Source organism: Pituophis catenifer, unplaced genomic scaffold, assembly GCF_029215685.1.
Source record: "Pituophis catenifer annectens isolate HBS135680 unplaced genomic scaffold, rPitCat1.0.hap2 SCAF_1, whole genome shotgun sequence".
NCBI classification, from domain to species: Eukaryota; Metazoa; Chordata; class Lepidosauria; order Squamata; family Colubridae; genus Pituophis; species Pituophis catenifer.
The window spans coordinates 283,164,340-283,391,733 of NW_027256881.1; the positions used below are offsets into that span (position 1 = coordinate 283,164,340).

The 227,394-nt window shown below is 38.5% G+C and overlaps 4 protein-coding genes across 4 annotated transcripts; 1 reads left to right on the top strand and 3 right to left on the bottom strand.

Moving 5' to 3' along the window:
* The first annotated feature begins 6,083 nt into the window (after positions 1 to 6,083).
* SPTBN5 (spectrin beta, non-erythrocytic 5) lies at positions 6,084 to 115,177 on the top strand. Its single transcript, XM_070935804.1, has 65 exons — positions 6,084 to 6,167; positions 7,171 to 7,287; positions 7,680 to 7,847; positions 8,267 to 8,383; positions 9,408 to 9,565; positions 11,566 to 11,794; positions 12,841 to 13,475; positions 14,732 to 14,870; positions 16,347 to 16,579; positions 19,291 to 19,534; positions 19,970 to 20,167; positions 23,054 to 23,206; positions 25,280 to 25,410; positions 25,963 to 26,214; positions 28,257 to 28,544; positions 29,094 to 29,337; positions 31,690 to 31,829; positions 33,595 to 33,694; positions 35,787 to 35,957; positions 36,965 to 37,129; positions 37,455 to 37,681; positions 38,307 to 38,493; positions 39,531 to 39,731; positions 42,167 to 42,283; positions 44,449 to 44,612; positions 46,009 to 46,141; positions 47,532 to 47,677; positions 48,551 to 48,665; positions 49,201 to 49,311; positions 50,747 to 50,926; positions 55,251 to 55,454; positions 55,789 to 55,938; positions 58,290 to 59,672; positions 64,113 to 64,217; positions 64,750 to 64,935; positions 67,474 to 67,629; positions 68,425 to 68,616; positions 69,678 to 69,770; positions 70,496 to 70,614; positions 71,291 to 71,405; positions 72,489 to 72,602; positions 75,612 to 75,733; positions 83,111 to 83,273; positions 85,080 to 85,268; positions 86,177 to 86,254; positions 86,944 to 87,116; positions 87,498 to 87,588; positions 88,217 to 88,363; positions 88,944 to 89,081; positions 89,334 to 89,590; positions 89,789 to 89,975; positions 91,168 to 91,380; positions 92,519 to 92,715; positions 96,297 to 96,501; positions 96,792 to 96,986; positions 98,433 to 98,588; positions 99,896 to 100,113; positions 100,371 to 100,560; positions 103,707 to 103,883; positions 105,282 to 105,386; positions 107,331 to 107,873; positions 109,938 to 110,009; positions 112,854 to 112,940; positions 114,240 to 114,331; positions 114,937 to 115,177. Exons 1-65 carry the CDS (start codon positions 6,084 to 6,086, stop codon positions 115,175 to 115,177), a joined length of 12,600 nt encoding a protein of 4,199 aa, XP_070791905.1.
* Positions 115,178 to 120,747: 5,570 nt separating this feature from the next.
* LOC139307941 (cytosolic phospholipase A2 beta-like) lies at positions 120,748 to 155,484 on the bottom strand. Its single transcript, XM_070931302.1, has 20 exons — positions 155,464 to 155,484; positions 149,242 to 149,314; positions 147,616 to 147,752; positions 145,261 to 145,392; positions 144,761 to 144,819; positions 141,754 to 141,796; positions 141,462 to 141,525; positions 135,069 to 135,196; positions 133,852 to 133,956; positions 132,651 to 132,688; positions 131,704 to 131,839; positions 129,629 to 129,765; positions 128,753 to 128,975; positions 128,346 to 128,463; positions 127,163 to 127,300; positions 124,934 to 125,038; positions 123,863 to 124,054; positions 122,952 to 123,118; positions 122,633 to 122,819; positions 120,748 to 120,971 (listed from the first exon to the last, which is right to left on the bottom strand). Exons 1-20 carry the CDS (start codon positions 155,482 to 155,484, stop codon positions 120,748 to 120,750), a joined length of 2,427 nt encoding a protein of 808 aa, XP_070787403.1.
* A 54,122-nt stretch (positions 155,485 to 209,606) lies between these two features.
* LOC139307940 (acyl-coenzyme A thioesterase 1-like) lies at positions 209,607 to 212,498 on the bottom strand. Its single transcript, XM_070931300.1, has 3 exons — positions 211,998 to 212,498; positions 210,991 to 211,193; positions 209,607 to 210,611 (listed from the first exon to the last, which is right to left on the bottom strand). Exons 1-3 carry the CDS (start codon positions 212,449 to 212,451, stop codon positions 210,012 to 210,014), a joined length of 1,257 nt encoding a protein of 418 aa, XP_070787401.1. The 5' UTR covers positions 212,452 to 212,498; the 3' UTR covers positions 209,607 to 210,011.
* Positions 212,499 to 215,481: 2,983 nt separating this feature from the next.
* Positions 215,482 to 224,624, bottom strand: JMJD7 (jumonji domain containing 7). Its single transcript, XM_070931303.1, has 8 exons — positions 224,545 to 224,624; positions 223,560 to 223,713; positions 223,067 to 223,320; positions 221,584 to 221,640; positions 220,708 to 220,803; positions 218,760 to 218,836; positions 217,955 to 218,114; positions 215,482 to 215,591 (listed from the first exon to the last, which is right to left on the bottom strand). Exons 1-8 carry the CDS (start codon positions 224,621 to 224,623, stop codon positions 215,482 to 215,484), a joined length of 987 nt encoding a protein of 328 aa, XP_070787404.1. The 5' UTR covers position 224,624.
* Between the last annotated feature and the right edge of the window lie 2,770 nt (positions 224,625 to 227,394).

Below are 227,394 nucleotides of genomic sequence, written 5' to 3' on the forward strand. Positions count from 1 at the left end.
ATTCCTTTTTCTGAAAACCTTGTATTTCTGAAAGGTCCTCATTTTTTTAAATTATTCTGCTGTCATTTTTAAGATTGTGGTAAATGAAATTTGCTCAGATTTCTTCCTTTTTGCTGAAAGAAAAAATTGCTGATGGATGTAAACTGATGACTGTCTTTAAAACAGCAAGACCATGGCATCAAACAAAGTGAGACAAAGGATTATCCAGCCTCATTTTCTATCATAGCCTTTAGTAATCAACTGGATTCTCGGGGGAGGGGGGGTTCAAGCATAGTATAAAGGAGAAAAAGGTTTATTAGAAAGAAGGGTTATCACTGCTCTGTACTTCTGGCCTCTTCAAGAATTGCTTCTCTATGTATCTCTCCACAAGAGTTTCTCAAGTGTTTTCCACAACATAAGGGATTTTCCAGGATGATATACCACTTCCATTACAACACTACTAACAGCCAAACAAAGTTACCAAACATATTTTCCCCCTGAATCATGTTGAAACCTCAACGGATTGCTAAATATAGTATAAATAGTTCATATATATAGGCTATTTTTGGCCAATTCCTAAGATGACCCATCCAACTATAGCTCTGCAGAAGATTTTCCAATCCTTAGGATTCTAAAATATGCATGAAAATCCCTTTGGTTAAATAGAAATTCAGTATTTCTGATTTTATGCACTTATATGGGAAGACAGAAGGCATGCAATAGCCTTTTGTTCCATAGAATTTGATGCTGAATTAGAAATCTCTAGGTCACCAATAGCACAATTCCAGGGTTTGAGCACAATATCTGTTTCTCTACTTACAGCTTTAGGGTTGAGGCCATATGAAACTCCTTTTTTCAAATACTGTATGATTACTTCGTTTTTGTACTATTCCTAAAAATCTTGGATGTATTCTCTCTTTTGCAGAGTTTTCAAACACTGCAGTGTTTTTTAGTCCCCATTGGACTTTGCTAATGGACTTAAAATAATTGCTATTTAGTAAAAACAATTCAAAAAGTTATCTTTTCTGCAATCTGGTGGTTAAAAATAGCATTGACATTGGACTACTGCAGTTTTTATATGTCCTAGAATTGATATAAATTCAGTCTTAGATTTGAAAAAGTGACATGATTGCTCTGATGTATTTCAGTGCTTGAAATAGTTCAATTAGATTTTAGATGAATAATGGAAAATTTCAAAATTCAGAATGTTTACTTCAATTAAGCTTTGGAATGAAAGCATATTATATCCTAAAACCTTTTAAAAGGTTTTAAATATGTGCCTAAAAATCCAGTTTGGTGTAGTGGTTAAGCCATTTGGCTAGAAACCAGAAACCATGAAGCAGAAAACCAGTTAAGTGACCTTGGGCCAGTCATACTCTCTCAGCCCTAGGAAACCACTCCCAAAATCATTGCCAAGAACTGTGGGGACTTGTCAACATTGGAATCAACACTGACTCAAAGGCGAAAAAAATATATATTGTATTTGGTAAAAACAAAAAACTTGTTTTTCCAAGAAAATTGAGAGAACCCATATACAATAGTTTAGTTGGTTTTAAAGATTTAATTGTTAACTAAAATATTTCCTAATCAAAGAAACACCACAAATTTGTTCTCATTGTTTTCTTTATTGTTACCATTTTCATTCACAACCCACACAGAAACTTTCTTTTGCAATTGTATCTGTTGCTCTTAAAAATAACTTAAGAAACAGCCTGCTTGCAGCAATCACATAGGAAATGTGAACATAGAAATAATTTCTTCTACCAATTATACCAGTAGTAACTTCCATTGTGGCAACAGAAAAAATATATAGGGCAATAGGATTCTAGAGCCATTAGTTAATTATTTGCAGTCGTGGGATTCAACCAGTTCGCACTATTTCGGGAGAACCGATTGTTAACTTTCTGAGCAGTTTGGCAAACCGTTGTTGGAAGAAATCATTAGGGCAGAGAACCAGTTGTTAAATTACTTAAATCCCACCACTGATTATTTCACATACTAATTCACTGAGATAATCATGAAAATGTAGGTATTGTGAAAAATGGACAAAGGACAATATAAATCAAATAACTGGTATTTCACAATTGGCAATAAATGTGCTAGGCGTCGCTAGTATTTATAGTGATTAGTCACTATAATAGTTTTATTACCAAATTGTATTTCCTACTGACACCCAGGGTTCAAAAATTCACTAATGCAACAACATGACTCATTTACTTGAAAGAAAGGAATTTATTAGTTCAGGAATACAGTCATGCTGGTTTCATTGGGTGTCACTCTGAGGTTGTGCCATTTTCTAGAGAACTTTGAGTTTTAATGTTTTATTGGTAAGAGCCTGTAGAAATAACAAATTTTGCTTCATCGCTAGGGTGGGCTATACCTTCCCATATTACATCATCACCGGCCAAAATGGTTGGAGTTACTTGAAGTCTTTAATCCAGCAAAGCACATTTTGAATGTCATGATTTTCTAATTCCACTTTAATTCATGTTTATTTGGAATCACACATTGTCTTCATAGTGACTGCTCCGGACAGTTGATAGTCCTTTTTTCTTCATTGGTTAAAGGCAATTACATTAGGCAGTTGACAAACTATTTTATATCTTGAGCCCTTTTCTTAAAAAGTAGATTTCCCTTTTTCTTAAAAAGTAGATTTTAGCTACCCCAGAGCAAAAACAAGTAGCATATCATAGCAGAAAATGTTAAGAGGAAAAAAGTTTAAGATAATGAAGTTCCTTTAAAAGGGGGATATTAAAAGTACATCTGCAAAGAGTTCCAGTGTGGGGGGGGGAGACAGGGGAGGAATCCAATAAGAAAAAACGAGGATAGCAGAAAAAGCCAATGCGACTTTACAAAAAACTTTCTGAAGATCACAAAACAAAGAAATAGGTGCATAGAAACAATCCACTTCACCAAGTAACAGTACATCAGATAAACCAGAATGAAGGCAGTTAGACGACATTCTGAGACACTGCCCAATTATCTCTCTCATAAGAATATATTGTTAGATTTTTACTAGTAGAACTTTTCTTCACAAATCATTTTCAGATTTGATTTTGGTTTTTGTTTTACTCATGTCATTCCCCAGATCCAAGTTTAAAAAATAGTATTTCCAGCAGTCTGTTGGGATAAAAAGAATAAACAACTTAGGAAAAGCACAGGGCGCCTGGTTTGGGAGTTATTTCACTGACCTCAGGAGTCTAGAAAATTGGATGGCAAGATGAGCCCAAAGGAACTGGATCTACATAGCCTTGAGAAAAATCAGAAGGGATATGAAAGCTTTTATAAGCACTTGAAGGTAAAGATTAGGAGAATGTCAAGGCCTGTTTCCTAGTATTTCAGAGTGCAAGAAACAGTACAATAATTTATTTTACAGGAAGGCAGGTTCCAGTCATTCTTTTAAAAAAGAAGGGGGGCGGACCTCTGATCCGGAGGACTAATTGAATAGTAGAACCCTTTACATAGAAAAATGATGAATTGCTCTTTATGGGATTTGTTCAGATGGAGGACCTGAGATGTTTTAATTTGGATTAAGCAGCAGTGAAAAGAGGTTGGATTCAGTAACTAAAGGCCTTTTTGAAATCTAGGATTCTATCAATGCCAATGTAGCATCTTCATCCCCAAGAATCTTCTGTGTAAGCAGTGAAAACTAGACTCAGGAAATAAGAAGAATTGCTCTGAGCCATTACAAGAACAAACAGTATAAATACAGTATAATTTAATTGCTGTCAACATCAATATGGGAGGATATCTGCATCCAAGTACAGTAGACCCTGTTGTTCCGCCAGGCCGGGCTATCAACATAACAATTTTAAATTGGGTTTTAAAATTCTGGGGTTTTAAAATTCAGCCGAATTTATTTAATAATTTTAAACTATTTTAACTGATGTTGTTTTGTGTTTTTAATAGGCTGTACACCGCCCTGAGTCCTTCGGGAGAAGGGTGGTATAGAAATAAAATTATTATTATTATTATTATTATTATTATTATTATTATTATTATTATTATTATTATTATTATTATTATTATTATTATTAGATGTCACTCTATGGGCAACCACTGCCACAGTGGGGTAAAGAGATGCAAATGATGTCCCATGCATCATGATATCATCATCAAAATGACGAACTAGATAGTTGTACTAGATAGAATGATGTGATTACAGAAATATTCCATTTGCTCAGTGATACCATGACTCGTGTCATCATTTTGACATCATTATAGCTTTTCAAGGACACCTCTAGACTGCCCAACCTACTGGTGTTACATTTTTTTCTTGTTGGCTTGAGGAGGAAGAGCATTCAGAATTAGTCTACTGCCTAAAGCAATTCCCACAATACTGTTAGGAAATCAGATACTGCTATTGTTTTGTTTGGGTTTCATTAAACAGGGAAAAAAATAAAAAGAGGAAAAACATGTTGCTTAATAGGTGTAGATTGCAGATGGACAGTTATAATGAAATGTGGTCATGCATTTAATAAAAATTTTACATACTTATAGACTTATATTTTTTTTAACATATTTATAGACATATATAAAATGCCTATACACAGAAACACTTTGTTACTGTAAAAAGTTTACTAAACTATATCTTTCTAATTGATATTTTATATATAGCTTCCAGAAGTTGTGAATGCTCCAACACTGGAAGTTTTTAAGAAGAGATTGGACAAATCTCTTTCATTTCTCTGAAATGATATAGGATTACCTGCCCGAGCAGGGGGTAGAACTAGAAGGCCTCCAAAGTCCCTTCCAACTCAGTTATTCTATTCCTATATAGTTAAATGATTGTTGCCAACTGTAGCCTTGTACCAAAGGTGCTTTTTCAAGAGGTAGCGGGACTTGTTTTTCTTTGAAGAAGTTTCGCTTCTCATCCAAAATGAGAAGAGAAACATTTTCAAAGAAAAACAAGAAAGTCCAGCTGCCTCTTGAAAAAGCACCTTTGGGACAACCATGACCTGGATGACTGAGAATCTCCGTAGACATTTAGCGATGCACTTTGGGATGAATGGTGAGGGAACAAGCAGAACTTATTCAGCTTCTTGGATGAGAAGCGAAACGTCTTCAAAGGAAAACAAGAAAGTCCAGCTGCCTCTTGAGAAAAAGCACCTTGACCTGGATGACTGAGAATCTCCATAGACATGTAGCCTTGTGCAGACACATGGACCAACGTGGCATGTAAGTACCCTTTTTTCTTTCCTGTGGAAACCTTGCACCTTTAAATTGTTTTATATCAGATTCTGAGGAATGTGAAGTAGTGACTTTGAATATGCCATTAGCACAATCCTTTTGCCAAGAACCTTTACCCCCAATGTTCTGATAAACTTTTCTTTCCTGGTCAGATGTTCACGGAGATTATAAATACTTTCTTATTATCATAGCATTCAAAGTCCATTGTGTTTGCACAAATAGGCCTCTGGTTTGGAATGAAGAAGCTCTCCTTTGAATGACTGCTTTCTGAATTTAACAAGAACATCTTGGCAAGATTAGGTAAGTGAAGATTGTACAGAATTTTTCTGTTTCTACATAAATAAGAAACAAATACTTTATGTGCTGTAGCTCTTCCTGGCACTGTTAAATTTATGCTTATATTTTAAATCAAAGGTCATTCCTTGCTTTTTATAAGAGAAGTAGAAAATGGGGATTTTCTTCAATAGACGCAAGAATTTATATGAGAGATGAGTGAAGAGTCTATTTAAATTGGAGTGTTTCAATCTTATTAAAATAAGCCAGTCATTTGCTGAAGTTGGGAGTAATGTTAGAGAAAAAGAATTAGAAACTGGATTATATTCAGAAGCATAGATATGAGAACCTTATTAACCTTGTAGGCCCAGAGTCACCTTGTAGGGGAGATGGGTGGCATAGAAATTTAATAAATAAATAAAATAAAACAAAACAAAATTTCCAGGGAATACAAACTGAATGAAATCTGTGAGAAAACATCTTGCAATCATAAAGGATGTACAAAGCTAAATAGCATACTATAAGCAATTAGGTAGAATTAAAAACAGGAATTAGATCAGAGATTGTTCCATTGGTTTTGATGTCCATAAGCTGAAAAATAGCTTATTTGCTATCTTTATGTCTAATCTGTATTTACCAAGATGAGAAGAGGACAACCAGCAGCAAAACGGACGAAGTCAGTTGCAGTGGCGATGAGTGCACCATTGGAAAATCCGAAAGGCCAGGTTAGGGATAGGTTATCATGGAGAAAATATATCAATGTAGCAGGATTCTGGTGAGAGAGAAGTTCCCTGAGGATGGGTTCAAGCATGAGTCCGAAAGCTTAGAAGACTGGTCCCAGTGACCGACACAGATTGGATCCTACAACATTATCCTGGGATACATATATTTGCCTTCATTCATGTATCAGTGTAGTCACAAAGAGTTGACAAAATCTTGATAGCATGCAATCAATCAATCCATCAACTTTTGCTAACAACCAATGTTATTTTTAAAAAATAATAAATTTAACATTAACTAGATCAGTATTTTGCTTACTCACAAAATTGCTTAGAATTGATTTGTGCATTCCAGATTCTATAATTCCCAGCCACATGGACTTCTATACAAGACCATATCTGTTCCTGAATTTTTTGTTGTTAATATGATAGTTCAGAGATGGTGTCTTCATATGGATCACAGAGTTCTTTGTAATGAAGTAAAATAAATAAAGAGAATCAAAAGAAGACATGTTTGCTATTACAATTTATTTTGTTTTCAAATGAGAAGTTTAAAATGTTACGTTTAATGTTTGCCATAGGTTAGATGATGTCTTATTTAGTACCATTTAAAGTGTTTCCAATGTACATGTTTATCATGATGACATTTAATTTACTACCTGATATAAACCCAAGAACCTTGGGTGTTTATGATAATAACTGTCCCCCCCCCAAAAAAAATACATCTATATGAAAAGATCACTTAATTATTAAGTAATAAAACCTAAAGACCTTAATATCTTTAGCCAACCTAGGTGTCTGCAAAGGATCTTTTGGTAGACATGTATTAGTTGATAGGTCTATCTTTCCTATTCACAAGAAACAATACTTTTTATCCAGAAAAAAAGAATACTTATGGCCAATGAATTTGATGTAAAGAAAAGGAATCAGGTCAAGAACTCAGGGGAATTGGCAGTAAATTGGGACATCTGATGATGTTGGAGTCATGTTGGAGTATTCTTATTTTTAGGTCACCATGGAGGAAGAATATGTACAAGGACAATTCAAGAAGTTGCAAGCACAACGTATGATCATGCAGAAAAAAACATTTACCAACTGGCTGAATAATGTTTTCTACAAACACACTGTAGGTAGCTTTCTTGTAATGTTCTTCGTAGATGATCCCTTTAAACACTTTTTTGTTGAGGTTAACAAATTCTTCTGCCTAATTTCACCAATCAACTTAATCTGTGATTCATTCATTATTTTTAAAATTGTAACAGTGAGAACAAACTCTGCAGAAAAGTCTTAGAAACAGAACTTCATAATGGGGTATCTGAGCCTGCCTTTTTCCCTATAGCTTTTGCCTGTAAGGTCAAGATAAAAGAGCATTGCCTCTCTCCTGCTTATTATTGAGCAGTTGAATAACCACTAATCCAAAATCAGCTTCATGTCACAATTTCCATAAGCAAGATAGCATTAAGAACATAATATCATGTTATTGTTGTTGGCTTTATTTGTGATCCTTTAATTTTGTAGGCAAACATTAAGATTCTAGATCTCTACACTGAACTGAAAGATGGTATTTATCTTCTTCATCTTTTGGAGCTACTGTCTTCTGAACAACTACCCAGGCCAAACAAAGGCAAGATGAGAGTTCACTTTTTGGAGAACAATAGCAAAGCCATTCAGTTCCTCAAATCTAAGGTGAGATATAAGATTTGGGGTTATTGCAGGCACTAATCAAGTTTTGGTTAGGATGGGAAGGTGGAAAGTCATATTGTCAACTGATATGGTTCTATTGACTGATGATTTTCAATATTTCCCACCTCCATTTTGTTGATGGGGAGGGAAAATACCTACTAGCACTGTGAAAAACATAGTCACTCCTGAAAATAAGTTGATTGCACGCATTATCTTTGTCCAATTGCTGAAAACCATGCAAAATAGTCAGCATGTAAGAAGGATAGCAAAGATGGAGAAAAGTTTATCTCTATGTTTTGCATATTTTCCAAGACCTATTCCTAAATGTATTGGTTGACACCCCCCCTCCCTTTTTGGGGGGCGGGATTCTCACAGACTTTTGTAAACAAACTAATGATAAGAGCCTTTCATGCATTCAGCAGGTACACGTGAAGCTAATTGGACCAGAAAACATAGTAGATGGAGACCAGACCCTCATCCTTGGATTAATGTGGATAATTATCCTCAGATTTCAAATTTCATTGATCAGTCTTGACAAGGTAAAATTGTAATTTAAAAAATCTTCACTTTTTTCTTTCTGATTTAACCTGTTAGCTTAACAATTCTCCAACAATCTAAAATTTGATACAACATTTAGGACTGAAAAGAAGGATAGAGGTGATTGTACTGTCTGGAGGAAATTGTGTGATGTTGTTCTCCTATAGATCCAGGATCAGAGCCTTCATACAAAATTGGTGAAATGTTTAAGTTAATATTCTACATATCTATATCAATATAATCACTAAAATCTGTATCAAGTGATCTAAGAATGAGATAAATTCTGTCACTCTTGAGACTTCTGAACCCTCAGAGAGGTGGAGCAAATTCATAAAAAAACCAACTAAATTTTGTACTTACAGCTAACTATTAATCATAGGAGAGAAGTGTGTGCCAACTCGCAAAGTTTTCCTGACCTGCTCCCGAGTTGCCATAGGCAAGGGGATGGGAATTGCTGGTAAATGTGTCCTGACAGTGTGATGGTTCAGTGATTCAAGATGCTGGGCTTATTGGCTGGAAAGTCAACAGCCCAGCTTCAAGACCCAATCACAATATGACAGAATGTGTTCCAGTTCTTGCTCCAGCTCCTGCCTACCTAGCAATTTGAAAACATGCAAATGAGAGTAGATAAATAGGTACCACTTCAGTGGGAATTATAGTAAAGAAAATGTATACTTGATTATTCATGTAATAACTGTGGCTAGAATTGTATTTGCCCAGAATTGGAAAGATGAAGAGAATCCTGCAGATGAAAATGTGATTAAGAAAATATTGCAATGTGCAGAAATGAATAGATTAACACTTGCAATTAAAGGAAAGGAAGGATCTGATTATTACAATATATGGGATTTATTTTATCAATGGTTAGAGAATAAATATGAAATTACTGTATAATAAAGTTAAATAAGTTAAGAAGAAAAATGTTATGATAATAGATATGCTTTGTTTTGCTTTTTGTGGAGTCTTAGTTTTGCTGATTTAGATTTAGATTATCCTATGAATGCTCTTGCCTTGTTGGCTTTCTAGGATGAATTTGGATCCAGAGTTGATGCTCTTTCTTCCAATGAAGCTCTACTGGTTTGGTGTCAACGTAAGACAGCCAGCTATTCTAATGTCAATGTGAAAGACTTTTCCAAAAGCTGGAATGATGGGCTAGCTTTCAATGCCCTCATTCATGCTCACAGGTAAGGAAAAGTATGAGTTCAATCTTTCCTAAGTGTTCTGATATATTATTTCTGTATAATTGAAAAAGGAAGGATAACAGAAAAAGATTTTCATCCAGAAGGAACATAATGAAACTTTAGCGAACTTTAGGAAACTTTGAGTGGTAGGGTGAATGTGGATAGGACAACTTTATTTTTGTTGTCTCTGTCTCTCTTGTATACTGTTAGAATCCATTATTCTAAATAATTGTATTCTATTATGCAATATACTATATACGGTATATTCTGTAATATTAAAATCCATAATCACCCTATAAATATGATGTTGTGACCCCGACTGCTGAGCCTGTCCTAACAGAGGACAGACTCAGAAAGTGATGGGGAGGAACTGACACGGCCTCCCTCTCCAGGACCCTCTTTTCTGGCAATGCCTCAGGTTCCATCCGAAGGCCAGGAGGAACAGCCTGGGATGTGCCAGGAGGAAGGCATATCAGAGGACCAATTGATAGGGAGCGGATGAATCCTGGCTTGATCCCAGGCAACGTCGGAGGGAGAAGCGTGCGCAGCAACGAAAGAGGTGTGGGAGGGCCAGAGATTGAGCTGAGTCATGGAGCCACATCCCACCAGGAATAAAAGGGTGGAATTGCTCTTCAGGCTTTGTGACAGACAAAGTTAAACCCTGAAAGTCACATCGTGATCTCTGAAATTCGGCTTGGATATATTTTGGACTGAACATTGACTAAACTCTTGTCTCGTGGATAATTTGTCTCCTGGAATGGACTGAAGATAAGTCCTCTTCTGCTTTATGGGAGTGAAAACGGTCTTGGCAGGCATTCGGTCTGCCAAAACCTTGGTCTGCCAAGAATTCTAATCTGTTTACCTAATAAAATATTGGCAGGCGTGCTTGGTATTTCGTTTGCCTGTGTGAGGAAGGGGGACAGAACACATGAACAGCCAGAAGTTCAGGGCAGATATAGGAAGCATTTCTTATTTATTGCTGAATTATGATACCTGTTAGAGCAAGTTATAACAAGATAAGAAATTGAATAATGTCTTAGAGAATAAGCTAACAATTGCTACCTTCAAGATCCAAGGAAGCATGCCTTTGAGATGAGTCATTGGAGAGCCACAAGAGTCAGGGTCCTACTTATGGTTTTTGTCAATGGCTGGCCATTATGGTGAAAAAGAATCATGAATACATGCTGAATGTCCATTTTAAACAAGAGAGGTATTTTCTTTCTGTGCTCAGAAAAAAATACTAGAATGGAAACTTAAAAATGCTACTTTAGAAGATACAAATCACAGCATATCCATGTCTTCTAGAAAGCAAGTTAAATCTTATTTTTCTATTGCTTTTTCACCCTTATGGACATCTCCAAATATGCTGAAATATGTAAGAAACAATATTTTACTCCTGCACATATAGAAGGTTGCATAAATGTTGAATTATAATTTCTTTAAAGATGAATACAAATATATAGTTTGCTCACAAATTATTTCAAATTGTTGCATCCTATCTCTTTAAAGTCAGATATAGAAAATGACATGCATTACTCCATGTCATTCAACAAACTGTTTCTATGTTCTGTAAAGCAGATCTATATACTTTACAGATTCTGAGGGGAATTTAATAAGATTAACATGGAGGGGATGGCACTCCAGTAAGTTGTGAAACTCTTTATTAGCTATTGGAAAAGTTACTTTAGGTCATAAATCTATTACAAACTTTAATCACATGGACATCCCCAAATTCACATTCTCTTGATTCTATAAATTGTAATTGTATGCTGATGCTATGTATCTTTATTTTAAAGTATCTAATCCAGTCAGAGAAGAAAGATACATTAAGCTTTTCCTCCATAAATATTGTATTACATTGCCTCTGACACCCCTATCAATAGCCTATTAAAACTCTAGCAAATTTCTAAAAATCCTAAGGGAAAAATGCATATGTCCACTTCCTTGCATTTTTTAAAACATAGTCTCCTTCATTTACTTGTTTTTATTTTTCATCTTTTCAGGCCTGATCTTATACAATACAGTTCCCTGCGGCATGACCAGCCCATAATTAATCTAAATAATTCCTTCACTGTGGCGGAGAAGCACCTGGGAATCTTAAAGTTGTTGGATGCTGAAGATGTGGCAGTGCCATTTCCAGATGAAAGATCCATCATGACCTATGTCTCATTCTACTACCATTATTTTTCCAGGCAGAAGCAGGGTCAGACAGTCCAGAAAAGGCTTGCTAAAGTCAGTGTATTGCTGTTTTGGTAATTAGCATTCCTAATGTCTGGTATGTCTTAAGTAAATAATTTCTGCGGCCCAAATAAAATGTGGACTCCATCTTTATCATAATCATAATCATAATCGTAAGTTTATTTGTCAAGCATATATAAGATAACAGGTAAAAGTCTAAACATAATTTGAATACATGAAAAGAGTAAGAGTAAAAAGGAATATTAGGACAGGGACGGTAGGCACGCTGGTGCACTTATGCACGCCCCTTACAGACCTCTTAGGAATGGGATGAGGTCAACAGTAGACAGTTTAAGGTTAAAGTTTTGGGGGTTTGGGGAAGAAACTACAGAGTCAGGTAGTGCATTCCAGGCACTGACCACTCTGTTACTGAAGTCATATTTTCTGCAATCTTTATCTATGGAACACATAGTTTTCCATAGTCAAAAAATGTCTAAGGAAGTACAGATGCTGTTAAGAAGGACCTTAGCTAGACTCTTATAACATGGTAACCTCTGCAACTTGGAATGGATAGATTATGGCTTCTCAGTACTGAGGATGGAACACATGTCCAATGCACTGGCCTAAAGTAGCCATTTGCAGTCAAGCTTTTCATTCATCTAGAAATGGTATAAACAGTCACACATTATTTTAATTGCTATTTGCATTTTCTTCTGGGTAACTCAGCAGCATTACAGTGATAATTTTGTCTGAACACAATCCATTTGTTTCTAGCACTGTGTGATTAGTTTCATCTTACAAAAATATATAATCATACATATTGCACTTGGATGTTTTTTTCTTTATATCCAAGAGAAGTTCTGGAAGAAAATTTGGATCAAGACTGTGTTGAATGTGTATTAATGTAGAGATAGTCCTGGTCCAATTAACAATTGCTGATTTTAGCAGAAGACTAAGATCCCATGATGAATTGCTCATGGAACATGTAACTTTCTTTTAAAGGCTCTTGGATGAAACTTGGCTCTGCTGAAAATGCGAGTAGAATTATACTGACTAGGATCAAAGGAGAAAAGTACATGTTATGTTTGATCTTTCTGCAGATCGTGTTCTGCCTGAAGGAGACAGATGAATTGAAATTCCAGTATGAACACATGATCTTTGAACTCTTGAAATGGATAAAGCTCAAAGTGACAGAACTGGATGACCGTTCCTTCCCCAATTCTCTGGAGGAAATGCGCTTCCTCATGAATAACTTTAAGGTCTTCCGCACTATGGAGAAACCTCCCAAATACCGTGAGAAGGGAATAATTGAAGCCAATTTTTTCCACATACGGACCAAACAGCAAGTCAACAATCAGCGTGCTTATCTGCCCCCTGAAGGAAGAACTTTAAGAGATCTGGAAAGAGAATGGATTGCTTTGGAGAAAGCAGAGGGCAGTCGAGGAAAAGCAATACTGCAGGAGCTGTTAAGACTTGAGAAAGTTGAGCAACAGGTCCAGATGTTTCTGAAGAAAGCAGCCATTCGTGAGGCCTATTTGAGGAACATGAGAGAGATAATCAAAAAGCAGGATGATTGGCAACCTGACAATGTAGAACAGCTTCAAGCAGGCACTAGGAAACTAGAAGCAATTGAAGCAGACATGCTTCCCCAAGACCAACGCTTCAAAGCCTTGTCTACAATGGCTGCTGAAATCATGCGGGAGAACTATCAGGACAAGGCCTTGATTGCCAAAAAGTGAGTAGAATGCCTTCAGATTGGGGCAGTAGTCAGATATGGTGTTGGAGAGAATGAAAAGCGCATGACAGGTGTTTGTTTAGCGTGAATTAATGCAACCTCCATCTTTGGAAAGAGTAAATTCCACTGATTGTATTATACTTTCTATTCTTCCAATAACAAAAATGTTAGGACAGATGATAAAGAAATAAAAATAAAGGACAATCAGAATAGTAAAACATCTTAGTGAGTAAAACAAGAAAGAACAAAATATGCACAAGCTGCTAATATAATGCAAGCATTTACAATTTCAAAATTGCACAATTAAAATCTAATATGTCTACAAAGGGATGAGGGTCTTTGTATATGTATCTATTTATACAACTCTTTCTAATCTTATTTGCATATGCTATAAATCTTATTCAATTAGTTTTGAATTATGTAGATTTCTTTCTCTTGCCTTAATGTAGCCTATGCTTTTCTGTGGATTTCCATGTTTCTATGCTATATATATTTGTGTAAATTTTTGTACATTTCTTTTGCTCCCCCTGCCCTTTCTTTTTCTTGTCCTTTCTTTTGTTGCACACATTTCTTCTCTTTATCTTCTTTTCTTCTCTGCCTGAATCCTAAAAACCCTTTAGTCAAATTAGGTTTGGATGCTTTGATTGCTGGCTATTTTCTATACTCTTAGCTTTGATTGCTTCTCACCTGAGCTGCCAGAACTTAAAATTCCTTGCACTCCCTAAACCAATTTTGTTCTGGGCATCTTTTGTTAGCTTGACCAATTCTGCAGATCTCACCTGCAACTCCACTCCATTCCAGCACATAGCATTTCCTCCTGATACGCTGATGCCACCTGCCCAGAAGTCATGACTTTTTTTGAGCTGTGCCATGGCATAGTCCAACTAATTCAGCTGCACTAAGTCCCAGACGGCATGAAAAAGAAAAGAAAAAGAAATTCCACATGGACTGTTATGAGGCTCTCCTTCCACATTGTTCTACAATTCACTTTTTTTCATATATCATCAGATGGTCAAGCTACAAGTTGAAAAAAATTCAGAATTGCTAATGAATATTACAGTTTGAAGTTGCATTTCCCCACTGGATTAAACCTCATATTTCCCTGCAGCAGCATAAGTTATAAATAAGTTAAGTTACAAATAAGATATATAGAAATATATCACATAATGACACCAGAATATGGGGTAACTTGAATTGCCCATTAGTGAAGTCTTGTGATATCACATTTTTTTCCCTTCTTTTTGCTCTCTCCACAGGCAAATGGACATCATTCATCAATGGCAAGATCTCTGGGGCCATCTCAAAAGACAAAAACACACTATGGGAAAGATGCAGGAAGTGCTAGTCCTTTTGAGGGACATTGACACCATTATGGAAGAACTTAAAGGAGTGCAGGTATATTGAGTTATTCATTCTAAAGGAAGACATTGGTGGCTAGGGTCATTAATGAATGCTTCCAATTCATAGCTCATGGAATCAGAATGAATAAGGATGTATTATGCAGAGGGGTATCTGAAATGAGAATTTGAACTTAAAAACCATAGATTGTAACTACACATAAAAATCTATTTACATGTCTTTGTGGAGGGCTTGTCTCCATTAAATTAGATGATATGTTGAAAACCAATGATACTGTATGTAGGAAGGAATAGTGTGCAAATCCAGAAAGCATTAATTAGTTTGCTTTTTTCTATTACAAAGCCTGGTATGTATGTATTGTATGCCTTTGAGGCAGAGAAACAAATAGGAACCATTTGGATTTGTATAAAATTCTATATTGATAACAGAATCTTGAAAGCCTGTTAAAAGAAGTCTTCAGTTTAGCATTTTTACCTAGCAAAATTAAGACAGTTACTGAAAGTCTCTTTCACATACAGTGGTACCTCGGTATTCATCTAGAACCAACACTAATTGGTTCTGGGAGATGCAATGAGTACCAAAAACAATGAGTACCAAACATTTTTTTTCCCCATAAGGAATTAATGTAGTGAATCACAAGGCAGTCGACATCGATAAATTCTAGCTTGTGTATTGAGTACCAAACAAAGGATGAGTACCAGGACAAAATTTTCACGTCAAAATGTGTTGAATAGGAAATTTGATGAGTTTCAAAGCAAGTGAGTACCAAGGTATCACTGTATGTCCCTCCTTGCTAGTCTGAAGAATTTGTTTTGCAACAATTCTGTTTCTTCCTTTACTTTCCCTGTTAGACATTCCGTCACAGCACAAAATCTTATACAACCATTTATTAGGACATTTCTCTCTATCTCAGCAGATGGCAATACCAGGCAACATATTACCTATTATTATTATGATCAGCCAGATGTTTAAACTGGATTTGGCATTTTTGTTCATTTATCAAGTCCTTCCCAAAGACCTTGTTTAATAGTATTAAAGAAATCGTCACGGAATGTATATCAAGTAGCATAAGTCAAACTTTCCCACTCTGGTTGGTTCACAATTCTTCTTCTGCTCCCCCAAACATTAGAGGGCACCAGATTATGAAAGGGTGTTGTAGAACATGTCACCATTCCATGATTCCTTTTTTTTTTCCGTATGCGAATATGTAATAGATGTTGTCATGATTTAGCAAAATGACATTATCGTACTAAGCTTCTATGGTAACATTACTTAATTGAACTGGATGATATCAATAAAATTTGCTTGTTTTGAGTTTGATGTATAATAAGGTTAACATTCATCACTGTCTTTTGTAAATCATGGTTTGTGGCTTAGTATAATGTATGAACCCAACCAATTGTAATAAATTATTTAACATATTATATTACAAGCTATGTATGAATTTGGGGACTCCCTGCAATCGAGTAGCTGGAAAACATACAAAATATTTTTCTTTCATTCTATTTCTAGATATTAGTAAGCTCTAAAGATTGTGGCAAGGAGCTGTTAGAAGCAGTGGAATTATTACAAAAGCACAAATTAGTTGCCTCCCAAATCTCTTCTCTTGAGGAAAGCATCATGTACATTGCTGCAAAAACAGAAGATATAATACAAAGGAAACCACTCAAATCAGAAATTCTTCAAGCCAAATATCAGATGCTTCATCAGCTACATCAGAATCTTCAGAATTCGTGCCAAAGAAGGTAAAATTCTTGTAAATATTGATGAATGCTTTGGTTTAATCTGCAAAAAGAGAAAGATCCTGATCTTAGATTGGGATTCTCTATACATACAGTATATTGTGTTTCTCTGTTCCATTCATTCATTAGAGAGAAATGAGAGGCCATGGGGGCTCATCCCCCTCAGATAAACCCTATACATTTTTGTCAATGATTTAAATGATTTAAAAAGGCATGCGTAGGCATGTTATAAATAATCTCAAAGCATTTAAAATTTTTGATATTCAGGCAAAGGGCAGAATAATTCTGGTATGTTAAGAATGACATTGGCAAGTATTCCAAGCACTCAAATTGAATCTGGGAAGAATAATTATTTTTGGCTACATTGCACACACACACACACACACATATGCTCATCTCCCTCTCCCTCTCCCTCCCTCCGTCCCTCCCCCCCCCTCTCTCAGACACATGTCATTCTATGCAGGGACATCTGCTCAGTATATGGGCTAGGCACTCCTAAGTCAAGATGGGAGATTCCACAGAAGGGCTGTGGGACTTCCCTATCCAGACAGTCAGGGTGGTACTAGCAAATCAACCAGGTATCATGGTGGTAGACAAGGACCAGAAGACAGAGTGTTGACAGATGTAGTGATGCCAAATGACAGCAGCTGTCAGAACAGCAACATCAGGAAGATGTTCTGGAAAGCAGAACATCTGGAAAACTACCAGGACCTGAGGGAGGGAATGTAGAAAGTAAAAAATCAAAGTGGTGATAGGAGCACTCAGGGCTGTGACTCCTAAGTTGGGAACTGGCTCCAACAAATGCCAGGAACAACATCAAAGTTCTCTAGGCAGAAGAATGCAGTGCTAGGAATAGCTAATATAAGTGCAGGAACCTCAAACTCCCAGGCCTCTGGTAGAGGGCCCAAGATTGAGGAAGACCCATTTGGGGTGAGAAGGGATTTTTAAATATATACTATATACTAAATACTATTAAATAGTAGGCACATCTTCAGTTACATATTAATACAGAATGAGCATGAAAGCAATCTGTAGGAAACCTTAGCATCAAAGGTTGTGTAGAATAAGGGTGGGGAATTGATTTTTTTGTTCGATTGGAGGATTTTTTGGAACATGTATTTTAATTTGGCTTGGCCTTGTTTTCTTAAAGTTTGGAAGGAACTTTATTTACCATTTTCTTAAATGATGTCCCGGAGTAAAACTTATTATGGGGGGGGGGATCAAGGTTTTTACACATCTATCATTTATTTAATGCATTTCAATTTTGCTGAGAAGTGTAATATTAAATTAAGCGACACACATGAGATTTTTCCAAGAGAAGGAAAACACAGAAATATAGAAGTATAATTTTACCAAATCAATTTATAACAGCAAATATTTAGAAGGTTGTTCCATTGTTTTTTTCTGTTGTGTGATTCTGGAGTAAAAGTAGGGTTGGTTCTATACTGTATTTTATATTTTAATAAATTGGAACTGCTAGAAAAACCTGAAATAATCTCCAGTTGTAACCCTTTTAAAGTACATCATTTATTTGTTTGATTCAGGCAACATCAGTTGGAAGCTTCTTGAATTTTTTCATGAATGCAAAGAAGAGGAGAAATGGTTGTCTGACAAATGGAAATTAGTGAAGATGGGAACCTTAGAGGATGATCTCACTCATATTTCAGCCTCTCTCCAAAACCATAAGGTTGGTAAAATATATTTTCTTTATCATTTGTGCAATTTTAATAGAAATCCAGAGAAAAACCATGAATGTAATGATGAAACTATATTTCTCATTGTTATCTCTGATGAAGCCATAAGGTGGCATAAGGAAGCCATAAGGTGGCATTAGAGGAAGAAAACAAAACACTCACTAGCATTTCTAATTACTTATATTTCTCTGAAAACTCTAAGAAGCATATATTGCCCTCTTTCTTCCTGCTTTTTCTATATAATTTTATTAACAATTTTGATTATAACAGTAAAATCTATTTTCTTTGTTTAAAACTTTAAAAAGTTTAGAAAAAAAATAGATGTGCAAGAAAAAAGAAAGAGAAGAAAGAGGAAAGTAAGACTATAATAAAGGAAAAGAAATATACAAAGAAGTAAGTCTATCTATACAAGCAGACAATCATTACTGACATTAATAATTGTGGCTGCTGCCAGCATCCCAAGAAGACCAGAAAGGAAATATAACAAGATGAACTAATTCTATTTTATTGTAAGGCTTCATACATTGTAAGAATCTTGTAAATCTAAAAGTACAAATTTCCTGCCATCTCTTTTTACTGTCTGATAAGTTAGATCGTTTCTAAACTTTTAGAAGTTTAGATCCTTTCTAAACTTTTTTCTCTGTCCATTGCTCAATTGCATGCTCCTCCACCTTTATTCATTCTGTAGGCAGTGTCTCTTAATCCTATGTTCCAAGGTCATTTCATATACCATTAACCCTTGGAAATTTGCTATTCTGTAGTCTCCATATGAGGAACAGCTGTCCAAAGCACATGTGGGCAATCTCCCATCCTCTCCTTCTCTAGAGTGGTTCCAAGCAAACAATCTACTCATAAATTCCTTGGTCCATTCAGTCCACCATTCCTTCCTCAAAAGTACGTCCATTTTCAATATATAGGTTGATCTGAGAGAAAAGTGGCTAGTCCTAAATCACCCATGGATTAGAAATTTAGGTTCCCCACTCCCAATCCTTAATACTATACTTTATTGGCTTTATATAGAGTTATGGCAGCATCCAACAATAATTTCCCAATTTCTGTCTGGCAGTCTCTCCAAGTTGAGTGTGACTCCCATCAAGGAATTTGTTCTAAAATAATTTGCAAGGGCCAGGAGTTAAGCCAAAACAATCCTTCAAACCAAGAGATTCAGAAGAAGTTGAAAGGCATCCAGCAATTATGGCAACAGCTCCAAGATGAGATGACTAATTGTAAGATCCGTTTGGATACAGCTGCTCTCATTCAACACGTAAGTCAGTCTCCTCCTTTGTCCAAACAAGGTAAAAAAAAGTTGAAAAAAATATTATTAACGTCCACTTTGAATTCTTTAAGATACGCTATCACCATATCATAAGTGAATGGTTTTTAACGGGGCTGTAGTAAGCGAGGCCACTGTTCTAGCAGTTATCAATTTTCTGGGCTTTTTACTTGTATAGATATGACTGTGTGTTTCCATGTTTTAATATCATTTTTTAAAAATACTAAATGAATTTGTTTTTTCCCACTTCTAGTATACTATCAGTTTTGACCAAGTCTGATCAATTTTTTTCAGTGTGGGCAAAATGTAGCTCTGGGCCTACATTGGGATTTAAGCAAATGATTCTTTTCCTTTGCATAAATTATTCTGTAGTGGAATGTTATCTGTATCTATACCACAATACCTTGATCTTGTTTCTCCTTTCAGTACTTTGCAGATATTAATGAGGTTGACTCCTGGCTCCAGGAAAAACACACTCTCCTAGCCAGCAAAGATTATGGGAAAGATGAATCTAGTGCAGAAGCTTTGTTGCATCGTCAACTTCGTTTGGAAAAGGAGCTTGCTGCTTATTTTAGAGAAATAAGCCACTTGGAGGAACAGGCCCATTCTGTGGCACAGCAAGTGGTATGTAGCACCCAGACAATCTTTTAAGTTACATAACTGTCTGTCCAAATTATACACAAACTTACTGATGCACTAAAACCAGTATTTTTTAAACCTGGACATTTTAAGATATGTGGATTTCAGCTCCCAGAATTCTGCACTGACATGCTTAAAGTTGACAAGCTGGAAAAATACTAAATGAAACAGGCATATCTCCGATTGCCCTCCTCATTCATGCTTATTTAAAATAAATTCTGTTCCTGTGATCTCTGATAAAATGTTTCTCTACAAATGGCATGTTTTCCTTCTTCCATGGATCTATGTAAGGCCTGAGATTTTAGCCATCATGGTTTCATATTTCCATATTGAATTCTTAATTTATAAAATTGAGAAAATTGCCATTCTGAAACTTAGAAGGAAAATGTTATTTATTTGAATTATATGATAATGTAAACCCATCCATATGTGCTTTTGTTTTGTGATTATATCATCATTCATTCTCTCTAATGATCAAATCAATTTTTTTCCTGTATTGCTTGCTTATTCAAACCTTAATGTTATAAGGCAGTCTCCATTTTATATAATTTTATCTAAATTTAAATATCTCTGATTAATAAACCCTTACCTTATAGATGCGCCTTATTTTGTAATACTAATCAATCTTTAAGAATATAAATGAAGTCACAAAGGTGCTTTTTCAAGAAGCAACTTGATTTTTTTGTTTTTCTTTGAAAACATTTTGCTTTTCATCCAAGAAGCTTCTTCAGCTCCAACTGGTTTGTGGGGAAAGGAAGGATTTATACTCCTTGCAGACAGCTGGCCATTTGCATTCTTTTAGGGAGTTATTGAGGCCACTTGGAGGTTTATCTGTGTCCTCAGGGTCACCTGAGTAGTGCAAATGGGTGTGGAGCTTTCTTGGAACTGCTGAAAGCACAATTGAAAACACAGATAAACCTCCAAGTGGCCTCAATGATTCTCTAAAACAGGGCTGTCAAACTCGTGGCCTGCGGGCTGGATGTGTCACGCACTGGCCACACCCAAACCCAGTTTAGTGAAGGGGGGAAAGTCCCAATACTGTTCCGTCCCCGTCTCACACACACACACCAGCAGTCGACCAAGAGTTAAAATAAACCAGCAGACAAGAATTTCCTTTGATAACAGAATTGGCAGCAACCCAGTGGCTGCTTGCCAACAGATTTTTACTTACAAAGGGAGGTTTATCTCCTCCGACCGAAAACATCAAAGTCCACAAAAGCCAAAGAATAGCCAAGTCCAGTCCAAAAAATCAGTCCAAGCAGAGTATATAACAAAGTTCCAGAAATGCAGAACGACTTGCTAGCTTTCAGTTTTGTCCGTCACAAAGCCTGAATGGCCACCATACCCCCTTTTATTCCCTGTGGGGTGTGGTCCAGTGACTCAGCTTAATCTCTGGCATGCCTCCTTCTCTGCTGCGTGCGCTTGTCTTTCCGACGCTGTCAGGGATCCAGCCAAGACTTATCTCCGTCGCTGTCTAACTGCGGCTGCTCGGAAATGCCTGGCTCCTGGCCTATCTCTTCTCCTTTGGAAGACACCTGAGAAAGACTCACTTTCAGAGTCTTCTTCCTCCGATAAGACGGGCTCGGGGGCGGAGTCACAACAAATACGTCATGCGATGCCTCCATGATGATGCGAGTTTGACACCCTTGCTCTAAAAGAATTCAAATGACCAGCTATCTGCAAGGTATATAAATCCTTCCATTCCCTACCACCATCCAAATCTCCATAGATATATATAAATTAAATAATAATAATAATAATAATAATAATAATAATAATAATAATAATAATAATAATAATAATTTGATTTCTATACCGCCCTTCTCCCGAAGGACTCAGGGCGGTGTACAGCCAATTTAAAAACACAAGACACAACAATAATTAAAAATTAAAATAATTAAATAGATTTGGCCGATTTAAAACCCCAAAAATTAAAATACCCCAATTTAAAATTATTATATTGACAGCCCTGCCTGGCGGAACAACAGGGTCTTCAGTGCGCAGCGGAACACCCGGAGGTCGGAGATCTTACATATTTCCGGGGGCAGTTCATTCCACAGGGTTGGGGCTCCCACAGAAATGGCACTAAGCGTATTTAGCATTTGTGAGTGACAGAACTCGGTATTAAGCATAGAATTTTGTGTCTAGTTCTCTGAATAGATGGCATCTGTGCCAGCAGCAAATTCAGAAATCAACAACCAGAGAGTAGCTAAAATGCCATCAAATCATTATCTTTCACAGACTCTTGTCAAACCTACATTCGCTGGACAGCTTGGCTCTGATTCACACTTTATTATGGAAAACATATGGAAAAAGCAGAAGAACATTGTTTTGCTGTATGAAAAACTGCAAACCATGGCTGAGGTATTATTTTTTCCTAATAATCTTTAGATGGGTGTGTAGAATGAAGGGTTTAGAAACATGGATTTTCTTAAATTGATGTTGATATTTCTAACTAATTTTATTGCTAGAATACCAGTTTATCTGCAATGCTTTAGTTGTCAGCGTTCCAAATTAGGCTCTCTTCCAGTGCTGACATAACAAGATGAACTTTTACCTAGTTTTGTATGCACAGATAGTGTTTCCTGGGAGACGAGGGTGGGGGTTACATTCCTGTGAAAAGAACGTGCCGGGAGGTAGAGATGGATCTGCATGATGGCCAATGGGACATTGGGGTTGGAGAGCGGAAGAGGAGGGGGTTGGAAGGAGGGCCCAGTTGGGCTGTAATTAGAATCAGGAATGTCGGCTATTTCTGTTCTTAATAAAAAGTGATTTATTAGAGACTCTGTGCTTGATAATGGAACTTATTTAAGACAGAACCGAAACCTGACATTAGTGCTTATTCAAGCAGCTCTAATTTCTTCCAAACAGCATAGGAAAAAAGAGTTACAAGAAAGAATCCAACTCTATCAATATTACAACTCCTGTGAAGAGTTTCAGTCTTGGATAGATGACAAGGAGAAAATTTTCCAGACCATTCAACCCAAAGCCAACAATGTGGAAGCTATGCAGCAAAAATTCCAGGTCTTTATTAACAGGATGTACTTTGAGTTCCTGATTTGTCTTCATTTACAAAAGATTAACACTGACATAAAATATTACATTTCAGTACAACTATGGCAAGATTTTTAGCCAATTATTAGATATCTTGATTGACTGGTAAATCTGCAAAGAAAACCACTTGTGCTTGTTCAGACTGTGAAATATTCATTGTTAGTTAATAGCAACCAAAACGACAGAGACTTAAATGAAATTGAAATACCTTTGCAGGCTAATTATTGGACAAGCAGAGGATCTACAAGTTATAGAAAATAATATTGCAATTTGAAACCCAGTGCAAAGATTAAGCAATTGGATTATTCCCTTTGAAGAAGAACAACAATTGGTGATAAATTGTTTATGACTTAACAAATCCAATCCTAATTACCATCATTAAATATGGACTACCTGTATTTGCAGGAAGATTATTGTATGTCCATATGCAATCTACTTTTTAATCCTGAGCTTCACTTTTAAAAATGAAAGCATAAAAAAAAGGCAGACAGATTCATTCCAGACAAATTATGCCTTTATAAACCTTAAATCCTTTCCCACTTTGTATCTGACCCCAGGGCAAATATGCCCTGGATTTCCTGCACTTTGGGGGTTGGGGGTTTCATATTTCTGCAAAATTACTTACATCTCATTCTCATTCCCAACCTGAATAGCCCTAAATTAGCCTTAGGTCTTCCAATGTTAAAGTAAATTTAAAAAAATTTACACATACAACCCAAGAAGGCAGCAGCTCTTAGCAGCCTTCATGTAGTATAACTTAATTTGTTTCACTATCTATTCCAGGGGTCAAACTCATGGTCCACAGGCCAGATGCATCACGCATTGATCACACCCATCCCCGGTTTAGCGAAGGGGGGGGGAAGTCACAATACGTCACGTGATGACAACGTGACGCTGCAAGTTTGACACCCCTGATCTATTTATCAGTATTATTTCAATAGCCCCTATGGAATGGCATGAGCCTGATAGCTCTTAAGCATTTCAGGCTGTTGCAGATATTCTTCTGGCATGGTCCATCAAAACCATTCTAGTGGGACAGTGGGATCACCTAGTTCTTACCAACAGGACTGTCTCTCGATCCCAAGCTTAGAGTCTTGGCTTTGAAAGAAGGATATTGGGTGCTATTTTGAAAGGTGGATAGATCCTGTTCAAACAACTTTCAAAACATGTCAGCCAGCAGCAAAGTGTGTTCATTATCTCTTAAACCAGGTTGAGAAAGGGTTGTGTGCTTGTTCAAGAGTAGCCCTAGTTGGAATGCTGGAGGAAAAGATAAAGTCTGCTTTCTTATCCACTCTACCACACAACCCCTTCTTAGTTGCATCTGTTTGAAACAAACACAACCAGGAGTGAGTGTTGACTGACAGGCAAACCCACTAGTGTTCTCAAAACCCACCTCCCCTCTAAGCCCCTCCAGTGCAAAAGAGTGTGATTATGGACCCACTGGCACTAATATGTATTAATTTTAATGTATCAAATTGCCTTTTAATAACCTATACTAATTGCTTTTATTGTCCTATCAGTATCTATAAATTCCATCTGGATTAATACATTGCATAAATAAATGCTGGTAAAGTGTTCTGCCCATTCAAGGACTGAGTTTATCTTAAGCGTTTTAAATTGAAGAAACCCTGGGTGCCCAATTAAAGTGATATTTTTGATGTTGTCATTTTCCATTTGTAATCCTCCCATTTTCCCCACCATTTCTTCAGACTTCTGTTAAGTCTTTCAGAAATCTGTTAAGGTATGAAATTGGAATAGCTACCCATTAGGTTTGGCTGATAGTGCCTGAGCTTGCCCCATCTGGAAAAACGTTTGATATGCAAAAACATTAATCATAATAAAGAAGAGACTTTTCATAAGACAGTGATTGTAAACAATTACAAACTATTAACAGTTTCTGCAACAAATTGTGATGATGGCAAAATAGCATCAAAAAAGCATACATTTGTCATTTTACTCGTCCCAGGCAAGCCAAGATAATTTCCATAAATAACTATGGCAGAGATGAAAGTATATGATTTAGTTTACTGTCTCTTTCCTTAGAATTTCCTAATAGAATTGGCTGCTGGGCAAAAACAGCTGGATGAGATCAGTTCCTCAGCAGATATGTTTTCTAAGAGGTGTCCCAGAAAACAGAAGGAGATCCAAACTCGCAAGCAAGAGATAAACAAGAGGTAAAAAAAAAAATACAACTGAGAGCAAATGAACACATCATCTTTGATTTATGGTCTTTTAGACACTTGGTGCAGTGACATATAAGACTCTAACTTGCAAACGTTTGAAAAGACCCACACCCTTAAATATATATGTAATAATTAGCTTTTCCAAAACATATACATTTATTCTTATTTTACCCTAATAATAATGATTAGGAGAACCAGTTTGGTATAGTGGTTAAGGCACCAGGCCAGAAACTTGGAGACCAGGAGTTCTAGTCTTGCTTTAGGCACAAAGCCAGCTAGGTGACTTTGAGCCAATCATTCCCTCTCAGCCCTAAGAAGGAGGCAATGGCAAATTACTTCTGAAACACTTTCTCAAGAAAATTGCAAGGTGCATATTTGTTTTCCAATGTACTTGGCACAACATAATGAACAGACTATTGCTATTCTCTGCTTTCTATATTTAAACTATTCTCAAAACTTAAAATTCAATATCTCTCTATATACAGACATATTCCTGACTAATCATAATGAGCTCTGCTTTATTATTGTGTTGTTGTTTTCTAGATGGGAATGTCTGGAAGCATTAAAAGAAGAAAAAGGCTCAGAACTGATTGGGGTTACTGATGTGAAGACGTTCCTTCGGGATTGCCATGACACTCAAGAACTGTTACAAGACAAGATGGCCAGCCTTGAGGATTTGGGGCAAGGGAGCAAGCCTGCTGTCTTGGAAGTGCAGGCATGCAAGCTTTCAGTTTGTGAAAGAGACATCTTAGTTCTGGAGAGAAAAATTGAATACCAAAAGAGGATAGCCAATTTGTAAGAAATCAGTTCTTTACTATAGTAATAGTATTATAGTTGTTACACTTATAATCTGGATGCCAGATTTAAGCAAAGAGTGACACCTGCATATCTAACTTAAATTAGGTATAGCAATGATGCCTACCTCTTTCTTTAATTGATTAGCAGTAATAATGAGGAAATGCATTTTTTCTTTTTAGAAAGGTTGCTTGCCTCATTGAATAGATGGGAGTTTGGAATTACTTTGAATAGAGAGAAATGGATGGATGGATGGATGAATGGATGGATGAATGGATGGATTATATGCTATCAAGTTGGTATCAACTCATATCAACCACACAGATAGAGTTTCTCCATGGATAGAAAGAAGTGGTAATAACCCATAATGCCTGCTTGTATTAAATCTAGAACACGTCAATGTAAATGTTAGATCCTTAAGATCTAACCCTGAAATGAAAGCAGCCATACATTGCCAACTGCTCTTCTTTCCCCTCACCCCCATCTTTGCATATATGAATGATAGAGAACCATAGGATGGTTTTATGTTACTATCCTGCCTGTGTTGCAAAACTCATGATGGTCACATGGACTTTCTGTATCACATTGATGGCCTCTCGGGGCTGTTTCAATTTGCATCCCAAGTAGCATCACAAATACTATCAATATTATTTGTTGTTGTTCAGTCACTAAGTCATGTCCAACTCTTCATGACCCCATGGACTATATCACACACACACACCCCCGCCATCATCCACTGTCTCACAGTTTGCCCAAATTCATGTTCATTGCATCAATGACATTATCTAACCATCTCATCCTCTGCCATACCCCTCTCCTTTTGCCTTCAATCTTTCCCAACATCAGGTTTTTTTTCCAATGAGTCCTCTCTTCTCATTATGTGGCCAAAGTATTTGAGCTTCGGTTTCAGTAGCTGTCCTTTCAAAGAACAGTCAGGGTTGATTTCCTAGGAATCACTATTATTAGGAATGGCCTTTGTACTCAAAGCCCAAAACAATATTTTTCAAGGTCCTTTCTTTTCATTATGGTAACTCCTGCTTTCCTTCAAGGGATGCAGAATAACCTACAAAGTTATCTTACCCCTCTTTGGCTCAATTCATTGTAACAATCACAAAATTAGCTTAGTTGAAAAGGAGCCTATACCTACAAGAAGGCTCCTGGCTATAAGCCCCAATAGTAGAGAATTTGTCTTACTAGTTTCAACCCTGACTGACACCAAGTCCTCTCTGAGACATTGAGTAACACTTCTACCAAACACTTCTACCATCAGACAAAACCTAACTAGAAGAAGTCATTCCAGCTGGCATAAGTAGCTTCCTAGTTTTTATGACTGTCCCAAAATTGCTTAGTGATATTCATGGTTAAGTAATTTCAAATTAACTTTGAAGGCAACTTGTGTGTGCCTCCAAGCCTGTCTTGACTCCTAGAAACTGCCCAGATTAATTCATGCAGTTTTCTTGACAAAATTTTTTTGGGAGTGGTTTGCCATTCCTTTCTTCCTAGGGTTGAGAGAGAGTTGCTGCCCCAAAGCCATCCAGTTGGATTTGTGTCTAAGGCAGAACTAGAAGTTATGGTTTCCTAGTTTCTACTCTGGCTCTTTAACCACTGCATTAATCTTGGCTCTATTTGAATTGACTACTATACTACTATTTGTGGTCATATCATTTCCCTAAATGCACAAGACATTTCACATCAATTTCATATTTTCAATTAATACAGCAATCTAGGAAGGCAGCCCTCCATTCAGCAAGATGATGAGTTCATAACTAGAATTAACTTTCAGCTAGTATCTCTTAGCTGAAGCTAACATAGATTCTAATTAATTTTCCTGGAAATATGTTCACACCAATTGCCAAATCATGGGAATTTATCGTATCATATTATATTCATCATATAATAATATTTAGATGTGGAACAAAATCAATGAATTAACAGTATTCAGGACAATGTATCAGGCATATCTATTTTCAGGGAAATTCAGCTTTGGTTAATAATTGGAATTAATTCTAACTCAAGAATGTGTCTCTGGCTTCATTACACAGAATCCAAGATTCTAATCCTGCAGAGAGTCATGCCATAAAAGAACATGGAGAATACATGGAGAATCTATTATTAATGTTAAAGTTAAAAGCAGAGGAGAAGAAGGTGGTTTTACAAATAGCAAAGGATCAACAAGCTTTTCTGCAAGAGAGCAACAGACTTCTCTTGTGGATTGGTGGTGTGAAGGAGAAGCTGACAAGTGAAGAGATGTGTATAGATGTGATCTCTGCAGAACAGCTCTTGAAAGAACACCAGGACTTGCTGGAAGAGATACGGAGTCAGAATCACAGGTACTTATAAGACCATGTAGTAACAATAAGAATTGTTGAGATAGTAATCATGATACAATTTGCAATAACTATTTGGACAGTTTTAAACCATAATTACTGCAATAAAAAAGGACCATCAGAGGTGATTATTCATTCTAGTCATATATTACTTCAGTCACCAAAAGCAGAGAGGGGAGGTGTTACAAAACTCTGCTAAATCATAGTTATTGCTTACCATTGCTGACTTTATGTAAAAGATTAAGTCCTAGTAAATCGGATATGGTGGTTATAATCTATAATGGATGAATTAACAGAACTCTCTAAACCAAAATAACATAATATTTTAATGCAATGTAAGAACCAGGACAATATTGAATATTCCACAATAACAATTGAATGCTATCATCCTTGTCCATCTGCGAATAGAATATTGAATAGTTATATTTAATCAATTATGCCTCTATAAGGAAGCATGTGTAACTCTGAAAACCTTAAAACATGAATATGTGTAGATACTATTCAAACAAAAGAAAGATATTATCTATGCAATTGTTTTGAAATCTTTGACAGATTTAAACAGCTGCAAGAATTAGCTGAGAAGGTTGCAGATAATTCATCTAACATTGGAGCTCTTGATGTTGGTAAATATATAGACAGAATTGCTCAAGGAAGAAATCAGCTGGATGAGTTATGGATGGAGCGACAGAAGAAGCTACAGGAAAATGTAGCATTGCAGAAATTCATCAAAGAAGTTGATTCAATCCTTGCTGCTATCTCCAGCTATGAGGCCTTTTTTCAGACTGATAATCTTGGGGTAAATACTAATTATTTTATTTCAAATTTAGACTGGAATTTATTTTCAGATAGTCCTGGATGTACGATCCCAATTGAGCCCAAAATTTCTGTTGCTATGTGAACAGCTGTTAAATTAATTTTGCCCCATTTTACAACCTTTCCTGCCATAGTTATCACTGTGGTGCTTCAGTTAGTAACATGGTTGTTAACTGAATCTGGCTTCCCCATTGATTTTACCTGTCAGAAGGTGCCAAAAAGTGATCACATAATTCCAGGATACTGCAACCAATATGAACCAGTTGTCAGGCATCCAAATTTTGATCACATGACCATGGGAATGCTGCAGTGGTCATAAGTGTGAAAAACGATCATAAGTCACTTTTTTCACATGTTGTAACTTTGAACAGTCATTAAATGAACTGTTGTAAGTCAAGGGCTACCTGTATTTACAAAGCTTATATACCTCACACAACTCCAGACTGTTTACAATAACAAGATTAAAAATGCAGAACTAATCACTTCAAACCAACATTCAAATAAATACAAATAATAACAAGTATTCCATTCATTTTAAGTCAACAAAAAGCACACAATGAGTCACAAAATGCCCTGTTTTATAAAATACATTCTTGCTGGACATGATCTACAGCAGAGCTGGCATGCCTTTATTTGGGAAGGAAAGAATAAAGCCCATAAATATTTTCAGAGACACCAGGTGAGAGATGCTTTATTAGAGATTTGGATTTAATTAATTAAATTTAATTAATTAAATTTATATGTCGCCCCTCTCCGAAGACTCAGGGCGGATGAAAATTAAAAGGAATTTCTATACAAAAATTCGTAAATGGATATCAACTATGGAAGTAATGGTTTACCCCAATTTAAGTGATTTAAACAGGATAGTAACTTATAAAGAGCTATTAGATGGGCAAGGGAAACTCAAATCAAGTCAGGATCTAAAAACACAGGGAATTAAAATAGACTGGTGGTCTTACCTACAGATTCAAACAAGATATAAAAAAGATTCAGAACAATATGGATTTCAAAATGAGCAACAAGAATTGGATAAAATATTAACGGGGACTGATGAAAAACTGATTACCAAAACATATAATTGCCTTCTCAAATTTAAAATGGAGGAGGAAACTGTGAAAGAAACAATGATAATTTGGGCTAAAAATTTCGGGTACAATATCAAATTGGAGCATTGGGAAAAATTATGGGGAAAAAATTATAAAATGACGATGTTGGTCACATACAAAGAGAACATTTACAAAATGTTTTATAGATGGCACTTACCCCCAGCGAGATTGGCCAAAATGTTTCCCAATAGACCACCAAACTGCTGGAAACGTAACTACCAACAAGGGACCTACTACCACATGTGGTGGACATGTCCCAAAGCCAGGGAATATTGGACAAAAATCAAAAAATTATTGAACAAAATATTGATATGAAGCCAGAGTTATTCCTTTTGGTATAATAAAAGGAAATATAGGTAAAGAAATTCAATACATCATGCTCCATATAATCACCGCAGCCAGAATGACATTCGCCCAAAACTGGAAGCAAGAAAACACTCCATCAAATGCAATGATTATAAAAAAGGTGCTAGAATGCGCAGAAATAGTCAAATTAATGATGGAATTAAGGGACAGAGAAGAAACAGTGTACTTTGAGACGTGGAATAGGTGGTATAATTGGCTTGAAAAGAAGTCTAAAATTAATATATAGTGAATGTATAGGAAAGATAATATAACGAAAAAATATATATTTAGAGTATAGTAGACATGTAAACATTGTATATGTTATACAAATAAGTAACTATGAAATAAGAATGTACATGTATAAAACAATAGGCCTATGGATAAATTGAAATTAAGAAAAAAATCCAATAACGGAAAACTGTAATAGTGTAATTGTGATTTTAAAGGTTAAAAATGTTGAATAAAAATATTTGGAAAAAAATACATTCTTGCTTTACAAAATACCCTCAGGGGGGTAGGAAGGTGGAGGCAGAAGAAGTGTTTTAAGACTGATATCCCCTGTTTTGATGGAAGGTCAGGAACCTAAGCTTTGCCTCCATATTTATACACCGAGGAAGGTGGAATTTTCCACTCAGGTGGAATTATGGAACTTCATAATCAATGAAGCAAATGGAGAATAGTAGCCATTCACACCATCTAACATCATCGTTAAGAATTCTAATTAAATTAATGAAATTCTAGGAGGGGTGGGAATGAACACTCTTAGATTATTGTTACATTACCCTCACCCAGCTAGCTCAAGTTTCAGAGCATTCACATGTTCTGGAGATAAGCATGAAATAATATTATGAGTGATATCATAACTCTTATGGTCTTTCCTTCAGGATCACATGGATTCAACTCAGAATCTCCTGAAGCAACATGAGGATTTTGAACAAGTGCTGTTGGTGTTGAAACATCGAACAAATGCAACCAATGGCCAAGGAGAGCAGCTGATAGAAAGGGGTCATTTTGCTTGTGACAGGTATGTCATCTGAGAACTACAAAAGAGGAGAGACCTATTATCAAGAAACTCATAAATTCCTCCCCTTGACTTGGATTGCGTGCATACTGTAAATAAGGGAGTGAACCCAGGAAAACAAAGCCTTGGTAGTACAGTGGTCTAAAGCACCCTGTTATTAACACAGCTGCCTGCAATTACTGCACGTTCGAATCTTACCAGGCTCAAGGTTGACTCAGCCTTCCATCCTTTCTAAGGTAGGTTAAATGAGGACCCAGTTTGTGGGGGCAATAAGCTGACTTTGTATGAATATACAAAAGTATGAAGGCTATTGCTTAACGCATTGTAAGCTGCCCTGAGTCTCCGGAGAAGGGCGGCATATAAATCAAATAAAAAAATAAAATAAAATAAAATAAAAAATAAAAAAAATTATCTTTTCAGAAGCTGGTTTAGTATTAACCAGAGGATTTATATTTTTGCAAGCTATTTCACTGTAATTTAAATACACTTTAAAAATAACAAATGTAATTACTTTGTTTCTGTGTAGAATAAAGCAATTTCTGCATTTTACTCACTCTTCTGCTGAATAAAATAGACCACCAATATTCTCTTAAGCTTTCAGGTTGGCTTTACAGTGTATTGAGAGCAATAGTCTGGATAGCTCATGTCTGAAGATGACCATTTCTCTCATTATATAACTAAAACCTTCCGAATTATCAATGCTTGAGAAGATGAAAAATCAGGGGAGCAGTTCTCAAAAATAGTTTGTTGTTTTTCTTGTTTCTCAGTTGGTAACTGACAGGAGAAGATGTTAGAATTACCCTTGTGCTTATTGTGTCCTGCCCTTTTTCTCATTTTCTTTCAATTTGATGAGGAAAAAAATTCACTCTTTAACCTCTGTAAGATCAGTGTCATTCTCATTGGGGGGTTTTAGGCTTTTTAAAATCTTTCTTATTTATCAAATCAGCAAGGACGTGCCTGAGAATGTCCAGTAATTCATTCAGTGGTGGGTTTTTCTCATGTTATAATTAAATTCTGAGGGAAGAATCCAGTGGTGAAATTCAATTTTTTTTTCTACCAGTTCTGTAGATGTGGCTTGGTGGGCATGGCAGGGGAAGGATAATGTAAAATCTCCATTCCCTCCCCACTCCAGGGGAAGGATACTGTAAAATCTCCATTCCCTCTCCAATCCAGGGGAAGGCTACTGCAAAATCCCCATTTCCTCCCAATCAGCTGGGACTCGGGAGGCAGAGAATAGATGGGGGCAGGGCCACTCAGAGATGGTCTTTACCGGTTCTCCGAACTACTAAAAATTTCCGCTACCGGTTCTCCAGAACTGGTCAGAACCTGCTGAAATCCACCTCTGCTCCCCACTCCAGGGTAAGGGCACTGCAAAATCCCCATTCCCTCCCCACTCTGGGGCCAGCCAGAGGTGGTATTTGCCAGTTCTCTGAACTACTCAAAATTTCTGCTACCGGTTCTCCAGAACCTGCTGGATTTCACCCCTGGAAGACTCCCCAGGGAAAGTAATCTGATGGGGCTTCTTCAGATCCGGAAGTATCATTGGTCATCAGAGAGCCTAAAAAGTGATAGAGACTATGGGACCAGAAAAAACAATTGCTGCCACCAATAAATCCAGTTCAAATACAACACATTAAGAACTTCTAAGCAGCTTAAACCTAAAGAAGAAAAACAGAAACTTTTACAGTAAGGGAAAAATATATCTTATTTGTTTGTTTATATGTTTCTTTATTTTGAGAAACTGAAGCATCTGTTACTTCTTCTGCAGGATTAAGAAGACAATGGTTACCTTATGTGAAAGATGGAAATCGCTCATAAATAAATATGAACAGAGAAAAAGGAGGCTATTAGATTCTCTTCTACTACAGGTCAGAATGTTGATCTGTTGCAGACTATTTGCAGAAAGCTTGAATTTATCACTCTGAACTATGCATTTCCCAACTCAATATACTTCATCTGACTGTTGTGTTACATGTCTTGTTAAATCGGAAACATATAACCAGTGATCCCAGGACCATATGTGCCCTCCAGGTTCTGAAATTTGTTAGTCAATTATAAAATATAGGCATGCTTATACCCTTGGCAGAAAGTAAAATGATTAAATACAAGAATTATATTTAATTTAAAGGAAAGGTAAAAGTAGTTTTGTCTCTTTCCCAGCCTCTATTTTATGGGAAATGACTCATGGCATGCCACTGAAAAGCCAAGGGTGACCCAGTGGTGAAATCCAAATTTTTTTACTACCGGTTCTGTGGCTTGATGGGCGTAGTGTTGCTTGGTGAGCGTGGTTTGGTGGGCATGGCAGGGGAAAGATACTGCAAAATCCCCAATCCCTCCCCACGCCTGGGGGAAGGATATTGTAAAATCCATTCCCACCCCACTCTGGGACCAGCCAGAGGTGGTATTTGCTGGTTCTCCCAACTACTCAAAATTTCCATTACCGGTTCTCTGAACTGCTCAAAATTTCCACTACCAGTTCTCCAGAATCTGTCAGAACCTGCTGGATTTCACACCTGGGGTGACCCTCAGCACAGAAAAGTTGTACATTCCCATGAGCTAAGTTATATTATGGTTTGTTTAGTCTTGGCTTAGCTTGATATGGGAATAGACAAAATGGCACATATAGACAAAATGCATATGTTACACTTCTTTTACTTAATGTAATTAAATTTTGTTTACTGAGACTTATATAAATCTCTGCCTGCATGGGAATTAAAGTGCTCACAGTTCAAATACAGTAATTAGGTTAAAATGTGATATTAAAATTAATAATAATTTATTATTAAGAGTATATGCCAGAAGGCAGGAGCTGCTGCAGAAAAGGTGCATTCTCTAGGTCCCAGCAGATGACATTGGTTAATTGAAGGAACTCAAATTACACCAACTTTGCAGGATCAAATTGCCTGGGCAGATACCATGGGAGACAAAACAAAATTAACATTACTACAATGTTCCACAGACAATGTTGTGAGGAAACTAAACATGCTCATTCCCTAAAGGCTCACAAGAAGAAGCCAGATCGTAAATGCCTTCTGGAATCCTGCTAGAGTTAAGGCTACTCTGATCTCCAGAGATCAGTTGTTCCAGTTGAAAGATCACAGTTCTAAAAATTTTTTCCCTCATTTAAAATTATCTCTGTGTAGGCCAGGTTACAACTTCATATTTTGATAGCTTTAACATGAGAAAACACCGAGTTTTGTGATCATTCACTGAGATTGTAAAAGGCCGCTTGGACATTTATCTGAAAACGGGCAATATATTTCTTAAAGAACAGGTGTAAAATCCTTAAGTCTCCTGGGGAAAAGATGTTTTATTTCTGTATTCTGCACTGGCATTAAATAAAAGTATGGTCTTCTTCAAGTCAAGCTGAACTCCTGGTGATTTAATGATGCATACTATACATCTAGTTTTCCTTGTCAGTCATATAGAAGTGGTTTGCCACTTCTTCCAAGATGTATTTCCCATTCTAGCCATGGATTTTCTGGCAATCCCCTATGCAAGTACAAACCCTTTTAAAAAAAAAAAATCAGACAAGATCAGCTATTTTTTATTGAAGATATTTATATAAAAAGATAAGCATAATAATATATATAAATGAGAATTAGGAAAAATATAAAAGAAAAATGATGAAAAACAGTACAAACAAGAAAAGAAAAAGATAATTAAAGAACGGAGTTCTGACCTTTTTATAGCAGTTACAAACCAACTTATTCTTTCTCCCTCTCTAAGATTACATCACATAATTCTTCTCTATCCCTATAAATTCAACCTTTTTAATCAGCAAATCCAGAAATCAACATTTCTTTTTTTCCCCCATTTTCAACAAAAAGTCCATAGAAGGTTTCCAGTCTTTTATGAAAGTATTTTTGGTCATAGGAGTCTTTAATATACTACATGTATGACACATTATATTGTACTGTCTACTCAAGTTCTCAAAATTTAATTTGTATACAATTGTAGGAGTTCATTCGTGACACTGCTGAACTCTTGGTATGGATGGAAGAAAAATACAAGATAGCCTCAGATGAGTCTTATCGTGATCCCACAAATATCTTACGGAAGCTGAAAAGGCATGAGGCTGCGGAACAAGAAATGATGGCCAATAAGAAGCATTTTATGGGGGTGATGACGGTAAGGTGGACTCATGCAGGTAGAAAGATAATTAGTAGAAGGGCCAGTAATTTGATAATCTTTAGCTAATGAGAGAATTGCAAAATTACATACAGATATTCTATACAAATTGCTATGATCCAACTAATAAGAAAACAAGCTTATGTCCATGTATCCAAAAAACAGTGTTGAAATCTTGGGAAATTCTACACTAGCTGTTTGTATAATAATGCAACCATCACATTAATGATATAACATAAGACTATAGCAATGGCAGCTTGATACTATAAATCCCTAGTGATGATTTGCTTTAGAATTCCTACAAAACCTGTGTTTAATTTTTTTAAAAGAAAATTAAAATTAGAATACAGATTTTTAATATTCAGCTTAAGTTTAGAAGCTTCATAATTTAGTTGCTTTCATGTTGGATGTATCAACATATGAGTGCACATCCTGGCAATGCAAGTGAATGAATTTCTCTGCAGCAAAAAACAACAACAGTATTTTAATTGTTCATATCTAGTTCTTTAATATCATACAAAGCTATCAACAATCTACGAATTTATACTTTTATACCTACCCAGAACAACCTAGTTATAATTTTATAACTTCTGATATTAAATCTACACCTTCACTTTTTCTGCACACATTCATCAAATTCACTTGTAGGATCAGACTACTTTCATTCAAATCAATCATCACCAGATTATCCCATAGATAATTGACTTCTTCTACTCTTCATGCCTTTCACATACATTTTAGCTCATTTTAGTAAATTGGAAAATGAATTGACTAGATTAACAAGATTATTCATATCCATGTCAGTATGACAGTGTATCTTCACTCAAGATGTATAGTTGTAATGTTATTGTTATTGATAACTAATGATCAACAATTGGTATGAGTTATGAAGGTTTATACTATACATGCACTTTCTCTGAATATAGATCGGTGGGTAGAAACAACCACTATAATTTTTTGGGTTATCAAGAGAAGTGTTTTTGACTAACTGTATTGCATTTCTCTAGGCTGGAAATCAACTGATACAAAATGGCCACTATGCTGCAGATTCCATTCAGGACAAAATGTTGGAAATAAAGAAGAAATGGGAGAAGCTCTACAGCAAAATGATAGAACATGGAGATAAATTGAGGCAGGCTGGCCAGCAGGAACAACTGATGGAGCTTCTTGAGGTCAGGAGCAATGCATGAATGAATGATTTATTACAGTCAAATTTAAAATACCCTACAAATATTAAAACATCGAAGACATTATATAAAGGTAATAGGAAATTACAGAAATGGAAGTGCCACTTTTAATTTCCTTAGGTTCCCTGTAGCCAGATTCTACATGTTGCCCCACAAAGTTTATCAAGATCCAATATAGAAGCAGTTGTCTTGTCTGAATGCAAAAAGACAGAAGCATTGAATTGGGAAGACCTGAAAAGTTTTATAAAATAGGCATAATAAGTTGAGCATCACCTGTATTTGTATCTGATTTCTACATTTCCTTCCTTAGGATGCTGACGAGAAGATAGAGAAGATAGAAAGGATGCTTCGAAATGCAGAATTGGGTCATGATTTGCGTTCTAGTCGCAATTTACTCAAGGAGCATAGACAGCTAGAAAATGAAATGCAGGGTCTGGCTGAGAAAATGAATTCCATAGTGTCTCACGCCAAGAGTGTAGCTACACATCACTTCAATAGAGAGAGGATTCTTGATGAGACCCAGAGTTATCTGGAAAGGTAAGCTACTCTTCTTCCAGGGATCAAAAATCCAAAGGCTACTTCTAAACTACAGCAAATTATTGTACAAGGCAGGGAGCAGAAAAAACTATTAGTATGCTTACTGAATACTGAGATACTGTTGGGAAAGTCAATGAGACAAATCATTCTTCCCTTCTTCTATGGAAGAATAAAAAAGACATATATACCTTTAAACTTTCTATATACATCCTCATTGCACAATCGCCTACTATCAAGTGACCCTATTATGTCAATTTTTTCTGTCCTTGCAAATCAATAAATAACAAAAAATGCTGTTTGCAGTCACCCCAAAAGTTTTTTAAAAATTTATTTTATTTTTCTGGAAAGTACTGCATAAGAAAATACAGCAAATTACACAAAAGCAATACGCTCAAATTAAAATTGCCACATGTTCCATAGATTGGATAATTATAATGTAAAATAGTTGTGAAAAATGTCCCTATTCCTTTTTCTTCTTGTCTAGCATTAATACTTTACTAACAGTAGTAATGGCATTAGTACTAATAGGACCAATCAATTAGACATGTTTAGTTAATGAGGAACCCTAATGATTCTTTTTAAATATACAAATGTGAACAGCCTTTTTTAAAAATCTAATCTACAGATTTGATTCCCTGCAAAATCCTCTTGCTGAGAGGGGGCATCTGTTGGAGGCAAATGTGGAACTGTTTCAATTCTACCATTACCATGACATGGAAATGACGTGGATTAATGAGCGAATGTCCATTGCCAATTCTACAATCCAAGGAAAATCTTTAAATGGGGCTCAAAGTTTGCTACAGAAGCAGAAGGTAACTCTTCAATTAAAATAGTTCTTTTGGAAGTCGGAATGGGGACTTTCAAAAGCATTTCACTTTTTACATTTGGGTTAGCATTAGCAGCTTATTCTTCAGTCAGATGGAAAACTTACCAGGAGCAAGGATTCAGCCTATTCAAATACCAATCCTACATTAGACACAATTCTAAAAACAAAATAAAACATGTACTCTCTCAAGATGCCTCAGCTTTGCTTACTTTCCTGTTTTGATTGAAATCTGCAAGGTGGTCAAAAGCCATAGAGAATCTTAGTGCAAGTGAGCCAAGACCTTGGTATTGAATTATTGATGAACTTTGTTTGTTTCTTTGTTTGTTTGTTTGATTGATTGATTGGTATCTTGCCTTTATTGCTTAATAAATAACTCAAAGCAACATTGAGTCATTTTATACCTTACTTCCTCCTCTTATTCTCACCACAACAACCCTGTGAGGTGAGGTGAGCTGAGAGATAGTGACTGGCCCAAGATCTCCCAGCTGTCTCTCAAGCTTAAGATAGGACTAGAACTCATAGTCTCCTGGTTTCCAGCACCTTAACTAGTAAAACAAACTGGGTTTTTTAAAACGTTGCTGGGGACCAGTTTCAAAATATTATCACTATCATGCATTAGGTATAAATCATGAAAATTATATACCTGCAATTAAGAATGAAGCTATGGCTCATTTGGCAGAACAGTGATGGCCAGGTCATCAACACAGTTGTTTCTGCAACTGCCATCAAAAAATATTAAAGACAATAGATGCATTTAGTAAATTTTCCCTTCAGAATGAAAATAAGAGTTTCACAAATCCAAGTTTTTCTCTTCTGGTTCACATATATCTCTGGATATAAGAACAAACAGTAGAAGAAGGTCATTTTTTTTTTAATTTTTAGATTTGGGTTAAAAAAATAACTCAGTAAAATTTAGGCTTTGAAAAATAGCACATAGACTCCAAGTTTCTCTTGGATTGCTTCTTTCGGCTATTTGTCCTGCCTCTCACCTTTCCATCACATTTCTGCCTGTTTGTCTCCTAGGAATTACAAGTTGAAGTGAAAGCCCATAAACAGCAAATCTCCAGGGTTCTGAAAAAGGGGAATGCTATGGCAGAAGATACGTGCATGTCTTCTCAGAGGATCAAAGAAAAGTGCCAGGAACTGAGCAAAAACTGGACAGAGCTAGAGGAAGCTTGTGATAAAAAAATAAAGCAACTGCAGCAGTCAGTTGTTTACTATCAGGTATATATATATATATTTTAATGCTGTAAGCTACCCAGGGCCTTTGAATAGGAGACAGGTGGCAAATAAATTTTATAAATAAATAAATATCACTGTATTTTGATAACACTCCCTTTTACATCATGCAACTAACAACGCAAGATTTCCACACAGTTTGGTGTTGGTCTTGGAACCACCTGTTTCATATTATGGTTGGGCAGCTGAACTAATTTGCCTCCAGCTCTGCCATCACTCAACATAGATTGAAAAGATTCAATTTGCAGTATTGCAAATTGCAATATGGAATTCTGCAAAGCTTAAGGAGTCCATTTTCCTTTTGGTGAGAATTCCCAGACTTCTGGTTCTCTGGCTTGTTTACCTTGCAGTTCTCTGCCACAACACAACCATTACTTTGCAAGTGAATTCACCTGCATTTCCTGTTTAGTACTTCATATTCTATTTATTTATTTCCCCTTTTTATTTTTCAAGAATATCCAATGTATATGACAATAAGGAAGAGATATAAACCAGTGTTTCTCAACTTTGATAACATTAAGATGTGTGGACTTCCACTCCCAGAATTCTCTAGGCAGCAAGGAATTATGGGAATAGAAGTCCACACGTCTTAAAATGGCTGAAGTTAAGAATAATGATATTGATGACGATATCAATGATAAGGCATAAATATGAGGCCTGCCTACTTCAGGATATGGGAATCAGACCCTATATATACATCAGCCCCCTGGTTTAAATCCTAAATCCTTTTCTTCCTCTTCCTCTTTTGAATCAACAGACTTTTGGCCATTCTTTTCCCATCCTTCAAAATAAGGGATAGATACAGTGGTGTGATTCAGCCGGTTCACCAGTTGGAAGAATAACTGGAGAACTAATTGTTAACTTTCTGAGCAGTTTGGTGAACTGGTTGTTGGAAGAAATCATTAGGGCAGAAAACTGGTTGTTAAATTATTTGAATCCCACCACTGGATAGCTACCTTGTCTTTATATGCTTTGATATAGTCAGCTGGTGCCATCGCTGACTATTGGGGATGAATCTTTGCCCCCCACAGAGAGGGCTCGCAATCTGGGTGTCCTCCTGGATGCACGGCTGCCTTTAGAAGAGCATATGACAGCTGTGGCCAGGGGGGGCTTTTTATCAGGTTCGCGTGATTCGCCAGTTGCAGCCCTTTCTAGACCGGGACGCCTTGCGCACGGTCACTCATGCCCTTGTCATCTCCCAGCTGGACTACTGTAATGCTCTCTACATGGGGTTCCCCTTGAAGAGCACTCGGAGGCTCCAACTGGTCCAGAATGCGGCCTCGCAGGTGGTTATGGGTGCAACCCATTGTGCCCACATGACACCCCTCCTGCGTGAGCTGCACTGGCTCCCAGTGGTCTTCTGGGTGCAATTCAAGGTGCTGGTTACCACCTTTAAAGCGCTCCATGGCATAGGACCTGGGTACCTTCGAGACCGATTGCTGCCACCAATAGCCTCCCACCGGCCAGTCTGCTCCCACAGAGAGGGTCTCCTCAGGGTGCCATCGGCCAAGTTATGTCGGCTGGCGACACCCAGGGGGTGGGCCTTCTTTGTGGGAGCCCCTGCCCTGTGGAATGAACTGCCCCCAGAAATGCATAAGATCTCCAACCTCATGTATTTCGCTGTGCCCTCAAGACCCTGCTGTTCCGCCAGGCCGGCTATCAATGTAATGATTTTAAATTAGGTGTTTTAATTTTTTGGGGTTTTAAATTTGAGCCAAAACTATTTAATAATTTTAATTATTTTTAATTGATGTCTGTCTTTGTGCTTTTAATAGGCTGTACACCGCCCTGAGTCCTTCGGGAGAAGGGCAGTATAGAAATAAAATTATTATTATTATTATTAGTTAATCTTTAGTGAGATTCACAGCCTTTGAGGCTGGTTAATAGCTCAGCAGCTCGAGTCCTAATCAAGGACCTAGGAACTGTTAAGGTATCGTCGGAGGATGTTAGCTGTTCCGAGTAGGGTGGTTTTTTGTAGAGTCAAAATGTTCAACTCCGGCAAATTATTGTTGTTGTTGTTGTTGTTGTTGTTGTTGTTGTTATTATTATTATTATTATTATTATTATTATTATTATTATTATTATCCCTTACAAAGGCTAGCCAAGATATATATATATCTTGCTTTTTTCCTTTTGAAAAAGGATAGAATCCTTTCTGACCTTCCTCATTTGTTCCTCTGTGTTCTACAGTCTTATCACTGTAGTTTCAGATTTATAAGTTCCTTGGCATTGTCTCCTGAAGCAGCAGCCAAGTACTTTGCTTTGCACTATATCTCTGACCTTGTATGTAATTAATATATATGGTCCTTTTAGCCGTCTTTTCATTTAATATTGAGAATGCAAAGATACTATTTTATAGAACTAATCTGTGAAAGTAAGTGCCTCTTATATCACCATGTGTACTTTTCATTTTTTAAAAGTTCCTAATGGATACTTGGGACCTCGAGAATTGGGTGGCAGAGAAGCTTCCACTGGTCACCAACAAAGATTGTGGTAATGATGAAGCCGCAACTCTTAACCATATAGCAAAACATAAGGTAACTTATATATACAGACTACAAACTATGTAGGATTACTGAGATGTTGAATAGTTGTATTCCCAGCCTTAAGGATACCTATACAATGTAGAGGCTAAATTTAAAATATTGATTCTTAATTGGTATGACAAATTCATATTGCCTATAGCAATAGCAATAGCACTTAAACTTATATACCGCTTCACAGTGCTTTACAGCCCTCTCTAAGCGGTTTTACAGAGTCAGCATATTGCCCCCAACAATCTGGGTCCTCATTTTACTGACCTCGGAAAGATGGAAAGCTGAGTCAACCTTGAGCCTGGTGAGATTCGAACTGCCAAATTGCAGGCACACAGAGGGCAGCAAAAGTAGCTTACAGTACTGCATTCTAACCACTGTACCACCATCGCTCTTGAACTATGAACTATGTTGTGTTCAGACAGTAATATTAACTCTACATGAACTACTTTTTAAAATGAGAACTGGTCTACCACCACCCCTTATTTTTCTTGGCCTAAGAGAAATCCTGCTGTAAGGGCCCTGTAAAATTCCTGTTGATAAACCAGCCAACATTATTAATACATATTGGGTTCCTGGTGGTCTCTGAGCCTGTTTCTGTTCCTGCAGATGTTTTATTTCCAAATTAAGAAATATCACCAATGCATGGGATCTAGGAAAACAATCTAAATCCAAAAGTGAAAGAAAATTCCTGAGGACATGGCACTCTGATGAGTCATCCATTAACAGATATATTAAGATAAGATCAGTCTATAAACCATTCAAGAAAGGAAGCAATTGAAGGTTGAACACTCATATACCTATTAACTAATATTAGATAATTGAGAACCAGCACCAGATAAACAAGAACAAGCAAAGAAGAAACAATGCCCTTCCCAAAAGCATTTAAGAAGAAATAATACCACAATTAAGGTTGGTAGGAGAAGTTACCATACTATATATAAACAATCAGAAAATTATATTCCTTCATTCACTGATGATGTTATTTAATCTGCTAAGGAAACTTCTGCAAGAAAAGAAGCAAGCTTAGAGAACACCAAAAACTCAACAATATTTGAGTTTAAATATTTTCCACCATGGACTACTCAGCGCCTTGTTCAAAGTTCAAAGATATAATATATTCAGTCATATTCAAGTTTATTTCAACTTCATGGGTCTATCTAGTTTTTCACATCATCTATGTGAAAAACCTCATCACATCATCTATTTTTAATTGCGATGAACAGTAGCAACATGTCAAAGGACAGAGGAAGTAGGCTATAATAGCAGTCATCTATTGATGAATAATTTCCACATACACTCTACAAGGCTGTAGTCAGGTTTTTGCCCTCTTAAGTATGTCCCAACCTATATTTATAGTTCTGTACAGTTCTGAAATAAATCTAGTATGGTATTTCAGTCTCACTGTAGAAAAATATTGCTGAATGCACAAACAACTGTGAACCAACAACTAAAGAGTGCTTAATAAAGTTGCTTCATTGAGACTATGATCAGAGTCTTTTCTCACAGATGATAAAATTTGCAAAAAAACCTTTTATCAAGTTGGTTAGAGGCATCACCTTCATAGGTATCTTATTAGAATCAAATAACAGTTCTCAAACAGTAATTGGTTGATTTTGAAAAGCGACTTTAACCTTTAACCATATACAGACTTATAAACTTGCTCCTTTCTTAGGAAATCCTATGTAAACACCTTGCTTCTACTTCCATATAGTTTATGCTTCTTATTAGTAATTCCCTGTCAGTACGTTATTTATGTACTTAATCAGTGGTGGGTTGCTACCGGTTCGCCCTAAATTGGGCAAACCGGTAGCGGCGGCGGTGAGAGGCTCCGCCCACCCGCTCAGACATTTCTGCACATGTGCAGAAGCTTCTGTGCACACATGCACATGCCCCCATGAACAAACCGGTAGTGATGGGATTTGAAGCCCACTACTGTACTTAATCTGTTTTTATAATGGCTTCTAACAAACTTTGCATTTGGAAGACTCATGTAAGTGGCTTCTAGTTTGTTTTTTATATATTGAATATGGCTTCAGTTAAATCTGATATTATCTGCTAATTTAGGGTTCCTGAATCATTTTTGCACATTAAGTAAAACTGGACTACTTTTTGTCAGTATTGAATGTTCTACGTTTTCTCTTCAACTGGTACTTATTTTGTGTCAGGCTCTAGAGCATGAAATTGGCATTTATCAGAACTTAGTCATGGAACTAGAAGAAACTGCCAAAACTCTATCACTTTCAGACTCCATCCATTATGATGAAGTTGATATGCCTCAAAGACAGGTCCACACAAAGCTTCAAGAACTACAAACATTGGCTAAAGCAAGGTAGGGAAGGAAAAAAGATTGTGCGGTCCGATTATATATTTTCTTGTTAGCTTTTTTTCCTTTTTTTCTTTTTCTTTTCATTGGGAAGTGAATTTCAATCATACAATGTGAAAATCATGGGAGTCTTCTGAATTTTTGTGTGTGTTGGTTTTATGTTGCCTTGCCAGAGAGCTCAATCCTAATAATTCAGTAAGATATAATCATACATCATGTCTGTAGAGACAAAAAAAATGCATATGGGTCTATGTTATCATGAAGGAAAGTTGCAGCATGTGTTGGTTTCTACATAATCGTATGTTATGCTTCATATGTCTAGTTTAATGTCTAGTTTGGTGAAAAGAAGGACTAGGGGAGACATGATAGTAGTGTTCCAATATCTCAGGGGCTGCCACAAAGAAGAGGAAGTCAAACTATTCTTCAAAGCACCTGAGGGTAGAACAGGAAGCAATGGGTGGAAACTAATCAAGGAGAGAAGCAAGTTAGAACTAAGGAGAAATTTCCTGACAGTTAGAACAATTAATAAGTGGAACAACTTGCCTCCAGAAGTTGTAAATGCTCCAACACTGGAAATTTTTAATAAGATGTTGGATAACAATTTGTCTTAAGTGGTGTAGGGTTTCCTGCCTAAGCAGGGGGTTGGATTAGAAGACCTCCAAGGTCCCTTCCAACTCTGTTATTCTATTCTATTCTATTCTATTCTATTCTATTCTATTCTATTCTATTCTATTCTATTCTATTCTATTCTATTCTATATACAACAAGGTGCAAGTATCTGTCCTGTTCATGGAAATGACCTTGACTAAAAAAAAACCCAGGCAATTCATAAGAAGAAAGGGAAGCAGTTCATAAGAAGAAAGGGAAGCAGGAAAGTGTGCTTAGACACAGGATTATGTCACAGCTGACTTCCATCCATATCCAGATGAACTTCCTTTTGTGGCTGTTTTCAGAGGAATATTTATTGCTAAACTGATGCTATATATTACTCATATATAATGAAGCCACATTTTTGCTAATATTGTTTTTATTGGTGTTGTTACCCATTCAGAGTCACATCTACAAGAGGAGAAGCCTTACAGATTGGTAAAATAAATAAATAAAAGTGTAACCCATCTGGAATACACCCATATTTTTATAGCATTCTTCCTATCTTTTTCCCCCTTAATGGACGATGTCTGGCTATTTTTAAGGAGGAAAGATGAAGAAGGCAATGTACACTAACATAGACATCCTTAGCCTAACACTGCATTCATAAGGGTCCTCTATACTTATCCTATCAGTTATAATCAGTGGCCTTAAGGTTCAAAATGATATTGAATGTGTAATTTTTATAGAGTGGTTGTATCAAAACTTTTTATTTTCTGTTGCCTTTGTTCTGCCTATTTTATCTTCAAATTAGGGGTAAAAGGTTGGAGGAGACACTTGAACTACATGACTTCCTGAGTGAATATGAAGATCTTGATGGCTGGATCAATAAGCAAAAGCAGGTGGCCAGTTCTGAAGACTATGGACCTGATTATGATCATGTCCTTGTAAGTTATAATGCTAATGGTTCAAAAGATTTCCAGAATATGTTGCAATGGTATAAAATATATTACATGACTGTTCAGGAAAAGTGGCTTCATACATGTAAAGGAAACAGAACAAAAGAACATGTTCTTTGGGGATGGAATAATCTACTGTGAGCTGTGAGTTAAGGTGTTGGTGAAGCTGATTACTTTCAACTGAGACTAGCCTCTGACCAACCTTGTCTGGACTCAGAAGGTAAGCTGTTTGAGTCTAGCTAATATTTGTACAGGAGACCAGGAAACATCAGGGCTATAGGCTGGACTGAGAAGTTGAAATAGCATCTCAGAAGAAGACAAAAGTATATTTCTGTATTGCTGTCAAGGATACCATGTGAATGCATCTACGAAGTCACTCATCTTTTTAGGCATTTTAATGCATTGATTAATAATTATTATAGAGAGCTTTTGCAGACAAGAAATATTTATGAAATTTAGATGCTTGAATAAAGGGTAATGTATTCATGATTACTCATTGTTCCAAATAATTAGTAAGATGTCGACAGAATAATGATGAAAATATTATTTTTCTGATAAAGAAGATTGCAAAAAAAAAAAAAATCAAAAGAATAATCTTATTTGAAATAAACATCAATATGATCATCAATTGGAGTAGTAACTGAACACCCTTGGATTAGAGGCTAAAGTTTGAAACGCCAAATAAATAATCCCCTCCCCGCCACTGTTCATATGATACATGATCTCACTGAGGTCACTACTTTTTCTTTCTTTCCTTTTTTGTTTTTGCACTTGAGATGATTTTAAAAAATAGATTTTGCATGATTAGATTTCATTTATAATTAACATCATAGAATTGGAAGAGATTTTCAAGTAATTGAGACCAAGTCACTGCTCAAGCAAAAGTATTGCACTACTAGATTATAAAAGTCAGTTGGAATAATTAAAAACCAATGCAAAAAAAAAATCTTCTAATGTCCTAAAATGGCATAAAAAACAAGCACATCAATCTAATAATTGCTTGACCTTATTTGGTTTCTATTGGAGTCTTTGGCATTTTGACAGAATCATGTGGAGATAAGAGGTCTTCTATAGAAGTTGAGCAAAATTTTAGCTCTTATGAAATAAAATCAATGCCATGAATGAACTCCCTGTGTAATATTTCTTATTGTGTGAGCAGACACAAAACTGCACGAAAGATGGTAAAGCATTTCAAATTGCTCTAGGATTATCCTTCTAGAAGAAAATATGGAACAAAGATGTTTGGAATTTCAGACTTTAATAGAGACTGTACTTTGAAATAAATTCATACTGGGATCATACAGGAAAAATCACTTGGAAAAGTTATTCAAAGCTATTCATCACTTCAATTTTTCCCTCTATTCATTTTCTTCAAAAGCTTCTTTGTGTCAAATATGAAAAATCTCAACATCAGATGGAAATTGCTTCCCAGAGAGTTGCTGCATGTCATCAGTTAGCTCAGAAAATGTTGGATTATGGCCATGTTGAATCCAGGGAGATTCGGAAGAAGCAGAAACAGTTGAGGTAAGAAAGCATTCTTGTCTTTTTCCATTATTTTTTCAGTCTGACCTTTTCTTTCACAAGACAAGGATGAGGAAGCTGTAAAAGAGCCATATGGGGGGGAAAATATTCCATGAAGGAGAAGATTTGGGTGGCATGTCTACTTTGCTGCAAGATCTAAGATCTTTCTTAAACTATTCAGAATTTTGCAGAAGTGGAAGGAGAAATGTAGATTTGATTTGCAACAATGGCTTGTTATCAATATTTAAATTCATTACTTGTTCTCAACCAAGAGGAAAGGGAGAAGACTTTTGAGCAATATAACACACACACACACACACACACACACACACACATATGCATTTTGATTATTTTTATATGATTGTATATTTTTATTAGTTTAAAGTATGGTATTATTGGTTTGTTTATATAATTTTATCTGTATGAAAACCTATCAGATGATTAGATAGATAGATAGATAGATTGATAGATAGATAGATAGATAGATAGATAGATAGATAGATAGATAGATAGATAGATTAGCTATTGCTAGAACCTTTTCCATCATCATCTCCAGTCATATGCATACATGTATACTTTTGTTAATTAATTCAGTGCAATAAAATTGTACACATGCACACATTTCTTAATGTGTAAGATTTCTTAAATCTTAACTCAAGAAATTCTGATAGACTTTTTGTAAGGAGAAGGTTGATAGATTTATATTTATGACACCACTGTGTATTTTTTAACTGCGGTTCCAGAAAAACACCATCAGAAATTGGCATAGCTGATTGATAGGTAGCTCATCACTGACTGACACATTCTTTCATGACTGTCCACTTCTGACTTGCTTCTGGATACTGCTTCATACATCTGACTTTTTTCCCGCTTTAGCAACAACTGGCAGGAGCTGCTGGAGATGACAAACTACAAAGGCAAACTGTTGCAAGATGCTGAAGCAATTTACAAGTGCCTGCAGGACTTGATGGAAGCTCTCAGCCACATTGAGGTGAAATTTGTGTCAGAAAGCAAACATGTCTTTCTGAGGCTCAGATTAGATATGAAACAACAAGTATTCGTTTCTATTGTTTACCTAGCCTTTCCACACGAAGTAATCTTGATGGCTAACAATAAATGTAAAATTATAGTATTGTGAAAGTTTACATTTGCCCATAACATTTTTAAATCAGGAAAATATAAAAAGGGGAAATAAAAACAGTTGTCCAATGTTTTATTCCCATATTTCTCTCATATATACATATAGAAATGTAGAAATTTGGCTCAAATGAATAATGGGATTAAACTGTACCCCACTGCATGACATACTTTTTTCTTCAGTCTCTTTCTTTCCAGTATCAAAGATGGATTGTAGAGCATAGGTTTTATACAGTGGAAGGGAAGGGATTTAGATCACTTTATGGGTATGATTCTTTTCGTTTACAAATAGACCCCCACATATGCCAATGAAAAGAGTTTTATATACTCCCTATCTTAGAACGAAATCAAACCAGAATGATTAACAGAAAACGTTTTTTGGTCTTTAGGACAAATTGAAGACCATCCCAGATTCCATTGCTAAAGATCTGAATGGGGTGCAGTCACAGCTACGTAAGCAAGCAACTCTTGAGCATGAATTATTTGGGAATGAGCAGCAGGTAAGATATACTGCAGTCCTTTAAAAAGTATATTAAGAAAATTTACATGTCTGCCCAACACATAGCAATTCTGTGCAGTTTACAGATATAATGGTCTTGTTTTGAATTTGCCTGTGGTTCTTGTCTTCTAAATATGAATATGCTTTAAATATGAATTTGAACTGAAACTATTCATCAGCAAGATGCCATCAACAAATGGTTAATGCATTGGGCTAGGAGCAGGAGAGGCCAGGTTATAGTCCACGTCAGACATGGAAATTCATTGGGTAACACTAGGCCAGCCACCTTGCCTCAATATAAGGTGTTGTTCCAGGGAAAACTAGGGTGTGTGAGTGCTAGGTTTGCCACCTTGAATTCATGAATGAAATATGAGACTTCTTCTTCTTCTTCTTTTAATGATCCCATAATCCCTTGTGGTGTGGAGTCTGGGCAACTGAATGGAGCTGAGTGTTTACTGGCCAGATGCCCTTCCTGTCACCAATGCAGAGTTTTGTTCAGCAGATATATTCTCATTGTGCCCAGAGAGAGAAATAGCTGCCTCTACCTAGGATCGAACTCACAACCTCCTGATTGTGAGGCTAGAGTTCCACCTCTAGGCCACCACACCATTCAAATGAAATATGAGACATAAATTTAATAAATGAACCAAGGAAGAAAGCACATGTCTTGAACCAGGACATTCTCAGAGGGTTCTTTCAAGTGCTATGGATGAGATGGATAGAGTCCTTCCTTGCCTTTAAACAGGGATACCCCACCTATAACTCTTTTATCTCCTTACCTCCCAGGAGGAGAAATTATATGGATTTCCAGACTGAGACCTTTGGGAAAGAAGAGGAAGCTCCATAGTTGCAATCCCAGTCCACCCCAGTCTTACTCTTTACTTTCACCTTCCCAGTATTTGTCCAGCATTGTTTTTGCTACCTTGTGAGCTGCTAGCTTCAGCAATTCTTCCTCCGCCTCCTTTTGGAGGAAGAGAGGGAAAGAGGATGAACATATTGAGTAGCGAGAAGAAGGAAAAGCAGCACTTGACCTGACAGATTTGCTGATGGATGAATGAGAGGCAGTCTTGTCTGCAGAAACAAAAACAATTTGGCTGCTGCTGTATTCCTGCCAGTGCTATCAGACTATTTCTCATATAGACATGACAGATTGTCCTCCTGGGCTACTTAATCCAGCCAGCTGCAGATATTGTGCCAGTTTCAAATCCCCAGCTAGTGTAAATAGACTAGACAGACTGTCTGTTTCAATAGTTTAATTTTCTGAGGCCTGCTCCGCTCTGCAAACTGAAATTCAAGACTCTGGCTGCTTATGAAGCTCTGTATAGAGTGAACTGGAGTTACCCATCGTTTGGGGAAATGTCACTGATGGATGGGTTCTTAAACTTTTATTTTAAAAGTTAAACGATTCACTTCATTTTTTTTTTCCTGTTTTGCAGCTGCATGTTTTGATGGATACTGCAGATGGCGTGCTCTGCCTGTGCTCTGAGAGGCAAGCAGCAGAGATCAAGGCAAAGCAACAGGCCTTAGTGGAGAATTGGGAAGTCTTGCGGTGTAAAGTAGAACAAAACAGGGAGCAGCTGGAACATGCTTGCAGATTATACCGCTTCCAAACCTATGTGAGGATTTCAATGTACTTTTCTCATTTTTTAATCCTATATTACTCTGTTCTCCAGTTGTATTGGCCAGTATTTTCCAGAATGGTCAACCAATATTCCACCACTGATCCATAGAATCAGTGCAGACTATTATATCATATATAATACAGGTATATTATATCATATACCTGTATTAACATATCATGTATAGTATACATTCTAAAGATGCATAACCCTGCTTAGGTCTTGTGGAAAAGAAGATACCTTTGTCCTGCAGGCAGGATCTTCTATGAGGCTAAAGGTTGACATCCATCTTTCATATGGATCTATTAAAAGTTTAATATAATATTGACAGCATAATTATTATGAAAAACATAAAAGTATCTGTCTCAACAGCAATCTTTGTAAAGTTCTTTTATCTAATAAATTTCTAGGGTAGTTATTCAAAATATTTGAAATCCATGCAGTTCTTTTTTTATCATAGTGTCTGAGATTTTCCTGAACTTATAGTATTCAGGTTGACTTGCCCAAATTCTTTTCTTTATTTGTTTCACTTTTGTTTGGTCATATAGTCTTCCTATCTGGTTTCTTTTTATACCATTACTTGTTTTTCCACTCCTACCCTACTTTCCTAAACCAAATTGAATGGGGTGGGGAGTTTCTATTACTGTTTGTCACAACACTTTCTTCCAAAGACCTGTTCTGCCCCAGCTCCGGATTCCCAAGGATTGTGACACACACCAACGGTCCTTATCAAAGTTATAACGTACCAAGAATAAACAAAGTCCGGCAAAGGTTGGCAACAACCCAGAAGACAAGATACGATAAGACACTCACTCTTCAAAAATGCTCTTTAATAATTACATATTGTTTCCAGCGAGAAATTACTAACTGGGTGTGACTTAAATAGGCTAAGGGAGTGGCCAATTATCCTCAAACCTTACTCTCGAGGAGACCTCCTGCTCCTGAGTTGCCACTCCTGCCTTTTGGCAGCCCTGCATGCTCAAGCATTGAAGAGAGGCTCCTCCACTTTGCTCTCTCCACTTGAAGGAGCCTCTGGAGGTTCTGAAGGCGCAGGCTGAGTCTCTGCCTCTCGCACTACATCCTCCTCGCTGTCCGATGCGAGCGCTGGCTGCGCAGGCTGCTGGCGCGACCTCACACCAGCCTCCTCATCGTCAGGATCAGCCACGATCCGCGCAGGCCGCTAGCGGACCACAACAAGACCATAAAATCCATGAGAAGAATGATTTTTATTATAGCAATAGCATTTAGACTTATATACTGCTTAATAGTGCTTTACAGGACTCTCTGGGCTTTTTACAATATCAATATATTGCCCCCAACAATCTGGGTCCTCACTTTACCAACCTCGGAAGGATGGAAGGCTGAATCAACCTTGAGCCTGTCAGGATCAAACTCCAGGCTATGGGTAGAGTGGGTAGAGTTAGCCTGCAATACTGCATTCTAAGCACTACGTCACCAGGGATCATTGTGATGGAAAAGTATAATCAAAGTGGTCTTTGTTAGATATGGTTCTCAACCAACCAGAAGGCACTTTGATTAGGAGAAGATCTACAAATACACCCAGGCAAGCAAATCTGGCACCATTTGTGTTTTCCACTGTGGAACACTTAGGGCACTGGAGAAAAATAATTTGACAGCTATGCTCAGCAAAGTTCAAAATATCAGTCAGAATTCAAGATAAAAATCATCAAGATTTTTATTTCATGGAATTCTTTTATTTCGTGGAATTAGTAATGGACCCTTTGATTGTCTTGGAGCCCAGCAGTAGACCCCAAACACCTATTGTTAACACTGACCACATTATTTTTTTTCTTCTCTCATTTGAATTCCTTCCACAATTGCAATCTAGTAATGCAGGTATAATAATGGATGACACACAATTGAAGAGAAGGTCAAACTAGGGTATGAAGCTCAATATTATTGTCTCTGAATCTTTCTAGTACTTTTGTAGACTTGGATCTCCAGCATATAGAAGGAATTTTCTGAACATTTAAACAAGGAAATAGCTCCACCTAATCCTGTTCCTTCTGGGGGTTTTTTTCCAAGTCAATTACACTACATTTATTTCCTATTTGTGACCTTACGATCATACCTTTCCCTCCTGGAGTTCAGAGTCATGCATTATCTTCATTACAATCATGTAAAACGGGAATTTTCCCCAAGAATTTCAAAGTTGAGCAGAGTTTTGAGTCAGCCATTAGCTCAACTATTCAGGTACTCTATTATAGTACATTGGCTCAAGCAGTTTAGTTACTCTGTGAAAAACTGCAAGAGGCACATCGGTGTGCATTTGAGATACTGCAGGTATATAGCTTGAAACTAGTAAGGTCAGAAGTCAAGATTGGAAGCCAAACAAAACCATTACCAAAGTACTGTGCAAGTGCCATCAACATCCAAACCAGTAAGATAGTATTCTACAAAATGGAAAATAAAGTAGTTTTAATATTTAGGGTTTAACGTTACTTTGTAATTGTATTGTATTATAATTTTGGTTCATACTGGTTTTACAATCCTGTAAAGTCTTGTACTTTTATTGCTATTCTACTACAATATTGTTCTTTTGTTCCATTTAAATTAGAATAAAATTGCATTGTTATATTTTAGGAGAAGGGCTATGTATCTGCAGCAGATGCATACTTTATTATTAATTATTATTTATCTGTCATATTAAAATGGAGCTGGGAAAAATCCCTCTCTCATACCACGGAGAACTGTACCAATTATTGAGAACACTGACTTTGCCTGGATTCACATATCCTAAAAAATCATTATGTGCTTCCTGAGAATTCTCCAAAATGAAAAGAAAACAGCCTAATATTACATTAGGCATTTAGTATCACAAAATCAGGAACAAATGGAAACTATATCTCCTGCCCAAGAGAGATTTACTGCCAGAGCTTTATGCAAAGCTTTATGCAAAGAAGAAAGAAGCACAGGAAATTTGAACATGAATTGTTATAAATAGAACTTGCATTTGATGCATGCACAGCAGTTACATGAATTCTTTTGTAATTGCTTTACAGTTTTGCTGCAATAAATCCACTTATAAAAATCCACTTAATAAAAATTTATGGATCTTGGGCTTTCTTATTCAATCTGCCTTTGGATTATGGATTTCCTGTCTGGCTGCTCTCGGAGGGTCAGATTAGGTAATCATATCTCTTCAGCCCTTATTCTTAACACTGGTACGCTATAGGGTTGTGTGTTGAATCCCTTACTCTATACTCTTTATTTGCATGACTGCATTCCCACTCATGCCAGTAATACTATTATTAAATTTGCAATTGATACAACAGTGGTGGGACTCATCTCCGGGGGGTTATGCCTCTGCCTAATGAGTTGAGGTGGACCAGTTGCTTTCGTGGTGTGGAGACAATAACTTGGTCCTTAACACCAATAAGCCCAAGGAGCTTATAGTGGGCTATAGAAGACATCCAGCCCTTGCTTATCAATGGGGACCGAGTGGAGCAAGTGGCCAGTTTTAAGTTTCTGGGTATTGTCATAAAAGAGGACCTGACCTGGGGCACTCACATTGCAGCACTGGTCAAAAGGGCCCAGCAGAGATTATACTACCTGAGACTTCTCAGGAAACAACAACTGATGAAAAACTGCTGGTGACCTTCTACCGCTGCACCCATAGAGAGTATTTTAACTTACTGCACCTGTGTATGGTTTGCCAGTTGCATAGTGGCAGATAGAACAGCACTCCAGGGGGTTAATGTCATTGCCCAGAGGATCATTGATTGCTCTCTCCCTTTTTTGGAAGAGCTTTATAGCTCCCGCTGCCTTAAGAAAGTTCAAAACATTCTTAAAGATCCATCTCATCCTGGGCACCCCTTTTTTTTAAACTATTACCATCTGGCAGACAGTACAGGATAATAAAAACAAGGACAAATAGGCTAAAAAATAGCTTCTATCCCAGGGCAGTAACTATATTGAATTTTACTGCAGAGTGCAATATTAATGCAATATCAGGGTTTTTCAATTCAATTGTATAGAATGTGAAGGATGTGTTTTATTTTTATAGTTATAATGTACACTGAAGATGGCATTTAATTTCGTTGTACGAGGTGCAATGACAATAAATAAACTAAACTTAGCTGAGCCTTGATGCCCAAGGACATATATTCTATACTTGATAGATAGGTAGCCTTGACAGGGTTTTTTTTTTGTTTGTTTGAGGCAAAACATAATGTGTAACCAATCACATTTTAGTGCTATGTGTGAACTGAGCTGCAGGAAGTGTCATCTGTTACCTATATTGTCATTTAAGGATATAAATCTTACCCCACATCTTAAATTTCCTTTCCTCGATTTTAAGGTATGGGACTATTCTTCCTGGGCATCTGAGATGATAAGAGAAATGGCAGCTGAGGAGACCATTCGAGATGTGTCTACCAGTGGTCTGAAGATTAATCAGCATCAGCAGCTATTTCCAGAGATTGAGTCTCGAGATGAGATTTATGAGCGAGTATCACAGCTGGGACAAGAGCTTGCGCTGGAACAGAAAATGGCAACAGGAGAAGTATATATATAGTATACACGATACAATTTTGTAACTTTGCACAGAGCTCAGACCACCAACATTTCCACAAAATTAGCCTGTTATCAATAAGTTTTTAAATCTAGAGATTTCATGAGATAAAAACCAAGCAAGATACGATACTTTTCAAAGGAAAAATGAGTTTTATTAAAACACACCCACCTGCTTCCTCATGTATAAACAGACAATTGCTGTAATTATAATTGGAAATTGAGCCTTAGCATATTTCTGTTACAGCAATATAAATTACATATCAGCCATTGCCCCTTCGTGGATTATTACTGACATTTTATAACAGTTGACTTCTTCTTTTCAGATCCAAAGTGTATTAGAAACTCTGATAGAAGCAAAGCATAGAGTGTACCAGGTATGGGCACAAAAGAAGGAATGGCTGGAGAAGACCCATCTTTTGCAGATATTTTACCGAGACTGTGAATACCTGGACAACATCTCAAACTCCCAGGAGGTAGTGCTAGCACTTGCTTTATTGGTGCTTTAATGCATTATAAGGTGTACTTTAATCTATTAAGTACTTAATCTCTTCCTTGTGTCCTATGCTTCCTTGTGTCCTATTCCTTCTATCTTACACATGGGTAGTTGCATGTATAGAAAATTAGTATCATATTAGTAAGAAAACATTTGCTTTTGATCAACCTTATTGTTATCCCTAAAAGGAAATCTGGTTTCTGACTTTTTAATAGCATGGTCAATAATACATCTGTGCAAGGATACATGATGTGAAATTAATCCTTTGATTCTGAAAAAAAAAAACCCTATTACAGAATAACAAAATAATAGAATAACAGAGTTGGAAGGAATCTTGGAGGTCTTCCAATCCAACCTCCCTGCTCGAGGAGGAGATCCTGTACTATTTCAGTTAAATGGCTGTCCAGTCTCTTTTTAAAAGCCTCCAGTGATGGAGCACCCACAACTTCTCAAGGCAAGCCATTCCACTGGTTTATTGTACTCACTGTCAGGAAATTTCTTTTTAGTTATAGGTTGTTTCTTTCCTTGATTAGTTTCCATCCATTGCTTCTTGTCTTGCCTTCTGGTGCTTTGGAAAATAGCACAGCCTTAGGCATTACAATCTGATACTGAGTTTGGTTGAAGTAATAGTATTGAGTATTTGCTTTTTAAGTTAGCAGCTGCAAAGGAAAGCATCAGGAGTTAGCTGTTGTAGCAGATGAGAAGGAAGAGATTATTCCTTTTCTACATATCATGGTTCAATTGAAAATTACTTCCCTGGTAGCTGCTATGTGTCCCAGAAGTGAAGAAATTGTTAACTGCTGATAGTTACTCTCTGGTTAAAATAGCAGTTTCTGCTTGTATGATTATTGTGTAGAAGGTTTTTCTTGAATCCATGATACAGCTCAGAAAATCTTGAACTCATTTCCACCTGGGTTATAGTGCAAGCTCATTCTATATTTGAAGAGGATAAATTCTTGTTTAATAGGAGTTTTTTTGTTATTGTTCTTTGGAAAGGAGACCAAAAGTCTTTTTTTAAAAAAAATTATCTTTATTAAATATTTACAATAAAATTAACACACAATAATGGTTGAAAAGCAATATAGGAAGCGAAATATAGAAACACATAAACACAGGACTAAAACCAAACAACAAACATGACTAACCAATTAATATTAACTAATATCCAATTAATATTAATTAATATCATCCTAGCCAAACATTTCAATGCAATCATGTTCTTTTTACTAACTACAAAACAATTGAGACCAAAAGTCTTTCATCTAAATTCTTACATTTTCCTGTCTCATACACCAAAGTTTCAGATGGAGCTTTCAAGCAGCTTTATCGTAGCCAGGTTAACCCTTGTTAAGTTGCACAATACTAGCAGAAAGCAAGCGTGTTTAAAACTGAGAGGCAATGCACCGTTAACTTTTCATCTGTATCTGGAAAAGGGAGTTTGTGGATGGTGTTAACGGCGTGTGAATATTTGTCTTTTATCGCAATGGATCTTGATTGAACTGAACTGTGTCTCTAAATTTATATAAAGGCTATCCCAGCAGTAGCATATAAAAGAAAGAAAAGCATGGGGTCGTGTTCCAAAGGAGAGTGCTTTCCCATTCATTCTCTGTGCCAGCGTGCCTGGCCTTGATTTTATGCCAGCAGCTTAGGTTACATCCAAATTACTTAAGGCTTCAGAAGATTTCAGCAAGGTTTAGTCTAGGATTTCTCTGTCCTAAAGTAAATAACAGCACATATGGAGGAAATTAAGCAAGTATATATCTGTCTTTTTTATTACTGACTCCGGGTATGCCATTACTTGGAAGAGTTGTAGGAAATTTTTCTAAGACTTGTTAAACAGAGAAGCTGCTATTCCTTGTGCGGATTGAGAGAGGGATAGAGAATATTATAGCGCAGCTCTTTAGCTTTTAGCACCAGTGGAACATAATCTTGCCTTTCAAGGATATAGACGCACCGGTGAGTTAATAACTTTTTTTAAAAAAAAAATCTAAGAACTGTTAATTAGGTCTTGGACTACACATCTGGCTTCTGCCTCATCATCTTGATCGTTTTTTCAGTCTGCTGCATGCTCCTATTATTTTGCAGACTGAATGAGCAGTCGTGCCAATTCTACTACGTCTCATTCTTAATCAAATACAGATGCCTTCGTTATAGAAATACTTCTTTACATTTCACTTATTCACACCAGAGGAAGAATGGACATCTCTACTGCCAAGCTAAAAAGGATGAAACATTTCTTTTAAGCAACAGCTCAGAAGCAGAGACTGCTTTAGCTTTTCAAACTTTAGGATTAAAAACTGCAAGATGTCATGCAGATATCTTCCTAACAAGACTTCAGACACACCCATCTATATTTCCACAGTGGAAGTTACGTTGTCTTCTGCCAGAGTGGTTCCATCACCGATCTCCAGAGCTGCTGTTTATGGTGCTTCTTTCCAAAGGATGCCACCAGCAGAAAATACATCAAACTCAACCTGGTATTTTCCAGATCATTCATCATCTGCAGAGACCTTATCAATAAGTGACATCTTGCCTTCTCCCTGCCTGTCTTCAGAGGTTCACAGCTCAAGGCTAGATATAGTGTTGGCACGCTCAAAAAAGAGGAACGGTTTAGAGAAAGATAACAGCTGTATTAATTCCTCCACCTTCAAGTCTGCCTGTCCCACACTTTTGAGAGATACTCAGTGCAAAGGATACAAGAGCACTGATGCTCAATCGATGCTTGTCTCCTGCAGTGGAGCAAGTGACTGGAAAGGAAATGACTGGGGCGCTTGTCATTCTTCTGCAGCAGCTTTCCATTCAGCTGCTTCAAGAGCTCTACCATGCTGGACATCACGTCTAGATGTTTCTCTTTGTGCCATTCCAGGTGCTTCATCATCTCAGAATAAAAATCTGTATCGAATTCTTGCACCTTGCAACTCCAAGTCAACAGAACAGAACTATAATCAGTGCAATTCTCAGTTTTCAGATCTCCATGCTTCAGTAAAACTCTATATTTCAACTTGCAGTGTTGCTATCAAACCAATTAGAGCTGCTTATTCCAGTGTTCTATTACCTCATCTGAAAAAGATCTCAACTACATCTCCTGGTCTTACAAGAGGAAACCAGAAGACTCATCAAGTTATCCCTTCTAGAAACTCTGCAGAGCACCAGGTTAAACAACTTCATGTCACTAACCCCACTAAGTGTCCCATTCTTCCTCCACAGACAGTCTTCAAAGAAATATGGTTGACTCCATCTACATTAGCTAAAGCAGATACCCTTCTTGGCAAAAGAACAGTTACGCATTCACCATTAGATCCTGATATGCTCGTCTTTCAGAACCATCACTCAGCTAGCAAAGAATTTGGGAAGACTTCTAGTATTGGAATAATTCCTGCTCATCACAAGATTTCCAAGATATCTTTAATACTTGCCACCCCTTGGATATCCTTTCCTATTAAAGTAGTAAGAGAATTCAGAAAACAGCCAGCTCCTTCAGTCTTGATCAAAGCTTCATATTCCGATATGGGTGGTTCTACTTTACAGTCAAATTGTAAAGGCTCTAGTATCTTATTGTCCATAAATCCTGTTTATTGTCCTGAATATCAGCCTTCACAAGAGCATCTTCAGGATCCAGATGCTGCAACGAATGCAAGTCAAGCTGCCTTCTTAACAAATATGCAGACATCATCTCATCGACATGGTGAGAATACATGGTGTCCATCTATCTCAGTAAAAATTGCGTCCTTTGGAACTGGGAGAAAAGTGGTGAAGATTTCCATTCCATTTTAGAAAAATGTACCCTCAACTGTACTTTCTTCTGGGATTAGTTTTAACTGACAGTATTATCAATTCTTATGTTAATTTGTTGCAAAAGTTTCTAGGAATGGTAAAGCCTTCAAGAGTACTTTTGTTTTCTTAAAGCAGAATGATTAGGAACTGTAAGACTGTGGAGATGGGTTTGTTTCTTCTTGACGTTGGAAGCCTGTTTACTACTTGTTGCTTAAATTCTGCTGTTTCAAGCTTTCACATGGAGTAAAGCAAGTTATGCCTTCAGTGGCTCTGTGTGCGTGCATGTGTGTGTGTGTGTGTGTGTGTGTGTGTGTGTGTGTGTGTGTGTATGCTTGCGCAGACACATGTGCGCACAGAGCAAATGCCATTCACATTTGCTAAATCTCCCAATGGTATGTGTTTGTATGTTTGCATTGTATATAGGTATGTATATACTCTCTGTAAACTGTCATCTAATTATTACTAGTAAGAACCATGAATGGAGAGAGAGAGAGAGAGAGAGAGAGAGAGAGGGAGGGAGACTGTGTGTGCATAAATACACATATACATATATTTTCAAATCAAAAATATATTAAATCTTTTTTTCTAAAAATGCCTTATTAGTTTGTCAGCTTATACCAGGAAAAAATAGATTTGGAAATGGATCTGGTTTTCGGACAAGGTATTAGAGCCCTCCAATTTTTAATATTAGTTTTAGCTGAAGAAAAATACAATAGCAACAAATGAAAAAATCCACTTGTGTATTATGTAGTATACAAAAATGTAGGTCTTCTATTAGGGTTGCATTCTGACAGCAGATTGGTAGAAGATGGAGTTTTAAATGATTTCTATGAAGGAAAAAAAGTTACTATTTCTTAAAATAGTATTATTTCAATACAGAATTCAGTCTGATTTGAAAAATACATTTCTAGTTGTTATTATTCTATATATGCATTTTTGCTCACTTTAAAAAATGTCTTTTAAAAGATCTCTTGATTTCTTTTAAATTTTATTGTTTCTTGATAAGATTTAGTTAAAAAAGATAAACAGTAAAATGATCTGCATTTCATTGTCATGTAAATAAGATGATAAATCCTGACATTGGTTCATGTGTCATACTTTGTGGAATATTTAGATCTTATGGAGAACATTTCAAAAATAAATATTGTTTAGTTCTAGAATGCAGAATCCTGCTTTCCTACCTGTACAAAGATTCTATTCTATCCCTTTTTTTTTTTTAATGGAAAACTCTTGTGTATTATTGCGACAGGACATCGGGCATACCATTCTTCAGCCTGTGATAAGATGACAGATACTTGAAGTAATGACCTCAGGAGCCATAATGTTAAATATGAAATGCCACTCTGAGTATCGCTTTTATTAGTGGGCTGCTCAAATTCACTGCCGTATTTACATAGTGGTGCAGCTGTGCTCTCTGAATCTGCAAATTGTCATCGGCAATGGCAGCTACAGTTTGATATGTAAATGTTGTGCTTAAGATGGGATTGAAACAAAACAATTCCCCTTTCCAATAGTCACTCTTGTATCGACACCCTTCAAAGGGGTGGGTGAATGGCAACACCGTAGAATCTAAAAAAAAAGTTCTGGACAGAAGGTCCTGGCTCCAGTCTCCATTAGGGTGTAACTCAATATGTGAAGAAATCTCTTTGGAACTGCTTGACCTGTTGTCTTCTAAGGTATCATCCTTAGATGAGACCATGACAATTTGAGTGGATTCAGTTTAGAATTGGTATCTGGCAGTGGTGGGTTTCAAATTTTTTTACTACCGGTTCTGTGGGTGTGGCTTGGTGGGCGTGGCATGGCTTGGTGGGCATGGCTTGGTGAGTGTGGCAGGGAAGGATACTGTAAAATCTCCATTCCCTCCCCAATCCAGGGGAAGGTTACTGCAAAATCCCCACTTCCTCCCAATCAGCTGGGACTTGGGAGGCAGAGAATAGATGGGAGCGGGGCCAGTCAGAATTTTTACAACCGGTTCTCTGAACTACTCAAAATTTCCGCTACCGGTTCTCCAGAATGGTCAGAACCTACTGAAACCCACCTCTGGTATAGGGAGAAGAACAAGGGGAGGTTCTGTTATGTAAATAGGCCTCTGTTCCAGGGGTGGTATTCACTTACCTTTGCTACCAGTTCGTAAATGTGAGCGCATGTGCCACCTTTGTGTGTGCGCAGGACCTTCTGCGCATACGCAGAGCATAAAAAATGGGATGTGATGACATCAGGGAGGGTAGGCGGAGCCTCCTGCAGCCACTGCTATAGATTCACCCAAACCAGATAGAACCGGCTGAATACCACCATTGCTCTGTTCACAGTACACTGGATGGAATCCCTTGTAACACATATCTTAATTTTTTATTTAGAATATTCAATTACCTGTGTTATAAATGTTTTGCAGTTATTTGCTTTATGAGCACTTGCTATGTAATATAAAATGATTCACATAAAGGTACAGCTACTATCATTTTCATATATTAATGGTAATTTTAAAGAAAAGATAGCATGAGAAGAGAAGATGGTAATTTTAAAGAAAAGATAGCAGTGTAAAATACTTACTTGCACCAGGGGGCATTCTGTTCTCATCTGTGTTCCACTTGAAAAAGTATTTATCTACCTATTTTATTTATGGAATTACCCAACTTGGTATACAGGGAAAGTGGGTATAGCAATCGGTCTTTGGGAATGACGCCAGAGACCACAAGCATACAATATTAAAAACAATAGAAATCAAAATAATATAAAAAAGAATGTCCTTCTTAGAAGAAAACATTCTAGCAATATATGCAGTCCCAGAACAGACTTGCTACTCACTCAAACCCAAGGCCTGAAAAAAAACCAGGTTTTCAAAGACTATTTAGAAATAGTCAGACTGGGGACTTTGTGGAATTCTGTTCAGAGGCAGATACTGTACCATGACAGAGAAGGCTTCCTTCCTGGATCCTATCAGGTGACATTGTTTAATCAAAGGGACCCATTAAGCACCCACTCTCTCCAATCTTTCAGGCAGGCAGAAACTATTGGAGATAAACAGTCCTCAGGTAGCCAGAGTCTTTAGAGGTGGTGACCAGCATCTTAAATATCATCAGAAGCTAATTGCAAACAATGCAGTTTGTTGAGCGGCAGTGTTACTTACATGGGTATATTATGGCACACTCATCACTAGCAGTGTGCTGCAGCTGCCAAAAAAGCCAACGCAGTTCTAGGCTGCATTAACAGAAGAATAGAATCAAGATCATGTAAAGTGTTAATACCACTTTATGACACCTTGGTAAGACCTTGGAATACTGCATCTAGTTTTGATCGCCACGATGTAAAAAAGATGTTGAGACTCTAGAAAGAGTGCAGAGAAGAACAGCAAAGATGATAAGGGGACTGGAGGCTAAATCATATAAAGAACAGTTTGCTGGAATTGGGTATATCTAGTTCAATGAAAAGAAGGATTAGGGTGACATGATAGCAGTATTCCAATATCTTAGGGGCTGCCACAAAGAAGAGGGAGTCAAGCTATTCTCCAAAGCACCTGAGGGCAGGATAAGAAGCAATGGATGGAAACTAATCAAGGAGAGAAGCAACCTAGAAGAAGAAATTTCCTGACCGTTAGAACAATTAATCAGTAGAACAAGTTGCCTCCAGACACTGGAAGTTTTAAAGAAGAGATTGGACAACCAATTGTCTGAATAGGGTTTAGGGTTTCCTGCCTAAGCAGGGGGTTGGCCTAGAAGACTTCTATGGTCCCTTCTAACTCTGCTATGCTATGCTATGCTATGCTATGCTATGCTATGCTATGCTATGCTATGCTATGCTATGCTATGCTATGCTATGCTATGCTATGCTATGCTATGCTATGCTATGCTATGCTACATTCTGGCCAGCTACATAAATTTCAGGGGCAGCCCAGTGAAGTGTTCATTGCAAAAACCTACACCCAAGGTGACAAGGACATAAATGATCATTTGAGGACTCAGGTTGGGATTATATACTGTTTGGAATGTATATAGCTGATTTATTCCTGTGCCTAATTTTCAAGCTATATTCTTTTAGGGATAGGTGGCATATAAATGTAATCAATAAAACAAAAATCTTTATGTTATCTGTTGAACATGGTTTTCTATTTGGAATTCTTAAAAATAATATTTACCAAAAAAAAAAAAAAACCCAACCTCCAAATAGGCTACATTATATGCCTCTTCTCTTGATTAATCCAAATATCTGAACTAAGAAGAGGCCAGAGCTGTGAAAGAAACACATCTTGTAAATCTCTTAAAGTAATTTGATCGTCTGATGTTTCTTGAATTTCATTCCAAAAAGCAACAGACTTGGACTCATAATTCCATGTATTTTTTTAAAAAAAGCTATATTGCCAAAACTGATTCCAATTTTTCACAGATGTATTTGAAAAGCTGTGATTTTGGAAGCAGTGTGGATGAAGTGATACAGCAGATCAAGAAACAGGAAGCTTTTGAGAAGATTCTAGCCTCTCAGGAAGAAAAGGTAAAATCTTTATATATACTATATAAAGAAAGACATGGGCAAATAACCAGGTAAAACCTGATGTTTATTCGTCATCTCAATGGACCGGAAAAGTACTGCAACAAACTTGCAAAAGCAATTCAGACAATAGATATAACATTGTTTTATAGAAGCTGCTTTATAGGAACATTTTGAAGTGTTGATTTTCAAGAAATATGGGAGTTCTTCAGGCAAAGTATCTGGGAAATTTTACCTAGGGAGAAAGAGTATCTTAGTTTGACACTAAATATTACAGAAAACAAAATATAGTGAATTTAAGGATTTACCCTTAAATAAAATTTCCCAAATAATATTTCAGATAATATCAAAAAGGTAAGAGGAGGTTCTCAGAAAGCTTTATTCATTCATATCACACAAATACACATCTGAATATTTTTGTTACTGGTGTTTGGTTATGGGCAATTTTGAACTTCCAGTAGAAAAAAATAATATTGTATGTATGCAACCTGTGATCAGTTAACTGTAGTTGTGATTTTAAGTGTTGGTCTTTCAGGAACTCTCTCTTCAGGAGCAAATGGAAAAATTGCAACCAGGTAGTGAGCTGGAAGTAACGCAGATTCAACAGAGGCTCAGTGTGGTGTTAAAGAAAAGAAGATGCATCAGAGATCTTTCTCAAAGTAGGCAAGAAAAATTGCAGGTAGAACTCCTGCTAGCTCTATTCTACCGGAGTCTAACTGAGGTGAGAATAAATTGTGCATTAGTGAAGCATTGTCTGGGAAATAAAAACGTTCATTCTCTTTGCAAACACCAACTCTCCATTCAGATTGTGTAGTCAGGTAGGTCCCACTTGAAGTGCATTGTGCATTCCATTGCAGTTGGAATCGGTAACTCTGTCACTAAAAGATGCAATCGTAAAATGAAACATCACATGACTGTTTAGATGTCAGTTCCAGCTGCAATCATGAAGTAAATCACTCGTGGTGATTAAGATAAATCTGGGATTTCCTGCTGTTTCCCCATTGACTTTGCTTGTTAGAAGCTGGCTGTGAAGGTTGCAAATGGTAATCAGATGACCATGGGATGCTGAGATAGCCCAAGTTTGAGAAACAATCATAAATCTCTTTTTTCAGTGTTGTCATGATTTTGAATGGTCGCAGAATGAGCAGTCATTAAATGCCTTTAATGGTTAATTGTAGTGTGTGTGGATATAAAAAGGCAGCCTGCTTCAACATAGTAATCAAAATAATCATTCTGCTAAGCAAATAATTGAGGCAGAATAATTAAAATATCATCTGGAAGTAATCACTACATCTCATTTCCAGAAGAGGTAATAGCAATAGTACTTAAATTTATATACCGCTCCACAGTGCTGTACAGCACTGATGGGTTGCTACCAGTTCACCCCAGATTGGGCGAACTGGTAGTGGCATTGGCAGGAGGCTCCACCCACCTGTCCAGATGCTTCTGTGCACGCACAGAAGCATCGCACGTGGAGCATGAGCGCGCCCATGAGCAAACTGGTAGCAATGGGTTTTGAAACCCACCCCTGCTGTACAGCCCTCTCTAAGTAGTTTACAGAGTCAGCATAATGCTACCAACAATCTGGGTCCTCATTTTACTGACCTCAGAAGGATGGAAAGCTGAGTCAGCCTTGAATCTGGTGAGATTCGAACTACTAAATTGCAGGCAGCCGGCAGGCAGTAAAAGTAGCCTGCAGTACTGCATTCTAACCACTGTGCCAGCATGGCTCAATGGTATTTCTGAAGAAGATCAGACACTGTCATCTGCAGTGACATCCCTGCTTGCATCAGAATGACAAAAGCGATATTGTGACATCATGCCACAAATTCCAGCCTTTTGGACCATGCCTGCAGAATTACAACACTGCTTCTGTCAGTCTAACCCCCACGCTTGCCCACCCCACCAAGACATCTGTGGTCCCCTGGCCCTCTTCTGACCCTCTTGTATTTTCCCACTTCTTTTTGAGTTTTTTATTTTTCTCACATCTTTTAAAGAAAGAAAAATCAAAAGAGCTATTGTACATTATTATAATTCTGTGGCTTTGTGCTTTGGACCATGGTGTTCACATTCCATGTATTCCTATATACATTTAAACATAAACAATATAATGCAACATTTAAATGCTACAGCAGCTTTCCCCAATCTAGTGCCCTCTAGATGTACTTAGATTAGCCTCTAAATCAAAATTTGTAGCCACTGTGGCTATGTATATGGGCTATGAATTACAGCAATAAAATCCAGTTCATCTGGAGACCATAAGTCTGGGAAAGGACATATTATATAAGTACTAGAGAGCTACTATTATATCTCATTCCTCTACATATGGAAGAAATCCAAGGTATTTCTTTATCAACTAGCTGATAGCCTTCATTTTATCAGTATTTCTTGTCCTGACTCAGTTCTTCAGGAGAGCCAACTATAGGAAAACCTGAAGGAATGTTGCAACCATTAACTTCCACTTGGCTCTTCATAGTGGATCTCAAGTCTTGCAAAAAAAGTTACACTGCATTAATTTAAGTCTGATCACTTTTGATGTAGAAAATTAAGGGGCTAAGCAAAGCTTTTGTTTGCAGCTTTATTTCAAAGCTAGTTCAGTTACATCATGGGTGTCAAACTTGCGGTATCACGTTGCCGTCATGTGATGTTTCACGAAGTTTTTCCCTTTCGCGGAGCTGGGGTGGGTGTGGCCTGTGCATGATGCATCCGGCCCATGGTCCGCCAGTTTGACACCCCTAAGTTACATTATATCACATCTTTGAAATGGCAAACTGGCTTACAGATTCAATACTTTTGCAAGAGACACACATCTTTAGCAAATTGAAATTCAGGTCACACCAGTGGTGGGTTTCAAAAATTTTTACTGCCGGTTCTGTGGGCATGGCTTGGTGGGCATGGTGTGGCTTGGTGGGTGTGGCTTGGTGGGCAGGGGAAGGATACTGAAAAATCTCCATTTCCTCCCCAATCCGGGGAAGGTTATTGCAAAATCCCCATTTCCTCCCAATCAGCTGGGACTTGGGAGGCAGAGAATAGATGAGGGCAGGGCCAGTCAGAATTTTTACTACCGGTTCTCCGAACTACTCAAAATTTCTGCTACCGGTTCTCCAGGACTGGTCAGAGCCTGCTAAAACCCACCTCTGGGTCACACGTTGGGCTGAATAGACCCTTGAACTGAAAAGCAAATTTGATCATATTAGATTTGCACATACTACTCTTAGCCTTACATGCAGTGATAATCGTGTTGCTCCTTTGGTGACAGGCAGAGGGTTGGATTAATGAACGCATGCAGAAGATGAAGGTTCCTTCTTTTCAAAACTACAACAAGTCATGTGACAAAATGAAGCTTCTTCAGAAACATCAAGTCTTTGAGGCTGAGATTCTGGCTCATAAGGATATAATTGCAACTGTTAAAATGGCAAGTATTCATAGCTTATACTTTGTGTTTTTTAGTTCCTGTGAGATTCTTCTGTAGCATGAGGTCAAACCATAGGTAGATAAAATACATAGAAAAGTTGGATAAATGATGGGTCATATGTTTTCCATCTTAGCTTCATTAAACAGTCAGATCAATCTGTATTGTAAACGTTAGAAAATCTCAGTAAAAATCATGAATATGCAGCCTTAAATATATTGATGTCTTGCATCACCTTGGCTGCCTTCTGACAGGTAGACAACATTAGACAGGTGTAATCTTTCTACTTCTCTCTCATATCTTGAATAATTTACATGTCAAATGAATCAATCCCTCCATCTCTGCTGGATACAAATCTGAATCAGATATCCTGGAACCGGACTTAAGAACACTATGTGTATAACCCATGAAAAAATTCAAATATTTTTACTACCGGTTCTGTGGGCGTGGCTTGGTGGGCATGGTGTGGCTTGGTGGGCATGGCTTGGTAGGTGTGGCAGGGGAAGGATACTGCAAAATCTCCATTCCCACCCACTCCTGGGGGAAGGATATTGCAAAATCTCCATTCCCACCCCACTCTGGGGCCAGCCAGAAGTGATATTTGCTGGTTCTCCGGACTACTCAAAATTTCTGCTACCGGTTCTCCAGAACCTGTCAGAACCTGTCAGAACCTGCTGGATTTCACTTCTGGTTTAACCTTTGCCACTGGCCTTCCAATCTTTTAGAACTGAGTTGGTTAGAAATAGCATAGAGATATTTCAATCTTCTTATTAATTATTCCTTCTTAACTAATTAAAGAGAGGCGAAGCTCTACTACACCATAATATTCCCCAATCAGAAGAGATCCGCCAAAAGATGTACTTGCTCCAAGAACAGTGGGAAATGTTGAATCAGGCTGTTGCTGCCCATGGAAAAATGCTTGAGGAGAGCAGGGATTTTCTTGAATTTCTACAAAAAGTCGAGCACACAGAGGCTTGGATCAGAGACAAGGTTAGTGAATTTGCAGACCACTGTCTCTGTTTAGACAACACATTTATAGCTGAACATTTGTAAAATGGTAATTGTAGCAGAAAATGTATACTTTTGTTTTATTTTAAAAAATAAGTGAAGTGTTTTCCTGTTTCCAAATATGTGAATATAAATCAAGCCTGTATTACACGGAGGCTGCTACTGTGTTCTATATGCATGGCTCTCCTTCTAGAGAATATTAGTTTGTTATGCACTAGAAATTTATTCCAAAAAAGTGAGCAATACTCAAAAGAACACAAAATATTAACCATTAACCTTATTATATTATATTAACCTTCCAACCATTAACTTGGTAATCATCAAGGGGGAGAGATTTCTTGTTCTAAAATGTATTAAGACATTTAATGCTTTTGTTAAGCATTATTGTTCATTTTATCTGGGTATTTTAGAAAGTTTTATTTTGCCTAAAGAAAACTGTTATGTAATTTTATGAAGTGCAAGTGCACATTTATTGGACTCTGATGTTAGATAATTGTAGGACCAACTGAAAATATTTAATATTCCCCAAAATTCAAGAGTAACCTTAATGTTATCATGAACCTTTTTTCTTCATCAAACACATTTTGCAGTCATTTTGTCTGCCACTGGTTGCAGGATTTTAAGATTTTAAGAATTAGAAGTGTGACTGGAATCAAAGGTTAGGATTACAGATGTTTTAAATCACAATTCATTGACATGTCAGAAAAGAACTACTAAATCCATTCACTAAAATGTTGCATTTATTCCTTCAAGCATCTGCACTGATTTCTGGATTGTTTTACTTTCATGAATACAATACTTTTTAAAAGATCCAATGAATCAATTTGCATGAACTTTTCAAACAAATAACAAGTACTGTTATCAAAACAATTCATAATGCAGGAGTGTGTATGTTAGTTAGTATGTTATTGATATTGCATTTAGGGAGGCAGATTGCCACTCCAAAAATAAACTTGAATTCAAGTGGGAAAAAACGTTAGATAAACATTGAAAATTTCATTGTGTTTTAATGGACTCCTAATGATATTGGTGTTGCTCACCAGGTCGTCATGGTTAATATTGGTGATGTGGGGAATGACTATGAACACTGCCTTCAGCTTTTGAAAAAATTAAATGAATTCCGAGGAATGTCAGAGGTAAGTGATGTTGTTTCCATTAGCTTAATAAATAACATTTCAGGACATTGGTATTTTAGAATAATTTGATTGATGAAAGTTTGTGTTACGTCAGAATTGTTGGGTTTTAAAATCCTGTAAATTGTTGGCCTTTTAATTTACCATGTGAATGTAAGAGTTAATTATTTCCCTGAATTACATTATACAATGAAGAGACTTCAAAACGATATGCATGGCATTTCTTCTCATAATCCTTATAATAATCCTCTGAAATAGGTTTGGTTTAGAGACTGCAATTGGTCTAGAGTCACGTGGCTGAGTATATTTCAACAAGAGGATTTTGGGCTGATTAGAAAACTGACATGGGTCTTTATGTTTCATAATGTCAGGAAGGTTAGAATTCATTTATTTCTAGATCAAGTGTGATCTATTTGAAAAAGCTGTGTTTCATTTTGTTTATAGAAGCTGTAGCACCGTTACAGGTAGTCCTCAGCTTACAACCACAATGGAACCCGATATTTCTGTGGCTAAGTGAAACATTTGTTAAGTGAGTTTTGCCCCATTTTGCAGGTTGCAGACCCCTGACATAGACATAGATGTAAGACTTAACCTCCTAGAAGGAAGGAGAAAAGGGAGGAGAGAATGAAGACTCCCTTTGGTGGAGAGATTCCCTGTCTCCAGTGAAGGGAGGAGAGAATTAAGACTTTGCTTTACTATCTGTTTTCTCTTTGACTTTCGTCTTATAGGGGATAACAGTGGATGATGCCCATATCAAAGGCATCAATGCTCTCGCTCTGCGATTGAAGAGGCAGAATGAGGAAGAGATGAAAATAATATACCAACGCCGAGAACAGCTGAATGAAAGGTGTGTAGATAAATTCTACTGATCCAAACAAATAATGTTTAATCAAATCTGACTAGAGCCAGAGAAAAACACTGGCATTCCGTTGTTGGTATATACATGGAAAAGACTGATCTTCTTCTTTCATTTATCATCTTCAAGTATAAATGAATTGTTATAATGGGTGTGTAAGAGTAAAGAGGGAGTGACATTGAACTATTTGAATTTCATTCCCAACGCCAGTTAATAAGTTTTGTTATAAACATCACTGAAACCTAAATTGTTAAGGAAATGGCAATCTTCTAGTTAGGAATAAATGTCAATGTAACCTCAAGCTACTCAACCCACATAAAAAATATAATTGTGAAATAAGAATGATTTCAATTAACTTGGTATTGTCTGATTAAAATCCCTCTGGTGACAGAAAACACTGGTCAGCAGAATGGAAGTCAGTACTATTGGGGGGGCGCAGTGATTCTCTCTCCCCCGTCAGCCCTTTTATTGCTACCCAATCAGATCCAGTCTTGTACATTAATCACTTTTGATGTCATTTTGTTTGTGCTTGCGTAATCACATAGATAAATAAAGTTGGGCTGGTGGGAATCATAAACCCAAATATACTGTATAATTGTTTTATTGCTCTAATCCCATATTCAATCTATTTGATCTTCTCAAATAAAATTAAATATTTCACTGTCAGGTGGAACAGTTTCCATGGTGATCTTAAAACGTATAAGAGGAAGTTGGAAGAAGCCCTGCAGATCCATGCCTTGATTAGAGAAATTAATGACATCACAGAGAGAATTGGTGAAAAGGTGATTTATTTTATTATTTTTAAAGGTGCTTTTTTTTTTCTTGACAAGTTGTCCAGAGTGGATAAAATTTCAGAAAACCAAATAGTAATAAAATATCAAGAGGGAATTTCGACAGTCAGAGGTACAAAGAAAAGAAAGAGTCAGAAAAACGTTCCTAATCATTATCATACACAAACAGTACTTGCTCTCTGTCTCTTCTTTATTTTAACAGCTTTTTGTGAAATACTCTGAAAATGCTAATACAATTAGGCATATAATTTTTTTTCAGATGCATAAGCTTTATTAAATTTGATAATTTTGTTATTTTTTAGTCCTGTAAAAAGAAAATTACTCAAACGGTTTTCAATATTTTACTACGGTATTAGAATACATTTTATTCAGCAGTTCCTGAATAACAAATAAATAAAAACAAATATGCATGAAAATATTAATTTTCATAGAAAATGGATTTAGTTTGAGGGTGGGGAGGGATTGATTTTTCAGATTAGAAAAATTCTAATTTTACTTAAATCAGGGGCAGTTAATCCAAAGCTCTCAAAGCCAAAATTATTATGATTGGTGGTACATTCAACCAAATGTTTAGACTGGATTTGGGATTTTTAGCCATCTATCAAGTTATTTTATTTATTTATTTATTTATTATTTATTTATTAATTTAGCCACCCAAATCTCAGTGATGCTCCAATACATCTAGAGATATACTCTAGATCAGAGGTCGTCAAATTTGGCAGCTTTAAGACTTGTGGACTTCAACTCACAGCTATGCTGGCTGGAGAATTCTGGGAGTTGAAGTCCACAAGTCTTAAAGCTGCCAAGTTTGAAGACCTCTGCTCTAGATATATTATGCTATAGCTAGACATAATAGTATATACTGTGGATGTACTATTATATTTGGTTGTGTTATTTTATTTCAAAGTGATTACTCAGTGCCTAATAACTTGATCTATAGATATCTCATAAATCTTCATATTATATAAAGATGTAAAGTTTAAGTTAGAAGTATCAAAAGGATGAAAATATTCAAAGATGTAATTTTGTAAAAAATCAAGTTATCATCTTTTCTTAATTTTTCGTATTCCTCAGAGTTCACTGATACAAGCATTGGATTATGGAAAAGATGTTGAAAGTGTAGAAAATCTACTTCGGAAGCATGATGAAATGGAGAGAGAAATTGGCATCATTCAATCCAAGATGGAGGTAAAACATATAATTGATACTTGAAATATAATTGCAAAAAAAGGAATATAAATCCTGGAAATTTGCCCTGCATATAAACTACTTAGAATTGTATAGTAATCTCATTTCTATAATCTCAATCCCAAAATTTAGTTCTTTTCAGAAGTTTGATTTATTCTGCAGTTTTTGGTTGGGAATCAGAATATTATGCATACAAGCATATCACCTCTAGATTCTACATTTGAAACCTTAAGAATAGAATAGTGGAATGAAAATTTTCTTTAAATAACAAATTACATTGCAGCCTAATACAGTTATTCACTTTCAGGGATGAGTGTGATTAATTTCCTTTTTGGATGACGCAAATATTTTTACACTGAGTCCAAAGAATGCCAGTTTTATTGTGCCTTTGTTTTCAACACAGAGGTGTAAGTAACTTGGTAAATCAAGGTGTCCCCATCATTCAAACTTCACTGCCAAGTCCCCCTTTGGGACACTGCTATTCTGATGGATGAGTTGGGGAGGAGACTATCAGGGTTGCATTCAGTGGTGAAATGTAAAATTTGTTACTACCGGTTCTGTGGGCATGACTGGGTGGGCGTGGCCAACTTTTTTAAAAAAACTTTTAAAACCATTTTTTCTACAACCTCTTCGGTTGAAGAAGTTGTAAAAAAAAATGCTTTTAAAAGCCTCTGACGATCAGGCAATTCAGCTGGGATCATCAGAGGCTTTTAAAACCTTTTTTTCTACAACCTCTTCGGCCGAAGAGGTTGTAGAAAAAATGGTTTTAAAAGATTTTTTTAAAAAAGTTGGCCACGCCTACCCAGTCACATTACACGCCCCTTTTTTTTACTTTTAAAAGCATTTTTTCAGCTGAAGAGGTAGTAGAAAAAATGCTTTTAAAAATTAAAAAAAAGCCTCTGATGATTGCATGGCTCAGCTGGGCATGGGAGCAGGCAGGGATGTTTGCTACTGGTTCTCCAAACCACTCGCTGCCATCGCTACCGGATCAGGCGATCCAGTCCAAACCAGGAGCATTTCACCCCTGGTTGCATTCCTTGCATGTTTTTGCTTTTGCGGTAACAGTGTGGGATTTAGGGAAGGGGACTATATCAGAGAGGTGATGGACTTCTTCCCAGCCAGTTCTAGCCTGACACCAAGCTTGCTGCATTCTGGGGATGAACTACTATCAAGCTAATGCGTCAGAGTTCTCAAAACACCTTTTCATATCTGTATTGGCTACTGATGCACTGATGAAGGGGTGGGATTTTGAAAGGGGAGGAATAGCTTAACGCTTTGCACAGGAACATCAGATTCTGCCTCGCTTCTCTGCAATCACTTTCTCACAGTAAAAGTTCCTTTTCATAACTACTTGTTTCAAGAGTCATGCTTTCCTGAGGGGATAGCTAAGGCAGGTCCTTACATTTACATTTCACTTTGTGGAGTGGCTTAAAGATGTTTACTTATCCTCATGTTTATACTTATTCCAAAACCGGGTCCCATAAGAGAACTCCAAATGTTACTGGGTGAGCCATGCTGTCCTGCTGCATCAAAACCAGTTGCAGAACTAATAATGGATTTCTTAAGAACAGCAAGAACAGCAGGTTCAAGCAGGAAGAATGCTGTTATCTGACCCATACCTCAGCTAAGCTTAAAGCTCCAAGGCAAAGCCAGCCAGCCATGGGAAATATGCAATCTACCAATGATTTGCTGGGAAAGCAAGTCGGCCAAGCCTTATTCTGTCACAATAATGAGGCCGGTGAGCAATGTAGCCCATACAGTTTTAATAAAGGACAACTTAAAGATATTTATTGATGGCTTCCTTTCCCATCCCATCAAGTGCTACCTACCAGTAGAAAAAAACCAACCACCAATTGTTCTTTTTATCTTGTGGTAGGAAAGGGCTAGGCAAGCGTAGGCAGGTGTCTTGAACAGCAAGTTTAATTTCCTGTCAAGTTGTCTAATCAGATGTTCCACGCCTGTAACCAGTCAACCAAAATCTACCTGTATTGGATACATCCCAGTCCATAAAATTGTTATTTCTTTTAATGGTACAAAATAGGGGAGGGACAACCCAGTGTCCTTTTTATCCCATCTCTGTTCTGCTGCTGTGATGTAGATGAGAGTTAAATCAAGAATAATGAAAGGCTATTCCCTAAGACATGGGTGTCAAACTCGATTTCATTGAGGGCTGCATCAGGGTTGTGTTTGACCTCCAAGGCCCTGGTGGGTGTGGCCAGGGTGGGCATGTCCAGCTCGGCATTACTCGTGTCAGGGGCATCTGTGGTGGCATGAGGGCTCTGCCAGTGAAAATGGAGCTCAGGAGGGCAGCATGCAGCCCTCCTGAGCTCCATTTTCACTGGCACAAGGCTGCAGGAGGCAGTTGCAGCTGAAACGGAGCTCAGGAGGGCTGCGTACGGTCCTCCCGAGTTCCATTTTCGCTGGCAGAGGCACCACAGGCCAATCTTTTGCTGTTTCCAGGGTGGGCCCATAGGCCAGATCTAAGCACCTCATGGGCCGGATCTGGCCCACAGGCCTTGAGTTTGACACCCCTGCCCTATGAGATTGTCCATGCTAATTATCCTCTATATATTTTTCATAAACTCTGGAAATGTCTGTGACTTTTTGATCTATAAATTGAGATATATAGATTATTGATATTAAGTTCCTCTGCCCTTTTGGTCTTCTATCATATCTTTCTTCTACTTTCTCCCTACCTTTGCCTGCTTTTTGTCCTGATTGGTTTTTTTATAAGTGGCTGGTGTTTAATAAATACATAAATATCAAGCTATATGTTTGGCCAGGTGAATTGAGTGGTATATGTGCTTGTTTTGATTTGGTTACAAAGATTGTCTGGAAATGTGGCTGGGTGTGAGCTAAACTGACTCTCTCTCTCTCTCTCTTTTCATTCTGATAAGCTTTTTGAAGTGTCATGAAAAGAAAAGCCTGACACAGAATAGATTTTTAAATTAAGAGCAGCTTCAGAAGGAAAAGCACGTTAACTAGACAGAGTGCCTGTTTTTCTTTTAGTCACTGGAACCAGAACTATGTCAAATTAAAAGGAATCCATCTACTATAAATAACAAACTGACTACAAAACAAAAGGAAATGAGAAACCACTGGTTACAACTGCAGATTCAGACCAAACAAAGGTAAATTCAAGGTGCTGCTATTACCTTTAAAATGCTACATGGCATAAGATCAGATGACCTGTGGGACCGTCTCTGTCTGAGGATATCTGTATGCTCCATTAGAGCAGACAGGATAGGCAAGCTCCATGCTCCTTCCTTTAACGTTGCCATCTTATAGGTCCATGGAAAACTGCCTTTTCCATTGCAGCCCCTGCCCTATGGAATCAGATTTTGTTTATCAGACCTATGTCTAGATCTGTCTGATATCAAACCTATGTGGCTCATCCTCCTGTCTCCTCTGCATACATTACATCTTCAATCTGTAGATTTCTGTGCTTTAGTTTGTCCTGTTTTGTGCCATTATTTAGTGGAAATTTAAAATAAGACTTCCAACATTTAGAATCCACAAATGCATTCTACAATATATTAATAGGTGTGTTTAATCACAAAGTTGAGAGGAACCTTGTAAGTCAACTAATTTATTTATTTAGTGTATTGGTTTGATTTATATGCCACCCTTCTCCGGAGACTCAGGGCGGCTTACAATGCGTTAAGCAATAGCCTTCATACTTTTTGTATATACCTGCTTAGTAGGGCTTTTAGGCCCCCCCTAAGCAGTGTTCTTTTTATACAAAGTCATCTTATTGCCCCCACAATCTGGGTCCTCATTTTACCTACCTCAGAAGGATGGAAGGCTGAGTCATTCCATCCTGAGTCTGAGCCTGGTGAGATTTGAACTTGCAGTAATTGCAGGCAGCTGGCAACTAATCCAAGTCCCTGCTAAGTGCAGGATACAAATGACATTTTAACAGTTGATCCATTCTTTATGTCGAGAACTCTGGTGCCAGAGAACTTCATGCTGCAATCGTACAGCCATTCTGTGATTAATAAATACTCTTAGAATGTATTATCCATCAGATAATACTGACTAGGTGGCTCAGTGGCTAAGACACTGATCTTGTTGATCAGAAAGGTTGGCAGTTTGGTGGTTCGAACCCCTAGTACAGGGCTCCTGCGTGACCAGGGGGTTGGACTAGATGACCTCCAAGGTCCCTTCCAACTCTGTTACTGTTAACTGATCACTAAATGCTATTGCTGGTTGTGAAAAGGACTGAAATCTTTGTGAAGAAGCAAAGTTCCTCCATCTTCTGTTATAGCTGAATGTTAGGTTTATGCAAAGGTACAGAACTAGGAGTTCTGGCATTGATATTCCATCCTACAAAGGTACATTTCTTCTCCTTTGGGACCTGAGTATTAGTTATTTTGGATCACTTAGTTTGGTTCCTGTTTGGGGCATAAAAGTGAGTAAATGGATTGGGGGATAGGGGAAGAAAGTGAATCTAGCCAAATTCTGGCAACAGAATCCGATTGGCATGTACAATAATAGAGTTCTTCTCTCTAGGAACTTTAATGTTGTTAAAGGAAAATATATGGTTTGTGTCAGATGTAAATGCCTTATTCTCTATTGTGTAAATAATGTATATATGGGACATCAGGGGTTAACTTATTCTTTGGATTTTAATGTATTCATAATTTACCACTCCCATTCCTGGCTCCACCCCTTGTATATATAAGGAGCCACCCTCACCATTTTCTTTGCTTCTATCTTGAATATTCAGCGAATATAGAATGCCTATTATTATTAAAGAGAAATATATTTAAATCTCTAATTCTTATTATCTTTATTGAGTCTGATCCTGAAAATATTGCAACAAGCTGGTAGCAGAGGATGGTTAATTGACTCAATAAATAATTAAAAATGTCTAAGAAAGATAGGCCCAACACCAGGGCCTACAGCAAGGAAATAGAAACTGAACAAGAGATGATCAACGAATCCACTAACGCGATTTCGAGAGAATCCGAAGAATACACCACTGAAGAAGAAGAACTGATAAATGAAAATAATGACCAGGAAGAAATCGAAATAGAAAATAACGAACTCAGGTCAGAGATATTGAAGATACTAAAAAGCCAGAAGAACGATGAAAGCCTCATCGCGAACCTCCAAGAAATGCTGAAGAACAACGGAGCAGCGAGAGAGAAAAACGTCGTTAAAGAAAAACCCAAAGATCAAAAAACTGTGAGTGAAATGAATACTGAGAAAGTCGTTGTGAAAAAGAAAAGATGTGATCCCGCGCGAAATTTTGAATGGCAGCCATCTTGGTTTCAACGAACTTCAAAAGAGAGTGAAGCAGAGCCAATCAAAACGCTCAGTTCAAAATTTCTGGCGCGAAAAACGCTATCAGACGACGAAAGTGAAAAAGAAGACTCAAACTCTTCAGAAGAACCAGAATCAGAAAGTGAAGACGATTTAACAAAGTCTCAAGTAAAGTCAGCAATAAAAACGCTTTTTGCTGCTTTTGGGCCAAGATTGAAAATTTCCAAGGCACCAACGAAGAAGCAAGAGATCAAACCGACAACTCGAGACCTGCACGCTCCCATCCTGACTTCGAAGGCGACGACACCTGAGCCCAGAGAGCCATGCCGATTCCGTCCTACACCGCAGACCGGATCAAGTGCCAACGCACACGAAAGAAAGAGAAGAGCTGTCGCCACCACCAAAACCCCTAAAACCGAACCAGAGACCGACTCATCTGAAGAGGAGCGGAACGAGAGAACTGAAATGGAGAGAACCTTCCACGACGACGCCAAGGAAGAAATGAGCAACGCGCATGTGCAAAGCTACGTAGACGGCCCCGAAAGACTTGAACTGGCCAGAGAACCGCGCAGACTCGTTGCGAGCATCCCCATGCCGTTCTGTAATTTCCTGCACTTGCGAGACCACGGACTGCCTCAGGTTGTAAGTAATGGACAAAATAATGTGGGGAACTTACCCAGTGACTTCCCAAAACTTAGAATTGATGGCATTAATTTACAAGAGTGGTATCAACAACTTCAGGTTGTCTTTATGAAAGAAAATTTACTATTCTTTATAACTAGTCCTCCAAGAAGACCTTGGACTTTAAAAATAGATTGTTTACATCATAGAGCATTTTTCATAATAATATCTAGCGTGTCTCCTGCAATGTATCATAGCATCAAATCAAACCTAACTGTGTCAGAAATAATTCAATGCATGTTTAATCTATTTCACAGCGATAGCGTAGCTACAACTACAAGAATGTCTAAGGATTTCTTTTCTTCTAGAGTGAAACCAGGGGTTTCTATAAGTGAGCATTTGATATCTCTAAACAAAATAAGAGCTGAGCTGCAATTGAGGGGGGAAGTGATTTCAGATCAAACAATGAAAAGTGTTATTATCAATTCACTTGATTCATCATGGGATAACTTTATGTCACACTTAGATACTATTAATTTAGGATATTTAACCATAGAAAGTCTATCTAACAAATTGATAGCAGAAGACAATTCAAGAAAAAATCGTTCCAGTAATCAAACAGAACACAAATCTTTTAGGAAAGTAGCTTTCCAAGAAAAATATAATGAAGCCTTTAGATGCCACAATTGTGGATCCAGGGAACACAGTAGAAGAGACTGTCCCAAAGTCTCAAGGGAGAGACATAGGCCAGAATATAGGAGCAAATACCATTATAGACAGTCTTCCACAGATAGACACAAATATAGAAGCCCACCAAATTACAGAGAAAGTAGAGGGGGTAGAGAAAATTCAAAAGAGAGAAAATCTGGGTCACTAAATGGACTAAACAAACAAGAAAGCACCAAAACACAACAAAATGAGAACAATAATTGGCTTATTGATTCTGGTGCAACCAATCACACCACTAACAACAAAAGTATATTATCTTCATTTACAGAAGATAAGTTTGTGATAAAGGTAGCTAATCAAGAAAAGGTTCAAGTATTAGGCAGAGGAAATGTGACCTTGCCTGGTTTAGGTAAAATAGAGGGGGTATTATTAATCCCAGAAATACCTCATAACATACTAAGTGCTATAAAACTAAGCAGAGATTCTGACATCAATATAGTTTTCTCAAAGGGGAAAGCAACTTTAGAGAAGGACAAAACAAATATAGGCACTGTGATGATAAAAGGAGGTCTACCCTATCTGATAACAAAAGAAAGATGGTTACATAACATTGATTCAAATATGGAAGATTGTATTGAAGCAGATGATGAAAATGTTAGTAACAGTGACAATGATGAATGTAAAATACCTCATGATCACAAAAATACACACAATGAGAAGAAACCAAAAATAGGTAAACCAATTCATGATGAGTGTGCTCACATCTTACATAGGAAGTTAGGACATGCAAGCTTTCCTGTAGTTCAAAAAATGACTGAACACGCAGAAGGTGTCAAAATAAAAAATTGTGATAATTATTTGGAATGCTCAGTATGTAAATCCACCAAACTAAAAACCAGTCCCAGACCAAAAAAATCTAACAGATCAACTAACAATATTTTTGACTTAGTACATATGGATTTAGTTGGTCCATTAACTCCATCAATTACCTATAGGAAACGTTACTTTCTAACAATAGTGGATGATTATAGTCGCTATGGTTTTGTTTACACATTAAAGCACAAGGATGAAACCTTTCAGAAATTTAAGGAATTCTACAAACGCATAGAAACACAACATAATATCAAAATAAAACAAATTATGACAGATAGGGGATGTGAATTCATGTCTAAAGAATTCTCCCAATGGTTAAAGGATAGGGGAATGCTACATTTCACGTCCAATCCATTTTCTGCGTTTCAAAACGGGATTGCAGAGAGAAAGAATTCCACACTACAAACCATGATTAGATGCACATTAGAGGATGCTGGTTTAGGCAAACAATTCTGGTCAGAAGCCCTACATTATTCAAATTACACTCAAAATAGAACCTGGTCCAGTATTGTGAATAAGACACCGTATGAGGTGATGTACAATAGGAAACCTAAATTAGCACACATGCACATATTTGGAGTCACTGCAGATGTGCACATACCTAAGCAGTTGAGGAGAAAGGGAGAAAACGTATCCAGAAGATTAAGATTTATGGGATATGAAACTGGAACCAAAGGGTACAGATTCATTGATAATAATAACAAATTTATAGTCTCCAGAACAGCTGTGTTCCATGAGCAGGCCAATTGGTCTAAACTGCACCTTAATGAAATATTTCCAAATAAATGCAAAGATGCGATATCTTGCGAGGAAGGGACAATAAAAAATCAAAACATTAACAAAAATAAGAACAAAACCAAAACTTGGACAAATAGTCAACATAAAATAAAGACAGACACATTAACAAAAAAGGAAGCTAGATATTTGCACGACAACCATAGCAAACCTGAAAGAGCTATTAGAAACAATAGAAATCAAATACCAAGTAAATACAAAGATTACATAATGCATATGAATGAAGAACAAATAACACCTAATACATATGAGGAAGTATTAAAACTCCCTCGTGAAGAAAGAGAAAAATGGGAACTAGCTATGAAAAAAGAGATGGAAAGTTTGCAAGGATTAAATGTATTCACTCCTGCGATCGCACCTAAGGATAAAACAATTATAGGTACCAGGTGGATTTATAAAATTAAGAACCTAGAAGGAGGCAATACTTTATACAAGGCTAGACTAGTTGCACAAGGTTATGCACAAAAATATCCAGAAGACTATACTGATACATACTCCCCCACGGTGAGGACAGAGAGTGTTAAAACAGCTCTAGTAGTAGCATCTGCACTCAATCTGGACGTATTTCAATATGACATACAGACTGCGTATTTACACGCAAAACTAGATAAGGAAATATATGTAAGAGCACCACATAGTCAATACACTAATAAGAATGAAATTTGGTTATTAAATAAGAGTCTATACGGATTAAAGCAATCTGGCAAGAGATGGTACGATTGCTTGGTAAAAGTACTAAAGACCATGGATTTCAACGCTACCACTGCTGATAACTGTTTCTTTGTAAAAAAGAGTGATGATCACATTGAATTTGTATTAATTTATGTGGATGATATTTTATATATAGGAAAACACAAAGAGAGCAGAGAAATCTTTGTAAATAAGTTAAACGAACATTTCTCGTTGAAATCTCTAGGTAAAGTGAATAAATACCTTGGTGTACAAATTAACAAAACTAGAAGGGGATTCAAACTTACTCAGAAAGATAAGATCATTGAACTTCTAAACAAATGTAATTTAAACAATGCCAAAACCTGTGACACTCCTATGCAAACTGATTTCCTTAGAAACACTGATGAGTCTTCCCCTGAATTTAAAGATAATACATTTTACAGATCAGTTATAGGCTCACTACTTTATATATCTAATTGGACCAGACCAGATATTGCATTACCTCTCAATTTATTGTCAAGATATGTTAGCAAACCAACCATGTATCATTGGGAAGCTGTCAAAAGAATTCTAAGATATTTGAAAAGTACATTAGATTTTTGTTTAGTATTAGAACCTAATAATGACAAAGAACCAAAAATTACCTGTTATGCGGATGCAGATTGGGCTGGTGATACATCATGCAGAAAGAGTACTTCTGGTTATATTTTTCTATTGAATGATTGTCCAGTTTACTGGTACACTGGTAAACAAGAACTGGTAGCCACTTCAACCACAGAAGCGGAATATGTTTGTTTATCCAAAGCTGCAAATAACCTTGTATGGTTCAATGACTTGATCTCAGATGTTTGGAAAAAACCTGCATTACCTTTTGTTGTACATGAAGATAATAAAGCAGCCATTGAAATATCCAGATCCGATGCCATTGGACAAAGGTCCAGGCATATTGATATAAAATTTAAGCACGTGAGACAATTATCTCAAGATGGGTTCATCAAAGCAATACATTGTGATACTTCTGAACAATTAGCTGACATATTAACGAAGCCTTTACCTTCTAAACAGCACAAATATTTAACTTCTAAATTGTATGTATTATATTGTCCTGAATCTGAATGTAATTGGTGTTGTATAGCGAACCGGCATTTAGAGGGGGATTTGTCAGATGTAAATGCCTTATTCTCTATTGTGTAAATAATGTATATATGGGACATCAGGGGTTAACTTATTCTTTGGATTTTAATGTATTCATAATTTACCACTCCCATTCCTGGCTCCACCCCTTGTATATATAAGGAGCCACCCTCACCATTTTCTTTGCTTCTATCTTGAATATTCAGCGAATATAGAATGCCTATTATTATTAAAGAGAAATATATTTAAATCTCTAATTCTTATTATCTTTATTGAGTCTGATCCTGAAAATATTGCAACAGTTTGAAAACTAGAAATGTGAAAAGCCCACCATGTCTAAGTATGTATTCTTACATCCCCCTTGAAATAAGTAAACAACAATTTACAAGCTTTCTGTTTTCATTAAACTCAATTTTATTCCAGCAGATTATATTTAGTAAATTTCAATTATGTTTATGTTCTTTTGTGTACAATAGGGGTGAGAAGCTGATAGCTTCTTACCAGTTACAGAAGTTTAACTCTGAACTGAAGGAATTATTAGACTGGATTCAGGAAATCAAAAGTCAAATCGAAATTGGAGATCTTCCTAAAAGTCTAGCCGAAGCAGAAAGCCTGATAGAGGAGCATCAAGAAATAAAGGCAAGTATGAATTATATCAGCATAGCATTGCCATCTTTATAATAGTTTCCATTACTTTAAGAAGTTCCTAACGAGCAATTTCAATACTTGACAACTGAAATAGCATTGATTGTAGCACTACACACACCAAGTTATTCCTGTGCTTATTTCTGTAGCAATACACACAAACTTATTTCTGTGCTTACTTTTTGAGCTGAAACATTCTTTTCTAAGCTCAGATGTGGTCTGTTCTCTCTGTAAACCTGAGTTTTATTTGGACATTGCTAAAATTCATAGCAGTGTAAACATGAGTCATATAGTTGGTTTAAATAATTTTGCCACTGAAGAGGCCTACATATGCCCAAATGCTCAAACAACTGTTGAAAAAAAAGAAGCTAATAAATATCCTGCTCAGGGTGGGTGCTATTAAGCCTATTGAAGTCAAGACAAGTTATAGAGAGGCTCCCTTGGAATATACACATTTGGAATCCCAAAGGTGCTTTTTCAAAAGGCAACTGGTCTAGTTCCCTCTTGAAAAAGCACTTTTGGGACAACCATGACCTGGATGACTGAGAATCTCCATACACATATACATTTGGAGCAGTGGTGGGTTGCTGTCCGGTTCTTTAGAACAGGTAGTAAAAGCAGTGGAAGGCTCCGCCCAGCTGGACGTCATAATTGATGATCTGTGCATGCGCAGAAGGGCGCGCACTCCCGTTGCGAACCAGTAGTAAAGGTAAGTAGAACTCACCTCTGATTTGGAGGTATCGTGCTAAGCTTGCGTTTGTACTACAAACATTCTTCTGAACCACAGAGAAGGAAAGGAGAAAAGAAGGAACATCAGGGGTTGATAGTATTAACACATGCTCTGAGACACTGAAAGCTCCATGAACAAGATGCGAAGTCTCAGGAGGAAAAGAGGGAGAAAAGAGTAATTACATTTCCTGATGGTCTTCCACTCGGAGATAATGTTCAGAAGTTCATTTGTTCAGAGAAATAAAAGTGAGGGGGAAAGTTTCTCTTTTGAGGAAAAGATGGGGGCAGGAGGACCATCCGCACCATAAAAATGGCCGGTGAGTCACATAATTTACTAGCAGACTTAAAAAGACTTCTGTAATGTTTCATAGTATCCAGAGCTTAACTTAGAGGTTCTTATAGTGGAGGTAAATGGAGTGTATTCTGGAGATGATGGAGCAATTTGTAGTTGCTTATTTGTGAGTTATGCATCTAGTATGTGACAGCTGTCACTAAGATGCTTCTGTAAAATAGCAGAGGCTGGTTTTTGTCTTTTTTTTTTGTTTTGTAGGGATAATGACATTATTCAAGACTAGGAAAAGGGATAATGGGTCAAATAGTTTAAGAATCATTGATTTCACTTCTTTCATAAATTTGAAATGATGGAAGATATCCGTTAAATAAACACATTTGATGTTATTAATATTAACATTGAGAATACAATCATGAAAGTGCTTCTTATAATGAAATCTGCTGTAAGCTCAAAAAGAAAATTGAAATTTTGGGGATATAGTTTACCTCTCTTATGAGTGCCACTGTTTGTCTTAATAATGTGCAATTAAAAACATGTTTCATTTATAGCTAAAAGTTTCCAGATTTAACTAGGGTAAAAACTTTGCTAAGGTGAAAGAGAGGATAACTTTTTTTTTCAAATTCTGAAACCTTCCTTCTTTCCCAAACCAAGTTCTCCTTACTTTCCACATAAATATTAATGGTAGAAGGTTGCTGAATAAAGTCTACTTTTGTTTTCCATAAAGCCCGAATATTCATTCTGCTTAAACATTTACCATCAATCTGTCTGACATCTTTTAGGCAGAGATTGAAGCTCGGGGGGAAAGATTTGGTGCTCTTAGCAACTACAGTCAGAAACTTGGCAATTCTGGCCATTATGCGGCTCCTGAGATCCATCATTCACTCATCAAGTTACAACAAGCATTAAATGAAATGATCCAGGCCTATGAAGAACAAAGTCTAAAATTACATCAAGCCAGGGACTTACAGGTAGGTAAAAAATAAAAATAATTCTGGAGTAGCCCACAAGAATAAGAGTAAATGCTGTCAGGAAGGTTTCTGATTTGGAATGGCATGGCAAATGGAAGCAAACAGTGGTTGCTGGTGGATAGTCTTTAAACATAGAATCCTCTCCAAAGAGAAGTATATTTATATTTATTTTCTTTTTTTTAATTTGGATCCTGAAACAGCTCTTCAGCTCAGCCTCAACCTTTTTTGGGGTAATTTTGATTTAGTGGGATAATTCTCCTTAAATGCATTGTCGCATGGTTTCAGTTTTAAATAACAGGAACTGGAACTTTTGGTCTACTCTTCCTGTATGGGAAAACCTTGAAAGATGGGTATGTTTAAGGATCCCATTTTCTTTGAAATGGTGTACAAATCAGGGAACAACTGCAGTATACTGAAGGACCACATGCAGAAATTCTTGATTCAGTCGCTGATGTTCCCAATTAAAAATTAAAATGCTGAGTTATATACCTGAGCTAATTCTTTTAGACCCGAGAGAACTGATTTAATCACAACTTTCTGTAACTACCGATATCATATCTGCCCTGTTTAAATATGGATAATTACTAGATGGCTGTAGATAAAATCAGTAGAACAATAATAGCCACCAGTCGTGGTGGATAAAATCTGTTTACAATATGTATGCAATCTTGCAAACTCAAAAAAGGCAAAACTGCCCAAAGGAATTGCTTATCTACCACTATTCTGAACCTACAAATTACTCCTTTGTTAATACTGCAATGGCTCAATGGACAGCTTTTATATACTGTACTATAGTGTTCGTCTATGGGTCCAATTCTAAGCACAATTATTTCCAACTAAGCCCCATTGAACTATGAAATGTAATTACATTGGAAAGTGACAGAGCTTTTTTTTTTTCTCCTAAACAGATATTCTTTGGTTATGTGGAAGAGAGTGAAAGTTGGCTAAGCAGCAAAGAGGCCTTCCTAACCAACAAAGACTTGGGGGTAAGTGAAATAGACTATTCTCACTCAAAAGTGGAAAATGTAGGCATAGAATAAAAGTGCAGAACAAAACATTTTGGAATACTTACTTTCAGGTTTTTTTCTATCACAGTCCCACTGAATTTCTCATTCTATCATGTACCTTTTGGGAAGCTTAGCGATATTATCGGATTTTGCTTCTAGTCTGGGATATCATTCTCCAACCCAGTTTTGCTGCCATATACTCAAGAGAAACAGAACTACGTGCAAAATGAGAATTTTTGAAAAAAACTGCAGCACTCTAAAGTTTGTTTGTTTATTGATTTAGTTATTAAATTTATATTCCACTCATTTTACCGATAAAATGACTCTGGACAGTTTATTATATCTGAGTTTTATAGACTTGAAAGTAAACAAAGGTTGTTTGGGAAGAACCGAATATTCTTTGATTTCATATTAAAAAGGAAGTTTCATAGAAATAATATGAATCCTGTTTAGGATAGTGATCCCCAAATCCTTCTCTTCTTCTATGCATGCATGATTTATAGACATTTAGGCAGTTTATAAACATACTGTAACTCTTCTAATGGGGAATAGATTGGAGTAATTAGATCAGCTCTTCCCAACCTGGGCATTTTTCAGTTGCAACCAACTGCCAGAATTCTTATCAATTGCCATTCCATATTACATTAACTTGTTCTAAATTGATGCAGGATTCGATATCCAGTGTGGAAAGTCTGCAGCAAAAGCACATGCAATTTGAAAAAGACTTGAACACCCATCTGATGAAGATTGATAATATAGCTATCTTTGCTCAAAAGCTGAAGGACAGTCAGCATTATGATTCAGAGAATATAATGACTAAGTGCCAGGCTGTGTTGAGAAGGTACCATTCAGGTTTTTTCTCCCTTTTCATCTCTATATCCTATACGGTTTAACCACACCACCCCTCTCTTAATTGGTTTTTTTATTACTTGTCACTCATTAACTACATTATTGTGTGCTTCAAATAAAGCCCTAGGAAAATACAGTGATTATCCACCCATCTAGTCACTCTGGAAAGAAGTTAAGATTTTTATAATGGGACCATTTGAGGAACAACTCTGCTGTGGCATTTCCTGTTGCATTTCCTCATGCTGTGCTTTTTGGGTTTTCCTTCTATTGCCCTGGCAAAGATTAAGCTTGCATTTATAATCAAAAGCAGAAATGAAAAGCAGTTTAACAAGCTGTGTTGACTTATATTACCAGTATTATTTATTCTTTCTAGAAAGGAAAAACTTCTGGAAATTGCTTTAATGCGGAGGCATCTGCTGGAGGAGTCCTGGCTATTACAAAAATTTCTGCATAATTCTTTTGAGGTATAATGTGTTCATTTAATTTCCTGATGCTATATATATGCATATATGTAAGTATTTCTATTCCACAGGAGTGTCAAACTAAAGGCCTGGGCGCCGGATCCAGCCCGCAGGATGCTTAGATCTGGCATGCGGGGCCACCCTAGAGTCAAGAAGGACCCGCCCACAGTGCCTCAGCCATCAAAAACAGAGCTCAGAAGGGTTGCACACAGTCCTCCCAAGCTCCATTTTTGCTGACAGAGTGCTCAGGCCACCACAGGCGCCCCTGACACCAGTGATGTCGAGCTGGCCACGCCCCCACTGACCATGTTCCCCCGAGGTCAAACACAACCCTGATGCAGCCCTCAATGAAATTGAATTTGACACCCCTGCTATACAAGAAAAAGAAATTTGAAAACTTCCAATACTCAACAAATGCCATAAATCCTAGCCAATATAGCCCATAAGAACCAAATGTGATACATTAGTATAGTCCAAGGAATATAGGGAGAGACCAAATTGCTTGTTCCTGATTCTTGGCAGACTTGCTGCAGTTCTTTCAGGGTTTCAGATGGGAGACTGTTCCAGTTCCTGGAACTATTAGAAATTGAATCTAATCAGCCGTCTGATAACTGTGTTTTTCTATCCAAAGATAGCTGCCTGGATGAGTGAAAAAAACAGTATTGCCCTTGATGAGAGCTGGAGAGATCCCAGCAATCTTCAAACTAAACTACAAAAGCACCAAACTTTCCAGGCAGAGATTGTGGCTAACAAAAATCATCTCAACAGGATCAAAACAGTAAGTAAATACCATGTTTGTTATGTGTTGTGTTGTGTTGTGTTGTGTTGTGTGTTTTGTGTTTTGTGTTTTATGTTTTGTTTTGCTATGTATTATAGTTATTAAAAAATAATTCAGAAGAGATAGTTCAGTACACCTGTGACTATGATCCTATTACCATCTTAAAGCAGCTATGTCTTTGGTATACAAAAAAATGGCTCCTTTAAGGAGTTTCATTAGACATACAGCTACTTTAATGAACTGCTTCATAAAAGTAGCTATCTTCTCAGACTTATGCAGAAATCTGACAAAAGATGCAGCTTCTTTAAAGAGATGTTATGCCCTTGTTCCTATACATTTTGAATAATTTTTGAAGCCTGACCAGCTTCAGTACATTTCAAAGAATGAGACTTTCTGAAAAGGTGTTTGTGGAGGTATCTTAGTTAAATAAATAATTTTCAGTCTTATCTTAAGCAAAAAAAAAAATTAATTTAAATTTTATTATAATGATAAGATTGTTGGAATGAATAGTTGTTTAAAGACATCATATAGAAAGCTAAGCCATAAGAGATGACTTCGAGTATCTTTTTTTTTTTTGCAGGAAGGAGAGAAAATGCTCCATGAAAGGCATTATGCTTCTGATGTCCTCCAGTCTAGACTCCAGGAAATAGATGAGCTTTGGGATGAGTTGCTGGAAAACTGTGAGGAAAAGAAAAGAAAAATTCTGGATGCTTACAAGGTAAAACACAACAGGAAAGAACTCAAGGCTTTAGTAGTAACTTAGTCATTCTGGAAATTCCCCAAGCTGGTTAACTAACTTTCAGTTAGCCAAAATCAAAAGGACTCAAATAAATGTATTGTGTTCATGTGTATGCTTGTGTGAGGCTGTTGCAGAGACAGAACTGATCAATCCACCCAGGATACAGTGCTTAAATGTAGCTACAGTGTTTAAATGTCATTATTTATATGGGTTTTTCCCCTCTGGCTTCAGGCTCTGCAATTTCTACATATTGTGGATGAGGCTGATAAATGGTTGGAAGACCTAGACAGAGAGATGAAAATACCAGAAAGCAGTGATAATCTACTGATTCTGAATGATCTCCTAAAGAAACAGGAAGAATTGGAAGCCAGCTTTGCTGCCCATAGGGATCATTTCCAAAGTCTGATCAACAGAGTGCAAGAACTCCAGGAGGAGAAACATTTCCTGGCCGATGAGATAGAGATAAGAGTGGATCAAGTGGTACACAGGTGCTTAAACTGTTCTGCAGTTTCCCCCTGCTCTGCTTTCCCTTCTAAATATTCTAATTTTCACCTTTAATAATATTATCATTCTTCAGTTTATCAGCCTGGTATCTTTAATTTTAACAGTCAATGAATGCTAGTCCATAATCTTTCTTCCTAAAAAAAAAAAACAATCAAACCCACAGCTTCATTTTGAATCTCTAGGTACAAAAGTTTTAGGGAGCCACTTCAGGAAAGGCAGCAGCGTTTGGAAGCCAACAGATTGCTGTGCCAGTTCCTCCAGGAAGTCAATGAAGAGTTTACCTGGATTCATGAGAAACTCCCTCTGGCATCTTCCAGAGACTATGGTCAGTCACTAGCAACTGTTCAAAGCTTACAGGAGAAGCACCAGGTAAAACAGCTGGAGTGACAAAGCAGGAAATACTGGAGCCGAGAGAAATTCTTTGTCACTTCTTTCATTGATTTATTTGTATTTATTTTAGCTATCTTACCTCAAGGCCTAGAAGCTCACTTTCTGCTCTTCAGAAAAGGGCACGTTTTTCACACTTCCACATCAGAGTGAAGTGAATTAAATGAACAAAATCTTTTTCTACAGCAGTTTTTCCCAAGTTCAGCAAGATTAAGGCGTGGGAATCCTGAGAGTTGAAGTCCTAGAGTGAAAGTTGCCGAGGTTGAGAAACACTTTTTTAAAGTGTTTTAAAGTGTTTTAAAGTTTCATGTTGCAGAAGAGTAATCTTCTGCAACATGAAACACCACTGTCTCTTATTTCTGCTATTATTCAAGCTATCAAGAAATATGTCTGCACCTTTTATCTGAATACAAATGAATATTACATTCTCTGCATTGCATCTGCTATTATTTATTGAAAAAAAGTTAAAGATGGTAACAAAAAAATAAAAATAGTGCTAGCCTCTTGGATCCATAATTTAAAACAGTGACAATTTTATCTATTTGTTTGTTTAATCAGTTTTAAGACACCTCGGTCAACATTGTGGTGTACAGATTAACAGCAAAAATAGTGTAAGCAATAACAGCAACAAATACTACAAATCCTACATCAGGGCCATATTTCATTCATATTTAAAGTATTACATTTTTTTTCTTGTAATTAGCAAAATAAGCTTGTTTGTATTCTAAAAAAGAAGCATATAATATTAATTAGGTGGTTTCTGTGATGGTGACAATAAAAGTATCTAAATCTCCATCTAAAATTCCCAGAACAATTTTGCATTTTTAAAAGATGTCCTTCTATTTATTAGTAAGTCACAACTTGCTTCTAACCTCTTTAAGTTGATAGCTAGAGAAATAAATTAGGGTGTGCTAACCTTCTTTACATTCCCTGTTGGTATAGGACAGTTCAACTATTAAAGAGACTCCACCAAAGTGAAGACTTTTATTACACTCATTTGAGTAGACACTTGCTTATGTTGACAAAACTCTGCATGGGTATTTAAAATTGTTAGCATAATCTTAAAGAGGTGTGCTGCAGCTTGACAACCTAAAAACATAGACATACTGATGAATATATGGAGAAAATCCTTACATTTTTAAAATACATGTATCTCTTATCTTGTATTTTCCAGAATTTAGAGAATGAGATTAATAGCCATGATGCCTTGATAAAAGCAGTTATCAGTTCTGGGCAGAAGCTGATGCAGGAAAAGCAGGTTGCTTCCCAGACCATCTTGGAACAAATAAAGGAACTGATCATTTCTTTTGAAACTCTGAAGGATGAAGCTCAGGAAAGAAGATGGAGGCTTGTAGAATCTCATAAAGCCCAGCATTTTTTCAGTGAGGTAAAGTAGCAATGGAAAGCCATTCTCAATTTCTACCATATAGATCATTGGAATTATAACTGTTTTGCCACTTCTTTTCCAAACCAACTCAGATGAACTGACCAAATTTCTTTAACCTTGATGCAGTTCTTCTCTTCTAACCCCTTCCCACTTCAACTATGTTATCCCAAAGGGTTCTTGCAATTCAGGAGCATCTTTCCATAGGTTGATGGATAACTATATAGACAAGCAAAATCATGGAAGCCATTTGTGTGAGCAGGCCTCTGTTTGCTTGTCTCTGTGTTCAGATATGTGGAGAGTCAGATATTTTCCATTAATTTAGTAAATACATTATTAGAGTCTGAATGGATATTACTGCCTATCTTTTATTAAATTAAATGTTAAATGAAATGAAATGAATGAAAAGAAATATCATGTTTCCTCTTTTTGGAAAAGTCTGACTCCTCAAAAGTCAAATATTGTACTGCTTTTTCCAGTTTTGTTCCTTTTCCTCATCTGAAGCAGAATGCTGTAGGGCTTTCCTCTTCCTTGGAATTTTATGGGAAATCCTGTCAGCATTGAGTCAACATGTTCCATGTGTAAACCTTGCGTCTTTTTCTGTGTTTAGTCTACTCTTTCTTCTTCCCTCCTCCAATTCTATAATGGACAAAAACTGGAATAGCTACACAATACCTTTGAACGACCAATGCTAGGGATTATTAAACAAATATCCTTAATCTAATATTCCTTGGGCTTTGTAGAAATTTGTGTACAATTATTGCATAGTGTTTGCATTAAAAATAATGTGTCAAATACTTGACAGAAGGGACTAATATATCAATAGTGGATCACTATATCAGTAGTGGGTTGCAAAACCCATTGCTACTGGTTTGCTTGTGTGCATGCGTGCAAGCGCATCCATGCACATGTGGGCAGAGTCTCCCGCCACCGCTACCAGTTCGCCAATCCAGGTAGAATTGGTGGCAACCCACCACTGATGTATATATGCTATACCGGTATGGATAGGATTTTCATTGATCCACATATTTAGTTGAGAGCATGCCTCGTTTGTTTTGTCTCTGTTGAATATAGTTCTGTTTCAGCAGATTACAACAATCTGTTTCATGTGCAAGTCCCATCAGCCCTGCTTTTCTTTCAGCTTTTGGAAGTGGAATCCTGGATGTCAGAAAAAGGACTTCTGCTAGAAACTCCAGATTATGGGAGAAATGAAGAATCAACTCAAGCATTGTTACGTAAAATGGAAGCTACAAAGCTTGATCTGGAGGGATTTAAATCCCGAATTGAGAAGCTGAAAGAAACAGGAGACTATTTCTTGAACAGTAATAACCCAGAAAGGTAGGGGTCCATAAACCTTCTAGAGGAGAATCAATTGTAAAACAATTTCTGTTATCTTCAAGACTTCTTCAGCAGAGGTGGTATTCAGCTGGTTCGTACCGGTTTGGGCAAACAGGTAGCGGTGACTGCGGGGTGGGACCACCCACCGGCCCCGGCATAATGCCGTTCTATTTAGCCACATTTTCAAGACTGGGCGCATGCGTGGAAGGCACGTGCAAAAGCAAAGCACATGCGTGGAAATGCGAAAGGCATGCACATGAAACAAGCATGCATGCGCACTGCGAAACTGGTGGTAAGAATATATGAAACCCACCACTGTTCTTTCATAAAGCCCCTTCTGCATGCAAACATTTGTGCTATTTGAATTTTTGCTTTGTCACAAGCATATGAGTTGTAAAATTTAAGAACAACCCTGTAACTATTTGATTGAGTTGATAAATTTCAAATGTGATCTTATCAAATAAGGATCTGAAATCTTAACAAGTTTTCTTAATGTCACAATAAGGTTTATTGTGTTTTCAAGAAGGTCAACAGGAAAAGTTTTCACTGGCATGTAGGCACAGATTCAAATGCAGATCCTCTTACCTATGGCAGCTGTTAGCTGCATCAGATGGGGAGGAGGCAGTGGTGGGATTCAAGTAATTTAACAACCGGTTCTCTGCCCTAATGATTTCTTCCAACAACCAGTTTGCCAAACTACTCAGAAAGTTAACAACCGGTTCTCCCAAAGTGGTGCGAACTGGCTGAATCCCACCACTGGGAGGAGATCAAAAGGCAAGGAAGAAAACAGACAAAAGAAATTATAGCTTAGCCAGTTGCAGACAGTTTCTGATGCCTAGCAATCACTTCTTAATAGATAATCCCAGAAATGCTATTAAGATCAGGTTGGCTCCAGAGGATATGAAGATTCAAGAAGCTGTGTAACCATTAGCATGAATAAGGCAAATGTTACAAGGCAAGGGAAAACAGATCAAGAGGCTGTTTATCCCTTAACAATTTTTCATATTTGCATACTTAATTAAGCCATCTTCAGTAAACTGGATGGGAACTCCTTTGTAATTGGAATTTTTGTATAATGAAGCATATGTATTTATGCATAAACAGCTGGGAATAACAAGCCATGTTAAGATTTCCATATCAATGTATTCTGTTTTTTCTGGATGACACAAATTCCAAAAAAGCAATTTCATTTCTTTACTTTTAATTCTTACATGTCTCAAGAATTTTAAAAACTGTATACGTGTTGCTCTAGTTCAGATTTATGAATGCAAAACATCAGCTTTGTGGTGTATTTATTCATGCAATATTTCTGATGCTTGCAGACTCAACAAAATGACAGAATCAACCATAACAAAAGAAACAGCTTTATTATGCATTCAGGCTTCTTGATTGATAATTTCTTTGTTCAGAATCCATGTTATTATTTAAGTCCAGTTGACATCTGTATGAAAACTGCATGTTCTTATATCATTTTACCTTTAATAATCAAAATTTGAAATTCTACATATAGGAAGTTAAGTAGGAATTACGAATATCCCTTCTGATTGATCAGAAATAACTTATTTATTTACTTACTTAAAATATTTATATCTTTAACAAACTCTGGTAAGCTTGCAATCAAAAATCAAAACAACATAAAAACCATATTAAAGTTATAAAAACCAAGTATATTAAAAACAAAAACTTAAATCTGAAATCACATATTCAACTAATACCATCTTTAAAAAATTAACACATATTTACTTAATCAAAACAATTATCCTTCTATTAACCCACCTTAATTCTTAATTCAATTAATAACTCATAATACAATTCTTACCCTAAATCCTCACTATTAACAATATAATTCAAACATTGATATTTCATTATGCTCAATAAATCTTTATTCCATTATTACTTTATCAAATTTAAATCTTATCTTTTTAATTTTAAAAATATAGCAATTTAACATTTAAACATAGTTCTTAGTTCAAATAATGCTCTTTAATACAATTTCCCAATTATCCTAAATTCTGTCTATCAAACCATACCATTTATATAATACCAATTAAGTAATTTTTGTTTACAAATCATAATCATGTTTCAGTTTTCTTTTCTTTTTCACTTAGGTAATAAATGTTCAAATTATCACAATTGTTATATATATTTAAGCAATATCCCAATTATTATAGCTATCAATTTTCTAATTTAACCTTTTCTTTTATCCTTCCACTGTTAATCCCAATGTACAAAATACATCTTTATTCCACTGTTAATCCCAGCGTAATCATCTTTATTTTTCTCACTGCTAATCTCAGTGTAATCATCTTTATTCACTATTAATCCCAGTGTAATTATCTCTATTCTTCTCACTGTTAATCCCAGTGTAATCATTTTAGTTACTGTTAATCCCAGTATAATTATTTTTATTTTCCTCACTGTTATTGGAAATAAGTGCTATGGCAAAATAGAATAGATAAAATTTTGTTAAAGATTTTGTTAAAAATTGAACAAAGTAATGATTGGATCAAAGCTCTGTTCCAGAAGGATGTAATTTGTATGTTTGGAAAAAAATAAAAAAAAACTTTTTTTAAAAAAAAAAATCTGGTGCCAAGTTAAGCTTTCAATATGCAGTTACCTCATCTTATCCTGAAAATTGAGAGAAAAGCCAAGGTAGAAGTCCTTTTCTCTATGAATAGAATGCAATCAGGGTACTTAAAAAGTGGTCATCCTGCTCAGATTTAAGCATGGCTTGGATTACATCTGGAATTAATTAAGACCCTGAATATACGGTACTAATTTTGCAAACAATGGATTTCTCTGGAAACAAATAGTATTCATGCACATCTTATATGTACATTTTCACATTTCAGACCATTACTAATAGAATAAAATAGAATAGAATTTTTTATTGGCCAAGTGTGATTGGACACACAAGGAATTTGTCTTGGTGCATACGCTCTCAGTGTACATAAAAGAAAAGATACATTAATCAAGAATCATAAGGTACAACACTTAATGATAGTCATAGGGTACAAATAAGCAATCAGGAAACAATATCAATATAAATTGTAAGGATACCAGCAACAAGATTACAGTCTTACAGTCATAAATTGGAGGAGATGGGTGGTGGGAACGATGAGAAGATTAATAGTAGTGCAGACTAAGTAAATAGCTTGACAGTGTTGAGGGAATTTTTGTTTAGCAGAGTGATGGGGTTCGGGAAAAAACTGTTCTTGTTTCTAGTTGTTCTGGTGTGCAATACTCTATAGCGTTGTTTTGAGGGTAGGACTTGAAACAGTTTATGTCCAGGATGTGAGGGGTCTGTAAATATTTTTACAACCATCTTTTTGACTGTACATTTTGCAATATACAGGTCCTCAATGGAAGGCAGGTTGGTAGCAATTGTTTTTTCTGCAGTTCTAATACGTAGAATGACAGAGAAATAGGTAATAAATATAAATTTTTAGTTTGAGTTAGACAAGAGCTGTATATGAAAATTGCTGGGAACAGGGATAGCGATATAAATGAGTGATGCCTATTTTCTAAACTCTCTGTCTGTATCTGTGTCTATGTCTGTGTCCCTCTATCTCTCTTTATAGTCCAATTATCCTGCCCAAACTTCAGTCTGTTTTAGAACAATACCTGTCTCTCCAGGATGGAGCAGAGAGACAAATAACAGCTTTGCAGGAACAATCACAACTGCATCAATTTGAGAGGGAAACCCAACTGGTGGATGCTTGGCTGTTGAGCAAACAGAATATGGCTGAATCAGATAACTATGGTCAGGATTTGGAGAATGTGGAGGTAAAGCAGATGTTGTCCTTGGAATACCTCAACTACACTGTTTTATAGTTTATATTCTATACTTCCTGATGTTCCTTGCTTTTTAAAAGTTTACATGAGACAGACTACAGGTAGCAATGGTTTACATATGCTTATTGTTATTAGTTGTTAAGCATATACCTTTTTTAAAATGCTTATTTACTTTCCAAGCCCTATTTGCCACTTTTTTTATATTATCTCAAGACTAATATCAAGAAATAAAAGGAAGATTTTGAATAACTCCTACTGCTACTTCTTTGTTGATGCTACAGGTTCTAGAGAAAAAATTTGAAGATTTTATGAAAGAGGTAGAAACTCTAGGCCATACCAAAGTTCTACTGATAAACAATCTAGCATCTCACCTTAGAACTGTGTGTCACAATCAAATAAGCCACATCCAGAAAAAAACCCAGGATATCCATGACAAATGGGAGAGATTGCAACAAGCTGTCCAAATAAGAGCAGAGGTAAGCTTCCTAGTATCCAGATGTGCTCCTTAGGACATGAATGAGCCATGTATGGGTCATGTATTACATATCATCCCAGTCCTTTGTTGTAGTTTTTTTAAAAAAAAAAAATTAGATCACCCAAGATTGGCAAAGAGTTTCCCTGTTATTCAGTTATATTAAGTAAAAGAAGTTTGTTGAATTTTTAATAGGCTGTATATATCTTTTTTATCTTTGTATCTTTCCCAAACCTCCAAATATGAAAAAGTTTAGCCCTGACTCTCCAGTTAACAAATTATTGTTCTGCCCTTTGAAAGACCACGCCTGTTAAAATGTAATCTCTGATGCCCACAAACTGGCCCACTTTTGCATTATCGCAGTGTTGTCATGATTGAAAATTGTTGATTATACTTTATGAGTTACTATATATAATCAAAAATTATGGACAAGCTGATTCACGTTTTACTATTCTTGATTATATAATGCTATTACCTTGTTTCCCCAAAAATAAGACATCCCCTGATAATAAATCCAATCTGGCTTTTGAGCGCATGCGCTAAAATAAGCCTCCCCCTGAAAATAAGTCCTCCCCAAAAATATTTAAACGCAGAGCTGGAAATCAGGTAAGATGGTAAGAGGAGCCCCATCTTGCTCCACGTACCCCAAAATAATAAGACTCCCCGAAAATAAGGCCAAGCACTTATTTTGGGGTTCAAAAAGTATAAGACAGGGTCTTATTTTTGGGAAAACACAGTACAAGTACCACTGATAATGCACATTTATTTATTTATTTATTTATTTTATTTTGTCAAGCATGTATTAGATAACAGATATAAGTATAAACATAATTATGAATACATGAAATGGATATGAATAAAAGTGCTTGATAGAAGCATAACTTACCTCTGTATGATCTTGTACCATTAGAATAAGATTTGTTGACTAGCAGTGACTGTGTCAAACAACCACAGCATTTTCCTTAAAAAATGAAGATGTAACTGAAACTGATCAGATTATTTAAAACATAATTTATAACACACAAACGTATGATACTACAGCAATGTGAGCAGTGGTGGGGTCTAACCAGCTTTACTACCATTTCTCTTTGTGCACGTGCTTCGCGCGCGATCTCCGCCAAACTAGCACTCCGCGCAAGCGCATTGGGAATCTGCCCAGCTGAGGTGCGGCAATCCACTCTGCCGCACCTATCAGCTGGGCTAAAAAGAAGAAATAAAAGGTAGAAATAACGCTGGGGTGGGCGGGAGGGCCCAGCTCCCGGACAAAGAGAACCGATTCGGTAATGTCATATCGTCACCACTATCGGCTCAGCCGAACCGGGCTGAACCGGGAGGAACCCACCACTGAATGTGAGTCAGTATCTCTCACTTGTATCTGCCTTACATCATGAGCAATTTTAAACTGATTTGTTAGGGACAAGTCTTACTGAAACATTTTTCCTTTCATCAGAATCTCAGAGCAGCTCATCAAGTTCATCAATATGATCGTGATGTGGATGACCTAAAAGGCTGGATGCAGGAGAAAGAGGCTGTTGTGACCAGAGATTATTATGGTTATGACCTACTTGGAGTTCAGACCCTCCTTAGCCAACATGAAGGAGTGGAGGTAAGGAGAAACAGTCACTTTGAAAAAACAGACTTTATAGACAGACAGACAGACAGACAGACAGACAGACAGACAGACAGACAGACAGACACAGACAGACAGACAGACAGACAGACAGACAGACAGACAGACAGACAGACAGACTTTATATGTATAATCAAAAAATCTGACATTTCAGTATGCAGAATTTCCAATGATGGGATTATTGTTCACCGCCTTAAAGAAATTGGCTGCTCTCTTACTATAACTCTCTTACTTACTCTTAATAGCAATCTACTCAGGGTTAGTTTAACCATTTATTTTTTATTTATTGTATTTCATATTGCTGCTTCTGAGAGATACTTGATTTTTTAAGAAAACAATAAAATATTTGATTTTTTTAAAGAAAATGATAAAATCATTCCAAAATAGAAGAAGAGTAAAAGAGTAACACTCACAAACAAACAAACAAAAAACAATGTAAAAGAGTGTAAACGTATATTAACATCAAAATATCAAAGAGAGTTAAGACTACTCTTTTTTGCCAAATCAATGCATTTTCTTCAAGTCCCTGAGTGGGCAGTTTGTTTTGCCCTGACAGATTATCACTTTCATCTTCCATGTGCTGTTATCCTAAAAAGTTTATTTTGGGACAAGTTAAAGAAATTGATTGATAAATTTCCTGTTGGCAGGAAAAATATCTGTCATTTGCTTTTCTAATGTAAGTAGGGGAGCAAGTAAGTATTGACCAAGCTTGTGATGGGACTTTTACATTACCCACCTCTCTGTTAGGTGATCCATGGATGCCATCTCACATTGTTTTTTTTTCACTGTTCTCTCTCTGTTCTGACTTCCTCTTTTTCTCAGATTGTTTCCTTCTTCATGTTGTTTGAGATTGTATTAATGACAAGTGATTCATTTATTTTTATTTAGTTAGTTAGTCAAACATGTATGAGACAACAGGTATAAATATAAACATGGACATGAAGACAGGACATGAGTATGAATAAATGGGGACAGTAGGACAGGGACGGTAGGCACGCTGGTGCGCTTATGCACGCCCCCTACAGACCTCTTAGGAATGGGGTGAGGTCAATGGTAGATAGTTTAAAGTTAAAGTTTTGAGGGTTTGAGGATGTAACAACAGAGTCAGGTAATGCATTCCAGGCATTGACCACTCTGTTGCTGAAGTCGTATTTTCTGCAATTGATTCAGATTGCAGCAAACTGCAAATCAGATCCATCTCACTCTACCTAGTAAAAAGTTATGAAGCCCTATGGGAAAGAAGCAATATTCCAAACCAATTAGTTTTCCTTTGTGTATTTCAGAGGGAACTAGCAGCCATCGCAAAGGAGTTGGAAAGGGTTAGAGGAGAGGCCTGGCGCTTGGGCCGCCTCTACCCTCTACCCAGGGAGAACATGATGAACAGACTTTCTGAAGTTGATGAGTGCTGGGAAAAATTAGACAAGAAGTGTGTGGAAAGAAAGCTGAAATTACAGCAGGCTGAACAAGTCCAAATCTACTTCAATGACTGCAGAGAGTTGATGTATGTATGAATTAGCCTGAAAGAGCTTTCTTTCATAATATTAAAGGCTGGAGGGAAGGTGCAGATGAAATCTTGATACAGCAAATTTTAAAAACTTTTGGATACATGTATACTATACTCATATCTACATTGCTTTTGAATATAATACAGTGGAAACTAGATTTCACATTTTGACTTGTGCGTGGATTATTTACTTACCATGTACCCAATGCATCTCATAAAGTAATAATACCACTTTTTAATTGGGATTTTCGCAGAGCCTGGGCAAGAAAGATGCATTCCCTGATTGTTTCAGAGGAGGTAGCAAGTGATCTTCTGGGAGCTGAATTGCTTATTAAACGCCACAAGGAGTACAAGCTTGACATAGACAAACAAGGGCTGAAATATGAAGATTTGGAGCAAACTGGAAATAATCTGGTGAAGGAAGGACATTTTATGTGCATGGAAGTAAGCTACTGATTAAAGAAATCAATAAGTTGAAATAGAAATTATAGCATGTTGTGAAGCTTCAGAGTATACACACAATATAGTTAATCTTTTTGCTTCTTGTTATTTTATATTTCTGCATTTTCACCACTGTTGTGAGATGCCTAGAACTACAAGAGAATGTACTTTAAATGCTTTAAATGAATTGAAACAAGGAATGCATTTACTGGCATTAAAGCACTTGAATGAGTGAACTATGAACTGCCTTTTTGCAACCAAGTGTTTGCGTCAGTAAATCGGATAACATAAATTATTATTACTGCATACACATGTACACAATGGGAGGGCTGTAGGAAAAGGAACTAAGACAAGACAGGCTTGTGATTAAATATAGGACTCTTCTTTCATCATAACAGAAGAGTCTGCATGTTTGGTTTCTACCAGAGGTGGTATTCAGCAGGTTCTAACCAGTTCTGGAGAACCTGTAGCGGAAATTTTGAAATACCACCTCTGACTGGTCCCCTCCCCATCTATTCTCTGCCTCCCGAGTCCCAGCTGATTGGGAGGAAATGGGGATTTTATAGTATCCTTCCCCTGGAGTGGGGAGAGAATGGAGATTTTACAGTATCCTTCCCCTGCCACGCCCACCAAGCCACACCCACAGAACCGGTAGTAAAAAAAATTGAATCCCACTATTGGTTTCTGCACTTAAGTTACAAACATACTAATCTTCCCAGCTGGGTTCAGAAATTAGCTGTGACCCAAGAGCAAGAAAAAATTAGGAGCATGACATCAAGATCCATGCTGTACCCAAATAAAACTAATGGAGTAAGTTACTAGTCAGTGAGATATCAAAGCTCCTCTTAGAATGTGCTAGGCTAGAATAAGCATTAGTGTGTATGTTAATGGCTATCTATCTTCTTGAAAAAGTAAGTTTTCAAACCCTTTTACACTGAGCTTGATTCTTGAGCAGATGCTAAACAGTTGCAAATCCTATGCATTTACATTTACTAAAAAGTTTGCAATTGCCTCACTTTCTAGCTGAAGCTGGTATTCTCTCATTTTCTTATAGGGCTTGTCAGGAGATTTCTTTCTCCTATTCTTTCAAATAGGCTGCAGAATATTTGAGACTTTATTCTGTAACATTTTTATAGTGCAATCTGGGGGGAAAATAAAAACTTTAAAGCGTTTAAAAGTTTTAAAACTGAGGACCTCATAACATTCCTTTGAAAACTGACAAACTATGCCCCATCACCAAAAGTGAGCAAAAAACAAGCTTCCCTTATGCCAAACATTCAGAAACTATATGCCCTTGCTTACTTTATCTTTTATAAACTGACATATGAATGAGTTTTTTTTTATGCAAAGGCAGCCCTGCCTGCCAAGACTCTCAGTTCATTTAAATTGGAAAATTATGGGAAACAGTTCAACAAACTAGGATATTAAGAAAGTGTTTTAATTGGGTTTAACTCACACTACAATGAACCTTAGTTCTACGCATCATAAGCAATGATTCTTGGAGATGTGCATGCATGTAAATTTTGTATCTTTTTTTTCTACAAGGAAAGCCCAGCCTTTCCTAATCTGACACTGTCCAGATATGTTGAGAGTGCAATTCCAACAATATTACCTGGAAACTCTAGAAATTGCAATTCCAACACATCAAAAGGATGTCAGGTTGGAAAATGCTGAAATGGTTAATTTAACTTGTTTCACTTCTTTAAAAATTACTCTGAATCTTGTATCTAAGTTGACTTCAACAAACATTACCTAATTATTGCACTTGCATCTGTGGTATGGATATAGAAATGATTGAGGAGATTCCAGTTTAATTTTCTTTTCAACTGCAAGAGTCACTTGTCTTACCCTCTTTTCAGAGTGATTGAGAGGATTAAAATAGGGATGGCAGAAGGCATCTAGATAAAGTTTCAAAATAAATAAATTGATCTTGTGATCTAAAAAAAGTACAAACAGCGTAGGGAGAGAATAAGATGGTAACTTGATATGAGACAACCCAGTCAGGCTCAAGGTTTCCAGATCTAAATACAACATGTAATCCTTCGGACTATATGAAGAAAGAGGGAAGAAAAGAACAGGATTTGTTTGAAAAGTTCCCTATGGTCATGTTATCTTAATAACTTCATGTTGATTTTCGTAATGCTACTCAGCTTGCCTTATGAATTGTAAAAAAAGATCTGAAAATGACGCAGGGGGATAAAAATTGTTAAAAGTCCTATTACTAAATATGAATTTTGCTCATTTTTAGGAAACTATTCTATTTGCATTTTTCAGGATAAAAAAATTAAAAGTTATTGCAATCTCCAAAAACAAATTGGTCAAGTCCTCAAAATATTCACAATATTGTGGATCTGCAGGACTTCCAGGCAAAGATTATATTGTACAATTGATCCACCTCATTTTTGGCATTTAAATCCAAGCCTTATGTTTGCTCTTCTCTTTGTCCATCTTCTTCTTTCTTTCTGCCATGGCAGAAAAAGTAAACGCAACTGCATTTTGCACCAGCTGTAACTTCCAGATATTCTTAAAGAGCCGCTGCATGTAGACCATGTTATAGTAACCCATTCTAGAGATAAATAGGGCATGTAGTTCAGGAAAATGTGCAACTGGTGTACAACTCAAAGTTATGCAAAGGTCCTCCTATCCATGTCTGCCACCTGCTCCTCAAGCAGGAATCATCAGTTTAGAAGGATTGCACCCAGATTGCACACAGACTTTGTCTGTGCCAGATCATGAAGAACTGATCCAGAAGGCCCCAAAACCAGAGCCACTCGGTCCTGTTAGGGTTCAGCTGAAACCTGTTGTTTTCCTATCCATATGTTACTATATCCATTTGTTATTATTCCCTCAGTTACTTAAAATATGTTATTAAAGACTATGGGTAACTATACTCTATTTTTTATTGGTTGTTGGCATTTAGTGGGTATTGTATATCACTTTGAAATTCTTTTGAAATTCTTGTTTCATGGGGGGAAAAAGACAATTTCACTACTGTACATAATTTAGGACTGAATCCCCCAAAACAAAATACTGTAGCTCAAGAAGTTTCCTGAAACTCAATTTATGTAATAAATGAGAAATGAAATGATCATTTTTTTAATATTTTTGTTCCCCTCCTTCAATTTCCTTATGGGAATTTGTTTCTCTAGATCGAAGAGAAACTCTCTGAATTATTGGAGCTAATGCAAAAAGTGAGGGAAATCTGGGACCTGAAGAAGGATTTGTATGAGGAAAACTGGGAGATCCAGCTATTAAAAAGGGAGCTGGACTTTGCTGAAACCTGGTTGACAGCAAAGGAGAGTTTTCTTTCAGATTCAAATTATGGGGTAAGTAAGCATAGTATAGTGAAAAATGCCAAACTCAAACCTATCCCAAAACAACTGTACCACTTCTGAAACATTTTAATTACATACTTTTATTTTTTAGCTTTTCCCCAGAACACTGGGAAATTTCTTTTGAATTTCTCTTATTGCACGAAATAAGAAAGGATACATTTTTTTTAATTTGATTTATATGCCGCCCTTCTCTGGAGACTCAGGGCAACTTACAATGCGTTAAGCAATAGCCTTCACACTTTTGTATATTTATACAAAGTCAGCTTATTGTCCCCACAAACTGGGTCCTCATTTAACCTACCTTAGAAAGGATGGAAGGCTGAGTCAACCTTGAGCCTAGTGAGATTCGAACTTACAGTAATTGCAGTCAGCTGGTGTTAATCACAATGCTTTTAGTCTGCTGAGCCACCAGGCCCTTCATATTAAACATCTTTCTATCACTCTATTTTTCCCAGCTGTCATTTTGCCAAAGGATAGAGAAGTTTGTGTCTGATTTATAGCCTGCCTTTCCTTCAGGAACTCAAGTAAGCTCCCGTCATTTTGCCCTCAGCCACTCTATAAGATTAGTGCTGAGGCAGAATGAACAACTCAAATTCAGCCAATGAGTCTTCTAAAAACAAACCCATGAGACGCAGGCTTACGGCTTTTTTAAAAAAAATTTGATTTACATGCCGCCCTTCTTCGGAGACTCAGGGCAGCTTACAATGCGTTAAGCAATAACCTTCATACTTTTGTATATTTATACAAAGTCAGCTTATTGCCCTCACAAACTGGGTCCTCAATTTACCTACCTTAGAAAGGATGGAAGACTGAGTCAACCTTGAGCCTGGTGAGATTCGAACTTACAGTAATTGCAGACAGCTGGTGTTAATCACAATGCTATCTCAGCAGTCTGCTGAGCCACCAGGCTTAATTGTATAATACTGAAAGAATTCCATCCATAGCCACAGTGACAGCAAAGCTGACTTTCTAGGCATGCAGCAATGTTGCCATCAGGAGAGAGGAAAAACTCCCACTGATATGACGGCTGGGTGGGAATTTCTACTGAAATTGCTGCAATCACTGCATGCTGCTGAGCCAATAACTATTGCCACCCCGCCCTTTCCCTAAACAAAATTCCTTCAAAATTGAATGCTCTTGTCATATAAATCAAGTAAAGACACAAATCTTGTTGCCTTCCAACATTCATATTCCAAATATAACCTCGTTAATGAAAAATGGAAAGAGTCATCTGTGCTTCATTTGCTGGAAAGCTTCATAGCCATTCCTCACAACCAACTTGGATGTTTCTCTCTCTCTCTCTCCCTATTCTGCTCTTTCCTCTCCCCCTCCCCGCCCAAAATGGCATTTCTGTATTAAATAATTGCATTTATTGACTTCATTCCCTAGAATTCTGTCTCTGATGTTAAACATCTGTTGAAGAAGCATCAAGACTTTGAAAAAATGCTAGAAGCCCAAGAAGAGAAGTTTGCACAGTTGAATAGAAAGACAAAGGTACTGTGTTAAACACAAGGAAGACATTTGGTGGACAGATCGTATATAAATACCTTTCATCATCTTTCCCAAACCCAAAGCTTAAAAATACTTAAGCTTAATAATAAGGTGGCAATTCACTCAAACTTGGTTTTTATATTATGCTAGGCCTTCTTATGGTTATGTATAGATTACTATGTGCAACAATAGCCCAATGATTTTAAAAAAGAAAAGGACAGCCTTCTAACCACAGGGGTTTAAAATACAGGAATGATGGAGGAGCATCTTTAGTTGTTGTTTTTTCCCTCAGTTGTCTGGCACATGTGCACTCTGCTCTTCCTTTATAGAGCAGTGTGAAAATTACAGAGCATTACATCATCCACACTTTTCATTTCCAAGTGGATATCTATAAGGAGATGTCTGTGTAAGTAGACTGTCAGGTTCTGCAACCTTTTCTTTACAGATTATGGCTGTTATGTGGCTGTCAGAGCCAGAGCCAGAAGTGCTACTTAATGGATGTATGAAGAGATCTATTGTTCCAAAGAAGTGATCTTGCTGGGGGGGGGACACCAATTTAAGACAATGGCAGTTAAGGAATGGATTGACCTCATCCTGCCCTGATTTTTTTTCTTCCCTTAAATCCCAGCTTTCAACATTCTTACTGGTTTTTGCTCCTTCTGTGAAATAGCTACCATGGAAGGTCACCTCAAAAAGCATCAAATCTCTTTGCCAATTTTCCAAGAGGTTTTTTCCTCTGGGAAAAGATTAATGTTTTTCTGCATTGTTCTGAAAATGCTTTAAATTTCTTTGGGTTTGTTTTTAAACTGTGTTATTTTTGCAAAGTAGTAGAGTACTCTAGTGTGGTTATTCTTATTCTCTCTGTAGCCTCTGTGACTTCTACTTCTCAATATTTGGCCAGCATTGTGTGATCTGTTAGGAATGTGTATTTGAGAAAAGAAGCAAATAAGACTGTTTTTCTGCCTACATTGTTATGTATATAATTGAAATCAGGAAAAATATAAAAATAAATTGAATGCAATGGCAAAGAATTACTTAAGAGGTGTGAGTAGGAAAAGAAGACATAAAGTCAAGAATCAATGGATAAGAAGTGAGCATAGATTAAATACAAGGGAGAGTGATGAGCATGAAATCACATTTCTAATACAGAAAGAATGAACAAAGATCAAATTGGAAGGTAAATATTTGAGGAAAGAGCAAGAGGAGGGGGAAGATTGAGAATGTCATGTCTGGAAAGAATTGATGAGATTTTCAGTTACAGACAAATGAGTAATTTAAAAATAAAAGACAACACATGATTCATTACCTGGTTGTAATGGAAGTAAGGATGGTTTGCAAGGACCCAAAAGTATTAAACAGGCTTGATATAAACAGTTGTTTAATTAGATTTCCTTTTCTCTTATTTCACGTCTTTAATTTCGTTTACCCACTATTCTTCACTCTTTGTTTCATTTTGTATAAGTCACTCTGAAAGTGTCAGTGAAAATTGCCAATGACTATTGGTGTACATTACAACCCAAAAATGGCAATAGTGACAAAATAGTGATGGTAATAGTGTAGTAGTAGTAGTAGTAGTAGTAGTAGTAGTAGTAGTAGTAGTAGTTTGACTAAATAGTGAATCAGTGGAGCTGTTACCCAGTTGTATGTTTTCTTTCACAATTGGAGCAAGGACAGGAAAGAAAATTCAACATTCATACTCCATTGTGGTTTCCTAATGGTATAGAAACTATGTGAGACATTTGTAACAAACTTACATACAGGGATGAAATCTTCCATACTCATATGCATATGTGTTCAAGGAATGAATAATTCTACGTGCAGAAGCCTAAAAATCATTTGATAAAGTGGCCAGAAACTTGCAAATTTCATGTAGAACTAATGATAGATTTTCAATACAAAGCAGTCTTTTGTGTGTCCTCCCACTCATTCCAAATGATTTTTTTCCAGAGAGAATTGAAGCTACTGAAACAAATGACTATAGAAGAAAATGAGCAAATGACCACATTGATCAAAGTCCCCTCACTAAGAAGGCGACATTCAGATAAAAGAAGCACAATACTTGAGTCAAAGAAAACTCAGCAAGTATCACTTACGTCCTCAATTCCCAATTTAAGAGATCCCTTCCATGTCTCTACTTCCCAAAACTCTAAAGAGAGTTTGCACCAAATCAGTTCTGAAGAAGACTTGATGTTGATAAATGATTCTCCTGAACCAAGAGTGCTTGGCTTAGAAAATTCCATGCCAGAAACTGAGAATTCTTTATCTCCTTTATTGACCTCAGATTTGAATATCCAGCAATCTAATGTTGGATTTTTGGAGTCACACAATAGTGATTTTAATCCGTCAGATGTGATAAATAGTTGTGAAACTTCTACCTCTGAGTTAGAAACTAGTGAAATGAAATCTCAGGATGGTAAAGGATCCCCTGATGATTGCCAAAAAATTTTGCACTCAGATTTATCATCAGAAGGATCAGAAACTACTTCCCAAGTAAGTTATTCCCTTTTGTGCTACCCTTTTGTTGACTGAACAATGATGTCATTACTTATTTTTATATAAAATAATGTTGATTCATAAGAAACATTCCAAAATGCATAATCAGGTGAGGTCTTTCTTCAAAACAGCCAAAAGTATTGCCAATTGTGAGCAAAATTTTCCAGTCTCATTCTTCTTTCATTTTTATGGGTCAGTGCCCTCCAGGATTATAGCACTGAAACTCAGCTGCAATCTATTAATGAAGCAGAAATTCCTGCCAATTTTTAGCAGAAAACCCCTTTTGATACCTATCCCCACCCACCCTGAAATTGAAGGGGAAAAAAACCCAAGGCAAAAATACTGATCTTAACACCTCAATTATGTAATTTGGTAAGTATCATATATGGCTTTCAGCCATCAAAAATGGGTTGAGAGATAATGAAAATGTTAGTCATTGCCATAAAAATGTTGCTTCATATTAAGAGAAGAGAAAGACACTCAAGCTGAAATAACCTATTTTTTACAAGGTCATCATTCTAGAATTCCTAGTAGGTATTTTAGAATTGCAAGTTTTAGGTTCATCTAGGACTGCACAGATAATGGCTGATCTCTCAATATTAAAAACCCAGTATTTACTTATATTTGATTCAAATCTTAGACAAAATAGTTTACTTTTCTTCTTTGCTTTTTCCAGGAAAGAGGATCGCGGGCTATTACCAGTCATAGGTTCCCATTCTCTCACAAAATAGATTGTTTCTTTGCCCTTTTGTGCTTGGTACCATTTTTCTGTGGCTGCATGAGATTTTGCCACATATGGAGAACTTTCTTGGCCTCACTGATTAATGTTGCATAAGTAGTTTCATTGGCTCTGATGATTGGCCTAAGGCAGTCTGTGTACCTGTTGTCAGTATATCTGATCTGTCCTACTATCCATCTCCCAGTTTAATGATAAAATATCAGGTCTGAATAAAAAATCTTGCGAAAAAGAAGGCAACCATGCTAGATCAGATGCATTCAATTTACTGTATTTTACTTTGTCGTGGTCATGGGAAAATGAATGGGTCAAAGGAAACTAATAAACTGGGATGTCCTGTTTGTAGAATGGCTAGTTATCTGAAATTGTTCATAGTAATTTTATGTGTTGAATATTAAAGAAAACTGCAAGCCCAAGAATAAATTAGACATTTTCTAAATTGCATATAAAACACAATAATCCTCAAAGATCCACCAGAAACATTCTAAAATCCTCATTCTTAAGCAACATTGTTTATTAGGATAGTTGTACAAAATTGTGCATGGAGATATGTATATAGCATATAGATGCAACTTTTCAAACCAAAGACATATTTTTCTTGCCAAGAAGTGTAGCTCCTTTAAGGAACTATAGATGTTGCTTGAGGCTCTGAAGGTTTTTTTCCATTCAAATCCAATGCTGAACAGCATGTTTATAAACATGCACACACATGCAGCAGAGAGACAAAGACATGCATATACGCATAAACTCAAAAGATCAGGATAAATGATATTTTTATCATTACAGTGTATGATAGAAAAGACAACTGTCATCTACTTTTCATTTAAAAAAGCACACTTCCTCTTTAAACGTACAGTTCTTAATGCTAAAAAATCTGCCATTTCTTTTTCTTCTGATTTATGGCATCTTCTAACATCATCCAGCCATCAATAAGGCAAAATATAACCTATCACCATTAGTCTCCCTTTGGCAGAAGGATGGTTAGATTAGTTGGATGATCCAATGAAACTTTATAAATCATTAGTGAGAGCAGTAGCCCAGTCAGAGGCCTCTAGGATATCAAATTGCTTCAGTAATTCAGTCTTCATTATTCAGATACATAAAGATTAATATTTCCAAGCCTGGAGACTTAATTATCTACTGATTTGTATTCCCTAAATAAAATGTTTACTTAGTTCCATCTCCTCCCACTCTATCTCCCACCTGTAGATTGTGTGCATGGCATTTTTTCTCTCATATTATTGTAGAAATTTATGAATGAATTATTGTATTCAAGATTTCATCATAACAGATTAAATTACCTGCATGGTTCTTATGCATTTCAGATTTCTGCAAACCAATACATTATGGCAGGTTTTCTAGAAAAAAGAGACCAGGTCCTTTCAAGAAGGAAAGAGGTAAATGTAAGTAGAATACCTGCATGATGTGAATGAAAAGTTAAGATAGGGCATCCCTCCCTTAATACGGCTAACAAATTGATATGTTGTAAAGATAATTGTATGGCTCCATTTATTCAATGGATAGAAGATCTAACTGCACTTGCCACATGAGCAGATACCTGCTTATGCTTATAAGTCTTTGATTTCGTAGAGACAGCCGTCTTTGTACAGACGTGAATAATGAAACGTGGGACGATGTCAGCACTTCAAGCTGCATTTACTCTAGTGCTGACAGAGCACTAGAGGCTCATTTATACAAAATATAGCAGGTTTTAAAAAATGATTGTATAAATGTATTCAAAATCTACACATATTTAAATAATATTTGCATTAGATGAGTATATAGAATTGTAAATGTTTAATGTTATAATATAATATGTACTAGAAATATGTTTGGATAATATTGCATTAGGCAAGTATACATAGAATTGTAAATGTTTATTCTTATAATGAAATAAGTATAATAGGAATATATATTGAATAATATGTATGTATGTATCTATATATGTGTGTGTGTGTTTGAATATATATGAATATATATATGTAGGTCTTTGGTTATTCGGGTCTTCTCCCACGTAAAATTGGAAGTGTCTTGGCGACGTTTCGACGAAGTCTCATTCGTCATCTTCAGGCTGGTGTTCTCGGCTTCGTGCTCCTGGAAGCATGAAGCCGAGAACACCAGCCTGAAGATGACGAATGAGACTTCGTCAAAACGTCGCCAAGACACTTCCAATTTTACGTGGGAGAAGACCCGAATAATCAAAGACCTACATACAGACACCGGCGAAAACCTGAGAAAACGAATATATATATATATATATATATATATATATATATATATATATATATATATATATATATATATACACACACACACACACACACACACACACACACATATGTAAATGTTTATTATAGTGAAATATATCATTTTTTCCTTTGTTATATTTATTTCCCTTTTTTGTGAAAGCACTTTTATGTGTTCTTTTTTTTCTTCTCTTTGACTATGTATAATAGTACCTCCATCACTCTTATCTTCATGTCTTGTCCTTCTTTACTCTTTGTTTTGATTATTAATTAAAAAGCCAATGAAATATGATAAAAGAAAAAAGTTAAGGTGGGACATGATTAGCCTGAGATTATATTAAACTAACTGGATTTTCCTTTTTTATAAGAATTTATCTGAAAAAACTAAATGAAGGATAATTCTAGGTATAATTCAAGGATTGATGTTTTTCTTGCCATACGTTTCTCTTTCAGAAATTTTCTTTCTCCTTTTTCCCCCTTCATATTTATTCTAGCCTGTCCTGCTTCCTCTCCTTTTGGTATTCCTAACACAATACATGTATAAAGTTAGCTGCAATGCCAAAATGCTACTTCATTAACTTAGTTTTGTTGAATTGCCTGAGCCATGGTGTCACAGTGGTTAGAATGCAATATTGCAGGCTAACTCTGCCCACTGTCAGGAGTTTGATCCTGACAGGGTTCAAGGTTGACTCCTTCCAAGGTCGGTAAAATGAGGACCCAGGTTGTTGGAGGCAAGATGCTGACTCTGTAAACCATTTAGAAAGAGCTGTAAAGCAGTGTGAAGTGGTATATAAGTCTAAGTGCTATTGCTCTTTCTATTTTGCACATTTATTTATTATATCACTAAAAGCAAGACTTGAAATTTACAGATCACCTTGGCTCATATTACTATTTGTCAATATATGAAAACTAAATTCTTACAAAGATCATTAACATTTAGCTTACAAAATCTAACCCCGTTTTACTACCACCAAAAGGTTTGTTTAACAAGAGAAAGAACTACCAATTATGTAAACTTTATTACATCTCAGGTGGATTTCCCTTGGCTCAAAGATCTACATGGGACCCCTCAAAACTAGTTTTACACTGTGGAGTCCCAGACAGCCCTGCCTACTTTTTACTGAATCCCTGCTTCCTTATTATTAAGGGAATCAGGGAAACAAGACAGTCAGTTTGGTTTAGAAGTTAAGGTACAGCTGGAAACTGGGAGACCGTAAATTCTGGATTTGCCTTAGGCAGGAAGCCAAATGGGTGCCTTTGTCATTCTCATTCTCAGAGTCATTCTCTCTCAGCCGTAGGAAGAAAGCAATGGCACCACTTAAGAAAAACCTTGCCAGGAAAAACTGCAGGACTTGTCCAGATAACTATCAGGAGTCAGTGCTGAGTTGAGGATATACAAAAAAAAGTATGGCTCAAGAATTTTGTCAACAGTATTAGAGCAGCATTGTGGAGCAGGGTCATTGTAAAAGCTTTGCCCCTCACCAAGGTTAGTCTAAAGATTGTGTATATGTGGCGCCTTATACACAGAAGAAGAGGCAAGCTCTAATTACAGCAGAAGATTGACTGTGGCCTCAGGACAGAAAGAATTACTCCACCCTATATTAGATTAATGTCAGTTATTTTTTTTTATTTTTTATTTTTAATTTGAGTTATATGCTGCCCTTCTCTGGAGACTCAGGGCGGCTTACAATGTGCTAAGCAATAGCCTTCATCCTTTTTGTACATTTATACAAAGTCAGCTTATTGCCCCCACAACTGGGTCCTCAATTTACCTACCTTAGAAAGGATGGAAGGCTGAGTCAACCTTGAGCCTGGCGAGATTCGAACCTGCAGTAATTGCAGGCAGCTGGTCTTAATAACAGGGTGCTTTAGACCACTGTACTACCAAGGCTACTTCCATTTCAGAGTGGAAGCAAGCTACTAATAATTTTAAATAATGACAAGATTGATCCATGCACAGTATAGAAACAGTTGTTTTATTTTATATTATTTCAGCCAAAGACAAGAGCTTGGAACACTTTTTATGTTCAACTTCGAAGACATAAACTTGACTTCTATAATGATGAGAAGGAAGTAATTCAGGTACTTTATTTTATAATCATTTAGCTCACCATCTCTCTGAAATTCCTAACGCCCCTTTCTGGATCGGGACTCGTTACGCACGGTCACTCATGCCCTCGTCACCTCCCGTCTGGACTATTGTAACGCTCTCTACATGGGGCTCCCCTTGAGGAGCACTCGGAGGCTCCAACTGGCGCAGAGTGCGGCCGCGCGGGTGGTGATGGGAGCGACGTGGCGCTCCCATGTAACGCCCCTCCTGCGCGAGCTGCACTGGCTCCCGGTGGTCTTCCGAGTGCGCTTCAAGGTTTTGGTTATCACCTTTAGAGCGCTCCATGGCCTAGGACCTGGTTATCTACGGGACCGCCTGCTACCACCAATAGCCTCCCACCGACCAGTACGCTCCCATAGAGAGGGGCTCCTCCGGGTGCCGTCGGCCAAACAATGTCGACTGGCGGCCCCCAGGGGGAGAGCCTTCTCTGTGGGGGCACCTACTATCTGGAACGAGCTCCCCCCCGAGATACGGAGGATTCCGGATCTGCGCACCTTCCGTCGCACGCTTAAGACGTTTATATTCCAGCAAGCTGGCCTGACTTAAACTTCTCCGTTTTTAAATGGGAATTTTAAATTCGGTTTTAAATTATTGGGGTTTTAAATATGGTTCAGCCAAATTTATTTAATTTGTTTTATCTCTATTTTAAATTTTGTATTTATATGTTTTATTTTTATGGCTGTTCACCGCCCTGAGTCCTTCGGGAGTAGGGCGGTATACAAATTCAATAAAAACAAACAAAAAACAAAACTAACAAAAATCAAAACTGCTGACCTGTACCATCAGCAAAATGCTTGATTAAAATATTTCTGGATCAAATTTGAAATACATCTATAGATTGATTGGTTGATTGTTACCATGATCCTTGGCAATGTTTATGGAACAATGCAGAAAATTATGATATTGTCATATTTTCTAGAATAATGTTTTTGAAAGTTACATTTTGAGAAAAATATTTAGGCTACAAAGTTTGCATGTCATATTTCAGGAGGCACTGTTATTTCCTTTGAAGTATTAGCAAAATTGCTAAAACTCACTTCACCTAGTAACAATGAATGAACATTCTTTTGCCAATGTGCGTAACAAATGTGGATAGATTAAAATAGACAGGTCCTGCCTCAAAAATGCCTCTTTCCCACTAAACACATTTTTATTTGAGAAGTATTGACGGAATTTTACAGTTTGAAAATCACTGCTCTAAAGGATATGGAATCAAAAGGATGGGGTAGAAAGTCTCTGCTTTTTATGTCTTGTCTTTCTCCTTTTTTTAGAAAATACCTCCAGACTTATCACTGAGCATAGCTGGAGCCAGGTGTGAGAGGCTAACAAACTATCCCAGGAAAAAATATGCTTTCAGCTTAAGGTAATCACTGTTAATTAGAATAAAATGCAGTGCTCTCATTTGGGTAAACTAAATACTGCTTAGCTTAGAATAATTTTGTAGAATTGGATGCTGCCATTTGCACCATAATTATCAAAGTGCAAATAAAAGTACCCACAGAATGTGAACGATATCACACTTGTCAAGATCAGAAGAGTAAAAAATTTTGTCATTCAAGGGCAAAAGGACTTTCCTCGGTTTTCAAAGATTGAGCTACTATCATTAATCATCCTGAAGCATAAATTCCTCTATCAGCTCTGTTCACTAGATTAGAATTCATTAAACCATTATTGCATTTAACAAAATTGAGAGAGCCTTGGGTCTGAATTAAGTTATCAATTTTATTTAGGAATTACAGGACAGAATTTATCTGAAATCAGCGCATGAAAAGATTTCTTGGGGTTTGCTGAAATACAAAATCTACCACTTATATTTGTTTTCTGGTCTGCTAATGTTAATAACATTTCTTGTAAGAAAAAGAATGGGGCTTTTGGTGGGTTTGTTTCTGTATATATTTTCTTGTGAAGATATATCAATTAATATATCAAATAAATAAATTAATTCCATCTTTAATGCATGGTTTACAGAACAAGTGATGGAGCAGAATACTACCTTGCAGCATTGTCTCAGACATTAATGGAGGATTGGATGCATGCATTATGGAATAACTTAGGTAAATTGATGTGGTCTGAGGAGTCAGGAGTATCTCAGCTTGCCCAGGAAACCCTTATGAAAGAATCAACCCTGGAGATCAATGGGGTGACAGATGTTGCCCTCATATCCTACGAAAAAACAGAGACAGAATATTGGGCAAAAGAGGAACGTTAATGCTAAATTTTCAGATTCTTCATAATCGTATTTTCGTCTTTTATTCCTTTGATTTCTAATATGGATTCCTGAAGATCATAACAGTAATCAGAAGGAGGTTTTAATCGATGCAAATGTGGTGAAACCTCAGATAAAACCTTGGATTTCTGCAGCTGGAACTTCTACTCATAAACAGACTAGCAAAGGTTTCCTTCTGAGGTAGGCATGGGTTTCTGTTCACCTGATTATATTTGATTCAATATATTAAGTTTGTATCTTTAAAAAAAAAATCCAGATAAATTATTGCTAGTTTTTTTCAATGTGCTCAACAACATTAGAATATCAAGCATCATAGAGAGCCTTGAACTTTGAGGATAGTATTTGTGTTTACAGCACTAAAAGAATAGAAATTGTTCCATCTAGTTCTGCTTTGTTGAATAGACAAAGTAGAGGTTTCAGTTTAAGAAAGGAAGAAACAAGAAAAGATGAAAAGCTGCTATATTTTTATTTCCTTATGGTTTTGCTAAGTGGTTGAGCACATTTTTATTTCTTGATGTTAGCTACCATGAAAATACTTATAGTTTAAGATAAAATCAATAATACTGTATTTATGTATTTTAAATTTAAACCCTTATCTACAGATTCAATAAAGAAAAACTAACTGCTGTCCAGACTTGCATTTGTGAGATGGGTGGCCATATAAATCAATTTTATTTAATGAATTAATTCTCTTAATCCTGCTTGGCAACAGGAAAACTCCTTCCTTCAAAGCTAATCGAGAAAAAAGGCTTGCTGGAAGTTCTGTTAAATCAGAAACATTGACGCAAAATTACAAAACCCCTGCTCCGAATTCAGAAGATCCTGGTAATAGCAGAATCTTTTTCTTAAGATATATTTAATAAAATAATATAGAATGTCATATAGAAGTTGCTCAAAGTTTCATAAAACAGAAACATCATGCTGTGTTTAGGATTTTTTTAAAAAAAATTACTACAATCGTTTGATGACAATTCAGTTTTCTTTTGTCACGGATTATTATAACGTAGAGGGCATTTATATCGGTTTAGAATGGAAGCTCATAATTTTCTCTGTGATGTATGCATAGTTTTGAGTTCGAGATCAGAACAGGTCATTTATGGCTTGCTTAAAAGGTTAAAAGATTTGGCTTTTTATTTTTAATTCTCATCATTTCCCCTATTATAAAATATTTAATGAAAATGAGGAGTTATAGATGTTAATCTATTATGAGATTTAGTTATGCAGTACATGTGATAGTAAAAAAATAGTCAAATTTTATCAATTAATTAATCAATGAGCCTTGGTGGTGCAGTGGTTAGAGTGCAGTACTGCAGGCTACTTCTGCTGACTGTTGGCTTCCTGCAATTTGGCAGAACGAATCTCACCAGGCTGAAGGTTGACTCAGCCTTCCATCCTTCTGAGGTGGGTAAAATGAGGACCCAGATTATTGGGGGCAATATGCTGACTCTGTAAACCGCGTAGAGAGGGCTGTAAAGCACTGTGAAGTGGAATATAAGTGCTATTGCTGTTGTTATTAAACTTATTTTAAAAGGGGAATGTGATTAGCACGTGACATACTGTAGATCAGGCCATCATAGCTAGTGTTCAATCATGTGAATGCAAGTCAGACCAGCTGTATACTCGCTAAATGTTTGATGATCGTCCTAATTTTGCATTTTCAAATAACAGCAAAATGATGATAGAAGAATAGAACCGTTCTTTAGGCCTCACTTATCTTGCTTTCATGGCAACAGCATTATTTAATTCAAATACTTTATTCTTAGTTTGTAACTTTAAGTGAACAGTACAAATTCAGAAACATTTTAACATTTTAACATTTTAAGATTTGAGAAACAATTTTTAAGAAGATGTTGGATAACCATTTGTCTGAAGTGGTGTAGGGTTTCCTGCCTGGGCAGGGGGTTGGACTAGAAGATCTCCAAGGTCCCTTCCAACTCTGTTATTCTATTCTATTCTATTCTATTCTATTCTATTCTATTCTATTCTATTCTATTCTATTCTATTCTATTTCTGCTAACTGGTTTTTATTCTGCACAGAGTTATGTTATAGGAGAGGTGGGTAGCATAAAAGTGTAATAAATAAATAAATAGAGTAAATAAAAAACAGCAGGACTATAAGCTGACAATTCAGAGCTAGATAAGGTGCTTAAATTTGCTATAAAGCAGTTTCTTTCTTTCTTTTTTTTTAATTTGATTTATATGCTGCCCTTCTCCGGAGACTCAGGACGGCTTACAATGTGCTCAGCAATAGCCTTCATCCTTTTGTATATTTATACAAAGTCAGCTTATTGCCCCCACAACTGGGTCCTTAGAAAGGATGGAAGGCTGAGTCAGCCTTGAGCCTTGGCGAGATTCGAACCTGCAGTAATTGCAGGCAGCTGGTCTTAATAACCAGCTTAATAACAGGGTGCCTTAGACCACTGTACTACCAAGGCTCTTTAAAGCTCTGTTTACAAAAAGTGAATATACTAGCTTTCTTTTTTTCCTTTCTTTCTTTCTTTCTTTCTTTCTTTCTTTCTTTCTTTCTTTCTTTCTTTCTTTCTTTCTTTCTTTTCATTTATATAGCTGCCCATCTTAAAAAAACTTTGGGTAGCTTACCACCAATAACTTAAGGCTTACGATCCATTGATGCAAAATATACTTTCTACCACTCAGCTACAGACATGTGACTCAGCAGAAAAGTCATGAAAGGGTAGAATTCAATTGGCAGCAGTTTTTAATTGAATGGTTTGCCATACAGGTATTGTAAAATATCTGTTTTATTTTTTTTATATACAATTTCTATTGCCTTCTGTTTCCATAGAGTCTTTCTCATCCAATGCTAATCATTTTTTTTTCCAGGCAGCAGAACTGAGCCCATGGTGAACACAACGAAGTGTGTAGACAATCTTGATGCTGCAGAGAGATCTAGAATAGAGACAGATCTCAAGAACCAGAAAGGGATCTTTAAATATCTTTTCAGGAAGAAATAGAAGCAACACAGTTTGCTTGAATTTCCTAAAGATGCTAGGTTCTTCAGTTCTTTTCATCCTATCACCTTTACGATTAATTTAAGAGGTATGGCTGAAAGAGAAATCTGCACTCTATCTATTGAATAGGCATTCTACACAAAATGTACATTTATATCCCTTCAATATTTCTGCCAAAAACAATTGTCACTTAAATTGTGTAATGCCAGGAATTTATAATTGTATGCATTTGAAAGCCATGAAAGTTTGGTGTTAATATTGGACAACCATGAGTAAATGCTGTCATCATCATCATCATTATCATTATTTAGCATGAACATGAGGAGACAAAGATTTATCCTGATGTCCCATTTTACCCATTAAAGATATGAAGTGGTCTCCATGAATACAAGAACTTCTGGGGTCTAATATTAGCCATATCACCCTCCTTAATATCTATAGGAGTTTGAAGAGGGAAAAGTGAGAAGTAGTACTTCCATTTAATGAAAAACCTTAGTTGTATGGGGAGGAGGGGAATGCACTGCAGATATCTCTAGGCAAATACTTCTTCTATGCAGATATGAGGGCTAGAGAAGTGTCATAACCTTTCCAGGCCAGCTTCTAGTATTGGGGAGCTCCTAATTACTGGTTTTTAAAAGGATACATCTATCATCATTTGGTAAAGTTAATTAAATCTATAGCAAGTAATAAAATCAATTGTGCCTCTCATTTTGTCTACATTTAAAAAAACAATACTTAAAAAATTGAAGTCAGTGACACACTAGCACAGGGCTATCAAACTCACAGCCCATGGGCCGGATGCGTCACAAGCTGGCCAGGCCCACACCTCGTTTAATAGAGGGGGGAAAGTCCCAATACATCATGTGACACCACTGTGACGACATGACTTTGACACCACTGCACTAGCACAAAAAATAAATTAGTATATATTTTCAAAGTTTGAAAATTGTTTTCTAAAGAAAAAATATAGTATAGAAATCAGATTTCATTCAGGTCTTTCCTTAAATTAATAAACATGTTTCTGCATTTCTCATATAAATCCAGTCACACACAAGTTTAATGTATTTGTTTTATTATGAAATAGTGTACTGTATGTAGCACTGTATACTGTTACATACATTTTTAAAGTTTTTTTTCACAGTAATAGGGTACAGAAGTCTCTGGTAAGGAGAATTTTTGAAAAATAGTAGTATTTTCTCAGATTAATCTCAAAAGATTTATGTTTTTCATTCTACAGTGGATAAATGGGTAAATCTTTTTCAAACAAAAAGTTTAACAACATGTGTCATGGGAGAGGGTTCAATAAATTAAATCACCAAAAATAGCAAACCAATAGCTGTCGGGCAATAGCTACCAAGAGTTAAACTCCCATAGTTGAAGTCAGAATTTGATTCAATATCTGTTGAGTTACACCAATGTGGTTTTAGAATTTCAAACTTATTAATACCAATGCCTCTAATTTTTTTAAACTTCTGAGTTTTAATTCAAAAATCAGTTATATGGAATTTACTAAACTTATTTCCAGGTAGATTTCCATTTAAATAATAAAATAATTTTCATGTTGAACTGCTATCATTTACATGTGAAATGTGTCAGTCCTTTTAAAATAACAAAGAATAACTCTCATTTTACAAAGTAAATATTTATCCTTATTTATATACCGCAACTATTTACAGCTGATACCGAACAAAGTCAAGTTAGTTCATGCTTTTCTGCAAGTGTTGAAATCCAACCACATTTCATCATATCCAATACAGTGATAGAGAATAAGTTCTCTTACAATGTTATAAAGAAACATAATTATGGTTCAATTATTTCAGAAAACAGTAGGTCATCAATTTCAGTCAACACCATCTCTAAAATCACTTCTAACAGTAAATGTTGGATAACACTAATAGGTAATATTTGAATGTATGTCTTTTATTAATCTCACCTTTATAAGAAAATTGAAGAAATAATAGAATTAGAAGTACTAAGAGAACAAAACTGATCAAATTATAGCTTGATTGTACAGGCACACAAACTAGAGTTTACCTGATGCAACATGGCTATTTCAAATAAATTAGGAGTTTAAAAGCCATTGGGCTTCGGGTATAGTGACCCTCATCTAGAGAACAGATTTCTTGATGTTTTGCCAACAACTGTGTCTGGCATCTTCAGAGGCAACGTGATCTCTCACCATCTCTTAGCTCTTACCAACCTGCCCCAATTGGAAACCTGTTCTGCTAAAGGCCAAATAGTCAGGATGCCTGACTATAAAGTTAGGATCCCTGTCAGTCCTTGCTCAGTGGCCTGTGCTTCTGCTTAGCTGACCCCTTTGCCTCTGAAGGCAGAGCTGCTGTTTAACATAGAACATCTGTTTTATAGACCACGATCACAAAACTCTGAAGCCCATCACTGCCCAACAAATACCAGCTGTGAAAGCCTACAGCAGTATATTTAGTTTTAAATCCACTTGCTAAATCAAGAGTGAGAATTATCCAAGCATCCAACAAACTACAGCAAATTGAAAACCAATTAATATTGCTTCAAACAATGCATCATGTTACATATTGGATTTCTTCTCTTTAAAGAGACAAATAATTATTGTTTATCATTTCTGGACCCACCATGCCGTTTTTTCTGCAAAGCACTTTGAATGGTTTGGAAGATAATGTCTTTGCTATAAAGAATATTGTAGCTGCATAAATGTATTAGTTTGTCAAGGTTTTCTTCAGTATAGTTTATATCAAGGGTCTGATAGGGTGAGACTTCTTCTTCCAGATTGACTTTACCTTCTTGCATTTCGGAAGGAGTGCGTTTGACCCCTGAAATGTTAAAAAAGTGAGTGAGTGAACCTTATTTGAAGCAAAACAATGCCCTGTAGGTAAAGATTTAAAACATTTGATACTTAGAAGCAAAATAATTTATATCAACTTATCTATTTTGTGCCCTCGTTTTCTGGAGCTGATATAGCAATGGTATATTGATAGGCATTCTCCATTTTCCTGAACAGTGGAAGTTAAAATTATCTACTATAGAGAAAGCACTTCCGTTCTGGAATATTACTGCAATATGTCAGTAAAACTCCAGGTAGAAATCCCAACAGTCAAGCAGGTTTCTCTGGAAACCCTCTTTTTCCAATCAAAAGGAAAAAGGAGCAGTTTTTTCTGTCAACATTTTTAAAAATCTGCCATATCCCAGAATATAAAATATTGCTCCGAACCCTTGCCCTGACTGATGTACACTATCTTGCTGGTGAAATTAACAGCATGGAAAAAATTCTTTTTTTTAGCTATTAGTGCCTGTGAAAGAAATAATTTCAATCAATAGTTACCATGGGTAGCCTTTTGAGTATTTAAAGAATAGTTTTTAACAGCCACACATAGTTTGCAGGGCTAAGAAATGCTTTCCAATCTTGGTGGCAATATTATGGGAAATCCTTTTTTTTTTTTAATGCAAATTGAAAAGCTACTTCAGAGTGTACTTGAAATTAGGTATTATTACAGCTATGCCAATTGTTTCTTGCATGACCTGAAACTGAGAAATCCTAAAAGGGCTTGAGGAATTATTAAGCAACATGTCCTTTTCTCCTGTACTTGCACATCTGTTTCAGTCTGAACCCATGCCAGAGAAATAAAACTTAAAATGCCAAGGGTGAGGGTGGAGGTTGAAACTCTTATGATTCAAAGCTTTTGCATATTACAATATGAAAATGTTTGCAAGGAATCTATACTATGTGGTTTTAAGAGTAATCTTGGAAATGATACATGTAATCCTTACAATCACAATTGAGCCCAAAATTTATGTTGCTAAGTGAAACATTTGTTAAGTGAATTTATCCCATTTTATGACTTTTTCTTGCCACAGTTGTTAAGTGAATCAATGGATTTGTTAAGTGAGTAACCCAGTTGTTAAGTCATTGCATGTATCTGTCCCAGGGGCCGTAGTTTGAGGACCCCTGATTTAGTGCAATATAAAAAATGCAAATAATTTTTCTGCAGAGCACCAAAATTTTCTCACGGACCACCAGTGGTCTATGGACCACCAGTTGGTAACCGCTGCTCTAGAGGGCCAATACCAATCTGGGTTGCTGAGTATATTTCAGGTGCAAGAACTTTAAAAGCAAGAACTACCTAAGCTATTTTTAAATAGAATAATTCAATAGTGTCTTCCTCTAGCTCAGTGTTTTTTTTAAGATGTGTGGACTTAAGACGTGTGAACATGCTGGCTGGGGAATTCTGGGAATTGAATTCCACACATCTTAAATTTGCCATGTTTACTTGATTAATATTCAGAAAACAGAACAATGTCTGTGTATGCATACATAATTAATGATCACAATTTGAAAATGTGTGTATTTGCACAATTTGAAAAGTGTAGTTTTCTTTAAACCTTGGGAAATGCCACTGCAGAAGGGATTTCGGTCAACATGTGAATTAAAGAAATCACTGAAGAAACAGTAAATGCTTAAATCAGTTGAATTTACCTGGTGCTGAGTATTCTTGGAAGGTGTGACAGACCAGTGGAAAACAAATTACTATTGGTGCTTTGGGATTATCTTCATCTGAGAAAACGTAGCACTCCTTCATATTCTTTCGCTCTTTCTCACTCGTATGAACCTTTGGAAAGGGAATGCCTTGGATTTCACAGTATTCAGCCATCATCTTCATTTGCTAAAGAAGAGACCAAAAGAGAAAAATCTTCCCAAATATATTCATTTTGCTTCCCATATGTAAATCAGAAACTTCCCTACCGAAGAATCTGTAATTGTCTATGATAAGCAGTGTAGAAGATTCAGTGCTCACCCTTAAGATTCCAGTCATCCCATAATCCAGAAGAATAATTATATCCACATTCCTTTCTGGCTTGAGAAGTGATATACCACTGTTGTTCATAAAATATCCTACATCTATTAAACAGAGGGATTTTGTGTTTGGTGTCAACTTGTTAGAAGAAGTATCAAATATAGTATCTGAAAGACAATTGATACACTTTTTTTTCAACCAACGTGAGATAACTCCAGACAGTCTTTCACCAACAAAACCCTGTGCTGCCTCACATTGTCTTAGAAAGGAAACAAAGATAAGAGATATGATTGAGATGTTCAGAATTATATATGGTGTGAATAAAGGAGAAACTTAATGAAGAAATCTCTGAAAACAGACTATTCTGAAAATACAATAGTGGGAACAACTCCCATTTGCTCCAAATGTGTAATGAACAAGAATTGTTTTGTGGCTCATTGGCCATTGGGAATGTAAAAATGGGAAACCATTCCAGAACTAAATGAAGGCCAAATTCAATCTTCTACAAGGTCATTTCCCAAAAAAGAAACAAAATAAGCTTAGTGTGTTTCAATAAATATTCCCAGGAGCAAAATAAATATTTGTGATACTGCTTTTCCTCTAGAGAAAGTTGTCTTCCCTATAGTGCTATTTCAGGAAGAATAATTGCATGTCACCTACCTCCAAAACACACTTATTATTATACCTCTTTTGTAATACATGAAAATATACTCTCATCTAGTTTATCTTCTTGCTAGTCATCTCTCTTTCATTTGTAAGATCTAGATCAAAGATCTCCTTTTAAGGAATAGATATCATAGGACTATATAACTATCACTTTTGTACCTCCATAGTTATGAAACTGAGATATTTCTGAACTGATTCAATTCTGAACATTTACAGTGTTTCTAGAAATTATCATTCTCATTTACCACTCCATTTCATGAATTCTTTCTGATGCAGATAATCTTTATCAAAATCAAAGCTTTGTAGGAAGTTATAATTTTCCCCCCTTAAAGGACGATCAGTTAAAATGTCATTGAAGATTTCACAAAGTTTTCCACAGGGATAACTTGGAGGCTTGTAGACCGTAGCAGGATAATGACTTGAAGAATAATTCTTATCTGAAACAAAATATAGAGATACTTCATGTATGGCAACTTTTACTTTTATTTTCAAAATATAACACTTCTGGATTAGTGAGGCTTTTTTTAATGTAGCACATTCCATTGAAAATAGTGCATCAAAAAGGAATATGCCCTGCAAACACAGACACAAATCTGAGTCACAGGAGCTTAAAAATGAGCTCCCCTCCTATCACAGGCTCAGCCTGCTAATTAGCTTTTTCTCCAGCACTGATTCCAGGTGGAACTTTTCATATGTATTACCCACATATGAGCAGGAGAGTAGGCAATAAATCAAAGTTGTGCATAAGAAAATACTAAACAAACAGCTCATTATTATAATTTCACAAGTACACCACCATCACTCATCCACTGTCAAGCCCTAAAGAATAGCCACATAAGTGCAATTTTCTTCAAAGGTGTCATTGTTTATAACTGTAATTTTGGGCTAAGAGGCAACAGTTTCACTGCTGGTTATGAGCAGGCACGGAGAAATTTCATGTATCTACTGAGGAGAAATTTAAGAAATATATGACAGAATAAAAAAGGTTTCATATATTTACATTTCTTTTTCATTGTTATTATATGCACCTATTGCAAAGGTTACAATGATCTATATCCAATACATAACCCAGAAATGTCATTTTCCTTAAACATCAAAATATTCATAAATCAGAACAAGTCCCTATTTTCTTGACTAACTATAATTTTTGAATAATAGGTTATAATAGCTGCAATCGTCCCATAATTAGTTCCTATCTGATTGAGTAGGTGACCAGAAAAAGAAGGGATAGAATGTCTCTCTCTTTTATTTTACTTTGCAAAAATTATTTTAAAACTCTGGCAATGCAAAGACTAAAATAGTATTGAAATTCTTACGCTTTATTGACATGTCTTTCACCCATCGTTCCCAGAATTCTTTTGGTGTTGTAGCCCAGTACAAACAATCGAGGAGATTTGGACTGAAAATGTTAGTCCAGATACCTACAAGACCAATCACATTGAAGATGTTACATGAACTCAAATTATAGTCCATCTCAACTGTATCAAAGGATATAGGGTCATTAGACTGAAAAACTGTAATAAATATTTCTTACTACCAGCTAATTAAATACCATAGACACAATTTAGCATCACAGTATTAACAAAACCATTATGGCTGATAAGAGATTCTGGTGATAGTGTCATATCCACTGTTAACACATTAACAAAGCACAGGTATTGAGTTTAGATGACACACTATAGCCAAACAAATAAACAAAGCATATTATGCTTTAAAATGATGGCAGATTATGCTAGGACAATGGCTTGGTCCCCTAATCAGGCTGAATACAAATCACCCAACCTCATTTTAATCGAAACTATTATGCTATACAAACCCAGCCATTATGACAAGAATAAAAATAGGAGAAGGTATTACAACTCAGCTGGAGAACCTAAAGGAAATCCTAACAGGAGTCAAAAGCCAGTGATATCAAAACCAAAGCTACCACCTTTTTTGCTAGATGTTTATCCAATCATCTTAAATTTGCACAATGTATTGAGCTAAATTATGATTGGCTGGTTTAGGTTCAGGTTGTGTGTGGTGAACACAGTTTCTCTATTTTTCACCCACCTTTTCCATTCATACCTCCAGTTAGATTCAGAGCATTGTGCTGTTACGATACAAGTTCCATTCTTTGGTATTTGCAGTGTGATTAAATACAGATATGCCTCAAAGTTGCTGTTTGCTGCACAACACTGCTTCCATCATTTTTTTTCATTGAGAAAAATGGGAAGTCTCAACAGATTACCTATGTAAGTATCAATACATCCCCACCTATCTTTCTTTCTATGGCTACCTCTCTCTCCATACAATTGTCCCTCTTTGGCCCTGCCTCCAAGCAATCAGTTTCTTGAAGCCCAATGTTTGTAAGGAAAGCAGGGATAGAACCTGAAGGCCATATGAGGAGATTTATCAGTTGAAGATTCCCTCATCCCTAATTGCCTATTTGGACACAATGCTCTCTGGACTTTCAAATGGTGAAATGGTTGCCAGAAAAGGCCTCAGGCATAAAAAAAAATTAGTCCAAATCCTGGCTGCTGAAAGCAGAAGAACTAAAATCCTAATGCAAATTAGCACAGGATGCATTTCTGAATCCCTGTTGTAGAAAATGACTTTGGTCTAATGGCTGACTCTCATAGTCTTCCTCCACTTGGTACTTTCTGGTAACTAGTAATTTCCTGGTTGGAAATTAAGGAAATTGTGATCTACCATATCTGAAGGACATTCACTTTGGGAATGTTGCAATGTTCAGTATTTTCATCTGGTGTGTGTTTACAATAACGGTGCAAGACTCCACCAAAACTCTGTAAAATAAAGTAGTCTGAAGGAGAATGAGGGCCCTAAGTCACCCAGCAAGCTCCTATAGAACCTGAATGCCTCTGGTCCTAATCCTAATCCAATACCTTAAGCACTACATCATATAGGCTCTCATGGAGGGATGTGCCTATATGCACTCCAGTGCTCCAAACTAAAATGTTATACATTTTATCATTCATTTATTTATAGTAGTATAACCCTGTACTGAATAGGGACTTGGCCAAGGCAGACTAAGTTTCTTCTAATGCTGTGATGCAACTCATGAAAGCAACTTCTTGGTGACAAAGGGAGCAGGAAGAAACTTTCATGAAATGCACCTTTAATTTAAAATAAAAGCATTTAAAAGAATCCCAGTTTTGGTTAAGTTGCAATTGTTGTGTTTTCTATGTAATGCCCTACATATGTCAATGTTAAATGCTGAGATTAAACAAAATATAACACAAACAGTGAAAGGTACATTGATCAGTATGAGTCTTTTACAGATTCATAATCTTACATGTTGTGTATGTGTGTGTGTGTGATATATCATTTTAGCCATTGTCTATCCACTGCAGGATGAAGGCCTCTCCTCTTCCACATGATTTTAACTTTAACTTTTTTTAATATTTTAACTGCCGCAATGGAGCTCTGATCGCTTTGGAGTAAAAGTCTAGAAGTCTAAGACTACCCAGAAAGACAGGATCTTTCCAAGGTTTCACTGAGAAGCTCTGCTGTATTTTCCTTTAGCTTATAATGAAACAGATCACCTTCCATATAGCAAATCCGGGACTCTGGGATCTTCTTTACCATTCTTCCCATGAAGAATTCGCTATCAAACTCCTCTGAGCAAATCTGTGCACCATATTTTAGGAAACCCACTTCGTAAGGATTGAACTCCACCCATTCTGCAACAAAGGGGTGCACAAAAGAGTGAAAGACAGCTTGGTTGGCTACTGATCCAAAAATGAAATCGGAAGGAAGGAAGGAAGGAAGGGAGGGAGGGAGGGAGGGAGGGAGGGAGGGAGGGAGGGAGGGAGGAGGGAAAGAAAAAAAGACAGACAGACAGACAGACAGATAGACAGACCTCCAGGGAGATTTCTTGTAGAAAAAATAGCATCAGACAAACAACCATCTTGTCCCAATTACCTTTATCAATTTTGTGACATCTTCCACAAATCTAAGTGCAAAACATGACAAACTAGAAGTTTGTATTTAATGAACTACTTGCATCACTATGTTTATAACATAGAGAACAATGAAAAGCTGTTTAATGGAATAATTTATAACCATTTAAATAGTTATACAAATCTAACACATAACTTTTTAGAAGAAATTACTAGAACTATTTATAATCCCTGGCCAATAAAAGATAATTTCATTTCTTCTTATTTAGATGTAGATTTGAATCACTAGCTTTCAACATATTATGTTTTGGAGGTTAGACGTGGATGCTAAAAAAAAAAGAAAAATGCCTAGTTGCTCAGCAAAAACAAAAGCCTATCCTTTCAAGCAAATATTGATGTAGAGGAGAACAGTTTTCATTATCCTAAATAATAATGCAAGCAGAGATAATTTAGATCAGGACAGGAAACTGGTACCCTGCTGGATGTTTTGGGCTTCACCTCTTATCAGTGCAAATTGTGATATTCTGAAGCATATCTAACCTATCAATAGCTTAAATATTACAGTAGTATATTTTTCTCTTTGATTTTCTGCGTGATCTTTCTGCCTTGATGAAATTGGGTGAAAATAAGTATAATGCAACCTTCCCTATATAATCCATGTAGAAGTACTGTACTCTGAGATTCATGATAAATAGGAAATACTCGTTATATTAAATTCAAGGTCAACATTTCATGCTCTTCCCTTTTTCTCCTCTCTTCCAATGCCTAGAGCATGCGATCAAAGCCCACGTTTCCACCATGGAGAGACTGATGTGTGGGTACCCACCTCTAAAGTCAAAAGTGCTGATATTTTTTTCTTTGACATTGATGGCTGTGTAAATAGGAAAAGGGTTTTGCCCCTGATTCAAAGCTTGTTGCTGGTCTGAGAGCTTACAGGGATTTGCCTTCAATCAAAGGGAAACAAAATAAATATTTTAATATATGTATCATTCAATAGAAGAGAATACATGTAGCTCAGGGTTAAACTGGGAAATCCTTGGTATTCTCGGAGCTTGCTTGTTTTTTTTTTTTTTTGCAGATGTTTCATTACCCAAGTAGATAACATCATCAGCGTTCGGAAGTGTGAGGCAACCCACACTCACCAACACAGATGATGTTACATGATGTCACATTGCTGCTTCAATAGGAGAAACTAGGATCACATCTTTGCTGCATAACAAATAATTAACATACTTCATTGTGGAGAAAAGCTTCCTGAACAAGGGCCCAGAGTGCTGTAAAAGATGAAAGATGACCAGCTTTTATCCGCTTAGTTAGCTCCTTGTGAAACTGCTTCAATCTTTCAGTAGAAATAATATTATTTTTGTTCTTCAGCAACTGTCTTTTTATATTATTGATGTGCTCTTCAAAACTTTGATGTGACCAGTCAATATGATGATACAAATTTGTCAGCGTCCTGCAGTAGTGAGAAAAATTATATTTAATAAAATGGAAATTTCTCCACTATTATATATTCATAGTATATTTGCAAGCATTTTAAAAACTGTTCTTATAAAGCCATCAGTCTGATGTTGGTATCTAGTTTTCAAGTGGAATTGCCCAAAGAATGAAATCCTGATGGTTTTAATTAACTCTTTGGACATATATTTTGAAATAGAAAAATTTACTCTTGTCCTTTATTAAACGCTGAGATATACTGCACATGGACAATTCAATTCTAGTAATAATGATAGTGATCCTTAACCCAAATTTGAAGTTCACCTTTTTTTCTGGCTAAAAGATATGATTATTCACCTTGATTCTCAACTTTTAGTCCAGCCTCCAATGATATTGTTAAATCATTTTACACTCAGAATTGGGGTGTGGAACATTTCTGCTTCAACAAGGAATCCCTTCTGCTCTTTCTGCTCAGTAGAACACTGACTTTCATAGTCCTGTTCTAATGAAGGAGTAGAGAGAGTGAAGTCCCAAAACCACTCATCAATGAAAAGCAGGGTGAATGATGTATTTTTCTAATTGTGTTCATTTCCACGGACATAATTTTCTCAGCCTTGATCCCAATATAATTGGAATTCTAATTAAATGTAACACATTCCCCTTAGTTTTTACCATGTTGATCCAGAAGCACTGGTGATATATGTAATGCAATCCAAAAGGTTCAGCTTCTGGAAGGCTGAGAGATGAGCATACAAGGATGACATGGCTCTGATACCACCTCCAGTTGCCAAAAGACCAATCACTGGGACCTGTTAGAAATATAAGCAATCACTTCATTAATAATATAAACAGTGACTTTGGCCATAGAACAATCATAGACTCTAGAAGATAACATTCCAACTCCAAATTATCTTTTAATAGACCAAATTGACAGTTCCAGTTTGCAGTGGAGAAAATAGCAGCTTAACCGTCTCCAGAGGGAAACAATGACATAGTTTTTTTTCGCCTCCAGATTTTTTTGGGGGGGGGGGGTTCCTTCTAGATTTAAAGAGGAAACTTGAAATCAACGTATGTCCTTCATGCTATCACTCATCAAGAATAAGTCGTGGAAACAGAGTTTTTCCCCGATTGGCTAGTGAGTTGAACAACAGATAGGTGAGTTCAAGTGAGTTCACAGCTGAGTCACAGCCTAAATTTATGGACAGTAAAACTGACATTCCTTATTCTAATTTTTGGATTATAATTCCTTTTTCAGTTAAAGAGATATTTTGTTTAGATATGGGTGTTTCTCTTTGGTGATTGTCATTATTTCTGGGACTATAATATTTAGAAATGTCTGAGAACTTGATTGATTTTTGCTTGCCTTACAAAAACTAAGCTAAAAAGATTAAAATAAAATAAAATATTTTTTATTTATTTAAAATAGAAAAAGGAACTTTTCTTTGTGAAAGCGTGAATAGAAAAAACTCTTCTGTAGGAAAGCTGTCTTGTTTATATATCAGTTGTAAAAGAAAACCTTAAAGGTCTATTACCAGAGCACAAGATGGCTACTTTAAAAGAAGTATTTGATTTATGGAATGTGAAGTGAACTTTTTACTGGAACCACAAGTTACAATTGAAGATTAACAAATCCTTCTGGAAACAGTTGATTACAAACACAATTAGATGTTCAAACATTGAAAAAGACATTGTGGATTACCCTTTCAAATTGAGATATAAGAAATTTATTGGAGTTACTTCATGGAAATTGCAAGTGGACTTGAAAAATGATAAAAATTTCAAATTTCAAAGAAAAAAATATTCTAAAAAAAAAACAGGAGTCAGAATTTTATTTATGGGATTTAAGAATGGTAGTAAGAAAGGAAAAATATATATAATTGGTTAATTTGACTACCTGGCTAAATAATGAGGTCTTATTTTTGATGATGTTGAATGGTTATATGGATTGGATAATGTTTCTTTTAGAAATAACTAATGGGGTAGCAGATGAATTTTTGACATCTATATAAGGGGAAATTATTTTTGATAAAGTTACATTAATTTCTTTTTTATAATATTTAATTGTTAAAGAGAGGCATGAGGGGAGCATAGAGTAAATGGATAAGAGAGTTATATATTTATGTCATTAGATATTTTTGCTAATTTTGATCTTGGCTAAGTAATAAGGAGAGCGGGAGCTTTAGGTGTGTGTTTAAAAGATTTATAAAGTTTTGGCTTCTAAGTAAGCAGATAGACAAGTCTCTGCAATTTTCTTGAGAAGGTTTTTCAGAAGTGGTTTGCAATTGCCTCTTTCCAAAGGCTGAGAGAGAGAGACTGGCCCAAAGTCATCCAGCTGGCTTTGTGTCTAACACGGGCCCAGAAAGTATACCTTCTGAGTTTTTAATCTGGTGCCTTAAACAGTACACCAAATTGGCTCTCTTTATAGGATTTACATCTACGTCAGTTTATAAGTAGATCAAGATCAAGCTATATACAAACAGAAGCTTAGCATATGGTGCAAATCCAAAATGGATATCCAGGATTTTGGATTTTGTAACTTTCTATGAATTTATGTAACAAGGCTGATTTCTAGAAATCCAATATGGCTTCCATTTTGTGTCCAGACAATCTCTGTTAGAATCATACACATGGCAGCTCCTGAATTTACATTGTCAATCTAATGTATTGTGCAGACACCATTATGCTTGTCCATAACTAGATGGTAATTAATCATTTAACATGCAAATAATTACAAGAAGTCCACATACCTCATCCTCTTGTAACTTCTCTCCTAGATTAAAAAGCTTATACAGGGCATCTGCAACAACCTTTTTCCTCTTGCGCAGAAAATCCTGCTCACCAGGACAAAGTTCATAACCCAAGCGCACATCAAGATTCTGTGACCTGGGACACCGAAACAGCCATATCACTGCTAAGCATAGACAGTTGTCCAATCATTTCAACAATAATGCAGTGAGCTGAATATCAATTCACAACTTACAGCCATTTACCAGATATGGTTTCAGATCTCTATGGAAATCAAAATCAGCCCCATGCCAATCAGTTGAGGATTGCTGGATGCTCTTCATTGCACTAAGCCTTGATTTCCTCCTGCTTCAATTGAACTGTTTTATGCAAAGGGAGCACCTCGGGAGGAAGTCCAGCCTTAGAGCATTGAAGAATGACCAGCAATACCATCAATTCATTCATTAATCCAGCTGGCTTCCCATGTAGATCTGAATTTATATCTGAAGCCTATAGTAGATTAGACTACAATTAGAAAAACCAAGTTCTCATTTAAGGAGTATTGAAATAGAGAATATTTGAAAGGTCAGAGGCTATATCTCAGCTTGTTAACTCCAAGAAGGGCTGTGGCTGAATTTTTCCTTTTCCTTTTCAGGTTTGGGAAAATTATTTTAGGCTTTGGGGAAACCCTTTGTGAAACGTTTCAGGGCAAAAATGAGATATAGGAGGAAACTGTTCTCATTCCCACTTTTCAAACCATCAAAGGAGGCTGAAATCAAAGCAGTGAAATATGGTAGTTTTGCTAGTGAATTTCTGGAGAACTATAAATGAGATAGTAGGGAATTACATACAAGCTTCAAATGACACACAAATGGTGCACATGTCATTCATGCTGAGGATAAACTGTCTTTCCTTTGCATTCACTCGGTATATTAACTGTGCCAAAAAAAATAGAAAGAAAATACCTTACCGGTCAATTACCTGGAGATATAGCTCCAAGGTACTCCCCTAAAACCCCAAAAACATGCATTAGTGAAGACAGTGAATTAAAAGGGGTAGAGAGACAAATAAGTTGGGCATGTGAAAAAAACAACAAATGAACTCTTTAGATTTGTTCAATCAAGGAGTGCATAGGAGTACTTATAATCAATTTATCAATCAATAAAGAAACACAGAAAGTACTATATTAGACTTAAGACTTCCGTTTTTCAATGTATGAAAAAGTGTGAAACATACATGTAATAAATGATCACAGGAAAGATTCAGTTTGCATATTTGTGGGAAACTCGCCATTTTCTCAGAGTATGAAAAAGATGGGGGGGTGGAGAAAGAATCTTTGTCTTGTCTTTCTCATAAATAATGCAAAATAAGTAAAATGACCCTTGGATGATGTTCCATTGTCTATTCTTGAGCCAATTAACAGCTCAGGAAGTCCCTTATTCTTGAAATTTCACTAATTCGTGTTTTGAAGCCAGAATAGAGTTTCTAGTATGTTGCTTCCTACTTCAAAATAAGAGATTCCTATTAATTAATTAATTACTGAAAGCAGTAATTGTGTAGTTTATATATGAACTACATAATGTATGTATGTATGAACTACAAAATATTATGTATGAATATTATGTCTGAATATTAATATGTTTGTATATATATATATATAACATTATATATGAACTACATTATGTAGTTTATGAAGAACCCTGGTGGCGCAGCAGACTAAAGCACTGTTATTAACATCAGCTGCCTGCAATTACTGCAAGTTCAAATCTCACCAGGCTCAAGGTTGATTCAGCCTTCCATCCTTTCTAAGGTAGGTAAAATGAGGACCTGGATTGTGGGGGCAATAAGCTGACTTTGTATAATTATACAAAAGTATGAAGGCTATTGCTTAATGCATTGTAAGCTGCCCTGAGCCTCCGAAGAAGGGCAGCATATAAATCAAATTTAAAAAAAAGTTTATGTATAATTTCTGACCAGCAGTCAGTTACATTGAATCTATGGTGGAAGGGGAAGCAGCATTTTCCTTTTATATATATATAAAAAAACATAGTTTTTAACAGAACTTTACAGAAAGTTTAAATGATAGTTTATTTTTATCACCCAAATATGCTTTAAAAAAACAGCAACAGTATCAGGAAAGGTGATCATTCATTTCAAGAATCAAAACTTGCCTTCCCTGTTGGTAATTCAACTTTGACTTGGTTGCCAACTGGAAGCAGTTTCAAAGGCAGAATTAATGAATAATCAGATTCACTGGCCTTGTTAGGTATAATGTTCTGGGAAGAAAAAAAGATAACCCAAATAAATAAGATGTAGGATATTAAAAATGAAGGTTACTTCTTGCTTGATGATGATCATGATAATAATGATAAACTGGCCTTTCAATCTTTGAATGTCTTTTTATTCAGGCAAATTCCAGGCAAGTTGAAGTTTTACATTTAAAAAAAACTAGCTGAAACCTCAGTCCTTGGACCTCAAGAATTATTCTGTCTCTTTTCTTATATTTTCCTTTAACTGTTCTGAACCTTGGACCTCAAGAATTATTCTGTCTCTTTTCTTATATTTTCCTTTAACTGTTCTGAACCTTCATTAAATTTACAATAATTCTTGCTGGCTCCACGGAAAACTTTTTGCCATCTAGTACAAGTCTTGGATAAAGAAATATGCATATTCAACAGCTAGTTGGAAGCAGACCATCTCATTGTATTTTTGGCTACAATTTACAAATTATTTCAAAATGTCTATTTATTTAAATATTTAAAAAGTATTTAAAATTAAAAGTATAACATATTTTTAAAATATTTTTTTAAAAATTAAAAAGTAAATATTTAAAAAGTGAAAATGAGAAAATAGCAAATTACAAAAATGAAGAGTGAAGATGGTCAGAATAACAAGCCCAAATGGGGGAAAAAAACAGCTCTCACCATCTAAAAGGCGGGAGCTCTGGTGGCTCAACAGACTAAAGCACTGTTATTAACATCCACTTACATCTGCTGCCTGCAATTACTGCAAGTTCAAATCTCACCAGGCTCAAGGTTGACTCAGCCTTCCATCCTTTCTAAGGTAGGTAAAATGAGGACCCAGATTATGGGGGCAATAAGCTGACTTTGTATAAATATACAAAAGTATGAAGGCTATTGCTTAACGCATTGTAAGCCGCCCTGAGTCTCCGGAGAAGTGCAGCATATAAATCAAATTTAAAAAAAAAAAGGCCCAGGTGAAGAGCCAAATCTTCAAGATCCTTTAAAACATCACCAGAATGGTACTGACGGTTATTTATTTATTACTACACTATAACCTGATGGATAATTGGGCGTCCATGGAAAAGGGATACATTCATACTTATTTTCCTGTGCTGCTGTGGGTTCATGATAACTGAGACCATTACCTGAACTTTAACTTTTAGTACTGGTCCAAAGCTTTTTATGCAATGAAAGCGGAAGGAATCTAAATTTTTGCTTGTCTTCTGCGTTCCTTCATAAGATTGATCGACTGAAAAGACCACATTTTTATTGGCTAAAATAAAACAAGACATGATAAATTAAATTAGATGTTAGATATTTATGCATCTAAAAATGTATTGCTAAAAACTTCATTTTAGCATGACACTTGTTGTTCTGTATTTATAAACAATATTTTATATATTGTTATATAGCATATTTTGTCAAATGTATCAAGACATACAGTAGACATAGAACCCCATGTCTCTTTCATACATACAGTATTTAATATCATTCGTATATAAAAAGATTTTCAGCTTACAGCTTGTGCATACGAAAGCATAGTAAGATTAGGTCAAAAGACTTGCTAAAATTTAGATAATTTATAACCAGGTATACATAAGCTATACAGTATATCCTGAGGAACCTAGTATCAGATGATGCATTAAATTTACAGAGCTTTTTTCTGTTTTTATAAATCTGATACAAAGAAAATACATCACTTTAAAAATATTGAATTCCAGCTCAAATTCATGTTTTGCCAATTGCCATTCACATTTTATAATTTGAATATGAAATCAAGGATTTTACACTACTTCCACTTTAACATTCAGATGCTTCAGATGTGATAGACCTGAATATTGATAGGGATCATGAATTACCACTGCACACTATATCAAATACAGCCTAATCTGAATATTATTGCATACCAAGAATCAAATAACACAAAATACACAATATTGAAATAGAATAGCCTTATAAGATTATTTTTTTATTTATTCTTAAATTTATTGGCCGCTCCTCTTACCACAGGGTAATTCTTATTATAAGATCAGCCTGTTGCTGTCTTGCAATGCTTATTCAGTAGTCAAAAGAGGGATGCTAAATACTGCTGCTATCTGTGATATAGGATATTCCCCTCAAAATGTCTCTCATAGAGAGGGATCTTCAGTCTCAAGCAAGCTTACATCTTCAAGAATTGGGGGGGGGGACCCAGGAGGAAGAAACATCACCATTTGTAAAAGAATTATGGGGAAGATTAAGCAACCTCTTCTCAGTTGTGATGCTTTGCCTTGTTTTAGAAAACCTTCCCACTGCCTCAAGAAATGTAAGTTCAGTGATAGATGCTTGACAGAACAAAGATGTGGCTTCACCTTTAAGAGGATATTTCAAACTTTCGACTGACGACCCCTGGGGGAGAGCCTTCTCTGTGGGGGCACCCGCCCTCTGGAACGAGCTACCCCCAGGAATATGACTGATCCCGGACCTCCGTACCTTCCGTCGAGCTTTGAAGACCTTCCTATTTCAGCAAGCTGGGCTGGCTTAAAATTTTAATGGGTTATTTTAAGGGTAATGGGTTTTAATTTTTAGGAAGCCAATTCGATTTAATTCTGTTTTAAATTATTTTAAATTTTATATTGTATGTATTTTAATTTTGGCTGTTCACCGCCCTGAGTCCTTCGGGAGAAGGGCGGTATACAAATTTAAACAATAAATAAATAAATAAATAAATAAATAAATAAATAAATAAATAAATAAATAAATAAACTCAAGAGAACAGCTGGCAATAGATAAATATTTATAGCTTCTTCTTTAGCCAGCTATATTAATGAAACAATTGGTAAACATCATCAAATAGTAAGCATGTAGGACAACCATCTACTAAAAAGCGAAAGGTCAGCTCTTCATGGCTTTCCAGAAAGCTAAGAAGATGGACACTGCCAGTTCTCATGGGGAAGGGCATTCTATAATGGCAAGGACTCTTACAATAAGGGCATACTTCCTTGACCCACTGGATGGAACAACTGAGGGAAGGGACTTGGATTGTCCTACTCTACCCAACCTAGTGGGGTGGGCAGATTACTTGGTTCTGTGCCATGTAGGGGTTTAAAGGTAATAACCAGCATCTTGAGTTGCATCTATACAGCAACTGGGCGCTAATACAACTCACAAAGCAGTGGTATAGCATGGGCAAACTGAGAGGTACCCAATATCCTGCAATTTGCTGTATTCTGGACCAGCTACAATATTCTGATGACCTTCAAGGGCAGTTCCATGTAGAGTCCAACTAGGAAGTGACCAAGACACGAGGGAATGGGAGCAAGAACTTTCAGTGCAAGAATGGGAGCAATTGGCATGCAAGATATATTTGTGCAAAGAAAGCAGGAATCAAGCAAGAATCGTGAGTCCGGGAAGACTCCCAAATTGTACAGTAGTTCTGCCTGGGGAGCTGCTACCCCATTGATAGTTAAAAATTACCCATCACTGGACCCTGGAAAGCCAAAAACTCAAAGCCGCTCCATCTGGCTAAAGTTTAACCAAAGCTGGTTGCTCCCCATCCAGACCTTTACAGCCTCCACACACTAGGCCAGCACAAAACAGTGGAGATGAACAACTAGAACCATTGGCATACTGATAATATCACATCCCATGCCATTGAATTACCTCATCCAGAAGTTTCACATAGATGTCAAAAAAGAGTGGTGAGGAAACTCTGAGGTCTCCTACCAAATCCCACCAAGACCACCTAGTATCCCTACCAGATGAAGGAGGAAAAAGACCACAAAAGGCATCTCCCACTCCCTAATCCTGAAGCCATCATGAGATCCAGGAGGACAAGACCAATTGCACCATCTCCAAGCCCTCTAATGGTCCTCTACAAGCATGACTAGTGCCATTTCTATACCTATATTCCAGCCTGAACCCAGCCTAGAAAGGGCATTATAAATTTTGCACAGGACTAAAATGATAGCATAGTTGCCAACGTGTCCAGACTAGAAAGAGCATCCTTTATTTATGCAATATACAATATTTGCTATACAGTGTACTGGAATCTGGGAAGAGACTTCAAAGTTGACCACACAAACACTAGAAAGACGCTATAATAGGAACCCTGAAACAATGTCACATCCAGCCAAGGGAACTAAAAGCTGCAGCTGCTGACAGAATCCACTGACGAAACCTATGCTATGAAGCCTCTACCACCTTTGAAGACGGGCATCACCAAAAACTGAATGGTACCACAGAATGGCATCCACAGTTTCATAACAAGGGACTTTCAGTGCCCCCAGTGAGTTAGACTCTGCGCTTTCAAACAGGGACTGAAAAGCCACCTCCATATCCACAGATGAAATGCACCACCAAAAGGTACTCTGGAGGCTGCAATTCCCTAAATGCTAGTCAAGAAATGCATATAAATACATAAGTGAGACCGAACTGGCAATGTGCAGGAGAATAAAGAAATACTTTTCAGAGTCCTTTTCAATTTTATCAGCATCTGCACTTTTTTATTGTTTTTTACCATGGGCACATCTGGAAAATGTGTCCTGACTCAATCTTGAAAATCTGCAAAGGCAATCAGGAAGGTATTGTCAGGGCTGCCAGATCTGTCATCTGTAGTCAGTGAAAAATCCTTTTAATCTCCAGAACTGCGCATCAGTTCTTGTCTTCAATGACTCCTTTGCTTTCCTTTCCAGCACAGTGGAGAAGGTTGCTTATTTTCACACTTCCAAATTGAATCACCTAACCATTTCAATATAATTGCAAATGATAGGGGGGGGAAGAATTCCTGAAAAAAGTAGCTGTAATTTTTTCCCCCAAGAATTCACCAGCATTGGCAAGATTTTAAACTATTTTGATCCTTTGGATATGACCCAGATTTGGTAATAGTTACAGAAATGCCATTTTGCATCATAAATTCCACCATGGGATATTGAGAAATCACAAGCACGTTATTGACAAAACGTATCAATTTTTCCTTTTCTGGATGGCTTTAAAAATCTCTGCCCTCTGCAGAGAATTAGGAATTGGATGCAATTTAATGGTTTCTGTTTAAGTATAGCACAACAATAAGATTTTGGAAATACATTTTTGATCATTGTTGATTAGAAAAGCCTTCCCCTGGAGTACTGTGCAATGCTTAAAAATAAACTTTTTTCTAAATCAGAAGATCAGAACTAAAGTAATAAACAGTGTTACAAATATCAGAAGAGGTCTAAACTGGAAGAATAACTTGTCTTTTAATTCTGAAGCACACTCACCAATTCAACACTCAATCTCTAGATATTTTCTGACATCCCTTACGGCAGGGGTGTCAAACTCGATTTCATTGAGGACTGTATCAAGGATCTGTTTGACCTTGGAGGGCCAGGGAGGTGGGAGTGGCCGGAGTTGAGAGGGGTAATGGTGGGTTTGGTCATGATGGGCATGGCCATGGTGGGTGTTTGACTCAGGCTCAAGATCCATTTTTTTTTCCTTCTCTTCTTTCTTTCCACAGTTCTTTACTATAAAGGACACCATCTCTTTCTAGAATGCTGGCCTTGGCAACTGCTAGAAACCACGATGATTTGAAAATGTTTGTCATGAAGCCACAGTGTTTTGCAATGTTTATTCCAGTGATGTTTGCTAGTTAAAAATTCACAGAGTAGTCATGAGGTCATGGTACAGATTTGTCAACCCCACACACACACAACTGCCCTTGAGGGTATAGGAAATCCTTGATTTATAATCATTTGTTTAGCCACTGTTCAAAGTTACAACAGCCCTGAAAAAAGTGACTTATGACTGATCCTTGCACTTATGACCCTCGCAGCCTCCCCATGATCACATGATCAAAATTTGGGCCTTGGACAACCAGCATGTATTTACAATAAGCGCATCCCAAGGTCATGTGACAGCCATTTGCAATCTTCCCAGCAGGCTTCTGACAAGCAAAGTCAATGGGCAAAGCCAGATTCACTTAACAACCGCATCATTCACTTAACAACTGCAATGATTCACTTAACAACCATGGACAAAAGGTCATAAAACCAGGCACGACTCATTTAACAATTACCATGCTTAGCGACAGGAAATTCTGATCCCAATTGTGATTGGAAGTTGAGAACCATCTGTATAAATGCTGGTCATTCCAATTTCTGCTTTCTAGGCTTTTGCGCCAGCGCCATAGCCTTAAATTAGGAATGTCCCTGTCAGGAGAGACAGGAATTTCCACTGTATCGCTCACTGCCACTCAAGATTAATGCACATTTGGGACTATCCCAACAGATCAGAACAGCTTGAATCCACAAAATGTGAAACATGTTTTTTCTAAATTTATGTGTATGCAAATGCAACATAGAAACATGTTCTTTCCAGGGGTGGGTTCTAAATTTTTTTACTACCGGTTCTGTGGGCATGGCTTATTTTGTGGGTGTGGCTTGGAGGTCATGTGACTAGGTGGGCGTGGCTAGCTGGTCAGAGTCATTTCTGGAAGGTCCTCACACTTACAACCAGTCTTCGCACTTACGACCCGACTCATTTGTTTGCTTTTAACACTGATCAGCTGTAGGACGGCCCTTTGAAGCCCCGTGGCAAGAGTTTAAACAGTTTTTTTCCCTCTAGTCATCAGCTGGGACTCAGGAGGCAGCAATAGATTGGGGGTTGGACCAAATAAAAGGTAAGAATAACGTGGGGGGGTGGGGGGTGGGAGGGTGGGAGGGAGAACCAGTTCGGTGATGTCATATCGTCACCGCTACCGGCTTGGCCGAACCTGTCCGAACCAGGAGGAACCCACCACTGGTTCTTTCCCATATGATTCATCATCATCCTCTTTTAACGACCCCATAATCCCTTGCGGGGTGGAGTCTGGGCAACTGAATGGAGCTGGATGTTTACTGGCTAAATGCCCTTCCTGTCGCCAATGTGGAGTTTTTTTACAGCAGACGTATTCTCAGAGAGAAAATATATCTGCCTCTACCTAGGATCGAACTCACAGCCTCCTGATTGTGAGGTGAGCGCTCCACCTCTAGACCACTGCTCCGTATGATTACTTGATTGAAGTCATTTAATTATTAGTTTACTCAAAACTGGGTAATAAATAACTCAGTGCATTTTTAAAAAATACTTTTCATACATGTACTATATTAAACATTTGCCATGTGCAGTAATTACTTTAAAACCGTACTTTTTAAACATTCCTGCCCAACCTATCAGATTTGTCTTTTTAGTAAATTAAAAGAATATTTTACATATTAGATTATCTAATTAATCAGTCCACGACTGCAACCTAATAATCACTCTGCAGTTAAAAGGAGTCTGGTAAAACATCAGTTCGTTACATAGGACAAAAAGTCCCTAGAGACAGTGCTAGATTGGTGTAGTATTTAAGGTCCATGCTAGGGACCATGACCATGAGTTCTAGCCCCACCATAGGCACAAGCCAGCTGGGTGACCTTGGGCCTGTTCTTCTTTTTCAGCCCTAGGACACAGGCAATGGCAGACCACTTGAAAACTGCAGGAGTCAACACTGATTAAAAGTTACACACACACACACACACACACACACACACACATATACATACCTTCCAAAACCTTCTCATTATCCTCCTTGCTCACTTTTACATCCAGAATGGAAAGTTCACGGGCCTGTGAAAACCAAAGATGCAACATTGTGTTTAGAATGCCTGATCTATTTATTTCCTGACATTACTTCATATCCCACAATGCAGTGCTTCCTAATGGAGAAAAACCAGGGCATATGCTCCTTTTTCTCAACCTGCATCTTGCAGACTTTCCAGCCCATGTGGTTAACACAGACCCAACACCTCTAAGTTAGAGAAAGCTTCAGGGAGACTCCAGAAGAAGAATCCTTACCACTAGGACACCATTGGAAATCAGTTTCTCAGGAGGACCTGGCCTAAAAAGCAGAGGGAAAAAAGAAAAATAAACAAAAAAGAAGAAGGCCTGGTCCAATTGAAATCGGCATATGTGGGCCTGATTGGGATAGATTGTAGAGGTGATACAGAAATATAATTTTATGTTGTTTTATTCTATTTTACATATTTATGTATTAAATTATTGTATTTTATCCCATAATTATTGTATTTTATCCTATAATTATTGTATTTTACCCTATTTTTACTTTAAATTGTTTTTTTAGGATTTTATTGGTAATACATGTTTGAACTAGGGGTGAAATCCAGCAGGTTCTGACACGTTCTGGAGAACCGGTAGCAGAAATTTTGAGCAGTTTGGAGAACCGGCAAAAGCCACCTCTGACTGGCCCCAGAGTGGGGTGGGAATGGAGATTTTGCAATATCCTTCCCCTGCCATGCCCACCAAGCCACTCCCACCAAGCCACACCATGTCCACCAAGCCATGCCCACAGAACTGATAATAAAAAAATGTGGATTTCACCACTGGTTTGAACCTTGTATTTTGGTATGGCCTATAAGTTAATCAATAAAGCTAAGCTAAACTAACAAGAAAGAACAATGATGTTAGTGTTTGCTGTTTTAGAAATAAGGCTTTGTGAATGACTGACAAGGACAAGAAAGGCAATACAAACAGTTGCAGATACTCCTATTCTATAAATTGCCATACAGACAGTCAGATAAATCAAGATGTTTGTACATTGTGATACAGAGTAAACTTCTTTACTCAGTACATTTTTATCAGTTTGTCCATGAACTGAATTTAAAGTGACACCAATAAAACTTAATGGACTGTGGAAAAACCAAATCCAAATTATAATAATAACAACTGGAGCATCACTTGAACTCTATTCGCATTGACAAAATCGCCCTCAATCAATTGAAAATGGGCAGTTCTGCTTGGAAAGTATATCTAACATCTCAACAACATCTACTTATCCCAGATCCTTGGGAAGGGCTCAATAAATTGATAAAAGTGCCAAACCCAACATAACCATTTAGCTGACTATGTAACCAAGCATAACTTTTTTTCTTTTTATGACCCTGTAATCAGTGGTGAGATTCAAGTAATTTGAATCTCACCAGTTCTCTGCCCTAATAATTTCTTCCAACAACCAGTTTGCCAAACTGCTCTGAAAGTTAACTGGTTCTCCCAAAGTGGCGCGAACTGGCTGAATCCCACCACTGCCCGTAACCCCTTGTATCGGGGTGGAGTAAGGACAACTGAATGGAGCTGAGCATTTACTGGTTGGATGCCCTTCCTGACACCTAAGGAGTTCACAGCAGATATTTATTCTTAGCACTCTAATAGAGAAACATTTGTCACTGCCTAGAATTGAACTCTGAGCCTCCTGAGTGTGGGGCAAGGGTCTTTACCTCTAGGCCACTCCACTGCTCAACCATAATAAATAATAATCCAAAAAATTTAAAAAATACCAGCAGTACTTCAGTACAGCACCGAATTAAAGGATAAGATAATTTGTCAATTAAACACCTTTTGTATTTTTCTTTCTTGTTGTAAGTTCACCATCAGTGCTTATAGAAGCAAAAGGGCAGATTATACATTTAATAAATAAAGCAAGCTCTTTCCTCTTCCACCTACAAAAATAAAGTACCTGGAGTAGGGCTCATGCTTGGCCTAGAGAACCTCTTTGAATAGAAATGGAGCCATTACAGGAAGTGGCTGTCACCAGTGGTGGGTTCCACTTACCTTTGCTACCGGTTAGTAATTGTGACCGTGCGCACGCAGTGCTTCTGCACATGCGCAGACCATCTCTGATGATGGCCGGGTGGGTGGGCGGAGCCTCCCGCCGCCACTACTATTTCACGGGAACCGAGGCGAACCGGTAGAAACCCACCACTGGCTGTCACCATGAAAAGATCCTATTGCTTATAATTATTACGGAAGCAAAAAAGGAAAAATCTTTTGGTGACCAAATAAACCATAACTGACATTCCTTCCCCCCCCCTTTTATATAGTAACTTCTAACATATGCAATCTATAAACAAAAATAAGAAATGTATTTCCTTAAATTCAGAATAATGCAGAATTAGTGGCTAATAATCCTTGTCCAAATCAAATTGACATGCCAGGATCCAGGTTCTGACAATGCAGTGCGGAAACTGGCTGCTTCCATTGTTAAGGAAACCGATTCAACAACCAAAAAACTTTTTGGGAAGTTTTTGGGAGAAAGAGCTAATTCTGAGGTAGAGTTGGAAGGGTAATTCTGTTCTAATAATGGAACACCACATAGAAGAGCTAGTAGAACCTCCAAATGGTTGTTTTCACATAATATGAACTAAAATAGAGATGGAAAATTAGTGGTTCAATATTTACAGGAACTCCAGCATGGTTTAGCATATTCTATAAATCAGGACAAAGTTACATCATATTATAAGCCGGGTGGCGCAGTGGTTAGAGTGCAGTACTGCAGGCTACTTCTGCTGATCATCGGCTGCCAGCAGTTTGGCAGATCGAATCTCACCAGGCTGAAGGTTGACTCAGCCTTCCATCCTTCCAAGGTCAGTAAAATGAGGACCTAGATTGTTGGGGGCAATATGCTGACTCTGTAAACTGCTTAGAGAGGGCTGTAAAGCACTATGAAGTGGTATATAAGTCTAAGTGCCATTGCTATTGCTATGTTTCATTTATTTGGCTACAGTATGCTATATGAACAGAGATCTGTGTTTCAGTCTGTTATGTTATATAAACCCAGGCAATATATCAGAATATATTTATATGGAATTCCATAATAGATCATTGCAGAATTGTATGGCTTACTAAACAAAATAGGGTAGGACAAGGTAAGGTAGGATAGGATATCCAAATACTCAAAAAAAAAAAACCCAAGCTTTATTATCTGCTGAATAATTCAAAGGAGGAATTTTCCAAGAACCAAACCATGAACAATGACTTAATGTTTCATATCAGCTTTCAAATCACTTACACATCTGACAGCTTGAATTCCACTTCTAGAAATTCATAATGATAAGGTTGTTCTTGTTTCTGGTAACAGAAAAACATTCATAAATTGTACAGTAACGAAGACAACATTAACATATGCAGTCCACCAAACAGGAGCGAAGAGGAGAGGGGAGGGAAGGGGAAGGAAAGAAAGGAGAGGAAAGGAGAGGAGAGGAGAGGAGAGGAGAGGAGAGGAGAGGAGAGGAGAGGAGAGGAGAGGAAAGGAAAGGAAAGGAAAGGAAAGGAAAGGAAAGGAAAGGAAAGGAAAGGAAAGGAAAGGAAAGGAAAGGAAAGGAAAGGAAAGGAAGTTGAGATGACGTGATTGGAAGTGTAGTTCCTTTTATAAGGACACTCCATTGCGGTGTTCTCCTTTCACAAAACTCATGAAACGTACCATTTAATAAACTTGGGAAAAGAACATCCATTAGGGTTAAGGAATAAATGTAACCTACATTATCTACAAAATAACTTTTTGGCCCTCACCTTTGGTTTTAAGGAAAAATTCTCAAGGACTGGACTTCCAGGCTGGAGTTTTGACAAATCAAAAAGAACAATTAAATGGATATCACGATTGGTGGCTGAATCAGTATCGCAAACTTCCAACTGTATGATATTCTAGGAACAGAAGAGAAGAAATGGCAATTGCATGCTCCTTTTTACTGATGACAATATAGATATTTCTGCTGTAATATTTTCTTTCAAATCAATGGAATTTTGCCTATTGACCAGGAAAACTGATTATACTCAGAATAAGAAATCTAATTAGTGTCAGCTCTAGAGGCCATCTTTTTCTTGAATTCTTCAGGGCTGCCACATTTAGTGCTGTGGGAAACTGGGAGGGGGGATTGCATGAAGTCGCAGGGATATCTAGCCATAATAACATTCCTTTCTCAGAGAGTCAAGGACATTCGGCCTGCACCTGGAGTGGCGTGACTGGGAGGCATCTCCAGTTGGCACGATGCATTGATTGGACCATGTGATGGACATGTGGGTGCAAGGGAAGGGATTTGGACTTTCTTTTGTGTGGGGAAAACCTGAAAGCTTTCAGATTTGGGTTTTCCCATTTGTGCCAATATGACATCTCTAATAAAACGTCACTTGAGGAACTGCTAGCCTTGGAGTTTTCTTTCGTTGGGGAAGTTACTTGGAACCCTGATAATTAGTCAATCTCATTAGCTCTGTACATCTTCTATTTTATTTACTTACATACAATATCTATTTATTTATTGCATTTATATCGCCACACACACACACAATCTGAATCTTATTTTGGATAATCAACGGGGAAGCAATTAAAAGGAAGTACTATATATTCTCCACTATCATGTATATAAATGGATAAATCCAAGATGTATTTGAAACTTCAGCAGGCAACAATTCTAGCTCTTTAAAATTTGTAGAAAAGTACTATTTTTCATAATATCTTCTCTGTGTCTATTTCTATCTTAGGGGAGACGTTTATTTTTGAAGAGATTCTCATTTCTCTCAGCGGCTCTTGATACTATCTTTTATGGCAAATCTCTGTCTTCAGATGAGTAACAATTACCTTTTGTTCCTATTTGGAAACTTTGATCTCAAAATAAAAGGCTGGCATTTTTACCTCAAGCTTTTGGAAAAGTACAAGATCCTATCTTCATACTATTGTTCCAGCTTATGGTGTCTCAACTTATTGCTCAAAATTATGGACCCTTCAGATAAAGGACAAAGAGAAGGAAGAACAGGAGCCAGATTAATAATTAAGGTTATTTGGCAATACCAGGAGATAGTACTGAGGGACTAGCAAACCATCTCCCACTGCCTCTGAATTGCCAACTCTGAATTCTCATCTCAATCCCAAATCATGGTCTCTACCTTATGACACTAGTAATGCTTTTGTATCAAGAACCAAAAGAGCCAAGAAAGAAAGGTCTATCAGTTCTTTGAAAGAGCACTTTGGACATCATGTTCCACTACAAATAACAGCTTGTCTTATTATACCCAAGCACTTCAATTGCTACAATCAACACCAATCAAGCCTAGCTATAGGGAAATTGTGGAAATTCTGACTTTTGCCTAGAGCTCATGACTTCTTGACTTATTGTTAATATTGAATGCTTTGTCTTGACTTTAGACTGGAACCTCTCTCCACTCTTTAAATCATCTATTTAGTCATGTCTCTGATCCTCTGTAGTGCCAAATTAGCAATGATATCCAGCCCCTCTCTAAACCTATCCCAGTTTGGATCAGAATCCCCAAGACCAAGGCATAGAGCTAGCATTAAGATGTCGAAAAAGGTGCTTAGGTGCTGTTTCATCTAAGTAATTCCTCCAATACTAGTGTTAAATATACAGCCCAATTTCCAGGAAAAGTAGTAAATTCACCTGAAAACTTAACCATAAGTTTTTTCTGGGATATTATATTAGGAAAAAATCCCCATGAAAAAAAATGTATATTAAGTTCCCAGAAATTATTAACATTCTTTTCTTTTACAACAGATGTCACTGGCATTTTAAAACCCTCACATTAAATATGTGTAATGGAATATATTTCACTACTGGCAACCTCAGGGTATTCGTTTCCAATCTTGGCAATGGATTAATGGTAATCTCTGAACAAAGAGCATTAGCTATCTGATCTTTGCGCCTACACGCAAAACTTCTGATAAGTTCTTTCAGGCATACAAGCATCTCCAAATGACAGAAAACAAACGTTTCAATAATTTGTTTTCCTTTTCAAAGTATGAAATCATGAAGTAAAATTTACAGTCTCATTTGGAAAAGTCTGTTTTGCAACACTTCATGGATTTGTTTATCCTGTAAACTTGTCAAATAGTATGAAGGCTTTGCAACATTACACTACCTTGATTTTGGTTTGGATCCTGAAATAAAATGTTTCATTCCAGACTGGGTAGTAAGAATTCCTGACAGTCTGGGTTCTGAATATCTCCTGTGATGCTGTTGGCAGGTGCAAAGTCACGTAGCAATGAGTCGCGGAAACTACAGTGGGGAAAAAAAGAAGTTGATAATTGTTTTTTCAAATATTCAGCACATCTTAATAAACAAAAGAAATATAATAGATAAATTCCTATGGTCAAGAGTGCCACCTACTTCTAAAGATACCTACATTCTATTTGTTCTATATTAATCTATACATTATTAGTCATTGAATAGTAATTTAAAACAGTAACTGTGAGAGGGACTTTGGAGTCCTAGTGAATGATCACTTAAACATGAGTCAGCAGTGTGCGGCGGCAACCAAAAAAGCTAGTACAATCCTTGGTTGTATAAACAGAGGCATAGAATCAAAATCACGTGACGTATTAGTACTGCTTTATAAAGCCTTAGTAAAGCCACACTTGAAATACTGCATCCAGTTTTGATCATCACATTACAAAAAAGATTATGAGACTTTGGAAAAAGTGCAAAGAGCAACTAAGATGATTAAAGGCCTGGAGACATATGAAGAACAGTTGCGGGATTTGGGTTGGGCTAGTTTAGAGAAAAGAAGGACTAGGGAGGGACATGATAGCAGTATTCTAGTATTTGAGAGGTTGCCACAAAGAAGAAGGGGTCAATTTATTTTCTAAAGCACCAGAGGGCAGAACAAGAAATAATGGATGGAAACTAATCAAGGAGAGAAGCAACCTGGAATCAAAGAGAAACTTCCTAACAGGAAGCTTCCTGTCAGGACAATTAACCAGTGGAACAGCTTGCCTCCAGAAGTTGTGAGTGTTTCATCACTGAAGGTTTTTAACAAGAGGCTGGACAGTCACTTGTCTGAAATGGTATACGGGTCTCCTGCTTCAGCAGGGGGCTGGACTAGAAGACCTCCATGGTCCCTTCCATCTCTATTCTGATTCTGAAAAACATGCCACCAAGAGTTAAAGTGATTGTGGCAGACTAAAAATGCAATAAATAAACGGTTTAAGTGATTTAAAGGTTTTTCAGCCCTTTAGATTCCGAGAAACCCTTATTAAGATGTAGAATTTTAGAAACAATTTTGTGTAGTGGAAATGAGATTCAATTTAATGAGATAAAACATCAAAAGAGAATAGGAGCAATGCAAACTGGATAGAACACTGATTCTCTTCATGGAAAAAGTGTAATACGAAAGCGTGTTCTGGTTTGGGTTCCAGAAGAGACTATTTGAAGATTCACTGCAGGAAAGGAATTGAAAACTAAAAACTCATAGACATGCTTTTGGGTTGGAGACAAAGTGGTGCATTAATAGAAAACCAAAACCTAGAGATTAGTGGTAGAAAATCAGTGGAAAAATCTGGAATAAAAGCAAGAGATGCTGTTGGGGAAAAAAAATATATGCCATATAAGCTGTAAAAAATCAAATTTATTATATTTTATTTTGCCCTAAATCACAAAATAATCTCTAAAATTCTGAGCTCAGCTTTTCTACATTTCTGCTTCTGTGAGATCAATGCAATTAAGTAATTCAACTCTATTTTTCAACCATAACATGCCAGAAACTTACATGGCATATAAGAGGTGATGATACTGGCTTTCAGAATCTTGACCGACAGCAGGGATAATGGAAATAGTTGGTTCTGCAATGGAAACAAAGCCAATATGAGCACCTGAGTCAGTCCCTAGGATCTAGCATGTGCTATTGTACACCACTATCTATGTTCCTTTCATTTGGAGGCAATATGCTGACTCTGTAAACCACTTAGAAAGGGCTGTAAAGCACTATAAAGTGGTATATAAGTCTAAGTACTATTGCTATTTATTATAGGCCACTTACAATATTTCCCTACAATGCATAGCTATAAAACATCCTTAGATGCTGCTATGGAGTTCTGGTGCAGTGCAGAAGAGGAGGGCCATTCTGCTTTAGTAGCCCTAAAACTCATGAAATGCATACTTCCCTTGTTCTTTTAATTCTGGACCAGTTGGAGCTCGGAGGCTCCAATTGGTCCAGAATGCGGCTGCGCGGGTACTTATGGGGGCGACTCGGTGCACCCATGTAACACCCCTCCTGCGCGAGCTGCACTAGCTCCCGGTGGTCTTCCGAGTGCGATTCAAGGTGTTGGTCATCACCTTTAAAGCACTCCATGGCTTAGGACCGGAGTATATATGAGACCGCCTGCTGCCAGCAACAGCCTCCCACCAGCCAATACACTCCCACAGTGAGGGGCTCCTCAGGGTGCCGTCGGCCAGACAATGCCGACTGGCGACACCCAGGGGGAGAGCCTTCTCTGTAGAGGCACCAGCCCTCTGGAATGAGCTGCCCCTTGAGATTCATCTCATCCCCAACCTGTGTACCTTTCGCCGCACTTTGAAGACCCTCTTGTTCCAACAAGTCGGCCTGGCCTAATACGAATTTTAGAATGGGTGTATGTGTGTTTTAATCTATGGGCCAAATTTTTACACATTCAATTTTAAATTGTTTTAAATTTTGTATATTTATATGTGTTTTAATATGGCTGTACACCGCCCTGAGTCCTTTGGGAGAAGGGCGGTATAGAAATCTAATAAATCAAATCAAAATCCAATAAAATTTTCAGATGTTTTCCAGTTTACTTCCTGATCATCGCCATACTGCAGAGCTATGGTTGCTATATCGAATATTCAGATTTTATTATCTTCAGTAGTTAAATTATTATACTTTCCAAATGCAAGTTATTTTCCTTATGAGAAGTCCTTGCAAATAAACATGAAAATGGCCATGATTATACAATAATCTGTGTGATACAGCCCATCTCTTGGATTTGTTGATGATTATTATATGATGCTTAACTGCTATATGTTTTGTTTTTATGTTAGGTAATTTATATGATTATGTGAAAGGGCTTTATATTAAGCTCTGCAAAACTGGTAAACTCGGAAACATGAAGCACTGGGATTTCTGGAAAAATCTATATTGTTGATAGGGTATAATTGGTAGAATTTTGAAATCTGGTCATGGTAATTAATTTTTCTGCAGAATTACTTTGAGTATTGCAGTGATTAACAGCAAAATTAATATTAGACCAGCAATCAAGAAGTAAACGATAATCAAGGAACTACCAGTAAACAACAGGAAATCACCAAGAACACTCCCACCAATACTGACAGCAGGGGTGAAATGCTCCCGGTTCAGACTGGATCGCCTGATCTGGTAGCGATGGAGGTGGGTGGTTCGGAGAACCGGTAGCAAAAATCCCTGCCCCCCCCCCCCCAATGCCCAGCTGAGCCACACAATCATCAGAGGCTTTTTTTTTTTACTTTTAAAAGCATTTTTTCTACAACCTCTTTGGCCGAAAAAATGCTTTTAAAAGTAAAAAAAAGCCTCTGATGATCATGAGGCTCAGATGGGATCATCAAAGGCTTTTAAAAGAAAAAAAACCTTTTTTTTCTTTTAAATGCCTCTAACAATCAGGCAACTCAGCTTGGATCGTCAGAGCCATTTAAAAGAAAAAAAGCCTCTGCCAATCAGGCAACTCAGCTGGGATCTTCAGAGCCTTTTGAAAGCATTTTTTTACAACCTCTTCGCCAAAGAGGTTGTAGAAAAAATGCTTTTAAAAGTAAAAAAAAAAAATTGGCCACGCCCACCCAGTCACATTACCCCACCACCACCAAGCCACGCCCACAGAACCGGTAGTAACAAATTTTACATTTCACCACTGACTGACAGGGCAAGTCATTAATATATACAAATAAGAGCAAGCCCCACTCCCTTCTAGCACTGATGATGTTACCTAGTTTAGTAATGAAACTTCTGCAAGGAAAGCTCAAAAAGCACCAAGGACCCGACAGTTCAACCCTGACTTACAAATATTCTATCAGTCACTTTCCATTCCTGTGGATGGGTTCCTTGTCATACATATTTTCACGTGTACCATTTTCTGTGTATACATACACACACACAATAAAATTGAAATATTATATGTACCAAGTTAAAGTATCAAAACGCACATAAAAGGAAACATAATAAAAGCTTTTTTCAAAACTGCTTTCTTAATGCTGTACTTCTATCTAAGGATGTCCTCATCCAGTTATAACTTTTGCCTTGTAAGTCAAAGTGTGTTGTGTTCAAAACCTTACAGAATTTTTATTCTTCTCTTTCCAAGCTTCCTATTTGTCTCACTTTCTTTAATGATACTTTGTGCTTGCATTTAATGTTTAGCATGTTTAGCATTTTGTAATACAACCATTTTATTACTTTTCATCATTTTTATTACAGTAGAAATAAATGAGAAGTTATAGAAATTGAGATCATAAAACAAGAAGGGCTGCATTTGCAAATAGAAATTCCAGCACTCGTTATGCATGTAATTAAAGCATAAAAATATAGTTGCTCCATCTTTTAACCTGCACACCATTAATTATTTCTTTTCAAAGCTGCCTATAAAATTATAGTTCCAGTGTCAGGTTTCGAGGTTGTCATTTACTCTAGTGCTGACATCCAGTTCCTCTTATATAAACAATGGGTTTCAAACAACATGAAATTATAGAACTAACCAGACAAGTTAATTTTTTCCCAGGCGAAGCTGCCTTATTTTTGGCATCAGAATTACAGACCTTTTCATTGATCAGCAGTTTCTTAGCAAATTTGGTGACCTATGTGTACCTGTATCATCTCACACTCAGGGAAGTATATTTGTACACCCATCTGCACCTAACTTCGAGTCTTGGTTCTTGGCCTGTGCCCTAAGGCCTTCTTCCACCCTTCCTGCTTTTCATGGATTTACTCAAATCCTGACATTACCTTCTTTGGCTGCAGCACAGAAATCTGTGTCTTCCCAAGAAATACAGCACATATGCAAGTGATAGTCAAAGTAGCATTTCCAGACCTGATTTCATCAACTTGCTGTATGAAATTGCTGAACTGCCAGCTGCGCCTTATTTACATATATAATTGCAGTTATATAACTAATTAAACACTGTTTCAAATGAGCTTTTCAGTAGCAAAGGTGCACAGTTCACTTTTCATCCTGTCTTGTCTAAATATTAATATCCTGCTAAGGAAAACAATTAAGGAATCTCCTACTGTGGCAGAGAGATGTATCCAGTAACTTCTCCTATAATCCTTGTACTAATTTTCCTCAGTTCTCTGGCCAGTTGTTGGCTCCTACCGTAGTATCCTGTCTTTTCTCCTACAAAAAAAAAACATCCATCCCAAAAATCCATTCAGGATAAATTAGCTCACCTCTTTGTAGATGTTTCATTACCTGACTAGGAGACATTATGTTACCTGGTCAGGTAATGAAACATCTCCAAGCAAGCAAGCAAGCTCAAAGGACACCAGAGACTCCATGCAGCACAGATTCCCAGATATAGCAACAGTGACTGGAAAACACTGTATGGGGGAAAAAATGCATTTGTCTAATCAGTACATTTAGCTAATTGTGTATAAAGCATACAATGCACAGAGTCCCTCAAATGCATATAAAACAATGTATATTGGGAAATTATATATCCAGGATTTGTATAACTATGGCACTTTGGTATCTGACTTTTAAACTATTTAAACTATCTGTTAAGGTTGGAATCAAATATATATACATTGACACAGATGGGAATCTGCTCATTCCTAGCTAACTGCCATATGTTCTATACCAGTGGTCCCCAACCTTTCCAGCTTAGCGGCCCAGCCCAATGAAAGGGGGGGGCGTGTGAGTGGCAGACGCACGTGCACATGGGCCCTTTACTTGCACGAATGGAGCTTCGTGCTCGAGCAGAGGGTGCTTATACTCATGTGCGAGGCTCCACTCAAGCGAGCAGCAGGCACTTGCACTTGCGCGCAAAGCTCCACTCACACGAGCGGAGGGCACTCAGGCGCAAAGCTCTATTTGCTTGTGAGCTTTGTGTGCATATGCTGGCTCGTGCAAGTTGAGCTTTGTGCATGTGTGCTTGCTCACACAAGTAGAGGTTCGTGCACATGTGCTTGCTCGTGCAAGTGGAGCTTCATGCGTACACGCTTGCTCATTTCTCCTGCAGCCTAGTTTCCAACAGGCTATGGCCCGATAGTGGGCCACAGCCCGGGGTTTGGGACCCCTGTTCTATGCAATTTCCAGCAGCTATTCTATGACAGTATAATACAATAAACACATTTTCTGAAATCTTTACTATCCTTAATTAAATCCAAACGTGTATAAATTTTACCAGACAAGCTCATGGAGAACTACAATATCATCACACAGAGGAATGTATTCCTCTCTAACATTAACCTTCATGAAAGGAGGTTGTCCAGCTTTGCAGCAGAAGCTATTCTTATGGCACTGACCATACACTCCCCCAAAACAAGTAGTCCTCAGCTTATGACCACAACTGGGTCATAAGAATTCCTGTTGCTAAGCAAGATGGTTGTTAAATGAGTTACATCCAATTTTACAAACTTTATCTTTCTGGCATGGTTGTTAAGTGAATCACTGCAGTTGTTCAGTAAATCACATGGTCACTAAGTGAATCCAGCTTCCACCATTGATTTTGCTTGTCAGAAACCAGCTGGGAAAATTGCAAATGGAAATCCCATGATTCCGGGATTCTGCAACCGTCGCCAGTTGCTAAATGCCTGAATTTGGATGCTGGGATTGTGAGGATTGTAGGGATGCTGCAACTGTCATAACTGTGAAGACATAAGTCAATTTTTTAGTGCTGTTGTAATTTTGAATGGTCACTACACAAATGGTACAACTCAAGGCCCTACCTGTATCATAAGTCATAATTTATATTTTCTTTCTCTTTTTACTTCTTTTCTTTTTTTCTTTTTTTTAATTCTCTAATTTTTTTTTCTTTTTTATGCTTTTATTGCATTAAAAAAAACTTTTAAGAAAAATTAAAGAAAAAGAAAAAGTCAAGCTGAGTGGTGAACTAAATAAAGGGAACTAAGTTTTTTCTTTGCAGGCAAAAAGGTGTGCCCCTTCATATTTTAATGACAAAGCAACAGGCACCAACTTCCTTTGATGCTATCACATGGTTTTGAATGATGCGGGCAGACACCAACAAATCAACAGTGTACAATCTCACAAAATGTTAGCTACATCTTATAACTTGTTTTTAAAAAATAATGCATAATTGGCAGGGTTCCAAAATTTCATTGTTGATAGTTTCAAAGAGTTCTAGATTTTTTTTAAACAACAACCATAACAAAAAAGGAAACAAGTGGGATTAATAATCAGCATGAAACCAAAACTACGGAAACAAGATTAATGAATTAATATGCAACTTCATGTGCTAAAATCCAAATGAACAGCCAGATTTTCTCCCCAAACCTGCTACTTAAGACTGAGATGTTGAAAGGCAATTAGCATTCTCCCAGCTACTGGTTTTTTTTTTGTGTTTTTACTGGCACATGTGCCAATTTTTGCAAGGATGCCTTGTATACGTCTTCAATCTTCTCGAATCACTTTTCTGCTCCTATCCTTTTAAAACAATACATCAACAACAAGGAAGTTGATTGACATTCTAAAGAAGTTTGCTTTGTCCATAAAGTTTAAATGAATTTTCAGCCATTCCTTTCATTGCCCAACCAATTTTATAATGTTCAAATCCACCCAGTAATCGATTAGTATCTTTTTCTTCCTGTAGAGACAGAGAATCCATCCATTTATCAAAACACCCAGAAACTATTCAAAGTTTGAAATAGGGTCAACATTTGTTCATTTCAGAAAATTCACATTGGCTGAAAGATTATAGGGAATGTACCTAGTTGTTATTTCTCAGCAGAGCTTCCTCAAAAAAATATAGAAAGCAATAGCATTCTCTTCCTTACCTTCTCTTCTGTGGTCTCCATTCTTGTCAAATAGTCTTTTAATAAACACTAGAAACAACTGAGCAGTTAGTTGACAGACAGACAACACTCAAATCTGTTGTCGCTCTTCCTTGGCACATCCCAAAAGACAAGAATCATATATGCATGTTCCTGGCTCCACCCAATGTGATTTCTGGATAAGAAAACAAGAAAGGACTGTGGTTTTTTTTCTAGCCCAAGAAATAACTGCAGAGTCAAACTTTACCACCATAAACCAACCATTATCTGTCCTGAATCCTAAAGCAATGTATTCATTGCAGTACAAACAGTTCCTGATTTTTCTCTCCTTCTCTTCTTATTACACACACAAACAGTAGCTATTTTCTTCCTATAGTTACCCATTTTTCAGGTTCGATGTGGTAGACCCAGGATCCCCAACCCCTAGGTCATGGCCCCTGCTGGGCCATGGCCTATTCGCAACCAGGCCACATGAGTGGCAGGCTGGCGCGCACACATGCGCACCAGCGGTGGGTTGCTACCAGTTCGCTACGGATCAGGTGAACTGGTAGCGGCAGCGGTGGGAGGCTCCGCCCACCCGCCCGGCCATCTCTGCGCATGCACAGAAGCATTGCACACACACGTGAGTGCGTGCATGCCCACGAGCAAACCAATAGCATCGGGATTTGAATGTCAGTTTTGGAAGACAATTTCCACATATTTTAGCTGGGGAAGTTGGGAGGGGGTTGTTGTTGGAGCAGTAGAAAGTTAATCATAACATTCCGTACTCAAGGACTTTTGCTTGCGTCTGATGCAGACTGCATGAAGATTGTACCCGGTGGAGTGTGAAGAATTGATTGGACAATGTGATGAACTTGTGGATGTGGGGCAGGGCTGTGAACTCTTAGCTCTTAGCTGGGTGGGGGAAACCTGGAAGCTTTTAGATTTAGGTTTTCCCAGATGTGCCAACATGACATCTCTAATAAATTGGAACTTTGGGGAACCTCAGGACTCAGAGCTTTATTTTGTTGGGGGTGTTCCTTGGAACCCTGACATTGAATCCCACTACTGATGCGCACTCAGCTCAACTTGCACAAGTTGTGCTGTGCGTGCATGCACATGCATGCCAGCCTGCTAATCATGCAAGTCAAGCTGCTTGTGCATGTGCATGCCAGTCTGCCTGCCACTCGCATGACTGCTTCCCCTCTCCTTCCCCCCCTCTGTCAGGCCGCCAAGCTACAGTAGACCATAGCCTGGAACTCAGGTGAAATCCAGCAGGTTCTGACAGGTTCTGGAGAACCGTTAGTGGAAATTTTAAGCAGTTCGGAGAACTGGCAAATGCCACCTCTGGCTGGCCCCAGAGTGGAGTGGGAATGGAGATTTTGCAATATCCTTCCCCCAGGAGTGGGGAGGGAATGGGGATTTTGCAGTATCCTTCCCCTGGAGTGGGATGGGAATGGAGATTTTGCAGTATCCTTCCCCTACCACGCCCACAAAGCCATGCCCACAGAACCGGTAGTAAAAAAAAATAGGATTTCACCACTGCTGGAACTAATTTCACCACTAATATCATGATCTATGGCGGGGAAAGAAACAAGTCTCCAAGACAGAATGAAATTTTATAACTGGCAATAAACAGGTGATACATAGAGAGTAAAAACCTGATCACCAAATGATGGGAGAAACAAGTTGGTTGGTTGGTTGGTCGGTTGGTTGGTTGGTTGGTTGGTTATGTGTCATCAAGCCAGTGTTGCCTCTTAACAACCATATCCAAGCAGATAAACTTTCTCAATAGATATGTCCCAGACCACTCCTTCGGGTTTTCTAATGTACACCTATCACCTTTATAATGAAGTCCATTCACCATGTTGCTGGTCATTGTCTTGAGTTACATAAAGGTCGTTCAAAGTAGTGTAGATAGGAGGCATGAATATAGTCATTCTCTATAATGCTTCAACATCTCTTCCTGTGATCTTGGGCCAAGGGTAGCTGCATTATCCTAGGAACTGTCCTAAAATAGAACAGTATGATGAGGAAGACTCTAGTGGCAACTAATATGACTGTCTCCTGGGAAATGTTCTTCCTAGGCTCCAAGATGGTGTAGCAATCTAGTATATCTAATTATATTGCTGAATTTAAATATTTCTCTATAGCTACCTTATTGTCTGAAACTATCCTAACACAATAAAAAAGATTTGATGGGGGGGGGGTTTAAAATAGCAATGAGGCACTACCATTTTATTGGCATACATGAGCCGCGGTGGCGCAGTGGTTAGAGGGCAATACTGCAGGCTACTCCTGCTGATCACTGGCTGCCAGTGTTTGGCAGGTCGAATCTCACCAGGCTCAAGGATGACTCATCCTTCCATCCTTCCGAGGTTGGTAAATGAGGACCCAGATTGTTGGGAGCAATAGGCTGACTCTGTAAACTACTTAGAGTGGGCTGTAAAGCACTATGAAGCGGTGTATAAGTCTAAGTGCTATTGCTATACACTATCTAGCATACAAGTTATTGATGTGCCTCATATTAAGATGTTCTTAGGATTATTAATAATACTATTTCACTTGTTGAAATTAGGGACAAAACAATGTTTACAATTTTGTTCCTTGTGTCGCTTCTTTTTTTCTTTTCTACTTGAGAGGACATTTTTGTTCAAATCATCTCACTTTTCCTGGGGACCCCCCCCCCCACCCATAAAACATCTATCCTTTTCTTTGTCTGGGATCTTTCCTGTTACATTTCTCTTTGCTATACAACTATAGCACATAAAGCATGGCGCCAGCCGTCCATTTCATATTCAACTCATTCTGCATATATGATGAACCTTCAACAAAACAGAAGGTGTAATGCAGTGGCAAGAAAGAAGCTGAGAACCCAAAAGCTATATTTAGGAAAAGAAAAGTTAGAAAAGAGAAGAAGACAAATGACAAAAAGAGGAGCTATGAATTTTTACAACTAAACTGAAGTTTCACGAAGAGCCGCCCAAGCAAGTTGAGAAACTCGGTCAGGAACATTCCTGAATGGTGCCCTTATATAACTATTGACACATGCTTAGTTCTCTGCATTTTTCATGGTGCAAATATCTCAACTAGCTAGCTAGAAACCACAGAGGCTCCATGAGTGACAGCAGGTTTTACGGAATCAGTATTCATAGAATATTTGAAATGCATATCAGGAGTGGATGTGATTCTTTCCAAAGGTCTTGTGTAAGCTGAAAATGAGGGAGGCTGGATGTCTCTTAGATGAATCTCTTATTCAGGATTGCACTGACTTTTACAACAATTTAGCTTACAAAAGAACTTATTATGCTTGCAGATAACCATCACTGCAACAAAGATTATGTATGTAAATACATCTCCCGGCTTTAATTCAATAGTATCTTAGCTATTTTCATTTCAATGAATTTTTTTTTTAAATCTTTCTAAGAATATTCTTCCCCCAAAATTACTGGACCTCTCTTGTAACAATGTATTTATAAACAACGCATTGTCATTATGGAAACAAGGAGTCCACAATATTTTATTGATCAGTTATTGCATATATTTAAGCCTCTTTAGCAAAGAGGATACAGAGTAAAGGAAGCTCTATAGAGAAGTGCTTCACCTTTTGTCTGTTACAGTCTCAACATATGACCACAATTAGGACCAGAACTTACGTGATATGGTAATTAAATGAGTCACACCTAATTTTACAACCTCTTTTGCTGTAGAGATTAAGTATACCATTTTGTTGTTAAGCAAATTTAGTTTCCACCTTTGATTTGGTCACTGGAAGCTGCCTGGAAAGTTCATAAGTGGCCATCACATGACCTCAGGATGCTACACTCATCATTAATACACGCTAGTTGCCAAGTGCTCAAATTTTGATCACATGTTTGTGAAGATGTTGCAATGGTCGTAGGGGTGAGAATCACTTGTAAGTAGCAACACTGTCGTAACATTGAACAGTCATTATTTATTTATTTATTAGTTCGATTTATATGCTGGCCTTCTCCGGAGACTCAGGGTGGTTTACAATGCATTAAGCAAAAACCTTCATACTTTTGTATATACCTGCTTAGTAGGGCTTTTTTTTTGGGCCCCCTAAGCGGTGTTCTATTTTATACAAAGTGAGCTTATTGCCCCCACAAACTGGGTCCTCATTTTACCTGCCTCGGAAGGATGGAAGGCTGAGTCAACCTTGAGCCTGGTGAGAATTGAAGTCGCAGTAATTGCAGGCAGCTGGCAGCTAAGTGCTACTTTAACAGCAGTTTAGTCTGCTGCGCCACCAAGGCTCATTAATGGACTATCTGGCTCATTAAATGGACTACCTGTAGTTCTATACAGTTACTTCTTTCCTTTCAGATTCTGAAGATGTTTTCACGGTGACTTCCCACTGAGAAAGGAAAATAATATGATTGTTTCTCTGGACATCCACCATTTGCCACTTTCTGGCCAGAAGATCAGCTTTAGTTGCCCCATTACTTTTGGAGGCCTGAGTTCAAATTCAAATTCAAACCTTTATTGTCAGAGTACAACATGTGTACTATGAGATTGACTGAGCCTCCCTTCGTGCACCCCCCCCAACACAATACAACTGACAGTGAAAGACAACAAGAAAATCCCTATGCCAGTGAATCCTGCCAACAAACACCTAATCCTATTGCATGTTGCGCCAGTCCCACAAATCAATCATACTATGTTGTTGTAGTTATTTTTTGTTCAGGAGTCTGACAGCCCATGGATAAAAACTGTTCTTCAGCCTGTTTGTGCAGCTGCCTATGCTTCTATATCTCCTTCCCGATAGGAGAATAAAGAAGTGCTGACCAGGGTGTGAGTCGTCCCTGAGGATTTTCCTCACTCTTCTAAGGCAGGGAGCTCTAGCAATATCGTCTAGTGGTATCAGGGGACAGCCCATGATGTTTTGTGCTGTGCTCACCACCCTCTGTAATGTTTTTCTATCCACAGCTGTCAAGCCAGCATACCACACCATAATGCACTGAGGACACTTTCTATTGTGGGCCTATTCTTGCAGGTTGACATAATTAATCTGAAGATGCTGGGACTAGACCAGGAGTGAAATGCTCCCAGATCTGACCGGATTGTCCGGTCCGGTAATGATCTTGACTATTGGTTCGGTGATCTGGTAGCAATGGCGGAGCAAAGCTCCGCCCACCCACCCGGGTGTCATTACTTCCTGGTTTTAACCAGGAAGTAATGTGTTTTTTACCTTCTGCACATGCACAGAAGGTTTTGCGCACGCACAGGTTTTGCGCATGCACAGAAGGTCTGCGCGTGCACATGGCATACAGCGCATGCGCTTCCAAATCGGTAAGGAAGGTAAGTAGATTTCACCCCTGGACTAGTCCTGGTGAATATCTGGTACAACCAATAGTACTTGTTTTAAAGCAGTGATAGTGGGATCTCCATCTTCAGCAAATGCGTGTCAAGAATCATGGAGAATTAACTGTGTATGCCAAGAAAGGAATGATAGGAGGCAATTAGCAAGAGTGATATTGAATTCGTTCATTCATTCATTTCATTTCATTTCCACCTCACTGCAATCCAAGTGACAGTCAATGGCTTACATGATATTAAAACATTAAAACGTCCACAGAAATCAATTAACAGCAGAGTAAAATAAACCATAGAGTCAAAAATCTATCAAAATAAAAACTGTAGCAAGAAATAATAATAAATTAAAAATAAAGAGGACTGAAGCTCCCAAGTTAATTAGAATACTCTCTACAACAGTTTGGTTTTCACCATTTGATAGCTACTAGAGCCTATTCCAGACAAGTCTCACACCACTGAAAAGTAGCATCTACTAGGTTCAGTTGGGGAATATAAACTGGCAGCAAACGGTACTCCTTACTAGCACTGATGACCTTACCTAGTTAGGTTAATGAAACCTCTGCAAGAAGGACCTCAGAGAGCACCAAGGACCCCACAGTTCAACCCTGAGCTACAAATATTCTCCTTTATTGATTCCCTTCATTTCCCAGAAGAGAGAGGACTAAGAGTAGTTTCTTCCTAGATGGCCTAATGGATTGGGTTGATTCAGATTGCAGTAAGCAGTTCTGCAGATACCCAGGTGCCAAACATCAAGGCTTTAGAGCAGGGCTCCTCAACCTGTGGGCAGTGGCCCACTAGGCTGTGAGGGGTTTGCAGCTGGGCCATGGAAATGGCTGGTGAGCATGCATGCATCCTCACTTGTGTAAGCAGCAGGCAAATGTACGCTTGCTTTTATGTGCACTCCATTTGTGTGAGCAGCAGATATGCGTGCACACCATTCACACAAATGGAGCTGCGCATGCACACGCTTGTTGGCCACTTGCGCGAACCATTCTCTCCCCTCCTGCCAGTCCGCAAAGCTGGAAATGTTGGGGGACTCTGCTTTAGAAGGTCAAACCCAGCATTTTAAATTACACAAGAAACCATTTGATAACCAGTACAAGGCCATAGCTGTAGACAATAAGGGAGATGATGAAATATGCAATAATCGTTACTTATGCAAAGAGAACTGAAATACTGTATTGTTCCAGTCTTGGGGAGCAAGATAATATTCAGAAGTAGCTAAGGTAAAAACTGCCTTGATTGAGTAGATTAGGATTTATATCAAAATCAACATTCTGGCAACATTATGGTATTAAAGACAATTTCAATATTGTAAAAATATTGTTAACCTTCTTCTGGAGTGGATTTCCTGGTTGCATCTACTTAATGGGGCTGGCAGTAGCACAGGGGTAACATACTCTCACATAATGTGTACCGATTAGCACATGGACTACTGTCTTCTAAACTAATTGCAGCTTCTGAATAGACTTCAAAGACAGGCCCATGGAGACTGTGTTGCAATAGTCTAACTGAATGGAACAGAAGACATGCCTTCTGCAGCTAGATTGCCTTGCAGCAGGTCAGTTCACCATTGGCACACTAAGCTGAGTAAAAGCCCCTCTAGCTAAGACTTCCATTTGCTGCTTAAGCAGAAACAATAAATTTATTTATTTATTTATTGGTTTGATTTATATGCCGCCCTTTCTCTGGAGACTCAGGGTGGCTTACAATGCGTTAAGCAATAGCCTTCATACTTTTGTATATACCTGCTTAGTAGGGCTTTCGGGGGGCCCCCAAGCGGTGTTCTTTTTTATACAAAGTCAGCTTATTGCCCTCACAATCCGGGTCCTCATTTACCTACCTCAAAGGCTGAGTCAACCTTGAGCCTGGTGAGATTTGAACTTGCAGTAATTGCAAGCAGCTGGTGCTACTTAATAGCACTTTAGTCTGCTGTGCCACCAAGGCTCTTTTCAGAAGGATCCAGAAGGATCCCCAAATTGCAAAGCTATTCCCCTGAGGGTAGTGCTTCTCCACCCAGAGATAATGTTGCAGCAGCAGCCGAAAAAGCCAATGCAATCCTAAACTGCATTAACAGAGGGATTTAGTCAAGATCAAGGGAGGTACTAATACCACTCTATAAAGCCTTAGTAAGACCACATCTAGACTACTGCATCAGCACATTATAAAGAAGATGCTGAGACTCTAGAAAAAGTGCAGAGAATAACAACCAGGATGATTAGGGGACTGGAGGCTAAAACATATGAAAAACGATTACAGGAACTGGGCATGGCTAGTCTAGTAAAGAGAAGGACCAGGGGAGACATGATAGCAGTGTTCCAATATTTGAGGGACTGCCACAAAGAGGAAGAAGTCAAGCTATTTTCTAAAGCATCTGTAGGCCAGACAAGGAGTAATGGATGGAAACTGAACAAGGAGAGATTTAACCTGGAAATAAGGAGAAATATTCTAACAGTGAGAACAATCAACCAATGGAACAGAAGTTTGTTTTGTTTTGTTTGTTTTGTTTTATTAGATTTATATACCGCCCTACTCCCAAAGGACTCAGGGCGGTGAACAGGCACAAAATAAGATACATAGATACAAAAGTTAAAAAACATAATTAAAACCAGATTGAATAATTTAGCCCAAGACAATTAAAAATCCCAATAATTTAAAACAGATTAAAATTTCGATTTAAAAGAATTTTAAAACAGGGGAGAAAATTAGGCCAGGCCGGCCTGCTGGAATGGGAGAGTCTTAAGAGCTCGGCAGAAAGTGCACAGATCCGGGATCCTCCGTATCTCTGGGGGGAGCTCGTTCCAGATATTGGGTGCCCCCACAGAGAAGGCCCTCCCCTTGGGGGCCGCCAGTCGACATTGTTTAGCTGACGGCACCCGGAGGAGCTCCTCTCTATGAGAGCGTACCGGCCGGTGGGAGGCTGCTTGTGGTAGTAGGCCGGTGGGAGGCTGCTTGTGGTAGTAGGCAGTCCCGTAAAGTTGCCTTCGGAAGTTGTGGGAGCTTCATTACTTGAGACTTTCAAGAAGAGATTGGACTGCCATTTGTCAGAAATGGTGTAGGGCAGTGATGGCGAATCTTTTCGGCACCGAGTGCCCAAACCGGAATGTGCACGTGGGTGTGCATATGCGTGCTGGTCACCTAGTCTTTGGGTTTCTGGCACACACATGCATGCTGGCCAGCTGGTCGTGCATGCCGGAGCACCGGAAACCCAAAGACAGGTGGCTGGCACACGCATGGTCTCTGGCCAGCTGCTCTTCAGATTTCTGGCGCTCCAGCACACGTGAAGACCAGGTGGCCAGTATGCAAGCGTGTGCCAAAAACCAGAAGAGGAGCTGGCAATGGCATGCGTGCCCACCTCTGGCATGCGTGCCATAGGTTCGCCATCACGGGTGTAGGGTGTCCTGGGGGGGTGGACTAGATGACCTACAAGGTCCCTTCCAACTCTGTTAATCTGTTAGAGAAATTGATAGAGAACCTTGATGTACCAACAGTACAACCAGGATTCTTCTCTCTGTAGAGAAAACGAATGTTATGTTGTATGCACAGCATACATTCCTCAAACCCATCTATGAAATAAGTCCAGAAGCAGACCTGTTCTAACTTGATGCTTTTCAGAGTGTTGATATGATAGGAACCCAGGACTATGGGCCACTGTGTGGAAGTGAAATAACCATTGGAACAGACTTCCTTTCATCTAGCTCCTTTTCCCTTAGAAAATATGTGTACTGATTTTTAATAAGAAATACTAAAACAGTTAAGAAGTGTCTTTGAGATCACAAAAGCTGGAACTGAATACAACAGAGTTTCCCGGGTGCCAAAGAAGAATAAAATTTAACAATTTCTTGGATCCATTATGGTACATATAAACAATCCACCTCATCAGAAATGTTCAACAATTATTAGCAAAAAAAAAAAAAGCAAACAAGGAAGAAAGAAAGAGATAAAATTAAAAAGACTGGATGACATTCTACAATAAATTTACCTAAAATGGGCATTGTTCCAGGATGTTCACCTTAGGAGGAATGCAGTTTAATGATGTACAGCCACTCCCAGGATTTTTCTGGCAAAACACTTAGCACTAATTGTTCTAATTTAATGACTAACAAGATTTCCAAGGTTGAATGAAATTGAGTGGAGAGATAACTAGATTCCTTTAATTAATATTAGCAAATGTATCATCAGAACAATGCCATGCTTTTTAAGTGGATTTGGATCAGCTTGTATATGTATATATATATATGTGTACATATTAACATGTGCGCTAAAAGTGAATCAACACTGATTTTAACCCAGCCCTGCTATAATGAACAGAATGCAGGTAGTTCTCAATTTGCAACCACAGTTGGGATGAAAATTTTGGTCACTAGGTAAATTGAGTTGAGTCATCACATGACCAGACATGGTTTATCACCATTTTTACTGTGGTTGTTATAAGAATCACATGCTTCTTAAGAGAATCGTGTAGTCATTAAATGAATCCAGCTTCCTCCATGGACTTTACTTGTCAGAAGCCAGCTGGGAAAGTCCCTAACTGCAATCACGTGACTGCAAGACATTGTAACCATCATAACTGCAAGTCAGGTGACAAGCTCCTGAATTATGATCATGTGACTAGGGGTCTTAAGTCACTTTTATCAGCTGTAATTTTCAACCATTGTTAAATGAATGATCGTAAGTTAAGGACTATCTGTACAGAAATTATAAGAAAACTATAAAATTATAAAAATATTCAAAAATCTTTATAAAAGTTATAAACATTCAGAAATTATGAAAACTGCACCTGTTAGTATCATTGATATATTCTTTTTAATAGATTATACCAGGGGTGCTATTCACCAGGTTCTGACAGGCTCTAGAGAACCAATAGTGAACATTTTGAGTAGTTCGGAGAACTGGCAAATACTACCTCTGGCTGGCCCCAGAGTGGGGTGGGGATGGAGATTTTGCAATATCCTTTCCCCAGGAGTGGGGAGGGAATGCGGATTTTGCAGTATCCTTCCCCTGGAGTGGGGTGGGAATGGAAATTTTGCAGTATCCTTCCCCTACCACATCCACCAAGCCATACCCACCAAGCCACACCATGCCCACCAAGCCAGGCCCACAGAACTCTAGCACTGGGTTATACCTAACCAGAAATCATGAATTTGATTCTTTAAAGTTCCATGAGGAACCTAACACAATTCTGGGGGAGAATCAGATTAAAAACAGATAGAAGAGGGAAAGACAGAGAGACAGAGAAATGATAGATGACAGGCAAGTAGGCAGGCAGGGAGACATGAGGCATCTTCCCTGTTCCAGACAAATTGAAGATGCCTCATTTCCGTTGCAGGAAAATCTCAGCTAAGAGATTTTTCCTAAGATAAGGTAAGTTATGGCAACTGAATTCAGTTGGTGAAATTCACTGTAAGAAAATGCCCTAATTTCAAATAGCTTTGGTTCAGAGCACTATAAAATGGGTTGCAGCCAAAATGTTGTTACTGTTTACAGAGAAACCAACAGCCATACTGACTATCAATTCCAGGAGGTTGGTCCCAATTCATCTGAAGGACATCTCAATGAGAATATTTATTACAACTTGGGCCAGATTTAAAATGAATTAGCAGGGTCACGAGGGTTAATTGCCAAAAATTGGGAACCAAACAGAATAGAAGGAAAGGGATTGTTCTGTTTCTGGAAAGTTTTCCATGTATTTAATGAAATGTATGAACATGTGAGTTTGCTACAGTTGCACTTTCTTTCCTCATGACATGTCTCCCTTTATTTATTAATATAAGCATCTCCCATCTCACTAAGTAACTCTGGGCAGCCACTCCCTACTTTGCAAAGGACAATTAACACCTTAAAATCGTAATTATCATCATTTAGAACCAAAACTAATTAAAGCTCACAGATTCAGAAGATAAAAATAAGAAAAAATGTAGCAGCTTAATGTTTAGCTCTTTGCATAGAGAGATATTGCTTGCAATTGCTCCCACAGTAAATAAAGATAAAGAGTGAGTTCTGCTATGAAGAAGAGTGAGGGGGTAGTGAGGAATACAGCACACAGAGATTTAGTTTTTCCAGTTTTTTTTTATCCTGTAATTGTATTTAGTTTACGCCCGCTCCCCTTCACATACATCCAGAAAACCTGGATGTGATTTCAGACAAATTAAATGCAAATACAAATAAGGGGAAGATATACTGTAAGATGTTATTGACAAGGTTGACAAAATGTCTTTAAAAACCAGCGAGCAACGGGTCAAATAGGAAAGGCTGACTATCTCCATTTTCCATTTTTATGAGTTTCTAGAATCCTTCACAAACAATGAGTTGGATCCAGATTTATGGCCAACAGAATTCCAGTTCTGAAGAACAGCCATCCTCAACCTGGATGTCCTCTAGATATATGAGCTTCACTCTCAAGATTCTCAGCATTGACTGGAAAATGCTGTAACTTGGAGGACACCTAGAATGTTTAGAGCAGAGTGTTCGACTCCATCCTGAAAAGCTGCCTTGGAGGGAATCTCTGTAGCAGCATGGGTAGTGGGACCATGAGTTGTGAACATACAAAGGAACTGCAGTAATAAAAAAAATAATCAGCATGCACTTTTCCTCCAGAAGGAAGTTTTATATTCATGGACGTACAAACCTGATTTTACTATCTTTTGTGCCACAGTCTAAGAGGTGCAAAGGCTGGAAATGGTCTTTGCTCCAGCTGTTTAAATCCTAATCCTGAGTGGTGGGGTGAGCTCCCATCACTGGCCTCAGCTTCTGCCCACCTAGCAGTTTGAAAGCATGTTATATGTGAGTAGATAAATAGGTACCACTTCAATGGGGAGATGATTTTCAGTGTTTTGTGCAGATGATGGTTAGAATCCTGCTAGCACTGGACCTTCCCTGTTGCAATGCCCTTTTGTGAGGTGGTTTCAGTGATGGGAAACGGCCCCAGATTCTGCTGCAGGAAAACCACTTGTCTTTCTTTCCGAGGCTGAGCTAGTTGTGATGCATTTGGAAAGTGTGTGAGTGTGAACCAAACAGGGCTAGCAGTCTTAGGTAGCCAAACTACTACTCTGTATTAGTGTTGTAATCTCCTGGCTAATGTAACATTGCCATTCACTAAATAAATGAATAAATTTGCCACAGTTCTTAACTAAATCCTGCAATTGTTAAGTGAATCACACTTAACTTAACTTAACTTAACTTAACTTAACTTAACTTAACTTAACTTAACTTAACTTAACTTAACTTAACTTAACTTAACTTAACTTAACTAATGTCATTGACTTTGCTTGGCAGAAGCCAGATGGGAAGGTTGTAAATGGTAATCATATGACCCCAAGATGCTGCCCCCATGGTTATACCAGTTGCTAAGCACCCAAATTTTGATAATATGACCATGGGGATGCTGTGGTGGTTATAAGTGTGAGCAGTGGTGAAATCCAAATTTTTTTACTACCGCTTCTGTGGGCGTGGCTTGGTGGGCATGGTGTGGCTAGGTGGGCATGACTTGGTGGGCATGGTAGGGGAAGGATACTCCAAAATCTCCATTCCTACCCCATTCCAGGGGAAGGATACTGTAAAATCCCCATTCTCTCCAAAATTTGGGCCAGCCAGAGATGGTATTTGCCGGTTCTCCGAAATATTCAAATTTCCGCTACCGGTTCTCCGAACTGCTCAAAATTTCTGCTACCAGTTCTCCAGAACCTGTCAGAACCTACTGGATTTCACCCCCTGAGTGTGAGGACTGGTTGTAAGTCACTTCTTTCAGTGCTATTGTAACTTCACACAGTGGCAAAATGATAGTTGTAAGTCAAGGACTTCCTATAGTAGAAACAAAGATGGATTAATTAGCCATATAGCACTAAATTGTAGATTAAAGTTGAGCAGGGCTGCCCAACATTTAATCTGCAATTTTAGTTACAAAAGAAGGATTATCTGACTTTTCTATAATCCAGAAATTATCCTATTAGCCCACCCACACTATGGTAATCCTAATTAATAGCAGGAAAAGGCAAGTTTTTGTTAAGCTGTTCACAAATGCCCCAAATGCAATAGAAGGAAATACAGGGAGAAGGGGTTTAATTTCTTCATAACATTTGCAAAAAAAATAGGCATTAATGTCTGCTAGCAAATACAAATTTACATAGAAAGTTTACAGGCATTGGACTGCAGACTGCAGGGCGGGTTCCAAATCCCGTCACTACTGATTCGCTTGTGTGCGTGTTCTCAGGCACGAGCATGTGGTGATTCTGAACATGCGTAGAAGCATCCGAGTGGGTGGGTGGAGCCTCCTGCCGCCGGTGGTACCGGTTTGCCCGATCCGGTATGAACCGGTAACAACCCACCACTGGATATAATGGTAACATTATGTGGTTTCCAAGGAAGGCTAATGCTTATCTTAGATGGTTAGTAGATAAGCAGAGATGGAGTGAAGAAATTTTTAGAAAAAGGAAGAACTGAAAGTACTGTATATAAATCACATAAAGAGTGTCAGATCAAGATTGTTGTGTGACAAGTTGTATTAACCTACTGTTCAGTTCAGGACAATGGAAGGCAACCTGACCATTGTTTTTTAAGTAGCATGTTGTGGCCAGATACAACCACAAGACTGCAGACCCAAGTCCAATATTTAATCCTAGCTCTTCCCTTTAACCTTAGGCTCTTTTAGTTCAAAATTGTGGGTTGCATCATTGTTCAGAGTTTCGAGTGGGAACTTTCCCCATCCTTCCTGGAGATAACAGGCATTGGAACTGGGGTAAGTGATGTTTTGGAAAAAAGAGTTCTCCTTCTAAATACAGGCACTTGAAATTATTAAAGCCTCCCATAAGGGAAAATGAGGCTGGTTAGAAATTATTGGGACAAGGTTAGGCAAATATTTAGTAATGCATGAAATGTAATTATTAACTGGCATAATCTATATAAATAAAAATGTAAATGTCCATTTGTACATAACTGCACATCTCCGAAAGTTGTTTTTTTTTAATTTGATTTATATGCCGCCCTTCTCCAGAGACTCAGGGCAGCTTACAATGCGTTAAGCAATAGCCTTCATACTTTTGTATATTTTATACAAAGTCAGTTTATTGCCCCCACAATCTGGGTCCACATTTTACCTACCTTAAAAAGGCTTCTCGACCATGGAAGCTCAGATCTATCCAAATACCATGGACAACACTAAAATGAAAATTTACAAAGACTTGCTAAACAACAAGGGGAACTAAGAACGAGACAAGAATTGAAGGATATGGGTATAGACATTGACTGGTGGCCATACTTACAAATAAAATCAAGGTATAAGAAAGATTCGGCACAGTTTGGATTCCAAAAAGGCCAATATGAATTAGATAAAATTTTACAAGGATCACAAGACAAATTGATTAAAAAAGTTTATAATTATTTACGAGGATATAAATTAGAAGAAGAAGTGATTAAGGTAAACATGATAATTTGGGCAAAGAATTTCAGCTACAACATTGAATTAGACAATTGGGAAAAATTATGGACAATAAATTATAAATTAACAATGTCTGTACCCTATAAAGAAAATCTGTACAAAATGTTTTATAGGTGGTACCTCCTACCGGCCAGACTGGCAAGAATGTTCCCCAACACTCCCCCAACATGCTGGAAATGTAAACTCCATAAAGGAACTTATTATCACATGTGGTGGACCTGCCCAGTGGCAAAACAATATTGGCTAACGATCAGAAAACAAATAGAAGAAATAACCCAACAAAGAATAGAAATAAGGCCAGAAACCTTTCTATTAGGCATAATAAATGGACAATATGAAAAGGAAATCAAATACTTAATTATTCATATAACAACAGCAGCACAAATAATTTTTGCACAAAATTGGAAGAGTAGTGACATACCAACGGAAGGATAGGATAGGATAGGATAGGATAGGATAGGATAGGATAATTTTATTTCTATACCGCCCCTGTCCCGAAGGACTCGGGGCGATATACAGCCAGGTAAAAACACAATACAAATATTACAATTTAAATTTTAAAATTATTAAAAATATTACATTTAAGGGAAGATAGAAGTAATTAGTAAAATCATGGAATGTGCAGAAATGGACAGACTCACAAAGGAATTACAAAATAGAGAGGAACACGATTACTGTTAGATCGGCGCAGGAAATGGAAGACGCGACCAGCTCGTTACATTTGTGACTTTATTTAGAAACAGAAACAAGACTGGCTGCGCGCTGCCGGAGCTCTCCTTATATTCGCTCCGGCAGTCGCACCGCCCCTGACAGTGATTCAAACTTTCCCGCCCGATGGCTGGCAGCCAATCTGGGCGGATGTCCTTATAAGGACATAACACTCCTCCCCTCTTAGTCCGAAAATAGTCAATGTTCATTAATAAAAGTCACGTAATCACGCAGGTACGTAGGACACCTCGGTACCCTAGCTGACCTGCTCAGTCTCACTTCTTCCTCGTCCCCGGCCTGAACGGACGGGGCTCCTGTGTCTCCTGGTTCCCTCCCCGGAACCGGGCTCGGTTCGGCTGGCGAGTGTGCGGGGTCACCCTCAGCGCCTCCGGACGGACCGCAGACCTTGGATGGCTGGTTCTGGTGGTCTTCCTCCTGGCCTGTGGATCTCTCGCCTCATCAGGGCTGCTCGGTTCCGACCCGGGAAGAGCGTCTGAGTCTCGGTAAGTCCCAGGCTGTCACTTGCTCTTCCCCGGTCTCCCGGGCGCTGCGGTTCGGCTGCGGTTCGGCTCGTTGTCATCTGGGGGGTGGTTCGGATCGGTGCCCTCGGGTCCGGTCTGCCAGCGGTGGATGGTGTTGGCTCGGGTCATGATGTCTGACCTCGCAGGGGTGGCGCAGGTCTCCTTGGCCGGGCTGGCGTTGGCCTACCCCGTCAGGTCGGTGGTGGTCGACCTGGTCGGGATGTCATTGTGGGGCTACCTCCCCAGGTCGGTGGAGGTCTCCCCTGCCAGGGTGGCGCAGGCCTCCCTGGCCGGGTTGTTGTCGGCTGTCCCTTCGCCCTAGTCCCTGGTCTACCGCAGGTTGGTGGCTGGGGTCATCTGGGCTGGGTTGTTGTCGCCGGGTTGTCTTCTGTGCTGGGCGGGGGTCCCCCTCGCCGGGGTGTTGTGTGCCACCCTCACCCATGCACTGCGGTATGCCCCTCTCGGATGGTCCCCAGTCTACTTGCCTGGAGTGTAGGTCTCCTTGGCAGGGCTGTCGTGGGTTGCTTTCGCTGGAGGGGTGCGATGCTTCCACCCTGGGCAGGTCCCGGTCTACTCGTGGGCTGGTTTGGTAGTCCCTCGCCCTGTCGTGCCGGGTGCCCACCTCGCTGGGTTGGTGTTGCCATTCCCCATGCGGCTGACCCCGGCCCCGCTTCTGTTGTGGTAGATGCCATGGGTACCACCTCGAGCCACTTGGAGAAGGCATCTATGACGATGAGGAGGTGGCGCCCTTGCATCGGACCCGTGAAGTCGATATGGATCCTCGACCAGGGGTTGCTGGGTGTCTCCCACTTCGCTGTTTCGGCTTGTGGTGGCGCTGGGCATACTTCTTGGCACGGGTCACATCTGGAGACCCATTCTTTGATGTCTTTGTCCAGTGAGGGCCACCAGACGTAACTCCGTGCCAGGGCCTTCATGCGGACGATGCCTGGGTGCCCTTTATGTAAAGTCTCTAGCGTCAGCACCCTGTCTCCCCATAGCAAACAGCCCTTCATGGTGGACAGCTCCTTCTGCTTCCTGGCGAATGGGCTGAACTTCTCCTCCGTCTTCTCAGATGGCCACCCCCTGAGGACCTAGTACTTCACTTGGCGGAGTGTGGAGTCCTTTTGGGTGTGGACGGCCACATCTGCGGACAAGACTGGCAGCTGGCATCGTCGTCTATATGGAAGAGGTGGAGCGTGGGGGCTGGGTCTTCCACTGGGTCCTTCAATGGGCATCTACTCAGCGCGTCGGCGTTTCCTATGGCTGTGCCTGGCTGGTGCACGAGCCTGTAGGAGTAGCCGGCTAGGAAGATGGCCCATCTCATCATCCGTGGTGACATGAAGGTCGGGGTGGGTTGGTCACCTGTGAGGAGCCCCAGGAGTGGCTTGTGGTCGGTGACTATGGTGAAACTCCTCCCGTAGAGATACTCGTGGAATCGTTTCACTCCTGCAACGATGGCCAGGGCTTCTTTGTCCAGCTGGCTGTAGTTGCGTTCCGCGCCGGACATGGTTTTGGAGAAATATGCTATTGGGGCTTCGGAGCCGTTGGGCAGTTCGTGGCTGAGGACTGCCCCCACCCCGTAGGGCGACGCATCGCAGGTTAGCTTAATGGGAAGCGTCTCATTGTAATGGATGAGGACGCTTTTGGAAGTTAACAGTCCTTTCACGGCCCGGAATGCTGCTTCCTCTTCTTGGCCCCACTTCCAGGAAGCCGCTTTCCCCAGCAGGCAGTGGAGTGGCTCAGCAACTGTGGCTTTCTGTTTAAGAAACATTGCATAGAAGTTGAGCAACCCAAGGAATGCCTGAAGTTCCGTTTTGTTTTTGGGGCTCGGAGCTTCATGGATTGCTTTCACTTTTGATTTGGTGGGGTGGATGCCAGTGCTATCAATGAGATAGCCCAGGAACTCGACTTCCTTTACTCCTCGGATGCATTTATCTCTCCTGACTCTCAAGCCCTTGGCCTTGAAGCACTGCAGGACAAGCCTGAGCCTTTCAAGGAGTTGTGCCTGTGAATCTCCGGAGATTAGTACATCGTCAAAATATGGCACCACCCCTGGAACGCCTTGGAGAAGGCGCTCCATCATTGATTGGAAGATGCCGGGGGCAGCGCTGACTCCAAACTGGAGACAGTTGCATTTGAATGCCCCCCTGTGTGTGACTATTGTTTGTGCCTCCGCCGTTTTTTCGTCCACTGGCAGTTGCTGGTAAGCCTGGGCCAGGTCCAGTTTTGCAAAAATTGTGCCAGTTCCCAGGGAATGCAACAGATGCTGCACTACTGGGACTGGGTATGCGCTCTGTGCCAACGCCTTGTTGATGGTACAATGATAGTCGGCGCAGATGCACACAGACCCATCATGCTTCAGTGGGGTCACAATGGGGGTCTCCCATGAGGCATGATCGATCGGTTCCAGGACGCCCTGGGCGATCAGCTTATCCAGCTGCTCGTCTACTTTTGGCCGCAGGGCAAATGGAACCCGGCGGGGCTTCAGCCTAATTGGGGTGATTCCCTTGTCCAAATTAAAAGAGATTGGCCTCCCCACAAATTTCCCCATCTTACCATCGAAGACTTCCTTGAACTCTTCGATGAGGTTGTCGAGTTCGTCCCTGCGAATTTGGTTGATGCCTTCGATTGATAGCCCCAGCGGCTTAAACCACTCCACTCCTAGCAGGTTCGGTCGGCTGTTCTCCACGACTGTGATGGGAAGCTTGCCTTTGAACTCGTTGTAGGAGACTCGGATATTGGCTCTTCCTAAGACTCCGATGGGGTTTCCCCCAAAGTCAACGAGCTTGGAGTGTAATGGCTTCAGGTCTCGCTTGGTGATGCTGGGTTGCAGGTGCTTCAGCTGTTGCCAATCCATAATGGAGTAGACCGAGCCCGAGTCTACCTCCATTGAGCAGGGTGCTCCCTCCACGTGGATGGTCACGTGGAACTTGGTAGCATTGTCTGAGTTTGTGTGGGCGATGGTCGTCTGGTGGACCACTCCGCTCCAGGGAAACTCATCGTCTCTGTGTCTGGATGGGCCAGAGGACCGTTTGGATGATCTCTGGTAATCCTTCCGATTCTCGTGGGGACGGTGGCTGGAGGCTCTGGGGCTGGTTCCTCGGCTCTGCAAGCTTCGGCGATGTGACCCCTTCTGTTGCAGCGTCTGCAGGTCGCATCTCTCCACTTGCAGGTTGCCCTGGCATGGTCCCCTCTGCAGCTGGCACAGCGCTCCCCCTTGTAGCTTTTTTGGGCGGTTTCCCGCCTTGGGGGTCTGGATACCTTGTGGACGGTGGACTCCTCCTCCGACTCTGATCCAGCTGTGGAATCCTCAGTTGATGATTGCACTGTTGAGTGAATCTTGTGGATTCCCTTAGCTCTGCTTACTGCGGCAGCCACTTTCTCCGAGATTTCGGATGCGGTGGCTTCCTCCACCACATCCTTGAGCACGAGTTTCTTCCTGCTCAGGAATTTCTTTTGCAGGCCTCTGTCCCTCATGCCAAAAACCACGCGGTCAGCGATGGCGTTGTCCACGTGGTCAAACTCACAGCTGGCTGCGATTTGGCGCAGGGCGGCCACGAATTCTTTGATGGTCTCACCATCCTTCTGGTCCCTCTGATGGAAGGTGAAACGGTTCGCCACTGGTGTTCCAGTTGGGGCATAGTGGTCTTCCAGGATCTGCAGCAGGTCCGTCCATGGCACTTCTTCAATGTCTCGTGGAGCTACGAGATTGATTGCCATGTCAAGGACTTCGGAGCCGCAGTTGGCCAGGAAAATGCCCTTTTTTCAGTCATCATCGGCATCCCTGATGTTGTTGCCTCTCAGGTATTGCCGAAATTTGACCACGTAGGATTTCCACTTGTCCTTCCCTGGGCGGAATGGAGCAAGGGCTGGCAAAGTGACTTCAGCGGATGCCATGCCTTCGGAAATGCCTACTGTGGTTTCAGGTGCCGGAGTCTTGGTTTTGTTGGCTTTGGCGCCACGAGGTTCATCTCTTGGTCCTAGTCCTTCGTCGCCAGTGTTAGATCAACGCAGGAAATGGAAGACGCGACCAGCTCGTTACATTTGTGACTTTATTAGAAACAGAAACAAGACTGGCTGCGCGCTGCCGGAGCTCTCCTTATATTCGCTCCGGCAGTCGCACTGCCCCTGACAGTGATTCAAACTTTCCCGCCCGATGGCTGGCAGCCAATCTGGGCGGATGTCCTTATAAGGACATAACAATTACTATCTGGTATGGGAAAAGTGGTTCACCTGGTTGGAAGGTAGAAAAGGGAAAAAAGATTAGGAAGTAAGTGGAGTGACCTAATACAGAAATAGGAACATAAACTACGAACACAGCTTACAAAGAGAGACATAAGAGATAGACTAAATAATGAGGAGTCAAAAGCACAAATAAGAACATACAGTACAGTTACGATAAACTTGATATATATTTGAATTTTTGTTTATATGTTTACATGTTTTGTATGTTTTGTTGTGATTTGTTTTGTTTAGTTTGTATTTTCAAATAATTTTTTTTTTTAAAAAAAAAGAAAGGATGGAAGGCTGAGTCAACCTTGAGCCTGGTGAGATTTGAACTTGCAGTAATTGCAGGCAGCTGATGTTAATAACAGTGCTTTAGTCTGCTGCACTACCAAGGCTCAGTTCTTAACCGATTGCTTTCAAATTTTGACACAATATTGCATTCAACTACAGGCGTGTTTTTATATACCTATATTATATACATGTCACACCTGTGACAGGTAAAAACATGAAAAACATGTTACGTCCAGCAGCGCCACCTGCTGGAAGTAAAACCAACATGGCAGCCTCCCAGCCCTGATTACGCTCGATAGATTTCTACTCCTTATATTTAGACTCTCCATATTGCTTCCAAGAAATTGCGCATTTGGAAGGCAGAGACGCCCGAGGGCCATATCCTGCCACCAGGCTCGGCAGGTAGGCAGCCGGCTCCCCACCGGGAAGCCCTCGCAGCTAGCACTTCTAGGGCTGGGCGGGGCCCACCTGAGCCTGACTCTGACCTCCCCCTCCCCGGCCACCCCGCGAACTAGCCTCTCCCGCCACTACTGTCCATCCCCCTCGCCAGCCGCTCTCGGGGCTCCCTCCAAAGAACACCTGGCAACGAAGCTGCCTGGGTCCACAGAGCAGGAACCCTCTGTCCCTTGCCTTGCCCCAATCACGCCTGGCCCAGTGCTACCACGGGCCCCGAGGTCAGAAAGACCAGCCGCTAACTGGTGCTATGTGAATCCGGTCAGTGAGCGGGAGATGGAGGCAACTGGAGCCTCAGGGTCGCCTTTGACCAGCGCCGCCTTTGATTCCCAGGTGAGCGCTCTGGCAGTTCATGGAGCCTACATGAAAATTACGGCCTCTGGCAGAAAAGGGCTCCGGGGAGGCTTTGGGGGGCGGAAACGGGCAGGAGGGAGAATGGCTGGCCCTCCTTTGTTTTGCCTGGAAGAGTGGGGGATTTTTTTTTTTTTATTTATTTATTTTTTTATTATATTTTTCTTTTTTTTTTTATTGCAAAAGTTTTACAATTACATTTTCACCCCCTTTTTCACCCCCCACCTCCCGCCCCAAACTTCCCATCCTCCCTAACCCTCCCTAACCCTCCCCCCCCAGACTTCCCTATTACATACTCATAACTAATGACACTAATATATAAGCCTGAACCCGTCCCTCCCCCTATATAATTTTTCCTCTTTATCCCTTTACATTAAAATATTTCTAATACATTATTTTCAAATAAAAGCTATTTGATACTTTCTAGTTTGATATTTGTTCTGAACATATTCTATCCACCTTTTCCATTCCCATTCATAAGTCTCTTGTGAACAATCTTTTAAATACGCTGAAATCTTCGCCATCTCTGCAAAACTGGCCATCTTCACGGTCCATTCCTCGATAGTAGGCAAGGCTTCATTCTTCCAGTATTTACCTATCAACAGTCTTGCTGCTGTTATCATATACAATATCAATTTTGTTTCACCCAATGTAAAACCCTTAACTATACCCAATAAAAACAGTTGTGGAGAAAACTGAATTTTTTTCTTCAAAACATTCTGCATGACCCACCAAATTTTTATCCAAAAAGCCTTAACTTTCCTGCAGGTCCACCAAACATGATAATACGTAGCATCCAAACATTCGCATCTCCAACATTTTGGCTGAACATTAGGGTACATACATGACAACTTTTTGGGATCTAAATGCCATCTATAAAACATTTTATAGAAATTTTCCCTCAGAAGAGTGGGGGATTTAATCATTCCCCAGCCCTTGGCAGGCGGGGGAGGAGAACTGCACAGCAGGGGTCCAGTGGGATGTGCGTGGCTCCTGGCTTCCTTCAGGCGGGAAGCCCCAAACCAGCCTCGAACCCCCACCGCACCCTCTCCCTCCCTCCTTTCCCTTCCCTTCCCTGCTATGCATCTCCCTGTCGAGCCCCCAGAGAACATCTGTATAGGGAGGACAGAGGGCTCCCCTGAGTTTCTGCTGTGGTATGGAGAGCTGCGAAGGCCTGGCCTGAAAAGGTAAGGGCGACGGCGGGGGATGCAGAAGAGGTCGGGCCAGAGATAGAGATAAACAGAGAGAGAGGGAGAGAGAGACATAGAGAAATACAGAGAGATAGGGGAGGAGAGAGACACACATACAGAGATACAGAGAGAGTGGGGGGAGAGAGAGAGACATAGAGAGATACAGAGGGGGGAGAGAGAGAGAGACGTAGAGAGATACAGAGAGAGGGGGAGAGAGAGACACATAGAGAGATACAGAGGGGGGGAGAGAGAGAGACATAGAGAGATTCAGACAGAGGAGAGAGACATAGAGAGATACAAAGAGAGAGGGGGAGACAGAGAAGGAGGATTTTGTGGTTCCCATTGTTTTTTAGCAACCGGTTCTCTGCCCTAATCACCAGCTGCTCAGGGGCTGTCATGTGACTGATGAAAGTGAGTGACGTCAAGTTGGCCAGGACCACCAAATATTTGTGGAGAGTTTGGAACTTCAGCCTCGCTGTTTTAGCCCAGCAGAAGCACCAGACTGGGCCACAGCAACGGGTGGCCGGGTACAGCTAGTTAAGAATAAAATTACCACCTTGTGTGAACTTTCAGGCCTGTCAGTTAGGAATACGTCTGTCATATCAGCAGCTTTCAAATGTAATGCAACCTCCCCCCCAAAAAAAAATAGGCCAGGCAGCTTATTATTGCTAAGTATCTTTGCAGTAAGGAAATATGTGAGCAGGGTTTAGGAAACACTACTAAAAATCCATATCCAAGTTGTTTATTTCTAGACTGCAGCTGAAATTTGATCAGTAAAGATGAGCATGAAAAAATGAATCTGTGATACAGGGGTGGGTTCTAAAATTTTTTACTACCGGTTCTGTGGGCGTGGCTTATTTTGTGGGCATGGCTTGATGGTCATGTGACAATTATTTAGGATTTAGCAGAGGTACTGGTCTACCAGGCTTTTAACTGCTTGCAGAGCTGTATCGATCTACCCATTTATTTTTGCAGGCATTGGTCTACCCATTTATTTTTGCAGGCACTGATCTACTCATGTATTTTTGCAGGCACTGGTCTACCCATTTATTTTTGCAGGCACCGGTCTACTCATTTGTTTTCTTTTAACACTGATCAGCTGTAGGGCGGCCCTTTGAAGCCCCGCAGCAAGAGTTTAAACGTCATATCGTCACCGCTACCGGCTCGGCAGAACCGGGAGGAACCCACCACTGCTGTGATATCAGATAACCAAAAAAAAAAAAAAAAAAAAAACAAGCCTGGGTGGGAAAGCCAGAAAGGACAAGCTCAGCATTGCATCTCCATTCTGAATATAACCTACTAAACCTTTGCCTTAGATTCACTGGAGAGTCCAAGAGGGCGGTTCTCACTTGGGTAGTGCACATTTGCACAGTTTTCTGCAAATAGCACATGAGATGCGTTCAAGATATGCTACCATTGTGCCAGGGATGCGGTGGCTCAGTGGCTAAGACACTGAGCTTGTCAATCGAAAGGTCGGCAGTTCAGCAGTTCGAATCCCTAGTGCTGCGTAATGGGGTGAGCTCCTGTTACTTATCCCAGCTTCTGCCAACCTAGCAGTTTGAAAGCACGTAAAAAATGCAAGTAGAAAAATAGGGACCACCATAGGTTGGAAGGTAACAGCGTTCCATGTGCCTTTGGCATTTAGCCATGCTGGCCACATGACCACGGAGACATCTTTGGACAGCGCTGGCTCTTCGGCTTTGAAACGGAGATGAGCACCGTCCCCTAGAGTCGGGAACAACTAGCACATATGTGCAAGGGGAACCTTTACCTTTACCATTGTGCCACCATTGGTTGCATATCCTGGAAATAGTTATAATTTGCTCTTTTTCCTCTTTTGCTCTTAAGACAGATAGGATTGCAGTACATTAAGGGACTGCCTCTTGCTTTTACTGACCACATACACTACCACAGGGGTGTAAAACTCAAGGCCTGCGGGCTGGATCTGGCCTGCGGAGTGGTTAGACCTGGCTCATGGGGCTGCCCTGGAAACAATGCAGGACTGGCCTGCAGTGTCTCTTCCAGTGAAAATAGATCTCAGGAGGGCTGTGTGCGGCCCTCCCAAGCTCTGTTTTCAACTGTGATGGCCTCCTACAACCCTCTGCCAGTAAAAATGTTTTCACTGGCAGAGAGCTCAGGCCACCACAGGCACTCCCGACATGAGTGACATCCAGCTAGCCACGCCTACCCTGGCCATGCCCCCCCCCAGCGCCTACCCCCCTGAGGTCAAACACAACCCTGATGCAACCCTCAATGAAATCTAGTTTGATACCCCTGCACTACAGTAAACCAGTGTTTTTGAAACTTGGCAACTTTAAGAGATGTGGATTTAAAGTTGCCAAATTTGAAAAACCCTGTACTAAGCAATATAAGAAAATCGCAAATAAGCTTTCTTTTCCCGACATCAGTACAGTACCAACTGAGACCGAATAAACAGCTCCAGCCCTTCCTTCAGGATTCCACTCCCCAATTTTGAATATTTTATACATATTTTAAAAATGCATAAGGCTCCTTTCCTAAAGGAAAGACCATGTGATGACTAAAGAGCCTCTTGCCATCTCCTGTTGTGGCCCACCAGCAGCCTGCGCAGATTGTGGCTGATCCCAACGACGAGGAGGCTGGTGTGGGGTCGCGCCAGCAGCCTGCACAGCCGGTGCTTGTGTCGGACAGCAAGGAGGCTGAAGAGGATGTGGTGCCAGAGGCAGAAACTCAGCCTGGCCAAGTGGAGAGAGCGAAGTGGAGGAGCCTCTCATCAATGCTCGAGCACGCAGGGCTGCCAAAAGGCAGGAGTGGCTACTCAGGAGGAGGAGGTCTCCTCGAGGATAATAGGCCCTTAGCCTATTTAAGTTGCACACAGTTAGTAATTTCTTGCTGTAAACAACTTGTAATTATCATCAGAGCATTTTTGGAAAAGTCTTATTGTATCTTGTTTTCTGGGCTTGTTGCCAACCTTTGCCAGACTTTGGTTTATTCTTGCTACTTAAGGACTGTTGGTGTGTGTCAATATCCTCGGGAATCCGGAGCTGGGGCAGAACATCTCCAGTGCACAGATTTTAAGGAACAGCAGGTCACAAGACTTTACAGTTCATGGCTAGGGAGGAAATGGTTGATAAGGAGATGAAGATACCATTGAAAGAACTTGCTTTCATTAAAGGTCAGAGAGACAAGATGGGTTCTTTTGGAACGTACCAGATTGGTTTGCCAGATGTGCCTGAGCAGAAATGACTAGGCAAAAGACAAAAGTGGCAAGATGATGAGAGACAAAGGCTCACTAAATATAAGCAAAGAACTATTCCAGGCATTTCAATACTGACAAATGAAGTAATTATCTCTTATGATGAAAATGAAGGACAGACAACTAATGATGAAGATGCCTTCATAGATGCTGACTTGATCACCGAAGAAGACAAGAGATTTGTATTGACCACAATAAAGTCAAGAATGCCCAGGAAAAAAATTATGAAGTCCCTATATCAAGAATTTGATGAGCTCTGTAAGAAGGGTGTAATAGAATGCATCTTCTTTGATGGCCATATAGATGCAACTAAAGTTATGCTGAAAGCAAACAATGCAGACCAGCAATTCCCCAGTACATCAAAGAAGAACATTATTCTGTATGCAGTGAGTCATGTGAAAGAAAGCTTTATCATTTCACTCCAGAGAAAGGCTCAAAAACAGGAAAACCTCCTCAAGTGATTGCAGATAATCTGGTGTATTTCATAAAGAAGAAAGGCATTGACAAAAGCTTAAAGGCCATTGGAGGAGATTCTACAAATGTTAATACAGGTTGTGAAGGTGGGACATCTACCCATGCACTGGGTAGACGTCACACTTGACCAGAAGTTGATTGGGTTGGTGTGTGCACTCCACACGAATGAGTTACCCCTACGACATTTAATCACAAAATTGGATGGGAAGACCTTGTCTAAGGACAAATGGGAAGGTAAAATTGGTGACATGCTAGACACTGCAACAGAACTTGACATTGATCCTTCATTCACCAGAGTTTCAATTAGTGAGCCTCTCATTTCACTGACTGACAGTGTTGTCACTGATCAAGCATATGGAGATAGGATCACACAGGCAATAAGGACAGGAGAACTTCCCACAGATCTGACTCTTCTGGAAATTGGCCATGTAAACCATTCATGCTGGCTGACAACTGCAATATAGGCTTTGTCAAATATGGGTTTCAAAACATGGCTTTAAAAGCAAAACTCTCAAAAACTTAAGAATGATAGTGGAATACATTGTTGGTGTGTACTACCCTTGCTGATTCAACATGAAAGTAAAACATTCCTGGATTGAGGGCCCAAGTTATGTGTTGTTTCAGCTGCAGCAAGTCAGACTGCAAAAGAAGGCTGTAGTAGATGCTGTTTTGCCAACCATTCAGTGCTCAGCATGGTATGCTTTCAGGGAAATGATAATCCAGACACTCTTGTGTTCAGGTGACAGTCAAGAGAGGAGAGCTGGTGCGCAAAAGATCATTGACTGGAGTGGTGCAAAAGATGACGCGCTCGAAGATTTTTCTGTATGTGCAAGAAAAACAGTTTTAATCAATGCCAGAGCATCCACTCTGCTGGAACTGATTGGCTTGTCTGAAAGTGTATATGAGCCACCTTTGATGTGCAAACTGACTACAGTGGAAATAAAGAAGTTTATTGATGAACCAATGCAAGTACCACAGTGTCATATAAATTGGAAATTAAAATACCCAATCAATAGAGAGATGTGTGAAACAGGTCCAGAGGCTGTAAGCAGAGTTTATACACATGAGAAATGTGAGGGTTATATCAGAGGCCAAGAAGCAAGTCGGCAGCTGATGTTGAAGAACGAATCAAAACAAGACTTGATGAAATTCATTTAAACATTTTTGTAACTCAGATAATTGCTTTCTGATGTTAGTTTAAGACTGCATGGGTTATTTTTGCTTAGATAGATAAGATTCATGCAGGAAAAAATTGATTTTTGTAGCACAAGATGTAATTTTGAGAAGATAAAGTCAACAATATTTTGGTTACAAGAGACTTTTGTGAGGTATATGATCGGAAGTGGATTTACCAAGCAAATTGTTGTGCAATTACAAAAATAACAGCATATTTAAATTCTTGGTGTAAAACACATATTTTTAGAATCCCCACACTGAAAAAAATTGCAAAAATTAATTTTCACCCTATTAAATGACACACCTTATTTTCCTGTGAACATATTCCATCAGAGAGAATGACAGAGAGTACATTCACTCCCTCTGTTTCAAGCCATACTTTCTAGTAATTTCCAGCACTTACTTATTTTCTTTCTTTCTTTCTTTCTTTCTTTCTTTCTTTCTTACTTACTTTCTCCTTCTTCTTCTCCTCCCCCTCCTCCTCTTCTCTTTTATTAGAAAGGATCGAATAGGACAATGAAGAATATATACACTACAAACCCTATGAGGTCTAATTAGACAAACCTTAACTGTGGTAGTGGTTTAGTAAACCCACTACCACAGTTAAGGTTTGTCTAATTAGACCTCATCATAGCAAGTTCTTAATAACAGAAATGAGGGGAAGGGAAGTTGTTTTCCATTTTAATATTAAACATAATTAAAACAAATGACTCATTGGATCAGGCGTATGATCATATTATACCAATTCTTGGCACCTCTCTTTCTCAGCCCAGTTCCAAATATTATATGTTTGTTTTAAGATGGCACAGAGTCATGGCTATTTGTATGGTAGAATTGTTGGTAAGATTGAATTAGGATTTTGGTGGGAGTGATCAAACTCAAAAGACAGACTATAACTTACATTTACTTATCTAGATTTTAATATTTTAATTTGAAGCTTTAATCTTCTCCAAGACAAAGAGGCTACAAAGGAAAGGGTCTTCTCAGTGGGGACCTCTCCTCTCTCGGAATGAACAAAACAGAGTAGAGTAGAGTAGAGTAGAGTAGAGTAGAGTAGAGTAGAGTAGAGTAGAGTAGAGTAGAGTCCTATTCATTCTATTCTATTCTATTCTATTCTATTCTATTCTATTCTATTCTATTCTATTCTATTCTATTCTATTCTATTCTAATCTATTCTAATCTATTTTCTATTCTCTATCTATCCATCTATCTATCTAGCCATCCAGCTACATATCTACCCATCTCTTTCACATTTCTACACTGTCCATCTCACCTACGTGACTCTGGGTGGCTTACAATAAAAACATATCATAATATAAAAGCATAAATAAGAACAAAATTAAAAACTAATTTTCAAAGGTAGGATTACAGTATTAATACCCTCAACCCAGCTCACCCCCCATGTGAGAGGCTGGGAGATGCAGACAGAGTGGTAGTTGTCACTGTCTTTTTAGCACTCTGAGAGGTCCCAGGACAAAGCATTCATTTCAGTCCCTCCTTATTCATTTACTCCTTAGCCGGTGGAATGTGAGACACAGCATGCTGTACTAAAGAAAGCTTTGGGATTATATTTTAAGTGATCAGTTCTGCTAGCTCAAACTAAAAGTATTATTCAGTGGACCTTCATTCATGGAGCCCTTGTTCACTTGTTCACCTCTCATTTAGAAGCCCTAGATACACTGATAACCAAAGTTTCTGGCTACAATGCAGTTGCGCTGGAGTCACCTGGCATAGTCTACAGTAAACTGAGATCTGTGGTATGTTTCAGGTCATAATTTGCCTTATAATTTATCCAGTAGCCCTTTGAAGAATTTATTGCCCTACTTTCTCCCACCCTTCCTGCCCATTTGTCAAACTTAATTGTTTTCTGCTTGAGGCAATCTGCCCTTCTTTCCACATTTTGGCATACCTTTGCTAATCATATTAACAATAAACTAATAAATAATAACATTGCCCTAATACTGAGACAATGGTTTGCTCCAGCTATAAGGCAGTGATGCAACTTGCCATAAGTGGCCATGAATACAGGAAGCTACCTTTTGTGGCATTACTCATTGGCGTTATTCCATTGACTTGGAAACAGCTTGCAGAAGTCTCAAGCGGTTCTTTTCTTCAACCTTGCTGTCCCAAATCCTTTTAGATGAATGGTTCCCAACCTTTTTTTGGCCATGCCCCATCTAAGCTTTTCTAAAATCCTGATCTCCCCCCCCCCCACCGGACATATAATTCTTACTTTACTCAAAAAGTGAACTCTACTCACTCGGAGGAAGCCTAAAAGGCCATTAACTTGGTTTAAACAAGGTTCCAATTGCCTCCATTAAAAATTAAATTGCCCCCCTGGGGGGCATGGGCCCCACATTGGGAACCACTGTTTTATATGGAAAGGCAAAACCATGGACTGGAAATCCAGCCTAAAAACCATGGGCCTGATCACTTTAAATCTTCTCCACTAGTTGCAAGTGTGATTATTCCAGTAACAAACACTAATTAACCATTATCCCTTTCCAGATGTTTTTTTTTTTAATCCTAAAAGGCAAGTTTATGGAGGAAACCAAAACCATTTTATTATCCCGTTGGGAAGATATGTTGTGGATTCAGCTAAATCCTGACTAGGTGGCTCAGTGGCTAAGACACTGAGCTTGTTGATCAGAAAGGTCGGCAGCTAGTTAGTTTGAATCCCTAGTACAGCATGAGCAGGGGGTTGGACTACATGACCTTCCAAAGTCCCTTCCAACTCTGTTACTGTTATAAAGAATTTTGACTGGTGGGACCCAGGAGGAAACCCTTGTCTGCCATTGCCCCTGTTCTCTGGAACATTTTACCTCCACTGGTGAGCAGAAACACACACACCACTCTTCTGGCCTTCAGAAAGAGTGTTCAAACCTGACTGTCAACTGGCCATGGGGGTTGAAGAATGATATGCAACCCTTTAACTTGGTGTAGTGAGAGTACAATTCACTTTGTCAATTTTTAATACTGTAACCTTACCTTTTAAATTTTGTTTTCATTCTGTTCTTATTTATGCTTTTATAGTATGATATGTTTTTATTGTAAGCAGCCAGAGTCACTTAGTGGGCAGTGTAGAAATGTATAGAAATGTGAAAGAGATAGGTAGATAGGGGTTTGAGTGTGAGTTTGTGTGTGTGTGTGTGTGTGTGTGTGTGTATGTGTTAGAGAGAGAGAGAGATATTAGAGAAAAGATAGATAGATAGATAGATAGATAGATAGATAGATAGATAGGTAGATACATGAGAGAGAGAGAGAGATGGGTGGGTGGGTGGATGATAGATAGATATAGATAGATGATAGACAGATAGACAAATATTTTAGTGATTGTTAGTATTATGATAGTGAAATCAGGGGTGGGTTCTAAATTTTTTTACTACCGGTTCTGTGGGCATGGCTTATTTTGTGGGCGTGGCTTGGTGGGGGGATAATGTGACTGCGTGGGCATGGGCAACTTTTTTTTTTTTACTTTTAAAAGCATTTTTTCTACAACCTTAAGAGGTTGCAGAAAAAAATGCTTTTAGAAGCCTCTGACAATCAGGCAACTCAGCTGGGATCGCCAGAGGTTTTTAAAGGCATTTTTTTTCCTACAACCTCTTTGGCTGAAGAGGTTGTAGAAAAAATGCTTTTAAAAGCCTCTGACGATCCCAGCTGAGCTGCCTGATCATCAGAGGCTTTTTTTTTTACTTTTAAAAGCATTTTTTCGGCCAAAGAGGTTGTAGAAAAAATACTTTTAAAAGTTAAAAAAAAAACCCTCTGATGAAGCGGGTAGGGTAAGCGAGTGGCAACCAGGTCGGGGGCCGGTTTGGGGGCATGGCCAGCGAATGTTATTACTGGTTCTCCGAACTACTACAAATTTTTACTACCAGTTCTTGCGAACCGGTGCGAACCGAGAACAACCCACCACTGGTTTGTATAACATGATTCATTGCTGAGCACTAAGGAAGAATCAATAAACTATGGCTTGTTCAATAAACTATGCTTAAAATAAACGATTAGACTGTACAGACTGTATTTTCATGTCTCCAAATTTTTGAAAGTATAAATTACCTGAAAATCTTACTGTTTAAAGTGGCATATATGAATGACTGTTTTTTTTTTTTTAATTTGATTTATATGTTGCCCTTCTCCGGAGACTCAGGGCAGCTTACTATGTGCTAAGCAATAGCCTTCATCCTTTTGTATATTTATACAAAGTCAGCTTATTGCCCCCACAACTGGGTCCTCAATTTACCTACCTTTTAATGCACACATTAAAAAAGTTTCTGTTCCATTTCACCCAATCAAGGGTTAAAGCTGGTCTTGTACATAATAGGAAGCCACAGCCTCTAACACTTGTTATGAATCTATTTTGTTGCTTTGAAAAAACAAACCAACTTGTTACTGTGGCTTTATATGGTAATTTTATTTGTGAGAAATATGTGCACTTCCTCTTACTCAGTTATTTGGTAGATTTATATCTGCTTTTAACAGCTTTGGGCAGGTTATAAAAACACAATGAACACAATTATAAATACTGTACATCATTAAAAACAAGAAATATAAAATAATAAGGTATTATGAGCTGGAATGAACATGTGTGTTTTAGCCCTCTTAAACTGTAATAAGAGTTTAAAAAGAGAAGGAAGAGTTGAATTAAATCTCTTTGATAGGGTTGCCAGGTGTCCACTATTTGAGCGGACAGTCCACTTTTATCACATTATGTTCACTATTTTTTTTCACAAAATAGTGGACATTTCTTTTATTCAAAAGCTTTATGATGAAATGGTACGTAATCTAAAGCTGTACAGTCTAAGAGAATAAGGATAGGAGAATTGCGTTTTGTCTTTTTTTTCATAAGTTAAAATGAGACAAAGATCGAATGCTCATTGCAATAATCACATTTTACACAACAGCGCAAAAAATGCATTAAAGCAGTTATCTTTTGATATCAAAAATGTAGTGCTGAAGGTTTTTGCCGAATATTCGAATTCTGCGAAGAAACGAGAAGAGTTGAAATCATTTTTTGAGTTTTGCGAGTCAGAATTCCATGAAGTTTTGTGCCATGTTCCAACACGTTGGTTAAGTTTGTTTAAAGTGGTCAAAAGACTTCTTTTAAACTGGATACCTCTAAAATTGTATTTTATTTCTCTTGGATCTGATGAGCGCCATAAGGTTATCTGGAACCTTATTTCGGATCAGGAAAATGAACTTGCAAAGGACGATGAACCAACAATTTCAGAATTGTATTTATATTTCACGCACTTCTTCATGTCAATAATGTAAGACACCCTACTGAAGCTGGAAAGCAAGAAAATTCTTGCATGTGATCTTCACATTATCATGTGTAAGCTGTGTGATTCTTTGCAAAAAAAATACGATGAGCAGTTTTTTGGAATGAAAGTTTTATTTGCCTTACGTAAAAAACATTTGCCTGAGAATGCCATGCAAAAGTTCAAGAAAGAAGCCATCAACGTGTATCAAAGAGCCATTGCGTACCTAGAAAAGTGGTATAATTTCACTGATTCAGTATATGAGACGCTAAGTTGTTTCAATCTAATTGATCGCAATAATCCTCCAACTTTAGAAGAAATGACAAACATCTGGTTATTATCACCATGGTGAGAAGAACTTCCACCCAACACTCTCCTCGATGAAATTTCTGCCTTAGAAGAAGTTTATGTTCATCTGCAGGGCGATTCATCCCTTGATAAGTGGACGTACTTTTTCAAGAAAGAGCCAGCTCCGAGTTTACTGAAACTGTTCCAGTATTGTGCATCAATTCCGGTATCAAATGCAAACGTTGAACGAATTTTCATGGGAAATTTGTGGACTGACGAACGTAACCGACTGCTTGTACCATCAGTTCGAAGTGAACTTTGTATATTTTTTAATATTTCTCAATGTTGTACTGAAATTAAAGAATTATTCCTTAAACACAAAGAATTGATCAAAGCTGCGCGGTCAAATAAAAAATACACACGACAGCAAAGTAAAATGTAATTTAATATTTTACATATTATTATAATATATTTGATGTTTTGAATTTTAAGTAAAGTTTTGAAGTGATTATTTTAATACGTGTTAAAATGTTTGTAAGAAAATATATAATTTAATTGTAAAAAATTTTTACATTTTTTTACTACTTAACCCCCCCCCCCCGCTTGTCCGCTATTTTTTGGAAGCAGACCTGGCAATCCTATTGATCACAGTGGCTACTGCTTCTGAACAGGTTCAGCTCACTTCCCTTCAAAGTGGCTGCTCACAAACGCTTTCAGTTGCTTTGTTTTCTACAGATTTTGTTCTTTGATGAGGCGTAAAGCTCTTTAAACTCTCTGGTCTGTTCATCAAAAGCTGCTCACTTCCAAGCAACGAATGTAGTGAAATGTGGTTTAATTTCAGTCCAAATGAAATTATAATCACGATATGCTTTCTGTGTTCATAATGGATTTTCTATACCATTAAGAATGCATGACTGGTGCACATGTTTAGAGTCAATAGGCCAGCGTAATGACAAACCTACTGAAGCCTATTCCAAGTTGGACCAAAGCCTTGACAAATGCTATTGCAATATTGTTTTTCACTGATGCAGTCCTAAGGACTAGGACTAGGACTAGGAAATAATTCCAAAGAGACAGCTGGACAATAAAATGAGCCAGCTCTACTATGATGCATAGGTAAGTGGACTATTTTCAAAAGCAGCTAAGAAATTTAACAGGGGACTGTGGTCTCCCAGGCTCAAGACAAGAGCTCAGCTGAAGGACATAATCAGTTTCCAGAACCTGGAAAAGAGCTGGGGAATCACAGTGGTTCAATTTAATGGCAGTGAGGGAAAGGAGGCGGCTATCTTGCTTCTGGAGAGGATACTTCATCCCTAATATTCCATTAAAATTAGGAATTTCCTCATGTCTGGTAAGGAATTTTAAAGGAATGGTGCTAATAATTTAAAATAAGACTACCATAATGGGCATGGCCATTGGACAACAAAAGTAATGTGGGATTATAGCCAAGGATAAACAAGCCAGGAACTAGAGACATTAAATTGAATCTATGGACCATTAGGATATTGATCTTCCCTATGCAGGCCTTTGACCATCTTTTCTGTTACTTACCTAAGGGTCTTCCCAAAAGCTATGCTGCTGAATGAAATAATAACTTCCACTGTGGAGAAAGTGATTTCCCATCATGCAAGTACTAAGCCCAGTTGTTGAGAAGATGATTCCCAGAGTTGGAGTAGCCTGAGATATCATAGCAAGGCAGATCATAAATCTCGGCCTTTTTTCCATTTTAAGCATCCTACAAAAATGAAACCATTGTTTTTGTCTCCTTCAAAAAGTTGTAAAGACACTCTATTAAGGTTAACTCCAATGGTGGGTTTCAACCGGTTCGCACCACTTTGGCTGAACCGGTTGTCAAATTGCTGGCTGCCCCCCTCTCATCCTACCCAGCCACAACTTATTGGCCTTGCACGCCTTGGCTGGTGCCTTAGAGTCACACCACGGCATAGCTGCAGCTGTTCTTTGGCTCCCTTGCATTGACCACGTGGCCATGTGGCCCAGTCTGCTTGCCTGCCTTTGCCGCGGCCTACGACACAGCTGCCTCCCGCTCATCTTGGCCTGCTCCCAACTGCTTAAGCAACAGAACAGGTAAGCACAGCCGGGCACCCCCTCAAGGAAGCGGGGCTGGAAAGGGTGTCATCTCCAAAGCCTCTGTTTCTCTCACCCGCTGTCTCCTATCACTTCTTTCAGCCTCAATCCATTTCTCTCCCTCTGCCTCCTACCGCTTCTCTCAGCCTCCTACCACTTCTCTCCCTCTGCCTCCTACCACTTCTTGAGGCCCAAGACAAAGTGCCTGGTCTGGGCACCCAGCTCTCCTGGGCACCCAGCTCTCTCTAGCCCTTCCTGGGGAGCAAAGCCTTGGAAGACCTGATCTGTCCCAAAGGCCTCGAGGAGCTCTAGACTTTCCATGCACCTTCGCCAGGCCCAGTGCCCTGCCCTTCATATCCTAATGGGGCCAGCGCCCAGCGACAATGGCACTCTGTGAGGGCGAGTGGATGTCCTGCACATGTGCACTTCAATGGAGAAGCAGTCTTCGCCCCAGCACAGTGTCTCCCCTTGTGATGACCCGGGGCGTGGCACAAAGGCAACACAGTCAGAAAATAAGTACAAGTCCCTTTATTAGCTTCAAACTTTGCCTCCAACGTCCCTTTACTCTCCGGTCTGGAGAAAACCCCTTCCACAAATATGTAAGCAGACAAAACTTCCAACCATAAATCCAACAGGGCAAGATAAGGTAATTAATCCGGCAGGGCAAGCAAGATAAGGAATTCCAGAATTGAAGTAGCACGGCCGTAAATTAAACCAGTTGGGAGATGCCAGGAACTCAGATAAAGCGGTCAACACGAACATGAACTCAGCATTTGTTCTCGACAACCGCCCCTTGGGAGGAAAACTGAGGATGCCAAAATCTGAGTGGAGGGCCTGGGAAAGGTGTCAGAATAACACTTAGAAGGGACCGGGGGGGGGGGGCTATACCATTTTAGAGAAATGGCTGTCCAGTCTTTTCTGAAAAACTTCCAGTGATCGAGCACCCAGAACTTTGGAGACAGGCAGTTCAACTGGTTAATTGTTCTCACTGTCAGGAAGTTTTTCCTTAGTTTTAGGTTGCTTCTCTCTTTGTTCAGTTTCCATCCATTGCTTTTTGTTTTGCCTTCTGCTTTTTTGGAAAATACATTGCCCCCACCCTTCTTTGTGGCAACCCCTCAAAAGCCTGTTTTGTGACCTGCCTATTACACTCTTGGGCAAAACATGTGAGCCATTGCCTCCTTTCAGTTGTCCATGAAAGTACATCCATGGTATGTAGATGCAGATAATAAAGTTGAAAAAAGGTGAACGTTTTTACCGAACTATTGATACGTTGAGGCTGGGCATGACAAGGAGTGGCTGGAGGGGAGGAGCAGGGCGAGGCACCCTTTGATGTGAATGACATTGACTTGGCACAGCCACCCAGTCACATGACCACCTGGCCACGCCTACCCGGCCATGCCCACCCAGCCAGTTATTAGGGCAGAGAACAGGTTGTTAAAAAATTTGAATCCCACCAATGGTTAACTCCACTTATTAAGAAGCAGCATAAGACCCCAGGCCATCCCAACGATGCCCTTGAAGTGATGTCCCAGTGCCTGGAGGCCGTGTGGACCTGGATGGGGAGTAACAGGCTTTGACTCAACCCTTCCAAGACCGAGTGGCTGTGGCTTCCGGTGTCCTGATATAGCCAGCTGGTGCCATCGCTGGCTATTGGGGGCAAGTTATTGGCCCCCACGGATAGGGCTCGCAACTTGGGTGTCCTCCTGGATGCACAGCTGTCTTTAGAAGAGCATATGACAGCCATGGCCAGGGGGGCTTTTTATCAGGTTCGCCTGATTCGCCAGTTGCGTCCCTTTCTGGATGGGGACTCCTTACGCACAGTCACTCAGGCGCTCGTCACTTCCTGCCTGGACTACTGCAATGCTCTCTACATGGGGCTCCCCTTGAGGAGCACCCGGAGCTCCAACTGGTGCAGAATGTGGCCATGCGGGGGATTATGGGAGCAAGGGGATGCTCCCATGTGACACCTCTCCTGTGTGAGCTGCATTCCATGGCATGGGACCTGGGTATTTGCGGGACCACCTTCTGCTGCCGATAGCCTCCCACTGACCAGTACGCTCCCTCAGAGAGGGACTCCTCAGGGTGCCGTCAGCCAGGCAATGTCGGCTGGCAACCCCCAGGGGGAGGTCCTTCTCTGTGGCAGCTCCTGCCCTCTGGAACGATTTGCCCCCAGAGATACGAAGGATATCGGATCTCCGGGTTTTTCGCCGTGCCCTAAAAACTTTTCCTTTCCATCAAGCAGGGCTGGCGTGAAACCCCCCCCTTTTTTTTTTAGCCTTTTAAATTGTCAAATGGGTTTTAGTTTCAATGTTTTAAATTTTGGGCCACAGTTATATAATTCTTTTAAAATTTAAAATTTTGTATTTGTATGTGTTTTAGGTCTGGCTGTGCACCGCCCTGAATCCACTAGGAGAAGGGCGGGATACAAATTGAATAAATAAATAAATAAGTTCCATTGTTCCACACTACTTTCTGTAGAAAATCTGAGGCTTCACACAGAAAGGTTTATCTTTTTTTTTTTTTAATTTTTATTAATAATAAAAAGAAAAAACAAAACCAACATAAATACATAAAGTGACATACAAAACTAACAAACATCGATTCAGTCCAATGACTGACTCTTAGAAGTTACTATAACGGTGGGGTATTTTCCATTTTTCTATTTGTATCAATGTCTATAATCATCTGTTTACATGGTTATATATATATATATATAATTGATTCCTTATTTACAACTATACATTTCTATTGATTAATCATAAATTATCTTTGTGTTCCTATTTTTGCCTCCAGCCAACCGTACCATCTTTGCCATACTAAATAGTAATCAGTATCATCTTTCTCTTGTATTTCTTTTGTAAGCTTATCCAATTCTGCGCATTCTGTAATTTTAGCTATTATTTTGTCTTCTGTAGGTAACTGTTCAGATTTCCAATGTTGGGCAAAGAGTATACGTGTTGCTGTGAGGATATGAATGATTAGATATTTTATTTCTTTGGTATAATTTGCTGTGATGATTCCCAATAAAAAGATTTCCGGTCTCATTTCAAGTTTTTGTTTCGTAATTTCTTCAATCATTGTTTTGATTTGTTGCCAGTATTGTTTTGCCCTTCGGCATAGCCACCTGGTAATATGTCCCTTTCTGTGATTTACATTTCCAGCACATCGGAGATGTATTTGGGAACATCTTGGCTAGACGCGCCGGTGGGAGGTGCCATCGGTAGAACATTTTATAGAGGTTTTCTTTGTAGGGTATGGACAATGTCATCTTATAATTTATCTTCCACAAATTCTCCCACTTATCCAATTCAATAGTATATCCTATGTTTTTGGCCCATGTTATCATGCTTTCTTTGACAACCTCCTCTTCCAATTTGTATTGTAATAGGTACTTATAAATTTTGGTAATCATTTTCTCATCTGCACTTTGTAATATTTTATCCAATTCATTTGGTTCATTTTGGAATCCGAATTGTGCCCGATCAGTTTTGTATCTTGATTCTATTTGCATGTATGGCCACCAATCAATGTCTATACCCTGATTTTGTAATTCTTGTCTTGTTTGTAATTCTCCTTCACTGTTCAGTAGTTCTTTATAAGTCCTCATTTTCGCTATGTCCATGGCATTGGGGTATATTTGTGCTTCCATTGTCGATAGCCATCGTGGGATCTTGGTGTAATGTTTCCTAACCTCTTGCCATGATTTGTACAATGCTTGTCTAATGATATGTTGCTGAAAATACCCATGGTGCTTATCCTTTCCCTCCCAGAGAAAGGCATGCCATCCGCGTTGTAAATCAAAGCCTTCTAGTGTTAACATTCTTTTATTCTTAAGATCTATCCAGTCCCTTATCCAGTTTAGCGACGCTGCTTTATAATATAGCTCCCAGTCCGGTAGGCCTAGGCCTCCTTTTTCCCGGGTATCTTGCATACATTTTATTTTAATTCTGGCTCTTTTCCCATTCCAAATAAATTTTGTTGTTATTTTAGTAAGGTCCTTAAAGAAATTCTTTCCTGGCCAGATTGGGGCTACTTGAAAAAGGTAGAGTAATCTAGGGAGTATATTCATTTTTATGGATGCAATTTTCCCTAGGAATGACAGTTGTAATTTATTCCACGTTTCCAGGTCTTTTCTAATTTGTTTCATTAATTTATTGTAATTATCTTCTCTGATTGTTATTGCTTTGGCAGTAAGCCAGATTCCTAAATACTTTATTCTCTTTACAATTTGTATTCCTAATTTGTCTTCTAGTTGTATCTCTTGTACCTTTGTCAAGTTCTTTGTTAACACTTTAGTTTTTTGTTTGTTAATTTTAAGCCCTGCGACTCTTCCATATTCCTCTATCCTCGCTAAAAGTTTGGCTCCTGTTGTTTCCGGTTGCTCCATTATAAACACCACGTCATCAGCGAAGGCTTGCAATTTGTACTCCTCTTTCCGTGCTCTCAAACCTTTTATTTCGGGGTCTTTCCTGACTTCATTTAATAATATTTCCAAAGAGATTATAAACAATAGTGGGGATAAGGGGCAGCCTTGTCTCACTCCTTTTTGTATATCTAAGTTTCCAGTCATATCTCCATTGATCATAATTTTGGCCGTTTGGAGGGAATATACTCTTCTAATCATTTGTAAAAATTTAGCACCAAAGTCCATAATTTCTAATTGCGATATGAGGAAGTTCCAGTTTAAATTATCAAAGGCCTTTTGTGCGTCTAAGAAGAGTAAGGCTGCTTGTTTATCGTTTCTTTTCTCGTAATATTCCAGGACATTAATAATTGTTCTTATGTTATTTTTGATCTGTCTTCTTGGAACAAAACCGTTCTGATCCGTATGTATGTATTTATGAATAATTGTTTTCAGTCTTTGCGTTATGACCAACATGAAGAGTTTATAATCTACATTAAGCAGTGAAATCGGCCTATAATTTTTAATTTGTGTGGGGTCTGTGTCTTCTTTAGGGATAAGTGTAATGATGGTTTCAGTCCAGGATTTAGGAATTTCTGCCTCTAATAATGCATCGTTAAGAACCAGGAGTAACAGTTCATCCATTGCATTTTGACAGTTCTTATAAAACTCCGTTGGTATACCGTCCGGGCCTGGAACTTTGTTGTTTTTTTGCTTTTTCCTTGCTTCCACCAGCTCAGACATCGTAATTGGTCTATTTAATGCTTCTCTGTGGGACTTCTCTAATTTTGTAATGTTTGTTTTACATAGGTATTCCTTAATGTCTTCCTCCCGAATCTCTTCTCCCTTGTAGAGACTTTGAAAGAAATCTTTAACTATACGTTTTTTGTCTAGGTTGGTATGGTATATTTGTCCTGTTTCGTCTTGCAATTGAAATATTGTTCTCCTTTCTTTTTCTTTTTTCAATTTATACGCTAACCAGCGCCCCGTTTTGTTTGCATGCTCAAAGTGTTTCTGCTTTGCTAATTTAATTTTCTGTGCGATTTCTGTCTGGGTAGTCAGATTGATTCTGTGTTTAGTAAGATTTAATTTTGCTTTTATTGTTTTGTTTTGGGGGTCCTTCTGCAATTCTAATTCATATGTTCTGAGCTCTTCTAACAACTTATTCCTTGACTGTTGTTTCTCTTTATTTTTTCTTGCCATATATGCAATTGTAAGACCTCTTATATATGCTTTAATTGTGTCCCAAAGATTTTGAAGTGATGTCTGTTCTTTAGTGTTTATTTGTAGGAACATTTTAACCTCTTTCTCGATCATCTGTATATATTCCTTATCCTTTATTATTCCCGTATCCACATCCACCTCCTTTGCTTTCGATGTCCCTTCCATATTATTCTAATGGGGTTATGATCTGCCCAGGTGTTCACTGCTATTTCGATATCTTTTACCTCCTCTCTGAGGTCTGAAGTCATCCAGGCCATGTCGATCCTTGACCATGACTGATGTGGATTTGAATAATATGTATATTGTTTCGTTTGCATGTTTGCCTCTCTCCATACGTCATGTAGATGTAGTTCATTGATCATATCCTTGAAGGGTTCCGGTAGGGTTTTCTTTCACACAGAAAGGTTTATCATTCTCATTCTCTTGACAAGTATTTCTCTGGAAATGTTACTGATTTTAGAAGGCGAGGAAGTCAATGTATCTCCCACATTTTCACTGGGCTTCTCAGCATTTTGATTCCATTGGCTCAGAACTGCAGGTCAACATGCACTTGGTCTCTTCTTGAGCATTGTGGTACAGAGAGCTACAAAACTACACAATCTCAAGCCCTTCAGCCTCAAGCTCTAGGCAAGACTCAAAGTGTCAGCCATTCAAGGTAGCTTAGTCTAGAAATCCAATATCATTTAGGGAAGTACTACTTTTATAATATAAATAATAAAGTTATAGCAACAGAACCTTGCAATTTTAAATGTGTTTCCCTCTCCCTCTCCCTCTCCCTCTCTCTATCTTTATGAGAAGTAGGGAGGTCCTTGTCTGAGACATTTACTTATATTACACTCCACCTACCAAATCCGGCCTATTTTATCTGTTGCCTCTTCCTCCAGCCTCTCAAGGCCGTTTCCTTTTCCCTTTGCTCACAACATTTGCCTTGTTCCCATTACACTTCCAATGCACTCCAAGCACATATGAAAATTAGAGATTAATCAACCACACCTTTATATTCCACATCTGGCAAGGAACTTATATTGAGTTTTGGAGCTGGCCAATGTGATGAGGAACAGTATCTATCTCCAGGGGAAACCATCCTGGCACCACATATATTTTCTATACTACTGTATTATAATTAGACAAAATGGATGCATCCCTATGTATATATAAATATTACATCCAGTATTAACGGCATTAAATAATACTTTTACTTGTATTAGTCACACCAGTCTCTTATAATCCTCTCTACAAAGAAAAAGAAAGACATGTAGCATAAAATGACTAGGAAAACCTGAAGATCAAGTTGTCTCCTTGAACCTTGTGGCCTTTTGTTATTAAAATCATTACAAGTTTCTCTTGCTCCCATTATGAAGCTAAACTAGCAGAAGACATATTTATAAGATATATGACACTCCCGAATGAACTCTAACAAATTCTACTTGTTTTTACTTGACTCATCCTCCAATTCTGTACTCTGTTCTATCCCTGAAAGATGCTTCTGTAGTTTTGAAGCAACATCCCTCAGTTCTCCTTGACAATTTGTATCCAGAACTGTATGTTCAACAGCAATTTATTTATTTATTTATTTATTTATTTATTTATTTATTTATTTATTTATTTATTTATTTAAAAGGTTTATACAAGTACCCATTGTAAATACAATTCTGGACAGCACACAACAGCTATAAAATCCCATAATCATAAATCAGAAAACGAAGACACAGCACTTCAGTCAACTCCATGGGATGCCCCAAAACCCAGATGTCCCCATTCTATCCCAGGTCCTATGTAAATCAGGTCTTGACTGCCTTCTGAAAATCTAAAAGGCTGGGAGCCTGCCGAATCACCATGAGGAAAATGTTCCTTGAAGTAGGGGCAGCTACCAAAAAGGTATGCTAAATAGAAATATTTCAGGAGTGTGCCTATTCTATCCAATCAGGTGGGAGGGACAGATACTGTCAGGGAGAGGTGGTTCTGCAAGTAACAGGTGGCAGTATGTTGGCCCTGATTGTGTCACACATTTAGCTAGGACATGGGTGAGCTGACATCAGTGGTGGGTTTCAAAAATTTTTACTACCAGTTCTGTGGATATGGCTTGGTGAGCATGGCAGGGCAAGGATACTGTGAAATCTCCATTCCCACCCCACTCCAGGGGAAGGTTACTGCAAAATCCCCATTTCCTCCTTATCAGCTGCAACTTGGGAGGCAGAGAATAGATGGGGGTGGGGAGAGTCAGAGATGGTATTTACCAGTTCTCCGAACTACTCAAAATTTCTGCTACTGGTTCTCCGAACTACTCAAAATTTCCGCTACCGGTTCTCCAGAACTGGTCAGAACCTGCTGAAACCCACTCTGGTTGGCATGGCCTGTAAACATCCTATAGTGACTGAACTCAGTCAAGATTTGCCACAGGTATTAAGTTTTAACTCCAAATAGCTTCAGGAGAGTTTAGCTTTAAATCATCTCCCTCATAACCTGCTTCATATGAATAGCTAAATGCTTAAGCATTCATTCTTGTCCATGACAAAATGTCCATTTTTGATAGAATGAAGCTAGGTCTGCCCTTCCATATTTGAATTTTTATGTCACTTGTAAGTACATATGGGACAGTTTGCATCAGGATGTAGTTTTCCTCACTCACAGACATCTATGAATGACCAGTGATTAACTGACATCCCTGTTTTCAGAATCTGTCTAAAGTTCCCATCTGTGGGACCACTTCAGTTTCCCCATAGACACAGTCTTGAAATTACATGAGGGCAAAGGGAAACTGAAATGGGAATTGATTGACAGTGGTGTTGATTCTCACTGTGACATTTTTCTTACTTCTTTTTGCTCTAGCATGTCTGATTGTACATTACTGACACATAGTTAAAGAAAGTAACTATGAGCCTTGGTGGCACAGCAGACTAAAGTGCTGTTAAGTAACACCAGCTGCCTGCAATTACTGCAAGTTCAAATCTCACCAGGCTCAAGGTTGACTCAGCCTTCCATCCTTTCGAGGATTGTGGGGGCAATAAGCTGACTTTGTATAAAAAAAAGAACACCGCTTAGGGCCCCCCCGAAAGCCCTACTAAGCAGGTATATACAAAAGTATGAAGGCTATTGCTTAACGCATTGTAAGCCGCCCTGAGTCTCCGGAGAAGGGCAGCATATAAATTGAACCAATAAATAAATAAATAATGAATGAATGAATGCATTATGTGACCCCAATCATTAATATCTTTAATGGCATTACATTATCCATGCATCGAAAAGTAACAACGGATTTAAGGGGTATATGCCAGGGGTGGGTTCTAAAATTGTTTACTATCGGTTCTGTGGGCGTGGCTTATTTTGTGGGCGTGGTTTGATGGTCATGTGACAATTCTGTAGGATTTAGCAGAGGTACTGGTCTACCAGGCTTTTAACTGCTTGCAGGACTGTACCGGTCTACCCATTTGTTCTTGGAGCATTCCGGTCTACCCATTTGTTTTTGGAGGCACCGGTCTACTCATTTGTTTTCAGAGGCACCGGTCTACCCATTTGTTTTTCGAGCGCACTGGTCTACCACCACACTGCCATTTAACACTGATCAGCTGTAGGGCGGCCCTTTGAAGCCTTTTTTGGGGGGGGGGAGAGGGGGGGAAATCCAGGCTGGCCAAGGAGCAAGCACGAGGCATGGCAGACGCTTCCCTCCACCTCCATCTCCTTCTCCTCTCGTGACCCCCTGGCTGTAGCAGGGCCAGGAGTGTACGCACAAGTGGGAAGACCCTCCTCAAGTGAGTGGCCAGGATTGGCTAAAGCACAGCAGTCGCATGCAGGGCGGATGGCGGCTCGCTTGAGGAGGGTCTCCCCACTCATGCGTACATTCCCGGCCCCACCAGAGCCAGCCAGGGGGTCGTGAGAGGAGGGGGAGGAGGAGGGAAGCCTCCACGATAGTGATGCCAGCCCTCTTTTCCCGCTGCCCTGAGCTTCTTAAAGCCGCAGCTGGGCTTTGCAGGCCCATCCCCCTTTCCATTGTCCCATGCTCCCTGATCCCATTCCCACCCAGCCAACCCTCGTGTTAGTAAGGCCGATATCAGTCGTGGCCAGGTCGGGCTCATTTCTTGGGGCGAAGAACAGGTTGTGCGTCTCCCCAAGCAACCAAGGCATGCCCATCACCAACAAGGGCTGGAAGAAGCCCCAGCAAGAGTGAGGCACCAGAGAATCATCCCCAGCCACTTCTCCATCCCCCGCCATCGCCCTTACCTTCTCAGGCCAGGTGAGGAGTCACTGGGTGGGGCGAGGCCAGCCAGTGATGAGACAGGAAGCCGCAGCAGAGGGCCACGGGAGCCACGGGTTGCCAATACCCATTCTAGAAGGTGTTGTAGGTCTTCATAGAACCAGTCAACTTCAGCCTCTTCAGCACCAGTGGTTGAGGCATAGACTTGGACTACTGTGATGTTGAATGGTTTGCCTTGGATTCGAAATGAGATCGATCTGTCATTTTGGGGACTTTATCCCAGTACTGCTTTTCCTATTCTTTTATTGACTATGACAGCTACTCCATTTCTTCTGAGGGATTCTTGCCCGCAGTAGTATACCTGATGTTCATCTGAATTAAATTTACCCATTCCTGTTCACTTTAGTTTGCTGATTCCTAAATTGTCGATCTTCAGTCTTGTCATCTCTTGTTTGGCCACGTCCAGCTTGCCTTGATTCATGGATCTTACATTCCAGGTTCCTATGGAGTACAGACCTTTACAGCATCCAGATGCATCCACAGTTGAGCGTTCTTTCGGCTTTGGCCAAGTCACTTCACTCTTTCTGGCACTACTAGTACTAGCCCTCTGCTCTTCCCCAGTAGCATATTGGACATGTTCTGAGGGGCTTATCTTCCGGCATCATATCTTTTTGCTTTTTGGTACTGTCCATGGGGTTTTCATGGCAAAGATACTGGAGTGGGTTGCCTTTTTCTTTTCCAATGGATCACGTTTTGTCAGAGCTCTCTGCTATGACCTGTACGTCCTGGGTGGCCCTGCATGGCATAGCTCATAGCTTCATTGTGCTGAGCAAGCCCGTTCGCCACACACAAGGCAGTGATCCATGAAAGGGAATCTAATTGCTAGTTATATGTTAATAAAACCTCCCATGAGGGGAATGTACAGTATTAGGTTTGTGACTGAGACAGGGATGTTATGGAAACACAGCCATTAAATAAATACTAAAAAAGTGGAGAAGAACCATCAGGAAATTAACACTGAGGGAGTTATCCATCTTCCATATTATTTACCCAATTTAGTATTTCCCTTTCCCTTTAAATTTTGGGAAGACAACACACAGGTACACACTTCTTAAATGACAAATAGCACTGAGAGGTAAAACAAATTGGACATAAAAAGAAAATAATCTGGATTCTCAGCCTTTTTTTTTTTCATGTCTAAAACTCATGGATTTCCAGATTTGTAGGTTGTTTTTTTTAATTGGTAAAACATTTCTTTAGGAAACACTGCCATCTTGAGTTTAAGAAATGAAACCTCACTCAGAGGATATGAGAACTTCCAATATACATACTGTACATCAGATTTTCCTTTCTCACCATCCCAACATCCATTATTAAACACATTAAAGCCTATGGTGCTACATAAGTGCACAGCCATTAAATGGGGTTCTTTAAAAAGACGTTATATTTATCACATAGCTAAAAGCAGACACATAGCAATAGAAATAGCACTTAGACTGATATACTGTTTTACAGTGCTTTACAGCCCTCTCCAAGCGGTTTAGAGAGTCAGCATCTTGCCCCCAACAATTTGGGTCCTCATTTTACTGACCTTGGAAGGATGGAATAATTCAAATAATTTTGAATTATTTCTAATTCAAAAATCCACCAGGATGAATTTGGGATGATGGCATTATTTGTTGCTGTCTTTTCTTCTTTTTACTGTTGAGCTGGTCAGGATCGAACTCCTGGAGTGAGCAGTGAGTTAACCTGCTATACTGCATTCAAACCATTGCGCCACCACATTCCATTAATTCAATATCTCTCAACCTTGGCAACTTTAAGATGTATGGACAACAACTCCCAGAATTCCCTAACCCACATGCCAGGAGGATGATAATGATGAAATAGAAAACAAATATTCCTAGATGCCCCTTTTCCATTTTAACTCTTTGCAAATAAGCAGAAATTAATTCAAAAATCCACCAGGATGAATTTGGGATGATGGCATTATTTGTTGCTGTCTTTTCTTTTTACTGTTACCATCAAGGTTTGCAAAATCAATTACTTGTTATTCTGAATGTTATAGTCACACAGATTTATCAGTTTGTTGAATTCATCTTTACTGTAAGTATAAGTAAGTTTAATCATCCTATATCTGTGATGGCGAACCTATGGCATACGTGCCACAGCTGGCACGAAGAGCCCTCTCTGCGGGCACGCGAGCCCAGCTCAGCTCCACTGCACATGCGCAGGTGCACTTCTTGCTGGCTGATTTTTGGGATGCGTGGGGGTGGGGTGCATGTGGGAGACGCATGCACAGGGGGGTTCACATCAGGGGTGAAATGCTCCCGGTTCGGACCGGATCACCCGATCCGGTAGCAATGGAGGCGGGTGGTTCGGAGAACTGCTAGCAAAAATCCCACACACACACACATGCTCAGCTGAGCTGCACAATCATCAGAGGCTTTTTTTTTTTTTTTACTTTTAAAAGCATTTTTTCTACAACTTCGGCCAAAAAAATGCTTTTAAAAGTAAAAAAAAAAAAAAGCCTCTGATTATCGTGCATCTCGTCAAAGGCAGTTAAAAGAAAAAAAGGGTTTTTTTCTTTTAAATGCTCTGACGATCCCAGCTGAGTTCCCTGATCAGCAGAGGCTTTTTTTAAAAAGACTCTGCCGATCAGGGAACTCAGCTGGGATCGTCAGAGACTTTTGAAAGCATTTTTTTACAATCTCTTAACCAAAGAGGTTGTAGAAAAAATGGTTTTAAAAGTTTTTTAAAAAAATTGGTCACACCCACATTACCCCCCCCCCCCCACCAAGCCATGCCCACAGAACCTGTAGTAACAAATTTTAGATTTCACCCCTGGTTCACCCCTCCGTGAGGTGGGAGGGAGCATGGGAGGGTGGCGCATCTCCCCATGGCCCATTTTTGGGCCCAGGAAGCTGCAGAGAGGCCTGCTAGGCCCAAAACAGAGGCTGGGAGGGTCACATGCGCATGCACAGAGGGTGGGACAGCCACATGCGCATGGGGGGTGGGGGACTGTGGGAGGTCATGGACAGGGGAAGCGGGGGTCATGCGTGCATATGGAGTGGGAGGCGCATTACATTATGGGTGTCAGCAACAGAAATTTTGGGCTCAGTTGTGGTCTAGGTCAAGGATTACCTGGTGCTTTCTTCACTGTATTGAAATAATGTGTTGCATATAGTTACCTGGGTACATTTTCTCTAGGGACTAATCCATGTTGTGTACATGTCTGTTGCCTATGTATGTAGGCCCAAACAGGAAAAATACACAAATCTGTATGTTTGTTTTCTCCTGGTATTACATGTGGCTTTGTATGCATATGTGCACAGGGAAGCACATGGCTGGATGCATATACTCTGTTCTGCATCACACAACCAGCTGGGAAAAGGGGAATTTCAGCAACATGCCAGGTCATTTTCCCTAAGGATGCATGAGGGAAATTCTTCTGGAATTTTCTTCTCTGCAACCCTTGTACAAATCCATTCCATTTTTGAAGTTCATCTGTTTATTTTGGCCAGCTCTTCTCCCCATGCCACGTTTGGTCCCATTTTGTTACATTTTTCAGAAAGCTGCCCACTTATGGTCAGACATGGAATAGCTCTGAGCCATTTTATTTTCACACAACTCTACTACGCCTGGGTTGGAGTTAAAGGAGAGAAAGGAAAGACAATAATTAAGCTGTCTTGAAAAATCTTAAGTATCTTGACAAAGGTATCACATGTTGTGAAAGGCAGAAAAATGTTCCCTATTTACTTCTGCCCACTTAGACTGAAGATTTTTTTGAAGGTGGTTAACTGAACCCTGACTGCTCCTTAGAAGGCCAGATCCTGAAGATGAAACTCAAATACTTTGGCCACCTAATGAGAAGGAAGGACTCACTGGAGAAGAGCCTAATGCTGGGAATGATTGAGGGCAAAAGAAGAAGGGGACGACAGAGAATGAGGTGGCTGGATGGAGTCATTGAAGCAGTTGGCATAAGCTTAAATGGACTCTGGGGCATGGTAGGACAGGAAGGTCTGGAGGAACGTTGTCCATGGGGTCGCGATGGGTGGGACACAACTTCGCAACTAATAACAACAACAACTGAACAGACTGGCTTGCCTCAACTCCAGTTTCAGTCTAAATGAACAGGTCTGGAAAGACAAGGCAACTTGTAGCTCCCGGATTACCTATTCTCACGCAGAGAAGAGCTACAGCCTAAAACGGCAAAGAACCCAAAAAAGACTGAGAATAGCAAGACAATAGAAGAGGAGGAAGGAGAAAAGATGATTAAGCAGCATATAGATTTAAAGCCAGAAATATTTTTGTTAGGTATAATACCAGAAAGTTACGATAAAGGGACTATATACTTAATGCTACACATATTAGCAGCAGCGAGAATTGTATTGGCATAATATTGGAAAAATTAGAACATCCCACCAGATAAAAACATAATTCGGAAAATATTGGACTGCGCAGAGATGGATAGATTCACATTGAAAATAAAATATAAAGGAGATTCAGGACTTCCTGCGGTGACGTCACGCTATAGCGGGGCAAACAAGCAGGGCTCCACTAGTTTGTACCCGATTTTTTGTGTTTTCGAAGCTTTTTTTTGCAGGTCGGATCTTGGAGGGATCGGCGAGGTGGAGGGGTTTGTATATTAATAGACCCTCATTTAATTGTAGGTGAATAGAGAAGTATACATAGAGATATAGAAACATATCCAAGGTTCCTAATTGTAATGGTAATACAAATTTAGGAAGGAAAGAATACATTGATTAATTATTGATTACTATTGATTTGTATTACTATTGATTTATATATTTATATAGTATACATTATATTATATATTAATAATTACTAATCAAATATTAATAGTATACTAAACGATTGTTAGAAATTGGAATTTACTTAATTAAGGATTATATATCACAGTATAATAAGAGATTATTGGGGAACATTATAACAGTTAAAGGGAAATAATATAAAGGAAATACAGTAGGTTAAAGATTGGAAGAGAGGAATAAAGAAGTACGGCTGATATATATATATATAAAGTTTTCACGAGTATATATGTTTGTACAGTTAATATTTCGGGATTCTTCTCGTGTAATTGTGAACATATCCCTAAAAGGGTAGAAGCGACGTTTCGACAGAATCTCATCTGCCATCATCAGGCTTATGTGAAGGGTCTTTTGCTGTAACTGCCGTTACTATTTCAAATCTGGTGCTGGTAGTCTGGGATGGCTCCACCTTTTCATTCTGATTAGTTGGGAGTCCCAGTTTGTGTTTATTGGCTTGGCTTCGGGTGTATGGTCGGTTTTTCTCCACTAGGTGGCAGGGCTTCAGCTTTGTGGCTGGTTTGGATATGATTTGGCTGGGACTTGTAGCAATACATGTCTTTTGATTAACACTTGATCTATGTTTTATATTTGGTGTTAAGATTCGTCTATCTATGAGAGCAGGTTTCCAAATAGTAGGCAGACGTGAAGTGTCATCCCGTTTATTCATGCAATATGGTCTTTTCTCAATTTCTATAGCCTCTCTGATTATTCTACCATTGAGATGTTCTATTTTTGCAACTGTTTTTGTGTTATTAAAATTAATATTATGTCCTGTTGTGTTTATGTGTTGAACTAATGATGATGTGTGTTCTTGCTTTTGTTCAGGCTGGTGTCTTCGGCTTTGTGCTTGTGCGAGGAAAACGTGATCGGAGCTGCATCGCTCTATAAATACTGGTGGGGAGGTATGGGATGCTGGCTCCCCACCAGTATTTATAGAACGACGGCAGCTCCAATCACGCTTTCCTCGCACAAGCACGAAGCTGAAGACACCAGCCTGAAGATGACGAATGAGACTTCATCGAAACGTCGCCAAGACACTTCCAATTTTACATGGGAGAAAACCTGAATAACCAAAGACCTACATATATATGTGTGTGTGTGTGGTATTGTGGAATAACTTCTTTAGAAATATCAAAATAATAAGCACAACTACCACAGTAACCAAAATATGGGGGAAAAATAACTTCAATGACAGCTTCCCCCTCAGGATCAAAGTCGGCGGAAGCCATGTTGGGAGGAGAAAAAGCGGCCTCTACCGTCAATTTACAACATATGCAGTCAATCTTATTAGCGATACAAGGAACAATGTTGAAAATGCAGGAGGTCATGACAACCAACCATAAAGACATTAAGAATAACATGGGAGAAGTAAAGGGGGAAATAAAGGAGGAGATACGAAAGTTAGATGATAAAAGCCATGTTGGGAGGAGAAAAAGCGGCCTCTACCATCAATTTACAACATATGCAGTCAATTTTATTAGCGATACAAGAAACAATGTTGAAAATGCAGGAGGTCATGACAACCAACCATGAAGATATTAAGAATAACATGGGAGAAGTAAAGGGGGAAATAAAGGAGGAGATACAAAAGTTAGATGATAAAAGCCATGTTGGGAGGAGAAAAAGCAGCCTCTACCGTCAATTTACAACATATGCAGTCAATTTTATTAGCGATACAAGAAACAATGTTGAAAATGCAGGAGGTCATGACAACCAACCATGAAGACATTAAGAATAACATGGGAGAAGTAAAGGGGGAAATAAAGGAGGAGATACGAAAGTTAGATGATAAAAGCCATGTTGGGAGGAGAAAAAGCAGCCTCTACCGTCAATTTACAACATATGCAGTCAATTTTATTAGCAATACAAGAAACAATGTTGAAAATGCAGGAGGTCATGACAACCAACCATGAAGACATTAAGAATAACATGGGAGAAGTAAAGGGGGAAATAAAGGAGGAGATACGAAAGTTAGATGATAAAAGGCATGTTGGGAGGAGAAAAAGCGGCCTCTACCATCAATTTACAACATATGCAGTCAATTTTATTAGCGATACAAGAAACAATGTTGAAAATGCAGGAGGTCATGACAACCAACCATAAAGACATTAAGAATAACATGGGAGAAGTAAAGGGGGAAATAAAGGAGGAGATACGAAAGTTAGATGATAAAAGCCATGTTGGGAGGAGAAAAAGCAGCCTCTACCGTCAATTTACAACATATGCAGTCAATTTTATTAGCAATACAAGAAACAATGTTGAAAATGCAGAAGGTCATGACAACCAACCATGAAGACATTAAGAATAACATGGGAGAAGTAAAGGGGGAAATAAAGGAGATACAAAAGTTAGATGATAAAATTTGTACAATGCAGGAGGTGATAATAAACGAACAAAAGATAAAGTCAGAAGATATGGAGAATAAAATGGACATAGTAACGAATAAAATGATGTCGGAACATAGGAACTGGAAGGAGACATAATAAATTTGGAGATGGAGAAATCGATGGTATATCTCCGCTTTCAAAATATCCAGGAAAACAAGGAAGAAAATCTTCCTGCACTGATGGCTGAGCTACTAGCAGAAATATTGCAAAAAGGTAAACAAGAATGGAAAACGAAATCGATGAGGCATCTAGGAGCCACACAAATTATGCACAGAGGAACAGACTCCCGAGAGAAGTCCACGTTAAATTTGTCAGGAAAAAAATAAGAGATGAAATATACAGTAAAACACGAGAAGACCCACTGATGTTCAATGGAAAGGAGATTACTGTACTGAAACAAATTCCAAAAAGAGTAAGGGAGCAAAGACGAAGTTATCACTTTCTCTCTACACAATTACTAAAACATAGAGTGATGTTTCAATGGCTCATCCTGGAGGGGATGTTGATAACATGGCAGGAGAAAAAATTTCGGATTGACACATTCTGATCACTATATAAGCAGGGAAGACGAACAAGATAGCAAGGAAGAAGAAGGAGAAAGTAAAAGCCAGGAAGATCAGATTTCGGAAGAAAAAATTGTAGAACACGACACAAGAGACCATAAGGAAGCAGAGCGTCAAGTAAGGGAAGGAGCCAGAACCAGAGCACAGACCGAGAACAGAGCGAGGAGAGGACTGAGATCAACGGGTAAGTAAGAAGATGGAAAATGAAATAAAGATGATGTCACTAAATATAAACAACATCAACTCAGCTACTAAACATAAACAAATACTATCAAGATTACCAAAAGAGAAAATGGATATCATCTGCCTCCAGGAGGTACATATTAAGGAAAAAAATAGTGATCTCATAAAATGTCCAAAATTAGGGGAAGTATTTTCGGCATTGGCACAGAAAAAAAAAGAGGGATTGCTGAATATATAAAAGATTGGTTAAACCCTAGGAAAATATTTAGTGATAAAGACAGAAGAATTTTAATAATGGAAATAAGTACAAACTATAGGAAAATTCTGTTAGTAACAATTTATGCACCAAGCATAAAACAAGAAAAATTTTACAATAAATTACACAGGAAATTAACGGAGTTAGAGGGCGAAGATTGTTATACGTAAGTAAAATATGTTGTTTATAACTATAAGTATGCTAGTACAATTAATATGATCATAAATGTTGTTAGTAGCAAAGTTGTGTCCAATCCATCGTGACCTCATGGACAACGTTCCTCCAGGCTTTCCTATCGTCTACCATCCTCTGGAGTCCATTTAAGCTCACGCCTACTGCTTCAGTGACTCCATCCAGCTATCTTGTTCTCTGTCGTCCCTTTCTTCTTTTGCCCTCAATCTTTCCCAGCATTAGGCACTTCTCCAGTGAGTCCTTCCTTCTCATTAGGTGGCCAAAGTATTTTGAGTCTCATCTTCAGGACCTGGCCTTCTAAAGAGCAGTCAGGGTTGATCTCCTTTAGGACTGACCGGTTTGACCGCCTTGCAGTCCAAGGGACTCGCAGGAGTCTTCTCCAGCGCCATAGTTCAAAGGCCTCAATTCCTTGGCACTCAGCCTTTCTTATGGTCCAACTTTCACAGCCATACATTGCAACTGGGAAAACCATAGCCTTGACTATAGGCACTTTAGTTGGCAGGGTGATGTCTCTGCTTTTTAAAATATATTTTTAAAATAAAATAGTTTTTATAATTATAAGTATGCTAGTACAATTAATATAAGCTAATATAATTATAAATACGGTTGTAATTATGTGTATAATCATTATTACTATCAGTATATCTGTTATTTTTTCCTTCTTTTGTAAAATGAAATGCCCAGAGAAAATAAGTCTTCAAAATACTTATACATAAATAAAAAACTTGACCATAAAAAAAAAGAGAGAAGAGTCTTAAAATGAAGTTAAATCTCTCAACCGTTCATGGTGAGAAACTGTAGAGAATATTCATGATGGGCTCAGCAACCTAGCACCTGCTGAGATACAAACTTATTTATTTTATTTATTTATTTTATTAGGCTTATTAGACATATGCCGTCCTATCTCCAACAGACTCAGGGCGGCTCACAACAATAAAAACCAAAATAATCCATTATACAAAGTTAAAATGCCTAATTAAATCAGATAAAGCTAAAAACCCGTATAACACCCCATCAAAACTTCCTTGTCTGGGCCACTTTGTTGAAAGGGCTCTAAACCATGAAGGAAAAAGATGAACCCAAAGTTGGTCTCTGCCCTTGCAGAAGAGGCACTGAAGAGGCACTTAAGAATATTCTATTCTTAAAGGTCTGCAGCTGGAAGAGTTTTCAGCAAACGAATGAAAATTGTGGTGCCCCTTTGGTGTACCTCAAAGTGGCAAAATATACTTTCACTCTGAGTTTAACTTGGTTACCAACTGACATCTAAAGTAGGACAAGCAATTCTGCCTTTCTTACAAGCAAGTACGAAACTGCATCCTATAAAGTACTTTTCAAAGTTGACTCCAGTAAGTGTTGTCTGAAAAAGGCTAATATTCTTTGCCAAGCATCTTCCTGTGCCTCTGCATGTTCTTTCCACTTTCCGCCCCAGACTACAAGGGCCCCAATTGCCTTGTGAAATGAAATATAGCACAAGGGCATATAAGGAGGCTCCAAGAGGTGCCCAGCTCCAGGATAGCAATAGAACTCCACATGACATCCATTCTGCTGAAGGCGGCTAACAGCTTCTTGGCAGAACATTTGACTTTTCCAGTGTTTGTCATCCTGTCCACATATGAAGAGGAACTTGCTTAAGGACTTTTCAACAGGGATGCGGCATGGCCAGGTCGATGGGTCTTTGGTGTCATCCATTACTTCAGTAAAATTCAGTACATTCGGAACATCAGTAGATTTGACCTTCTCCAAATTATAAGGATGAGGTGGAATGATGTGTCCTTTCAGTTTCAAGGGGAAAAAAGCATTTACCCCTGAGCCAGAAATGCTGACAGCAGCTTGGATGTCCGGACAAAATGCAGCTAAGGCAAGAGCGAGATCTGCACCTTTAGATAGTCCCACAACTCCAATTTTTGTCGATTTAACCTGAAACCATAGGAAAAGGATTACTTTCATATCTATATTCATTCTTTCCCCATTAATTATAATTTATCTCCCAACTTCATTTCCTTCAGATGGTCTACAATTATAAGATTCAAAATACATAACAAATTTGGAGAACACTAAGTTGAGGGAGGGTGTACAAATAGAACTTTTTGCAACACAAGTTGGAATCAAACCCAAGACTGCTTCAGCATCAGCTTAAGATAAATTTGCATTTATGAATCTCAGTATAAACTAAGGGTTTCAGTTCCAACAAGACTAAAGATTAACTGCGGTGTACTACAAAACTACAAAAGCACCAAATTATTTCTTGCTCAAAAGTCAACGCCCCATCACCCATGATCTTAGTTTGTTTGGATACCTTTTGTTGTTTCTGCAAGAACTTTATTGCTTCACCAAAATAATCTAAGTCAATGAACTCTGGGAAAGTGGGGAGATCTTCAAAAGCTAAAAAAGCAAGCGCCAGTGTAACAAAACCTCTGCTTGCCAAAAGACTTGCTCTGTACTCCACCAGTCCGCCTGCAGATCCATACAAGTCAATAAGTGCTGGGAAAGGTCCAGGGCCTAAAAAAAGACATGAAAAAGAACAGGGTTTTACAGGATTATAAAACCAAACAGGCTGATACTTTTGGAAAGAAAATTCAGAGACCAGCCCTTACAAAACCTACAAGTTAAGACACCCTTTCCCACAGGGAACAGTTCTCCAACAGCTGGTGAATTCCCAGAAACTCAAATCAAACAAACCATCTAGAGATTTAGAGATATCCAGCACACCTGTAGAATAAAGACTGGACAGGCCTGTTTTAAGAGTACTAATGAAGCCTTGCTTCACTGCGTAGTCTATGATAAATGGGCACCAGGGAGTGTTTCACCCAGAATAATTCTGTATATTAACTATTTTGATTTAATGCTGCTGTTTGATAAATTACTTTCCTTCGAATTTTAATCCAGGTTTTATGGCCTACAACTGTGACATTTTAATCTTTAACTTCGTATAACATATGTTGCGTCCACAGCGAAGAGCACCTAGACTTGGGAGGGAAGAAGAAAGGCATAAAATGGGGATTCAAAATCAAAAGCACACCTGCCACTCTTAAGACATCACCAGTAGAGCTGTACTCTATAGCAATTTCCAGAGATCCAGTCTTGCTCATATTCCCTGGATCTGGGAACCTAGAAGGGAAGCAAAAGCAACTCCAGGGATGGAAGGGGGGGGGGGGGGCTTCGCTATTTTCAATGATCTACCTTTAAGGAGGAAATCGTTTCTAGCGAGGTCTTTCGCTGCCTGCTAAGCGTGTTTGTTTCAGGGATCTCAGCCCCGCGACCCCCGGGTTTTCAGCTCATCCACTCGTGCAAGTTGCAACTCACCGGGCGGGCAGAAAAGCGTGGCTCTCAGCCGGCCTTCTCGGACGGGCACTCTTTTCACGCCTTCGGCCATGAAGCGCCTCTCGCTGCGGCAGCGGCAAAGGAGCGAGCCGCTGACTCCGCGCCCGTCGTACACCTCGTAGGTGACACAGAAAGGGGTGAGGACGTTTGTCTTCCTCAGCCTCTTATGGGGCGTCGGGGATTCCAGCGTCCACAGTAAGCCCATGGGCTCGACCCCGCAGTAGCTCCCACCCAGCGACGGGGAGCAGCTGAGGTCCAAGGCTCCGTTACCTTCAGCCCGATAGTAGGCGCGCGATTGGAAAAGGTTGCCGCTTTCATCCACCAGAGAGGCCGAGACGGTGACCTCCTGTAGCGGAGAGAGGCCCTCGATCTTCACCTGGACTGGCTCGTCATACAGGCAGGCGGGAGAAGGCAAGATCAGAATGCGCGCCGCCATCTGAGCAACTTTGCTAAAGCCCGCCAAGCTTCCCTCTGCTCCTGCTCAGATCCCGGGCGGGTTTATTTTGCTCTCTGGACTTTGGCTCCCAGTTTATAATCCGAAGGATTTAGGGCGGCGAATAAAACCACGCGGCGAGGGTTTCTGGGAAATGTAGTTCTTAAAATCAGAAATAAAAATAGTCACAAAATTCTGACAAATTATGGGCGGGAGCTACCAAGCGGAAGTCAAATCAGCCCTGCGAACTGCCAAGTGGTTGCAAGAATTGCCTTGCTGGAGTTTGCCCTTTTGCACAGCAGAACTGGCAATCAAAAAGCAAAAGTGAGAACGTTGGCTTTAGTTATATGACATAGAGATTTTGTGACCAGCAAAGCTATTCAAAAATATGAGAATATCCTATTAAAACAACTGGCATATTAAAATATTGCCATGATGTCTATTGTAAATCATGTTCATTAGGAGCCCAAAGATTATTTATTTATTGCACATTTATGTAAATATTTATTTGCAACCATAGATGTTGAACACATGAAATTACAGCAATCATATTAGTTCAACAGACCCCCCCCATAATATTAACAGCACTATTTGTCAAAATGTGCTTTTGCATCTTCCTTTGCAGCCATAGCAAACAATGCAAATTCTTTAATTATGCTTGTCTTCATCAGACAATAATAGATCAATCGATCAGAACAGAGCTGGAAGGTACCTTTGAGGTCTTCTAGTCCAACCCTCTGCTAAAGCAGGAGACCCTGTACCATTTCAGACAAGTGATTTTCCAGTCTCTTCTTAAAACCTCCAGTGATGAAACACCCACAACTTCTAGAGGAAAGCTGTTCCATTGATTAATTGTTCTGTTAGGAAGTTTCTCCTTAATTCCAGGTTGCTTCTCTTCTTGACTACTTTCCAGTCTTTCTTTTCCTTCCCTCTGGTGCTTTGGAAAATAAACTGATCCCCTCCTCTTTGTAGCAACCTCTCAAATACTGGAATACTGCTCTCATGCGCCCCCTAGTCCTTTTTTCTAGACTAGCCAAACCCAAATCCTTGATATTCTTGATGTTTTCGTTTCCAGGCCTTTAATCATTTTAGTTGCTCTTCTTTGCACTTTTTCCAGTCTCAACATCATTTTTGTTATGTGGTGACCAAAACTGGATAGTTTTCCAGGTGTAGTACTTCACCTGATTTTTATTCTATGCCTGTTTATACAACCAAGGATTGTATAAGCTTTTTTGGCTGCTGACACACACTACTGGCTCATATTTCAGTGATTCCTAGTGATTCCACTAGGTCCCTCTCCAGTTATTGTTTTTGAGCCAGGTTTTGCCTAATCTATATCTGTATTTTTGGTTTTTCCTACCTAAGTGTAAAAACCTTGCTTTTTTCTACATTAAAATTTCATTTTGTTGGATAGGGCCCATTGTTCAAGTCTGTCAAGATCTTTTGGGATCCTGAACTTACCTTCTGGGGTGTTGGCTATTCCTCCCAGCTTAGTGTCATCTCAAAATTTGAGGAGTTCCCCTCTGTTCCCTAATCAGTCATTTATGAAGATGTTGAAGAGTACTGGGCCTAAGACGAAACCTTGTGGTACCCCACAATCTTTTAAAAAATAAGTAGTCCCTCAATAACAGGTGTTTTTATCCATATGTCGTTTAACAGTTTATAATAGTAACTCTGAGTATTGTTCTAAGGGAAGAGTTTAATCATCCTCAATTCATAAGTCCTCACAGAGACAGATGTGTGTGGGTCAAATAAAGCTAGCTGTCTATGTAGTTAGGACACATAGTAGCCATCATGTCGTCCACTGGTTTAGCTAGAAGCCCATTAATCCCATTATAGGTTTATAGGGATTAATGAGGTGGTAACCTGAATACTATCTGTACTGTCAGAGAAATTATGACAAAAGTAAGTATTCTGCAATGTATTCTTTTCCCTGCTGAGTACGTGTTCATCCACCTCATTCTGAGAGACAGCTTCTATCCTAGAAACCCAGAAATGTTGCAATGGTTGCAGGGCAAACTGTGTGACATAGTGAAATGCTTGAACAAGGCCCAAACTGAGAGACGACCATATTGCCTGAAGGCCTAATGGGTAAAGAAACAGAAAGCTAGCAGATACTACTCCATGTTTTTTCATCCAACAGACAAATACAGATGTTGAATGATACTGAGGGCATTAAAACACTGTTTATCTGCAGGAATCCATTTTACACGAAGTAGATGGTGTCATTTCCAAACATTAACCTGAAATCTCATTGAAATGAAGATAGAAAATCTGCTTAATTTTTAAAAGATAAAACTGTTAATCAGAATATGATTTGGTAACTGACACAGTGATGAGGCAAAGTACCGTATTTTTTGGACTATAAGACACATTTTTTTGTCTCCCAAAAGGGGGCAAAAATGTCTGTGTCTCTTATAGACTGAATATTGCCAAAGCTCCACCCACCCGCCATTTTTTTTGGCCTCCGCACGCCCCATTTTCAGATCTTTTTTTGGCTTGTTTTTAGGCTTTTTTCGCCCATTTTCGGGGCTTTTTTCAGCCCGTTTTGGGGGCTTTTTTGGCCCGTTTTTTCAAAAATAAGGTCTGAAAAAAACTCAAAAATGGGCCAAAAAGCCTCGAAAACAGGCGAAAAAAAGCCTCAAAAACACCCCCAAAAAGCCTCGGAAATGGGCAAAAAAAAAAGGCCTTGAAAACGGGCCAAAAAAAGCCCCGGAAACAGGCTGAAAAAAGATTGGAAAAGGGCCGAAAAAAGGTAGGCCAAAAACTTTTTTTTTTTTTTTGTTTTCCTCTACTAAATTTAGCTGCATCTTATAGTCAGGTGCGTCTTATAGTACGAAAAATATGTTATTTCACTAAAAATAGGAAAACAGCTGTGTAAGACAGAGTTTGGCCAACATCTCCTATAATGCATTCATATGATATAAAAATTGCCTTTTGCATGATGAGATCAATTATGCAATTATTTATTTAAATTATATGAATAAAGATATAGAAAAATTGTAAGCACAATTCCACATCAGATGTAAAAGTTCAGCTGTTCCAAGAAGAATCCAACATTGGTTGTGCAGCTTTGGTGAGAGAATCCAGCAGCTGATAATAGGAGTATTTTAGATCATATTCCATATCATACCAATAATTCACTGAGGAAGAAAGAAAAAGTCTTTTAATAGTATTAATAGTATTCTTACCTTATAATTTAAGCTTTATAAGGAACTCTATGATTCAATGCAAATTAAAAACCAAACATACAGATAACCTGAAGATTCTACCCTTAATATTATTATCAATTCTCAATGCAACACTGGGTTTTTAGAGATTCCGTCATTGGAACTTTGAAAGGAAGTAATCCAATTTTTCTGCCCATTTTAAATAAACTCAGCCAAGAGATTTAAACAGTTCTGCTTCAATAAACAACTTTATTACTAGCATTAGTTACTACATGGCTATAATGGCATTCTGATACAATATTTTCAAATGTAATCTAGTTTTATGTATTTTTCATGGAAACAGAATTTTCTTTTTAAAAAAGGGGGTGGTGAGTGTGAAGTAGTGAGACATCATATAGAATCCATTGTAAAGATGATCTTTACTTTAAATGAACGTAACCAAGGTAGTCTTTGCTTAATTATGTTAATTAGGAGTGCTATTTCTATTGCTAAGCAATATGGTTGTAAACACCAATGTTACGTGAGCTCATCCCTTAGCAACCACAATTCCAGCAGTCCTCATTGCTGTTGTTAAGTGAGGACCCCCTTGCAATTCCCTGCCAGCTTCCAACAAGCAAAATTCATGGGAAAGCTGGCAAGAAGTACCAAATCCCGGGCAAGCTGGCAAGCAGGCTGGCAGGCAGGTAAGTGACTGCTGTGGCATGGCAGAAGAGTGACTGAGGGGAGAATACAGGTGCAGAAGGTGCGCAGGTGGCTGCCATGTGAATGCAGTCATGTGAGCATGGTATGGAGTGCGTGGCGGGTGGGTGCTGCTGGCAGGTGCACACTAAGTTGAATGAGTTCCCGGGGACTGTGTACTCCATAGCTGGGCTCCTCAGGAGAAAAAGCCACAAAAGTGAACGACAGGAATGACTTGCAAACTTCCCTACCAGCTTCTCCAATGACTTTGCTTGCCAGAAGCTGGCAGAGAAGGTCATAAATGGCCAGCATGTGCCTGTAGGACACTGCAATCATCAAGTTGCCAAGGCCCGGTGTCAGGTCCCCATAGTTCCCTATCAGGACGCTGCCATTCTGGTGGGAGGAGGGAGCCTTGGTATTTTTATGATCTGTCACTTGCTTTGGTCCTTTACTTTGATGTGTCTTCCTGGGGAGGGATGGGCCTGGGGCCATCTATTTTGTCTCAGCTCTGAAGAAGACGGGAGTGCGGTGCCTGAGAACAACTTATCACCTTCTCAGCTCAAAGTTCTCACAACAACCCAACATCTGGTGATTGGCTCTTGTCGGACTGAGCAGTGGGGAGGGGTTTTGACAAACAACTTTTAATCTAATGTTCTAGTGCGATAACTTTAGATCCTGCCTATTCTCTTTGCTATCACTGTCACCCAATAAAAGTTCCTTTTAAAATGCTACCTGTTTCAAGAGTTCTGTTTTCCTGAGGGGACCACTGAGGAAAGACCTTACACCCAGTTTATGATCATAAGAATGCAGAGATGACTAGTCATAAGTTCTACTTGTTCAGCACTACAGTAACGTCAAACAGACACTGAAGAAATGGTCATTAATCAAGGACTACTTACAGAATATATGCAATTCTTACTTTGATTTGCAGCAGAGAAACTGCAGCAGAGAAACTGCTAAACTGTCAAAGTATAGTGGTAGAATTTGAACTTTCCAATTCAAATACAATATTATTTTCAGATCTCATCTATTCAAAGGTTGGCTTGGATCCTGAGTTGCTTTCCAAAAAATAAATATTATTTCAAGCAGAAATCCCAACTACTAGAAGATGATAAAGGTCATTTTTAGCAATTCTTTCTTTTGCAATCTCCTCAAGGTCACCGAAGACTCTCTCTAACATGTCTGTCTGCAGAACTATTCCATGAGTAGAATTTGAGTGAGTGAAGCCAGATCTATGCCTACAATTGGTTTGTTTTGAAATGATCACAATATCTCTCCTGCTGGGTAAGTATAATAACCTTTTAAAGATCCCTACGCTCATCTAATGCTCTTACTCTTGTTTTTAGATTCTTTTAAGCTTCTTGTTTTTTATATATACTTTCGGTTTTAATACATATATCCTATATATCACCTAGGTTTTCACTTTTTTCTTTTGTTACTGTAAATTCTGATGTGTTTTCTATGCTTTTAAATTGACTGCATCCCACCTTTCTTATACTGGCCTATAATGATAATAAAGATTTGATTTGATATTTTGGAATAACATTGAATACAATCTAACTGAAGACAGAAGAAGGAAATCATTTACATATTGACAGAGAAATCTGGTGAGCTTGTAGCTATTATAAATTAAAAGATACCTTCGGCATTTTTCTTACCTGCTATGCAGCCATGTGATTGCTGAACATGATGGAACCAAAGAGAAGGAAGATACAACATTTCACCAGACTTCACAGTACATCTTAAAGGCTTTGCCTGAGCATATTCTGGGTATTGTTTCAGATCTGGACTTAAAGGATCTAAAGGGATCCAGGGTACCTTTGTAGATGAAAGGTTAATATGATATTAATATGATATTAATAAGATAATTATTTCTTCCAGAATTGAATCATTTAAGAGAAATATTTGAAAAGCATTGAAAATAGAATCCTGCACAATTATTAAGCAATACAACCAAATATCAAAATATTTTTTAAAACAATTAGTGTAGAGATGGGACAGAGTTCCAGAAGAACAACCATCACTGCCGCCCTATACCGATCTGGGCTTTATGGCAGAGTAGCTAGACGGAAGCCTCTCCTCAGTGCATTTTTTTCATTTCCAACATGTGTCATGGCCCTATCGGAGCCCGAATCCGAAGAGGAAGATGAGACAGAGCTAGGGCCAATGGAGGAACGATCTGAGGAGCAGGACAAGGCAGTCCCAGGTCCCTCGGGCTTGGGAAGGATCGCCAACAAGGGAGAGGGGGCACAGGAGGACCAAGCAAGTGGGGAGGACAGGGCAGGCAGCAGAGCAGATGAGCAATTACTTCCCCCCCCCCATCCCCGAGCATGGAGAATTGAGGAGGAGGAGGCGGGATCAGCGCAGGGCAACCTGATAACTTGAGAGGAGGATCATTAAAATATTTTTAAACTAATAAGATATAATAGTAAGTTTATAAAGTAGACTGAAAGTTATGCATACCTTCTCTGCCATTTTATTTTCCAGAATATCAAATGACCCATCTTCTGAGATGTGGTAAGTTGCTGGTGGATATAACTCTGGAACATGAAGTACATACAGAAGTGTATTGTTTACGATTAACTCTGCAGTTCCCACACTGTGTATGTACCACAGCACCTCAGGGCAATGTGGCAAACTCACAGGAGCACCATGGGGTATTTTACCATTTAATACAGATTGTTACCCTTGAAACAGATTGTTTTACTAGAAATTATTTTTTCCAGAAATCTGAACTTGAATGTATATATAGCTGGGGAAAGTATATGTATGTATGTATTTATTTATATAAATATTAAAAAATTATATATAAGTCCATATATAAACCATCTGTTTTAATATTGAGGACAAATTAGGCATTCTGTGGGAATTCATGACTGGAATTCTCTTTTTCTGCCTTTCTTTTTAAGCCACACTGGGAAGAAGAGTTTGGAAAGAAGCCATACACAGCATAAATACCGTATAATTCTTTGATTAATCAATCCAAATTCTAGCTCCTCAATATATATCAGCATTGGAAAATTTTAACCATAACATTTCTCCTTCAAAGTTAACAGCAATTTCAGAAGAAGGGAATTTAGCAAGCAGTAGACCCTCCCCCTCCCCCTTACCAACAGCATCATTCCAAAATGTCCCCCCTTTCACATAGATGCTTTTATAAATATTTTAAAAGCAGAAAAAAACCCACAAATCCCATGTAATCCCTAATTTGGGGATTAATTACTGATTTTTTCTTCCAAAAATTGTGCCAAAAGTTTGAGATCTACAGTATAGCCTTCTCCAGCACAATGTGTTCCAGATGTTTGAGGAATATAACTCTCAAAATGCCCAGCCCACAAAATTATTGTTCCAATAATTTATAGAGTAACAGATTAGAAAAGGTTATTGTAGTGCATTATGCCCAAGTACAGGTAGTCTTTGACTTACAACCACAACTGAGCCCAAAATTTTCTTTTCTAAGGAAGACAGTTGTTAAGTGTATTTCGCCCAGTGGTGAAATGCTCCAAAGTCTGCTAGTTTCGCTGCGTGCACATGCACAGTGGGTGCCAAACACACACTGTGCGCGCATGCACACCACAAGCGCTACTACACAGCACTGAACAAGGAGGCTTAAGAAGCCTTTTCCAAGGTAAGTAGAACAGCGGGGAGAGGGAACAGCTGTGCTGCGCAATTTAGATTCACTAGAAAGCAGATTTCAGAAATACCAGTTTGCCTGAACCTATAGCATTTTTTTACTACTGGTTTGGGTGAACTGGTCCAAACTGGTAGCATTTCACCCCTGGTTTTGCCCTTTTTTACGACATTTCTTGCCACAGTTGTTAAGGAAACCCGTGCAGTGAAGTTAGTAACACACTTGTGAATCTGGCTTCCCCCTTAACTTCGCTTTTGTAGGAAGGTTGCAAAAGGTGATCACATGATCTCAGGACACTGTCATAAATATATACCAGTTGCCAAGCGTCCAAATTTTAATCACATGACCACAAGGATGTTACAATGGTTGTGTGAAAAGCAGTCATAAATCACTTTTTTCAGTACTGTTGTAACTTTGAATGGTCACTAAACAAATGGTTTTAAGTCAAGGACTACCTATAATGTTTTCCTCATCTGACTACAGTTAACATCTCCTGGGTGAACAAGTAGCCAAAGCAACAAAAGAGGGATCGGCCAAGAGGTACCAAAAGGATCTCATGTTCTTATGCCTTTTCCAAGCTTCTCATAAACCTCAGCTGTATCTAGCAAATATGCACCTGTGCTGTATGGTGATTATCCATGCTTTGCTTAGTAAAAAAAAACCCACAGTCTCTGCTGTATAGTAAAATATTGGAGAAGTTGAAGGCATTTTTTGAATGACTTACAAAATATCAGCGTCATGTAGCCAACACCATTCCTATCCATTTCTCAAAATACCTACCATATGGGATGAAGGGACGGTCACTTGGCGGATGCAACAAAAAATGTTTTTCTCCAGAAATCACGCAGTACAAGTTTTCATAATGGTCTTTGTGTACTAAGATTGGAGGGAGAAAAATGAAAGACTGGGAAAAGGAAGAGGGAATGGTCATTTGTTACCTCCATTACAAACATAGCCCAAAAATAAAGCACAAGCATGAATTTATAAGAACTAGCATAATTCCATATGCTTGCACAGTCCATGAATTGGCTTGGTTTTTTATTTTGCTATCCACCACTCATTTTAGATACAGATTATAATGATATTCAGCAATCAGGAAAAAAAAAAACTCAGAGATTTCTAGGTAAGCCTTTCATTACACTCTGTCCGATTCCCTGAACTGAGTCCAAGCATCATTGCCTGTTATTTGTAATCCTGTGTCTTCTGATCACCCCTCCCACCCACTTCCTTCCCTCCAAAATTCTGTCCAGATGAAGTAACTGCAACGTGGGAGTGGGGGAAACTAGGTTCAGTTAAAGTAACAGTTAGGACTAAGGAAGATATTTCAAATATTGTTCCGCAAAAGAAATTTTCCTTTATTTTTTTAAAGACGTTTTGATACCCAAATTTGCCTTCCAATTATGAATTGCAGCAGAGAATGTCTATGGAGATTGTCAGTCATCCAGGTCATGACTGTCTCAAAGGTGCTTTTTCAAGAGGCAACTGGACTTTCTGGTTTTTCTTTGAAGACATTTCGCTTCTCATCCAGGAAACTTCTGAGCTGAAGAAGCTTCTTGCATAAGAAGCAAAACATCTTCAAAGAAAAACCAGAAAGTCCAGTTGCCTCTTGAAAAAGTACCTTTGGTGCAGCAGAGAATGCACTGATCTCATACGTACATGAGGTTACTGCAGAAGATTCTCCCAGCCAGAAATTCACAGCATCGGGCTTCTTTCCTATTTTAAAAAAAAAAGTCAAATCAAAAAAGGGTCTGGGTTTCTGTTATCTTATCTTGCAGATCTACTGGTAAAGAATTTTATTTTCACTCAATCAATTAGCTGCCTTTCTTAACATCCTTTCTAAATAAATCTGGAAGAAACAGCTGTTAATGTCTCAGAAATATATATTATCACTATTATGCACAAGGATGAATAATTTTATATTCTCAATGAAAGCAGCTGACAACAGGCTCATTTTCATTCTATTTTTTTTTTTCCTTACTAGCATTTTCCTGAAAATGCAGGGTCTGCTATTTTCAGATCGCCCAAGTCTGATGTCGTGGGCTGAGAGAGTGGGTGGCCCAAAGTCAGCCAACTTTCATGGCTAAGGCAGGACAGAACACATAGTCTCCTGGTTTCTGGCCTGGTGCTTTAACGACTAGACTAAACTGTCTTTCTCATGTTCATTCTCTTCAGATTTTTACTTAAAATTAAAACTCAGAGAATCAGGAATTCTCTAGGACCATGATGGCGAACCTATGGCACAGGTGCCACAGGTGGCACGTGGAGCCATATCGGTGGGCACGCGAGCTCAGCTCTGGCACACATGCGTGCGCCAGCCAGCTGATTTTCGGGCCTTCTGGGCCCACCAGAAGTCAGGAAACACAGTTTCCGGCCTCCGGAGGGCCTCTGGGGGGGTGGGGAAGATCGTTTTTGCCCTTCCCAGGCTCCTAGAAAGGCTCTGGAACCTGGGGAGAGCAAAAAACGGGCCTACCGGGCCCACCGTGCCATCACGTGCCAAAAGCGGGGGGAACACAGGGGGGCAGGGTGCATAGAATTATGGATGTGGGCACACTTGCATGTGATCCCACCACGCTCCCCCCCATTTTTGGCATGCGATGGCAAAAAGGTTAGCCATCACTACTCTAGGAATTGGAAGGGATCTAATAAATCATCTAATGCAATTTTCTGCAGTAGCCACCCACCAAGGAAACTTCTCCTAGTATTCTGCAAGTTTGGCAACACCCAGATATAATTATTTAAATAGATTTCACTGTACAGTTTTAGTGTTGTGGTTTTAGGGCTTTATGAAACATTTAAAAGACCTTGGGCTGGCCTGCATGTGTTTGACAAATTAAACATTTGATTTTTAATTTAGGATGCACAGAATAATGTTAACTGCATTTAACAGCTTAAAATACTTCTGGTAAAGTCTTAGCAGGCAATCTCTACTACACAACTCAAAGACTCTTGGCCATTGTGAACCAACATCATCAAAAGGCACATAAGTTATTATTTATATGGGAACTACATGCACAGTAATAAAACCATCAATTTTGATTGCAACATCTCCATGAACAATGCAATCTTGGAGCATTCCAAAGCCAGAAAGCAGCTGGCTAATATAGTACCAATTTTGGAATATTGGGATTTTAATATTTACCCAGTGCTTCACTCATCCAAGGTATCTCAGGCTCCACATCACCTATAAGTTCAGGAAATTCCTCAGTCAGGTTTGAACACTGTTTCTGCACATAGAACACCCCTGGAGAAGTTATCTTTTTCTCCAAAATGTCCAAAAAAGCACCGAAAGGCATATGACGCTCCTCTGGCATAACAAACCAGTCCTGATAAACTGCATCAGCATAACCATTGGGGGTTACTGCCACACTCACCAGCTTGGAGCCCATTATTCGCCTGCAACAAAAATATCAGAAGAGATTTATCTTTGTGCAAGGAACACAGATTTATGCCAGAAAAAATAGTCACAATATTTTAGGCAAGAACACTCCCAGATGTGCTGGAAACATCATCATCAAGACATCATATAAGTGATTGAGGTGTGTGTATCCGGGCGTGTGTATGTATGTGTGTATGTGTGTGTGTATACACATACACGCGCACACATCCCATCTTTATTACTTGTAGCCTCCTACCTCAAGTAACCCAAGGTCCACTTCTGCAGAGCCGGCCAGTGGTGGAAAGCATTTCGGATTATACATGGTTTGTTTGGGCAGATCCATTCCCGGTAGAATTCCAGGGGAGGCGGAAGAATATCAAGGTATGGCACGGATTCTGACCAACACAACTCTATTCACACAGGAAAAAAAATCCATGAACACTGCAATCATTTTAGGGATTGACAACTCTGGCTACAGTTTTTCTTGGTGCAGTTATAATTCTCTCATTCTTCCCAGAAGATTCAGTAACAGACCGGGGAGTAGAATAATTCTTAAAACTATACTGTATACTTATATTTTTGCTGTGCAGGCTGGGACTGCTAAGTGCCATAATTGAATGGGCCTAGGCTTTGGTAATGTTATGCCCCATCTGCCTAGCTGTATTTCTATCAAATGCCTCCATATGACAACTTCATTATCACTGCTTCGTTATAGAATGTACAGCATTTTGTGCACCAGAACTCCGTTTTGGAAAGTAGCCAACCGGGATTCTAAGATCGCCCGGGTTATCATGATCCACGTGGGGCACTACCAACTTTGCGATGCAAATATCGGGATGTTCCCTAGATGGTAGCAAAACTATGCCGGCTTTTTTTATTTTGGGGGGGGGGGGGCAGATTTAGCAGTCAGGGTTTTTTCGTTTTTGCAGATCTGCAGGGCAGAGAAGTGGGGGCATCCCTCGATCTTTGGATCGCCTTAACGCAGAGCCCAAACGGCGAGAGACAACTTCTAATCTTAAAAAAACTCCCCCTGTAAAAGAGTATGGTCTCACATGCTGCAATATCCAGCCTGGTTTTAAATAACTATCGTTCTCTTTTCTTCCGGTTATTCTTAGTCCATAAGTGGATTGTATACTCTTACTTCCATTTATGCACTGGTAGAACCGAGAGGTGGGGGTGGGTGGGTGTAGCTTTCGCTGCCTCTAACGTGCCTCTCATTTACACAGCCAGATCCCGCTCACCCCGGGCTTCGGTTGGAAAATCAGACAAACAGCGCTTCATCGCTTGCAACGTCCACTCTTTCCTTTCAGCCTCCGCCATCGGGGAGCCTTATCTGACCGCACACACAGAGCAACCCGGCCTTAGTCCACGCCCATTCCTAGGCTCCGCCTTCTCCCTCCGCAGAGGAAGACGCTGCACGCGCCTCACGGCTCGCCCCCCCCCCACTCGACTTCAGTCGCGAGACAGAAGGGAGACGTTTGGGTCTCGAGCTGACAGAGCGCTCAGGCCGCCTTTTTTGTGTAATTTGTGGCATGTGTGCAAGACCATTTCATGTATTTAGTTGTCAAGCATATATAAGATAACAGATACAAGTATAAACATGATTTGAATACATGAAAAGAACACGAGCAGTTTCTCTGGAGGAAAAACGTGTTAAATGTAAACTCCAGCGGCGCCACAAACTTTACGAGTCTCATACAATCCCCACAAGATAAAAACTGTCCAAAATTGTGTTGGATTTCAGGTTCTGCAGTTAGGTTCAGTATGAAGACAAGAATCTTCAGCCCTAGAGACGCCTCATCACACAAGCACACCCCTGCTGGAAAAATTCTAATTAGGTTTCACTTGGCAGAAAAATGCCAAAAGCAAACCACAGTATACTAATATTGGTTCAAAGGATGCAGTTTCAGCTCACTCCCAAATCAAAGTTAACGTATATAATCATTAAAATATGCTTTTTGACAACCCAGTTAAAATACTATCATCCCAATCCAGACCACAAATTCAATGGTGATTAAGGAGTATGTCTCATTTAGTTTACCTTAATCGCAGTGCATAATCCTAGTCCAGACTCACAATCACTTTTTGTATTTATTTATCAGGCTTGTATGCTGCTCATCTCGCTGAAGTTGACTCCTATCCATTTCCATAGGTAAGGGTTTATTTGCAAAACATACAATGCAAATGTTGTAAAACATGCAGAGGCAAACATACAATATTCATATAGTAACTTCTCGTGAGATGGGCAGCTATATATATTTGATTAATTTTTTATTATTATTATTATTATTATTATTATTATTATTATTATTATTATTATTATTATTATTATTATTATTAATTCAATTTATATACCACCCTTCTCCTATTGGACTCAGGGCGGTGCACAGCCAAGGATAAAAACATACCAATACAAAATTTTAAATCAATTAAAAGAATTATACAGCTTTGGCCCACAATTTAAAACAATCCAATTAAAACCCAATTTACACTTAAAAAGCTAAAAAGAGCTAAAAGTGGGGGGGGGGTTTCACGCCAGCCCTGCTTGATGGAAAAGAAAAGTTTTTAGGGCATGGCGAAAGGCCCGGAGATCTGGCATCCTTCGTATCTCTGGGGGCAAATCGTTCCAGAGGGCAGGTGCTGCCATAGAGAAGGCCCTCCCCCTGGGGGTCGCCAGCCGACATTGCCTGGCTGATGGCACCCTGAGGAGTCCCTCTCTGTGGGAGCGTACTGGTCGGTGGGAGGCTATCGGCGGCAGAAGGCGGTCTCGCAAATACCCAGGTCCGATGCCATGGAGCGCTTTAAAGGTGGTGACCAACACCTTGAAGTGCACCCGGAAGACCACTGGAAGTCAATGCAGCTCGCGCAGGAGAGGCATCACATGGGAGCGCCCTCTTGCTCCCATAATCCCCCGCGCGGCCGCATTCTGCACCAGTAATTAATAAATAGTGCCTTTCAATCAGTCTTGACTCCTGCCAACTCCCAGGACAATACTCTACAGTTCTCTTGGCTAGATTTTTTGGAAGTGGTTTGTCATTGTTTCCTTCATAGGGCTGAGAAATAGTGACTGGCTGAAGATCACCTAGCTAAGTAGCTAAGGCAGGACTGGAACTCATAGTCTCTGAGTTTCTAGCCTAGTGCCTGAACCACTACTCCAAAGTGGTTCTCCTGAGCAGTATTGTGGAATCAAAGTATTTTCTGTAGCAAAACTATAACTATTACTACAATTACTACCATCTATATCATATTAGCACACAAGAAAATATGTAAGTCTTTCTGTATACAGTACATTTGTACTAATATTTCTTCCCATTGTAGCTAAATTGGCTAACAGATTATTGCTGAAACATATGGAAAAACAATTGGCTCAGTTTACTAAGAGGGTTGACCTGCAAAATGTACATTTGCACATACTGCACAGGAAATTGATTTATAGAACAATAAGTAGTGATGTGATAAGGAACTTTTGCCTGTTTTCTCAGTTCAAAATTACTGGGGGAAATATAGCATATTCCACTTTATTTTGTAGCCCCACTGAGTTCATCAATTGCCTTAACAAAATCATAGTAAACAATAGCATGAAAGTAAATTTGTAACAATAAATTTCTTTATTGAAATTTAGACATTGAATACAAATGAATGCAGAATTAAAAATACCCCCCCAAAGTCGCTCACAGTGCAAATCCCCAACAACCATTAAAACAATTTTCAAATAATTAAAAAAGGACATTGTAAAAGGTTCATATTCCATTAAAGTCAAGATACAAAACACAATTTATAAATAAGAAGGTTTAGGGTTGTTTTCTCCTTTGAAACAAGTGTAAAATAAAAAGGGAGTGTTGAAAGAACACAGATAAAAGCTATCTGTACCCTAGGTTTAAAGATACATTGTGTAGACATGGCTTACTGTATTCCTAATTTACAGCAGGTTAGCCCAATATATAAGCAGCCCAGCTTCAGCTTATTATTTACAAATAATACAGGGTATTCTTTTTTTTAATCTAGAGAAATAACAATTTAGCCAGCAGTACCCAAAGGGACGTACAGTAGCTGCTCTGCATTCTGAATATGTCATATTTTAAATATTGGAT

Coding starts and splice junctions, on each gene's coding strand:
- SPTBN5 (XM_070935804.1), top strand. CDS start 6,084: ATGAGAAGAGGACAACCAGCAGCAAAACGGACGAAGTCAGTTGCAGTG. Junction 38,494..39,530: donor GTTTGCTACAGAAGCAGAAG/GTAACTCTTCAA, acceptor TTTGTCTCCTAG/GAATTACAAGTTGAAGTGAA. Junction 89,591..89,788: donor GTGGATCAAGTGGTACACAG/GTGCTTAAACTG, acceptor TTGAATCTCTAG/GTACAAAAGTTTTAGGGAGC.
- LOC139307941 (XM_070931302.1), bottom strand. CDS start 155,484: ATGGAGACCACAGAAGAGAAG. Junction 135,197..141,461: donor TAATGAGAAGGTTTTGGAAG/GTATGTATATGT, acceptor GTTTTATTTTAG/CCAATAAAAATGTGGTCTTT. Junction 128,976..129,628: donor AGTGCTTCTGGATCAACATG/GTAAAAACTAAG, acceptor TCACTACTGCAG/GACGCTGACAAATTTGTATC.
- LOC139307940 (XM_070931300.1), bottom strand. CDS start 212,451: ATGGCGGCGCGCATTCTGATCTTGCCTTCTCCCGCCTGCCTGTATGAC. Junction 211,194..211,997: donor CACGCTTTTCTGCCCGCCCG/GTGAGTTGCAAC, acceptor GTCTTTTTTTAG/GCCCTGGACCTTTCCCAGCA. Junction 210,612..210,990: donor TCTTGCAGAAACAACAAAAG/GTATCCAAACAA, acceptor CTATGGTTTCAG/GTTAAATCGACAAAAATTGG.
- JMJD7 (XM_070931303.1), bottom strand. CDS start 224,623: ATGGCGGAGGCTGAAAGGAAAGAGTGGACGTTGCAAGCGATGAAGCGC. Junction 221,641..223,066: donor TTGGATGAGTGAAGCACTGG/GTAAATATTAAA, acceptor TTTTTAAAATAG/GAAAGAAGCCCGATGCTGTG. Junction 220,804..221,583: donor ATCTTCTGCAGTAACCTCAT/GTACGTATGAGA, acceptor CTCCAATCTTAG/TACACAAAGACCATTATGAA.